This window comes from Scyliorhinus torazame, chromosome 7 (genome assembly GCF_047496885.1).
Source record: "Scyliorhinus torazame isolate Kashiwa2021f chromosome 7, sScyTor2.1, whole genome shotgun sequence".
NCBI classification, from domain to species: Eukaryota; Metazoa; Chordata; class Chondrichthyes; order Carcharhiniformes; family Scyliorhinidae; genus Scyliorhinus; species Scyliorhinus torazame.
In genome coordinates this window covers 40964642-41249843 of record NC_092713.1, presented here as the reverse complement: position 1 = coordinate 41249843, position 285202 = coordinate 40964642, and the positions used below count along the sequence as shown (strand labels likewise).

Genomic DNA, 285202 nt, shown 5'->3' with positions numbered 1-285202 from the left:
CTCCTTAGCAACAGGGAGGGGAGCGAGATCTCGATGCCAGGCGGGGAGGGGTTCGTGCTCAGGGAGAGCGCTGTGGTGGGTGCTCACTGCGCTGTCAGGAAATGGCCGCCCCGCTCTGCCCCGCAGCGGCCGCCATCTTTGTGAGGGGCATAAGGAGGCTCCCTCCCCTCAGGCCTCACTGCCTCTGTCGCGGGCCAAACCCTCGGTGCACTAATACTTTACCCATTCCCCATCCACTCTTGTTGCTCTGTCCAATGTGCTCAGCTATTTCCATTGCCTACATTTTGACATCTCTGAAGCCAAATGCTGTATTTTTAAATCAGCTCCCCCCTCTGCCTGTGCCTCAATCTACTGTGATGTCACTGGCATAACATCAGGCAAGCCAGCCTCAGTTGGTGAAGGTCAAATTGACCTGAGACCTTTATTCTGCAGCAAATGGCACCGCTGCCGATTATCCAACCCAACCAGTCTGTTGGTTTATCCTTCATGCATGTAAATGCCGTATGCTGAACCCCAAGTCCTCAATCTGTTCCCATGTCACTTCAATCACCAATTCATTCTGCTCCCACCTCTGCTTCAGTCGAAAACTCCAGCCGTGCATTCCACAGCCTCGAAACACTGTAAACAGGGTTCTTCTGCTCCATGTTCCAAAATTCTTACACTTAATTGTCCACCAAATAACATAGAAATCTAGACAGAAACACAAAATTCAGCCGAACCGACCCACACCTGTGTTTATACTCCACATGAGCCTGCTGCCAGTTACATTACCTGTTGCACTGTTCATCTCGATTTTTATACCATTGACGAGTTGCTTCACAGGAAATCTGGGTCATATTTCTCATGAAGTATGAACATTCTGTTTGGTGGTGCTATACCTGATAACCTCTGATAAACTATGAACAGTTTTCTGGTTTATGAAGAGAAAAAGGTTCTGTGAATTTTTGACATTCTATGTGACTTGAAACCTTTACTTTCCCCACTGTTCCCCAACTTTTAAAAATGAGTTTTAAAGGCTGTTGAAGGACTTTAACATGAAAGGCAATGTTTCAAAAATTCCAAGCAAAAAATCCAAGATGGCACTGGACGAGGCGACTTCTTGCAAGCTGTGCCTAGCATACCCTCTAATTCTATCTTTTACTCTCTTTCTATGCTTCTAAAACTTCATTATGACTGTAACATTACATTCTGTAGTCTTCCTTCCCTCTGTACGGTATGCGTTGTCTGTATAGTGTGGTAGTCACCACTGTTGCATTATATTGTATATACTGCATTGCATACAAGGGTATTACGGTAAGGCCCCAGTACTACAGGTACGGGGGTAGATCCCTGCCTGCTGGCTCCGCCCAGTAGGCAGAGTATAAATGTGTGAGCTCTCCGAACTGCAGCCATTTCGGCAGCAGCGGTAGGAGGCCACACATCTCTGTGTAATAAAGCCTCGATTACTCTACTCTCGTCTCGTCGTAATTGATAGTGCATCAATTTATTACACAGAGATTTTACAAAGATGGATCTCCGCATCAAGCAGGATCGCCTGCAGCTGCATCCTCAAGCAGACAACGCCAAAACGGACTTCGCACATTGGCTAGCTTGCTTTGAAGCATACATCGGATCTGCGACAGACGCAAGCACAGAAGCTCCAGATTCTACATGCGGCTGAGCTCCGATGTCTTTCCCCTCATCCAGGACGCGCCCACCTATGCAGATGCCATGGCACTACCGAAGGAGAACTGTGCTCAGCAGACCAACAAGATCTACGCCAGGCACCTCCTGTCCACGCGGCACCAACTTCCGGTGAGTCTGTGGAAGATTTCTGGCGTGCCCTGCTCGCCGTGGTGAGAGATTGTGATTGCCACGCCGTTTCGGCCGCTGAACATTTTAACCTGCTAATGAGAGACACGTTCATTACGGGCATAGGGTCGGCCTACATCGGCCAGCGCCCCTTAGAAGAGGCTGCGCTTGACCTTGCGGCGACCAAAAACCTAGCGCTCTCGCTCACAGTCGCCTCACGCAATGTACAGGCGTATGCCCCCGACCGCACAGCCCACCCCTCCTGGGCATCGTGGACCCCGCCAGCGGCCACCCCATCGTGGACCCCATCAACGACCGTCCCCAGCCAACCACACGCCGGCACCGCGCGGCAGCCAACCAATCCCGGGGGACCCAAGTGCTACTTCTGCGGACAGACAAAACACCCCCGGCAGCGCTGCCCGGCGCGGAGCACGCCTTGCAAAGCCTGCGGCAAGAAAGGACATTTCGTTGCAGTGTGCCAGGCTCGCTCAATCGCCACTATTGTCCCTGCACCCCCGCGTGCGGCCAGTGGACGACGCCATCTTCCTCGCTTCAGACCACGTGCGGCCCGTGGGCGCAACCATCTTGCTCTCCTCACAACACGTGCGGCCCGTGGGCGCCGCCATCTTCCCCGCCTCAGGACCCCTGCCCGGCAGGCATCTCATCGGGCTGCTCATCGCCTGCAACCGCCGACAATCAGCCGCTTCTCGCCTACATCCCGATCGGCCAGTCCCGATCGCACAACCTCGCGACTGCGTCGACAGAGGTGAAGGTCGACGGGCATGAGATATCCTGCCTTCCTGACTCCGGGAGCACTGAGAGCTTCATCCACCCCGATACAGTAAGCGCTGCTCCCTCACGGTACACCCCATCAATCAAAGAATCTCCCTGGCCTCCGGATCCCACTCTGTGGCGATCGGGGGGTACTGCATCGCCACGCTCACCATCCAGGGCGTAGAGTTCAGCGGCTTCCGGCTCAACGTCCTCCCCAACCTCTGCGCTGCCTTGCTACTCGGCCTGGGCTTCCAGTGCAACCTCCAGAGGCTAACCCTGAAATTTGGCGGGCCCCTACAACCCCTTACTGTATGCGGCCTCACGACCCTTAAGGTCGACCCGCCTTCTCTGTTTGCAAACCTCACCCCGGATTGCAAACCCGTCGCCACCAAGAGCAGATGGTACAGCGCCCAGGACAGGACCTTCATCAGGTCTGAGGTCCAGCTGCTGCTGCGGAAAGGTGTCATTGAGGCCAGCAACAGCCCCTGGAGAGCCCAAGTGGTAGTGGTGAAAACGGGGAGAAAAACAGGATGGTCGTTGACAACAGTCAAACCATCAATCGGTACACACAGCTCGACGCGTACCCCCTCCCACGCATATCTGATATGGTCAATCAGATTGCACAGTACCGGGTCTTCTCGACAGCGGACCTGAAATCTGCCTACCACCAGCTGCCCATTCACAAGGCGGACCGCCTGTACACCGCCTTTGAAGCGGGCGGCCGCCTTTACCATTTCCTTAGGGTTCCCTTCGGCGTCACAAAGGGGTCTTGGTCTTCCAATGGGAGATGGACCAAATGGTTGACCGGTACGGACTGCGGGCCACTTTCCCGTACCTGAATAATGTCACCATCTGCAGCCACGACCAGCAGGACCACAACACTAACCTTTCCAAATTTCACCACACCGCCAAACACCTCAACCTAACCTACAACAAGGAGAAGTGTGTGTTCAGCACGAACCGATTAGCCATCCTCGGCTATGTGGTTCAGAACGGAGTTCTAGGGCCCGACCCCGACCGCATGCGCCTCCTCATGGATCTCCCCCTTCCCCACTGCCCCAAGACCCTCAAACGATGCCTGGGGTTCTTTTTGTACTACGCCCAGTGGGTCCCTAACTATGCGGACAAGGCCCGCCCACTCATCCACTCCACCGGTTTCCCACTGACGGCCGATGACCCCAGGCCATCAACGTATCAAGGCCGACATCGCCAAGGCCGCAATGCACGCGGTCGGCGAGATACTCCCCTTCCAAGTCGAGAGCGATGCATCAGACGTCTCTTTGGCCGCCACCCTCAACCAGGCAGGAAGGCCCGAGGCATTCTTTTCCCGCACCCTCCATGCCTCTGAAATTCGGCACTCCTCCGTCGAAAAGGAAGCCCAAGCTATCGTTGAAGCTGTGCGGCACTGGAGGAATTACCTGGCAGGCAGGTGATTCACTCTCCTCACACACCAAAAATGATAAGATCTTGCGGTGGAGGATCAAGCTCTCCACCTTTAATTACGAGATTTTGTATCACCCCGGTAAACTCAACGAGCCCCCCGATGCCCTGTCCCGAGGTACATGTGGCAGCGCACAAGTGGACCGACTCCGGACCCTGCACTACGATCGCTGTCACCCAGGGGTCACGGAGTGTAAACCGCACTTCTAACGGCCAGACCGTGCGCGCCTGGTGAAGGCCTCCCGCCCCTTTGAACGCCTCAGCATGGACTTCAAAGGGCTCCACCCCTCCACCGATTGCAACACGTATTTTCTCAAAGTGGAGACGAATATTCCAGATTCCCCTTTGCATCCCATGCCCCGATATGACGTCTGCCACCGTCATCAAAGCCCTCAACACCATCTTCGCTCTGTTCGGTTTCCCCGCCTACGTCCACAGCGACCGGTCCAGAAGTCTCCCGGCCTCCCGCTGGCAGGAGGTCCTCCCCGATGCACTTCACTCCATTCGGTCGCTCCTGTGCACGACGACTAACGAAACCCCCCATGAATGTCTCCTTGCCTTCCCCAGGAAGTCCACATCTGGGGTTTTGCTCCCAACCTGGCTGGCAGCTCCAGGACCCATTCTCCTCCGCAAGCACGTGCGGCTCCACAAGGCGGACCCGTTGGTTGACAGGGTACAGCTACTCCACACAAACCCGCAGTATGCCTATGTAGCGTACCCCGACGGCCACCAAGACACAGTCTCCCTCAGGGACCTGGAACCAGCTGGGTCCCCGCACAGCCTCCCCTCTCCCCCGGCGCCACCCTCCTTTCCCCCAGCGCACCGCACCACAGCCCCCGCTCCAGGACAATCTGTCCTCCCCTTGGTCCCACCCGGGGATGAAGAGGATGTCGCCACGCTCCCGGAGTTACCGATGACCGAGCCGACATCTGACTCGCCACCAGCACTGCGGCGCTCTCAACTACGGATCAAGGCGCCCGACCGTCTAAATTTGTAACCTTCTCTGAAATTTTAATGACAACCTGTACGTAAATAGTTTTCCACCACTCCCGCTGGACTCATTTTTAACAGAGGGTGAATGTGGTAGTCACCACTGTTGTATGATATTGTATATACTGCACTGCATACAAGGGTATTACGGTAAGACCCCTGTACTACAGGTATGGGGGTAGATCCCTGCCTGCTGGCTCCGCCCAGTAGGCAGAGTATAAATGTGTGTTCTCTCCGAACTGCAGCCATTTCAGCAGCAGCGGTAGGAGGCCACACAGCTCTGTGTAATAAAGCCTCGATTACTCTCGACTGTCGTCTCGTCATAATTGATAGTGCATCATATAGCATGCAAGAAACAACACTTTTCACTGCATACTAATACATGTGACAATAATAAATCAAATCAAATCAAAATGTTTCCCAGGAAATGCATGGATACATATGAACGAAGGTCATTTAAAGAGATCTGGGTGACAGATTGGTTACGACTAGTAATCCCTTGCTTGCTCTCACACCTAACAAGGTAGAGCTCAATCATTTCCAGCATGCTGCACACTAGCCTCTGTGGTTATATGACAATATATCTTGGGATTTAGCTTCCATAGTACCTGCTTTTGCTGCCCTTGTTAGATTATTGAATCTTTTGCATCATAGATCATAGAATTTACAGTGCAGAAGTGGACTTAAGGATCAAGTCTGTTGGGGGCTGTGACCTTCCGCCATGATCGCCTCAGTTCCGGCTGTGGTGTGGGCACCGGTGTCGAGACCTGCGCATCCGGGAGCGTGTTGTCCTCTTCTTCACCCAGTAGTTGAGTCGGTGGAGGGGGGGGGGCGGTGTATGGGCGGGGGTGGTGGTGATGGTTGCCAGTGGGCTTTTGGGTGCCAGTTCTTGAAGTAGCTGGGTGGTGGTGGAGGGAAACGGTGTTGGGTCGGGGGTGGTGGTGATGGTCGCTGGGGAACCTGCAGGTGTCAAATCCCGGAGGGAGACTGTGCCCTGTCGCCCGTCATGATGTGCCACGTAGGCATATTGTGGATTGGCATGGAGGAGCAGGACCTTCTCGACGAGGGGATCTGATTTATGACTCCTCGCATGCTTCCGGAGGAGGACGGGCCCTGGGACTGTCAGCCAGGACGGGAGTGAGACCCCGGAGGTGGACTTCCTGGGGAAGGCAAACATATGTTCATGAGGGCTCTCGTTGGTGGCAGTGCACAGGAGCGACCGGATGGAGTGGAGCGCATCGGAGAGGACCTCCTGCCAGCAGGAGACTGGGAGACTTCTAGACCGTAGGGCCAGGAGGACGCCCTTCCAGACCATCGCGTTCTCCCTCTCCACCTGTCCGTTGCCCCGGGGGTTGTAGCTGGTCGTCCTGCTGGAGGCGATGCCCTTGCTAAGCAGGAACTGACGCAACCCGTCGCTCATGAAGGAGGAATCCCGATCGCTATGGATATAGGTGGGGAACCCGAACAAGGTGAAAAGACTGTGAAAGGCCTTGATGACGGTGGCAGAGGTCATGTCAGGGCATGGGATGGCAAAGGGGAATCTTGAGTATTTGTCAACAATGTTGAGGAAGTACACGTTACGGTCAGTGGAGGGGAGGGGCCCTTTGAAGTCGATGCTGAGGCGCTCAAAGGGGCGAGAGGCCTTTACCAGGTGTGCCCTGTCTGGCCGATAGAAGTGCAGTTTGCACTCCGCACAGACCTGGCAGTTCCTGGTCACGGGCCTGACCTCCTCGATGGAGTAAGGCAGGTTGCGAGCCGTGATAAAGTGAAAAAAACGGGTGACCCCCTGGTAACAGTGGTCATTGTGGAGGGTCCGAAGTCAGTCTACTTGTGCACTGGCACATGAACCGCGTGATAGGGCATCTGGGTCATTGAGCTTCCCAGGTCGATACAAGATATCGTAGTTGTACGTGGAGAGCTCGATCCTCCACCTCAGAATCTTGTCGTTCTTGATTTTGCCCCGCTGTGTATTGTTAAACATGAAGGCAACCGACCGTTGGTCAGTGAGGAGAGTGAATCGCCTGCCGGCCAGGTAATGCCTCCAATGTCGCACAGCCTCTACAATGGCTTGGGCTTCCTCTTCAACGGAGGAGTGTCGAATTTCGGAGGCATGGAGGGTACGGGAGAAGAAAGCCACGGGCCTGCCCGCCTGGTTGAGGGTAGCGGCCAGAGCAAAGTCCGACGCATCGCTCTCCACCTGGAACGGAATGGATTCGTCCACAGCGTGCATCGCGGCTTTGGCAATATCTGCCTTGATGCGGTTGAAGGCCAGGCGGGCCTCAGCCGTCAGGAGAAAAAGGGTCGATTTAATAAGTGGACGGGCCTTGTCCGCATAATTGGGGACACTCTGGACATAGTAAGACAAGAACCCCAGGCATCTCTTCAGGGCCTTGGGGCAGTGGGGGGGGGGGGGGGGGGGGTGAGTTCCAGGAAGGGACGCATGCAGTCGGGGTCGGGCACTAGGACTCCGCTTTCCACAGCGTAGCCAAGGATGGCTAGGCGGGTTGTGCGGAAAACGCATTTTTCCTTATTGTAGATGAGGTTCATAAGTTTAGCGTTGTGGAGGAAGTGCCGGAGGTTTTTGTCATGGTCCTGCTGGTCATGGCCGCAGATGGTGACATTATCTAAGTATGGGAACGTGGCCCGCAGCCCGTACTTGTCAACCATTTGGTCCATTTCTAATTGGAAAACGGAGATCCCATTGGTGACGTCGAAGGGAACCCTGAGGAAGTGGGAGAGGCGGCCATCTGCCTCGAAGGCAGTGTATTGGCGGTCCTCCGGGCGGATAGGGAGCTGGTGGTGCGCGGACTTCAAGTCAACTGTGGAGAAGACTCGATACTGTGCAATCTGATTGACCATGTCAGATATGCGGGGGAGGGGGTGCTCATCGAGGTGCGTGTACCGGTTGATGGTCTGACTGTAATCGATGTCATCCGGTGCTTCTCCCCAGTCTTGACAACCACCACTTGGGCTTTCCCGGGGCTGGTAAAGCCTCAATGATCCCCTCTCGTAGGAGTCGCTGGACCTCCGACCTGATAAAGACCCTGTCCTGGGCACTGTATTGTCTGCTCCTAGTAGCGACGGGCTTACAGTCCAGGGTGAGGTTAGCGAAGAGCGAGGGTGGGGCGACCTTAAGGGTCTACAGACAGTGAGGGGTGGACAGGGGTCCACCAAACTTTAAAGTATGGCTTTGGAGGTGGCACTGGAAGTTGAGCTCCAGTAATAGGGCAGAGCAGAGATGGGGGAAGGATGTAGAGCTTAAAGTTAGTGTACTCTACGCCTTGTACGGTAAGGGCCACGTCACAGTACGCGGCAGTAGGCAGATTTCTACTGAATGTGATCCAGAAGCCAGGGAGGTTTTCTGGGTCGCGGGTACAATTGGGAGGGAGCAGCGCCTTACCGTATCTGGGTGTATGAAGCTGTCTGTGCTCCCGGAGTCGAAAAGGCAAGCCGTCTCGTGCCCGTTGATTCGGACGGTCATCGTAGATTTTGTGAGGTGATGAGGCCGGGACTGGTTGAGCGTGATGAAGGCGAGTTTCGGAAGGTGATGGGTAGGCTGGTCGGAGGTGGTGGCGGCCAGCGAACGACCAGGTGAGCCCCGACAGGCAGCAGGCAGCGCTGCTGGGCCTAGGAGTTTTAGGGAGAGATCGGGTCTGGCAGGCTTTCGCAAAGTGGCCCTTCCTCCCACACCCGTTGCAAGTCGCGTTCCGTGCAGGGCAGCGTTGTCTGGGATGTAGCAAACGTAGCACTTCGGGCTTCCGGCGTTGGCGGGCTGCTGCGCGGCACAGGCTTGCGGCGCACTCTAGTCGGATGATGGCGGCGCCCACGAGGTCCATGAGGGTGCTGCGTGGTCGGAGGTGTAGGCCTCCATGTTCTGGAAGGCCACCTCCAGCGGGTTTGAGAGCTGCACTGTCTCTGGGGGGCCGAGTGTACCCCCTTCTAGCAATTGCTGGCGGATGTAGTTTGATTTCATGCCTGCGACAGAGGCGTCCCTGACCAACAGCTCCGCGTGTTGGGTAGCCGTTACCGCCTGGCAATCACAGTTCCGGCCGAGTACCCGCAAGACACGCAGGAATTCTGCTAGTGCTTACCCAGGGCGTTGTCACCTCATGGCAAGAAGGTGCCTAGCATACACCTCGTTTACAGACTTTACATATTATCCCTTCAGCAGCATTAACGCCTCCGTACACGAGGGGGCGTCCCTGATGAGAAGGTAAACTTGGGGGCTCACCCGTGCGTGGAGGATCTGCTTCTTTTGGAGGTCGGTGAAGTCTTCGGTGGAGGATCCGAGGTACGCTTCGAAGCAGCTTAGCCAGTGCTCGAATGTTGCAGTGGCGTCAGCTGCCTGTGGATCCAGCTCCAGGCGATCAGGCTTGAGTGATGAATTCATCTTAGAAGTTTAGTTTATTAAATTGATGTGCCATCAATGATCACAAAACGAGTAGTGAACGTAACTGAGGCTTTAATAAACTAAACAGAAACCCTCCTGGCCTCTGATCCCGAACTGGGTCAGAGGCGGAGACCAGCCACCTTTATACCGGGCCCGAGGGAAGGCGGAGCCATCGGGAGTGTTTTACCACATTACATGTAATAGAGTAGCCGTTTACCACAATACACATATTATATACTACAGTGGTTTACCACAGGGAGGAAACCGGAGCACCCGGAGGAAACTCACGCAGACATGGGGAGAATGTGCAGATTCCGCACAGACAGTGACCCAAGCCGGGAATCGAACCTGGGACCCTGCAGCTGTGAAGCAACTGTGCTACTATGCTGCCCTGTGGCAGGGCTTACCCGCAGTTCAGAGATGTTTCACGTGTCACGACACCCTGGGCGAGTACACGGTCAATTCCAGCTCCAACTGACACAGAATCGCAACACGGTTGAAACACATTTTTATTTTTTTAATATTTGAGGTCTTCAGCTGCCCAATAATTAGTCACCAGGTTTGTAAATTTAAACTTATTGCCGAAATACAACTGGTTAACTACTATCTAATCTCTAATTCCTTCTTTTAACTCACCCCACCCTCTCCACCACACACAGACAAACAAACACAGAGGGGAAAGAGGGGCGTAGAATAATGAAAAGATAAGAGTCTTTGTTTCACATTAATGTCTTCCAGTTCATTTCTTTCTTCAGTCCAGGTTTTCAGGTGGATGTTACCTTTTCTTTCAGCTTGTAAGGGTTTCACCGTATACTCACAGAAATAGCAGATGGCCAGCATTTGCGAGAGAGAGAGACAGCTTCTTTCAGGGTGAGAAGCTTCTGCCTTCAGGCAGTAGGCAGCAGAGATAGAGAGCTGAGAAGCTTCTGCCTTCACAGAGTAGGTAGCAGGGTAGAAATAAAGAGCTGCTTCCACCTTTAGGATCCAGTGGCTTCTCTTGGGTTCGCTCCAAAAATCCCCCACCTGACAGGAACCAATTGCTGTCAGTTGCCGGGCAGAATACTGTCCCTGTCCAAGCCATTGGCCACCAGCCAAACAATCAAAACAAACCTCTCCAATCTCTCGGGCGCAATAAAGTCTGGGTTCTTCTGCCCAAAATACAAAACTTTATAGCAGAGTGTATTATCTTGACACCTTAGTTCCTTACTTCCTCTGCCCAACTTAAAGGTATGTCTCCATTAATGATCCATGGACTAAAACAATAAAGACAAAATAAGAACTAAGGGAATAAACAGGAATGGCCCTTATACACATCCATCCAATATGAGGAATAGTAGTAGCCTCTTTTGTGACAACAAGCGATTATTATTATTGAGTCTGTTCCACCATTCAATGAGAGATCATAACTCATTAGCACATATTTGCCTTTTCTTAATGTCTCTAAATGCCTTTGGGTAACAAAAATCTATCAATGTCAGATATAAAATTAACAATCGATCTCGCTTCAATTGCTGTAAAAGCGAGTTCCAAACTTCTATCACCCTTTGTCTGTAGGAGACTGTGCCCCATAGTACAAGACACCCCAACTAGTAAAACAGTTTATCTCTATCTACTCTATCTGTTATTTTTTAATTCATTCATGGGATGTGGGTGTGCTGCGGTCCATGTGGTGTAGCTACACTGGTGTTATTAGGAAAATAATTTTGATCCAATGATGGTGATGGAATTGTGATATTGGTCCAGGTCAGGATGGTTGTGACTTGGAGGGTAACTGCCAGGAGGTGATATTTCCATGTGTCTGCTGCTTTTGTTTTTCTAGGTACTGGAAATCAAAGTTTTGAAAGGTGCTGTTGTAGGGGAGTGCATCTTGTAGACGGTACACACGCCTGCCACGTTGAACCAGTGGTTGAAGGAGTGAATAATGTTCAAGGTACAGGGTAGGGTGCTGATCAAGAAGTTTGCTTTTTGCGAGATGTTTGTTGACTGTTACTGGTATTGCACTTATCCAGGAAGGTAGGGATCATTCCATCATACTTCTGACCTGTGCCTTGTAAATGGACAGACTTTGGGAGTTGAGTTATTTACGATAGAATTCTCAACTTTTAACCTGCTCCTGTAGCCACAGTATTTATATGGCTGGTTGAATTACGTATCTGGTTAAATATAACATCCAGGATGGTGACGGTGGGGATATTGCGTGGTGGTAAAAGATTCAATGTCAAGGAAAATAGTTAGATTCTCTCTTGTTACAGATGTTCATTACTTGGCACTTATCTGGCTTGAATGTTAATTAATACTTAACAGCCCAGCCTGATTGTTGTCCAGGTGGATGAAGAACTTCGGTTAAGTGGATATATTGGAGAAGCTGGGGCTGTTGTCCTTGGAGAAGAAAAGGTTGAGAAGACATTTGAAAGTGGTATTCAAAATCATCAGGTGTCTGTATGAAAGCAAGAGCCAGTGGACACCAATTCAAGGTGATTGGCAAAATAAACAATAGCGTTCGATTCTGGAATGTACTGTGTACAGGTGTGGTAGAGACAGACTTAATTATGGCTTTCAGAAGAGACATGGAATATTTTCTGAAGAGGAAGTATTTCCAGGATTAGGGGAAAAGCAGTGGAATGATTTTTTAAAAATAAATTTAGAGTACCCAATTAGTTTTTCCATTTAAGGGGCAATTTAACGTGGCCAATTCACCTATCCTGCACATCTTTGGGTTGTGTGGGCGAAATCCACGCAGACACGGGGAGAATGTGCAAATGGCAAATGGCAAAGAATGTTCCAGAGCTGGGATTCGAACCTGGGTCCTCAGCGCCATAGGCAACAATGCTAACCACTGTACCACCATGCTGCTCTGATGATGTCTGGAGCATAGTGGCCCTGGCAGAACCAAAACTGAGCAAGTTATTATGATTATATGAGTAGGAGCAGGAGTAAGCCATTTGGCCCCTTGAGCCTGCTCCACCATTCAGTGAGATCATGGCTGATCTGATTGTGGCCTCAACTCCACATTTTCTATCCATGATATCCTTTGACTCCCTTGTTAGTCCAGAATCTATGTATCTCTGCCTTTAAAAATATTCAATGACCCAGCCTCCACCATTCTCCAGAGGAGATAGTTCTAGAGACTCAGGTCCCTCTAAGAAAACAAAATCTCCATCTTAAGTGGGAAACCCCTCATTTTTAAACTGTGTCTCCTAGTTCTAGCCCCACCGACAAGGTGTAATATCCTTTCAGCATCCACCCTGTCAAGTCCCCTAAGGATCGCATATGTTTCAATAAGATCACCTCCCAATCTTCTGAACTCCAATGATGCAGGCCCAGCCTGTCCAACCTTCCCTCACAAGGTGACACACCACCCATACCAGGTATCAGTCAAGTTAACCTTCTCTGAACAGCTTCGAACCCTTTAAATTCTTTCTTAAAAAAGGAGACCAAAGGTGTACCTTGTATGCGGTCTCACCAATGTCCAATACAACTGTAGCAAAATATCCCTACTTTTATATTCCACTTCCCTTATAATAAACAACAACATTCCATTTGCTTCCGAATCACTTTCTGCCCCTGTGTACTAATCTTTTGTGATTCATGGAGCAGGACGCCCAGATCACTCTGTACCTCAGTGTTCTACATGCTCTCCCCAGTTAAATAATATGCTGCTATTCTATTTTCCTGCCAAAGTGGCCAAGTTCACATTTTCCCATATTATACTCCATTTGCCAAATTTTTGCCCACTCAGTTAACCTATCCATATCTGTTTGCATATGTCCTTTTCACAACTTACTATCCTACCTAGCTATCATTGTGTTGCTAGGCAATGCTTCTTGATAGCCCATAGAATCCCATCTAATATCTTGAAATTTTTGTTCAAAGCACCCTTCACCTTCTAAGTTCTAAGCAATATGATCCTTGTTTATGTGATCTCTCCTTGTAACATAACCCTTGGAGTCTCGGTATCATTCTGGTAAATCTATGCTGAGCTCGCTCCAAAAATCAATGTACTCTTTCAAAGGTGTGGTGCCCAAAACTGCTTCCAGATAAGGTCTAAGCCCCTGTATTCTAGATATAATGGTTAGCATTCCAAAAAACCTTTTTGATTATTTTCCATACCTGTTGATTACAGGGTGACAAAATGGCTGCAACACAGAAGGAGGCCATTCAGCCCATAATGGCATTCCAAAGGATCAATTCACCAAGTACCATTCCCCCACCTGCTGTCTGTAGCTTTGCCTGTTTTGCCTTTTCTGCAAATAATCCTATTCCCTCTTGAAAGTCTCGATTGAACCTGCCTCCACCACACCCTCAGGCATTGGATCCAGTTCCTAATCACTTGCTGCATGAAAAAGCTTTTCCTCATGTTACAGGGCACCACGGTAGCATAGTGGTGAGCACAATTGCTTCACAGTTCCCGGGTCCCAGGATCAATTCCCGGCTGGGGCACTGTGTGGTGTCTGCAAGTTCTCCCTGTGACTGCGTGGGTTTCCTCCGGATGCTCCGGTTTCCTCCCACAGCCCAAAGATGTGCGGGTTAGGTGGATTGACCATGCTAAATTGCCCTTAGTGTCCAAAAAGGTTAAGTGGGGGTTACTGGTGTAGCCAGTTAAAATGGCTAACACCCGATTTAGAATGGCTAACCCCGATTTAAAATGGCGAACGGAAAAGGATGATGGGAAAATCAGCCAACAGGACTAAAACAAGCAGCTGCAGGTAAACTGTGTATTCACCTCTGGGAAGGCCAGACAGGATCGATACCTGCAGCCATCAGCACCACAAAACACCAGCCATCTGAATACTAATGAGCAATCCCCGGGAACAATGTGCAACAACTTAGACACACAAAGCCAACCCAGACTCTTTGGCGCCAACAGGAGCCTACACAAAGGGAGGTGAACGATTACCCCAAGACCGCCCATCGCTCAAGGAATCGCTCCAGCATTGGAGAATATCTAACCAAGTGATTGGGACAAAGTCCAATCACTTGGAACCAGGTACAGGGTCCACCCCGAAAGGCGGGAAGCCCCTGGGGACTATAAGAATAGAGTCCAAGTTCAAATCGACCCTTCTGCTACCCCTTCTGCACCCTCCTGCGACCCTTCTGCTAGCCTTCTGCAACAGCCGCTCAAATCGTAAGTTTTACTTCAACGCTCGCTACGAGATAGGCGCTCCTAGATATCGATCTGTACCAGCTTTGAATCCCGCAGGCTCAGAACCCAAACGAAAGGCCATTCGTTTCCCTGACCTGGTGGGCCATTTCCAAGTTAAGTGTTGGCCTGTTAGTTGTAGGAAGTAGCTTAGACGTAGAATTTATGCATGAGTATTGATTACTGTATATAATAAATGTAACTTGATTTAACTCTTACTAAGCGGTGTGTTGGATTATTGATTATTACTCGGACTTGAACCACGTGGCGGTATCAGAAAGTTACCTGGCGACTCAAGAGTAAAGGTGATAGAACAGAGCAATTAAACTAAGGCTAAAGTTAGCAGCAACATTTGGCGACATCCTGACGGGACCCGATCTAGAAGTGGAAAACCACTCCAGGAGAACCCAAGATTTTGAATTAGAAACCCAATTGGAAACAGAAAACTACAAGTGTTCAAGCAGTTCTGTTCGATAGTCATAATTCGGAAGTGTGTGTATGCATGCGTATCTAACAGGGCTATAAGGTAAAACTGATAGATTTTTGTTGCGTCAAAACTGTCGGAAGTTTGTATATCGGAAAGTAGCGAAAGCCATACCCGTATTTACAGCACCACCTTAGCTCCCCTGTTCCAAATTTTAAAAGAAGCATTCGGATAGGAAAGTTGGCAATGCAGGCAATGCAGTGCCTCATGAACCCTGAGGAATTTGCGGTCGCAGCGACCAGCAGCAGTAGAGTGGGACAATGTCCCATTTGGGAGGAAGAGATCAGGAAATATCTCAAAGGGAAAGGATGGCCCCTTTGGAATGATTTCTGTGATAACGAGGAATCAGGTCCCGGGAGTATAGGACATACTTGGTGGGAGAACCTGAGCGAGATCCACAAAAAGAGCTTGGGGAAAGCTCGCAAACCGATGGCAATCGTGTCCTGCTTGGTACAATTGCGAGGCACAGAGGAGGTCATTAGGACGCTCCGGAAAGAAGTTGAGGGTATACATCGGATTAGTAAGGTCAATGTAAGCGAGGTAGAAAAGGAGAATATGGAATTGAGGAGGAAAGTGGCAGCAAAAGATGGAGAGGTGGATGACGCCAAACGGGCTCACCAGTCTTGTCTGGCGCATTTAAGCAGCTTCCAGTCTCAATACGAAAAGGCCTATCAGGACACCCAACGTGCAGTCCTGGTACAAGAAGAAACAGAAAAACAGGGAGAGACATTCCAGAAACAGTGTAGCGATCTCAAGGCAGCATTAAGAGCACTCCATGCTGCCACCACAGAACAAAGACAAAGCACCTTAGATCACGCAAAGTGCCAGAAGCAGATTGCAGAGCTGCAATCTGCTTTCTGTTCAAAAAGGTTTTCAGGAAACCTTTGGGGAAAAATTAGATCAAGAAGACGGCCCTGATTGGGAAGAGTTAAACGAAACAGCGCAGAGATATGTTCAGGGAACATGTGCGCAGGGAAAGCCACAAAAGAGAAAAGCGCCCCAACCCCCCACACAGCAGATAGTTCACGCTCCAATTAACCCAGTCACCACCCACCGCACAGCCACATCGGACGATGCGGAATTTCTATATTCCACCCCCTTAACAGTGACCCAATTATGGGACGCGTGCGATAAGATCACACCGTTCTTCCCCACCTCAGACCCCCACCATTTCTTTGCCACAGTTAAGCATCAGGCGACCATGTACGGCCTGGATGAGCGAGAGCATGTAAAGCTCACAGTTTTAAGTTTAGACCCTTCAGTAGCAGCAGCCCTTCCTGATCCACAGAATGTAGGAGGAGGCACCCTTGCAGAAATGCATACCGCGGTCCTGGATGCTATCGGGTATAACTGGGGTGACCCCGTAGATGGCCTCAACAAATGTAGGCAGAAGAAATCTGAGCACCCCACAGTGTTCGCTGGGCGCCTGTGGATCCACTTCGTCGCAGTCTTTGGAGACTTAGACCGTGCCCATTTGTCCCCAGACAACATGGCCAAATGGACCCGCACCCTTATCTCCCATGCCACAGAAACAGGACAGAAAGCTTGTACGAGTTATGATCCCTCAGAGGAGGCCCATAACTAGAAGTGGGTAGTGAAGAGATTGTCCCGCGTTTGGGAACAATCTGTTCAAAGTAAACCCACCGTTAAGAATAGCGAGGAAAAGCAGGCCGGCGCAGATATGCAGGCAGTAAAAACACACCAGAACCCCGCATGGGTGAATGAGGGAAAGAACTGCCCCCCCCACCCAAGTCACAAGAGTGTTACAATTGCGGACAGTTGGGACACTTCGCAAAAGAGGGCAATGCCCCTAAAAAGCCACAGAGAGCCCAGCAGACGGGCACTCTGATTAAGAAAAAGACAGAGCCCATTCATAGCGTGAGCGCCCGTTCGGATCAGACGGACTTGACCGGAACGGACTGACGGTGTACAGGCTCCCCCAGTTGGGTCTGCGACACCCTTTGGGATAGTTGCAGCATAAATTCGGGGACAGCCTGTTGAATTTCTCTGGGACACAGGAGGGTCCCGCACCACAATAAATTCCTCCACCATGTTCCAAAAAGACACGTGGCCCACTACAGCCACTATCACCCTCAGCGGCTTTACCGGCCACTCACAGCAGGGACACATCACAGCATCTGTGCCCATTCAAATTGGTAACATTACCACCAAGCACCCCGTGGTTTTAGTTGACCTGCCCCACACAGCAAAACACATTCTGGGAATTACTTATCATTCGACCCAGTCAACCAGTGTGTCTGGAAGATGGCAAAATCCGCAAGAGCCCCCGCAACGCTCAACATAGGAGAGTATGCAAACAGAATTAGCGCAGTAGGCGAGTTTTGGTTCAACCCGACCACGCTTAGCACGGACAAGCAGGTTAGGGCAGTTCTGCAAAAGAACAGGGCAGCATTCGCGACCCACAAGCACGACTGTGGACGGATGACTGGCTCCGTACAAATAACAGGACCTGACCCTAGACCCCAAAAACAGTACGGATTTCCCCAAGAGGCAGAGGGAGAAATCTCAAAAGTAATAGAGAGCTTATTAGAGCAGGGCGTACTTAGATCAGTAGCCTCCACTAATAATGCCCCGATTTGGCCAGTGAGAAAGCCCGATGGATCATGGCGACTGACCATCGATTATCGGGAACTCAACAAAGTCACCCCCGCAGCAGGCCCCACCATAGCAAAAAGTCCCGAGACCATGCTCAAGCAGGGACTCAATTCCCGATACTTCACAGTTTTGGACGTCAGTAATGGATTCTGGTCCATTCCATTGGCAAAGGCGTGCCAGTACAAATTTGCCTTCACCTTTAAAGCACAGCAGTACACGTGGACATGCCTGCCACAAGGATTCCACAACTCCCCCTCCATTTTCCACCGACAGCTGGCAAATGGTTTCGCGAAATTTTCTCGCCCCTAATGTCTGGTACAGTATGTAGACAACCTACTACTACAGACAGACACCAAGGAAGAGCACATTGAGCTTCTGTCCGAACTCCTGGAACTATTACATTCAATTGGTTGTAAAGTCAACCCCAAAAAGGCCCAGATCTTGGAAGAAAAAGTGATATATTTGGGAACAATTATCACGCACGGTAAACATGAGATCGAGCATAAAAGGATTGACTAGATTGCTAAATTGCCCCTTCCCCAGAACGTTTCAGCCCTCCGGTCATTTTTAGGACTGGTTGGCTACTGCCGAAACCACATTGACGGTTTCGCCAGCAAGGCAGCGCCCCTCTCAGACCTCCTAAAGAAGGGAGCCCCCTGGGAATGGCTTCCGCAGCATACGGATGCTATGGACTCTTTAAAACAGGCACTCATAGCAGCCCCCGCACTACAAGTTCCAGACCCGCTTCCCCCTTACGCCATTGAGGTAGCGACCACAGACCGCACCCTTTCAGCCGTGCTCCTCCAGGAACGGCACGACCAGTTAAGACCTGTAGCTTACGCCTCCCGACTTTTAGATGCTGTGGAGCAGGGATTTTCAGCCAGTGAGAGGCACCTGCTCGCAGTTTTCTGGGCAGTCCAGTATTTTCCGTACATTACCGGACTGAACCCCATCACAATTCTCACCAAACACACCCCCATCCAACTTTTACTGGACGGACGACTCAAGGACGGTACCGTCAGTCAAATATGAGCAGCTAGATGGACCCTTCCCTTGCAGGGACGGGACACCACTGTAAAAAGGACAAAGACACACACCTATTTGGCCGACAATTTACAGTACCCCGGAACCCCCCATGAATGTGTGATTATCTCTCCACACCACAACACAGGCCCGTTTATCGCAAAAACACCCCCCAGAAAGATAGGTAATTCAACTCAGAGCCCTCAGCACATGGACATGTGTGAGCCCATAAAGATTCATGTGGATGGATCTTCCACAGTCTTGGATGGGAAGCGCATAACAGGTTGCGGTATATATGTCGAGGACGCACAGGGACGCGCCCTCGAGGAAATAGCGTTAAAACTAGCCGGACACTTAGGCGCGCAGGCAGCAGAGCTTGCGGCCATCGCATATATAGTTGAGCACCCAGATTCCTTCCCCAGCCCAGCAGACATATACTCGGACAGTCTCTATGTCTGTAACAGCCTCATGGAATTTCTGCCCCTGTGGGAAGCAAGAGGATTTGTTTCCGCAGATGGAAAACCCCTCCCCTCAGCCCCATTGCTCCGTCATATTTTAGAAAAAGCCCTGAACAGGACTTTTGGGATCATCAAAGTCCGCAGCCACCATCGTTCCTCCCCCCCTGGAAATGTGAAAGCTGACGCACTGGCTAAAGCAGGTTCCAGACATGGGTATTTTTAGAATCCCCCCGAAAGTGTGCCAGTGAGTGCAGTTCAGGTCTCACAGACAAAGATCGAGGATCTAGTAGAGGCCCAGAAGCAGGACAGCAATCTCACGGAGATTGTAAAAGGGAGGTATCCAGCATCCTACGAGAGGTTTAGAAATACACTGACCACACATGACGGTGTGGTGTTAAAGGACACCCTTTATGTGGTTCCTGAACAGGACAGGAATCAATTGATTTGCTTGTTCCATGACAGTCATGGACATCAGGGAATCGATTCCACTACAGCCCATCTCAAGCAGCTTTGTTGGTGGCCAAATTTAAAGGAAGATGTAAACCATTACATCGAGAACTGTCTTATCTGTGCGCAGAATAATCCGGACAGATATGCCAAAAAGGCTCAACTCAGCCACACCCGACCCGTTAATGGCCCCTGGACTAACCTCCAGATTGACTTTATAGGCCCATTGCCCCCTTGCAGGAATGGTTATAAATATGTACTTGTGGTAATTGACACATTTACAAAATGGGTGGAAGCATTTCCAGCCCGCACAAACACTGCAAAAACCATAGCCAAGATTTTGACCCACCACATCTTTACAAGATGGGGACTCCCCCGCAGCATTGAATCCGACCAAGGTTCCCATTTTATGGGACGTGTCATGCAGAACGTCCTCACGATATTTGCCATCACCCAAAAATTCCCCATAGCATACCACCCACAGTCGAGTGGTATCGTGGAGCGCATGAATCGGACCCTAAAAACCACCCTCAGGAAAATGGTCCAGCAGAACAACACCTCTTGGGACTCAGTCCTCCCTTTTGCGCTGATGTTTTTGCGTAACACTATTTCTACCTCCACAGGTTACACCCCACACACCCTCATGACCGGATGCCCCATGAAAGGCACAGAATATTTGTTAGGTTTGGACCTGACCAGCCCCGAAGTGACGGCCCTCACACACGAGAAAGCCGTGGAGCAATCAGTTGCAAATGTTAAAATGGCTCAGTTAGCAGCCGCAGTAAAATTGGGCACCAGAAAGAAACAGAGCAAGGCTTGTTTCGACAAGACAGTGCATGCGACTGAGTATAGTATCGGACAGCAAATGATGCTCTCTGTATATAACCCCAGCACATTCCTGTCACCAAAATTCTCAGGTCCGTATTCCATTGCGGATAAAGTAAGCCCTTCCGTTTATAAAATAAAGTACCCCAATGGTAAGACTGCGTGGTTTCATATAAACCAGCTGAAGGCATATGGAACACTGTTGAACCACACACACCACGTAATTCTCGACGCAGCACACCACACCCCGCCCACAGCCAACGTACCCCTACCAACCCCCACCACGTCCAGCCCAGCCACGGACTCGACCTCGACTCCAACCCGAAATATACACTCCACCCCGGAACACCCACAGACTGCAGCAGCAGAGACAGCGACTGTGACTCGGACGATAGCCACAGCACGCCTCCCTACTATCCCCATGCAACCGGACCCACACCCAGCGACTCCGACTACGATCCAAGTGATCCCTTCCTGATCACTTTCCTGAACAAGCCCCACCACCGACCACCGAACAACACTGACGACCCCGATTTTGTCCCCACACAACTGGACACCAATTATTGGCACCATGACAACTCATACCGACTCGACCGCAACGACGAGAGCGACCCCATCTCACACCATGCAGCCCTTTCAGTCCTAATCCACTCCAGAGTTTGGCACCCGGGAGAAGAGGACGACCTTGGGTCTGACTCCCAAACCGAGAATCCCTTTGTGACCCTGTTCGCAACCGAGAACTGAGGTGTCCAGATGATGTTTTAAAGGAACCACTTGGGAGAAGTGTTGTCCTTTCTGATGGAACCTGCAGAATGTTTTATGCTGTTTGAACATTTGTTAAATGTTGTATGTCCGACAGGAGAATTTTTTTTTCTCACTGCCCCACGCCTATTCGGCCGAAACCTCTGAGGACATGTCTGCAGAGACTGGTTACGCAACCAGACGCCCGTTCGTAACTGCCCTTCTGGTTCAAAGGATAGAACCACTACGGCAGCCCCACCACGATGACTACAATTTTTGCCCGTTCTTGTCGGTTGCTCAGGCAGTGGAGAAACGGCTTGAGCCCCGCCCTGCCTGGGAACCCCTCCCCGCTGGTCAACTACGCTCGGGTAGGAGAGACGCAGCATTGGAAGCCGTCCTACCCGGGGACTCCATGCAACTCTTACCCGTCAAGGCCCATACGCACCTCATTTTGGCATTTTTCAGTTCAAAAAGTTTTGTTTTGTTTAGGTAACCCTTTAGGTTGCCGGCCATCTGCTATTTACATCCTGGAACATTTGGATGGTAAATCAGCACTGGTTCATCATTGGGAAGTGTGTCTTCTCCTAAAATTTGTACTTTTTGAAAAAAAATGAGGGAGTCACATGTAGTGACCAATTATAAAGGGAATATTTGGCACTACAGGACAGACACACCAGCATACCAGATATTAAACAAAGATAGTTACAGACACTATGCTTGTTTCTACAGAACTCCAGAAGCTCCAGGACTGGAGAAAACAAAGAAAGAAAAAGAAAGAGAACAGCCATGAAGACTTCCTTCAAGTGGATCGCCCTTGTGCTATTGGACATTTGGTTGCACGTGAACGCGAACCCCATGACCTCAAGACCCCCAGCCGTTAATGTTTCACTTTCCCGCAGTACCCAGAGCCCAGTCACCAGCGACACTACATCATCTTGGTGTGCCAGGTTCATATGGTTGAGGAAGGTAGGATGATGGAATGTTTAAGTGAGTGTAGTATATTAAGAATAAGTTAGAGGTTCCCAGTTTATTGTTTTGTAATGCATGTCCCTGTCTGACATAGCGCCCTTAGAATTGTTAGTTAAACTTTTTTGTGCAAAGCTATGGTCAGTGCAGAGGCCATGAAGGAAGTGCCCCCCCCCCCCAGGCCAGGGAATGGAAAGCAACATAATGATGTGATCCTTCACGCTTCGCAAGGAGGGAATGTAGCCAGTTAAAATGGCTAACTCCCGATTTAGAATGGCTAACCCCGATTTAAAATGGCAAACGGAAAAGGCTGATGGGAAAATCAGCCAACAGGACTAAAACAAGCAGCTGCAGGTAAACTGTGTATTCACCTCTGGGAAGGCCAAACAGGATCGATACCTGCAGCCATCAGCACAACAAAACACCAGCCATCTGAATACTAATGAGCAATCCCCGGGAACAATGTGCAACAATTTAGACACACAAAGCCAACCCAGACTCTTCGGCGCCAACAGGAGCCTACACAAAGGGAGGTGAACGATCACCCCAAGACCGTCCATCGATCAAGGAATCGCTCCAGCATTGGAGAATATCGAACCAAGTGATTGGGACAAAGTCCAATCACTTGGAACCAGTACAGGGTCCACCCCGTAAGGCGGGAAGCCCCTAGGGACTATAAGAATAGAGTCCAAGTTCAAATCGACCCTTCTGCTACCCCTTCTGCACCCTCCTGCGACCCTTCTGCTAGCCTTCTGCAGCAGCCGCTCAAATCGCAAGTTTTACTTCAACGCTCGCTACGAGATAGGTGCTCCTTGCTATCGATCTGTATCAGCTTCGAATCCCGCAGGCTCAGAACCCAAACGAAAGGCTATTCGTTTCCCTAACCAGGTGGGCCATTTCCAAGTTAAGTATTGGCCTGTTAGTTGTAGGAAGTAGCTTAGACGTAGAATGTATGCATGAGTGTTGATTACTGTGTATAATAAATGTGCGTTGATTTAACTCTTACTAAGCGGTGTGTTGGATTATTGATCATTACTCGGACTTGAACCATGTAGCAGTATCAGAAAGATACCTGGCGACTCAAGAGTAAAGATGATGGAACAGAGCAATTAAACTAAGGCTAAAGTTAGCAGCAACACTGGGTTACGGGGATAGGGTAGATACGTGAGCTTGAGTAGGGTGCTCTTTGTAAGAGCCGGTGCCGACTTGATGAGCCGAATGGCCTTCTTCTGCACTGTAAATTCTATGATTCTACTTTAATAAGGATACGGAGTGCCCAAACTGAGTAAAATAAAGAATTTGGGTTTATTTGTATAGCAGTATTTACCCGGTAGATTTCTACCAGGTTCTGTCTCTAGGTGGTGCCTTACTGGCCGACCTTCTTTACAAAGGTTAATAGACTCAGCAGGGTAGCTTGTAATCCGCCAGAGTCATGGGAAAGATAATCATACCCACCCCGTAACTCCCGTGCGGGATATTACATTCCTCCCGCCCCCCCCCCCCCCCAATGTCCGAAGACCCCCTCGGCAACCGATGAGGAGGAGAAAGTGGAGCAGGTGGAGAACGTTGGACTCTCTTTGGTGCCGGAAAATCGTCGTGTACCTGATGCGCCGGATCAGTCGGCATATACTCGCTGGTGAACGTCGTCTGCGGCAGGAACGCTGTGGCGGATGATCAATGGAAGCGGCTGAACTGTTGAATCGGCGTGAGAGACCTCCGATGTCTGCGACTCCATTTCAGAATCAGAAGATAAAACGTCGGGCATGTCAGCGTTGTGATAGGTGGAGGACACACATCAGGCGGATTCAGCAATGGAGCCAGAGAATCTAGAACAGGCTTCTTATGTGGAACCTCACATGGGAGCAACCTCGGTGAGTGAATGTGATCCAAATGCCGGCTCATCAGTTGGCTCTGGACCTGGTCCTGTTTGATGGATAACAATCCCAGAGAGCCAACGAGTACCGTTGTTGAAGTTACGAATGAAAACCGCGTTGCTAGGTATGAAATGTTGAAGAGGTTGACGTCGAACCGGGCGACATTCTTGCAAATTTCGATTGCAGCACACCTTCGCACCACGTCCGGCAGAATCAAACTCAGTCAGGTATGAAGCCGACGACCCATGATCATCTCAGCGGGGGGCCACCCCAGTTACTGCGTGCAACATGGTCCTGGACGAGAATAGAAAACATGCCAGCCTGTTGTCCATTGAGCCTGAAGTCTGTTCTTTAGCTCCCACTTAACTGTCTGCATGGCCTTCTCTGCCAAGCCATTCAATGCTGGATGCTTTGGGGCAGTGCGGACATGATGAATCCCATTATTTTTTACGAAAGTGGCAAATTCTTTGCTCATAAAAAAAGCCGTGTTATCCTTTACGAGCACCTCAAGGATCCCATGGGTGGAAAAAGAAATGCGCAATCGCTCGACAGTCGATCGGAAGGTGATCGGCTCCATCTTATGGACCTACAGCCACTTGGAGTGGTCGTCCACCATTACGAGAAACATCAAACCCAGGAATGAACCTGCAAAATCGGTGTGTACACAAGCCCAAAGGTGCCCCGGCCACTCCCAACGTTGCAGGGCTGCCGCCGCAGGGAGCTTCTGATACTCTTGATAGATGGTGCACCAACATCTCTATATCCGTGTCCAAACCCGGCCACCAGATGTAACATCTCACCAGCATCTTCATTTTGGACACTAAGGATGCCCATTGTGAAGGTCCTTCAATACGATTGCCTGGCCCTTCGCCAGCACAAGAACCCCCTGTGCCCCACAGGAGGATAGTCTTCTATGGTCAGTTCCGAGAACTTTGATGAGAAAGCCTTAAACTCTCCTGGTAGCTGTCGATGCTGGGCACCATGTAGACCAGATGCGGCACCTTGGCAATTGGTGGGATCGCCTTGTCTTCACGGAAGAGGCCCAGCAACGGCTTGTGATCCGTGACGATAAAGAATTGGCAGTCATAGATGTACTGATGAAACTGTTTTACACCAAATATGACAGCCAGACTTTCCTCTTTGATTTGAGCATATCTTTTCTCAGCCACAGCCAGCGTCCGTGAGGCAGTGTATGTAGCGAGGTGAGCATCGGTGCCCTGGAGGGTCAGTGTCTGCAGACTGGAGGGAAGACAATGGAAGGTGTAGGAGCGTTTTCAGGGACTGAGTATTGAGCTGGCTTTTATGTGGGGCTCTTTCCTCTTAGGTGCGGCTCAGCTAAACACAAAGACCCGTGGAGACAGCAACTCTGGTTAAGACGGCTTTATTTTCCAAGCTTGGTCAACGAACGAAGGAGAGTGATTTGGATAAATGCCAAAATCATTCTGCTTTACATTGCTTTAGGTTCAACAGTTATGCAATTTCCAAAAATCAGTAGCCCACCCCAGTCAGACTCGATCCAATCCTTGTAGCTGTAGATTTTACCTTGACCAATGAATTTTACATTATGCAGCATGGTGGCTGGGTGATTAGCTCTTGATTTAGTTCCATCCTGTTCCCTGGCCATCTGTTGTTTTTCAAGACCCCCGCATCCACTATCTCTTGCTCTCCCCTACTCCCATTTCTCTTATCTCAGTGTGGTTCCTGCCTGTACCATTGTCTGTCTGAGCACAGGATGCTGGAGCTACTGATAAGAACTGCTTATTGAGCTGTCTGTGTTACTGCTGACCACATTATTTCTGTCTTAGGAATGTGGTCAAGTTAACTAGCTTAAATCCCATGATACATTGCAACCACCACTATTAACAAAAGTTTAAATGCCTGTTACTGCTATGTCTCAGAATACATGTTTACTGGTTAATAATGATTACTGGATATACTTTCTATAATTAGTTTCAATCCTCTAGCTTATGTTGAGCTATTCTACTGTTATCCTAACTACCCAGTTTAAAGGGGCCTCATCTCAGAACCCCCCCTTCAGAAAGTACAGCGGCTGACCAAAGATACTGGCGCATGCATGTCCAACTCCATGCAGATGCTATGCCCATTTACCTGCAATGAAAGTTGAATGGGGCGACCCGAGACAATGTCACATAATGCAGCTTGCGTTAGGCCTCTTCTCCATCATTCACGTAGTGGGCCTGATCCCCCTGACGGCAGTCATGGCTAGTGGGGCGACGCGGTGAGCCTTCTCTGGGTCTGCTGTCCTCCAGTGTCCTATGACCAGCAGCTGCTGTACTCCGGGTCTTCGTGGTCGGGTGAGGGTGTTCTGCAGTGTTCCGGGTGTTGGTGGCAGCAGCGGCCTGCATCCTTGCAGCAGGAATCCTACTGCTGGGGAGTCTGCTTCCGGGACGGGACCCGGGAGGCATGCGGTTTGATGGCCGAGGCTCAGCACCGACATTCCTCGGAGCCCCTGGACCCCTTGTTCTGTGCTCTCATGGGAGATGCGATTTGCACAGTGCATTCTAAAGTCAGGTCAGTCACAGCCAGCAGTTTCCTTTCTGTGTCAGCATCGCAGATTCCGCATACGCATCGATCTCGCAATGACTCGGTGAGAGTGGCGCCAAATGCATAGCTTCTGCCAATTTGCGGAAGCGGGCCAGGAAGTCGCTGGTTGATTTTGACTGGGCCTGAGTGGCTGTATGAAAGCGATATGCTTAACAGCGGTTGCGGGTCGAAATGTCCCTTCACTAAGGTGAACAACCAGGTATCCGCCACATGCGTGTGGGTGAAACTCTTTATGAGGCTGTACGTGGGCCCACTGTAGGCCATGAGTAATACAACAGTCTGCCATTCATCCCCCAAAATCCCATTGGTATGAAAAAAATACTGCATGCGCTCGGCATACTACCTCCAGTCATCGACCCCTGCTTGAAAAGGTTTGAGTTTACCAATGTGCGACATTTTGGCGGATGGATGAGAGGCCTCTCTAGGCCTAGACGAAGTGGCTCTGGCACATAGTACCTGGCATTGACGGCAGCTCCACTTTATTCTCATCCCCAGTGTAGAATCCGATAAAGCAGCACGCATTGACCAAGCAGGTAGGAATCAAAGGTTGCAATATACAAGCTTTCCACTTCCCGAAGGGTCTTCCTCCCCAAGCTGGGGTTTTATACTAGTGATCTAACCCCCTGTTAAGGGGAAGCTCTGCCCCATCGTTACTGGGAGAGTTTGTGATCAGTGGAGGCCATGGGGAATCTGTCAGTCCCGATGCAGTGACCTCCATGTGGGTTACACCAATCACCCTCTCCTTTCGTAAAGATCCTAGTAGTTTTTCAACAACAGATGCTGATCTATAATTCCCTTGATTCCTTCTCTAGCCTCTCTTAAATAACAGAGTAACATGAGCAATTTTCCAATCTAAAGAAACGGTTCTTGAATTGAAAGAACTTTGGAGGATTATGGTTGGGCATTTGTAATTTTATTAACTTTCTTTTATTCATTCACGAGATGTGGGTGTCGCTGGCTAGGCCAGCATTTAGCACCCATCTTTAATTGTTTTTCAGAAGCTGGTGGTGAGTCATCTTTGTGAACCGCTGCAGTCCATGTGGCCTAGGTAATTGCACTTGACAAAGTGGTGGTGAGCCACAATCTTTAAACACTGAAGCCTGTCTATTGTAGGTATACCAGCAGCACTGTTAGGAAGGGAGTTCAATGATTTTGACCTAGCGACAGTGAAGGACATTGATATAGTTCCAAGTCAGGCTGGTGTGTGGATTGGAAAGGAACTTGTAGGTGGTGGTATTCCCAGATATTGCCTTTGTTGCTAACTTTGCCTTAGTTTAATTGCTCTGTTTTATCACCTTTGCTCTTCAGTCGCCAGGTATCTTTATGATACCGCCATGTGGTTCAAGTCCGAGTAATGATCAATAATCCAATACACCGATTAGTAAGATTTAAATCAAAGCACATTTATTATACACAGTAATCACTACTCATGAATAAATTCTACGTCTAAGCTACTTCTACAACTAATAGGCCAATACGTAACTTGGAACTGGCCCACCAGGTCAGGGAAACAAATGGCCTTTCGTTCGGGTTCTGAGCCTGCGGGATTTGAAGTTGGTACAGATTGATAGCTAGGAGTGCCTATCTCGTAGCGAGCGTTGAAGTCAGACTTACTGGATATCAGCGGCGGCTGAACCGGTCACTGTCAAGGGTTGGTTCGCGTTGCTGAGTGACCCGGTCAAGAAGAACGATTTGAACTTGGGCTTGATTCTTATAGTCCCCAGGGGCTTCCCGCCTTTCGGGGCGGTCATGTACCTAGTTCCAAGTGATTGGACTTTGTCCATTGACTACCACCCTTATCTGCCTAACTGAACTTGTTTTCTCATTGAACAATTTCTCCTCAAATTCACTTGACTTGCTCCAAATAAAAAAAGGTGTTGTAATAAAAAATAAAGTGTTACTGAGCCTGCGGGATTCGAAGTTGGTACAGATTGATAGCTAGGAGCGCCTATCTCGTAGCGAGCGTTGAAGTAAGACTTACAGGTTCAATCGGCTGCTGAAGAGTGACGAGAGCTGGAAGAGAGCCGAAGAAGAAGAGCTGGAAGAGCGGTGGAAGAGTGCACCTTGAACTTGGGGCACATTTCTTATAGTCCCCAGGGGCTTCCCGCCTTTCGAGGCGGACCCTGTACCTGGTCCCAAGTGACTTTGTCCCAATCGCTTGGTTCGATTTTCTCCATTGCTGGACCAGTTCCCTGATCGATGGGCGGTCTTGAGGTGCTCGTTCACCTCCTTTTGTGTAGGCTCCTGCTGGCACCGAAGAGTCTGGCTTGGCTTTGTATGTCTAAATGTTGCTTATTGTTCCCGGGAATTGCTCATTAGTATGCAGATGGCTGTTGTTTTGTTATGCTGATGGTTGCTGGTATCGATATTGTCTGGCCTTTCCAGAGGTAAATACACAGCCAACCTGCAGCTGCTCGTTTGTGTCTTGTTGGCTGACTTTCCCATCAGCCTTTGCCGTTCGCCATTTTGAATTGGGAGTTGGCCATTTTAAGTGGCTACATGCTCTCCTTGTGATCCTAATGCGAAGCGTGAAGGATCACATAACTATGTTGCTTTCCATTCCCTGACCTGGGAGGGGGGCACTTCCTTCATGGCCTCTGTACTGACCATAGCTATGCAAAACATTTTTTAACTGACAATTCTAAGGGCGCTATGTCAAACAGGGACATGCATTACAAAACAATAAACTGGGAACCTCTAACTATCCTTAACACACTACACTCACTTAAGCATTTCATCATTCTACCTTCCTCAACTATACAAAAAATCATAGCAGTTTATACACATTTTCCTGGCTTGGCAGTCAAGCTCAGGATCGTACAATTTGCTCATGAGCAGTTCTTTACATTTCTTTATTTACAATAAAACGCAAGTGAATGCTCTTTATTATAGATCGCGGGGGTCGGGGGTCTGGTCGTAACCGAACATAGGGGATCTGATCCTATATACCGGGGTTCGAGCGCGGTAGGCTCTCCTTCTCCATTTCCGTAGACGCATAGTCTGCACGATGCAGCAGAGTATCGCTAATACCAGTAAGGTTTCTATTCCATAGTACAGGGAGTACCAGGTTATAAACCTGGCACACCAAGATGATGTGGTGTCGCTGGTGACTGGGCTCTGGGTACTACGGGGAAGTGAAACATTAACGGCTGGGGGCTTGAAGTCATGGGGTTCGCGTTCACATGCAACCAAATGTCCATAAAGATGATGCTGATCCATGTGAAGGAAGTCCTCATGGCTCTTCTCTTTCCTTTGCTTTTCTTTTCTTCTCCAGTCCTGGAGCTTCTGGAGTTCTGTGGAAACAAGCATAGTGTCTGTAACTATCTTTGTTTAATATCTCGTACGATAGTCTGTCTGTCCTTTAGTGCCAATTACTCCCTCTATAATTAGTCACTGTGTGACTCCCTCATTTCTTTTTTCAAAAATCGAATTTTAGGACAAGACACACTTCCCAATAATGAACCAGTGTGAGCCGTCTCGCAGACTGCGCAATTTACCATCCAAGTGTTTCAGGATGTAAAAAGCATGTAACAAACCTACAAACAACATAAAACATGCGGCAGGTTCCATCAGAAAGGACACCACTTCTCCCAAGCGGTTCCTTTTAAAACATCATCTGGACACCTCAGTTCTCGGTTGCGAACAGGGTCGCAAAGGGGTTCTCGGTTTGGGAGTCAGACCCAAGGTCGTCACCTTCTCCCGGGTGCCAAACCCTTGAGTGTATCAGGGCTGAAAGGGCTGCATGGTTTGAGGTGGGGTCGCTCTCGTCGTTGCGGACGAGTCGGAACGAGTTATCTCGGTGTCAGTAATTGGTATCTAGCTGTGTGGGGACAAAATCGGGGTCGTCAGTGTGGTTCGGTGGTCGGTGGTGGGGTTTTTTCAGGAAAGTGATCATGAAGGGATCACTTGGATCGTAGTCGCAATCGCTGGGTGTGGGGCCTGTTGCATGGGGGTAGTAGGGAGGTGTGCTGTGGCCATCGTCTGAGTCACAGTCGCTGTCTCTGCTGCTGCAGTCTGTGGGCGTTTCGGGGCGGAGTGTATATTTCGGGTTGGAGTCGAGGTCGAGTCCGTGGCTGGGCTGGATGTGTTTCTGGATGGTAGGGTTACGTTGCCTGTGAGTGGGGCATGGTGTGCTGCGTCGAGCATGAAGTGGTGTGCGTGGTTCGACTGTGTTCCATATGCCTTCAGCTGGTTTATATGGAACCACGCAGTCTTACCGTTGGGGTACTTTATTTTATATACGGAAGGGCTTACTTTATCCGCAATGGAGTATGGACCTGAGTATTTTGGTGACAGGAATGTGCTGGGATTATATACAGAGAGCATAACTTGCTGTCCTATACTGTACTCAGTCGCATGCACTGTCTTGTCGAAACACGCCTTGCTCTGTTTCTTTCTGGTGCCCAATTTTACTGCAGCTGCTAGCTTAGCCGTTTTAACATTTTCAACTAATTGCTCCACTGCTTTCTCATGTGTGAGGGCCGTCACTTCGGGGCTGGTCAAGTCCAAACCTAAAATATTCTGTGCCTTTCATGGGGCGTCCGGTCATGAGGGTGTGTGGGGTGTAACCTGTGGAAGTAGAAATTGTATTACGCAGAAACATCAGCGCAAAAGGGAGGACTGAGTCCCAAGTGGTGTTGTTCTGCTGGACCATTTTTCTGAGGGTGGATTTTAGGGTCCGATTCATGCGCTCCATGATACCACTCGACTGTGGGTGGTATGCTATGTGGAATTTTTGGGTGATGCCAAATATCGTGAGGACGTTCTGCATGACACGTCCCGTAAAATGGGAGCCTTGGTCTGATTCAATGCTGCGGGGGAGTCCCCATCTTGTAAAGATATGGTGGGTCAAAATCTTGGCTGTGGTTTTTGCCGTGTTTGTGCGGGCTGGGAATGCTTCCACCCATTTCGTAAATGTGTCTATGACCACAAGTACATATTTATAGCCATTCCTGCAAGGGGGCAATGGTCCTATAAAATCAATCTGAAGGTGAGTCCAGGGGCCATTAACGGGTCGGGTGTGGCTGAGTTGAGCCTTTTTGGCATATCTGTCCGGATTATTCTGGGCAATGATAAGACAATTCTCGATGTAGTGATTTACATCTTCCTTTAAATTCGGCCACCAACAAAGCTGCTTCAGATGGGCTGTAGTGGGATCGATTCCCTGATGTCCATGACCGTCATGGAACAAACAAATCAGTTGATTCCTGTCCTGTTCAGGAACCACATGACGGGTGTCTTTTAACACCACACCGTCATGTGTGGTCAGTGCATTTTGGAACCTCTTCTAGGGAGCTGGATATTTTCCTTTTACAATCTCCCTGAGATTGCTGTCCTGCTTCTGGGCCTCCACTAGATCCTCGATCTTTGTCTGTGAGACCTGAACTGCACTCACTGGTGCGCATTCGGGGGGGTGTCCAAAGGTATCCGTGCCTGGAACCTACTTTAGCCAGTGCGTCGGCTTTCACGTTTCCAGAGGGGGAGGAACGATGGTGACTACGGACTTTGATTATCCCAAAAGTCCTGTTCTGTGCTCTCTCTAAAATATGACGGAGCAATGGGCTGAGGGGAGGGGTTTTCCGTCTGCGGAAACAAATCCTCTTGCTTTCTACAGTGGCAGAAATTTTGTGAGGCTGTTGCAGACATAGAGGCTGTCCGAGTATATGCCTGCTGGGCTGGGGAAGGAATCTGGGTGGTCCACTATATATGCAATGGCCGCGAGCTCTGCTGCCTGCGCGCCCAAGTGGCCTGGAAGTTTTAACGATATTTCCTCAAGGGCGCGTACCTGCGCGTACTCGACATAGATACCGCAACCTGTTATGCGCTTCCTATCCAAGACTGTGGAAATCCATCCGCATAGATCTTTATGGGCTCACACGTGTCCGTGTGCTGGGGGCTCTGAGTTGAATTACCTATCTTTCTGGGGGGTGTTTTTGCAATAAAGGGGCCTGTGGTGTGGTGTGGAGAGATAATTTCACATTCATGGGGGGGTTCCGGGGTACTGTAAGTTGTCGGCTAAAAAGGTGTGTGTCTTTGTCCGTATAACAGTGATGTCCCGTCCCTGCAAGAGAAGGGTCCATCTAGCTGCTCTAATCTGGCTTACTGTACCGTCCTTGAGTCGTCCGTCCAGTAAAAGTTGGGTGGGGGTGTGTTCGGTGAGAATTGTAATGTGGTTCAGTCCGGTAATATATGAAAAATACTGCACTGCCCAAAATACTGCGAGCAGGTGCCTCTCACTGGCTGAAAATCCCTGCTCCACAGATTCTAAAATTCTGGAGGCGTATGCTATGGACCTTAACTGTTCGTGCCGTTCCTGTAGGAGCACGGCTGAAAGGGTGTGGTCTGTGGTCGCCACCTCTATGGCGTAAGGGGAAAGCGGGTCTGGAACTTTTAATGCGGGGGCTGCTATGAGTGCCTGTTTTAAAGAGTCCACAGCATCCGTATGCTGCGGAAGCCATTCCCAGGGGGCTCCTTTCTTTAGGAGGTCTGAGAGGGGTGCTGCCTTGCTGGCAAAACCGTCAATGTGGTTTCGGCAGTAGCCAACCAGTCCTAAAAATGACCGGAGGGCTGAAATGTTCTGGGGAAGGGGCAATTTAGCAATCGAGGCAATCCTTTTATGCTCGATGTCGCATTTACCATGTGTGATACTTGTTCCCAAATATATCACTTTATCTTCCAAAAACTGGGCCTTTTTGGGGTTGACTTTACAACCGATTGAGTGTAAGAGTTCCAGGAGTTCGGACAGAAGCTCAATGTGCTCTTCCTTGGTGTCTGTCTGCAGTAGTAGGTCGTCTACATACTGAACCAGACATTTGGGGCGAGACAATTTGGCTAAACCATTTGCCAGCTGTCGGTGGAAAATGGAGGGGGAGTTGTGGAAGCCTTGTGGCAGGCATGTCCACGTGTACTGCTGTGCTTTAAAGGTGAAGGCAAATTTGTACTGGCGCGCCTTTGCCAATGGAATGGACCAGAATCCATTACTGACGTCCAAAAGAGTAAAGAATCGGGAAGTGAGTCCCTGCTTGAGCATGGTCTCGGGACTTGTGGCTACCGTGGGGGCTGCTGCGGGGGTGACTTTGTTGAGTTCCCGGTAATCGATGGTCAGTCGCTATGATCCATCGGGCTTTCTCACTGGCCAAATCGGGGCATTATTAGTGGAGGCTACTGATCTAAGTACGCCCTGCTCTAATAAGCTTTCTAGTACCGTGGAGATTTCTCCCTCTCCCTCTTGGGGAAATCCATACTGTTTTTGGGGTCTAGGGTCAGGTCCTGTTACTTGTACGGAGCCAGTCATCCGTCCACAGTCGTGCTTGTGGGTCGCGAATGTTGCCCTGTTCTTTTGCAGAACTGCCCTAACCTGCTTGTCCATACTAAGCGTGGTCGGGTTGAACCAAAACTCGCCTGCTGCGCTAATTTTGTTCGCATACTCTCCTAGGTTGAGCGTTGCGGGAGCTCTTGCAGATTTTGCCATCTTCCAGACACACTGATTGGCTGGATCAAATGAAAGATTATGGGAATTCATGAAATCGATTCCCAGAATGTGTTCTGCTGTGTGGGGCAGGTCAATTAAAACTACGGGGTGCTTGGTGGTGATGGTACCAATTTGAATTGGTACAGGGGCTGTGATGTGTCCCTGCTGTGAGTGGCCTGTAAAGCCGCTGAGGGTGATGGTGGCTGTGGTGGGCCACGTGTCTTTTTGAAACAGGGTGGAGGAATTTATCGTGGTGCGGGACCCTCCTGTGTCCCAGAGAAATTCGATGGGCTGTCCCCGAATTTTCGCTGCAACAACCGGTCGTCCGGACCTATCCCAAAGGGTGTCACAGACCCAACTGGGGGAGCCCGTACACCGTCAGTCCGTTCCGGTCAAGTCCGTCTGATCCGAACGGGCGCTAACGCTATGAATGGGCTCTGTCTTTTTCTTACTCAGAGTGCCCGCCTGCTGGGCTCTCTGTGGCTTTTTAGGGGCATTGCACTCTCTTGCGAAGTGTCCCAACTGTCCGCAATTGTAACACTCCTATGACTTGGGTGGGGGGCTGTCCTTTCCCTCATTCACCCATGCGGCGTCTGGTGTATTTTTACTGCATTGTCTGCTCCGGCCTGCTTTTCTTCGGGATTCTTGACTGCGGGCTTACTTTGTATAGATTGCTCCCAGCGGGACAATCTTTTCACTACCCACTTCTCGTTATGGGCCTCCTCTGAGGGATCATAACTCGCGCAGGCTTTCTGTCCTGTTTCTGTGGCATGGGAGATAAGGGTGCGGGTCCATATGGCCATGTTGTCTGGGGACAAATGGGCGTGGTCTAAGTCTCCAAAGACTGCTGCAAAGTGAATCCACAGGCGTCCAGCAAACGCTGTGTGGTGCTCGGATTGCTTTTGCCTGCATTTGTTGAGGCCATCTATGGGGTCACCCCGGTTATACCAGATCGCATCCAGGATCGCGGTATGCATTTCTGCAAGGGTGCCTCCTCCTACATTCTGTGGGTCAGGAAGGGCTGCTGCTACTGAAGGGTCTAAACTTAAACCTGTGAGCTTTACATGCTCTCGCTCATCCAGGCCGTACATGGTCACCTGATGCTTAACTGTGGCAAAGAAATGGTGGGGGTCTGAGGTGGGGAGGAACGGTGTGATCTTATCGCACGCGTCCTGTAATTGGGTCACTGTTAAGGGGGTGGAGTATAGAAATTCTGCATCGTCCGATGTGGCTGTGCGGTGGGTGGTGACTGGGTTAATTGGAGCGTGAACTATCTGCTGTGTGGGGGGTTGGGGCGCTTTCCTCTTTTGTGGCTTTCCCTGTGCACATGTTCCCTGAACATATCTCTGCTCTGTTTCATTCAATTCTTCCCAATCAGGGCCGTCTTTCTGATCTAATTTTTCTCCAAAGGTTTCCTGGAAACCTTTCTGAACTGAAAGCAGCGATTGCAGGTCTGCAATCTGCTTCCGGCACTTTGCGTGATCTAGCGTGCTTTGTTTTTGTTCTGTGGTGGCAGCATGGAGTGCTCTTAATGCTGCCTTGAGGTCACTACACTGTTTCTGTAATGCCTCTACCTGTTTTTCCGTTTCCTCACGTACCAGGACTGCACGTTGCGTGTCCTGATAGGCCTTTTCGTATTGAGACTGGAAGCTGCTTAAGTGTGCCAGACAAGACTGGTGTGCCCTTTTGGCATCGTCCACCTCTACATCTTTTGCTGCCAACTTCCTTCTCAATTCTAAATTCTCCTTTTCTACCTTGCTTACATCGACCTTACTCATTCGATGTATGCCCTCAACTTCTTTCCGGAGCGTCCTAACGACCTCCTCTGTGCCTCGCAATTGTGCCAAGCAGGACACGATTGCCATCGGCTTGCGAGCTTTCCCTAAGCTCTTTTTGTGGATCTCGCTCAGGTTCTCCCACCAAGTATGTCCTATACTCCCGGGGCCTGATTCCTCGTTGTCACAGAATTCATTCCAAAGGGGCCATCCCTTCCCTTTGAGATATTTCCTGATCTCTTCCTCCCAAATGGGATATTGTCCCACGCTACTGCTGCTGGTCGCTGTGACCGCAAATTCCTCTGGGTTCATGAGGCGCTGCATTGCCTGCATTGCCATTTTCCTATCCGAATGCTGCTCTTCAAGTTTGGGACAGGGGTATTAAGGCGGTGCTGTAAATACGGGTACGGCTTTCGCTACTTTCCGAAATACAAACTTCCGACAGCTTTGTCGCAACAAAAAATCTATCAGTTTTACCTTACCGCCTTGTTAGTTATGCATGCATACACACTCTCTTCCGAATTATGAGCATTGATCAGAACTGCTTGAACGCTTGTGGTTTTCTGTTCCCAATTGGGTCTCTAATTCAAATTCTTGGGTTCTCCCGGAGTGCTTTTCCACTTCTAGATTGGGTCCTGTAGCGGTTTCCATTCTTGCTTTACTCCACTACTGGGCCGATATCTGGGGTTTGTATATCTGTGTGTGTCTCTCTCCAGCTGGCACTGAAACTTCAGAGACCAGGGGATGCCGCACTGGGACACCTCCGCGGGAGAGAGCACTGAATCAAGCCTGCCATTTATTCCTAACCGGAAGCCTGAGGCTTATATCGCACAGATATCCAGACCCCCACCAATGCCCAGGTGATTCTCTCTCTTGCCGGTGGTAAAACACCCACCCGGTTCCTACTTCGCTGGAGTAGCTTTCCCAAGAGAGAGAATAGGACACTGCTGTTTATCACCTAACCAGCAGCCTGTCCTGAGTGAACGGGTTTGAATCGTTCCAAGATTACCCTAGGTTCTCGAACCCGGAATTAGGGTGAGGAGCGTTTAAATGTGACTTGGTCAGAGATCGCTGGTGAGAGATCGAATAATTGAAACGGACTCCAATTACAAACAAATCGAGGTTTATTGAAAAACCCAGGTCAAAATCACCAAAACAGAAGAAAATACAATAAAACCCTTAAACTCTACCAAGCCTATGTCTATCAAGAAATTGCTATGACGGACACAACATAAAAGCTTACTGTTACACAGTTTCTTAGCAATGTTTCAAAACAATTAATAAACAAGTCAAACCCCCTTTCCCCAGATTCTCACCTATGAATCTCTCGGGAAACTTCGCAAGCTGCTCGAGGTACTCACAGTTTAAAAGGTCCGATTTCTCAGCAGACTGTAGACACAAAAACGGCAGGAGCGTAGAATCAGGAGCATTTAGAGCTGAACTGTTCGCTCAACTGCACTTGAGTTACCTAGCTGAACTGCTGAACTTGAGTCCCTGGAACCACTTGATTGAACTCCCCCAATGGCTGTCCTGGCCCCTTACTTTATAATATGATTTCAAAGCTCCCACAGTCTCCGCCCACTCTCCAACAGGCAAAGTTTGTATGACAAAAGCCACTATCTCTTTATCTGCAAGATAAAAGGACTTCTTAACAGCCGTTCCTTGTTTCTCCGGAGATTCTGAACTTACTTCCCCATCATGGTAATGGGTATCTCCTTACCCTGAGATAAGGCCGTTAGCACCTGTATTGAAGTCCAGTTTCTGTGCTCTGACCTCCTGCTGGTTGAGTCTGGTGACATCATTCACTCCATTGTTCTGTTGGTTGAACTAATCAGTGGCAGTCTGGCATCTTGCAGTTTGTCAATTCAAAGGCTGGGGTGTCTCACACACACCCACCGGCATGCTGAGCCTACTGGGAGATTTGGTCAGGTTTTGCAGCCAAACGTGGCCAACTTTCACAGTTCCTTGATTTCAATCCTCTCCCAGCTCAGAGAAAAGCCTGAGTTGCCCGAAAAACTTACAGTCCCGTCAGGATGTCGCCAAATAATGTTCCTAACTTTGCCTTAGTTTAATTGCTCTGTTTTATCACCTTTGCTCTTGAGTCGCCAGGTATCTTTATGATACCGCCACGTGGTTCAAGTCTGAGTAATGATCAATAATCCAATACACCAATTAGTAAGATTTAAATCAAAGCACATTTATTATACACAGTAATCACTACGCATGCACACATTCTACGTCTAAGCTACTTCTACAACTAACAGGCCTATACTTAACTTGGAACTGGCCCACCAGGTCAGGGAAACAAATGGTCTTTCGTTCGGGTTCTGAGCCTGCAGGATTCGAAGTTGGTACAGATTGATAGCTAGGAGCGCCTATCTCGTAGCGAGAGTTGAAGTAAGAATTACAGGTTTGATCGGCTGCTGAAGAGTGACGAGAGCTGGAAGCGAGCCGAAGAAGAAGAGCTGTAAGAGCGGTGGAAGAGAGCGCCTTGAACTTGGGGCTCAATTCTTATAGTCCCCAGTGGCTTCCCGCCTTTCGGGGCGGACCCTGTACCTAGTCCCAAGTGATTGGACTTTGTCCCAATCGCTTTGTTCGATTTTCTCCAATGCTGGAGCGGTTCCCTGATCGATGGGCGGTCTTGAGATGCTCGTTCACCTCCTTTTGTGTAGGCTCCTGCTGGCGCCGAAGAGTCTGGCTTGGCTTTGTGTGTCTAAATGTTGCTTATTGATCCCGGGGATTGTTCATTAGTATGCAGATGGCTGTTGTTTTGTTATGCTGATGGTTGCTGGTATCGATATTGTCTGGCCTTTCCAGAGGTAAATACACAGCCAACCTGCAGCTGCTCATTTGTGTCTTGTTGGCTGACTTTCCCATCAGCATTTGCCGTTCGCCATTTTGAATCGGGAGTTGGCCATTTTAACTGGCTACAGCTTCCCTTGTCCTTCTAGGTGGTATTTGGAAGGTGCTGATAAAGGAGCTTTGGTGAGTTTCTATGGTGTATCTAATTACTTTAAAGCAGTGAAATGGAAACTGTCTTGTCCTGAGGATTTGTCACATTTCAGTGGCATTAGCTTCATTGGCGAGACCATGCAGACTATGCGACAACGGATAAATGGACATCGCGCGACAATCACTAGGCAGGAATGTTCCCTTCCAGTCGGGGAACACTTCAGCAAGTCAAGGGCATTCAGCCTCTGATCTTCGGGTAAGCATAACCAAGGCAACCTTCAGGACGCTTGACAACGCAGAATAGCCGAGCAGAAACTGATCGCCCAATTCCGCAAGCCTGAGTATAGCCTCACCCTGATATTGGATTCATGTCTCACTACATTTAACTACATTTAACCCCCACCATCTGGCCTGGGCTTGCAAAATCCTACCAACTGTCCTGCCAGCTGGCGGAAAATGCCTTTGGTGCCCCGCCAGTTGGCGCGGAAATGACATCTCCGGGCGGCGCATGCGCGGGAGCGTCAGCGTCCGCTGACAGCTTCCCACGCACGCGCAGTGGAGGGAGTCTCTTCTGCCTCTGCCATGGTGGAGACCGTGGCGGAGGCGGAAGGGAAAGAGTGCCCCCACGGCACAGGCCCGCCCGCGGATCGGTGGGCCCTGATCGCGGGCCAGGCCACCGTGAGGGCACCCCCCAGGGCCAGATCGCCCCTCGACCCCCCCCAGGACCCCGGAGCCTGCCCGCGCCACCTTGTCCCGCCGGTAAGGTAGGTGGTTTAATTTACGCCGGCGGGACAGGCATTTTAGCGGCGGGACTTCGTCCCATCCAGGCCGGAGAACCGCGTGGGGGGGGCCCGTCAACCGACACGGCGCGATTCCCGCCCCCGCCGAATCTCCGGTGCCGGAGACTTTGTCAACCGGCGGGGGCGGGATTCACGCCAGCCCCCGGCGATTCTCCAACCCGGCGGGGGTCAGAGAATCTCGCCCCATATCTCTGTAGGTCTGGAGTCACATATAGGCCAGACAAAGTAATGGAAACAGATTTTCTTCCCTTAAGGACGTTAGTGAACCAAATGATTTTTTATTTTAATCAAGTAGGTTAATGGACACATTTACTGAGACGAGCTCTTTATTCCAAATTTATTTAATTAACTCAATTTAAATATCCCACATACTGTGGTGGGGTTTGAACTACTTGACAGATGAATGATGAACACATTTTAATTTAATTCCTTTGTCCAGTACTTTGAGGAAGGCGTTAATCAATTTAAATTAATTGGTTAATTGGCTCCTTTGATACAGCAGACTGTAATAATATCATATCAATGATAATTTTAGGCTAAAAATATAATTGGATAATAGAAAGTGAGCATTTTACTCTGTTCATAATAGATTACAATGATTACAGATGATTGATCTTATAATTTTTGTCCCAGTATATTAGGGTGCATTGCCCCATATGAAGTGTGAAAGCACATAAAATGCTGGAGAAGTCACCAAATAAAGTAGCAAAAAAATATAATTTTTCTAGGGAAACATGTCCCTATTGTATCTAGAAAATAAATACCATATTCACAGTGCACAATAAACCCATATCAGAAATTGTCATTAAACCACTGTTGCTCTGTTAAAAAAGAAATTAACAATGAAATAAAGAGGAAAATATTGTATGTTCCACAGGAAACAGGCCCTGTGATATAGGATTACACAAAAGGCTGAGCAGAAGGACAGAGACCCAGAGGAAAGCACAGCTGCAGATGCAACCTGTAAGAATAAACATTTATTTCAATGCTGCAACAAAGAGAGAAGTGGGAATCTTACAAGGTGACAAAAGAGACAGAGAGTAAGATGAAGCAGAAAAGAGGTGTTTATGGCAGATGTCAGGTTGATGATACAAGTGAGAACTAGGCTCATTATAGAAAGTTCAGGAGAGAGGTGAAATAAGTACTCAGAGAAGCAAAGACAGAGGGTGGTTTCTCCGTTATCCGACACCGAAATTGGGAAATGCGATTGGGCGGAGAATAGCTTCCAACACCAAAATTGCGGCAGCCGCCAATTTGATGCCAGATCACGATTCTCTTCACCTCGAAAACAGCGTCAATGCGTTTTACTCTACACATACAGTAGACATTGTTTACATATCATTAATAGGCCCGACCCGGTATTTCCGGGACCTCCGTGATTTCCGCCTCCGATGGGCCATGTTCCCAACAGTATGGTTCACTTGTACTTTTAAAAATCGTGAAACTAACGTGGCGGTTGCTGAGGGAGAGAGAGGGGGTACAGAAGGTATCCAATATCACCATAGGTTGCTGACAGTTGTGCCGCTGGCAGAGGAGGCTTCTGCCAGGGCTAGGGGGTCAGGGTGGATGGGCATGGATTACCATTGCCACAGCTGGCAAGGCAGCCATGCAGTTGCGCACACCGCTAGCAGCGCACATTGAATTTGGTGCCACGGGTCATATAGGTGTCCTCCCAGGGCACCCTCCCTGGGTACTTTCTGGCTCCAGCTGACCCATCAGTTATATGGGCACATTCCAGCACAACCAGTGCCATCTTTTTGGCTTGGATAAATGTGTGTGGGGAGTGTAATGTGTCTGTGCGGCTGCAGCTTGCCAGCTTCCCGAGTGTCGATCCCAGACCCGGCAAATCCCGCACCGTTTTTCATTGGAATCGATTGTGTTCCACATGGCACTGGTATCCTCAACGGTAGCAGAATCGGTCCAGGTCAGTTGGAAAAGGCCACGGGTCCTCTGCTGTTTGTGATTTTCATTAATGACTTGGATGAGGGAGTTGAAGGGTGGGTCAGTAAATTTGCAGACGATACGAAGATTGGTGGAGTTGTGGATAGTAAGGAGGGCTGTTGTCGGCTGCAAAGAGACATAGATAGGATGCAGAGCTGGGCTGAGAAGTGGCAGATGGAGTTTAACCCTGAAAAGTGTGAGGTTGTCCATTTTGGAAGGACAAATATGAATGCGGAATACAGGGTTAACGGTAGAGTTCTTGGCAATGTGGAGGAGCAGAGAGATCTTGGGGTCTATGTTCATACATCTTTGAAAGTTGCCACTCAAGTGGATAGAGCTGTGAAGAAGGCCTATGGTGTGCTCGCGTTCATTAACAGAGGGATTGAATTTAAGAGCCGTGAGGTGATGATGCACTGTTTTGGTTGGAGGCGGGGCCTGGTAAGTGGAGAGCGTGTGATTTTTTTCCCCCGCCGAAGACTGGCAGGGGCGGGACCGGGGCGGGGAAGCGAGGATTGTTTCCCGCGCTTAGAACGGAGGGGGAGAGCCTGTGAATGGGGAGCGGGAGAGAAGTGTGTGCCACACAATGGGAGGAGTCGAAGGGGAGGCGGGAGTGGCCGGGGTCAGCAGGAGTCAGCTGACTTGTGGAAGTGCAATGGGGGGAGTAAACCAGCTAGGATGGGTCCTAGCCAAGGCAGGGGGTGGGGGGGGGGGGGGGGGGGGAATCGAGTTGCTGCTGCTAAGATCAAGGAGGAGCTGGAGGGAGTGGGGTGGGTCGAGACGGGGGTATGCCGCTGTGGGGAACGGGCCGGGTGTGGGGTGCGGGCGCGTGGCTGGCCGAGGAGGGGTCATGGCTAGTCAGCGGGGGAGGGGGGGCGGGTAGCCCCCTGATCCGGCTGATAACCTGGAATGTAAGGGGACTGAATGGGCCAGTTAAGCGGGCCCGCGTGTTCGCGCACCTGAAGGGGCTCAAGGCGGATGTGGTTATGCTCCAGGAGACACACCTGAAGGTGGCAGACCAGGTAAGACTGAGGAAAGGGTGGGTAGGTCAGGTGTTTCACTCGGGGCTAGATGCCAAAAATCGAGGGGTGGCGATCTGGTGGGAAAGAAGGTGTTATTCGAGGCGTCGAGCATTGTGGCAGATAATGGCGGTAGGTACATAATGGTAAGTGGTAAGTTGCAGGGAGAGAGGGTGGTACTGGTCAATGTGTATGCTCCGAACTGGGACGATGCGGGTTTTATGCGGCGTATGTTGGGTCGGATCCCAGACTTGGAAGTGGGGGGCCTGATAATGGGGGGAGACTTTAACACGGTGTTGCATCCTGCACTGGATCGCTCCAGGTCTAGGATGGGTAGGAAGCCGGCGGCGGCTAGAGTGTTGAGGGGATTTATGGACCAAATGGGAGGGGTGGACCCTTGGAGATTTGCAAGGCTGGGGGCTAGGGAATTTTCATTCTTCTCACATGTCCACAAGGCTTATTCTCGAATCGACTTTTTTATTTTGAGTAGGGCGCTGATAGCGAGAGTAGAGGATACCGAGTATTCGGCAATAGCCATTTCGGTCCACGCCCTGCATTGGGTGGACTTGGAGATGGGGGAGGAGAGGGACCAGCGCCCGCTGTGACGCTTGGAGGTGGGGCTGTTGGCGGACGAGGAGGTGGGCGAGCGGGTCCGAGGAAGTATAGAGAGGTACTTGGAGACCAACGACAAAGGGGAGGTCCGGGTGGGGATGGTATGGGAGGCACTGAAGGCGGTGGTGAGGGGAGAGCTGATCTCCATCAGGGCCCACAAGGAGCGGAGTGGCCGGGGGGGAGAGGGAGAGGCTGGTGGGGGAGATGGTGAGGGTAGACAGGAGGTATGCGGAAGAACCTGAGGAAGGATTGTTGAGGAAGAGGCGCAGCCTCCAGGCCGAATTCGACCTGGTGACCACCAGGAAGGCAGAGGTGCAGTGGAGGAAGGACCAGGGGGCGGTCTACGAGTATGGGGAAAAGGCAAGCCGGATGCTGGCGCATCAGCTTCGGAAGCGGGACGCAGCTAGGGAGATCGGGGGAGTTAAGGACAGGGGAGGGAGCGTGGTGCGGAGTGGGGTTGGCATCAATGGGGTCTTCAGGGACTTCTACGAGGAATTGTACCGATCCGGGCCCCCACGGGAGGAGGGGGGGATGGGCCGTTTCCTGGACCAATTGAGGTTTCCAAAGGTGGAAGAGGGACTGGTGGCGGGACTGGGGGCCCCGATTGGGCTGGAGGAGCTGATCAAAGGGATAGGAAGCATGCAGGCGGCGAAGGCACCGGGGGCGGACGGTTTCCCGGTCGAGTTCTATTAAAAAATATATGGATCTGTTGGGCCCGCTGTTCGTTAGGACCTTCAATGAGGCAAGGGAGGGGGGGGGCTTTACCCCCGACGATGTCCCGGGCACTGATCTCCTTGATCCTGAAGCGGGACAAGGATCCCCTGCAATGTGGGTCTTACAGACCGATTTCCTTGCTAAATGTAGATGCCAAGGTCCTGGCGAAGGTCTTAGCCACAGGGATTGAGGATTGTGTGCCGCAGATCATCCATGAAGACCAGACGGGGTTTGTGAAGGGGAGACAGTTGAACGCGAATGTACGGAGGCTTTTGAACGTTATCATGATGCCGGCGAGGGAGGGGGAGGCGGAGATAGTGGTGGCGATGGACGCTGAGAAAGCCTTTGATAGGGTAGAGTGGGGGTACCTGTGGGAGGTGCTGAAGAGGTTCGGGTTTGGGGAGGGTTTTGTCGGGTGGGTTAGGCTGTTGTATGAGGTCCCGATGGCGAGTGTGGACACAAATAGGAGGAGGTCCGAGTACTTTCGGTTGCACCGAGGGACGAGACAGGGGTGTCCCCTGTCCCCCCTGCTCTTCGCACTGGCGATTGAACCCCTGGCTATGGCACTGAGAGAGTCGAGGAACTGGAGGGGGTTGGTGCGGGGTGGGGAGGAGCATAGGGTGTCGCTTTATGCGGACGACCTGCTGCTGTATGTGGCGGACCCGGTGGGAGGAATGCCAGAGGTAATGAGGATGCTTAGGGAATTCGGGGACTTTTCGGGGTACAAGCTCAATATGGGGAAGAGCGAGCTGTTCGTAGTTCAGCTAGGGGACCAGGAGAGGGGGATTGGCGAGCTCCCAATAAAAAGGGCGGAGAGGAGTTCCAGATAGTTGGGGGTCCAGGTGGCCAGGAGCTGGGGGACCCTGCATAGGCTTAACTTTACAAGGCTGGTGGAGCAAATGGAGGAGGAGTTCAAGAGGTGGGGCGCGTTGCCTTCTGTCCCTGGCGGGTAGGGTGCAGTCAATCAAAATGACGGTGCTCCCAAGGCTTTTGTTCCTGTTCCAGTGCCTCCCGTGTTTATCCCGAAGGCTTTTTTTCAGGCGGGTTAACAGGAGTATAATGGGGTTTGTGTGGGCGCGAGGGACTCTGAGGGTGAGAAGTGTGTTCCTGGAGCGGAGTAGAGATAGAGGGGGGGCTGGCGCTGCCCAACCTCTGTGGAGTGGACAGATGTTCCGATCGCGATGTCCAGGATTCAGTGGCGGTACCACTGTCCCTTCTCATCGACAGCAAAGATCATGATTCACAAATTCAGTGCAGCCCAGTGAGCTTCACAGACAACATCACAGTAGGAGGAGAATGGAATTGAAGAAGGACGATTTGCAAAATGAGCGTGGGCAGACTGGATGAGTAGCTCTCTCCACAGATGTTGCTAGACCTGCTGAGTTTATCCAGCAGTTATCCAGAAAAAGCGCGGGAGAGGAGCCGGAGATTTAAAAGCGGGTGATGAGCCGGAGATTTAAAAGCGTGGGAGAGGAGCCACTTCCTCTAACCTAAGGGGTTGAATGAATATCAGGTAAGCTCTTCCTTTCTTTCTTTCTTTTTCTTGTTTTATCCGCAAGTTATCTAGAGGGGATGGCAGGAAAGGCAGTGCAATGTTCCTCCTGTAGAATGTTTAAGGTGAGGGACACTGTCAGGAGACACAGAAGTCTGAGAACATGCACAAACAGATTCAAAAACAGCTTCGTCCCCTCTGTTAATTGACTCCTAATTGACCCTCCTATGGACTGACCTCATTAACAGTACACCCTGTATGTGTCATCCGATGCCTATGCTTATGTAGTTACATTATATACCTTGTGTTGCTCTATTATGTATTTTCTTTTCTTCCCTTTTCTTCCCATGTACTTAATGATCTGTTGAGCTGCTCGCAGAAAAATACATTTCACTGTACCTCACTACTCATGACAATAAACAAGTTCAATCCAATCCAACCCAATCCAGTGTCCCTGCTGATGTCACCTGTGGGAAGTGCACCCATCTCCAGCTCCTCAAAAACCACGTTAGGGAACTGGAGCTGCAGCTGGATGAACTTCGGATTATTTGATAGGCAGAGATGGTCATAGATAGAAGCTTCAGGGATGTAGTTACTCCGAAGAATGAAGATAGATGGGTGATGGTGAGAGGGGCTGGGAGGAAGCAGTCAGTACAGGGATCCCCTCTCGTTGTTCCCTTAATAACAAGTATACCGCTTTGGATACTGGTGGGGGGGGGGTGGGGGGGAACATACCAGTGGTAATCCATGGGGTACAGGACTCTGGCACAGAGTCTGTCCCTGTTGCTCAGAAGGGAAGGGTGGAGAGGAGTAGAGCATTAGTCATTGGGGACTCCACAGTCAGGGGGATAGATAGGAGATTCTGTGGGAACAAGAGAGAGTCGCGGTTGGTGTGTTGTCTCCCAGGTTGTCTCCGTGATGTCTCGGATCGTGTTTTCGGGATCCTTAAGGGGGAGGGGGAGCAGCCCCAAAATGTGGTCCACATAGGCAACAATGACATAGGTAGGAAAAGGGATGGGAATGTAAGGCAGGTATTCAGGGAGCTGGGGTAGAATCTTAGGGCTAGAACAAACAGAGTTATTATCTCTGGGTTGTTACCCGTGCCACGTGTTAGCGAGACGAGGAATAGGGAGAGAGAATAGTTGAACACGTGGCTACAGGGATGGTCTACACCTGAACCAGATGGGTACCAATATCCTGGGGGGGGGAAATTTGCTGATGCTCCTTGGGAGGGTTTAAACTAATTCAGCAGCGGGATGGGAACCTGAATTGTAGCTCCAGTATACAGGAGTTTGAGAGTAGTGAGGTCATGAGTAAGGTTTCAAGGTCGCAGGAGTGTACTGGCAGGCAGGAAGATGGTTTGAAGTGTGTCTACTTCAACGCCAGGAGCATCCGGAATATGGTGGGTGAACGTGCAACATGGGTTGGTACCTGGGACTTCGATGTTGTGGCCATTTCGGAGACATGGATAGAGCAGGGACAGGAATGGTTGTTGCAGGTTCCGGGGTTTAGATGTTTCAGTAAGCTCAGGGAAGGTGGTAATAAAGGGGGCGGTGTGGCATTGTTAGTCAAGGACAGTATTATGGTGGCAGAAAGGACGTTTGATGAGGACCCGTCTACTGAGGTAGTATGGGCTGAGGTTAGAAACAGGAAAGGAGTGGTCATCCTGTTGGGAGTTTTCTATAGGCCTCCGAAAAGTTCCAGAGATGTAGAGGAAAGGATTGCAAAGATGATTCTGGATAGGAGCGAAAGTAACAGGGTAGTTGTTATGGGGGACTTAAACTTTCCAAATATTGACTGGAAACGCTAGAGTTCACGTACTTTAGATGGGTCAGTTTTTGCCCAATGTGTGCAGGAGGGTTTCCTGACACAGTATGTTGATAGGCCAACAAGAGGCGAGGCCACATTGGATTTGGTACTAGGTAATGAACCAGGCCAGGTATTACATTTGGAGGTAGGTGAGCACTTTGGTGATAGTGACCACAATTCGGTTACGTTTACTTTAGCGATGGAAAGGGATAGGTATGTACCACAGGGCAAGAGTTATAACTGGGGGAAAGGCAATTATGATGTGATTAGGCAAGACTTAGGATGCATAGGATGGGGAAGGAAACTGCAGGGGATGGGCACAATTGAAATGTGTAGCTTGTTCAAGGAACAGCTACTGCATGTCCTTGATAAGTATGTACCTGTCAGGCAGGGAGGAAGTGGTCGAACGAGGGAACCGTGGTTTACTAAAGTAGTTGAATCACTTGTCAAGAGGAAGAAGGAGGCTTATATAAAGATGAGACATGAAGGTTCAGTTAGGGCGCTTGAGAGTTACAAGTTAGCCAGGAAGGACCTAAAGAGAGAGCTAAGAAGAGCCAGGAGGGGACATGAGAAGTCCTTGGCAAGTAGGATCAAGGAAAACCCTAAAGCTTTCTATAGGTATGTCAGGAATAAAAGAATGACTAGGGAAAGAGTAGGGCCAGTCAAAGACAGTAGTGGGAAGTTGTACATAGAGTCCGAGGAGATAGGAGAGGCGTTAAATGAATATTTTTCATCAGTATTCACACAGGAAAAAGACAATGTTGTCGAGGAGAATATTGAGTTACAGGCTACTAGATTAGATGGGATTGAGGTTCATAAGGAGGAGGTGTTAGCAATTCTGGAAAGTGTGAAAATAGATAAATCCCCTGGGCCGGATGGGATTTATCCTAGGATTCTCTGGGAAGCTAGGGAGGAGATTGCAGATGTCATCATTGTCTACAGGAATAGTGCCAGAAGACTGGAGAATAGCAAATGTTGTCCCCTTGTTCAAGAAGGGGAGTAGAGACAACCCCGGTAACTATAGATCAGTGAGCCCTACTTCTGTTGTGGGCAAAGTCTTGGAAAGGATTATAAGAGATAGGATTTATAATCATCTGGAAAGGAATAATTTGATTAGGGAAAGTCCGCACGGTTTTGTGAAGGGTAGGTCGTGCCTCACAAACCTTATTGAATTCTTTGAGAAGGTGACCAAACAGGTGGACGAGGGTAAAGCAGTTGATGTGGTGTATATGGATTTCAGTAAAGCATTTGATAACGTTCCCCATGGTAGGCTATTGCAGAAAATACAGCGGCATGGGATTGAGGGTGATTTAGCGGTTTGGATCAGAAATTGACTAGCTGTAAGAAGACAGAGGGTGGTGGTTGATGGGAAATGTTCAGCCTGGAGTTCAGTTACTAGTGGTCCTGTTTTGGGGCCACTGCTGTTTGTTATTTTTATAAATGACCTGGAGAAGGGCGTAGAAGGATGGGTGAGTAAATTTGCGGATGACACTAAAGTCAGTGGAGTTGTGGACAGTACGGAAGGATGTTGCAGGTCACAGAGGGACATAGATAAGCTGCAGAGCTGGGCTGAGAAGTGGCAAATGGAGTTTAATGCAGAAAAGTGTGAGATGATTCATTTTGGAAGGAGTAACAGGAATACAGAGTACTGGGCTAATGGTAAGATTCTTGGTAGTGTGGATGAGCAGAAAGATCGTGGTGTCCATGTACATAGATCCCTGAAATTTGCCACCCAGGTTGATAGAGTTGTTAAGAAGGCGTACTGTGTGTTAGCTTTTATTGGTAGAGGGATTGAGTTTCAGAGCCATGAGGCCATGTTGCAGCTGTACAAAACTCTGGTGCGGCCCCATTTGGAGTATTGCGTGCAGTTCTGGTTGCCGCATTATAGGAAGGATGTGGAAGCATTGGAAAGGGCGCAGAGGAGATTTACCAGGATGTTGCCTGGTATGGAGGGAAGATCTTATGAGGAAAGGCTAAGGGACTTGAGGCTGTTTTCGTTAGAGAGAAGATGGTTAAGAGGTAACTTATTAGAGGCATACAAGATGATCAGAGGATTAGATAGGGTGGACAGTGAGAGCCTTTTTCCTCGGATGGTGATGTCTAGCACGAGAGGACATAGCTTTAAATTGAGGGGAGATAGATATAGGACAGATATCAGAGGTAGGTTCTTTACTCAGAGAGTAGTAAGGGCGTGGAATGCCCTGTCTGCAAAAATAGTTGCCGCCAACATTAAGGGCATTTAAATGGTCATTGGATAAACATACGAATGATAATGCAATAGGCTTTAGATTGGTCACACAGGTCGGCACAACATCGCGGGCCGAAGGGCCTGTACTGCGCTGTAATGTTCTATGTTCTATGTTTCTGTCCTTATATTGAGTAGGTGGCCAAACATTTATGGGGAAAGATTGGAGATACTTGGAATGTCCAACCAGGAGGGGTGATAATCATACAGTTTTACATCAAATAGTAAATGGAGTCGATAAAATTAACCCAGAATACAATTTAAAATTAATCTGCAGGAACAGCATAATGGGAGCTCGTGATAGGTAACTTTAAGATTGCTGACATGGCGCTCTACTGTTAACAAAGCCCTGGAGGCAAACCCCCTGGAATCATTTCAGATACCATCAGATGCAATAACGGGAATTGGACGAATCAATGATGAAGGTCCCTATGGCCCTTCACATCCATAAGTATCATTTTGTGAGCCGAACTCAACAAGATAAATGTATCCTTCCCTCGGCTGGAGGATGCTGTTACATTGCCAGAGCCCCGCCTCAATACTGAAACCTGACCGCAAAGCTCCGCTCAGGTGAGGGCACAGCGGTTTCAAGTCAAGGTGAGTGGAGCAACCGCCTTATATTTTCAGCAGTAATATGTATCTTTGCCAATAACTTTAGTCTGATCCACGCCTCTCTGTGATCCTTGACGCAGGGGGCAAAAATAGACAAAGTAGGGAAAGGGAGTTGGAGATGGTGGTAAGCACCTTGAGGCAACAATGCACAAATGTTTACTAAAAACATATCTGAATAAGAGCGTGATTAATTCCAACAAATGGATCATCCAGGAATTAGTATGTGGCAGGTCAATAAACTATTTGGAGGGCAAGTTGTTTTTTTACAACGCTGAGCAACTTAAAACACAATCTACTGTATTGACAGTGGAAGCAAATTGTTAGTCTGACGACTCCTTCGTTTTCATGTATCAATCCAACCGCAAAAGCTACTGTACCCCTGCCAGGCACTGCATTATTTATGAATGGCGCACCAGTGTCCAGTTCTGTATCAATCCAACCACACTTGTCAGTTTCAGTGTCGCGAAGGAACAATTACAAAAAGAGTGATTGTAAAAACGCCCCCGACCAGAGTTTCCAAGCAGTTATCACAATGATACAATTGTAAATGCAGATCCACTGCTAATTTTTGAGTGATCAGTCACCCCCCGCCCACAGTGATGGCACACTGACCGTAGTTAATCTTGCTGGGTGCGATTACCTGAGCCGGGGAGAGCTCTGAGGGCCTGGCTCGGTACTGACATGAATGCTATTTTTCATGCAGTTCAAAACCGGACAAACCGCTTTGTAAAGGTATGTTGGTGTCGATAGATTTCGAATGTTTAAATGGTGACAGTGTTTCCAAAGGGGAGAGCTATTTCCAGTTTGTAACGCTGTTGGAGATGACTACGACCATTTCTCACTGCCAGACAAAATCCATAATTTTAAAATTCTGCCGTGCAATATAAGCATCTGAATGCTTAAAAATGTTTCTGCAAAAATCCAAATGGAAGAGTAAACCCATATAAACCAGACTATATCGGTCCTTAAATGTAGTCAGTGCAATTGTTTCAAAATTGTAGTAACAGAACAAAATGTCTGAATCCTTTTAACGGATTGTCAAATAATTTTAAAATCTCCTTGCGGTATGTCAAAACACCACCGGCAGGATTCTCCGTTTCTGAGACTAAGTGTTGATCCCAACACAGAATCCGTGGATTTTCACGACAGCAAAACTGGTGCCACATCTGGACCCATTCTGCTACTGTTGAGGGGCTAGCACCAGCGTCACGTGGAACACAATCGATTCCATTGAGAAATGGTGCTGGATTCGCTGGTTTCGCGATTGACCCTCAAGAGGCTGACACGCTGCAGCCGCACATACACACTTCAGTCCCCACACACACCATCCCAGCCAACAAGAGCAACAACCTGGGCGGGATTCTCCGTGAATCGGCGCAATGGCCCGATCCCGGCGGCAAAAACGGCACGAATCACTCCAGCGTCGGGCCCCCCGAAACGTCGCAAATTCTCCGGCCGGGAATGGGCTAGTAGCGGCGTGACGCCAATCGAGATGGCGTCACCCATCACGGATGCGCGCACCATCGACATCACTACAAAGGACGCCCCCCCCCGGAGACCCGGTGAAATGGCCGCCTGCCGTGCAGCGCCAAATGAGACCCCCCACTGCATGCCCCCCTTTCCCCCTACCCTCATATCCCCCTTCCCCATATACTCCCTTTCCCCCATATCCCCCCTTCCCACATATCCCCATATCCCTGTTCCACCATATCCCCCCTTCCCCATACCCCATCCCCCATATCCCCTTCCCCCATATCCCCCCATACCCCCTTCCCCATGACCCCATATCCCCATATACCCCTTCCCCATGTCACCGCTTCCCCCATATCCCCTTCCCCATATCCCCCTTCCCCATATCCCCCCATATCCCCCTTCCCCATACCACCTTCCCCATTTCCTCGTTCCCCCATATCCCCATTCCCCCATATCCCCCCTTCCCCCATATCCCCTTCCCCATATCCCCTTCCCCATATCCACTTTCCCCCATATCCGCATTCCCCATATCCCCCTATATCCCCTTCCCCATATCCCCCTTCCCCCATATCCCCCTTCCCCCATATCTCCCTTCCCCCAATCCCACCTTCCCCCATATCTCCCTTCCCCCATATCCCCCATAACCCCCCTCCCCCATATCTCCGTTCCCCCAGATCCCCCTTTCCCCATAGCCTCTTCCCCCATATCCCCCATATCCCCCTTCCCCCATAATCCCCTTCCCTCATATCCCCCCTCCCCATATCCCCCCTCCACCATACCGCCCATATCCCCCTTCCCCCCATATCCCCCTTTCCCCATATGCCCCTTCCCCATATCCCCCCTTCCCCATATCCCCCTTCCCCATATCCCCCCTTCGCCCATATCTCCTTTGCCCCATATCCCCTTCCCCCATATCCCCTTCCCCATATCCCCTTCCCCATATCCCCTTCCCCATATCTCCCTTCCCCATATCCCCCTTCCCCATATCCCTCCTTCCCCCAAATCCTCCCTTCCCCATATCCCCTTCCCCCAGATCCCCCTTCCCCATATTCCCCATCCCCATATCCCCCCATATCTCCCTTCCCCATATCCCCTTCCCCATATCCCCCCTTTCCCCCATATCCCTCCTTCCCCCAAATCCTCCCTTACCCACATCCCCCCTTCCCCCATATCCCACCATACCTCCCTTCCCCATATCCACTTCTCCCATATCCCCCCTTCCCCCAGATCCCCCTTCCCCCATATTCCCCGTCCCCCATATCCCCCTTCCACCATATCCCCCCTCCCCCATATCCCCCTACCCCCTTATCCCCATATCCCCTTCCCCATATCCCCTCTTCCCCCAGATCCCCCTTCCCCCATATCCCCCTTCCCCCTATCTCCCCTTCCCCCATATCCCTCCTTCCCCCATATCCCTCCATATGGGGGATATGGGGGAAGAGTGATATGGGGGAAGGGAGGATATGGGGGAAGGGGGGATATAGGGGAAGCACGATATAGGGGGAGGGGATATTTGTGGGGAGGGGGACAGACCCGGCCCATCAGGCATATGACGCCCCCAGTACGTTCCAGGGTGGCCACGATCCAGGGACAGACCCGGAGCACCAGGCGGACGCCGCCCACATCTCGTGCGAGTGCGGCGACGCCGGCGGGCCACACCCAGCGACGAGGAGGGCCACCCCCAGCGACGAGGAGGGCAGCCAAAGCAACAGGCCACCGTCGCAGCCGACCCAGGTCACTAACGCACAGGACACTGATGCACAGGACACTGACGCACAGGACACTGACGCACAGGACACTGACACACAGGATCCCGACACACAGGACACTGACGCACAGGACACTGACACACAGGACACTGACGCACAGGATACCGACACACAGGACACTGACACACAGGACACTGACACACAGGACACTGACGCACAGGACACTGACGCACAGGATACCGACACACAGGACACTGACACACAGGACACTGACACACAGGACACTGACGCACAGGACACTGACGCACAGGATACCGACACACAGGACACTGACGCACAGGATACTGACACACAGGATACCGACACACAGGACACTGACACACAGGACACTGACGCACAGGACACTGACACACAGGATACCGACACACAGGACACTGACGCACAGGACACTGACACACAGGACACTGACGCACAGGACACTGACGCACAGGACACTGACGCACAGGATACCGACACACAGGACACTGACACACAGGACCCTAACACACAGGACCCTAACCCATAGGACCCTAACACACAGGACACTGACGCACAGGACCCTAACACACAGGACTCTAACACACAGGACCCTAACACACAGGACAGTGACGCCCAGGACACCGTCGCATACGACACCCACACACAGGGGATGGATGGACAGGAATCACTACTCCAGGGGACCCCGGACTTCGGGTCGGATGAGGAGCACGCCATTACGCCACTGCTATCTCCTACACCCTCCACCATCGCAGAGACACTCGCCTCAGTTGGGCACTTTAGCGATGAAGCATCTGGGACACTAACTGGTGCGCACAACACAGCCGTCCCGGTATAGCCGGTGGAGGCAGGAGCAGCCGAGGGGCCGGGCGGTCGGAGGGCAGGCAACCATCTGCTGCCCAGACGGTCCCGATGCAGGCACAGACCAAGGGATGACCGAAGGGGATGACGGCAGCTGCAGATGAAGGTGGAGGACTCCACCCGCGTGCAGGAGCAGGTAGTGGTGCCGGTCATGCGTGCTACCCAGGCTGACACCGCATGGGTGGCGTCCGCGGTGGAGGCAATGGGTGCGACGGTGTCAGACATGGGTCGCAGTATGCAAGGTGTGGGGCTTTCCGTGTATGCGGCTTTCGTGGCCCAGGACATGGCTGCCCTCTCACAGGCAGCCATGAGCCAGAGCCAACAGCAGATCGCAGAGGCGCTCAGCGCTGTGGCCCAGTCTCAGCAGGCAATGGCCCAGTCTCTGCAGGCCATCGCTGAGGGCATCGGCGCCATTGCCCAGGTACTGGCCGGCATCGATCAGACACAGACAAGGATGGCTAACTCCCTGAGCTCCATGGCTGCAAACGTACAGACCCTTGTTGATACCAGGGCGGGCCTCCAAGACTGGCAGTGCCAGGTGTCGGGGGGGGGGCGTCGGGTGCTCGGTTCGTTCGCATCCCCGACCCATGCAGAGGCCCGAGGGCCATTGGGCACCCCGAGGGAGGAGGAGGTGCTGGGGCCCATTCCGGGTCCCCCTGTAGGGGAGGTCCCGGAACACCGCGACACCTCGGACTCCCCCCCCCCCCACTTCCGTCCCAGGTGCATCTGGTGGGCAACGGGCAGGACAGGCTGGCAGCTCGCCATCCCAGTCGCCTGAGCCGTAGCCTGGCCCATCTAGGCGGGGCCGCCCCAGGAAACGGCCGCCGAAGGGGTCCCTAGTCACAGGGCAGGAATCACAGGAGTCCACCTCCAGTTCTGCTGCACCATCTGGGGAACCACCTAGACATGGTCATAGTAAGGCAAAAAAATTAGACACTGAGTAAGTTGGCACGGGTGCAGGGCACAGATTAGTTCTGGGGCCAGGGCACGTGTATGTACTATTATTAAAATCACTTTCACACCTACAGAAGCTGCCTTTGTGCTCTGTCCGATGTGCGTGGGGGTGTGCTGTGAGGTGAGTCCCAGTGGGTGTGTGAGGGGCGATAGAACGTCAGCCTCAGGTGAGTGTGCCCCCCTCCCCCCGAGTCGCCCTCGCCATCCCCCCAGGCAGACGACGGGACCGTGCGCTGCAGTGTCACGGCCGCATGCAGGGACGGTCCGGGTGGAGGGTGGTATTGTGGCCATGGGTCAGACATTGTCCAATGATGTAGAGCCCAGAGCTCATCGCAGGGCGGGGTGTCATCATCCTCCATGGCCTGCAATAGACACAATTCCACCGGCGACGGTGTGAGCCCGGCCTGTTGTGTCGCAGGTGGATGTGCAATGGAGGGGTGCATGCGGGTGGGGTGCGGGTGGTTGGTATTGGGTGGGCGGGGTGAGGGTGGTTGGTGTTGGGTGGGTGGGGTGAAGGTGGCAGGCTGGTGCCATGGTGTGCAGTCTGTGCCCATACCCGGCGATTCCCACGTCCCCCTCCGTGAACCAGGCGGCTATTAGCCTGTCCCGCGCCCGCTGGCCCAGCTGGTAACAGTGGGTAGCCTCCCATCCATGTCCAGCCCGTCTCTCCTGACCATTGCCCCCATCCTCCTCATCTGGGGAGGTCTGCGCCTCGTCTTGCTGCTCCTCCCCTTCCCCCTGCTCTGCCTGCAGCACATCGCCCCTCTGCTGGGCTGTGTTGTGCAGGACGCAGCACACCACAACGATGCAGCCGACCCTATCTGACGGATACTGGAGGGCCCCTCCAGAGCGGTCCAGGCATCTGAAGTGCATCCTTCAGCAGCCCAAAGCACCTTTCTATCACACCCTGGTCGCTACATGGGCATCGTTGTAGCGGCATGGGCATCGGTATAGGCGTCATCAGCCACGACCGCAACGGGTAACCCCTGTTGCCCAGCAACCAGCCCTTCAGCCCGGGGGGGCATCCCTCGAACATGGTGGGGATGAAAGATTGCGCCAATACGAATGAGTCATGTACACTGTTCGGGTACCGGGTGCAGACGAGCAGGATCATCATGCGGTGTTCACAGACCACCTGCACGTTCATGGAATAGGTCCCCTTCCTATTCGTGAACACGGCCCTGTTATCTGCAGGTGGCCGCACGGCGGCGTGCATCCCATCGATCGCCCCCTGGACCATGGGGAACCCGGCCACGGCAGCAAAGCCAGCTGCCCGGGCATCCTGGCTGGCCTGGTGCACAGGGAACTGGATGTAGCGGTCCACAATGGCATATAGGGCGTCTGTCACTGCACGGCTGCACCGGTGCACCGATGCCTGCGAGATGCCGGACAGGTCCCCACTCGGCGCCTGGGATGACCCGGTGGTGTAGAAATTCAGGGCCACCGTAACCTTGACAGCCGCGGGGAGAGGGTGTCCTATCAGGTGGCAGATATGTGCCACGGTTTCCCGGCTCATCCGGAGTCTCCTCCTGCATGCTCGGTCCGTGAGGTCCTGGTACGACAGCCGGGGCCTGTACACATGGGGCCTCATCGGGCATCTCCGTCGCCGTGGCACCACCTCCTCCTCCTCCTCCTCCTCGTCCTGCCGTGCGGGCGGTCCTCCAGCCTGGACGGCTGCCACTTGCCTACCTGCGGCACGCTCCTCTGCGGCAGCCTCCGCCGCCTCCCTGGCACGCTCCTGCTCTAGCTCCCCCAGGACAACATGTAGTAGTGCGGCTCCCGCCACGGCAGCCAACATCGCTGGGTGATGAACAAACATAAAGGCCTGCAGGGGGTGGGGGTGGTGGGGATAGATGACAGGTGCCACGGGCTGCATGGTCGTGACTGTTACCAGCTGGCACATGGCCAGGCGACCACCCCCCCCCCCAGCACGCACCATTCCCAAACGCCCCCCCCCCCTCCCCGGCACGCACCCTCCTCAAACACCCCCCCCCCACCCTACCCGGCACGCACCCTCCCCATCACTCGCCCTCCCCGCTACCCCCTCTCCTCCCCGGCACGCACCCTCCCCAACCGCCCCCCCCCCTCTCCTCCGCGGCACGCACCCTCCCCATCATTGACCGGCCCCGCACCCCCCCTCTCCTGCCCGTTACGCACCATTCCCATCACTCGCCCTCCCCGTACCCCCCTCTCCTCCCCGGCACGCACCTTCCCCAACCCCCCCCCCACCTGCATGCACCGTTCCCAACCCCCCCCCCACACCCCCCATCCTCCCCGGCACACACACCCACCCCATCACTCGCACTCCCCGCACTCCCCTCTCCTGCCCGTCACGCACCATTCCCATCACTCGCCCTCCCCATACCCCCTCTCCTCCCCCGCACGCAACCTCTCCTCCCTGGCATGCACCCTCCCCAACCACCCCCCCCCCCCCCAGCATGCACCGTTCCCAACCCCCCCCCGCCATCCTCCCCGGCACACACCCTCCCCATCACTCGCCCTCCCCGCACCCCCCTCCCCTCCCCGGCACGCACCCTCCCCAACCGCCCCCTCCTCCTCCCCGGCACGCACCCTCCCCATCACTCGCCCTCCCCACACCCCCCTCTCCTCCCCGGCACGCACCCTCCCAACCCCCTGCCCCCCGGCATGCACACTCCCCAACCCCCTTCTCCCCGGCACGCTCCCTCCCCAACCCCCTCCCCTCCCCGGCATGCACCCTCTCCATCGCTCGCCCTCCCCAACCACCCCCCCCCCTCCTCCCTGGCACACACCATCCCCAAACGCCCCCTCACCCCCAACCCCTCCCCCCAAGCCCCTCCCCCCAACCCCCCCCGCCCCCAGCTCTTCCCCCAAGCCCCTCCCCCCAGCCCCTCCGCCCGCCAGCTCCTCCCCCCAGCTCCTCCACCCCCCCAGCTTTAGGCAACGTAGTCCAGACAGGCCAGCAGTGCTGGAAGAAAGTTCACAATCTCCCCAGGGTGGCCAGGGTGAGTAGGCAGGACTGTGCCCCTGGTAGTAACCTGCGTCCCACACACCCAGAGGCCACCCGAACCCACACCCTGCACCACATGCCAGTACCCGTACCAGCCCCACATGGCCGGGTGCCCTGACCACTGAGGCCATCAGCTACCCACTCCCTGGATTGCATGCGTCGGACTGTCTAACATTGTCATCTCCTGTCTGTCCACCCCACCCCCCCCAGGGGAAGGCCGTGCATAACCGTCGGGTGCAGAAGACAGGAGGGGGACTGCTGGACCTGCGGCCCCTCACCGTGGCAGAGCAGTGGGACCTGGACGTGGCCGTCAGCCCGGAGGAAAGGGAGGTCGCCGAGGTGGAGCTCGGCTGCGGGCGAGGAAGTGGGATCGCACTTAGTTGCGGCTGCCCAAGACACGTGTCAGCCCCCTACACCACCCTTACCCCACATCACCCTCACCTTACATCACCCTCACCCCCACATCACCGCCATCCTCACCACCCCCCACCCACACCCGCATGCCCACTCCCTACCTGCCCGCAGTCTAACCATGTGTCTTGTCTTGCATCTTGCTGCTGGCTTTGAGACGTTTCCATCTGGCGTCCCCCGCCCCCAGCCAGTGCCACAGCCTGAGTCTCCTGTGAGCCGAGCAGTGATGCTGAGGGCAGCTCGGACATCAGCCCTCCGCCCAAGACTCAGGAGACCCCAGACCCGGGTCGGAGGATGACAGTGATTTTCCGTCACACCTATCTCCAAAACACTCCACCATCCCAGAGACACTCACCTCAGTTGGGCACGTTAATGAAGAGGCTCCTGGGACACTTTCTGGTGCGCACCGCACACTTGACCCAGTACAACAGGTGGAGGTAGGAAGACCAGATGGGTCGGATGGGCGGAGGGCAGGCCGACCCGAGGGACTAGCTGCCGTCCAGATGGGTCTTGAGCTTCTGGAACAGGCAGTCGCATCCATAGTGGAGATGCAGTCGCAGAGCCAGAGGCTACATGAGGGGCTGTCGGCGAGTATCCAGTACCTGAAGGTGCAGTTGGAGGAGTCCAACCACATGCAGCAGCAGGGGTGGTGCCGACAATGCGTGCCACCCAGGCCAACACCACACAGGTGGCGTCCGCGGTGAAAACATTGGGCATTGGGGGAGATGGTTGTGGCTATGGATGAGCATGTCCAAGGCCAGGGGTATTCTGTACAGGCATTGGCCGACGCCAAAGGCAGGGTTGCCGTTTCCGAGGCAACCATGTGCCAGAGCCACCTGGACATCGCAGTGGCGCTCCTGAGCATGGCCCAGTCACAGCAGACCATGGCTGGGAGCGTCGGCAACATTGCCCAGGCATTGGCTGACATAGAGGAAGGTGGCCCAGCCCCTGAGGGAGATTGTGCAGTCACTGGCTGATGTGACGCAGACCCAGAAGGTGGTGGCGCAGTCAGTGGGTGATGTGGCAAAATCCCAGACGGAGATAGTCCACTCCCTGCGCTCCATGGCCATGAGCACGTGGACCCTGGTCAAGACCAGAGCAGGTCTCCAGGACTGGCAGCATCAGGTGTGCGATGTTGTGGAGGACGCAGCAGGCCGCCAAGATGCGGGCGACCCTCTCAGCATCATACCGGAGGGCCCCTCCAGAGAGGTCAAGGCACCTGAACTGCAACTTCAGGAGGCCGATGCACCACTCGATCGTGCTCCTGGTCGGGCATGGGTGTCATTGGAGCTGGTCTTGGCATTGGCCTGTGGCCTCCGGTTAGGCATCAGCAGCCACGACCGCAGTGGATAACCCCTGTTGCCCAGGAACCAATCCCCCAGCCGGGGCGGTGTCTTGAGCATGTCAGGAATCATCGAGTATGCCAAGATGAAGGCTCCGTGCACACTGCCCGGGTATCGGGCGCAGACGTGTATGATGTGCATCTGGTAGTCACGTATCAGCTGCATGTTCATCAATTGGAACCCCTTTCGGTTTGTGTAGGACGGCGTGTCATCTGCTAGCGGTTGTAGGACATGCATCCGGTCGATCACCCCGGGACCCAGCGCATCCCGGCGATGGTGGCGAACCCCGCTGCCAGGGCAGCCTGGTGGGCTCGGTCCACATTTAAATGTATGTATTGAGCGGACTGGCCAGACAGAACCTCCGTGATGGCACACCGTGCACCGAGGTCAGTGAGATCCTGGACAGGTCCCCACTCCGCGCCTGGAAGGACTCCGTCGTGTAAACGTTCAAGACAACCGTCACCTTGACGGCCACCGGAGCAGGTGTCCTCCCCCATAGCCCCGTGATGCCAGGTGTGCCATCATCTGGCAGATATGTCGCACTTTCTCTCTGCTCAGCCGGAGTCTTCGACGGCATGCCCGGTCTCCAGCAGGTCCTCGAATGACAGGCGGTGCCAGTATACAAGAGGCCTCATGCGGCACCTCTTTTGCACCTCCTCCGAATCAGCCTGTTGGGCGGCCAGCTCTCCATACTGGGCGGCTGCCACCTGCCCCTCTGTTGCAGCTTCCTCCTTCTCGAACAGCGCCAGCTCGTACAGCAGCACGGCATCCCCCAGGGCTGCAGCGACCAGCAGGAAGGCCACCATTGCTGCTTGAATCCCAATATCCATTGTCTGCAGGGGGTGAAGGCCGACATGTTAGCATGGTGTGTACCGACGTGTCCAACCAGGTGCAATGGGCTACATGCTGGCCCCGGTTGACACCGCGGGCTCTGCCTCCACATGTTCCCCCCCCCCCACCCCCCTGTATTCCTGCACCCCTGGCCCTGTCGGTGGTTGGCATTGCGGGGGCCTCTGGCCCTGGCACCTACTCCTGATGCCAGGGTACCATCGGCTGGCACAGCCCTCGTCAATGGCATGCACTGCAGCCCCTGTAGGGGCTACTGTGGGTGTGCCCTGGATGGGCTGCCGGTGGGTGGCGGCCGGGTGGAACAGGTGTAGCGGAGGGCGGACTGGTGGGGGCACCCATACAGCCAGTGTCACTCTCCAGAACCATAGGCCAGGGTGGGTGGTCAGTGGGTGTGCAGCAAGATGGCCGCAGTAATGGCAGTACGTTCGTGGGCACCACCCCACTCCCGTGGGGGTCACCCCGGCCACTTGGCCTGTTCTGGCATAACTCCCCCCCTCTCCTGGCCTTGGCCAGGCCCCCCCACCCGGCCAGTGTCCAGCCGCCGGCAGCCCACAGCCGCTCCCCCCTGTGTCTTATCTCCTCTCCTCTCCCTCAGCGGCCACAACACCGGTTTCACGATTTTTAAAAGCACAAGTGAACCGCGTCATTGGGAACTTGGCCCATCGGAGAAGGAGAATCGCGGAGGCCCCGGAGAATATCGGGTCAGGCCTGCTAATGATATGCAAGCGGTGTTTACTGTACATGCGTTCTGGTAGGCATTGACGCCGCTGTCGAGGTGACGGAGCTTTGGGATTTGGCGTCAAATCTGCACCCGCCGCGATTTTGGCGTCAGAACCTATTCTCCACCCAATCGTATTTCGCGATTTCGGCATCGGCAAACAGAGAATCCCCCCCCCCCCCACACACACACACATTCCTGTTTCTCAATGGAAAGTTGTTGTTATGTTCACTACCGATGTGATGTATTTGAGTGCAGCATCCGCAGCTCATTAATCCAACTCAATGCTCCACCGACGACTCATAATATGATGGTGGTAATGCCACACAGACAGGAGAAATCAATACCATCTCATTGCTGAACTCCACTTCTATAATTTATGCCCAGTATTCAAATTAGTTACATTCTGTTTAGTGAAACCAGTCTGTCATACAGGGGGTTAATACCAGTAACTAGAAATTGCATAAATAATAAAATAATTAACTGCACTCCCTAACCACTACCAGCATCACACTGTCGGCTTGCCCTTGAAAGGTGAGGGAAATTGAAATGCCAGAGGGGGAGGAAAAAAGTGTGGTAAACCACTCTAATGTATAATACGTGTATTGTGGTAATGGCCAGTGTATTATGTGTAAGGTGGTAAACCACTGTTGATGGCTCCGCCTCCCCTCGAGCCGGTATAAATGTGGCTGGTCTCCGCCTCTGATCCAGTTCGGGATCAGAGGCCAGGAGGCTTTCTGTTTAGTGTATTAAAGCCTCAGTTACGTTCACCACTCGTCGTGTTTATTGATGGCATATCAATTTAATACACTAAACATCTAGTATGAATTCATCACTCCAGCCTGATCACCTGGAGCTGGACCAACAGGCAGCCGACACCACGGCAACGTTCGAGCACTGGCTAAGCTGCTTCGAAACGTACCTCGGATCCTTCACCAAAGACTTCACTGACCTCCAAAAAAAGAAGATCCTCCATGCACTGGTGAGCCCCCAAGTCTTTCACCTCATCAGGGACGCCCCCTCGTGTACGGAGGCAATAATGCTGCTGAAGGGACACTATGTTAAGTCTGTGAACGAGGTGTATGCTAGGCACCTTCTTGCCACGAGACGACAGCGCCCGGGGGAATTCCTGTGTGCCTTGCGGGTACTCGGCCAGAACTGTGACTGCCAGGCGGTATTGGCTACCCAACACGCGGAGCTGTTGGTCAGGGACGCTTATGTCGCAGGCATGAAATCAAACTACATCCGCCAGCGATTGCTAGAAGGGGGTACACTCGGCCTCCCAGAGACAGCGCAGCTTTCCAACGCGCTGGAGGTGGCTCTCCAGAACATGAAGTCCTACACCTCCGACCACACAGCACCCTCATGGGCCTCGTGGGCGCCGCCATCACCCGACCTGGGGCTTGCGCAAGCCTGTGCTGCGCAGCAGCCCGCCAACGGCGGAAGCCCGAAGTGCTACTTTTGCGGCCAGGGTAATCATCCCAGACAACGCTGCCCCGCACGGAACGCGACTTCCAACGGGTGTGGGAGGAAGGGCCACTTTGCGAAAGCCTGCCAGGCCCTATCACTCCCTAAAGCTTCTAGGCCCAGCAGCGCTGCCTGCTGCCTGTCGGGGCCGCCCCCAGCTGCCGCGCCACCCGCCATGTGCAACCCGTGGGCGCCGCCATCTTCGCCGCCATCTTCGATTTCGGCCACCTCGTGCGGACCATGGGGGCGGCCATCTTGGAACCACTCCGCAGCCTCCCGGGAGCTCTGCTCACCCGGTTGTACGCTGGCCGCCGCTGCCTCCGACCGACCTACCAACCGCCTTCCGCCACTCGCCTCCATCACACTTGACCAGCCTCATCACCTCACAAAATCAACGATGACCATCCGGATCAACGGGCACGAGACGGCTTGCCTTTTCGACTCCGGGAGCACAGACAGCTTCATACACCCAGACACGGTAAGGCGCTGCTCACAATCTTACCCGTGACCCAGAAAATCGCCCTGGCTTCCGGATCACATGCAGTAGCAATCCGGGGGTACTGTGCCGCGACCCTTACTGTACAAGGCGTAGAGTACACTAACTTCAAACTCTACGTCCTCCCCCATGTCTGCACTGCCCTATTACTGGGACTCGGCTTCCAGTGCCAACTCCAGAGCCTTACTTTAAAATTTGGCGGACCCCTGCCCCCCCTCACCGTCTGTAGCCTCGCGACCCTTAAGGTTGTCCCACACTCGCTCTTTGCTAACCTCAACTCGTACTGTAAACCCGTTGCTACTAGGAGCAGGCGATACAGTATCCGGGATATGACTTTTATCAGGTCGGAGGTCCAGCGACTCCTACGAGAGGGGATCATTGAGGCTAGTAACAGCCCCTGGAGACCCCACGTGGTGGTCGTCAAGACTGGGGAGAAGCACCGGATGGTCATCGACTACAGTCAGACCATTAACCGGTACACGCAGCTCGATGCGTACCCCCTCCCCCGCATATCTGACATGGTCAATCAGATTGCGCAGTATCGAGTCTTCTCCACAGTTGACTTGAAGTCCGCGTACCACCAGCTCCCTATCCGCCTGGAGGACTGCCAATACACTGCCTTTGAGGCAGATGGCCGTCTCTACCACTTCCTCAGGGTTCCCTTCAGCGTCACCAATGGGGTCTCGGTCATCCAACGAGAAATGGTCCGAATGGTTGGCCAGTACGGGCTGCGGGCCACGTTCCCGTACTTAGATAATGGCACCATCTGCGGCCATGACCAGCTACCCTCAACCAGGCGGGCAGGCCCGTGGCTTTCTTCTCCCGTACCCTCCATGTCTTCGAAATTCGACACTCCTCCGCCGAAAAGGAAGCCCAAGCCATTGTAGATGCTGTGCGACATTGGAGGCATTACCTGGCCGGCAGGTGATTCACTCTCCTCACTGACCAATGGTCGGTTGCCTTCATGTTCAAGAACACACAACGGGGCAAGATTAAGAATGACAAGATTCTGAGGTGGAGGATACTACAATATCTTGTATCGACCTGGGAAGCTCAATGAGCCCCCAGATGCCCTATCCCGCGGTACATGTGCCAGCGCACAAGTAGACCGACTCCAGACCCTCCACAATGACCTCTGCCACCCGGGGGTCACCCGTTCTTTTCACTTTATAAAGGCTCGCAACCTGCCTTACTCCATCGAGGAGGTCAGGACTGTGACCAGGGACTGTCAGGTCTGCGTAGAGTGCAAACCGCACTTCTATCGGCCAGACAGAGCGCACCTGGTAAAGGCTTCACGCCCCTTTAAGCGCCTCAGTGTCGATTTCAAAGGGCCCCTCCCCTACACTGACCGTAACGTGTACTTCCTCAACATTGTTGACGAATACTCAAGATTCCCTTTTGCCATCCCGTGCCCTGACATGACCTCCGCCACCATCATCAAGACCCTGCACAGTCTTTTCACCTTGTTCAGGTTCCCCACCTACATCCATAGCGATCGGGGTTCCTCCTTCATGAGCGACGAGTTGCGTCAGTTCCTGCTCAGCAAGGGCAGCGCCTCCAGCAGGACGACCAGCTATAACCCCCAGGGCAACGGACAGGTGGAGAGGGAGAATGTGACGGTCTGGAAGGCCATCCTCCTGGCCCTACGGTCTAGGAGTCTCCCAGTCTCCTGCTGGCAGGAAGTCCTCTCCGATGCGCTCCACTCCATCCAGTCACTCCTGTGCACTGCCACCAACGAGACTCACCACGAGCGTATGTTTGCCTTCCCCAGGAAGTCCACCTCCGGGGTCTCGCTCCTGTCCTAGCTGACAGTCCCAGGGCCCGTCCTCCTCCGGAAGCATGCGAGGAGCCATAAATCAGACCCCCTCGTCGAGAAGGTCCTGCTCCTCCATGCCAATCCACAATATGCCTACGTGGCACATCATGACGGGCGACAGGGCACAGTCTCCCTCCGGGATTTGGCACCTGCAGGTTCACCAGCGACCATCACCACCACCCCCGGCCCTACACAGTCTCCCCCCACCTCTACCCACCCACCTCAAGACCTGTAGACCGCAGGCCCACCGGCGACCACCGCCACCATCCCCGCCCATACACCGCCCTCCCCCCTCCACCAACTCAACAACTGGGTGAAGAAGAGGACAACACGCTCCCGGATGCGCAGGTCTCGACACCGGTGCCCACACCACAGCCGGGACTGAGGCGATCACGGTGAAAGGTCAAGGCCCCCGACAGACTTGATCTTAAGCCCACTTCACCCCTGCTGGACTCTTTTTTTTAACAGGGGGTGAATGTGGTAAACCACTGTAATGTATAATACGTGTATTGTGGTAAACGGCCACTGTATTATGTGTAAGGTGGTAAACCACTGCCGATGGCTCCGCCTCCCCTCGGGCCGGTATGAAGGTGGCTGGTCTCCGCCTCTGATCCAGGTCGGGATCAGAGGCCAGGAGGCTTTCTGTTTAGTGTATTAAAGCCTCAGTTACGTTCACCACTCGTCGTGTGTTTATTGATGGCATATCAAAAAGTCCCAATATTCCCAGTGGGCGGTTACAAACAGAGACTGGGCACTGTGGCTGCTGAAGGGGAGAGAGAAGGTAAGCAAAGTTTTAAAAACTGTTAATTGTAGTGTTTGCTTGGGGGTGGGGGTGGTGGTGGTGGGGGGGGGGGGGGGGGGGGCGTGGCTGTCAGGGGCAGTATAGTGGGGACCGACTTGTTGACACTCCTTGGATTCGGGGTGTCCCCCTCAGGATTGGGGTGGCCTGGCTCAGGCTGCCCTTGCTGCAGTATTTGTTTTAAACGCACCCATTTGGTACAAGTTACAGGCCCTTGGCTGCTCACTCTGCTGACTGTTCACTGTGTCCTGTAAATATTCACAGAGCCTCTGGTCATTTGGGAGCCACCCCTCTGGAAACCCTCAGACCGCAGCTGACCCATCAATGGGATGGGCGTGGCCAAGCCCAATCAGTGGCCCACCAGGTGCTGCCACTCCTTTCTGTTCAGAAGCACTGCCCACTGCAGGGGAATCAGGGGAATAGCAGAGCTCACCCCAAACACAGGGCACAGGCACCATGGCCTTTGGCACCCTACCTGGCACACTGCCCCTCTCAGGGCAGAGGCCACATCAGTGACACTATCAGCTAGCCCACTCCGCAGGACCACAAGTTGTCTCCAAGCCCTGCCTGCCCACTACGCCCCTGCTCCGGACAGGTTGTCACAACCTGTGTGCCACACCCAGGACCCACATCACACTGCAGCTACACTCCCAGCACATGCACACTTCCATGTGCAGGACCTGCTCACACACAAGCCTCGAAGCATGGAGGCGTTTGGTGGTACACGGTGATCCTCTCCACCCCACAACCAGGGGCCACCCTGCTGTCGGGATAACTCACGGCCCACCCAGTGAGGACACACACAGTAGACCCCACTGGGGAGACAGGACAGGGGCCTATCGCTGACATGGATTGCGGCAGTCACTTTTGACAGGGACGGATGGTGAGGATAATGGTGCCACTCACTGATGGGTACAGGGGTGCTGTGTAGAATGCAACATATCGGGGGAACGGCTAAGGGGTAGGGCTAGGATTGGGGGGGTCTTATGGAGGATGGAGCTGAAGTGCAACTCAGAGTCACCAGGTATCCTGTTGGAATAGGATGGGCAAGGGTATACTTATCTTGCTAACATGTCTTCACTTCTCCCCCGCCTGCAGAGAATTAATTTTGGAGTACAGCCAGGAATGCTTGCTACCTACTGGGCCGTGACTGCTGTTGCGGATGCACGGAGGATGAAGGCACAGGGCCTGCTCGGGGAGGATCCTGCACAAGAGGAGCCTGCCCCAGAAGGGCTGGGACCAACTTGTGAAGCTCTAGTGCCAGCCATCCAACAGGCCGAGGAGGTGCGAAGGAGGTAACAAATCAGGGCACGTGTATAACTTTGTTGCCTGTCCTTCGAGGACCTGCCCGACTGCATGTGCCGCTGAAGACTACAGTTAACCAGGGAGACCATGCACCATCAGTGCCAGATGATGGAGCACCTGACGCCACAGGGGTTCGGAGGAGGATACTCGCTCTTGGTGGCAGCCAAGGTGATGGTCGTTCTCTATATTTTGCCTCTGGGTCTTTCCAGGGGCCGAGCAGGGACCTGTCTGGGATATCGCACCTGCACACAGGTGCATCCACGCTGTGACGAATGCCCTATTTGCCTGGGCAGCTGACTATGTGATCCTTGTCTGAACCAAGCGCACAAGATACCTGGGCAGCAGGATTTGCTGCTATCGCTGGCGTGCCTCAGGTCCAGGAAGTGATAGATGGAACACATATGCCCCCACGATCATCGGCTCACCAGGGAGTGCCCTTCATCAATAGGAAGGGGTTCAACTCCCTGAATTTGCAGTTGGTGTGTGACGTTCAGCTGCACACCATGCATTTCTGCGGGTGATACCTTGGTAGCCTGTACAACGCTTTCATCCTGGCGCGCTCATCGTTATCTGGCACCTTTGAGGATCTCTCGGGTGACTCTTGGGCAGCAAGGGTTATCCACTGAGGTCTTAGCTAACGATGCCTGTCCGGAGGCCCCAGACCAGCGCTGAGAATCGCAACAACGCCCATGCAACAACCAGGAGCGTCATTGAGAGGTGCATCTGCTTCCTAAAGATGCGCTTCTAATGCCTGGACCACCCTGGTGGAGCTCACCAATATAGTCCCGGGGGGATCTCAAATATCGTGATGGCCTTCTGCGTCCTACACAACATCGCTCACAGAGGGGGAATATGCTAGAGGAAGAAGAAGAGCATCAGGCCTCATCTGACGAGGAGGATGACCAGGAATAACAGGTCATGAAACCTGAGCTGGCACAGGAGGCCACACAGCATGTGTTCCAGGGCTGCCACTCACGTGACAACCTCATCACCTCTTGACTTTCTAACTAGGAGGCCTGCCTACTGGCAGCTCCGCCACACTGTTGCACCTCCCAATACTCATTTCCCTCCCCCACCTTTCCAAGAGGTGCCCCCTTATCCACATCCACTAACATCCTTCCCTGTCCCTCCACCCTTCACTCTATCCCACTACCCATGCTCCCCTCCCCCCTCTGAGGGTCCTACCAGCATAACTACATGCCTTGGCTTGGCAGTATCAGTGGGTCTTGCCAACTGGATGGAGGATGATGACGATTTGCTGTGACATGAGCTCCAGTGCTCCTCAACGTTAGATAAAGTCTGAGTCCTGCCTTCAGGATCACATTTCCACTGTCTTCCCGGAAAATCCTTGCATGTGTGGTGGCCGTTCCATCTCACAAGACCATATATCTATTTGGGGGGGGGGGTGACAGTTATGGAGATGTTGAGTGGTGATGGGTCACGCACTGGGTAAGCTGTCTTTCAAGGCAGCGTTACACTTCTGACAATGTTCCCTGCCGCCTATGAGGGTGACCTCAGGTGGAACGTTCAATTGTCCAGGGGGTCCTGACCTGTGCCATTCTGCAATACCTAAATCTCACACCAACAACCTCCTACACCTGCCACCCGGAACACACTCTACACTAAGCCCGGCCCATCCCTCACACCCTTCAGGCAGAGGATTGAGGCAGGTTGCAATGTTGGTGGAAAGATGTTTAATAGCCACTATATACATTATTATGCCCTGACCTCTACCTTTAATCAATGTGCTGCACCCACGCCAACTTAACTGCTATCTACCTTCCTTATCTTACCCGGCCGATCAATCCTTCTAGGTGTGACCCCAGACAGCACATCAGATGTGGGAGGGGGCCTGCTGCGTATCTTGCCCTCTAACCTGAGGTGCCTTTGACGGTCGTCCTCTGGGGGGCCTGGACCTGGATGGGCCCGGCCGTCTGTCAGGTGTCGCAGGGGATGAGGTGCCTGTTCTTCCCGCTGCCCATGAGATGCTCCAGTGTCAGGTAGGGGGATTCAGAAGCGTTGAGGTGTTCCAACACCTCCCCTGCAGGAGGCACCAACATGGGCCTCCTCACTTTCTTCTCACTCGATGGCCCCTGGGCTATTCCATGGGATGAAAGTGAGGCTGGAGTGAGCTCCAGAGGCTCCACCATCAACTGGCGGTGCCAGTCCTGGAGGCCCACTTTCGTCTTAATCAGGGTCTCGATACCCTCAACCATGGAGCACAGAGACTGGACCACATCCCTCAGCGAGTGAGTCATGTCCCTCTCCGCCTTGGTCATATCACTCTGGGACTTTGCCACAGTCCTCAGGTCAGTACGTGCCCAGCCAATGCTATTGATGCCCTCAGCCATGACGTTTTGTGACTGGGCCAAGTTCTGGAGCGCTGCAGCAATGTCCATATGGGCCTGGCACACGGCTGCCTGAGACGGGGCTGCCCTGTCCTGTGCCTCAGTCATCAACCGCACAGTGTGCCCCAAACCTTCGATGTCTTGACCCATGGCTATGACTTTTTCACCCAAATCTTCCACCATGGATTCTCCCCGTTCAGTGTTGGCCTGGGTACCACGCATTTTCAGCACCATCTCCTGCGCCTGAAGGCATTTGAATTCCTCCAGCTGCACGGCAGGACCTGGAAGGTTGCTGACACACCCTCCTGGAGATCCTGGCTCTGCACCTCCGTCTCCACCAGTAATGGGATCATTCTTTACAGAAGTGCGACACCTGTCTGGACTACAGCTGGTTCCTGGGATCGGTCAACCCTCCTCCCATCGTCTGCTCCCATGGGAGTTCCTACCTCCACCTGACTTTTGCAGCATGTGTGATCTGCGCACCAGAGGGTGATCCAGGAGCCTCTTCGCTAACATGCCCCACCAAAGCGATAGTCTCTGCGATGGTGGAAGGTGCAGGTGAATGTCGTGCCAGGAAGTCGGTGTTGTCCCCGGACTAGTCCTCCGGGGTCTGTTAGGTTTGGGGCTGGGGGGCGAGGTACCCCAGATGGGCCCGCTTGGTCTGATGGAGATCCTGCAAGACAATAGACAAGACACTTGGGTGAGATCTTGGGAAGGAGTGGTCCAGGTGATTCACTTGCTATAGGGACATCATTTTGCAGTAGGGGCTCACTTTATTGTCCCATGCCAACCTCTGCCTCAGAGATGGCCCTCTGCTGCATCTTCACAGATAGTTCCATCACCCTCTGCTCGGCGGGTGTGAGAGCATGGAAGTCCAGGATGCCCCCTCAAGTCTTCTCCCGCTCCCTTCTATTGTGCGCTGTCTTTTCCTCAGGGTCACATGAAGGAAATGGTGAGACACTGGAGGTGGGTTACACAGGGGTCTCTTGCTGGTGGCATGTGTTTGTAAGGCACCGAGCCAAAGAGGGCAATGCAGGTGTTGGGGTTTGGTGCAGGGTGGGATGTGAGGGGGCAGATGGATTTTGATTGGCCTCAATGGAAGTGGGGATGTAATGTGAGGAGTAAGGGACGGGACTGATGCCAGGGGCACTGAGCTGGTGACTCCCGAGCTGACCTAAGGAGGTCGTTCATCTTCTTGCAGCACTGTGTGCCATTCTGCATGGTGATGCTCGCAGCACTGACCGCTTCTGCCATCTCCACCTAGGCCTGGTAGATAACTGCAGGCAGTAGCCTTCTGGCCACCCTGGGGAAGATGGTGTCCGGCCCCTCTTTCACTGCATCCAATATTCTGTCCAGCGTATTGTCCTCAAATCAGGGGCAGCTCTTTGTGGAGCCATCTTCTTGACTGGAATAAGAGTGTGTGGGAGTGGAATGCTTATAAGCTAGTCAAGCTCTCCAGCGCCAATTCCGGCCCAGTGAATTCAACACTGGCGGGAAAGAGAATTGCTCTAGATTCACCTGGGCGGAGTGCTGGCCGATTAACATGTCATGAATTACTCTGGAAATAGCGCCCCCAACAGGAACGCGAACCTCATGCAATTCAGTCCGGCATCGGTCTCTCAAATGGAGCATCCCTCCCAGTGTTTGTATTGTTTTAAGAATAAACGTTCCCTACTTTGCTTGCGAATGAGAGAGCAACTAAAATGTTATAATAATATATATTCTTAATGTGAAAATACAGTCTTCAGAGCTCCAGATAATAGTTAGGGTGAATGAAATCGGAATTCTATATTCAAAAGCATGTTTTTGAGAAGATTAGAAGTTTTATTGATTTTTTTACTTTGGAAATTGTTGGGATTTAAAAACTCGAGGAGGAAGTGATGGCATAAAGTGAGCAAAGGTGATCTAAAATTTTGGGTGCTAATGAAATTGCTGAGTCTGCGAGACTGGCACACCAGTGGAAATTGTGAGTCTGGTGCACCTTCAATATTCCTCACAATTCAGAATGCACATTATACCTTTGACTACTGCTACTGAACTTGGCTAATGGGTGAAAATTCTGAGTTTTGATGCAGAATAATAGTTTGCTCAGCATATATTTTATTTATTCAAGAGATGTGGGTGTCTCTGCGATTTATTTGCCAGCCCTATTTCCCTAGCGGAAGTGGTGAACCGCCTTTATGAATTGTTGCAGTCCATGCGGTGTAGGTACTCCCACAGTGTATTAGGAAGAGAGTTCATGGATCCAGTGACAATAAAGGAAGGGCAATATACCTCCAAGTCAGGATGGTGTGTGATTTGGAGAAGAGCTTGGAGGTGATTGTGGTGCCTGCTGCCTTTGTCCTGGTAGGTGATAAAATTGATTGGTTTGGGAGGTTCTGCCCAAGAATTCTTGGCAAGTTGCTACAGTGCATCTTGCAGATGGTTCACACTGCAGGTGATATATGTTTAAGGTGGTGGATTGGGTCCAATCAAGCAGGCTACCTTCTCCTGAATGGTGTCAAGCTTCTTAAGTGCTTTGACAAAGAGTCATTGGACTTGAAACGTTAGCTCTTTTCTCTCCCTGCAGATGCAGCCAGACCTGCTGAGATTTTCCAGCATTTTCTCTTTCGTTCAAGCTTCTTAAGTGTTGTTGGAACTGCATTCATTCAGGTAAATGGAGAGTATACGATAATACTTTTGGCTTGTGCCTTCTATATGGTGGGAAAGCTTTGGGGTGCAGTTAGGAGATGAGTCGGTTGCCACAGTATATCCAGTTTTTGAGCCAGTCCTGTAGCCACTATATTTGTGTGGTTGGTCCAGTTAAGTTTCTGGTCCATGGAAACCCCCTCCAGTGTATTGATGGTAAGGGAATTTGACAGTAGAAGTACTGTTGAGTGTTAAGGGGAGATACTTAGAATCTCTCTTGTTGGAGATGGTCATTACCTGGCACTTCTGCATAGTGTGTGCTAATTTTCATGTAATCAGCTCAAGCGTGAATATTGTCCAGGTCTTGCTGCTTCAATGTTTGAGGAGATGTGAGCGCAACTTAAAATTGCTCAGCATCGGTAACATACTAACCTCTGGCCTTAAGATGGGGGAAAGGTCAGTGATTGGGTGGCATGGCGGCACCGTGGTTAGCACTGCTGCCTCAAAGCGCCAGGGGCCTGGATTCAATTCTGGCCTTGGGTGACTGTCCTGTGTGGAGTTTGTAGTTTCTCTGCGTGGATTTCCTCCGGGTGCTCCGGTTTCTTCCCACAGTCCAGTGATGTGCAGGTTAGGTGGATTGGCCATGCTAAATTGCCCTTTAGTATCCAAAAGATTAGGTGGGGCTACTGGGTTGCTGGAGTAGGGTTGGGGGTTGGGCCTAGGTAGACCATAGACCATAGAATTTACAGTGCAGAAGGAGGCCATTCGGCCCATAGAGTCTGTACCGGCCCTTACAAAGAGCACCCTACTCAAGCCCACGTATCTACCTTATCCCCGTAACCCAGTAACCCCACTTAAGCTTTTTTTTAGACACTAAGGGCAATTTAGCATGGCCAATCCATCTAACCCGCACATCTTTGGACTGTGGGAGGAAACCCACGCAGACACGGGGAGAACGTACAGACTCCGTACAGAGAGTGAAACAGTCGGGAATCGAACCTGGGACCTGGAGCTGTGAAACAACTGTGCTAGCCACTATGCTACGATGCTGCCATGCTGCCCTAGGTAGGGCACTGGCGTTTCCAAGGATAGGTGCAAGCTCGATGGACCGAATGGCTTCCTTCTGCACTGTAGAGAAGATTCTATGAAGTAGATGAAGGTGGTTGGGCCTAGGACACTACTCTGAGGAATTTCTGCAGTGGTGCCCTGGGATCAGATGATTGACATTGAGTAACCACAATCATGGGCGAGAATCCCGCCCCCGCCGGTTGCCGAAGTCTCCGGCACCGGATATTCGGCGGGGGCGGGAATCGCGTGATTCTCCGGCCCGGATGGGCCGAAGTCCCGCCGCTAAAATGCCTGTCCCGCCGGCGTAGATTAAACCACCTACCTTACCGGCGGGACAAGGCGGCGCGGGCGGGCTCCGGGGTCCTGGGGGGGGGGCGCGGGGCGATCTGGCCCCGGGGGGTGCCCCCACGGTGGCCTGGCCCGCGATCGGGGCCCACCGATCCGCGGGCGGGCCTGTGCCGTGAGGGCACTCTTTCCCTTCCGCCTTCGCCACGGTCTCCACCATGGCGGAGGCGGAAGAGACTCCCTCCACTGCGCATGCGCGGGAATGCCGTCAGCAGCCGCTCACGCTCCCGCGCATGCGCCGCCCGGAGATGTCATTTCCGCGCCAGCTGGCGGGGCACCAAAGGCCTTTTCCGCCAGCTGGCGGGGCGGAAATTTGTCCGGCGCCGACCTAGCCCCTTAAGGTTGGGGCTCGGCCCCCAAAGATGCGGAGCATTCCGCACCTTTGGGGCGGCGCGATGACCGACTGATTTGCGCCGTTTTGGGCGCCAGTCGGCGGACATCGCGCCGTTTCCGGAGAATTTCGCCCCTGGTTCCTTTTTGCTCCGCATGTCTCTAACCAGGGCAGTTTTCATCCTGATTCCTATTAACTTTAATTTTGCTAGTGCACCTTGATGCCACACTTGGCCAAATGCTTCATGCAATCTCTCAGGTGGATACAGAACTGGCTAGGTCATAGAAGGCAGAGAGTAGCAATGGAAGGGTGCTTTTCTAATTGGAGAACTGTGACTAGTGGTGTTCCGCAGGGATCAGTGCTGGGACCTTTGCTGTTCGTAGTATATATATATGATTTGGAGGAAAATGTAACTGGTCTGATTAGTAAGTTTGCAATGACACAAAGGTTGGTGGAATTGTGGATAGCAATGAGGACTGTCAGAGGATACAGCAGCATTTAGATCGTTTGGAGACTTTGGCGGAGAGATGGCAGATGGAGTTTAACCTGGACAAATGTGAGATAATGCATTTTGGAAGGTCTAATGCAGGTAGGGAATATACAGTGAATGGTAGAACCCTCAAGAGTATTGAAAGTCAGAGAGATCTAGGTGTATAGGTCCACAGGTCACTGAAAGGGGCAACACAGATGGAGAAGGTAGTCAAGAAGGCATACGGCATGCTTTCCTTCATTGGCCGGGGCATTGAGTATAAGAATTGGCAAGTCATGTTGCAGCTGTATAGAACCTTAGTTAGGCCACACTTGGAGTATAGTGTTCAATTCTGGTCTCCACACGAGCAGAAGGATGTGGAGGCTTTAGAGAGGGCGCAGAAGAGATTTACCAGGATGTTGCCTGGTATGGAGGGCATTAGCTATGAGGAGCGGTTGAATAAACTCGGTTTGTTCTCACTGGAACGACGGAGGTTGAGGGGCGACCTGATAGAGGTCTACAAATTATGAGGGGCATAGACAGAGTGGATAGTTAGAGGCTTGTCCCCAGGGTAGAGGGGTCAATTACTAGGGGGCATAGGTTTAAGGTGCGAGGGGCAAGGTTTAGAGGAGATGTACGAGGCAAGTTTTTTACACAGAGGGTAGTGGGTGCCTGGAACTCGCTGCCGGAGGAGGTGGTGGAAGCAGGGACGATAGTGACATTTAAGGGGCATCTTGACAAATACATGAAAAGGATGGGAAGAGAGGGATACGGACCCAGGAAGTGTAGAAGATTGTAGCTTAGTCGGGCAGCATGGTCGGCGCAGGCTTGGAGGGCCGAAGGGCCTGTTCCTGTGCTGTACTTTTCTTTGTTCTTTGTTCTCTCACTTCACCTCTTGAATTCAGCTACTTTGTTCATGTTTGGACTATGGCTGTAATGGTGTCTGAAGCCAAGTAGCCCTGGTAGAACCAAACCTAAGCAGGTTATTTGTGAGTGTCACTTGGCTACACTGTCAATCAATGCACTTTAATGTCACTCTGCTGATGTTTGAGAGCAGGCTGATGGGGCAGTAATTGGCCAGACTGAATTTGTCCTGCATTTTCTTGGCAGGGCAACCTGGAAAGTTTTCACCTTGTTGAACAGATTCCAGTGTTGTCAACAACTTGACAGGAGCACGACTAATTCCGAACACAATTCTGCAGCACCGGTATCGGGCACTTGTATAGCCTTTGTGTGTCCAGTGTGCTCAGCCATTTTCTGATGTCCATAGAGTGAATTAAATTGGCTGGGGACCTCAGGAGGAGGCTAAGATGGATCATCCACTCAGCATTTCTGGGTGGACTCTTTTCAAGCTTGTCTTTTGCATCACATGTTGGGCTGCACTATCATGATGAGTGGTAGTACCAGGTATTGCGGTACCTAAGAGGCTGATGACCATTGGTTAGACCCAGGAGTCTACCATTGGCTGGTGTACGTAGCTCCGCCCTGACAGGCGGAGTATAAAAAACGGTGCCGTCCCAGCAGCCTTCACTTTCTGTATCCAAGCTGCTGGGGAACAAGTTCCAGTAGATTAAAGCCTTCAGTTATGAAATCACTTCGTCTTGAGTGTAATTGATCGTGCATCAATTTAATCTACTAGACTTAAATTGGAAGGATGGATCTCCGAATCAAACCGGAGTGCCTTCAACTCAGCCCCCACGCGGAGAACTCAGCTGCAATTTTTAAACACTGGCTGGCGTGCTTTAATGGCTACCTTGAGACGGCCGGAGGCACCCCCACAGAAGGACAGAAAATGCATCTGCTGCGCTCAAGGGTCAGCCCTGGGATCTACCCCCTTAACGAGGAGGCGGAGAACTATGAAGCCGTGATCGAACTGCTAGAAGGACATTATATCCGCCCTGTAAATCAGGTCTACGCTCGTCACCTGCTTGCGACTAGACGGCAAAGCCCCGGGGAATCGTTGGAAGATTTCTACCGGGCGCTACTGGTGCTGGGCCGAAACTGTGGCTGCACGCAAGTTTCGAGGAGCGAGCACACAGAACTTTTAATCAGGGATGCTTTTGTAGCAGGTATGAGCTCCTCAGATATCCGCCGAAGACTCCTAGAAAGGGACACCCTGGGACTTAGAGAGGCACGGGCCCTGGCAGGGTCCATGGACATTACTTACAAAAACGCGCAGTCCTATGCGCCCGACCGCGCGGCGGCCCCCTGGGCTGCGTGGCACCCCGCAGCGGCAGCCCCACAGACCTTCCCCCTTACCCCGCAGGCCTGCGCTGCGAGATGGCCCGCTAACGCCGATGGGCCCCGTTGTTTCTTCTGCGGGCAGGCGAATCATCCCCGCCCGCGCTGCCCGGCCCGCACTGCCACCTGCAAAGTGTGCGGCAAGAAGGGCCACTTTGTGGGGGTCTGCCTGGCCCGCACCGTGGCCGCGGTCTCCAGCGACTCTGGAGTGCCACGGCAACCCCCCCTTCAGGCCCCGACCCGCCAGCGCTCACCGCCACCCCCCTATCCAAGGGCCACGTGCGACCCATGGGCACGGCCATCTTGCCCCCCGGACACCACGCTGGACGGGTGGGCGCCGCCATTTTGTCCATCGCCGCCGCCATCTTGTTTGTCCCCGGACACCATGTGCGACCCATGGGTGATGCCATCTTGGATGGGGCCCCAGGCCCCCAGCACGGCCGACTACATGCTGCCTGATCAGAACTCGCAACTGCTTCATCTGGCCTCGGTGACACTGAACCAAAGTCGACCCCGGACACTCGCAACAGCTACAACGACGGTCTTCATCAACAGCCACGAGACGTCTTGCCTGATTGACTCTGGGAGCACGGAAAGCTTTGTTCACCCCGACACGGTAGGGTGCTGTTCACTTGTAACCCACCCTGTAAACCAAAGGATCTCCCTGGCCTCCGGGTCACACTCGGTGGAGATAAACGGGTTCTGCCTAGCGAACCTCACTGTCCAAGGCAGGAAATTCGACAATTTCCGCCTGTATGTCCTGCCGCACCTCTGCGCAGCCACCCTCCTTGGGCTGGACCTCCAATGCCATTTGGAAAGGCTGACCTTTAAATTTGGCGGCCCGATACCCCCCCTTACTGTCTGCGGCCTCGCGACCCTTAAGGTCGACCCGCCTTCCCTGTTTGTGAACCTCACCCTGGATTGCAAACCCGTCGCCACCAGGAGCAGGCGGTACAGTGCCCAGGACCGGACCTTCATCGGGTCCGAGGTCCAAAGGCTGTTGAAGGAAGGGGTCATCGAAGCAAGCAACAGCCCCTGGAGGGCTCAGGTAGTGGTGGTAAAGAACGGGGAGAAACATAGGATGGTCATTGACTACAGCCAGACCATCAACCGGTTTACGCAGCTGGACGCGTACCCTCTCCCCCATATAGCCGACCTGGTAAACAGGATCGCACAATACAAGGTTTTCTCCACGGTGGATCTTAGGTCCGCCTACCACCAGCTACCCCTCCGTAATAGTGACCGCAAGTACACTGCCTTCGAAGCAGATGGGCGGCTCTATCAATTTTTAAGAGTTCCCTTTGCTGTCACTAATGGGGTCTCGGTCTTCCAGCGAGAGATGGACCGAATGGTTGACCGGTACGGCTTACACGCAACGTTCCCGTATCTGGATAACGTCACCATCTGCGGCCATGACCAGCAGGACCACGACACCAACCTCCGCAAATTTCTCCAGACCGCGTAAATCATTAACCTGACATACAATAAGGATAAATGCGTGTTTAGCACCAACCGTCTAGCCATTCTAGGCTATGTAGTATGAAATGGAGTTATAGGCCCTGACCCTGAACGCATGCGCCCCCTTATGGAGTTCCCCCTCCCTCACTGCCCCAAGGCCCTGAAGCGCTGCCTCGGGTTTTTCAGCTATTATGCACAGTGGGTCCCCAACTACGCAGACAAAGCCCGACCCCTAATCCAGTCCACAACCTTCCCCCTGTCGACGGAGGCCCGCCAGGCCTTCAGCCGCATCAAAGCAGACATTGCAAAGGCCACGATGCGCGTCATCGATGAGTCCCTCCCCTTCCAGGTCGAGAGTGATGAGTCCGACGTAGCTCTGGCGGCCACCCTCAACCAAGCGGGCAGGCCCGAGGCTTTCTTCTCCCGCACTCTCCATGCTTCCGAAATTCGACATTCCTCGGTCGAAAAAGAGGCACAAGCCATAGTAGAAGCTGTGAGACATTGGAGGCATTACCTGGCCAGCAGGAGATTCACTCTCCTCACGGACCAACGGTCGGTTGCCTTCATGTTCGATAATGCACAGTGGGGCAAGATTAAAAATGACAAGATCTTGCGGTGGAGGATACAATTCTCCACCTTCAATTACGAGATCTTGTACCGTCCGGGGAAGCTAAACGAGCCTCCTGATGCCCTGTCCCGCGGCACTTGTGCCACTGCACAAGCGGACCGCCTCTGAGCCCTCCACGAGGACCTCTGTCACCCGGGGGTCACTCGCTTTTTCCATTTTGTCAAGACCCGCAACCTGCCCTACTCCATCGAGGAGGTCAGGTCCGTCATCAGCGACTGCCAAATCTGCGCGGAGTGCAAACCGCACTTCTACCGGCCAGAGAGGGCGCACGTGATAAAGGCTTCCCGTCCCTTTGACCGCCTCAGCATGGATTTCAAAGGCCCCCTCCCCTCCACCGACCGCAACACGTATTTCCTGAACGTAATTGACGAGTACTCCCGGTTCCCATTCGCCATCCCCATGCCCAGACATGACCACAACCACCGTCATCAAGGCCCTCCAGGGTATCTTTACACTGTTCGGTTTCCCCGCATACATTCACAGTGATAGGGGGTCCTCCTTTATGAGCGACGAACTGCGTCAATTCCTGCTCAGCAAAGGCATCGCCTCGAGCAGGACGACCAGTTACAACCCCCGGGGAAACAGACAGGTAAAGAGGGAGAATGGAACGGTTTGGAAGACTGTCCTACTGGCCCTACGGTCCAGGAATCTCCCAGTCTCCCGTTGGCAAGAAGTCCTCCCGATGGTCCTCCACGCCATCCGGTCGCTGCTCTGTACAACCACAAATCAGACACCTCATGAACGTCTCCTTGTTTTCCCCAGGAAGTCCTCCTCCGGGACCTCACTCCCAACCTGGCCAGCGACACCCGGACTCATCCTGCTTCGGAAGCACGTGCGGGCGCACAAGTTGGACCCGTTGGTCGAGAGGGTCCACCTGCTGCACGCTAACTCCCAGTACGCCTACGTGGCGTTCTCTGATGGCCGGCAAGATACGGTCCCCCTTCGGGACCTGGTGCCCGCCGGAACCCCAAGCGCTCCTGAACCATTATCCCCCCCCCCCTCACCCCCCACCCCCCACAGCAGTGGGAGGTGTCAGTACTCCCACCGCTCCTGCCTAGGCCCGCCCACCCACCAACGCCCCCTACAGGCGCCCCCCCCCCTTGTCAACCGTTTGCCCCAACAGCGCCGCCTAGGGGTGACAAAGCTGCCAGGGAGGCCGAAACCACGCTCCCGGAGCCGCAACCACCGGGACCCCCACCAGAATCACCACCGAAGCCCAGACACTCCAGAAGGACGACCAGGCTACCCGATCGACTGATTGCTTCAATGTGAACACTTTGTAAATATCCTCGACACCACGGTACCTCCATACCTGGTCATACCATGCTAAAGGTGACTGTTACCACTGGCCACCACCCCCGCCGGACTCTTCTTTAACAGGGGGTGAATGTGGTAGTACCAGGTATTGCGGTACCTAAGAGGCTGATGACCATTGGTTAGACCCAGGAGTCTACCATTGGCTGTTGTACATAGCTCCGCCCTGACAGGCAGAGTATAAGAGATGGTGCCGTCCCAGCAGCCTTCACTTTCTGCACCGAAGCTGCTGGGGAACAGGTTCTAGTAGATTAAAGCCTTCAGTTATGAAATCACTTCGTCTTGAGTGTAATTGATTGCGCATCAAGTGGGAAATTCAAGGAGTCTTCTTTCACTCCAGTTAGTTGTTTAATTGTCCACCAACATTCACAACTGGATGTGGCAGGATTGCAGAGCTCTGATCTGATTCTTTTGTTGAGGGATTGTTTATCTCTGTCCATAGCTTCCGTTGATAACAAGCATGTAGTCCTGTTCACCAGGCTTGGTGAATTTTATTAATTTCTGCTCATTGAAACTTGGCTTTAGATGCCAGTGACATTCTGGCCTGAATGCAGGGGAATTCTTTAAGCTGGACTGTTCCAAACCGTTGAATTGAAAACTCTGGGGGATTAGATCCGCTGCATCTCTCTTATTGGACAGAGGATGAAGAATAGATTACCATGGAAATTGTATCAACATTCTACTGCCACCAGCTGTCATTACTCATTATTCAAGCAGCTAACATTACAGGCCAATGAATAGCTGTCTGATAATGTTAGTAGAGAGCTAACCTCATAGGCTCTGGTTCATCAGGGAAACAGTTTCCATTAACCTGCATGGAACACCAGGGCTGGGATGATTGTTTCCCCTGTGTGGCTCGAGGAGTATAAGCTCCCCCCTAACTACAGGGCTGATACCATATTGTATGTAAGGTCGGCCAGATAGGAACTGACCGACACAGAGAGAGGGGACCTGGTGAGGTTCAACTGGATTCCTTTGTAAATAGTACATATTATAATTAAACGGTTTCTTTGTGTTGCTTGTCTGACTCCCTTTGCCTTTATTAAACTGGCAACGAAGATAAACTGGAATTGTCGACATGCTACTCTGCCACCTGTGACATCTCTCCGCCACTTTGCTTCTCCTGGGACTAAGGTATGGCGTTGAGTGTTTCACTGAGCTTTTGTTTGGTTGATTGGATGCTTTTGACCCTACAGTTGCGTCTTGGAATTAGTACGCATATGCTTGCAATACATTTTGCTTGGCAACAACATAACCAAAAGTGAGCACCAGACTGTGATCTGATTGATGGCTTGCAGTGCATACATATTTGGCATAATTAGGGCCTCATATTTCCGGCAATGCCGGATACGATAGCATTTGATCAGCTCATCGCACTATTGGGGAATCATTTCCACGTGACACTGTCCATCATTGTGCAATGGTACAGAATCAATATGCCGGAAAATTCAGAAAGGGAGTCAACTGCTGAGTATGTTTCCCAGCTATGGAAAATCGCAGAGTATTGCACATATGGGCCTGTGTTGGTGGACATGCTTTATGACTGCTTGGTTTGCGGTATTAATAATCTCGGCATACAGAAAAAACTTCTGGCTGAAGGTTCCCTAACATTCCAGCAGGCTCATCAGATTCCTCTTTCACTGGAGAGTGCAGGAGCTTCAAGGAATGGAAGTAAATGTCGTACGACGCCCTCGCTGCCGTTCAGCTACTAGAATGGACTGCCGTGATACAGTAGGCGCAAGGTCACAAAGGCCTAGCCTGCTATACTGTGTGACTGCGCCACAGGTGGCCCCTATTCACATCCCGGTACAGGTTAATGGGCACTTAATTCAGATGGAATTGGATACAGGTTCTGTAGTTTCAGTAGTGCCTCATCACGTGTTTGACCAAATCTGACATGGGGTGAGTAGATTGTCATTGGCTGATTCGACTGTCCGCCTCGCTACGTTTGTCTACTGTGGGCTCCACGCTCGCCCCGGTGGTCTAAGGACATCAATCTTTGAGCCTTCCCCTCATTGTGGTGCAGGGAGACAGTCCCAACCTGCCAGGTCAGGATTGGCTGCACCATTTGCACCATACTGGCAATGTATCCTCCGGGTGGCAGCAGGCAGCTTATATGCGGTGCTGCAGAAATTCCCTGATGTTTTCAGGCCTGGCCTTGGAAAAATTAAAGGGGCTGTGGTGAAATCCAAGTGGATCCGCAGGCCCTGCCTTGTTTTTTTATGCTCGACCAGCCCCCATGCCGAAATGTTGATGGGTCGCCGACTCCAGTCTCGGTTGGGTTTGTTGTTCCCCAGCATCAGTGCTAAAGTGTTCCACTCACAATAGTTCCAAGGGCGTTGCACATCTCGAGGTGGGCAATGGCCGTAACTTTGGTGAAGGTCCTCCCTGGCTTCCAGGGGGTTGTCGTTCGTCAAACTGGTCCCGTTTCATTGCAGGTCACTTTTCGAGGTCAGCTGGATCACATTAGTGCCTGGCCCCGAGGGGGGGAACTTCACCCCGGTCTTATCGGTTGCCCAGGTTCCACAGTCTGCGCACCCGACTATGTTGTTTTCTTCTCATGATACCGAAATGCCTGATATCTGGTCATCTGATATGGAGGTACAGACCTCTGAGGTCTCTGACTGGGACATTGTCGTTCGGTCATTTTTGGAGGGTTCTCCACCTGGGCGGTCCAGCCGCAAGCGTCATTCTCCGGCTCATTGTATTCCGGCTGATCCGGTCCCACTGCCGGGAAATTATGTCCCAAGGTCAAAGTGCCTGCATCGGCACTTGCTGGGGTTGCGCCAGTTTATTCTGCCCCTTCCTTCCTCGTCAGTGTTTTTAACTTCTTCTTCGTCTGCTCCTCATCTTCATCGTCCTCATCGTTGCCTATGTCTTCTGATTTTGGGAGGAGAGGTGTAATAACCTGGATGTAACATACAGGGTTGGGCTGATTGTTTTCCCTGTGTGGCTGGAGGAGAATGAGCTTCCACGCTAATTACAGGACTGATACCATGTTGTATACAAGGTGTAAGAGATATACCATGCGGAATTAGTGAGGAACTTGTGACACTAAAACGCAGTAGAAATTTGAGTTAAAACTTCTTGGATGCAAACAAGAATCGTTTATTTCCTCTATTTGATTACAATTGAGAGTCACTTAAATCTTATTCTCTAATAAATCCGGCTAGCAAATAGGACTTGAAGAGAAGCAACTTGTACACAATTTAACGTTTAAAATAATACAGAAAGGTTTCTTGCTTACGGTACAACAGCTTGCATTTACTTCAAGAGTTAGAGTGGAAAAGTGAAAAATAGAGATAGCGAATAGTTTAGATCAAAGTATAGAATGATCCGGATAAAGATGGCTGTACCTACCTTCAAGGTTATAGGAAATCATATCAGTCTTTAGCCATCTATCTACACCTCTAAGTCATCCTAATTGGTTTTGGGTAGATTCAAATGAATTTGATTTGACGGTTAGCTGTCAATCTTTAATGTGCAACATTAGCTTTAAATGTTTCATGTCTGAATACTTGTGCATGTTATGGAATGCAATTCTGTGCTGTTATCATGACATGTTTAAACTGGACTTCTATTGACTTAGCTGTTAGCCACATTGTAGACAATAGCGCCTTAATGTTGCTATGGTGCCTGCCTTGTCCTTGGATTGATATCTGGTACGGCTTGTGTTTTAATGTCACACTGTCTTGCAAATGTATTTGCTAGAACAATGGAGCTCAGTAAAAGTGAATTGTGCTGTGTCATAATTACTGTTTTGTGTCTCTATTGAAGCTGTTTTGAGATGACCTGAGGTTATGAGTGAATTTAAAATGGGTATTTAAAACTAGGGCTTAATATTTTACGCTAAATAGCCATCTTTTACCTATCAGGTGTATTAGAAAATAGTTGGTTTCTATACAAGGTCGGCCAGATAGGAACCGCCCGTCAGAGAGCGAGGACCCAGTGAGATTCAACCGGTTGTTTCAATTTTAAGATCATCATTTATGCTACTTTTACCTGAAGGAGAAGGCAATCTGGAAGAGTGGCTGTTTGGATCCGAATCAACCCGCCTCAAACATTGTTAGTGATCTGCTTCTGCAAGCCATGGATGCAAGTTGAGCACAGATAAATTGTGATCCTTTAGTTATTGGGGTCATAAAGGATACTCTGCATCATCCGGAGGGAGATCTCCAACTTCACCTTGCCATAATCCCTCTGTGCACTTTTTAAAAAAAAATGCATTTTATTACAAACATGTATCAAAGCAGGTTACAGCAAATAAACACCCTGGGAAACAGACTTCCCAACAATCAACTACACAGTCTGTACAGATTTTTCCCCTTTTTCACCCTCCCCCCACCCCCCTGCGACAAACAGCTCCTCAAACATGGTCACAAACATCCCCCACCTTTTCTCAAACCCCCCTACTGAGCCCCTTACCTCATACCTTATCTTCTCCAACCAGGAAGTCGTACAGATCATCCAACCATGCCACAATCCCCAGTGGCGATGCCGATCGCCACTCCAGCAAAATTTGCTGCGGTGCAATCAGAGAGGCGAAGGCCACGACATCGGCCTTCCTCCTTTCCATGAGCTCTGGCTTCTCCTCCATTATCCTGGCTAAGACCGTGAACACTCCCGCCCAGAATCGTCTCAATTTTTCGCAACTCCAAAACATGTGCCCCCGGCCACACCTCTCACACTCATCTGCTACCCCCTGAAAGGACCCACTCATTCTCGCCCGAGTCATATGCACACTGTGCACCACCTTAAATTGTATCAGGCTCATCCTTGCACAAGAGGAGGTCCCGTTTCCCCTTCGCAGTGCCTCACTTCATACTCCCCAATTGATCTCCCTTCCCAACTCCGCTTCACCACCTGCTTACCTCCCTGCTCCCCCAGCCACTTGTATATATCCCCAATTCTTCCCTCCCCTTCCACATCCGGAAGCAACCTCTGAGCACTTATATCTGATTCTGTGTAACATGAATCCTCTGCCAAGTAGATTTGCCCCTCCTGTTGTCAACTACTGTGCCAAACAGAAAAGTGTCTGAGATGTGATTGTTTTATGCAACTAAACAATGGGCAGAACATAGTCCTCTTTTTGAAATAATGCCAGAGGATTTCTTGCATCGACTTGAATGGCCAGACAGCACATCTGACAGTGTGATAGCACACAACAAAACAACAACCTGTATTATCAAACCAAATATGACACCAAGCGACATAAGGAGATATTGGGGCAGGTGAACAAAAGCTTGGACAAATAGCAGATTTTAAGGACTGACTTAAAAGAGAAACAAAATGCAGAGCTGGGTGGCTTCAGCTTACATGTGAAAATTGACACTACGTTTTTAGTTGATGTGACAAGGAGAAACATGAACCTTTGGAGGACACCTGAGGTAATGGCGCAGGGGTGGGTTGTGTAGTCAAGCTTCTGTAGAAGGACATGAAACCTTCTTACTCAGAAATGAGAGTGTTATACTGAGCCAACGGTAACACCGACATAACGAATGTTACTTTTTAACTGCAAAGAGTTAGCTTCAACTATGAATTTCTTAATTATCGTTTATCAAATAAATATTAATATTTGGTGGTTGTTAAATTTGACCTCTGGGAAACTAACAGAAATCAGCACCAATTTAAACAATTCTTTTCTGATTCCACAGTAGAATGGGTCTGTATATTCCTGGTATGTTTGCTGTACTTAGCATCTTTGTGGGACCAATAGCAGCTTACGCAAATGGTCAGGTGACCATTGCTTGTGATACCATGTCGCCAAACCATGGATATTTTCCTCAGAAATCGTCGAGCCCTGCCATTATCACAGTGGACAAAGATGTATTCACCTCAAAGGACCAAATAAAAGGTGTGGATATCTTTTAACAGTCCAAACATCTTTTCAAATTTTATGTTACAGCCGTTAACGTGCGATTATATTAATTTAATCAGTGCAAATCCATTTGATAAGTGTTAAAGCAAAATGTGTCACAGTATAGATTATTTGGTACGATATTCAGTAATATTTGGAATGCTTTCTGTTGTTTGTAGTTTGATGCAACTGAATAATTTCCTAGATCATTTCCTTAATTTGACAGCTGGCCCGATGGCGGCCAATTAGGAGGCCACCTCCATGAAGATTGTGGTAGTCTTGATGAAGAAAGCCACATACTACCCAAGCTTTCTATCTTGCACTTATCAAGGATGGTTTGCAAGAAATTACCAAACTATAATGGGGGAACAACAATTTATAATGCATATATAGAAAATAGCAGCAGGAGGAGGCCATTCGGCCCTTCGAGCCTGCTCCGCCACTCATTATAATCATGGTTGATCATCAAGTTCAATACCTTGATCTCACCTTCCCCCCATATCCCTTGATTCCTTTAGCCCCACGGTAGTATGGTGGTTAGCACTGTTGCTTCACATGCCAGGGACCCAGGTTTGATTCCCGGCTTGGGTCACTGTCCGTGCGGAGTCTGCACGTTCTCCCTGTGTCTGCGTGGGTTTCCTCCGGGAGCTCCGGCTTCCTCCCACAAGTCCCGAAGGACGTGGGCCGGGATTCTCCGCCGGCATGATTCTCCGTTGTGCCAGCGCCCGGGGGTTTCCCGACGGCGTGGGGCTGCCCCACAATGGGAAACCCCATTGACCGGCTGGCGTAACGGAGAATCCCGCTGGCCGGTCGGGGCAGAAATGTCGCGGGGCGGAGAATCCTGGTCGTGATGTTAGATAAATTGGACATTCTGAATTCTCCCTCAGTGTATCTGAACACGTGCCGGAATGGGGCAACCAGGGGCTTTTCATAGTGGCTTCATTGCAGTGTTAACATAAGCCTACTTGTGACAATAATAAAGGTTATTATTATCTCCTTCTTGAAATTACACAATGTTTTGGCCTCAACTACTTTCTGTGGTAGTGAATCCCATCAATTCACCACGGTGAAGAAATTTCTCCACACCTCAGTCCTAAAAGGTTTACCCCCTTATCCCCAAACTGTGTCCCCTAGTTCTGGATTTGGAATAACTATCTGAGTGGTTTTCTCTACTTTTAATAGGGAGATGCCTTCTGCCCTTTGTCACCACTTCTCTTGGTATACTCCAGAATGCAGTGATAGGGGCTGCTTGCATGTTGAATGTTTGTTTCCATACTCTGACAATGTTTTCCATTGGTTTCAGTTACCCTCACTGTGAGACAGTCCGGAACTTCATTCCAAGGATTTTTTATACAAGCACGCGATGCTGCTGACCTAAACGACGGGCCTGTTGGAACTTTTAGTCTTATTGATAAGGCCTCCCAGCTTCTGACATGTGGAGATTCAAAAGTGTGTAACTGCATTGTTAATTCTAAATGAATTACAGAATTTCTTTAAAAAGTCCATTTGAAATTTTGTATAGTTGGTCGGAAAAGCTGAACTTGGCATAATTTTAAATTTATGTAAAAGGTGCCTTGGGCACGGGGGAAAAGCAAATGATCTGAAGTGATGGCGAAATGTAGATTTCCCAAGCTGGATGAACTAGCTCAAAGATCCCCTCATCCAAATTTATTCTGTTTCGTGCACATCACTTTTTTAAAACAATTATTCTTTCTTGGAATGGAGACCACTGGCAAAGCCAGCAATTGTTGCCTATCCCTACTTCCTATTGAACTGTGACGTTTTCAAAGCAGTTAAGAGTCAACCACTTTGCCTTGGACCTGGACTCCCATGTAGACCAGACCAGGTAAAGGTGGAAAATGTATTTCCTTAAAGGACATTAGTGTACCAGATGAAATGAAAGTCACCATAATCCCCAAGGGCCATTGGCTGCTCGCCCCTTTTGAGAGAGAGCTGACTGGTGGTGATTTAACCTGAGGGTCACCACCAGATGGGTTATATGACAATTGATGATAGTTTCATAGTCGCCATTATTGAGGTGGGCTTTCAATACTGAGGGCAAGATCTACCGGCTGCGTTACGCCCGAAAGGCAGCGCGGCCGGTAGATGCCGGGCGAACCCTCTTCCGCGATCTACCTGGCTCGCCAAGCCTCGCAGGATCTAACGCGATCTCGTGAGACGTCACATTGTGAATCCCACCCATTGTGTATGGATCACTTTTCAGCAAATCTGCATGAGTGAGACAGCTAGTCTCGCTCTAATATGCTCTCCCATGACCTACCCAAGGCATTGGGATTTAACCCTTCGCCTTGGAGACCTCGGGCAATAGCCATTCCGTGCTGGTCTCCTAGGGGGCCTCCCTCTAGGCAGGGTAGCACCTTGGCACTGTGCTCCGAGTGGTGGGAAACACTCAGCTAAATTTGCTCATTATGGGCCTCTATTCCTATTGGGGTAGATTGCGCTCTACATTTTAATTGAGTTTAAATTTCACTAGCTGCCAGGGATTTGATTTATTGTCATGTGTACTGAGGTACAGTTTTGTTTTGCATACTGTTCACACAGGCATCGGGTGAAGCATACCGAGTGTAGTACTACTCAGTAGTGAAGACGTGTGAAGAGATCAGGTCAATCCATAAAAGAGTCATTCAGGAGCCTGATAACAATGGGGAAGAAGGTGTTTTTGAACCTGTTAGCGCGTGTTCTCACACTTTTGTACCTGCTGCCTGATGGAAGAGGTTGGAAGAGAGCATAACTCGGGTGGGAGGGGTCTTTGATTATGCTGCCCGCTTTGCCAAGGCAGCGGGAGGTGTAGACAGAGTCAATTTTGTGTGATGGACTGGAATGTGTTCACGACTCTCTTACGGTCTTGGGCCGAGCAGTTGCCATACCAGGCTGTGATGCAGCCAGATAGGATGCTTTCTATGGTGCATCTGTAAAAATTGGTAAGAGTCAATGTAGACATGCCGAAGTTCCTTACTTTCCTGAGGAGGTATAGGCACTGTTGCGCTTTCTTGGTCATAGCGATGACGTGGATGGACCAGGACAGATTGTTGATGATGTGCCCACCTAGGAATTAGAAGCTGTCAACCATCTCCACCTCGGCACCATTGATGCAGACAGGGGGGTGTATGACACTTCGCTTCCTGAATTCAATTACCAGCTCCTTAGTTTTGCTCATGTTGAGGGAGACATTGTCATTGTTACACCACGCCACTTGCTTCCTATACTCTGATGCAGCATTGTACGAGATCCGACACCCTACGGTCACGTCATCAGCAAACTTGCAGATGGAGTTGGAGCCAACTTGTGCCACACATTTGAATGGGATTTGAATTTGTGTTCCCCAGAGCATTAGCCTGGGCGAGCTGGATTGCAAGTCCAGTAATATTAATACTATGCCATCATCTTCCCTCTATGTTTTCCAGTCTAACAACAACTTGCCTTTAACATAAAGTCAATTTGTGATCAGCCATACATAGTAATTTCATGGATTATTTGAATATTAGAGAGTTAGTCTAGACATCAAGTAAAAATGTGAAGTGTTTTGATGAACTGAACATATTTGTTGTTTGGAGCCAGCTTGTATTGAGGATTTTTCTCTTGTCTCTCTTCCACAGGACTCTGCAGTCAGTCACACAAATGCATCTGGAAAGCACACAATTGTGGTGCTGTGGAACCCGCCGGTAACAAAACCAGGTCACGTCCAATTCCTGTAAGCATTGCAGTACATTTAATAAATAGAATTCACTGGATAAAACATCTCTCTCTTCGTAATAAAATTAAGATAGCTTTCCACATTGTTCAGTCGTGAGTGTTTGGTCTAAAATGGAGGTGCAAATTGTAAGTTAGTGTAAGTGAGCGAAAGATCAGTTATGTGCATGAGGGATTTCTTGACTGTCACAATTTATTGTGATGAGAATTATATATGTATATCTCCAGTACTGTTTTTATCCATCAGTGACCCTACAATCCAGAGTAAAGGAATTTGGATTCTCTGCCGCATCAGGAACCCTGCTACCTTATTGCTGGCCCGTGTACAAAGATGTACCTTTATTGCACTGGAGGGTCTGCATCTTTAATTAACTCTTGGGATAGATTTTTTTGTTTGTCATTTGCAGCAAAACCAGAAACACTTGTCAGGTTTGGGCTCTTTTCGGATGACTCTGAAGCATTCAGAGAGTTTAGCTCAATGAGGGAGATGTGGGGTGGATTCTTCGGTCGCTGCAGCCGAAATCGCATTCGGCGATCGGCTGGTGAATCAAAGTTCTCGACCAGATCGGGGCGCGCCCCTTTCGCAACACTCCGTCTCCTCCAGAGCGACGTACTCGGAGAATACGGCGCGTGACATATCGACGGCCTCAGGACGTTGCCTGAGGCTCCGCCCCTGACCGGCCGAGATCCCAACGGCGTCGGTCATGTGTGGTCTCACCCATCATGAACTCGGCGTGGCAGCTGCGGACTCAGTCCAGAGCCGCCACAGTCGGGGTAGGGCCGATCTGCGGGCAGGGGGGACTTTATCAGGGACAGGGGGCACTGTGGCAGGGTGGTCCGTGGCACGTGAGCCAGCCAAATGGAGGGCACTATTTTGCAGGCGAGGTCCGCGAGACTCCCACCATGTTGCACGGCGCGGCCGCTGCAGGCTGCCACATGTGCATGTGTTGCCATGGACCCGGCAATTCTCCGGGCTGTATCAGCAGCTACACCGGCTGATCTACGCTGCCGGCATGCAAGCCTCTAGCTACACAGAGGATCGGTGGCCATTTTGCGCCGAACCTTCGGGCGTAAAATGCCACCGTTCCCACGCGGCGTGAGGGCATAGCCTCACAATCGGCGAATCCAGCCCCTGGTCTCCGTTGAGATTTGGAAGTGGCCAAACAGGTTTGTATCAAGAGTTTAGCAAAGGAGATTGACCCCACCCGCCCCTTCATCCACTGGTAAGTGTTTGCCTTGTTTTCTGACTAAAGAAGGGCAAAGCAAGACTGAAATTCTTCCTTAACTTCACTTTTCTTCATTTCAGGGTCACGGTGGTTCAGAAGTTCAACATTTACTGGGTGAAATTACATGGTCCAGTGATTTCTCAATTAAACGCCCCTCCTCTACCAGCACAGACTACAACAGAAGCCCCGCAAATCTTGCCAATTACCTCCCAGTTGACGAAACCAGTAAGTGCCTTCCAAATAGATTCAGAATAAGATGTTTGATTTCAAGGGGGAAAGGGACGAAACAGGATGTTTAGAAATAATTTTGCTCCATGTTTTAAGTAGATACGTGGATGAGTTTCTGAATTTGCGCTAAAATTAAACGTTATTTTATGAAAATTGTTCTTGTGCCTTTCTGTCATACTTTAACTGGCCCAAAAGGTGAAACTCAATTTCAATTAATGTGGAAACCAATCTTGGGATTTCTCAATAACGGAACAGAATTCCTACTGGCAGCATAACTTCAGAAAAGCAGGACATAGAATCATAGACTTTACAGTGCAGAAGGAGGCCATTCGGCCCAACGGGTCTGCACCAGCCCTTGGAAAGAACACCCTACCCAAGCCCACACCTCTGGATCCCGGCTGAGTGTGGAGGTGCTGGACACTGTCCGCAGCCGGCACGCCGGGTTCCCGACGTGGTCCGCGCCGTCGGGAACCCGGCCCATCGGGGGCGGAGCATCGTGGGTGGACCCGCCATGACGCCCCAATGGCATTGAAACGCCGCGAGGCGCGCGGGTAATGGTGACGCGGGTTTGGAGGGTGCGAAACATTGCGGACCGGCGTCAAACTGGCACTGGCTCTGATTCCGGCATCAGAATCCGTTCTCCGCCTGATGCCAATCACAATTTGGCCGTTGGGCGGCAGAGAATCCAGCCCCTGATGATTGGTTGCAGAGAATGATTCTGATCAATGTAGAAAATTTCATTGGCTCTCAGACTTTTTGTGTCACGTCATCTATTCGTCCTAGCAGAAGAGTTTGTGAGATGTCATGCTGTGCCAAATCAGGCCCAAATTAGGCTTTCCAAAACCCTTTGAGTGAGAATTTCCCTGGGATTCTCTCAATCTCCTGCTTTAACGTTGGGCATTCTGGATAGACAGCTGGTTTTAACCATTTACACTGTTTCTTTGGCGAACACATCAATTTCCCACCTGGCATCATTGATGCCTATTTCCAGGCATATCATTTGATAAGAGTACCACCTCTTAACATCAGGTGCATGCATGGAAATAATTTAAAATTCTTTTTGTAATGAACGTTTAAAGCAATGGAAAAAAATGTGTTATGCTCAGTCACCAGTTGTGTGGAAATGATGCATTTTAGCTTGTTCTGTTGCCAGTTCAATGTGACAGAATGTGGCAGTAAAACATTCTGCCTGAGGGATCCCTTTGGATGTGACCCTGAGCTGGATCGATTGTGCTTCTTCCTCTCCTTCAACATGCAAGAATCTTCAGTGCTGTTTGAGTTGAGTGGACCTTCAAATGGTTACATCTCTTTCGCCCTGTCAGGTGACAAATGGATGGTCAGTATCATAGGAATTTAAAATTCTCCTTGTATTGGATGAAGGCAGTTGCCAATATTTGCAATGATCCCATTCTCTCCAAGTGCTATATCCAGACGCCTCTTGAATATATTCGAAGTTTTAGCAATGTTTCTACTTCCTGTGGCAATAAATTTCACAGGCTCACCACTCTTTGTGTGAAGAAATGTCTCCTTTTCTCAGTCCAAAATGGTTTACCCTGAATCCTCAGACTGTGACCCCTGGTTCTGGACACCTATCATTGGTAACATCTTCTCTGCATCTACCCTGTCTAGTCCTGTTAGAATTTTATCAGTCTCGATGAGATCCCCCCTCATTCTTCTGAACTCCAGCGAGAACAATCCCAACCTAGTTAATCTCTCCTCATGTGACAGTCCCGCCATCCCTGGAATCAGTCTGGTAAACCTTCGCTGCACTCCCTCGAGAGCAAGAACATCCTTCCTCAGAGAAGGGGACCAAAACTGCACACAATATTCCAGGTGTGCAGTTCAAACTGCACACAATACTCCAGTTCAATCCACTCCATCTCTCTCTTAGTCCTGGCTCTTGTAGGAAACCTCCTACCGAGGAGAGAGTTGTCAGCATTCTTGCTCACCGATATCTGCAGAGTTTCACTTTTGAGCATTTAACATTGAAGTGTCTGGAGTATGTGGATGAGAATGTTTATTGAAACCAACTCCTGTTAAGTTAAAACAAATGTGCAGGTTCAGAGGCAGTTTATAAACCAAGTTTTGACACTCCAATGTGAGACTACCTTTTTCTAAAAACAGATCAAGTCTTAATTCCAACAATACTCAAGCAGCTCAACACCATCCAGAACAAAGCAGTCTGCTTGATTAGCACCCCGTCCACCACTTTCAGCATTCATTCCCTCCACCACCGAGGCAGCAGTCTGTATCGTTTACATGATGCACTGCAGCAAGGACCTTAGATTCATGTTGCATTACATTCATCCCCCATCATCTGGCCTGGGCTTGAGAAATCCTACCAACTGTCCTGGCTTGAGACAATTCACACCTCTTTAACCTGTGATTATCCCTCTCTCCAGTTGCTCCATCTGGACCTGTAAAGAATTAATTTCCTGCAAAGACTCGCATTCAACGTATCGTCTTGCATCTTTGACTTTGTCTACATATATGTTTCTGGAACCCACCTCTTCATTCACCTGAGGAAGGAGCGGTGCTCCGAAAGCTAGTGATTCAAAATAAACCTGTTGGACTTTAACCTGGTGTCGTAAGACATCTTACTGTGCTCATCCCAGTCTAACGCCAGCATCTCCACATCGTATTTTTTTAAATTAACAAAGTTATACTACAGATCGGAGTTACTGTGAATCGAACAATTTGACAGCCACAATGGTTTCAGTATTAACAAATGCCAAAACTAAAATTCTAAGACTCATTGCATTTACTGGAATGATGGATTACAAGCAATTACATTTTTAAAACTGGTTATTAACATTATTCCAAGTGTGATTTGTATTTACTTAACAATCTTCTGTTACCAGGGTAACGATGACATCTACTTATGCGTCGTAAATGACCAAAGTGTACAGATCAATCCAGCCCATTCCACTGGCCGTTCGCATCCAATATTGAACTCTCAGGTGGGTGCAGAAATGCTAACTTCCTAATTATGTTCTCAATTGATCTATATACCTGTCTGAATGAGGCAAGTCCTTGTCATGATATCCATATTGACAAATCATGGTGCAATCACACACACACACTGATGGATAGGTCGACGGACCAATCAACACACACGCAACATCACAGCCAATCACCAGTGAGAGCACACGCACTATAAAACAGGGAACACCACAGTTCCCACTCATTCCAGAAGGAGATAGCTCAGAGCACAGAGCTCACAGCGTGCCACTCAGACATACACCATGTGCTGAGTGCCTCTCTAAGATAGTGCCAGGGCTGGGTCCACAGGTTAACTGGTGAAGTACGAACCACAGCCAGAAGTTAACAGTAGTTATTGTACAGAATAATAAAACAGAGTTGTACCATCTACAACCGTGTTGGTTCGTTTGTATATCGGAACACCCAACTCGACAGTCCTTACAAAGTTTCTGTGCACCTTTTAAAGATGAAGAGTGTCCTCCCTGTACCCTAGCAACCATCTATCCCTCAAGTAACAGCACTAAGACAGGTTTGGTCATTGCAGTTTGTGGCACCTTCCGATATGAAAATTGTAAGTTGCATTTTCTTGCATAGCAACAAGTGGCGACAGCTCAAACATTGTTGGCGTTAACTAATGTTCCTCTGAAATTTGATAAAACACCATTTAGATGTAATTATTTCTATTTACATATATTTGCTTTGAGAAAATGGCATTGGAATTAAATATATTGTATAGATACAAGTGAAAACATAATGCAGGCGTATGGGGCAAAAGCTACGGAATGGAACTATTTTGGATAGCTCTTTCAAAGGGCTGGCACAGGCAAAATGGATCAAGTGGTCTCCTTCTGTGCCATATCATCCAGCATTAATGTAGTTTAGATTATTGCCATGTTTAAATGTATTCTAAATTGGCTTCAAAAAGTATGTTTGAAATTAAAAATATGTTGGATTGAGTCCAGCTGTTGCTCAGCTCACCTCATCAGATGAACGGGAGTTGCACAAAGAGTGGGGAGATAAGTTAAAAGACATTTCTTTGCACAGAGAGCTTTTGGAGCACAGAGTGTTGTTTGTCAGAGTAATTGTCACAGAGATTGTTTCTTGCTTCTTTTTAGGGAAGAGTAGACAAGCATTCTCCCAGCTTCTCTGTCTCCATCACACCCATTCTTAAAATGCATCATTCTATTCAGGTGCTTCTGACCTGTCTTTTTTTCCCTTCAACTGAACACTCCTCCCCACTCATCACTCGCTCCCCACTCCCCCACCATACTTTACAGGGCCTTTGGCCATATCTTCTCAATTTCGCATTTCTATCCCTTCCTCTCCATCCCAGAACCATGATAATGTTCCCCCTCTCTTAGGTTTCCGCCATAACAGCACTTCAACAGATCATCCGCTGCCCATTTCTGCCACACACAATGAGATGCTACCACCAACACAACTTGCCCTCCCCTCACCTTTCAGCATTTTAAAGGGACCCTTCGCTCCGTGTTACATTGGTTTACTTCCCAGTTTCCCCCAATGCCCGCTTCTCCTTCCCATGGCACCTTTCCATGCAAGAAAAGGAGATGCAACCTCTGCCCTTTTACCACTTCCTCTCTCATCATCAAGGCTCAAACACTCCTTCCAGATGAAACAGCGATTCACTTGTACCTCTTTTGATTTAGTGTACTGTGATGTAATGTAAAGTCACCACAGTCCCAGATGACCATCAGCTGCTTTCCCCTTTGAGAGCTTACTGGTGGTAATTTAACGTGAGGATCACCACATCTCAGATGAGGAACATGGTTGAGAAGGCTGTGCCTTCATGAATAACCTCAGCTGGTATGGGAACTGAACCCGCACCTTTTGCCTCTTGCAGCATTCCAATTCAGCTCAACGCAAGTTCGAGGAACTACCCCCCATCTTTCAACTGGGCACTTTACAGCCTTTAGGACATTTTCAGCTGCTAACCATTGCCCATTTCTTTTCCTTGTTCTATGCAAGTTTGTTTTCAGCAAGTTTGTTTTCTCTCTTGATTCTCCTTTTCCCACAGCAGCTATTCAGGATCCTGCCATTCAAACCTTCTCTAGACATTTTGGGCAAGATCTACCGGCTGTGTTGCGCCCGAAAGGCAGCATGGCATGGCCGGTTGATGCCAGAAGATCCCTCTTCCGCGATCTACCCGGCTTGCACGCCTCGCGAGGTCGCGAGGTGAATCCCGCCCATTGTGGTACCTGTAGACCCTGCAAGGTTCTCCGCCATTCAATCTCCTGCGAGTCGACTTCACCATTCAATCATGGCTGATATGTTTCTAATCCCCAATTTCCTGCCTTCTCCCCATACCCAATGATGCCCTTATTAATCAACAACCTATTGATCTCTGTTTTAAAGACACTCAGTGAATTGGCCTCCACAGCCTTCTGTGTCAGAGATCCACAGATTCACCACTCTCTGACTGAAGAAATTCCTCCTCATCTCTTGTTTTAAAGGAACGCCACTTCAGTCTGAGGCTGTGCCCTCCGGTTCTCCGACTAGTGAAAACATCATCTCCCGTTCACTCTATCTAAGACCCCTAGTATTCTGTGAGTTTCAATGAGATTGTCGCTCATCCTTCTGAACTCCATTGAGTACAAACCCAGAGTCCTCAACCGCTCCTTATATAACAAATCTTTCATTCCGGGAATCATTCTTGTGAACTCCTCTGGACCCTCTCCAAGGTTAGCATATTCTTCCTTGGATATGGGCCCAAAACTGTTCACAATGCTGACCAGAGCCTTATACAGCCTCAACAGTATATCCCTGCTCTTGTATTCTAGCCCTCTCGACATGAATGCTAACATTGCATTTGCCTTCCTAGTTGCCAACTGAACCTGCATGTTAACTGTGGTAGTCGGTATTAGGAGTATTACGGTACCTAGGTTGAGGCTGTAAGATCATTGGTGTGGGAGGTACCTGAGACAGGAAGATCATTGGTGAAGCCTGCCTGCTGGTTCCGCCCAGTAAGGCGGAGTATAAGAGTCTGTGTCTCCCTAGCAGCTGCATTCTGTACCTGCGCTGCTGGGGGAAACATCTAGTCCAATAAAGCCTTCAATTGTCATCCAATCTCGCTTCTGGAGTCATTGATTGAGCATCAATTTATTGGACTAGATTTTAAAGAATGGAGCTCCGAATCAAGCCGGAGTGTCTGCAACTCAGCCCCCTCGCGGCAAACTCAGGGGCAAACTTCAAACACTGGCTGGCGTGCTTCAACGGGTACCTCAGGACGGCCACAACTGCACCCACGGAGGACCAGAAGATGCAGGTTCTCCACTCGAGGGTGAGCCCAGAGATCTACACCCTCATCGAGGATGCGGACAATTTTGTGGCCGCGATGGCCCTGTTGAAAGGACACTACATTCGCCCAGTAAACCAGGTTTACGCCCGACATCTGCTAGCGACAAGGCGACAAATCCTGGCGGAATTGCTGGATGAATTCTACCGCGCGCTCCTGGTACTAGGTAGGAACTGTGACTGCCCGCAAGTTTCAGCCAGCGACCACACAGAACTTTTAATCCGGGATGCATTCGTTGCAGGTGTGCTGTCCTCCCAAATCCGTCAGCGGCTGCTGGAAAAAGAGACACTAGGCCTCAAGGAGGCACGGACCCTTGCTAACTCCCTGGATGTGGCCTCCCAAAATGCCGGCGCGTACGTCCCCGACCGCGCGGCAGACCCTTGGGCAGCGTGGAACCCACCCATGGCCGACCCCGATGCATCCCCCATCCCCCCACAAGCTTGTGCCGTGCGACTACCAGGCAACCCCGGGGGGGTCCCACTGTTACTTTTGCGGGCAAGCCAAGCACCCCCGGCAGCGCTGCCCGGCCCACTCCTCCACCTGCAAAGGTTGTGGCAAAATGGGCCATTTCGTGGCGGTATGCCAGGCCTGGGCGGTCACCGCTGTCTCCGGGGGCAAACCAGGGCCGCCACCACAACTCTCTCCACGGGCCACGTGCAGGCCGCGGGCGCCGCCATCTTCATTTTCCCGAGCCACATGCGGGCCCCGGGCGCCGCCATCTTGTTCCCCAGGGACCACGTGCGATGCGTGGGTGCCGCCATCTTGCCCATCCCCAGCCATGTGCGACCCGTGGGTGCCGCCATCTTGGCTGGAGTCTCAGGACCCCGATTTGGATGACCATATACCGCCCGAGGAAAATCTTCAACTTTTACCATGACTCGCCTCGGTTACCCTGGACCAGTCTTGGCCCCGAACGCTGTCGACCGTGACGACGACCGTGCTCATCAACGGGCGCAAAACATCCTGCCTGATCGACTCCAGGAGCACAGAGAGCTTCATACACCCCAACACGGTAAGGTGCTGTTCTCTTCCCATACACCCAGTTAACCAAAAAATCTCCCTGGCCTCCGGGTCTCACTCTGTAGAGATCAAGGGGTTCTGCGTAGCGAACCTCACGGTCCAGGGAAGAGAATTAAAACATTTCCGACTCCACGTCCTCCCTCAACTCTGCGCTGCCACGCTCCTGGGATTGGACATCCAATGCAACCTCCAGAGCTTAACCTTTAAATTCGGAGGCCCTATACCCCCCTCACTGTCTGCAGCCTCGCGACCCTCAAGGTCGACCCGCCTTCCCTTTTTGCGAACCTCACCCTGGATTGCAAACCCGTCGCCACCAGGAGCAGATGGTACAGTGCCCAGGACCGGACCTTCATTAGGTCGGAAGCCCAGTGACTACTGAAGGAAGGTATTATCGAGGCTAGCAATAGCCCCTGGCGAGCTCAAGTAGTGGTTATAAAGACCGGGGAGAAACACAGGATGGTCATCGATTATAGTCAGACCATCAACAGGTATACGCAGCTTGACGTGTACCCTCTCCCCCGCATATCTGACTTGGTCAATCAGATTGCACAATATAAGGTCATTTCCACAGTGGACCACAAATCCGCCTGCCACCAGCTCCCCATCTGCCCGGGCGACCGCAAGTACACTGCATTCGAAGCAGATGGGTGGCTCTACCACTTCCTAAGGGTTCCCTTCGGTGTCACAAATGGAGTCTCGGTCTTCCAACGGGAGATGGACCGAACGGTTGACCGGTACGGTTTGCGGGCCACGGTTCCGTACCTCGACAACGTCACCATCTGCGGCCACGACCAGCAGGACCACGACACCAACCTCCGCAAATTCCTCCACACTGCAAAAACCCTTAAATTAACCTACAACAGGGACAAATGCGTGTTCAGCACCGATCGTCTAGCCATCCTCGGCTACGTAGTGCATGATGGAGTCATAGGCCCAGATCCCGAACGCATACGCCCACTCATGGAGTTTCCCCTCCCCCACTGCTCCAAGGCCCTGAAACGCTGCCTGGGATTTTTTTCATATTACGCCCTGTGGCTCCCCAATTATGGGGACAAGGCCCGCCCACTAATCCAATCCTTGGTTTCCCCCCCTGTCGGCAGAGGTCCGCCAGGCCTTCAGCCGCATACCGGCGGACATCGCAAAGGCCACGATGCACGCAATCGATGAATCCCTTCCCTTTCAAGTCGAGAGCGACGCGTCCGACGTAGCTCTGGCGGCCACCCTCAACCAAACGGGCAGGCCCGTGGCCTTCTTCTCACGCATCCTCCATGCTTCAGAAATCCGTCATTCCACCGTTGAAAAGGAGGCTCAGGCCATAGTAGAAGCTGTGCAGCACTGGAGGCATTATCTGTCCGGCATTCACTCTCCTCACTGACCAATAGTTGATTGCTTTCATGTTCAATAATGCACAGCGGGGCAAGATAAAGAACGATAAGATCTTACGGTGGAGGATCGAGCTCTCCACCTACAACTATGAGATCTTGTATCGTCCCGGGAAGCTAAACGAGCCTCCTGATGCCCTATCCCGTGGCACATGTGTCAACGCACAAGTGGACCGACTCCGGGCCCTCTATGAGGACCTCTGCCACCCAGGGGTCAGTCGATTCTACCATTTTATCAAGACCCGCAACCTGCCCTACTCCCTCGAGGAGGTCAGGACCGCCACCAGGAACTGCCAAATCTGCGCGGAGTGCAAGCCGCACTTCTACAGGCCAGAGAAAGCGCACTTGATAAAGGCTTCCCGTCCCTTTGAACGCCTCAGTATGGACTTCAAAGGGCCCCTCCCCTCCACCGACAGCAACACGTACTTCCTGAACGTGATTGATGAGTACTCCCGGTTCCCATTCGCCATCCCCTGCCCCGACATGACTGCAGCCACCGTCATAAAAGCCCTCCACAGTATCTTTACCCTGTTTGGTTTCCCCGCCTACATACACAGCGATAGGGGGTCCTCCTTCATGAGCGACGAACTGCGTCAATTCCTACTCAGCAAGGGCACCGCCTCGAGCAGGACGACCAGTTATAACCACCGGGGAAACGGATGGGTAGAGAGGGAGAACGGAACGGTCTGGAAGATCGTCCTACTGGCCCTATGGTCCAGGAATCTCCCAGTCTCCCGCTGGCAGAAGGTCCTTCTCAATGCACTCCACTCCATCCGATTACTGCTGTGTACCACGACGAATGAAACACCTCATGAACGTCTCCTTGTCTTCCCTAGGAAGTCCTCCTCCGGGACCTCGCTCCCAACCTGGATCGCAGCTCCTGGACCCATTCTGCTCCGCAAACACGTGCGGGCGCACAAGTCGGACCCATTGGTAGAGAGGGTCTACCACCTTCACGCTAACCCTCAGTACACCTACGTGGCATACCCCAACGGCCGGCAGGATACAGTCTCCCTACGGGACTTGGCGCCCGCTGAATCCCCCCACCAACCCCACCCTCCCTCCCACTGGCGCACCCCACGGTTGCCCCCTTCCCAGGTGGATCGGTTCTACCGCTGGTCCCACCCAGGGGTGATGAAGCTACCGAAGAAGCTAAAGTCACGCTCCCAGAGTCACGAATGCCCGAGCCAGTGCCTGCATCACCGCCGAAACTGCGACGATCGCAGAGGACGACCAGGGCCCCCGACCGACTAATTGCTTCATTCTGATATGTACATGTAAAACGAATACTGTAAATAGTTGTGGCATGTAATAAGGCAAAACACTGTACCACCGACAGCTACCACCATAACCTCTACCACTGTATGACGCGAGAACACCACCCCCGCCGGACTCTTTTTTTTAACAGGGGGTGAATGTGGTAGTCGGTTTTAGGGGTATTACGGTACCTAGGTTGAGGCTGTAAGATCATTGGTGTGGGAGGTACCTGAGACAGGAAGATCATTGGTGAAGCCTGCCTGCTGGTTCCGCCCAGTAAGGCGGAGTATAAGAGTCTGTGTCTCCCTAGCAGCTGCATTCTGTACCTGCGCTGCTGGGGGAAACATCTTGTCCAATAACGCCTTCAATTGTCATCCAATCTCGCTTCTGGAGTCATTGATCGAGCATCATTAACCTTAAGAGAATCCTGAACTAGAACTCCTAAGACCCTTCGTGCGTCTGATTTCTGAAGCCTTTTCCCATTTAGAAATAGTCTATGCCTCCATTCTTCTACCAAACTGCACAACCTCACTCTTTTCCACATTGTATTCCATCTGCCACTTCTTTGCTCACTCTCCTAACCTGTCCAGATCCTTCTGCAGCCTCTCTGTTTCCCCAACACAACCTGTCACTCTACATATCTACATCTGGGGGCTTGTGCCAAAGTTGGGAGAGCTGTCTTGCAGACTGATCAAGCAACAGCCTGACATAGTCATACTCACAGAACCATACCTTACAAACAGTGTCCTAGACACCACTATCACCATTCCTGGGTATGTCCTGCCTCACCTGCAGGACAGATCCAGCAGAGGTGGCGGCACAGTGGTATACAGTCGGAAGGGAGTTGCCCTGGGAGTCCTCAACATCGACTCTGGACCCCATGAAGTCGCTTGGCTTCAGGTTAAACATGGGCAAGGAAACCTCCTGCTGATTACCACGTAGTGGCCACCATCAGCTTATGAATCAGTACTCCTCCATGTTGAACACCACTTGGAGGAAGCACTGAGGGTGGCACTGAGGGTGCTCTTTCAGGGGGTCAGTGCAGACTCAATGGGCTGAATGGCCACCTTCTGCACTGTAGGTTCTATGATTCTATGGTAATACCACCACAGACTGAACTGGCTGGGTCCGAGAGGACAAAGCTGCTAAATGGGATAGACTACGAAAAGATCTAGCAACTCAAGACTGGGCACCTGTGAGATGCTGTGGCCATCAGCAGCAGCAGAACTATATTCAACAACAATCTTCAACCTCATGGTCCAGCATATCCCCCACCCTACCATTACCACCAAGCCAGGGGATCAATCTTGGCTCAACGAAGAATGCAGGAGAGCATGCCAGGAGCAACATCAGGCATATTGAAAAATGAGGTGTCAATCTGGTGAAGGTACAACACAGGACTACTTGTGTGCCAAACAGCATAAGCAGCAGCTAATAGACAGAGCTAAGTGATTGCACAACAAACACATCCGATCTAAGCTCTGCAATCTTGCCACATCCAGCCGTAATGGTGGTGGACAATTAAACAACTCACTGGAGGACGAGGCCCCACAAATATCCCCATTCTCAATGATGGAGGACCCCAGCACATATGTGCAAAAGACAAGGCTGAAATAATCGCAATAATCTTCAGCCAGAAGTGACGAGTGGATGATCCGGGCAGCACAGTAGCATTGTGGATAGCACAATTGCTTCACAGCTCCAGGGTCCCAGGTTCGATTCCGGCTTGGGTCACTGTCTGTGCGGAGTCTGCACATCCTGCCCGTGTGTGCGTGGGTTTCCTCCGGGTGCTCCGGTTTCCTCCCACAGTCCAAAGATGTGCAGGTTAGGTGGATTGGCCATGATAAATTGCCCTTAGTGTCCAAAATTGCCCTTAGTGTTGGGTGGGGTTGCTGGGTTATGGGGATAGGGTGGCAGTGTTGACCTTGGGTAGGGTGCTCTTTCCAAGAGCCGGTGCAGTCTCGATGGGCCGAATGGCCTCCTTCTGCACTGTAAATTCTATGATAATCTATGATAATCCATCTCAGTCTCCTCCGAAGGTCCCCAGCATCACAGATGTCAGTCTTCAGCTTCTCTCTGTGAATACGATTCACTTCACATGGTATCAAGAAATGACTGAAGGCACTGGATACTGCAAAGGCTATGGGCTCTGACATTCCGGCAATAGTACTGAAGACCCGCGCTCCTGCGGGCAGCACAATCAAAGACCCCTTCCAACTGGCTTATTCACTCTTCCAACTTCTTCCATCAGGCAGGATACAAAAGTCTGAGATCACACACGAACAGACTCAAAAACAGCTTCTTCCCCGCTGTTACCAGACTCCTAAACAACCTTCTTATGGACTGATCTGATCTCTTCACACATCTTCTCTGCCGAGTAGTACTACACTCCAGTATGCTTCACTCAATGTCTGTTTCTATGGATTTACATTGTGTATTTATGTTTGTCCTATTTTTTTTTTTCATGTATGGAATGATCTGTCGGGACTGTACGCAGAACAATACCTTTCATTGTATCTCGGTACATGTGACAATGAACAATTCCAAATCCAAATCCAAATCAAGCAGCACTTACCCAGCAATAACCTGCTCACGGACGCTCAGTTTGGGTTCCGCCAGGGTTATTCAGCTCCCTACCTCATTACAGCCCTTGACATTCAATGGCATTACCATTGTTGAATCCCCCACAAACTTCATCCTGGGGCTACCATTGATAAGAAACTGAACTGGACTAACCATATTGATACTGTGGCTACCAGGGCAGGTCAAAGGTTAGGAATCCTAAGGCGAGTACCTCAGCTCCTGACCCCCCAAAGCCTGTCCACCATCTACATAATAATAATCACTTATTGTCACAAGTAGGCTTCAATGAAGTTACTGTGAAAAGCCCCTCTACAAGGCACAAGTCAGAGGTATAATGGAATACTCTCCACTTTCCTGGATGAGGTCAGCTCCAACAGCACTCAAGAAGCTCGACACCATCCAGGACAATGCAGCACGCTTGATTGGTACCCCTTCCACAAATATTTAAACCCTCCACCACCAAACAGTGGCACCAGTGTGTACCATCTACAAGATGCACTACAGTAATTCGCCAAGGTTCCTTAACCCACAACCACTACCAGAAGGACAGGAACAGCAGACACCTGGGAACCCTAACAGCTGGAGGTTCCCCTCCAAGTCACTCACCATCCTGACTTGGAAATATGTCGCCGCTCCTTCACTGTCGCTGGGGCAAAATCCTGGCACTCCCTACCAACTGCACAGTGGGCATAGCTACACCTCAGGGACTGCCGCACTTCAAGAAGGCAGCTCACCACCACCTGCCTGGTATGGAGGGAAAATCTTATGAGGAAAGGCTGATGGACTTGAGGTTGTTTTCGTTGGAGAGAAGGTTAAGAGGAGACTTAATAGAGGCATACAAAATGATCAGGGGGTTAGATAGGGTGGACAGTGAGAGTCTTCTCCCGCGGATGGAAATGGCTAGCACGAGGGGACATAGCTTTAAACTGAGGGGTGATAGATATAGGACAGAGGTCAGAGGTAGCTCAAAGAGTGGTGAGGCCGTGGAATGCCCTACCTGCAACAGTAGTGAACTCGCCAACATTGAGGGCATTTAAAAGTTTATTGGATAAACATATGGATGATAATGGCATAGTGTAGGTTAGATGGCTTTTGTTTCGGTGCAACATCGTGGGCCGAAGGGCCTGTACTGCGCTGTATCGTTCTATGTTCTATGTTCTGAAGGGCAACCAAGGTTGGGAAATAAATGCTGGCCTAACCAGCCAGTGCACATGCCGTAAATGAATTAAAAATAGTTAAGTTTCTTCTTGATCAGCTGTCCACCAGAGGGCCTTGAGCTCTGTACAGAGCTAACAATGCTCTGTGCTGCCGTGGATTCTCCAGATCAGCTTTCTCCAGCAGCTTCTGTTGCGAGATCTTGCCAGTAGGTACACTGTTTATTGGTAATTCTGGCCGTCTCATCCTTGTAACAAAATGATCCGCCTCCACAGTCCCCTTGCCTTGCTTGCGAAGCAATTTGAAAATGGAAGATGCTCCATTCTGTGAGTTGACACCAAAACTACATACATATAGGACACTTGACGTCAAGCTCCCTGTGCGTCATGGAAGACAGAATCACTCTCATGGCTTCAGGGCTCCAAGTACCTCAATTTTGGGGAGTCGGGGAGGGTGGCAGGGATGGTGCTGATTTCAGATTGTAACAGTGACATCTGGTAGTAGCAGCCTGAAAATGGTGTTTGGCCTTTCGTTATCCCACTGGTGTCCTGGAAGGGGCCTTCACAGGAATGCTTATTCTGTGTCCCAGCCTAGTGGCAAAAAACATATTTCTCCCCTGAGCACTTAGGAGGGACAAAGGGGATCAGGAGAAAAGAAAACCCAGTGAAGGAAATGTCTTAAAGTTTACAATATTTGTGGGCGGGTGGGAATAAGCAGAGATTATATAGTGTGTTTTCTCTTGGACATTGAGACCAAGTTAACCACAATGGAATTTTCTGAAAAAAATAACAGCTGGGAATCTCCAAAATCCCGGCCAAGTGTGGACGCCGGCGGCAAACCCAGCGCGAGCGACGCCGGCGTCAACGGGCCTCCAGGCCCACACATTCACCCCTTCCTAGCTGGCGCTGCTCCGGCACCAAAAGCCAGCCAGCCACGGCCGGCAGGGTCCGCACATGCGCGCCACGGCCGGCGTGTGTCCGCGCAAGCGCGCCATGGCCGTTTCCGCGCCGGCCCCCGGGAAATATCGCGGAGCCCGACAGGGGCCCGGCGCGGTGGAACATAGGCCCACCCGGAATGAGCCCGCCGGCCGATCGGTTGCCCCTGATCGCAGGCCTGGCCACGGTGGAGGCCCACCCCTGGAGTCTGCTCCTCCGCACCCACACCAGGACGGCCCCTGCAGCCAGAACGGCGAGGTCCCGCCGGGTAGGACCATAGAGAAGAGACCATGGGCGAGATTCTCCGACCCCCCACCGGGTCGGAGAATCGCCGTGGGCCGTCGTGAATTCCGCCCCCGCCGCCCGCTGAATTCTCCGAAGGAAGAAAAGTCGGCGGGGCGTCAATCGCGCCGCACACCTCGGAGAATGGCACGGGTGGGTGCAAAGCAATGGATTTTGGGGCTGCCGATATTCTCCCGTCCGGATGGGCCGAAGTCCCGTCGACGTGATGACGGGTCACGTCGGCGTAAATCAAACCACCTTTCAATCGGCGTCAGCCTGTGCTCAAGGTTTACGCCGACCAGCGTGGAGGTGGGTGACGGCCCTGTGGGGGGGGGGGGGGGTGGGGGGGTGGCAGGGGTAAAAGGCAGCAGTGTTAGACAGGTATATGAATGCACGCCATCGGTTGCGCGTGTATTGCAGAGGTTAAGGTTAGAGCTGGATTCACTTGGGGAAATGGGGGAAGGCGGATATGGGGCGATGGCGTGGCCGCAGTCTGCATGTGTGGGGGAGAGGTGTGTGTAGGGTTGTGTGTGTGCTGCGGGGGGGGGGGGGGTGGTTAGAGTGGGCTGGGCTCCGGGGGAGTGCCGGGGACGGGAGGATGACTGCCGGGGAGGGGGATGGGGGGGGTAGGGGTGTCTGTGCCGGGGAGGGGGATGTGGGGACGGGGTCCATGCCGGGGAGGGGGATGGGGGGGGGTGTCCGTGCCAGGGAGGGGGATGGGGGGGGCCCGTGCCGGGGAGGGGGATGGGGGGGTGTCCGTGCCGGGGAGGGGGACTGGTGGGGGTGTCCGTGCCGGGGAGGGGGATGGGGGGATGGGGTCCGTGCCGGGGAGGGGGATGGGGGGACGGGGTCCGTGCCGGGGAGGGGGATGGGGGGGGCGGTCCGTGTCGGGGAGGGGGATGGGGGGGGCGGTCCGTGCCGGGGAGGGGGATGGGGGGACGGGTCCGTGCCGGGGAGGGTGATGGGGGGGGGGTCCGTGCCGGGGAGGGGGATGTGGGGATGGGGTCCGTGCCGGGGAGGGGGATGGGGGTGGGGGGTGTCCGTGCCGGGGCGGGGGGTGGGGGGGGGGTGTCCGTGCCAGGGAGGGGGATGGGGGGGTCCGTGCCGGGGAGGGGGATGGGGGGACGGCGTCCGTGCCGGGGAGGGGGATGGGGGGGGGTCCATGCCGGGGAGGGGATGGGGTGGGTCTGTGCCGGGGAGGGGGATGGGGGGACGGGGTCTGTGCCAGGGAGGGGGATGGGGGTGGGGGGTGTCCGGGGCGGGGGATGGGGGGGGGTCCGTGCCGGGGAGGGGGATGGGGGGGTCCGTGCCAGGGAGGGGGATGGGGGGACGGGGTCAGTGCCGGGAGGGGGATGGGGTCCGTGCCGGGGAGGGACTTGGGGGGGGGGGGCAAGTGAGTTGGTCCACCTGGCCAGGTGCCAGCCTCCAAAAGTCGGACCCATGCGGTCCATGCCACCTGGCTGGGGGGAGGAGGGGGTATGGGCAAAGGTGACATGTCGTCGTTCCCCCCACCCCCCCCCACCCCCAGGCCGTCATGTTTTCCGATCAGCCAGCGATGTTGGCCGCCGTGGCGGCAGCCGCTAATGTCCATGTTGCCCTGGATGAGGAGGAGGAGGAGGAGCGTGCCAGCGAGGCGGCGCAGGCTGCCGCAGAGGGGCAGGCGGCAGCTGACCAGGCTGGAGGGACACCTGACCGACAGGACGAGGAGGGGGAGGAGGATGTCGCGGCCCCACGGCAACGGAGGCACCCGAGGGCGCCCCGTGTGTACCGGCCCCGGCAGTCATACCAGGATCTCACGGACCGGGAATGCAGGAGGAGACTCCAGATGAGCCGGGAAACCGTGGCACACATCTGCCACCTGCTGGCACACCTGTCACCGCGTGGCACTGGCGGGGGACACCCTCTCCCCGTGTACGTCAAGGTTACGGTGGCCCTGAACTTTTATGCAACGGGGTCATTCCAGGCACCGAGTGGGGACCTGTCCGGCATATCGCAGACATCGGTGCACCGGTGCATCCGGGCAGTGACAGACGCCCTATATGCCATGGCGCACCGCTACATCCGCTTCCCTGTGGACCGGGCCAGCCAAGATGCCCGGGCCGTGGGCTTCTCTGCCGTGGCCGGGTTCCCCATGGTCCAGGGCGCGGTTGATAGGATGCACGTCACCGTGCGGCCACCTGCAGATAACAGGGCCGTGTTCACCAATAGGAAGGGGACCTATTCGATGAACATACAGGTGGTCGACCACCGCATGATGATCCTGCACGTCTGCGCCCGGTACCCGGGCAGTGTACACGACTCATACGTGTTGTCACGGTCATACATCACCGGCATGTACGAGGGACGCCATCCCTGGCTGAGGGGCTGGTTGCTGGGCGACAGGGGCTACCCATTGCGATCGTGGCTGATGACGCCTATACGGAGGCCACGCAATGAGGCGGAGAACCGCTACAATGATGCCCATGTAGCGACAAAGGGAGTGATAGAGAGGTGCTTTGGCGTGCTGAAGATGCGTTTCAGGTGCCTGGACCTCTCTGGAGGCACCCTCCAGTATCGGTCAGATAGGGTCGGCCACATCATTGTGGTGTGCTGCTTCCTGCACAATATAGCCCAGCAGAGGGGCGATGTGCTGCAGGCAGAGGAGGGCAGAGTGGAGGAGCAGCAGGAAGAGGCGCAGTCCTCCCCATATGAGGGGGATGGGGGCAATGGTCAGGGCAGACGGGGTAGACACGGGCGGGTGGCTGTCCACCGTTACCGGCTGGGCCAGCGGGCATGGGACAGGCTGATAGCCGCCCGCTTCATTGATTAGATGGGCGTGGGAATCAGGTAGTATGGCCACAGAGCACACACCATGGCAACAGCCGCCCACCCACACCCCCCACCCATCCACCCACCCAGCACCCTCACCCCCCTCCCCAACCCCACCCACCCCACCCGCATGCACACCACCCCCCCATTGCCGATCCACCTGCGACACAACGGCCAGGCTCACACAGTTGCCGGTGGACGCGTGTCTATTGCAGGCCATGGAGGATGATGACAACCCGCTCTGCGATGAGCTCCTGGCTCCACATCGTTGGACTATGTCTGACCCATGGCCACAGTAGCACCATCCACCCGGACCATCCCTGCATGCGGCTGTGACACTGCAGCGCACAATCCCGTCCTCTGCCCAGGGGGGATGTTGATGGCGGCTCAGGGGGAAGGGGGCAGACTCACCTGGAGCTGAGGTAAGACCACCCCTCACACACACACTTGCGCTCATCGTACATGACACCCCCGCACACTTTGGACAGAGCACAAAGGCAGCTTCTGTAGGTGGAACATTGACTTTAATAACAAAAGGAGTTCATGCACGTGCCCTAGCCCCTAAAACTCATCTGTGCCCTGCACCCGTGCCAACTTACTCAGTGTCTAATTGTTTGGCCTTACGGACCCTATGACTACGTCTACGTGGTTCCCCAGATGGTACAGCAGAACTGGAGGTGGACTCCTGTGATTCCTGCCCTCTGACACGGGATCCCTTTGGCGGCCGTTTCCTGGGGCGTCCTGGCCTAGATAGGCCAGGCTGCGGCCCGGGTGACTGGGATGGCGAGCTGCCAGCCTGTCCTGCCCGTTGCCCACCCGATGCACCTGGGACGGAAGGGGGGGGGAGTCCGAGCTGTCGCGGTGTACCGGGACCTCCCCTACAGGGGGACCCGGGACGGACCACAGCACCTCCTCCTCCCTCGGGGTGCCCGATGGCCCCCAGGCCTCTACATGGGTGGGGGATGCGAACGGACTGGCCATACGACGCGCCCCCGACATCTGGCGCTGCCAGTCCTGGAGGCCCGTGCTGGTATCGACAAGGATCTGCAGGTTTGCAGCCATGGAGCTCAGGGAGTTGGCCATCCCTGTCTGTGTCTGGGCGACGCCGGCTAGCACATGGCCAATGGGGCCGATGCCCTCAGCGATGGCCTGCTGAGACTGGGCCATGGCCTGCTGAGACTGGGCCATGGCCTGCAGGGATTGGGCCATTGCCTGCTGAGACTGGGCCATGGCCTGCAGACTGTGCCACGGAGTTGAGCCCCTCTGCCATCTGGCGCTGGCGCTGGCTCATGGCCTCCTGTGAGAGGGCAGCCATGTCCTGGGCCACAGACGCCACCTGCACGGAAAGCCCCAGGCCTCGCAAACCGTTCCCCATGTCTGACACCGTCGCACCCATTGCCTCCACCGCGGACGCCACCCGTGCGGTGTCGGCCTGGGTGGCACGCATGACCGGCACCACTCCCAGCTCCTGGATGCGGGTGGACTCCTCCACCTGTGACTGCAGCCGCCGCAAGCTGGCCGTCACCCGCTTCGCTCGTCTCAGGTTCGGTGGTTGCATCGGACCTATGGGTGTGTGTGGTAACTCCAGGAACCCGGGATCCATCTGGGCGGCAGATGTTCGCTTGGGCTGGCTGCCCTCCGACCGCCCGGCCCCTCTGCTGCTCCTACCTCCACCTGCTGTACCAGAACGGCTGTGTTGTGCGCACCAGTGAGTGTACCAGACGCCTCATCACTAAAGTGCCCAACCGAGGTGAGTGTTTCTGCGATGGTGGAGGGCGTTGTGGCGTGCGCATCGTCCGACTCTGAGTCCATGGCACTTTGGGGTGGCAGTTCGTCTCCGCCCATCCAATCTGTGTCACTGTCCTGTATTTCAGTTCCTGGGTAGTGGTGTCCTGGGTAGTGGTGTCCTGGGTAGTGGTGTCCTGCGTAGGGGTGTCCTGGGTAGGGGTGTCCTGGGTAGGGGTGTCCTGGGTAGTGGTTTCGTGGCTCGGCTGTGACGGGGGCCTGTGGCTGCCCCTCGCGTCGCTGGGTGGCACACGCCTGCATCGTCGCACCCGCACGAGACGGGGGCGTCGTCTCCCTGTTTCTCCAGGTCTCTCCATCTCCAGTGGTCTCCAAGGGGCATCCTGTGGGCGTCGCATGCCAGAGGGTCCGGGTCTCTCCGTCTCCAGTGATCTCCGAGGGGCATCCTGCGGGCGTCGCATGCCAGAGGGTCCGGGTCTCTCCGTCTCCCGTGGTCTCCGAGGGGCATCATGCGGGCGGTCTGCATCTGCGGGGATGGGTGCCTCGACGTTTGCTCCTGCGATACACAATGAAGCATGCATGGTTAGACACGCAGGCAGTGATCAGGTGATATGGGGGAGTGGGATATAGGGGAGGGGGGATATGGGGACGGGCTGTCGGTGGCTCACTTACTGGTGGGCCCCCGACCTCTGCATCAGCAACCTCCCGGTCCTCAGGTCCGCCAGCCAGTTCCAGGGCCCTTTCCTCATGTTCGGTCAGTGGCCTCTCATCAGCTGGGCCTCCTCCAGTCCTCACATACTCCCTGATGTTGTGTGCACGTTTCTCCTGTGGGGGGGTGGCAGGGGTAAATGGCAACAGTGTTAGGCAGGTATATGAATGCACGCCATCGGTTGCGCGTGTATTGCAGAGGTTAAGGTTAGGGCTGGATTCACTTGGGGAAATGGGGGAAGGTGGATATGGAGGAGGGGGGATATGGGGGATATGGGGGAGGGGGGTTATGGGGGAAATGGGAAGGGGGATATGGGGGAGCGGGATATGGGGGATGGGGGATATGGGGGAGGGGGGATATGGGGAGGGGGATATGGGGAGGGGGGATATGGGGGATATGGAGGAGGGGGTATATGGGGGAGGGGATATGGGGGATATGGGGGAGGGGGATATGGGGGATATGGGGAGGGGGGATATGGGGATATGGATATCGGGCAGGGGGGTGCTCACCCTGGCTGCTCTGACGAGGTCGTTCACCTTCTTGTGGCACTGGGTGCCTGTCCATGGTGTCAGGGCCACAGCGGTGACGGCCTCTGCCACCTCCCTCCACAGACGCCGGCTGTGGCGTGGGGCAACTCTGCGGCCATGTCCGGGATACAGGGCCTCCCTCCTCTGCTCCACTGCGTCCAGGAGCGCCTCCACATCCCGTGATTGGAACCTCAGGGCTGAGCGGCTGGCGGCCATCCGGTCAGGTGTTCTGGTCGGGTGGGGGGAGCAGCGCGTCCTTATGAGCTGTCACGCCATGCGGCGTGTATGACATCGCATGGCGTGAACCACGTGAGCCAGCGCGGATAGCGTCACGTCGCTGCTAGCCCATTCCGGGCCGGAGACTTTGCGGCGTTTGGGGCGGCGTGATGCAGGTGGGATTTGCGCCGTTTTTGGCGCTGGTCGGCGGACTTTGCGCCGATAACGGAGAATTCCGCCCCATGTTAGGGAAGTGGAGCTGGAGCTGGATGAACTTCGGATCATCCGGGAGGCAGAGGGGGTAATAGACAAGAGTTACAGGGAGGTAACCACACCCAAGGTATAGGACAAGAGTAGCCGGCTTACAGTCAGGGGAAAGAAAACGAACGGGCAGACAGTGCAGGGATCCCTCGTGGCCGTTCCCCTTCAAATCAAGAATGCCGTTTTGGATGCTGTTGGGGGGGGGATGACCTACTGGGGGAAGGCCCTACCGGCCAGGTCTCTCGCACTAAGTCTGGCTCTGGGGCTCAGAAGGGAAGGGGGGAGAATAGAAAAGGAATAGTGATAGGAGACTCAATGGTTAGGGGAATAGATAGGAGATTCTGTGGTCGCGAGCAAGACTCCCAGAAGGTATGTTGCCTCCCGGGTGCCAGAGCCAGGGATGTCTCGGATCGTGTCTTCAGGATCCTTAAGGGGGAGTGGGAGCAGCCAGAAGTCATGGTGCACATTGGTACCAACAATGTAGGTAGGAAAAGGGGTGTGGATGTAATAAACGAGTTTAGTTGGTTAGGCTGGAAGTTAAAAGCCAGGACAAACAGAGTTGTCACCTCTGGTTTGTTGCCGGTGCCACGTGATAGCGAGGCGAGGAATAGGGAGAGAGTGCAGTTGAACACGTGGCTGCAGGAATGGTGGAGGAGGGAGGGCTTCAGGTATTTGGATAATTGGAGCGCATTCTGGGGAAGGTGGGACCTATACAAGCAGGACGGGTTGCATCCGTACCAGAGGGGCACCAATATCCTGGAAGGGAGGTTTTCTAGTACTCTTCGGGAGGGTTTAAACTAATTTGGCAGGGGAATGGGAACCAGATTTGTAGACCAGCAACTAAGGTAGCCGATGTTCAGGACATTAAAGTGTGTAGTGAGGCAGTGGGGAAGGGAACACTGACAAAGGAGAGTACTTGCAGGCACGGAGATGGGTTGAAGTGTGTATACTTCAACGCAAGGAGCATCAGGAATAAGGTGGGTAAACTTAAGGCATGGATCGTACTTGGGACTACGATGTGGTGGCCATCACGGAAACTTGGATAGAAGAGGGCAGAAATGGTTGTTGGAGGTTCCTGGTTATAGATGTTTCAATAAGATTAGGAAGGGTGGTAAAAGAGGTGGGGGGTTGCATTGTTAATTAGAGATAGTATAACAGCTGCAGAAAGGCAGTTCGAGGAGGATCTGCCTGCTGAGGTAGTATGGGTTGAAGTCAGAAATAGGAAAGGAGCAGTCACCTTGTTGGGAGTTTCCTATAGGCCCCCCAATAGCAGCAGAGATATGGAGGAACAGATTGGGAAACAGATTTTGGAAAGGTGCAGAAGTCACAGGGTAGTAGTCATGGGTGACTTCAACTTCCCAAATATTGAGTGGAAACTCTTTAGATCAAATAGTTTGGATGGGGTGGTGTTTGTGCAGTGTGTCCAGGAAGCTTTTCTAACACAGTCTGTAGATTGTCCGACCAGAGGGGAGGCCATATTGGATTTGGTACTTGGTAATGAATCAGGGCAAGTGATAGATTTGTTAGTGGGGGAGCATTTTGGAGATAGTGACCACAATCCTGTGACTTTCACTTTAGTAATGGAGAGGGATAGGTGTGTGCAAAAGGGCAAGGTTTACAATTGGGGGAAGGGTAAATACGATGCTGTCAGACAAGAACTGAAGTGCATAAGTTGGGAACATAGGCTGTCATGGAAGGACACAATTGTAATGTGGAACTTGTTCAAGGAACAGATACTACGTGTCCTTGATATGTATGTCCCTGTCAGGCAGGGAAGAGATGGTCGAGTGAGGGAACCATGGTTGACAAGAAAGGTTGAATGTCTTGTTAAGAGGAAGAAGGATACTTAAGTAAGGCTGAGGAAACAAGGTTCAGACAGGGCGCTGGAGGGATGCAAGATACTGAAGAAAGGGATTAGGAGAGCTAAGAGAGGGCATGAAAAATCTTTGGCGGGTAAGATCAAGGAAAACCCCAAGGCCTTTTACACATATGTGAGAAATATGAGAATGACTAGAGCGAGGGTATGTCCGATCAAGGACAGTAGCGGGAGATTGTGTATTGAGTCCGAAGAGATAGGAGAGGTCTTGAATGAGTACTTTTCTTCAGTATTTACAAATGAGAGGGGCCATATTGTTGGAGAGGACAGTGTGAAACACACTTGTAAGCTCGAGGAGATACTTGTTAGGAAGGAAGATGTGTTGGGCATTTTGAAAAACTTGAGGATAGACAAGTCCCCCGGGCCTGACGGGATATATCCAAGGATTCTATGGGAAGCAAGAGATGAAATTGCAGAGCCATTGGCAATGATCTTTTCGTCCTCACTGTCAAAAGGGGTGGTACCAGGTGGTTGGAGAGTGGCGAATGTCGTGCCCCTGTTCAAAAAACAGAATAGGGATAACCCTGGGAATTACAGGCCAGTTAGTCTTACTTCAGTGGTAGGCAAAGTAATGAAAGGGTACTGAGGGATAGGATTTCTGAGCACCTGGAAAGACGCTGCTTGATTAGGGATAGTCAGCACGGAGTTGTGAGGGATAGGTCTTGCCTCACAAGTCTTATTGAATTATTTGAGGTGGTGACTAAACACGGGGATGAAGGTAAAGCAGTGGATGTAGTGTACATGGATTTTAGCAAGGCATTTGATCAGGTTCCCCATGGTAGGCTGATGCAGAAAATAAGGAGGCATGGGATAGGGGGAAATATGGCCAACTGGATAATGAACTGGCTAACCGATAGAAGTCAGAGAGTGATGGTGGATGGCAAATATTCAGCCTGGAGCCCAGTTACCAGTGGCGTACCGCAGTGATCAGTTCTGGGTCCTCTGCTGTTTGTGATTTTCATTAATGACTTGGATGAGGGAGTTGAAGGGTGGGTCAGTAAATTTGCAGACGGTACGAAGATTGGTGGAATTGTGGATAATGAGGAGGGCTGTCGTCGGCTGCAAAGAGACATAGATAGGATGCAGAGCTGGGCTGATAAGTGGCAGGTGGAGTTTAACCCTGAAAAGTGTGAGGTTGTCCATTTTGGAAGGAGAGAGATCTTGGGGTCTATGTTCATAATCTTTGAAAGTAGCCACTCAAGTGGATAGAGCTGTGAAGAAGTCCTATGGTGTGTTCGCGTTCATTAGCAGAGGGATTGAATTTAAGAGCCGTCAGGTGATGATGCAGCTGTACAAAACCTTGGTAAGGCCACATTTTCATATCAGCATACATATCAAGGATACGTGTGCAGTTCTGGTCGCCTCATTTTAGGAAGGATGTGGAAGCTTTGGAAAAGGTGCAAAGGAGATTTATCAGGATGTTGCCTGGAATGGAGAGTAGGTCTTACGAGGAAAGGTTGAGGGTGCTAGGCCTTCTCTCATTAGAACGGAGAAGGATGAGGGGTGACTTGATCGAGGTTTATAAGATGATCAGGGGAATAGATAGAGTAGACAGTCGGAGACTTTTTCCTCGGGTGGAACGAACCATTACAAGGGGACATAAATTTAAGGTGAATGGTGGAAGATATAGGAGGGATGTCAGAGGTAGGTTCTTTACCCAGAGAGTAGTAGGGGCATGGAATGCACTGCCTGTGGAAGTAGCTGAGTCGGAAACATTAGGGACCTTCAAGCGGCTATTGGATAGGTACATGGATTACAGTAGAAAGATGGGGTGTAGATTAATTTGTTCTTAATCTAGGTAAAAGTTTAGCACAACATCGTGGGTTGAAGGGCCTGTTCTGTGCTGTATTTTTCTAGGTTCTATACGCAAACAACGCTGGCGGAACTCGGCGAAAACTCGGCCCGTCGAGCGCAGAGAATCACAGGGGGGGGGGCCTTTCAATGGCCCCCGACAGGTGCGGTGGCGACCGCGCCGCGTGATTGCCGCCGATTCTCCGGTCACCGGAGAATGGGCGGCCCGGCGTCAGAGCGGCGTGGCGGGTTTCGCGCGCCCCCTCCCCCGGCAATTCTCCAACCCGCCGCGGGATCGGAGAATCCCGGACAACAAGCGTCATTTTTGGTGAGAAAACCAGTGCGATTCCTGCCAGCCCCAGCGGCACAATCTGGATTATAATTTTCAGGCACTTTGAAAAAGTCTTTTCCCCCACCCCCCCCATGAACAATGTCTCCCAAAATGCAAAGCATCAGAGCACTTCAAGTTTAAGCGGCTCCGCAGTACTTGCTCTCATTCAATCCAGGAGGAAGGGAACTAGATTTACTCGCTCCTAGATTTACGAAGGGGGCCCTCAGCCATTTGCTGGATGCCGTGGAGAAGAGGCAAGCTATTATATACTGCCAGGCTAGCAGGTGGCCTTCTGGCAAGGTGACGAACCCTGCCCGAGAGAGGTAGCAGCACTGGTCAGTGCCAGCAGCCTGATTAAGAGGACGGGGGTGCAATGCAGAAAAAAGATGAATTACCTACTCCTATCAACCATGGCTAGTGCTTCTTGTCTTCGCGCTGCACTGCACCAGTCGGAATGTCCAGGCAGTGCCCACAGATGCCAGGTGTCATTGACCTCTGACCTGCCAGGCGTCCAGCTCATTATCCCCATTTGTGTTCCTGCAGGAGAAGATCACCTACAACTGCATTGAGTGACAGAAAATGGGCAGTGGGATGCCCGAACTGAGGATCCTGACTCCTTCCAAGGAGCGACCATGGAGCTCAAAGGGGAAGAGCAGGAGCGGGTCTGTGCTGGGATTGGGACTGTTAAGGGTTAACTCTTGATGGCCAATTAGTTTGACAAACATGAGTCTCACGAATGTTAGAGGGCACAGTTGCTTTCTGCTTCAGGGACAGGCAAAGCTAATAGGCACCCTTCTTACTCAGGCGGCATCATTCCGAGATCTCATTGCTGAAAAGCCTCCAGAATCACAGAATCAACCCTTTAGACTCCTGGACAGCCACTCCAGACATTTTGCCACTCTCCCCGAGGCTGGGCACCATGTTGCCTTCTCTTTCAGGGTCTCATCCGACCAACCCAATAGGCCTGCCCCCTTGACTCTCATCACACCCACGCTCCCATGCCACAGACATCAGATTAAAACAGCTGTCCAAGAACTTTTAAAGAACACAGGCAGGAAACCCAGATAATAGGGGCAGGAGGAGACCATTCAGCCCTTCAATATGATCATGACTGACCATCCAACTCAGTAACCTGTTCCTGCTTTCCCCCATAAGCTTTGGCCCCTTTAGTCCCAAGAGCGATATCTAACTCCTTCTTGAAAGCATACAATATTTTGGCCTCAACTACTTCATGTGGTACTGAATTCCACATCTCACCAATCTCTAAGAAATTTCTCCTCATCTCAGTTCAAAATGGTTTATCCCGTATCCTCAGACTGTGACCCGTGGTTCTGAACACCCTCACGGGAAAATCCTTCCTGAATCTACCCTGTCTAGTCCTGTTAGAATTTTATAGGTTTCTGTGAGATCCCCCCCCCCATTCTTCCGAACTCCAGCGAATACAATCCTAACCGACTCAATCTCTCCTCAAAAGTCAGTCCCACCATCCCAGGAATCATTCTGGCAAAGCTTCTCTGCACTCCTTCGATAGCAAGAACATTCTTCCTCAGAAAAGGAGTCAAAAGTAGTACAAAATGTTCAAGCTGTGACCTCACCAAGGCCTGTATAATTGCAGCAGACATCCCTGCGCCTGTACTCAAATTCTCTTGCTATGAAGCCATTTACCTTCTTTACTGCCTGATACACCTGCATGCTTACCTTCAGTGACTAGTGTGCAAGGACACCCAGGTCTCATTGCACATTCACCTCTCTCAATCTGCAACCATTCAGATAATAATCTGCCTTCCTATTTTTGCTACCAAAGTGGATAACCTCACATTTATCCATATTATTATGCACCTGCCATGCATTTGTCCACTCACTCAGCTTGTCTAAATCAGACTGAAGCATCTCTACAGCCTCCTCACAGCTCACTGTTCAAACCAGCGTTGTGTCTAAAACAGCCCTCTAAGAACATCCGCGTTTAGTGGTAATTTCCAGGACATTACCAGTGCGGTATACAATGGGGAGCCAATGGATGTGATATATCTGGATTTCCAGAACGCTTTTGACAAGGTACCACACAAAAGGTTGCTGCATAAGATAAAGATGCATGATGTTAAGGGTAAAGTAGTAATGTGGATACAGGATTGGTTAATTAATAGAAAAGAAAGAGTGGGGATTAATGGGTGATTCTCTGGTTGGCAATCAGTAGCTAGTGGTGTCCCTCAGGGAGCAGTGTTGGGCCCATAATTGTTCACAAGTTACATAGATGATTTGGAGTTGGGAACCAAGTGCAATGTGTCCAGGTTTGCAGATGACACGAAGATGAGTGGTAAAGCAAAAAGTGCAGAGGATACCGGAAGTCTGCAGAGGGATTTGGATAGTTTAAATGAATGGGCTAAGGTCCAGCAGATGGAAAACAATGTTGACAAATGTGAGGTTGTCCATTTTGGTAAGAATAACAGCAAAAGGGATTATTACTGAAATGATAAAATATTAAAACATGCTGCTGTGCAGAGGGACCTGGGTGTCCTAGTCCATGAGTCGCAAAAGGTTGCCTTACAGGTGCAACAGTTGGTTAAGAAGGCAAATGGAGTTTTATCCTTCATTGCTAGAGGGATGGAGTTTAAGACTAGGGAGGTTATGCTGCAACTGTATAAGGTGTTAGTGAGGCCACACCTGGAGTATTGTGTTCAGTTTTGGTCTCCTTACCTGAGAAAGGACGTACTGGCGCTGGAGGGTGTGCAGAGGAGATTCACTAGGTTAATCCCAGAGTTGAGGGGGTTAGATTACGAGGCGAGGTTGAGTAGACTGGGACTGTACTCGTTGGAATTCAGAAGGATGCGGGGGGGATCTTATAGAAACATATAAAATTGTGAAGGGAGTAGATAGGATAGATGTGGGCAGGTTGTTTCCACTGGCGGGTGAAAGCAGAACTAGGGGGCATAGCCTCAAAATAAGGAGAGGTAGATTTAGGACTGAGTTTAGGAGGAACTTTTTCACCCAAAAGGTTCTGAATCTATGGAATTCCTTGCCCAGTGAAGCAGTTGAGGCTCCTTCATTGAATATTTTCAAGATAAAGATAGATAGTTTTTTGAAGAATAAAGGAATAAAGCGTTATGGTGTTCGGGCCGGAAAGCGGAGGCGAGTCCACAAAAGATCAGCCATGATCTCATTGAATGGCGGAGCAGGCTCGAAGGGCCAGATGGCCTACTCCTGCTCCTAGTTCTTATGTTCTTATCCCCATCCCAGAAACAATTGACCACCCACGCCCCAGTCACCTTCGAGCTCCACCCCTTCCCCACACCTGGTCCTGCGGGCTCTGTACCCTTGGACTCCCTGGTGCTAGATGGCGACAACATTACATTAATAAGCATTGAGTAGGGTTTGGGGTTGGGAAAACATTTTGATCCAATGATGGTCGACGTGTGGATTACTCTCCCAATGCAGGTAACTGATTCAGGATCAATTGGCATCTTTAAAAAGGAGCTGGAATGATAACTATTGAGAAGGGAGAGATAAAGGATATAGAAGCGTGTAACAAAAGAATGTTAGTGTAGATGTCATTTGTCTTGGGCAGTCTGTTTTACACTTGGCCTGGTTCCCTTTTTCATTGAGGTTGGTGTTCGTAAGATAGGAATTTAATAGATGGGTGAAGCTGGGGTAAGGGTCGATGCCTATGATAAAAATGCCTATGATAAAAAAAGAGGGGTCGATGATTCACCTGAGGAAGGAGCAGTGCTCCAAAAGCTAGTGTTCGAAACAAACCTGTTGGACTTTAACCTGGTGTTGTAAGACTTCTTACTATGATTTAAAAAATCAGCCCTGTGTTCTGTATCGAGTGAACTTCATAGGAAGGGGAGGAGAGGCTAAATCCTTTTCTCACTGAATTTTCTGACCTCCATAGGCTCCTCTCTTTCATGCTGATATGAAATTGTGAAAATAATTTGCTGTTTAACAATGGTAACTTATTGCAGGCTCCTATTCATGATATGGCATGGAGTTTAGAAGATGGGGTGACTCAGTGCTCCTTCAGAAGAAACATTCATCTCCCTGAATACAGCGAACGTTTTGACCTGTTGGACCAACGGTATTACATTTTCCTAGCAGAAGGGACAGCGGAGAATGGTGGGTTTGTCACTTTATAAACAATGTAAACACATCTGTAGCATGCAAAGTGGTGAGCAATGAATATGCGGTTAGTCAGTTCCCATTTGCACGTGGGACTAAGTGGTTTTAGAGATGTTTCAATGCAAGAATGGTAGTGTAGGTAGGAAATCAGGTCAGATAGCGGAATTCTGCACACACTAAAGCAGAGTCATGCGAGACTACTCTCAGCTAGCAGGAGCATGAATAGTATAAGATAACTGGATATGTTTATTGTCACGTGTACCGAGGTAAAGCGAAAAGTATTTTTCTGCGAGCAGCTTAAACAGATCATTAAGTACATGAAAAGAAAAGAAAAGAAAAAGAAAATACATAACAGGGCAACACAAGATATACAATGTAAATACATAGACACCAGCATCGGGTGAAGCATACAGGAGTGTAGTATTAATCAAGTCAGTCCACAAGAGGATCATTTAGGAGTCTGGCAACAGCAGAAAGAAGCTGTTTTTGAATCTGTTTGTGCGTGTTCTCAGATTTTTGTATCTCCTGCCCGATGGAAGAAGTTGGAAGAGTGAGTAAGCCGGGTGGGAGGGGTCTTTGATTATACTGCCCGCTTTCCCCAGACAGCCGGAGGTGTAGATAGAGTCAATGGATGGGAGGCAGGTTTGTGTGATGACTGGGCTGTGTTCACAACACTGAAGTTGCTTGCGGTCTTGGGCCGAATAGTTGCCATGCCAGACTGTAATGCAGCCAGATAGGATGCTTTCTATGGTGCATATGTAAAAGTTGATAAGAGTTAGTGTGGACATGCCGAATTTCCTTAGTTTCCTGAGGAAGTATAGGCGCTGTTGTGCTCTCTTGGTGGTAGCGTCGTCGTGGGTGGGCCAGGACAGATTTTTGGTCATGTACACCCCTAGGAATTTGAAACTGTTAACCATCTCCACCTTGGCCCGGTTGATGCTGACAGGGGTGTGTACAGTACTTTGCTTCCTGAAGAGAATAACCAGCTCTTTAGTTTTGCTGGCATTGAGGGATAGCTTGTTGTCGCTGCACCACTCCACTAGATTCTCTATCTCCCTCCTGTATTCTGACTCGTCGTTATTCGAGATCCAGCCCACTATGGTCATGTTGTCAGCAAACTTGTAGATGGAGTTGGAACCAAATTTTGCCACACAGTCGTGTGTGTACAGGGGGTATAGTAGGGGGCTAAGTACGCAGCCTTGCAGGGCCCCGTATTGAGGACTATTGTGGAGGAGGTGTTGTTGTTCATTCTTACTGATTGTGGTCAGTTGGTCAGAAAGTTGAGGATGCAGTTGCAGAGTGGGGAGCCAAGTCCTAGGTTTTGGAACTTTGATGTGAGCTTGGCTGGATTTATGGTGTTGAAGGCAGAGCTTAGTCAATAAATAGGAGTCTGGTATAGGAGTCCTTGTTATCGAGATGCTCTCGGGATGAGTGTAGGTCCACACCAGAGAGATGTAAAATATAGAAAAATTATGGAGAAACTTGAAGTGATAGTGTGATGTATCCATAGTCAGTAGAATATCCAAACAACCCCTAAAGTGAGCAAAGTAGTTCCTTTCCCTGTACACAACGACATTTCACTCAAGGCACTCGGTTCCTCTAATTCCATTTTCAAAGTTCATTGAGGTACTCTCCTCCTCTAGCTTCATCTCATTTCACAGAAATATTCGGCACCCCTCCTCCAATTAATTCCCTAAAACATCTATCACACATCTTTCCTATTCGTAAAAGCATTGCTGGAAGAAAGCTTTCTTCTTTCAAAGTTGCTACATCACACTGCACTCTTCCAGCTTTGTTTAGCCAGTTTACTCCTGAAAGAACCTTTAAAATCACATTGTGTGCATTAACATCTGGCCCTGTTGATCACCGAATGTGGTAGGTTTGACTTCAATCTGCGCTGTATTTGCTGATCTCTGCCAGGGAAGCAGTATAGAATTATAGAATTATCATAGAATTTACAGTGCAGAAGGAGGGATACTGGAATTGGCCAAAACTTTGGAGGCTACAAATTCAGCCACGATTCTCGCTCCTGAATGTTGTTAGGGGTCCACTGCTGAAAAGTACATGTGAACAGATAAGGAATGATGGGCTGAGGAAAGAATAGTACATGTCCTCTGCTGTTTAACAATTTACTACCATGGTTCTCTTATGGGAAATGGCCACTTGAATGGATCTATTCCCCACAACGATTTGAAGCTTTCAGAAGAGGAGAGGAAATTTGTTTAAAGTTTCAAGTTGTCTGTGCTTGGTGTTAAAAGTCAGGGAAATGTAATATTTTACTAGTCTAGCTAGGTGGTGTACAGGTGCTGAGCATCCCCTTGTGGAGTAATCATCTCAACTCTCTTTGTAAATTGACAAAACGATAACCGTGGAGTGTTCCTGGTGTGCAATGTGACAGGGTCGCCTAACAGGAATCTGGCCTGTACGGAATGTTCAGTTGTAAATAATAGCCCCATTTTTTTGCCTTGTTCTGAACTTTTAGTGAAGATGTGTTTGAGGTGGTTACAGAGAGATGTTTGAGGATTATGAAAAAACCCACGTTCGAATGGTATATCTGATACTCATTGTCCATTCTCCTCTTCTCATAGAATTTAACATAGAATTTACAGTGCAGAAGGAGGCCATTTGGCCCATTGAGTCTGCACCAGCTCTTGGAAAGAGCACCCTACCCAAGGTCAACACCTCCACCCTATCCCCATAACCCAGTAACCCCACCCAGCACTAAGGGCAATTTTGGACACTAAGGGCAATTTATCATGGCCAATCCACCTAACCTGCACATCTTTGGACTGTGGGAGGAAACCGGAGCACCCGGAGGAAACCCACGCACACACGGGGAGGATGTGCAGACTCCGCACAGACAGTGACCCAAGCCGGAATCGAACCTGGGACCCTGGAGCTGTGAAGCAATTGTGCTATTCACAATGCTACCGTGCTGATCTCGTCTCCTGAAGATGCTTGTGCTGGAATATAGATCCACAGGTTCAAGTGGCTATTCCTCATGTGTGGGTCTAAACATTCAGGTTCAATTCTGACCTCATCTGATATCTGCACGTGGCCTTGATATTAGGGAGTCTCTCACTGAATGAGAATCAAGATCAGAAAACCCCCATTCCACCCCCCCCCCCCCAAGTCCAGGTACACTGAGACCAACTGCAGTCCCCCATTAGACTCATTGGCTAAGATCAAATAAATCATTGCAAGGTTTAAACAGCAAGCATCCGAGTCGGAATGGCTCAAACCTACACAAGACATTTCCAGACTAATCCATGGAAAATCTGTTTATACTTACTTTACTGCTGGTGTGACTTACGTTCTACTTTAAATAGGGGCTGGTTTAGCACAGTGGGCTAAATAGCTGGCTTGTAATGCAGAACAAGGCAGCAGCGCGGGTTCAATTCCCGCACCGGCCTCCCCGAACAGGCACCGGAATGTGGCGACTAGGGTCTTTCCACAGTAACTTCATTGAAGCCTACTTGTGACAATAAGCTATTATTATATTATAGTACATTATTATTATAAATAGTTATGTTTATTTCCTTGTTTTTCTCTTGTATTCTGGCATTTTTCACATTCAGGGCTGGTGTCAATTTGATGACTTGCTTTTTACTTTCAGAATACATTTTATGCTCCCAGAATGGTGTATTATCTAAAATGAGTAATAAAATATTTCCAGGTGTAATATGCTTGATATCACTATTTAGTTATTTTATTTTATTGAAGGAAGAATTCATAAACATCACCTCCAACCACTGATTACACATGGGAAGGTTCATTTTGGTGGATCTCCTCGTGAACTCACGGGCTCTCGATCTCCCCTATATATTAAAGCTCATGGTAAGTGTCTGGTACTAAAATTATTAGTGTGAATGTAAAGATTACAGGCCAGATTCTTGTCTCACAAAGGAGCAGTGAATCAGATTGTGGAACACAGAACTTAGATTTTACTTGCTGGAAATGCAATTTTCATCTGTATGACCTTGTCTTGTGCACACACTTCTTCTGAGGTTGGAGTTCCCATTGTGAGAACCACAGGAAAATTGTATTTCCTCTTGCACACCGTTTGATGTGGGTTTTTAGAACCTGTAAAGAAACAAGTCTGCTCTTTCGAGATGTGACCACTTCTGCCAGATCAAGTGCATTGGGAGCATCCTGGTGTTATGGGCCCTCTTCTCCTGAAAGAAAAATGCTTGTTGAGCTTGGGAGATGCCTTCAAGACGTCTAAAATGGCTCTTCCTTAATGTTTTCTGTTCACAGACACATTATTTGATTAACTTTGGCCATGGACATATGCTGCTGCACTTTTGAGCATCATGCGCCTTGTGTCCATCCAAGGCCTAGACATGCTGCATCCAGAAAAGCCAGGCTGAACATCTCAATTAATCTTACTCTCGTGCCAGAGATTATTGAAGCGCTTTTGACAATGGATTCATGTTGTCCAGTGTTGGCCCAAGATGTTGCCAACCTCAACTATCTTTAGCTGGCCGGGTTGCCTTTCGGGTCCTGGAAGGCAACCTGAACCTCGGGAGAAACGGACGTTCCTGTGGGTCTCCAGCAGGATCTCCAGGCCATGTTTGGGAACCTGGGCGCTGCTCCGTCCTGGGATTCCTGGGAGTGGGCTATCCGGGATAGGGGAAGAGGAGGGGACACGTGTGGTTGGCATGTTTTTCCTTGTCATGAACGTCATAGGATTCAATGGTCACAAGTGAAGGTGTGTGGCATGGGAGGGAAGGGTTTTCCTTGAACAGGCTTGGTGGCCTAAGATGACAGGGTGCAAGCCATGTTCCAGCTCATAAATGGAGGGCCCGAAGAGTGACCTGCTTTGTGGGACCTCTGGGGGTGGGTTTGGAAGTGCTCAGTTTACTGTGTCCTCTGTAACGGACTGCTTCAAGATGGCTATTATGAGAGGGAGACGGTCTGAGTTGGAGTGAGGGTGAAATAGGGGAACCATGCCACTGTGGTGACTTGCAGAGCTATGTGAGCTTTAAGACTTAAGAGACTTTCTGGGGTCGCCGTGTCTGCGTGGGTATCACCCCTACAATGCAAAGATGTGCAGGGTAGTTGGATTAACCACGCTAAATTGCCCCTTAATTGGAAAAAAAGAATTGGGTACTCTAAATTTATTTAAAAAAAGAGATTTTATGGGGTAAGAACCAAAAGATTGGCCTCTGCTGTGTCCAATGTACACAGCCACTTATTCATACCACATGGAGTGAACCAAATTGGCTGGACATCAGGAGCTTTGATGTGAGGACCTTTGGAGAAGGTAGAGTAATATCATCCGTGTGCCACTTTGTCAAAATATCCTGACAAACATTTAAATCAGTTGCGTTTCTCTCACCCGCTGGGCTCCAGCATGATTCAGGGTGGCGTATTCAGGATTCATTTTCTCCTGATGTCCACCATCATCTGCCTTTCGCTGATCCCCGGGTTGTGGAGCCACTAAGCTCTATCTATTATCGACAGCTTTTGGTATTCATGCTGAAGGTAAATCAGTGTTGTTTCAATATATGCTGTTGCCTTATTTTAAGGTGTACCAGAAATGTTCCTCCCCTTCTCCATTCAGGTAGCACAGTGGTTAGCACTGTTGCTTCACAGCGCCAGGGTCCCTGTCTGTGCGGAGTCCTGCTTGGGTCACTGTCTGTGCGGAGTCTGCACGTTCTCCCTGTGTCTGCGTGGGTTTCCTCCGGGTGCTCCGGTTTCCTCCCACAAGTCCCGAAAGACGTGCTTGTTCGACGAATTGGACATTCTGAATTCTCCCTCAGTGTACCCGGACAGGTGCCCTTGAGTGTGGCGTCGAGGGGATTTTCACAATAACTTCATTGCAGTGTTAATGTAAACCTACTTGTGACAATCACGATTATAATTATATATTATTATTATTTTGCATTTAGTCGCTTCTTAAAGTCACAGGGCTTGAGCTAATTGGCATCGATAGTTTTTGTTTTTCTGTGACCTTGAAAATAGCCCATTCAATCACTTTGGATGCAGAGAGTTAAAGTATTCAGTCATTAAATTATGGATTGTTTTACAATTGAACGAGCACTATCACTTGTGATGAAGTCATGGCACATCAGATGGTGCCAGGGCAAGAATATAAACAACTTTAGGCCTTTGCTAATTTGATTCAATGGACTTTTCAGGTTATATTCCAGTATGGCATGGCAATAATAGTTTCTATATTTTTTCTTAGGAACATTAATGTTTATTGCTTGGGTGACGACAGCCAACATTGGTGTCATTGTAGCTCGATTCTTTAAACCTGTCTGGCCATCCAGCACACTATTTGGCAAAAAGATTTGGTTTCAGGTAACTATCAGTGCTGATCAGTACTAGTGTCTACTGTTGGCTCAAAATCAGCTGTAGCAAATTACGGACGTTTTACTGATAAATGCTGAGCGGGAATATTTTTTACTACAAGTTGAGCATCCCTTATCCGAAATTCCGAAAATTGAAAAATTCCAAAATCGACACTTTTTTGAGCGCGCCACACCTGCGTAGTACCCAATGTGCGCCGCACCTGCACAGTTTCCAACACGTGCCATGCACCGCACTTGCGCAGTTCCCAGTGTCCGTACATGCACATTTCCCAATGCGTGCCAAACCTGCACAGTATATTCCAAAATCCATAAAATTCTCAAAATCCAATACACACTCGACGCAAGCATTTCGGATAAGGTCTTTCCCTGGGTGCTCAGCATCATATGCGTAGGGTGCAGATAGGGATGCCTTGCAAGGAGGATCCAACAGTAAATACAAATAGTAAGAAGTCTTACAACACCAGGTTAAAGTCCAACAGGTTTATTTGGAATCGCTAGCTTTCAGAGCGTAACCTTTGCCTTTGACAAGGTACCCCGTGGTAGACAGGAACAAAAGGTGAAGTCACATGGGATCAGAGGAGAGCTGGCAAGTTAGATACAGAACTGGTTTGGCACAGAAGACAGAGGGTAGTAGTAGAAGGGTGCTTTTCTGAACAGAAGGCTGTGACTAGCGGCGTTCCACAGAGATCCGTTTTGGGGCCTTTGTTGTTCGTGGTATATATAAATGTTTTGGAAGAAAATGTAGCTGGTCTGATTAGTAAGCCCACAGACGACACAAAAATTGGTGGAGTTGCAGATAGTGAAGAGGATTGTCAGAGGATACAACAGGATATAAACTGGTTGGAGTCTTGGGCGGTGAAATGGCAGATAGAGTTTAATCCAGACAAGTGTGAAGTAATGCACTTTGGAAGGTCCAATGCATTGTAGGAATTACACAATAAATAGTAGAACTCTTGCGAGTACTGACAGGTAGAGAGATCTGGCCGTGCATGTGCACTGATCACTGACAGTGGCAACGCATATGGATAAGGCGGTCAAGAAGGCATACAGCATGCTGGCCTTCATCGGTCAGGGCATTTAATATAAAAATTGGCAAGTCATGTTGCAGCTGTACAGGATTTTAGTTAGGCCTCATTTGGAATATTGCACACAATTCTGGTCTCCACACTACCAAAAGGATGTGGATGCTGTGGAGAGGGTACAGAAGCGGTTTACGAGGATGTTGCCTGGTATGGAAGGCATTAGCTATGAGGAGAGGATAGATAAACTTGGTCCGTTCTCACTGGAACGACGGAGGTTGAGAGGCAACCTGATAGAGGTCTACAAGATTAAGAGTGGCATATACAAAGTGGATAGTCAGATGCTCTTTCCTAGGGTAGGAGAGTCAAGTACTAGGGGATATAGGTTTAAAGTGCGTGGGGAGAAGTTTAGAACAGATGTGCGAGGCAAGTTTTTTTTTAGACAGAGGGTGGTAAATATATGGAACGCTCTGCCTGGGGAGGTGGTGGGAGCAGGTACGATAGTGGCAATAAGGGACATCTAGACAAATAAATGAATAGGGTGGGAATGGAAGGCTACGTACTCCGTAAGTGCAGACGGTTTTAGTTTAGGCAGGTACCATGGTCGGCGCTGGCTTGGAGGGCCGAAGGGCCTGTTCCTGTGCTATATTGTTCTTTCTTCTTTGTTCCTTCATCAGGTGAAATCTAGTGATTCCAAACAAACCTATTGGACTTTAACCTGGTGTTGTAAGACTTCTTACTGTGCCCACCCCAGTCCAACGCCCGCATCTCTCCATCATAACTACAGAATATGCAGGGTTTTTCCTCCATTCGTGTGAAAATCAGGTGGCATTTGTTACTGGAATTTCACATCCAGAGTTTCCTCTCTAAATTTTGCACAGGCATGGTTTGATCCCTTAGTGATGGAAGACCAAAATGTATGTTTATTCGATTCAAATAACTGGAACATATAAGAGTCTTGGGCAATAAATTCAGTTTTCTTTCATTCAAGTGTAACTAAACCTTCCATATTGGCAGGCAAGAGGAGCATGCCCATTTCCATCCCCAAAAGCTTTAAAAAGTGATTAGAAGTTCAGGTGTTTTCCCCAGGCATGAGTCAAATTCACACGAACATACAAATTAGGAGAAGTTGTCCATTCGGCCCCTCGGCCCGTTCTGCCATTCAATAAGATGACGGTTGATTGGATTGTAGCCTCAACTCCATGTTCCGCCGACCCACAATAACCTTTGACTCCCTTGTTAGTCATAAATCTACCTACCTTTGTCCTAAATATAGCCGTGTCTCCCCGCTCTCTGGGAAAGAATTCCAAAAACTCACGGTCCTCTGAATTTATTTTTTCCTAATCCCATTGTTAAATTGGAGAGCCTTCTCGTCCTGATGGGCCCGGTCCAGTTTGCAACTGATGCGAGTGCAACCGTAACCTCATAGACGCATTTGTGGGCGGTGACTGCGAGATGCCACATAAATCATCTGTTGAGCTCTGGAACAATCCTGTGACAGGGAGGTTTAGGGCTGCCATGTCCTTCACGGTCACAGGTAGCGAGCTCCCTCCTCCCTCACGTGTCGTCAAGTTGACAAGAATGTCGCATAGATGCCACACTGTCTTCCTGTTGAGGCGGAGTCTCCTGAGATACATGTTGTCCATCAGCTCCATCAAGGACATCTGGGTACTGTAAACCCTTAGTCTTCTTCATGTCCCCTGTTTGGCTTGTGCTGCGTCCGGCCCTTGAGCCTGGCCTGTGGATCTCTTTGCCTCCTGGTGTTCGGTTCTCTCTTGTCTGGCTCCTCCGGCGCTACTATAAAGCAGAATTGCCAGTTCCACTTGCTCCATCTCGAGGTCTCTTGGAAAGCTGTGAGGGAGAGAGAGAGGCAGAGACAGTCAGGTTGGTGTGCCAGCCTTTTACCATCAGACCCTCTCCATACCCTTTGTCCTCCTGGTCCTGGAAGCAGCCATTCCCTTTTTATATTTGTTCATGTGACGTGGGTGTCGCTAGCTGGGCCAGCATTTGTTGTTCATTCCTAATTGCCCTTAAGGGAGCTGTTTTTTTTTCTCATTTTTTTTTAATCACCCTCACCAGCCGCTGCCCCATCTCATCCCTGCCTGCCCTGTCTCATCCCACCGCCAGCCTCTCCCCTGCGCCGTCTCATCCCACCGCCAGCCTCTCCCCTGCGCCGTCTCATCCCACCGCCAGCCTCTCCCCTGCCCCGTCTCATCTCCCGCCAGCCCCTGCGCCGTCTCATCTCCCGCCAGCCCCTGCGCCGTCTCATCCCCCGCCTTCCCCTGCCCCGTCTCATCCCCGCCAACCCCTGCCCCATCTTATCTCCTGCACCACAAGCCGCTGCCCCATCTCATTCCACCCCGCAATCGCCTGCCCTGTCCCATTTCTCCCCCCGCCTGCAAACCACTGCCCTGTCCATTCCCCCCACCCAACCCCTGCCCCGTCTCGTCCCCTGCCCCATCTTGTCCCCTGCCCCATCTCGTCCCCTGCCCCGTCTCATCTCATCCCCCGCCAACCCCTGCCCCACCTCATCCCCCGCCAGCCTCTGCCCCGCATCATCCCCTTCCCCGTCTCATCCCACTGCCAGCCCCTCCCCTGCCCCACCTCATCCCCCGATAGCCCCTGCCCCGCATCATCCCCTTCCCCGTCTCATCCCACTGCCAGCCCCTTCCCTGCCCCATCTCATCCCCCACCTGCCTTGCCTCATCCCCTGCCAGTCCCTGCCCCGTCACATTCCCTGCCAGCCCCTGCGGCGTCTCATCCCCCGCCAGCCCCTGTGCCGTCTCACCCCCGCCAGCCCCTACCCCATCTCATCCCCACCTGCCCCGTCTCATCCCCCCCGCCAGCCCCTGCCCCGTCTCATCCCCCGCCAGCCCCTGCCCCGTCTTATCCCCCCGCCAGCCCCTGCCCCGTCTCATCCCCCTCCAGCCCCTGCCCCGTCACATCTCCCGCCAGCCCCTGCCCCGTCTCATCCCCTGACCCGTCTCATCCCACCACCAGCCCCTGCCCCGTCTCATCCCCTGACCCGTCTCATCCCCCCACCAGCCCCTGCCCCGTCTCATCCCCCGCCAGCCCCTGCCCCGTCTCATCCCACCGCCAGCCCCTGCCCCGTCTCATCCCACCGCCAGCCCCTGCCCCGTCTTATCCCCCCGCCAGCCCCTGCCCCGTCTCATCCCCCTCCAGCCCCTGCCCCGTCACATCTCCTGCACCACAAGCCGCTGCCCCATCTCATTCCACCCCGCAATTGCCTGCCCTGTCCCATTTCTCCCCCCGCCTGCAAACCACTGCCCTGTCCATTCCCCCCACCCAACCCCTGCCCCGTCTCGTCCCCTGCCCCATCTTGTCCCCTGCCCCATCTCGTCCCCTGCCCCGTCTCATCTCATCCCCCGCCAACCCCTGCCCCACCTCATCCCCCGCCAGCCCCTGCCCCGCATCATCCCCTTCCCCGTCTCATCCCACTGCCAGCCCCTTCCCTGCCCCATCTCATCCCCCACCTGCCTTGCCTCATCCCCTGCCAGTCCCTGCCCCGTCACATTCCCTGCCAGCCCCTGCGGCGTCTCATCCCCCGCCAGCCCCTGTGCCGTCTCACCCCCGCCAGCCCCTACCCCATCTCATCCCCACCTGCCCCGTCTCATCCCCCCCGCCAGCCCCTGCCCCGTCTCATCCCCCGCCAGCCCCTGCCCCGTCTTATCCCCCCGCCAGCCCCTGCCCCGTCTCATCCCCCTCCAGCCCCTGCCCCGTCACATCTCCCGCCAGCCCCTGCCCCGTCTCATCCCCTGACCCGTCTCATCCCACCACCAGCCCCTGCCCCGTCTCATCCCCTGACCCGTCTCATCCCCCCACCAGCCCCTGCCCCGTCTCATCCCCCGCCAGCCCCTGCCCCGTCTCATCCCACCGCCAGCCCCTGCCCCGTCTCATCCCACCGCCAGCCCCTGCCCCGTCTTATCCCCCCGCCAGCCCCTGCCCCGTCTCATCCCCCTCCAGCCCCTGCCCCGTCACATCTCCCACCAGCCCCTGCCCCGTCTCATCCCCTGACCCGTCTCATCCCCCCACCAGCCCCTGCCCCGTCTCATCCCCCGCCAGCCCCTGCCCCGTCTTATCCCACCGCCAGCCCCTCCCCTGCCCCATCTCATCCCCCGCCAGCCCCTGCCCCGTCTCATCCCCCGCCAGCCCCTGCCCCATCTCATCCCCTGCAAGCCCCTGCCCTGTCTCATCCCCCACCAGCCCCTGCCCCGTCTCATCCCCCGCCAGCCCCTGCCCCGTCTCATCCCCCGCCAGCCCCTGCCCCGTCTCATCCCCCGCCAGCCCCTGCCCCGTCACACCCCCCGCCAGCCCCTGCCCCGTCACATTCCCTGCCAGCCCCTGCCTTAAGGGAGCTGTTAAGAGTCAACTACATTGCTGTGGGTCTGGAGTCACATGTAGGCCAGACCAGGTAAGGATGGCAGATTTCCTTCCCCTAAAGGACATGAGTGCAACGTGGTAGCAGAGTCGTTGACACTGTTCCTTCACAGCACCAAGGTCCCAAGTTCGATTCCCGGCTTGGATCACTGTCTGTGCGGAGTCTGCACGTTCTCCCCATGTCTGCGTGGGTTTCCTCCGGGTGCTCCGGTTCCTTCCTACAAGTCCCGAAAGGCGTGCTTGTTAGGTGAATTGGGCATTCTGAATTCTCCCTCTGTGTACCCGAACAGACGCGGGATATGTGACGACTAGGGGTTTTTCACAGTAACTTCATTGCCGTGTTAATGTAAGTCTACTTGTGACACTAATAAAGATTCTTATTAATGAGCCAGATGGGTTTTTATGACAATCAGCAGCGGTTTCATGGTCACCATAAGACTTTAATTCCAGATTTTTATTGAATTCAAATTTCACTATCTACAGTGACAGGATTCAAACCAGGGTCCCCAGGGCATTACCCTGGATTTCGGGTTTACTAATCCAGTGACAATACCAGTACGCCACTGCCTCCCCATAACTCATCCGGTGGTTAGCGCTCACTCACATCTCTGGTGCCCTTCTAACTTCATCACTTGACCGGCCCCGGTCAATGCCCTCGCCTCTTCAGAGTCAACAATGGCCTCCTGTCTGCTTCTCCCCTCCCTTAATATATACATCACTGGGGATTCTGATAGGCTGTTTCAATGGTAACCCATCTCTCCTGGGCAAAGTCAACTGGACCCTTATGGAAACCTCAAGGACTAATGGATCCTCTATGGCAGGCGCTGGAGTCTGGCAATTATGCTTACTCATTCCCTCTCAATCTTTTATCCCTCAGACATGAGTTTTCATCCATATCCTTGACTTGAGAATGCGGACAGCTGACATTGTTAAGAGTTAACACATGGCCAATTAGTTTGACGAGCATGAGTCTCAGGAATCTTAGCAGGCACAATTACACTCTGAATCAGGGATAGGCAAGACTGAGAGGCACCATGATTACTCAGGCTGCATCCCCAGATCTCATTGCTGCCAGACCTGGACACCTGAACAACCACTATGAATTTTAAACTCCTGCCCTCCCCCAAACTCTCGTGTCCCCCCCCCCCCCCCCTCCCCCCGCTCTGCCCCACCCCCAGCCTTCTGTTTCGAGGTCTCATCCAACCAGTCCCTTCAGCTGGCCTCCTTCAGTCTCATCACCCCCTCCCCCACCCCCACCTCATGGAGCCCCACACCCACAGACGCCTCATACCCCCATGCCACTCATTTTCATTTCCTGACAACACAGCCTGCAGACTGAGAGGACGCACTGTAAACATTTTAAAACACAGCCTGCAGACTTCAGGACAACTAACACCTGTCGCAACCCCCATCCCGGAGGTGGCCCCCACGGCCAACGGACCCGCAACATCGCACCCCTTATGTCCTTTTCACAACTTGTGCCACTTATTTTTTTTTCCATCTTGGATACCATCTAAAATCTGGGTGAGAGCAATGCAATTAGTTCTATTATAACAAGTTCTAACCCAGAACCTGCTAACACCATGTGCAGTAGTACAGTTTAAATCTGCATTTCCCAAGGAGTACATGTCAACAGCACTTAGACTGATACTGTTCCTCTTTTGGAAATCATGATAACATTTCTTTTCTGGGCTATAGAAAGATTGATTTCTTTGAACTGGATGCACACTGTTTGAAAATCTCTGAAAGAACCTGTCAGTTTGAAACTCTTGAAAGAGTGGAAAAATAGATTTGAATGCTCAAGAAATAGTTTAGATACATTAGGAGTTAAGAATTTTTTAAAAAATGTACCAGTGGGGTGATTATACCCTGCCCTGGATCCTCCATTTTCACCTGCACTCCGGAACAGACGAAGGATACCCACCCAACGCCAGGGGCTCCTGCTTATCATATGTATGTTTAGTACCAATGTCATTATCAGGAATCAGCTGCAATATTCACAAATCTGCCTGAGCAATGGCCATAAACGTCCCATCAGGCTGATCTCCTCAAATAAAACAATTGTGACAGAAGAGGTACAAAAGGGCAAAATGTTAACATATATTTTACTTGCCTTGTGGAAGGCAAGTTTAGACATTGATGAGTTGGTACACACGCACAAAAGTATGCCAACAAACAAGAGGCCCAAATAATGGTTTCAAAAACCCCTCAACCTAACATTCATAATCAATGGAACAATTTGTCTGGGAGGAAGAAAACCTATGGCAAGTGTTTTAGACTTTTTTCTGCATCCTGCGATTGAATCTTTTTGCGGCGTAACTTGCTGGAAGTGTAATGTGGCAAAGACATGTGTGGCATCTGAAATCTCAATGAATGACCGGACCAACAGTGAATCTTTCTCACCAAGACACTTAACGTTAGAGAAAGAAACAGAAGGCGAGCTGGAGGATGAAGTAGAGTCAAATTAAATACAGAAAGAGAAATAAAGAGAGAGAAAGAAAGATTAGGTTAAAAGAGAGAGAAAAAAAATAGAAGTGTACTTTATTTTAAAATAATTTGACATTTAAAAAAATATCCAGTAACAATTTACTACGTGTAGGAATTTGTTTGCAGAGTTTAAATTGCTCCCTTTCTAGGCTAGGGTGGTTGATTGACATTCCATCACAATGATCACCTTATTAAAAAGGTACTAACACTGTTCACTTCCTCGTTTCCAGATATCACTGTCCATGGTGAGTTTGATGTGCAAATCCCAAAAGTTCTTAAAAATAACAGGGAGGCGAGGGGTGAGATACTGTTGGTGAAAAGCGAGCTGCATATCAACCAGCAAATTTTGAAGATTTGTATCTCGCAGCCAGCCTCTCCACCCGGGAGTTGCTGCCCAATTTGCATGTTAGTAACGGTGTGCGTTGTGAACATGCTGTTAGTTTTCAAGCAACAGCATTTCACTGACACAGTTTTATGATGGATCGGCGTAAATTCATTTGTAAAACCCAGCACTTGTCCATTGATTTTTATTTGCTTTGTGTGTGGACATAAACACCGCTGAAGCTTTATCTTTTCTGTCTGTTGTGAGGGCTATGGATGAGAAGCTGTGTTTCTACAAGTGGACTTGTACAGCACTTGAGAATGGTATGGGCTTGATGCACAAGCAGCACAGAGCAGAATTAAATTGCCATTGCTTTTTTGGGGGGGGAAGCAATACTGGTTCCAAACCTCAGGATTTGTGCATGCCGTTGAGATAGGAACGAGAGTACACGCAGCAGGTAAACTAGCCGTGAAATTTGTTTTAATTTTCATAAGTAAAAGGTGGTTCCACTTCAGGGAAAGGTTCATGTGAGAAAACAAACTGAACGCTGTCTTCGTACTCCCAACGGCAACTCAGAGCTTGACCTATACTTAGCTTCAAGCAGTCAACGTTTAACCGCTAGCTATACAATGACAATTTCCAGAGACACCCCCTACTTCTGCATTATTGAGTTCCAGATTCAAATTGCTGATATGACTACCGCATCAAACTGCCACTAACCTGTGGTCGCACTTCCCATCAACCGTTCCTGGTCACGTAGTAAAATAATAGAACAACTCTTCCCTAGGATGGCAGTTTTACAATTTTCAAGTATGTGAAAGGGGCAGAGTTAAGGACCCTGTGATGTGGGTGGGAGCCTTTAATTGAGACTCTCAAAATCTCCTTCTTCCTGCAATTTTTTATTTGTCGGAAATCCTAGGTGGTCATCACCTAACCACTGCTTTTCCATGCACACACGATCGTTTTCAAACTCGGCGCTCTTTTGTACAACAGACCTTCGTCCATCACTTTGAGCTTTTCGACACTGTCACATAAAGTGTTGTTCAGAATGAGAGGTTTGCTGCTTTGATGCAGCATTAAAAAATCAGAGTTCCCCCCGGGGAATGCGTTCAGGTATCTCCAGGTTCGGGACTTTCTTGGAAAACAGGTGGGGACGTTTCCGCTGCTGCCCCAGCGTAGGATCCAGGACAGGGTGGTGTCTGGCATCTGGGTAGGGGAGGGGAAGTTGTCGGACATATATCAGGAGCTGCAGGAGGTGGAGGAAGCCTCAATGGAGGAGTTGAAGGGCAAGTGGGAGGAGGACCTGGGTAAGGAGCTGGATGAGGGCCTGTGGGTCGACGCCCTGGGCAGGGTGAACTCCTCCTCATCATGAGCCAGACTCAGCTTAATTCAGTTTAAGGTGATGCATCGGGCGCATATAACGGCGGCAAGAATGAGTAGGTTTTTTGGGGTGGAGGACAGGTGCCCGAGATGTGCAGGGAGTTGGCGAACCACGCCTATCTGTTTTGGGCATGCCCGGCGCTTAAAGAATTCTGGCAGGGTTTGCGAGGGTGTTGTCTAGGATTTTGGACACTCGGGTGAAGGCGAGTCCAACAGTAGCGATATTTGGGGTGTCGGAGGATCCGGGAGTGCAGGAAGCGAAAGAGGCCGAGGTACTGGCCTTTGCCTCCCTGGTAGCCCGGAGATGGATCTTGTTAATGTGGAGGGACTCGAAACCCCCGAGTGAGGAGACCTGAGTTAGTGATATGGTGGGGTTCCTCAGCCTGGAGCGAATAAAGTTCACCTTGAGAGGGTCCTTGATGGGGTTCTCACGGCGGTGGCAACCTTTCCTTAACTTTCTAGGGGAGCAGTAATTGTCAGCAGCAGCATCCTGAGGTGGGGGGGGGGGGGGGAACTGTTGATATAATGTAAGTTTTATATGAAGACAACACCCACCTTGTTCTGTTTAATAATTCTTGTTTATTTTTATTTTTATTATTATTTGTACTTCTATCTTTGTTATGTAAAAACGTTGGTTGGAAAAGCTTTAATAAAACATTTATTAAAACAAAAATCAGAGTTCAATTTTAACATTTAAGTACGGTTGGATGTTGCAAACAAAATCATACATTCTAAACATAGTATATTCCAAGATGTTTCGACTGTTCAGTGTTTGACAATTCAGTAAGTGCTATACGGTTGTTGTTCGGGTATTGAAGCAATTAATTTCGAGTCACAGTTGGGAAGATGCAAGCCGCTCATTGCAACATTTGATTTCTGTTATTTCTCTCTTGTTTTAGGTGCACTGGATACTAATGGTAACCACGGTGTTGCTAACATGCCTTGCCTTTATTCTTCCCTTTCTTTACAGGGGAGCCTGGAGCCATGTAAGTCGGCATTTATTGGTTTTTGTGAGAAATTGGAGATAAATAAGTTTTTTTTCTTAAACTGCAAATGTTACATACAACTGGAAGTAAGCTAAACGTGAAACATTGCCTGCTTCATTTCAAAAACAAAATGAGCACAATGCCCTGGACAATAAGACTTATTCAGCTGGAATTAAATTGTAAACTGAAGAGGATGCCCATTCGGTGAGTGCATTGGATTTTCCAGAGCCAGCCTTTACAGGGAGTACTTTCACAAAAACTTGGAAGCTATACATTGTCTGATATACACCAGCAACTTGCATTTATATAGAGCCTTCACCACGGTAAATTCCTCCAAGACTCTCCTTAAGGTGGCATTAGATGGGTGACCAGAAACTTGGTCTAAGAAATAGTATCTAAGAGTTGCCTTCAATGTGGAGAGAAAGATAGGGAGGGAAAAAGGAGTGGATTGTGTTTTTTTTCCTACACTCCACTTGAATTGAGTAAGTCCAAACGTTCGCGAATGTACTGCATCATTCAGAGTTTCTATTTCATTTGATCTGCAGTCTCCATTTGAAATTCTTAATAGCTGGGCACTTTTCCTTTTTGCTGTAACTCCTGCCGCTGACCATAAAGCCATCAGGAACAGTTGCACCTGCGCACTCAGCCCACACTGAGGCCACCAGAGTATGCAGATTCACCCACCCAGATGGGAGGCGTGAGTTACTTTGCTCCCAGTTTAACACCGCACAAAGGCTCGTTTAACGGCAAACTTAACCACCATTATATAACTGTAAATAACTAAATACAATATACTTTAACAAGTAATAAAGTTGGAAAGGATTTGTGCAGGGAGTTCTTATACAACCTGGCTCGCTCAGTTGATAGATAATAGGCCTCTTAATCCCAGTTTCATGGCTTTGAGCTCCACTTGGGTGATGATTTTGTTTTCTAAAATATTTATTTTATTGAATTTTAACAATGGGGGTGGGGAGGTGGTGGGGCAGTGATATTGTCACTGGACCAGTCATCCAGAGACCCAGAGTAATGCGCTGGGGACCCAGGTTTACATTCCACCAGGGCAGATGTTGAAACTTGAACTCAATTATAATCTAGAATTAAAAGTGAACATGGTCAACATGAAACCATTGTTGTAAAAACCCATTTGGTTCACTAATGTCCTTTAAGGAAGGAAATCTGCTGTCTTTACCCAGTCTGGCCTGCACATGACTCCTGACTCACATCAATGTGGTTGACTCTTAAATGCCCCTCTGAAATAGCCAGCAAACCACTCAGTTTAGGGCAAATAGGGATGGGCAATAAATGCTGGCTTGGACAGTGATGGACACATCCTCTGAACGAATAAAAAAATAGAGCGATAATTGGTCAAAGTTTTGGAGAAAAAAACATCTATCACCCCCAGGCATCTTGTATTCACTACTCGAATAATTATTTGAAACAATTTAAACATATATTAAAATGGTTGTCCTCCGAGTAGTTCTGAATTTTATTCCACTAACTGATTTTGTTGAAAAACTGTAAGACACCAACTTGAAAGAAATGCATAATTCTGAGGCAGAATGGGCGGCACGGTGGCACAGTGGTTAGCACTGCTGCCTCCCGGCACCGAGGACCCAGGTTCACTCCTGGCTCGGGGTCACTGTCCGTGTGGAGTTTGCACATTCTCCCTGTGTCTGTGTGGGTCTCACATAACCCAAAACGATGTGCAGGGTAGGTGGATTGGCCACGCTAAATTGCTCTTAATTCTAAACATTCCAAGTCAAAAGGCAGGACTGCACTCTCACTTTACACAGTCAGAGGCTCGGAGACTGAGACGGCATCTGAATATGTGCAGAGGTGCTCCCCCTAGTGTTGTGGCACAAAAAAATGGAGCCTGTTTTCTTAATGTTGTCCCTACTCCCTCCTTCGATCGAAGGATTGACTCCTTGCAGTGGTATGTTTCTACAGATGTCAGTCAGGCGTTACCTCATTATTAATGTCAGTTATTGTTGACAGGCGTTCAACTGCCAGTAAATCACAGAATTGGATAATCCTGCCTTAATCCGAATGGGGATTTCAGAGGTGGTGTGGGAGAATGGTTGGGGTCCGACCCCCGGGTGGGAAAAGAGATCAGAGGTCGGGGACTGCAGAACCGAGGGAGATTGGAGATCTAAGGGTTGGGATGGGAATGGGATTGGGCTGGCTGCCTCAGGGAGGACCTGTTGCAGTGGGGACCAAAAGCAGGCATTAGGCCCCTAAAGTCTGATTTGGGCCCTTGCCCAATATATCCCCACGTAGCACCTGAAAACCCGTTGACTGAATTTCAAGGCCACTGTACACTACATAGTAAGAACACATATTATGGAAGAGTCGCACGACCTCCAACTCATCAGGGACACCCATTAGATTTAATTACAAAACCCTGATCCATAAAAATGTTCCTACTCATCCTCGTCAGTGCATTAAATGTAGTCAATAATAGTGACGACCTTTACATGGACAGAAACGTACATTTTAAGTACGATCTTTTGTTAAATGCTTAGAGAACTTCTGTATTTAATTCTCTATTGATTGAATAAGCTGTGACATTTTCCTGGATAACTGATATTGAATGTGGGATTGAGCCACGTCCCAGATTTTATCATTGGTAAATTTCAATGGGGCCAGACATGGGCTGGAGGGTCTCCTTCAATGTCATAATGACTCTCTGATTCTATGACAGCAGTTTGTGTGCCCCAGCAAGGGAAAGGGAAAAAATTCACAAGGATTCTCCCTCCAGAGTGGTATGCAGTGGCCCCTACTGGAATGTTTGTGCGTGCGCAAAACAGCTTTGAATTATGGTGGGCACATGCTCCAGGCTTAGCCGTGAGAAACAGCGATCTGCTGACTATGCTGCCAGAGAGTCAGACGCATCCTGGAACTGGACCAGTATGAGTTGAGGGCACAAGGGAACAGTGGGCTGCAAGGTAAAGAGTTGCAAATTGGGAATCTATAGCTGTAGTTTGTAAAGTTCCTGATATGAACTTGAATCTGATCCAAATGTAAATTCTGGGAAGACAAATCCTGGGATTTCTCATGATCACCAAAAAGCAGTAATAAACTCAAATGAAAAAAAATGCCAGGACATATCTGTAGACAGAGAATGTTCATCAACTTACGTTTGTCCAGTAGAATGTACTGCAGACATACAGTTTGATGAAAATACTCAACATATTGATCTCATTAAATTTCCCACTTCTCCACACACATTTCCACATTCCCATTTTATTACTATATGGCAGAGTCGAGTATTTCTTTCCAGTTTGAATTAAAATTCAGCAAACTTTTTTTAAAATCTCCACATCTTCCAGTTTTTCACCAAATATACACCCAACAAAAGATAACCAACAATAACAAATGCAATAGCAATCCCCCAACCTGCATCCCCTTCATCATACACACCCAAACCTCCTCCCCCCTCCCACATCCCAAATACCACCCCCCCCCCCGACCTCCACCCCAGCTCGCCTCCACCTCCGGGCAATCAGCGAGGCAAAGGCTAGGACATCCGCCCTGCACCCTGCAGCCAGGCTGGTCCGACACCCCGAACATGACTTCTAAATCCTGGTTCGAACCTCACATGCACCACCCCTGAGATAATCTTAAAGACCTATCCAGTTTTGGACAGGACCAAAACATGTGAACATGGTTTGTGGAGCTCCTGCCACAGCGCTCACTCATGAATTCAGTAAACTAAGTTGAAAGAAGCACACGCCAATCACTCCCTCAGCTGGAAGGAATGTCTTGGGCTTTTGACGATGGGGAGAAAGAATGTAAACAATACACTCGTCCCACCTCCGCTAATGTTCGATGGTGTCCAGTTCTTGAAAATGAAGGATAATCAATGCCCATGAATTGTAGAATGCTTCTATCCACCCCCTCAACTCAAACTTCACCTTTTCAAGTGTCAAAAATTCCAACAAGTCCCCCCCGCCAAGCCGAGGCACAGGGCGGAGAAGCAGACCTCCACCCCAACAGATTGTCTGCCCAGTTCTAACATTTGTAAAAATCAGGAGCAAAATTCCCCATCCCGCCCCGCCACATTTCTGCCCCGACCCGCCGGCGGGATGCTCCGTTACACCGGCCGGTCAATGGGGTTTCCCATTGTGGGGCAGCCCCACGCCGTGGGGAAACCCCCGGGCGCCGGCAAAACGGAAACTCCCGCCGGCGGAGAATGACACCCCTGGTGTTGCATCTCATGCTGTCAGTCATTCTCAAAATCCTATCTGGCAAGAAGAATACTTCAAATTACAAAACTGACTGCACATAATTTAGAATGTACAACATAAAAGCCAGCCAGCCACTTTATATTGATGAAGAAAAAAAGTGGATTAAACATTATTGGCATCAGATTGCACAGATAACATATGCAAGTGTCCTCATGTAATACTTCAGTGGGTGTGATGCACGATCAATTGCACAAAGACTAAAGTTGGGTACAACCGTGGCTTTATTACAGTCAGATGCGTGGCCTCCTGCTGCAGCTGGCGAAATGGCAGGGCAGTGAAGGTCATGCATATTTATACAGTTCTCCGTGGGCGGAGCCAGCCGGCAGGAGCTACCGGCGAACCTGTAGTGCAGGTCCTACCTTACATGTCCTAGTACAGTGGTTCACCACATTCACCCCCTGTTAAAAATGAGTCCGGCGGGGGTGACGTGAAACTATATACAATTAGTGCAATTATGTACAGTGGTAGGGAAAGAAAAGTCCATGTTGACGGTCCGGAGTCCGTCAAAGGTTCAGCCGGTCCGGTGCTTTGGTGTTTCGTTGGGATCGGCGTAACGGTGGCGGCGAAGTCGGTGCTGGCGGTGGTGGAGGTGGCACCAATGGCGGTGGTGGCGGTGCTGACGCTGGCCAGTCATCGGGGATTTCCGGGAGCGTGCAGAAGTCCTCTTTGTCCTCTTTTGTAGAAAGGGAAGGGGGGGGGGCTCTGGTGGGGTCAATATTGGCGGCGCGGTGGGAGGTGGGGCGCATTGGTGGGGGGGGGTGTGTTGGGGTGGAACGGACGGTGCCAGGTCCCTGAGTGAGAGAGTATCTTGGCAGCCATCGGGGACCTCAATGTAGGCATATTGAGGGTTGGTGTGGTGCAGGTGAACCCTGTCCACCAAGGGGTCCTTCTTGTGGAGTCGGACGTGCCTACGGAGAAGGACCGGTCCTGGAGCAGCGAGCCAAGTCGTGAGCGACACCCCGGATCTGGACTTCCCGGGGAAGGTAAAAACACGTTCATGGGGTGTGTTATTAGTGGCGGCGCACAATAGTGATCGGATGGAGTGCAGAGCGTCAGGGAGGACCTCCTGCCAGCGAGAGGCTGGGAGGTTCCTGTACCGTAGGGCCAGCTGGACGGCCCTCCAAACCGTCCCATTCTCCCGTTCTACTTGCCCATTTCCCCGGGGGTTGTAGCTGGTCCTCTTGCTGGAGGCTATACCCCTGCTGAGCAGGAACTGACGCAGCTCATCGCTCATGAATGAGGATCCCCAGTCACTGTGGATGTAGGCGGGGAAACCGAACAGAGTGAATATGGTGCTGAGGGCCTTGATGACGGTGGCAGATGTCATGTCAGGGCATGGGATGGCGAAGGGGAATCCGGAGTACTCATCGACCACACTGAGAATGTATGTGTTACGGTCGGTGGAGGGGAGGGACCCTATGAAAACCACGCTGAGGCATTCAAAGGTGTGGGAAGCCTTCACCAAGCGCGCATGGTTCGGCCGGTAGAAGTGTAGCTTGCACTCCGCACAGACCTGGCAGTCCCTGGTGACTGTCCTTACTTCCTCGACGGAGTAGGGCAGATTGCGAGCTTTGACCAGATGGTACAATCGAGTGACCCCCAGGTGACAAAGGCTGTCGTGTAGGGCCCGGTGTTGGTCCACTTGTGCGCTGGCACATGTACCTCGGGAGAGGGCATCTGGGGGCTCGTTGAGTTTACCGGGGCAATACAAGATCTCGTAATTATGGTGGAGAGCTCGATTCTCCACCGCAAGATTTTATCATTTTTGATCTTGCCCCGCTGTATGTTATTGAACATGAAGGCTACCGACCGTTGGTCCGTGAGGAGAGTGAATCACTTACCGGCCAGGTAATGCCTCCAATGCCTCACTGCTTCAACGATAGCTTGGGCGTCCTTTTCGACGGATGAGTGTCGAATTTCCGAGGCATGAAGGGTGCGGGAAAAGAATGCCACGAGTCTGCCTGCCTGGTTTAGAGTGGCGGCAAGGGCGACGTCTGAAGTGTCGCTTTCTACTTTCTACTTTGAAAGGCAGTTACTTGTCCACTGCACGCATCCCGGCCTTGGCGATGTCTGCTCTGATGCGGGCAAAAGCATGTTGTGCCTCGGCCGCAAGGGGGAATTGTGCAATGTGGGAGCTCAGGGACACATCCACTGTCCCTGGCTCCTTCACGTGCAAGAAGTGTGTCCTGTTGCAGCTCCTGTTAGACAGCTTGACGGCTCTGGAGCTGCGGATGGACTCACTTTGGAGCATCCGCGATGCTGAGGACATCGTGGATAGCACGTTTAGCGAGTTGGTCACACCGCAGGTGAAAGGTACTGAGGGAGATAGAAAATGGGTGACCAAAAGACAGAGCAAAAGTAGGAAGGCAGTGTAGGTGTCCCCTGCGGTCATCCCCCTGCAAGACAGATATACCGCTTTGGATACTGTTGAGGGAGATGGCTCACCAGGGGAAAGCAGCAGCAGCCAGGTTCATGGCACCGTGGCTGGCTCTGCAGTAGGACCTCAAAGGTAGTAATCTCAGGATTGCTACCAGTGCCATGAGCTAGTCAGAGTAGGAATGTCAGGATAGATAGGATGAATGCGTGGCTCGAGAGATGGTGCAAGAGGGAGGGATTCAAATTCCTGGGGCATTGGAACCGGTTCTGGGGGAGGTGGGACCAGTACAAACCGGACGGTCTGCACCTGGGCAGGACTGGAGCCGATGTCCCGGGGGGGGGGGGGGGGGGGGGCGGTGTTTGCTCGAGCTGTTGGGGAGAGTTTAAACTAATGTGGCAGGGGGATGGGAACCGATGCAGGAAGTTGGAAGGTAGTAAAACAGGGACAGAAACAAAAGGCAGTAAGGGGGAAAGTGTAAGGCAGAGAAGCCATAGTCAAAAATCAAAAAGGGCGACAGCACAAAGTACAGTGACTGAGGGGAGCTTAGTGAATAGGACCAGGAATAGTAAAAGGAATAAAACTGGAAGTAAAAACATTAATGGTAAGCGACGCGGCAGGTTGTCACATGAAGATATGGGTTCAACGACAAGGAAAATTAGGAGAAAAGTTAAGAGGAAATATAATTTAGGAGAGGTTACTGATCGAGGTGTTAAGATTCAGAACAGAGGTAAAAAAAACAACATAAATGTACTTTACCTGAATGCCCATAGTATTCTGTTGCTAACTTTTGCCTTAGTTTAATTGCTCTGTTTTATCACCTTTGCTCTTGAGTCGCCAGGTATCTTTATGATACCGCCACGTGGTTCAAGTCCGAGTAATGATCAATAATCCAATACACCGCTTAGTAAGATTTAAATCAAAGCACATTTATTATGCACAGTAATCACTACTCATGTACAAATTCTACGTCTAAGCTACTTCTACAGCTAACAGGCCAATACTTAACTTGGAACTGGCCCACCAGGTCAGGGAAACAAATGGCCTTTCGTTCGGGTTCTGAGCCTGCGGGATTTGAAGTTGGTACAGATTGGTAGCTAGGAGCGCCTGTCTCGTAGCGAGCGTTGAAGTAAGACTTACTGGATATCGGCGGCGGCTGAACCGGTCACTGTCAAGGGTTGGTTCGCGTTGCTGAGTGACCCGGTCAAGAAGAACGATTTGAACTTGGGCTTGATTCTTATAGTCCCCAGGGGCTTCCCGTCTTTCGGGGCGGACATGTACCTAGTTCCAAGTGATTGGACTTTGTCCATTGACTACCACCCTTATCTGCCTAACTGAACTTGTTTTCTCATTGAACAATTTCTCCTCAAATTCACTTGACTTGCTCCAAATAAAAAAAGGTGTTGCAATAAAAAATAAAGTGTTACTGTGGGTGACCGTATGGGTCCTAGTTATGTCTGTCTTTTTGTGGGATATGTGAAACATTTCTTGTTCCAGTCCTACTCAGTGCCACTTCTTCCACTCCTTTACTGGCACACTGATGACTGTGTCTGTGCAGTGTCCTGTTCTCACTCAGAATTGGAAAAAGTCTTCAACTTCATTTCCAATTATAGCCTTCTCTCAGTTTCACAAGGTCCATCTCCAACTCTTTCCTTCACTAATATTTACTATGAGCCCACTGAATCTACAGCTAACTCAACTACACTTCCTCACACCCTACATAAAGATTCCATTCCATTCTCCCAGTTCCTCTGTCTCTGTCCATCTGTTCCACTGACCACCCCCCTCCCCACCCCGACTCTGGTTGACAGGGCCCTCGATCATGTTCATCTCATTTCCCACACTTCCGCTCTCACCCCTTTCCCTTCCTTCCAGAACCACACTGGGATTTCTCTTATCCTCTGCATTCAACGGATCATTAATTTCCTCCACCTTCAGCATGATGTTACCACTGAATCCATCTTTCCCTACCCTCTCCTTTCAGCATTCTGAAGGGACCATTCCCTCCATGATATCCTGGTCCACTCTTCAATTACCCCAGAACTCACTCCACTTCCATGGCACCTTTTCTATCTGAGCACAGCAGATGCAACACCTGATTTTTACATTCTTTCTCCTTACCGTTCAAAGCCCAAGGCATTCCTTGCAGTTGAGGGAGTGATTGGTGTGTGGTTCTTCCAACTTAGTTTACTGAATTCACTGCCCACAATGTGGTCTCCTCCATGCCGGGGAGACCGAACGCAGGCTGTGTGACAGCTTTGCAGAACACCTCCTTGAACACCACCCTAAGATTCCAGTGATTTTAATTCTCCATCTGGCTCTCACGCTGTTGCCTCTGTCCTTGGCCTACTGATGTCCGTGCATCAGGACCTCCACAGGGTCTCGATGTACACCTTGGGTCATAGGTCCAGTCGCCGATGATCCGGAGACGCCGACGATCCGGAGACTGGAAAATATGGCCTGTTAGTTCTGCTTCTCTCTCTATAGATGTTACCTAACCTGCTTGCGGTGTGCTTTGTGTTGCTTATTTCAGGATGGTTGGCGTAGTGTTCACAAAGACCACAAAATAGCTTGAACTTAAACAAAGCTATAAATTTATTAACACTACTAACTTGGATTCGACATGCACTCCTAAACAATACACAGTTGATGAATAACATTTAAACTTACACTCATCTACAGCTAATAAACTATGACCTGAACTCACTTACACTATTTTACTTCTGACCCTCTCTATCTAATTCCTGCACACACTCTCCCCCAAGGCTTAGCATCACTGTCTTATATAGCTGTAACTGTAGTTGTCCCTGTAGTGTCCACTCTCGACACTTAATTAACCCTTGCAGTTATTATAATACCAGACTGCTGAGTAATTTTATACCTTTGATTCTAACTCTTAGTTCAGAAGGGAGTTCTTAATGAGTACTGCTTGGAAGATACATTATAGATGCGTTAACTTTTCAAACTTTTCCCAGTCTGCAGGTGCCCATCCATACTTTGGCTGTCTGATTCTCACACTGGTAATCCTTCAGCCGATTATGGCCATCTTCCGACCCAATCCACAAACATTCAGGTAAGTTTAACAGCATTAATTTTTATTTTTTTTTACTGTTTTCTATGTTACAATCTTTTGATCATTAGAAAGAAAACCAAATAACTCTTAAAATATCTGAAAAGGCAAATGAAAAGCCTAACTTTATGAACAAGTGTGGACCTCAGCCCAACTTTTCTTTTGTCTCCTGCAGACGGTCTATTTTTAACTGGGTGCATTGGGCCACAGGCACCTTTGCTAGAACAATAGCAAGTAAGTATGTACAGTGACTGAAAGCAAAAAGTGATAGTTATTTTGGCTGGAATTTAAAACAGAAATGTCTGATTGAGAAAGATGCTTGTAAAATTTTATATATATTTTTAGGTGGCGTGGTATTATAACTGTAGGAACTGCAAGGGTTAATGAAGTGTCGAGAGTAGCCACTAGAGGGAGGTATAGAGAGAGCTGTAGTTACAACCATATAAGACAGTGATGCTAAGCCTTGGGGGGGAGTATGTGCAGGAGTTCGATAGAGAGAGTCAGGAGTACAGATAGCGTAAGTGAGTGCAGATCATAGTTTAAACCAGTAGTGAGATTAGCTGTAGATGAGTGTAGCTTAAATATTATTAATCAACTGTGTATTCTTTAGGAGTATGTGTTGAATCCAAGTTAGCATTGTTAATACATTTCTAGCTTTGTTTAAGGTCTTTGTGAACACTATGCCAACCATCCTAAAATAAGCAACACAAAGAACATATAGGATTGACTTCCTATAAAATCAGTTAATCAGAGACTGGAATGGCAGTGCGTTGCTTTTTCTGAAACCATGCTCTCAACCTGGCTTCTGGAAGTAGTACGGAATAGATGTTGCATCTTTTAATCAGGGAGTGACAGAAAATTGGCTACCACATTAATTAGTGCCTCTTTCAAACAGCTTTGGACGGCTAGGTCAAGAACAGATTTCCTAGCCAGTATCTTGATTGCTAAATTGTGCCAGTGAAATTAGGAAAACTATACAAAACTGCAGAATAGGAGAACATAGAACATACAGTGCAAAAGGAGGCCATTCATCCCATCGAGTCTGCACCGACCCCCTTAAGCCCTCATTTCCACCCTATCCCCGTAACCCAATAACCCCTCCTAACCTTTTTGGTCACTAAGGGCAATTTATCATGGCCAATCCACCTAACCTGCACGTCTTTGGACTGTGGAAGGAAACCGGAGCACCCGGAGGAAACCCACGCAGACACGGGGAGAACGTGCAGACTCCGCACAGACAGTGGCCCAGCGGGGAATCGAACCTGGGACCCTGGCGCTGTGAAGCCACAGTGCTATCCACTTGTGCTACCGTGCTGCCCTAGGAGGTTGCCATTTGGCTCTTTACATCTGCACACACCTTACGAAGGGCCATCCGGTTAGTCCCATTCTTTCCCCATCTCGCTGCAATTTCTATTTCTCCCTCAAGTCTTTTTGAAAGCTACTGTTGAATCTGTGTCCACCACATAAAGCTGTGCACTCCAAAATCCTAACCACTTGACAGATTCAATTGCACTCCTTCATTATTTACCCTTCAGTTTTTGGAAACAGTTTCTCTTTATTTCCCCCTCCATCTGAATCCTGCATGTTTCACGATGAACAAAGGAACATTGAGAGGTATGAGGCGATACCTTTTAAAGAAGTAAATGTGCAAAAGTATTTGGCAATTCTTTGCCAAAATCATGATTTCATTTTGAAAGGCATAAGGCAGAATTTTCTCATTCCCATCAACAACCCCCCCAGCCCCGCCCTCCTCAAGAGTGTCAGTATCAGATTGAAACCTGGTGTGTAGCTCTCCAGCCGCACAGCTGAGCAGATTGAAACCTGGGGCGAAATTCTCCCGAAACGGCGCGATGTCCGCCGACTGGCGCCCAAAACGGGTCGGAGAATGACGCCCTTGGTGTGTACAAAGAACAAAGAACAAAGAAATGTACAGCACAGGAACAGGCCCTTCGGCCCTCCATGCCCGTGCCGACCATGCTGCCCGACTAAACTACAATCTTCTACACTTCCTGGGTCCGCATCCCTCTATTCCCATCCTATTCATGTATTTGTCAAGATGCCCCTTAAATGTCACTATCGTCCCTGCTTCCACCACCTCCTCCGGTAGCAAGTTCCAGGCACCCACTACCCTCTGTGTAAAAAACTTGCCTTGTACATCTACTCTAAACCTTGTCCCCCCAGTGAGAACAAACCGAGTTTATTCAACCGCTCCTCATAGCTAATGCCCTCCATACCAGGCAACATTCTGGTAAATCTCTTCTGCACCCTCTCTAAAGCCTCCACATCCTTCTGGTAGTGTGGCGACCAGAATTGAACACTATACTCCAAGTGTGGCCTAACTAAGGTTCTATACAGCTGCAACATGACTTGCCAATTCTTATACTCAATGCCCCGGCCAATGAAGGCAAGCATGCCGTATGCCTTCTTGACTACCTTCTCCACCTGTATTGCCCCTTTCAGTGACCTGTGCACCTGTACACCTAGATCTCTCTGACTTTAAATACTCTTGAGGGTTCTACCATTCACTGTATATGCCCTACCTGCGTTAGACCTTCCAAAATGCATTACCTCACATTTGTCCGGATTAAATTCCATCTGCCATCTCTCCGCCCAAGTCTCTAAACAATCTAAATCCTGCTGTATCCTCTGACAGTCCTCATCGCTATCTGCAATTCCACTAACCTTTGTGTCGTCTGCAAACTTACTAATCAGACCAGTTACATTTTCCTCCAAATCATTTATATATACTACAAACAGCAAAGGTCCCAGCACTGATCCCTGTGGAACACCACTGGTCACAGCCCTCCAATTAGAAAAGCATCCTTCCATTGCTACTCTCTGCCTTCTATGACCTAGCCAGTTCTGTATCCACCTTGCCAGCTCACCCCTGATCCCGTGTGACTTCACCTTTTGTACTAGCTCTCCAGCCGCACAGCTGAGTTTTCAATCTAGATTTTGAGCCACTCTGGGGGAAAAAATAAATTCAGGGGCCGTGGTTTACGCCGTCACTGTGGCGGGGTGGGACTGATAGAGCCGGCAAGGACGCCTCCACAGAGATCTGGACGTTCTTTCATAAGAGTGTCCAATCAGCACAGAAAATAAGACTCGCCCCCCCCTCCCCCCTCCTCCCCCAACAAGCATCGGGGGGCCCACTGCCAGACAACCATCAGCATTGGGGCTCCTCCCCTACCAGCCCCCCCAACCAAGATCGGGGCTCCCTCCATGCCCCCCCCCCCCCCCCACCATCAGCTCTCTCAGTACCCCTGTCCCCCTCCACTACTGCCATCAGCACCAACTCCCTCAGCATTGGCTCTCATTCCCTCCTCCCCCCCCCCTGCCATCAGCATCAGGGGCTCTCATCCACACACCCCCACCACAAAGATCAGCATTGACGGCTCCTCCCCACCCCCCACATACATAACACAAACCCCGCCCCCAATGGGGTTTCAAAGAGTGTCTGCCCTCGGCACTGCACCCTGGCATAGGTTGGGCATTGCCCGGGCATGTCCCTTTCCCTCGAGGGCTATACTTAGTTCTGCATTCCTGCGGGGGGGGGGGGGAATCCCCTCGACTGATTCTCCAGAACCTGTCACATCGGTGAGGTATGAATAATCAGTGGGGGGGGGGTGGAAATCATGTGGCGGGAGCTCGGTAAGTATATTAAAATGTATTTAAATTAGATTCCTGCAATTTCTGGGCGTGAACCTCTTCACGTCACTAGCAGTGCGCGTGGGAAAATGGGAAACAATCTTTCCGGCGAGAATCATGTTTTCAGACTCCCATGGGATTTTCCGCCTGCGCCTCCGTTCTTGCTGATGGTGATTATGGGCTGAAAACCGCTCCCGTAATGACACAGAGTGCCTTTCTATCACTTATAGATGACAACTACAGCGAACATGATACATGGTTATCGTTTTCTTTACTGACAAATGTTTTTTCTTGAAGTCAGACATTTTGCCGATGCGTCAATAGCGGTGACAATGTACCAGAAGCAACTTGTGCTTTCCCCTGACTTCATTATTAGCCCAAATAAGATTACCTCTTATATTTTATGCATTCTAAATCATAGGACAGTTACAGAACAGAGGGAAGACACATGATTCATTGAATTATTCTTGCAGTGAGCCAGCAAAGACTGAGTGGGCGGAATTCTGCAGTCTCCGATGCCGACATCGCATTTGGCGATCGGCCAGAGAATCCCCGTTGCCGGCAAAATCGGGGGCGGCGCTGCTTTTGCGATGCTCCGCCCCCTCCAAAACCGAGTATGCCGCACGCTGTCGGGATGGCCTCAGGACGTCACCTGAGGCCCTTCCCCCGACGCTCCGCCCCCGTTGGGCCGAGTTCCCAATGGCGTGGGACACGTGTTCTATTTTGTTTCGGGAACCCGGCATGGAAGCTGCAGACTGTGTCCAGCGCCGCCACAGTTAGGTCGGAGCCGTTCCGCGGCAGGGTATGCTTTGGCGGGGTCTGGGGTCACTGGTGGAGGGGTGGTCCGGGGTTGGCGAGCCTGGTCAAAGGGGGGCATTATTTGGCAGGCCGGGTCCGCTTGCGGTCGGTGCCATGTTGCAGGTTGCGGCCGCTGCAGGCCGCCACCGTGCGCATGCGCGGCCAGGGACCTGGCAGTTCTCCGGCCATATCCGCAGCTAAGGCCGGGGGCTCTATGCTGCCTGCTAGCCCCCCACCAGACGGAGGATCGGTGCAGCTTTGGAGCTTTTTTCCGGGCGTAAAACACCACTGTTCCCATGGCGGCATCAGCACGTAGTCTCCCAAATGGACAATCCAGCCCAATGTGTTCACTTACTCGTCTTTTGCTCTTAAACTTGCAAGTTTATTCACTTCAGGTACTTATTCAATTTTCCTTTGAAAGCCATGATTGAATCGGCCTCCAAATGCAAAAAGAGGTTTTCCTCCTGTCCGTGTCGGTGTTTTGGCCAGTTACCTGAAATGTGGATTTTCGTTCGTGACTCTTCATCCAATCGGTCTGAACTAGTGTGCCAGCGGCTCGTTACAGAGCAGTACCAGTGATATGTGTGGCATCTCTCAGTCAGCTGCACACAAATGCATTCGGAAGGTGACAGACAGCCTCTATGCATGGGCCCACGTTTGTATAAACTTGGACAAGGACCAGGAGAACCAAGATGCCAGGGCCATGGGCTTTGCAAATTTAGTTGGTATGCCCCGAGTTCAGGGTTTGATAGACAGCACTGTTGTGGGAAAAATCAACCACTTCAAGAGTCAGACTTGCTGTGATCAGATAAGTGCAGTTTTATTGTTACACGAAGCTTCGGGAGAAAGCATATGGACCCCACGGTACAGTAGCCAGCCTTTCTCCCGGTTTGAATGGCAGTCATTCATTTTATACTTTGGGTTCACAATGAGCCCAGATACAAAACAATTATCACCTTGTTATCTTTAAACATTTTATAGATTGTACATCGTTATTTGTAAGCATTTTGCCATTTACACACGGCCACAGTCAAAGAGGTTTATTGTCCCTTTGTTTTAGGAAATGGCCCAAGACATTCGTATTAGCATATCATTGTGTACACCTTGGCTGAAGTCAGCTTTATTCAAGTGGTGTCCCGCATTTATGTATTTCTTAATCTTCCTTTGTCCTGGATCTGTTCCTATCTGTCCTACTGGCACCCCGCTGGACTCCAGGCATCAGTTATGTCTGCTTTGTTCTCTGTGTCTCCATCTTGTGTGTCAGGCAGCCATCTTCTGTGCCAAGTGCCCTTTTGAACCATTTCCCACTTCAGCGCCCATGTGGCCCTCCAGGCTCCATGGAGTTATGCGCCACCATTTATGAACAGGAAGGGATACCATTCTCTCAACGTGCAGATTGTCTGTGACCACACAATGAGAATCATGCAGGTGTGTGCCCATTTCCTGGGAGCATCTGTAGGAGCGATGCTTAGAATTTCTACTTTTAACTGGTGTTATTGAATTTCCATACATCCACAATTTAATCTTGTATCAAGTAATTTACATACATGTTTCGGGGCAATTTAAAAACCAATCAATAGCATGTTAAAACAGTTAACGTTTGTGCTCCAATTGATGTTCCTTTGTTGTTGTTTTTTGTTCCCTACCCCCCTTTTCTCCACACCTGCCCTAAGCAGTGGGGTTTTAAATCTTGTTGCACATACAATCTCAGAATAATGACACCAGCTTTGTCTGACTGGTCACTTGCTCTGAGCTGCTCTGGGGTTCCCTGTTTTGGCCTCCATCGATTCGTCGTGGGGCCTTATCCTTTCCAATCTTTTTAACGTGCTGCAATTTATCCTGCTCTGCTCATTGGCGTGGCACAAAGGTCCGTCTTTGCCCACCCAACATTAGCGCGTTCTCAGTGTTGCGTGTGTCCACCACTACCTACTCACAACTTTCACCCCTTGTTTGGGCCGCACAACTTATGGATCCAACCGTCTGATCCGTATCTCCTCTATCTACTGGGTGGTAAATTAAAATGTACGCACCCGTATTTAGGAGGCGGATCATTCTGCCAGAATCCTGTGGACACCCTGCTCGCAGCACCAAATAATGCAGGAGTGATTTCAAGACCTGTGTATTGAGTCAGCTTCCACGTGGGGTTATTCCCTGTGGCTCAATTCAGTACAGAGAGGAAAAAAACACATTGACAACCTGGACAAGATGGCTATTTAATCAAGCTTGTTACATGTACACGGAGAACAAACTGGATATCTGCCAAGACTTGTTCTGCCGAACAAAGCCCAGAACATAGTACTTATACAATTTTCAAAAATCAATAGCCCACCCCAGTTGGATATGATCCAATCCCTGAAGCTGCGACATTTAAATTTATCCAATAGAATTGCAAGCAATGTTTAAACTTCACCCAATAGAATTGCAAGCAGCACATGATTGATCCTCTTCCTGACAGCTATGCTTACTAGTAATTTGCTGTGCATTCATTGTCTGTGAGAAGTAGGACAGCAAAACTCGCATCCTGCATTGTTTCACAAAGCCAAGATATCAGAAGTGACGTCCTTCCGGTCAAGTTAGTTATCCTAAATCCCATTTGATTACTTATTACTGCAATGCCCGAAAAATACATGTTTAGTGATTAATAATGATTACTTAGTCCTATAATTCATCTCAATCCTTAATAAAGTAACTTATGTAAAACTACTCTAGTGGCATGCTAACTATTCAGTTTTAAGAGGTATCATCGCTGAACTCCCCCTTCAGCATCCATGACAGTTACACCTTGGACACAGATCCCAGACCTCTTTGAGGGAGAGCAACATCTGGAGGGATGACTCCGTGGGGACAACGGGTACCAAATAAGGAGAAAGCTGTTGATCCCAGTATGGAGGCTACACACTGAGGCGGAGACTCACTACAACCAAGCTCATGCTTCAGCACATGTGGTGGTAGAATAGGCGATCGGACAATTGAAGATGAGTTTCGGTGTCTGGATTGGTCAGCAAGTGGCCTACAGTTCAGCCCCCACAGGGTGTCCTGCATGATTGTGGTCTGCTGCACTCTGCACAACTTGGCACTGCAGAGGGGAGTCCAACTGGACCCGGAGGAAATGGAGGAGCACCACAACTCCTCAGATGAGGAGGAGGTCGAGGAGGGTGGCAAAGGGCAATGTGGCGGAAGAAGAGGAAGGACCGTGGGCCATGGCCAAGCCATAGGGCTATGGACGCTCTCGTGGCCTCTCGGTTTGGGGCCGAGCAGGACTAGGGAGTGAGGAAATCTCCAGATGAGGGGACTGTTATCTCAGCATTCATATGGTGCTCGATTCCATGAGCAGGAAGCTAAAGTCATTGGCTGGACAAATGATAATGACTTGCATTGAGGACACAGGCATGCTCCTTTTATCCTCAGAAATCTGTCTTGACTCTTGCCTGAAGGAGCTGAATGGGTCTTGTCAAGGAACGGGCTTATCGTTGGGTTCAGAGACGGGGGATGACAAATCTCAGCTACTGCTGTCTCTACTGTTCTGCTTCCATCCACTACGATGTCAGGGGTCATGGTGTGTTCCTCCAACTAATCTCTGAGGTAGGCAGCCTCTCAGCACTTTGTTAGCCTGGTGCATTCTCATCACTGGAGAAGAGTGGCTGCTATGAGAGGCCTGAGTGTTAGTGGGGCAGGGTGGGGGGGGGGGGGGTCAACAGTGTGGGAGGTGGAGAGATATAGTGCTGCCACTCTGAAATTGCATAGGGATGAAGTGGCAAATGTATCTATGGGGTTTGTGGCTCTCGGGCCCAGGAAATGACAGGGTAGGGGATCTGCAGATGAAGAAAGTGAAATGTAATACAAGTGCTATATTACAGTGGTTCTTAACTAGTGCCTATGATCACTTGTGCCCACTAGGTGCCAGTGTTCTTCCTTCCTCACCCTCACACTACTTCTAGGTGTACGCGCAGGATCCGCAGCTGAGGTAGTGGCGGTGTGTGGCCTTCCAAGCCCTGTTGCCTGAAATGACTTTGAAGAGAGTCCCCTGGGAGACCTGGACCTAGAGGGTCCTGGCGTAGCATCGAGCAGCACAGGTGTTGCAGTGCTGCCCTCCTCGGTGTGCAGGGCTGGAGGTGTGTCACTCACAGTGAGGGTGTGTGTCAGATACGCTGCGAACCCCTGACGTCTTCTGGGTGGAGGCCCCAGGCTGCGCCCCTGTCGATCCTCTTCCTTTCTGGTGTCCGGGAACCCATGTGTTTCTGCATGGGATAAAGGGGCAGCTGGAGTGAGATCCAGAAGCCCCGTCATCCTCTGACGCTGACACTCATGGATTCCCATGCGGTTGAAATCCTCAGCCATGGAGGTTATGCCCTCAGCCATGGAGCAGGCATGTCCTGCCACGGAGTGCACGTTTTCCACCATGGTCCCAACTGCGGATACCACCCTCGCAGTGTTGGCCTCGCTGCTTCTGAGTGCCGGATCCCTGGGACATCCCTACCTCTGCCTGTTGTGGATCATCATCAATGAGGTGCTCACCAGTGAGTGACCCAGAAGCCTGCCTACTAGTTACTCCCACCTGGGTGCAAGTACCGGCTCTGGTAGAGAGCACAGGTGACAGCCGTGACACCCCTTCGAGGATGAGGTTGGAGAGGTTTCCCTCGGAGCTGCTCTGCTCTGATCTTCCAGGGGCCGGGCCAGTCAACCGTTTGTCCGTTAAGGAAAGGAAGATGGCATTAGCACATCACGGAGGATTAATGATGTGAAATTTTTACTTACGTAAGGTTTTAAGTGTGACTGTGTGTCCTGCAGGTTCTCATTTTTTCTCTCTGCCCACACTTCGCCATCAGAACAGGCACAGTTAGGTACCTACCCGGCCAATTCCAGCACTCTCTCTTCAAGCCGGGTCAGGTTTCTAAGCATCTCCAGGTGGCTGTGCCATCTCATGCTGTTTATGCTCCAGTTAGTCCTGCGCAGCGCAGCCACAGATGGGGAGATTGTAGGAGGCATACCTGCCAGTTCAGATGGTTGAGGAGTGGCATGCATGAGACTGGAGTGAGGAGCAAACTTGAGATTGGGGTAGGGGCATCGTGAGGGGGGTGGGCACTGTTGGGGTGGGGGGCACCATGAGGATGGGGGGGGGGGCGGTGGGGAAGAGGGCTTTGTGACAGGTGGACAATCCATGAGGTCAATGGGTGAGAAAATACCTTGGAGATGCTAAGGGTGGGTGAGGGGGTGCAGTGAGAGATTGGAGGTGGCAGGACTATCCTGGCCCCTCAAAGAAGGCCATTCATCATCTTCCTACACCGCTGCCCCGGCCGCTTCTGCAGAGTGCTGGCACTGACCAAGGCAGCCATTGCTTCCCGGGCGGGGGTGGTGACCCTGCTGGTGGACCACCTCCCGGATTGCAGGTAGAGTACACCACGCCTCCGCTGCATCCCATCCAGGAGTCTGGACATGGTTCCCTCAGTAAAACACTGACTCACACAGCCCTGTCTTTGCATTTCCATCAGCTCACAGATGAGAAGATCAAGGAGAGTAGACAGGTGTTTCTGTGGACACAAATGAGACTCCAGGAAGGTATGTTGCCTCCCATGTGCAAGGGTCCTGGATGTCTCAGAGTTGTTGCAGGACATTGTTAAAGGGGAGGGTGAACCAGTTGCGTTTTTGATTAGGGACAACATCACGGAGGGTGAACAGCCAGGTGTTGTGGCGCGTATAGGCACCAGCGATATAGGTAAAAAATGGGATGAGGTCCTACATGCTGAATATAGGGGGAGGCAAAACCTGACCTCTTCTTGGGGAATAAGAAAGGTCAGATGACGGAAGTGAGGGATCACTTTGGGACCAGTGACCATAATTCCATTAGTTTTAAGATAGCTATGGAGAATGATAGTTCTGGCTCAAAAGTTAAAATTCTAAATTGAGGCAAGGCCAATTTCGATGGTATGAGGCAGGAACTTTCAAAAGTTGATTGGGGGAGCCTGTTTAGAGGCAAGGGGGCAGCTGGTAAGTGGGAGTCTTTCAAAAGGGTGTTAACTAGGGTTCAGGGTGAGCACATTCCTCTTAGAGTGAAGGGTAAGGCTGGTAGAAGGAGGGAACCCTGGAAGACTTGAGATATTGAGGTCATGGTCAAAAAGAAGAAGCAGGCATACACCATGCATAGACTGCTGGGATCAAGTGGATCCCTTGAAGAGTATAGGGCTTGTCGGAGTAGAGTTAAGAGAGAAACCAGGAGGGCAAAAAGGGGACATGAGATTGTATTGGCAGATAAGGCAAAGGAAAATCCAAAGAGCTTTTACAGATACATAAAGGGTAAAAGGGTGACTAGCGAGAGGATAGGACCTCTCCAGCATAAACAAGGTCTTCTATGTGCAGATCCACAAAGGATGGGAGAGGTCCTAAATGAATATTTCTCGTCAGTATTTACAATTGAGAAAGGCACGAATGTTAGGGAAATTGGGGAAATAAAAAGTGATGTCTTGAGGAGTGTACATATTACAGAAAAGGAGGTGCTGGTGGTATTAAAGCGCATCAAGTTAGATAAATCCCCGGGACCTGATGAAATGTATCCCAGGATGTTGTGGGAGGCTAGGGAGGAAATTGCCGGCCCCCTAGCTGAGATATTTGAATCATCGACAGCCACAGGAAAGGTGCCTGAAGATTGGAGGGTAGCAAATGTTGTGCCCTTGTTTAAGAAGGGCTGTAGGGATAAGCCTGGAAACTACAGACCTGTTAGCCTTGCGTCTGTAGTGGGTAAACTGTTAGAAGGTATTCTGAGGGACAAGATCTGCAGGCATTTAGAAAGGCAAGGGCTAATTAGGAAAAAACAGCATGGCTTTGTAAGGGGAAAGTCATGTCTCACGAATTTGATGGAGTGTTTTGAAGGGGTAACCAAGAAGGTAGATGACGGCAGTGCAGTTGATTGTCCCTACATGGACTTTAGCAAGGCCTTTGACAAGGTATCGCATGGCAGGTTGTTGCAAAAGGTTAAATCTCACGAAATCCCGGGTGAGGTAGCCAATTGGATACAAAATTGGCTTGGTGACCGAAGCCAAAGCGTGGTTGTGCAGGGCTGTTTTTCAAACTGGAGACCTGTGACCAGCAGTGTCCCTCAGGGATCGGTGCTGGGTCCACTGTATTTTGTTATATATATGAATGATGTGGATGAGAATGTAGGAGGCATGGTTAGTATGTTTGAAGATGACACCAAGATTGGTGGCATAATGGAGAGTGAAGAAGGTTATATAAGATTGCAACAGGATCTTGACCAATTGGGCCAGTGGCTCGATGAATGCCAGATGGAGTTTAATTTGGATAAATGTGAGGTGATGCATTTTGGTAGATCAAATCAGGGCAGGACCTAATCAGTTAATGGTTGGGACTTTGGGAGAGTTACAGAACAAAGAGATAATAATAATCGCTTATTGTCACAAGTAGGCTTCAATGAAGTTTGGGGCAGCACGATAGCATTGTGGATAGCACAATTGCTTCACAGCTCCAGGGTCCCAGGTTCGATTCCGGCTTGGGTCACTGTCTGTGCGGGGTCTGCACATCCTCACCGTGTGTGCGTGGGTTTCCTCCGGGTGCTCCGGTTTCCTCCCACAGCCCAAAGATGTGCAGGTTGGGTGGATTGGCCATGATAAATTGCCCTTAGTGTCCAAAATTGCCCTTAGTGTTGGGTGGAGTTACTGGGTTATGGGGATAGGGTGGAGGTGTTGACCTTGGGTATGGTGCTCTTTCCAAGAGCCGGTGCAGACTCGACAGGCCGAATGGCCTCCTTCTGCAGGGTTGTGGTGATGGGAGACTTCAACTTCCCCAATATTGACTGGGACTCACTTAGTGCCAGGGGCTTAGACGGGGCGGAGTTTGTAAGGAGCATCCAGGAGGGCTTCTTAAAACAATATGTAGACAGTCCAACTAGGGAAGGGGCGGTACTGGACCTGGTATTGGGGAATGAGCCCAGCCAGGTGGTAGATGTTTCAGTAGGGGAGCATTTCGGTAACAGTGACCACAATTCAGTAAGTTTTAAAGTACTGGTGGACAAGGATAAGAGTGGTCCGAGGATGAATGTGCTAAATTGGGGGAAGGCTAATTATAACAATATTAGGCGGGAACTGAAGAACATAGATTGGGGGCGGATGTTTGAGGGCAAATCAACATCTGACATGTGGGAGGCTTTCAAGTGGCAGTTGAAAGGAATACAGGACCGGCATGTTCCTGTGAGGAAGAAAGATAAATACGGCAATTTTCGGGAACCTTGGATGACGAGTGATATTGTAGGCCTCGTCAAAAAGAAAAAGGAGGCATTTGTCAGGGCTAAAAGGCTGGGAACAGACGAAGCCTGCGTGGAATATAAGGAAAGTAGGAAGGAACTTAAGCAAGGAGTCAGGAGGGCTAGAAGGGGTCACGAAAAGTCATTAGCAAATAGGGTTAAGGAAAATCCCAAGGCTTTTTACACGTACATAAAAAGCAAGAGGGTAGCCAGGGAAAGGGTTGGCTCACTGAAGGATAGGCAAGGGAATCTATGTGTGGAGCCAGAGGAAATGGGCGAGGTACTAAATGAATACTTTGCCTCAGTATTCACCAAAGAGAAGGAATTGGTAGATGTTGAGTCTGGAGAAGGGGGTGTAGATAGCCTGGGTCACATTGTGATCCAAAAAGACGAGGTGTTGGGTGTCTTAAAAAATATTAAGGTAGATAAGTCCCCAGGGCCTGATGGGATCTACCCCAGAATACTGAAGGAGGCTGGAGAGGAAATTGCTGAGGCCTTGACAGAAATCTTTGGATCCTCGCTGTCTTCAGGGGATGTCCCGGAGGACTGGAGAATAGCCAATGTTGTTCCTCTGTTTAAGAAGGGTAGCAAGGATAATCCCGGGAACTACAGGCCGGTGAGCCTTACTTCAGTGGTAGGGAAATTACTGGAGAGAATTCTTCGAGACAGGATCTACTCCCATTTGGAAGCAAATGGACGTATTAGTGAGAGGCAGCACGGTTTTGTGAAGGGGAGGTCGTGTCTCACTAACTTGATAGAGTTTTTCGAGGAGGTCACTAAGATGATTGATGCAGGTAGGGCAGTAGATGTTGTCTATATGGACTTCAGTAAGGCCTTTGACAAGGTCCCTCATGGTAGACTATTACAAAAGGTGAAGTCACACGGGATCAGGGGTGAGCTGGCAAGGTGGATACAGAACTGGCTAGGCCATAGAAGGCAGAGAGTAGCAATGGAGGGATGCTTTTCTAATTGGAGGGCTGTGACCAGTGGTGTTCCACAGGGATCAGTGCTGGGACCTTTGCTCTTTGTAGTATATATAAATGATTTGGAGGAAAATGTAACTGGTCTGATTAGTAAGTTTGCAGACGACACAAAGGTTGGTGGAATTGCGGATAGCGATGAGGACTGTCGGAGGATACAGCAGGATTTAGATTGTCTGGAGACTTGGGCAGAGAGATGGCAGATGGAGTTTAATCCGGACAAATGTAAGGTAATGCATTTTGGAAGGTCGAATGCAGGTAGGGAATATACAAATGGTAGAACCCTCAAGAGCATTGAAAGTCAAAGAGATCTAGGAGTACAGGTCCACAGGTCATTGAAAGGGGCAACACAGGTGGAGAAGGTAGTCAAGAAGGCATACGGCATGCTTGCCTTCATTGGCCGGGGCATTGAGTATAAGAATTGGCAAGTCATGTTGCAGCTGTATAGAACCTTAGTTAGGCCACACTTGGAGTATAGTGTTCAATTCTGGTCGCCACACTACCAGAAGGATGTGGAGGCTTTAGAGAGGGTGCAGAAGAGATTTACCAGAATGTTGCCTGGTATGGAGGGCATTAGCTATGAGGAGCGGTTGAATAAACTCGGTTTGTTCTCACTGGAACGAAGGAGGTTGAGTGGAGACCTGATAGAGGTCTACAAAATTATGAGGGGCATAGACAGAGTGGATAGTCAGAGGCTTTTCCCCAGGGTAGAGGGGTCAATTACTAGGGGGCATAGGTTTAAGGTGAGAGGGGCAAGGTTTAGAGTAGATGTACGAGGCAAGTTTTTTACGCAGAGGGAACTCGCTACCGGAGGAGGTAGTGGAAGCAGGGACGATAGGGACATTTAAGGGGCATCTTGACAAATATATGAATAGGATGGGAATAGAAGGATACGGACCCAGGAAGTGTAGAAGATTGTAGTTTAGTCGGGCAGCATGGTTGGCACGGGCTTGGAGGGCCGAAGGGCCTGTTCCTGTGCTGTACATTTCTTTGTTCTTTGTTCTTTGCACTGTACATTCTATGATAATCTATGAAGGTTACTGTGAAAAGCCCCTAGTCGCCACATTCTGGCATCTGATCTAGGGGTACAGGTTCATAGCACCTTGAAGGTGGAGTCGCAGGTGGACAGGGTGGTGGAGAAGGCATTCAGCATGCCAGGTTTAATTGGTCAGAATATTGAATACAGGAGTTGGGACTTCTTGTTGAAGTTGTACAAGACTTTGGTAAGACCACACAGAAATTCTGTGTTCAGTTCTGATCACCCTATTATAGGAAGGATATTGTTAAACTATAAATAGTGCAGAAGAGATTTACGAGGATGCTACCAGGACTTGATGGTCTGAGTTATAAGGAGAGGCTGGATAGGCTGGGACTTTTTTCCCTGGAGCTTAGGAAGCTTAGGGATGATCTTATAGAGATCTATAAACTAATGAGGAGCATGGATGAGGTAAATAGTCAACATTTTTTCCCAAAGGTAGAGAGGAGTCTGGAACTAGAAGGCATAGATTTAAGGTGAGAGGGGAGAGATACAAAAGAGACCAGAGGGGAATTTCTTTCACACAGAGGGTGGTGAGCATCTGGAACGGGCTGCCAGAGGCAGTGGTAGAGGCGGGTACAATTTTTTCCTTTAAAAAGCAGTTAGACAGTTACATGGGCAGGGGAGGGATATGGGCCAAATGCGGGCGAGTGAGACTAGCTTAGTGATAGAAACTGGGTGGCATGGACAAGCTGGGCCAAAGGGCCTGTTTCCATGCTGTAAATATCTATGACTCTAAAACATGGATCTGGCTTCCTTGCAGCCATCCCCCTCGAATGGATCTGGAACAAGTGCTGGGGAGGCGTTAATATGGAGGTCTGCAGTGATTGCACTGATTAAGTTTCCCCGGGGCGAGCCTCTGAAATTTGACGGGCCATTCAGGATGGCCAACAATTGCTGGTCCACCAGCGACACCTACATCCCATGAATGAATAAAGAAAAACACCTCTGTCAAATCATCTTTCAACCGTTCATGTGTTTCTGTTTGTAGAATATGATTGGAGTTGTGAAAAGTGGTATTTTCTATTCCTCACGTCAGATTTCTGAGCATTCCCTCAAATGATCTCACAGTAGAAAAAAAGTCAATTGCTTATTTTATCTTTACATAGTTGCATCAATCTTTCTTGGAATGGATCTGCCAGCCTTGGATCTCGATAACCCATGGGATACGTTAATCATGGTGGGATTCATAATTTGGCATGTTGCAACTGAACTAATTCTAGAGGCACATAATTTCATAATCACTTGTAAAGGTCAGTATTTTTATTTATCAATTTCAGCTAGTTTTACAGTTTCTTAATTTACTGCGCTGACATCGGAGATAACTGCAGCTCAAAGTATCTGGGTTTTAAGGTGAGCTGCTGCCTTGAACTGCTTAATTGTCCACCACCATTTACGACTGATTGTGGCAGAGCCTTATTCTTTTATGTTGAGTATGGGAGAATGGGAGCAGTTCGTCCTCTTTATAGCACACTGGTTATTGAATTGACAGTGCAGGAGGCCATTTGGCCCATTGGGTCTGCACCGGCCCTTGGAAAGAGCACCCTACTTAAGCCCATGCCTCCACCCTATCCCCATAACCCAGTAACCCTACCTAACCTTTTGGAAACTAAGGGGCAATTTAGCATGGGCAATCCACCTAACCCGCACATCTTTGGACTGTGGGAGGAAAACGCAGCACCCAAAGGAAACCCACGCACACACAGGGAGAACGTGCAGACTCTGCACAGACAGTCACCCAAGGCCGGAATTGAACCCGGGTCCCTGGAGCTGTGAGGCAGCAGTGCTAACCACTGTGCCACGGTGCCGCTTCTCCTCTTTATCTTGCACGTTGTCCTGTGTTGTGGCTTCATCGTTTAGTATCTTATATACTCAATAAGGTCACTTCTCGGACACTTCCACACCAGGCTGACAAGATCAAGCCATCCCCAAATTTCCAGCCAGGATATCCCGGTCTAAGAACATGTTTGCTGCCATTTGCTGGGTTCTCCATGGACAGAAAAGAATCACTTAGTGCCCGGCTGACTGGATGCTGGGAGGATATTCCACTTGTGGGAGAGTTTAGAACTAATGGACAAAGTTTAAAGACAAAAATTGGGGGTCTCCCATTTAAGATTAACAACCCAGAGATTTTATCAAATAGTGGAGCAGGCTTGAGAGGGCCGAATGGCTTACTCCTGCTTCTAATTCTTGTGTTCTTGTGCTTTTTATAAACGGAAGCTCGCTCAGAATAAAACTGAATTTTAAATATAAAAATTACTTTGCCGTCATTTCCATGAACCATTTGGGTTAGTTACCCATCCCAGGCCAATTTTATTTTCAGTGCTTCTGATGCAGCTTCATGTACCATGAACATGTAATGGGAATTTGGGCACAGAATATTATGAGGAGAGTTAATTGCTCATAATACATTCTCAGTAGGAAAAACATTGCATCAGCAGAGCTAAAGATTAAAATGTACTCACATTGTTACCAGCAGCAGTCTATGCAAAAGATATAGTTTAATTGTGTCATATCACTTTGCTTATGGGTATGAAATCTTTTGGGACATATTAGTGCGTGTTTAGTATATACTTCCATAATTTAAAACAAAAATATTTCTCAATTACTGCAAATAATGAATTTAATCCAACCTTTTATAGCACAGAAAAGAGAAGAGGATAAAATGGAGATAATGGATTCAAGTGAATTGATTGACCCACAGGTAGGTAATTTTAGCTTTAGGTTTTTATTAAATGATTTTTTTAACTGATAACATCCGAAGTATAGAAGGCTCTCAATTATTTTCATGTAAATTAGAAATGCAGAAATACTGTAATACAGCAGAAACGTAAACTCAACTTACACTCATTGTTCAATTCTACAATTACAGGGTCATAGATTTAAAATGATGGTATTAACACTCTACATCTGTGGAAACCTAACCTTTCTGATAACATTACTGATTGCAATTAGTCTCGTTTGATGGTGACCTTGATGCTGCCTCCATCAAAACCGATCTTGATGCTGTTTATATCTACTCTTGGCTGATGAGCACCTTGACATTAACTATTGCTGTGTGCACTGAAGATTCCTCAGACAAAGAATTCAAATATTTCATAATCAACAGGAAATGAGATTCTTATTGTGCCCATTTTACTTTCTACTCCGGAAGTAGCACAAAAGTTAATTGCACAGAGACCAACAGTGCAACAAGTCAACAAATTAGAAACACAATGATCTTGTGAAAACAGCAAGCAGCATTCATCAACTTTAAGTAGCAGTTTTGACGTTTTAATATGTGGATTTATTTGTGGTTTTAGATTATTTTATCCCTTCAAATGAGATAAGTTTATCATAACCTAGCCTGTAAAAATATTTATGAGTTAACATAAAAATTAAAAGTGATGTTTTAAAATGTAAGTTAAATTACTTTTAATAAACTATGATCTCAAATTAACAAATATCCCTTTTATGTGTTTTCATAAGTGAATCTTCCCCCATTAAATCACAGATTTAATAGACCATTTTTCAAAAATGGGGTTATCTCCTTATGGATGAATTCATGGACAGCCCTGCAAATATTGATGTGCATATTTTATTTATAATTAATGAAAATGTGAGCATGTTACATTTCTAAACAAAGGGGCTGAATTCTGATCATTTGTAAATTATGGCAATTGTGTCACAGACGTAGGGCGCAATCCAATGGCCTCTTTGTGCCCAACTCGGTGACGCGACAAGACTGTTAAATCTCGCGAGAGGCCTCTTTCAAGATTTGCAACCTCACGAGACCTCGAGACGTTGCGTTCTGGATCTCGTCCTCGCTGGGCGAGATCCAGGTTTACATATTTAAATGAGCAGCTAGACTCACTTAAATATGTCGGCCGTGATGCCCCAGAGGCCCGGGAACGAATGCCCTCGCCTGGGAGACCTCGTCATGGTGCCGTTTAGCACTGGTCCACACAAACATGGCTAGACGTAACGGCACCTGGGCAGGTGAGGTCTCCCAGGCCATCGGAGGCCCCCGGGTGGTCAGGCTCTGGGCAGGGTGGTATCCTGGCACTCCTGCCACCTGGGCATGTTGCTTGTGCCAGGGATCAGGCCTTTATGAGGTGGGGTGAGGGGGGACCCGAGTAGGTTGAGGCGTTTGGGGGTGGGGGGTGGGTCAGAGGCCATGTGGGGAGTTGGGGGGGGGGGCGAGGCGGTCGAGAAATCGGGGTGGCATTTTTAAAAAGCTGAGCTCGGCAGTGCAGGAAGTGAATGAAGTGTAGCCTCGGTGGGGCTTTCCTCGCCGAGACCCAAAAAAAGTCTCGCCTGATAGCGGGGTCGCCCTTGGCGTTGCAGGCACCGATAAGTACCCTGTTTTATGTGCCCAAAATGTGACTTTGTTTTTTTGGGCATTAAACCGCGCCCATAGAGTTTTACAGCAAAAAGAGGACCATTTGCCCATCATGTCTGCACCGACCTTCATGCACTTATCCAGTTTCATTCCAATTGCCAGCACTTGGTCTGTAGCTTATTTTGGTTTGGTCAAAAAGATATTTGAAGCTTTTATTGGTTGGAATTACAAATGATTCAGAAAAAAAGTTTCTTTCAGACAGTTTCTACTAGAGAGCTTTAAATCAAATGTTGGAGCATTAACTCCGCATTTCTCCACAGATGGTGTCTGACCTGCAGAATATTCGCAGCATTTTTTTTGTTTTGTTTCAGATTTCCAGCATCTGCAGTATTTTGCTGAGATTACTGTGCAACTGGGAAAGTCTTTCATAAACCGTAATCGCCAGTACTTTGGGCACAGTGCTGCGCTTGCACACTTCTGGTTTGGGCTGGCCAGATAGCATTTTGGGTATGTCACACGCACAGCCACTGGAGTGGGCAGACTGGTTTGTAACACTGACATGGACTATAGAGGTGGCATTTCCAACCTGAGCACTCCAGCTAATACCATCGCTTAACCTCACACAGTTGAACATGTGTTCAACAGCAGATAGGGGGCTGTTTATCTCCACTGGCGGGATCCTCCCCTGCCCCGGCAGCGCACCCGCACCCAGGGATTTCCCGACGGCGTGGGGCTGCCCACAATGGGAAACCCCATTGGACGGCTGGTGGGACGGAGAACCCCGCTGCCGGCGAGGGCGCGCGCACCAGAAACTTGGTGCGGCGGGACGGAGACTCCCGCCCAGGATCTCTCACCAGTGCTATTTAAAGGCATTAAATACATAGAATCATTGAATTTACAGTGCAGAAGGGGGCCATTCGGCCCATCGAGTCTGCACCGGCTCTTGGAAAGAGCACCCTACCCAAGCTCACACCTCCACCCTATCCCCATAACCCAGTAACCCCACCCAACACGAAGGACAGTTTTGGACACTAAGGGCAATTCAGCATGGCCAGTCCACCTAAACTACACATCGTTGGACTGTGGGAGGAAACTGGAGCACCCGGAGGAAACTCACGCACACACGGGGAGAACGTGCAGACTCCGCATTGACAGTGACCCAAACCGGGAATCGAACCTGGGACCCTGGAGCTGTGAAGCAATTGTGCTAACCACTATGCTACCGTGCTGCCCGTTTTGGGTTAATTGTTGATTGACTTCTACTGGCTGTTGCTGAGTTAATTGAAGTGTTTTGTAGTTTGTACAGTACTGTTGTTTAAAGTTAGGGGGTGATGTGGCACATAACGGCCCATGATTCTCACTTTAAGGGTTTTGCCGACACCATTTTCTCCCTGTTGTGGATGCTGTAGCTTGTTGCACCTCCAGCCTGCAAGGTGACAAAGAGCAGAGACTGTTCAAACAGGGAGAAGAGCTATCTCTGCAGGAGGCCATGCCTACTCAACTCAGCACCTTCAATCTAAGCCAGGAACAGCGTGCGCAATGTCTCCACTTTACAAATAAATTGCTCACTGACCTCCAGTGACAGGGATGTGCTAAACAGTCGTACATCAAGGTGGCTCTCCTCCGAAAGTCAGAATAATAGGCACTTTTAGCTGAATTTAGCCCACAAAATCGGACTGAGCCCCCCACCCCCGCCGCCAGCTCCCCGCCCGGTGATGGATGGAAGACGTTCCTCACGAGGGAACTGAAGGAGATGAGAGACAGTATTAAGGTCAAAATAAAGGTGGCAGTGGCGGAGGCGACAGAACATCAGAATTCTGCCTGCCAGAAGGAATCAAGAGCAGGGACCTGACCGACCACCTACCCCAAATGCTAGGTAAGCTAGTGTAGTGGGGAGAAAGTGCTTCCCCAAGCTGCCGGTGATCAACAGGGCTCACATGTGGTTCCGGCCGAAACCAAAAGCGGGGGAGCAGCTGAGAGCAGACATTGTCAAGCTGCGCAAATACCAGGACTGGGGAAGTACACTTCGCTGGGCCAGACAAACGAAGGCTTGCAGCTGGTAGGGCCACAACATCAGACATTGGGGTAGGCCTTGCAAAGCACAGGGCAGAATTTAATAAGGCAAAATCGGCCCTGTACAAAAACAATATTACATTTGGGATGCTGTTACCAGCCAGGCTCTGGGTAACATACCAGGGCAAGGAACATTACTTAACTGCTCCTGCAGAAACAGACAGGTGCAAAAGAACGGTCTAGACAGACAGCAAGGGAGACAGTGATAAAGGAGGCACAGAAGAGGCAGAGAAGAACCAATGGACAATTTTGCGCGGAACTGCATCGCCTCGTTATGAACAGGAAAACCAGTTTGTAGAAAGGAGAGGTCGAGTGAAGCAGAGCGCAGGACAGGTTGGGGAGGAGATAGAGGGGGCACCAACAGAGTGGGTGTAGGAGGAGGTTGGTGTGGGGGGGTGCACTACAGTAGTGGGAAAGCTAGCGCCAGGAGATGTGAGTAATGGGGGGTCACGGCGCATCTCCCAAGGAGAGAGCATCTGGCAATGGGGGAGCACAACACCGGGGTGGGGGGGTAAGCAGAGGGGTAAACAGAAGGGGGAAGGGAATGTGAGTCGGGGCCATGGTGGAGTAGGGGTCAGCAAGAGATGGAAAGGAACAAATTCGCAGGGGGAACAAAACGACGGGGGGAGACAGGGATGAAGGGCTCTCGACTGGCTTTGGCATGTCACTCTCTGAAACAAGAAACAAGATGGCACCACAAGTAGCTACTTTGGAGGGTCCCTAAACAAAGGGAATCCTGGCCTCTGGAAAAAGGGAAACCCTGGAGCGTAGGGGCCCAGCCTCAGGGTGAGTCCAGTGACCGTGACCATTTTGGATGGCCCCCTAACAAAGGGACACCTTAGAGTGCAGGGCACATCCGCAAGGTAAGCACGGTTGATCCCACAGTAGAGTTAGGGGACTCAACGGCCCAGTGAAAAGATCCAGAGTGTTCACCCACCTGAAAACTATGAAAGCTGACAGTCTTCCTCCAAGAGACACGCCTGAGGGAGAAGGACTGGCTGCAGGTAAGAAAAGGATGGATGGGACAGACGTACCATTCATGTTATTGGGCAAGAGCAATGGGGGTAGCCATACTGATAAGGCACAGGAGAGGCAGAGAAGAACCAATGGACAAAGGCGGTTACAGACCAAGGGCGATGGTATGTCATTGTCGGTGGTGTGCTAGATATAAGAACAAGAACTAGGAGCAGGAGTAGGCCATCTGGCTCTTTGAGCCTGCTCTGCCATTCAATGAGATCATGGCTGATCATTTGTGGACTCAGCTCCACTTTCCTGCCCGAACACCAGAACCCTTTATTTCATTATCCTTCAAAAAACTATCTATCTTTATCTTGAAAACATGAAATGAAGGAGCCTCAACTGCTTCACTGGGCAGGGAATTCCATAGGTTCACAACCCTTTGGGTGAAGAAATTCCTCCTAAGCTCAGTCATAAATCCACTTCCCCTTATTTTGAGGCTATGTGGGGCACCGATGGTTCTAGTCAACATGTACTCACCCAACTGGGACGGCATTAAGACAATGGCGGAACTCCACGACATAAATACACACCGACTGATCATGGAGGGGGACTTTAATTCTGTACAGGACTCACTGACAGACAGGTCAAACCCCAGAATGGGGAAAATGTCAGGCATGGTAAAAGAACTAGGAACATTTATGGAACAGATGGGGGCTATGGACCCATGGAGGTTCATACACCCTGGTGAGAAGGAGTTTTCTTCCTTCTCGCAAGTCCACAAGGTCTACATCCGTATCGACCACTTTGTAGTGAGGAAATCGGTACTTCCAGAGATAGTAAGAGTGGAATATTCCATGATTGTAATCTCCAACCACGCTTCACACTACATGGATGTGAGGTTGGAGATGGGCTGTGCCCAACGCCCCACATGGAGGTTGGACATGACCTCTTGGCCGAAAAGGTCTTCTGCCAGAAAACATCACAGGCCATAGACGAGTATATTACTAACAATCGGCATGGGAAGGCCTCACCCTCCATGTTCTGGGAGGCGCTGAAGGCTGTGATTAGAAGAGGAATGACCACCTATAAGGCATGCAGAGACAGGGAAGAGAGAGCAGCTAGGCACCAACTGATCAACTTCATTCTGGAAGTCCACAGAAGATACTCCGAGGCCTCGACCATAGAGCTTCTAGCGGAGAGGAAAAAGCTAAAAATGGACTTTAACCTGCTATCCACCAGGAAGGCAGTGCACCAACTCCACCAGACACAGGGGACCTTCTACGAGCATGGAGAAAAGGCCAGCCACCTGCTGGCTCACCAACTGAGAAAGCAGGCAACCACAAGGGAAATAGCGCAGGTCAAAGATAGCAGGGATGGACTGGTAGCCAAAGCAAAAAAGGTCAACAAAGCGTTTGAGGCTTTCTACTGGGGACTGTGTACCTCTGAGCCTCCCTGACCGGATCTCAGGAATGAAACAGTTCCTCGATGGATATGCCATGTTGGGGATAATAGGAGGAGGGGACCGGAAGCACTGCTAGGACTGGGAGAGGCCATGGAGAGCATCAGCTCCATGCAGGCGAGGAAGGGTCCGAGACCTGATGCACTTTGACAGAGGGCAGAGCTGCTGATTGGCTGTTACGGGGAAAATTTGCATCAGTGCATGGCGGTCACTGCATCCAGAAAGTGTACCTGAGCAAGACGCCCTAGGTGTTCAAATGAAGGGAAGCATCCAGCAGAGAGCAGAGCTGCTGATTGGCTGTTGCGGGGAAAATTTGCATCAGTGCATTGCGGTCACCGTATCTTGAAGGTGGTTTGTGGAGGAACTGTTGTCAAGTGACAGTTAAATCCAAAACACTTCTTCAGTGTTTCCCTCCCTACCTCCTCCTGCAATTGTTGGGAGTTTCCAGCTGAATCCGGTCGGAGTGAGGACAGAGTGACTGCTAGGTAAGTAGTAAAGATTTAAATTATTTCTGCAGGCCCATAACAGCTGATTGCTGTTCTCATGTGGGGCGCAGTGGTTGCTGGTTAAGTGTTTTATTTTTACCTGTATTTAAGTTGGGCAGTTTCTAAACCCTAGAAACTACACTTGTAGTGTTCCCCCACCCTCCCACCTCCTTTAACCTAAGGGGTAGAGTGAATAACAGGTAAGCTCTTTCTTTCTTTTTCTTTTTTTTATCTAGAGGGGATGGCAGGGAAGGCAGTGCAATGTTCCTCCTGCAGAATGTTTGAGGTGAGGGACGCCGTCAGTGTCCCTGCTGATTTCACCTGTGGGAAGTGCACCCATCTCCAGCTCCTCAGAAACCGCGTTAGGGAACTGGTGCTGGATGAACTTCAGATCATTCGGGAGGCAGAGGTGGTCATAGATAGTAGCTTCAGGGATGTAGTTACTCCGAAGAATCAAGGTAGATGGGTGACGGTGAGAGGGGCTGGGAGGAAGCAGTCAGTGCAGGGATCCTCTGTGGTTGTTTCCTTCAGTAACAAGTATACCGTTTTGGATACTGTTGAGGGGGACGACCTACCTGGGGTAAGCCACGGTGAACGGATCTCCAGCACCGAGCCCGTCCCTGTGGCTCAGAAGTGAAGGAGGGAGAGCAGGAGAGCAATAGTTATTGGGGACTCGATAGTAAGAGGGACAGATAGACGGTTCTGTGACAGCGAGAGACTTACGGATGGTATGTTGCCTCCTGGGTGCCAGAGTCCATGACGTCTTGGACCGTGTTTTCAGAATCCTTAAAGGGGAGGGGGAGCAGTCACAAGTCACACATCAGTACCAACGACATAGGTAAGAGAAGGGACGGGGATTTAAAACAGGAATTTAAGGAGCTAGGGTGGAGGCTGAGAGCCAGGACAAACCATGTTGTCATCTCTGGTTTGTTGCCGGTGCCACATGCTAGTGAGGTGAGGAACAGGGAGAGCAGATAAACACGTGGCTGCAGGGATGGTGTAGGAGGGAGGGTTTCAGGTACGTGGATCACTGGAGCACATTCTGAGGAAGGTGGGACCTGTACAGACAGGACGGTTTGCACCTGAACCAGAGGGGCACCAATATCCTGTGAGGGAAATTTGCTACAGCTCTTCAGGGGGAGGTTTAAACTAATTTGCCAGGGGGCTGGGAAAACGAGTTGTGTTCCAGAAGCCAGTGTCGAGAGTAGTGAGGTACTGAGGAGGGTATCAAGTACGCAGGAGTGTACCGGCAGACAGAAAGGTGGGTTGAAGTGTGTCTACTTCAATGCAAGGAGCATCCGGAATAAGGTAGGTGAACTTGGAGCGTGGAATGGTACTTGGGGCTACGATGTTGTGGCCATTACGGAGACATAGTTAGAACAAGGACAGGAATGGTTGTTGGAAGTTCCGGGTATAGATGTTTCAGTAAGAGTAGGGAAGGTGGTAAAAGAGGTGGAGGAGTAGCATTGTTAATCAAGGAGTTTAACGGCTGCAGAAAGGCAGTTTGAAGGGGATCTGCCTACTGAGGTAATATGGGCCGAAGTTAGAAATAGGAAAGGAGCGGTCACATTGTTAGGAGTTTTCTATAGGCCCCCAAATAGTAATAGAGATGTGGAGGGAGAAATTGCAAAACAGATTATGGATAGGTGTGGAGATCTCAGTGTAGTTGTCATGGCTGACTTTAACTTTCCAAATATTGATTGGAACCTCTATAGGTCGAAAAGTTTGGATGGGACAGTTCTTGTACAGTGTGTGCAGGAGGGTTTCCTGACACAATATGTGTATAGGCCGACAAGAGGGGGGGCCACATTGGATTTGGTACTGGGTAATGAACCGGGCCAAGTGTTAGATTTGTTTGCAGGAGAGCACTTTGGAGATAGTGACCACAATTCGGTGTCTACTTGCAATGGAGAGGGATAGGGCCATACGGCGGGGCAAGGTTTATAATTGGGGCAGGAGTAATTATGATGCAATTAGGCAAGAATTAGGGAGCATAAGATGGGAACAGAAACTGTCAGGGAAAGGCACAAATGAAAAGTGGAGCTTGTTCAAGGAACAAACACTGCGTGTCCTTGATAGGCATGTCCCTGTCAGGCAGGGAGGAAATGGCCGTGTGAGGGAACCATGGTTCACAAAAGAGGTTGAGTGTCTTGTCAAGAGGAAAAAGGAAGAGTATGTAAGGATGAGAAAACAAGAACAAAGAAATTTACAGCACAGGAACAGGCCCTTCGGCCCTCCAAGCCCGTGCCGACCATGCTACCCGACTAAACTACAATCTTCTACACTTCCTGGGTCCGTATCCCTCTATTCCCATCCTATTCATGTATTTGTCAAGATGCCCCTTAAATGTCACTATCGTCCCTGCTTCCACCACCTCCTCCGGTAGCGAGTTCCAGGCACCCACTACCCTCTGTGTAAAAAAACTTGCCTCGTACATCTACTCTAAACCTTACCCCTCTCACCTTAAACATATGCCCCCTAGTAATTGACCCCTCTACCCTGGGGAAAAGCCTCTGACTATCCACTCTGTCTATGCCCCTCATAATTTTGTAGACCTCTATCAGGTCGCCCCTCAACCTCCGTCGTTCCAGTGAGAACAAACCGAGTTTATTCAACCGCTCCTCATAGCTAATGCCCTCCATACCAGGCAACATTCTGGTAAATCTCTTCTGCACCCTCTAAAGGTTCAGTAGGGTCGCTTGGGGGTTACAAGGTAGCAAGGAATGAGCTGAAAAAAGGTCTTAGGAGAGCTAGGAGGGGCATGAGAAGTCATTGGCGGGTCGGATCAAGGAAAACCCCAAGGCTTTTTACACTTATGTGAGAAATAAAAGAATGACCAGGGTGAGAGTAGGGCCGGTCAAGGACAGTAACTTGAGCATGGAGTCAGAAGAAATATGAGCGGCGTTGAATGAATACCTTTCTTCAGTGTTCACAAAGCAGAGGGGCCATGTTTTTGAGGATGAGAGTGTGATTCAGGTGGGTAGGCTGGAGGAAGTAGATGTTCTGAGAAAGGATGTATTAGCAATTTTGAAAAACCTGAGTCGACAAGTCCCCTGGGCCAGATGGGATATACCCAAGGGTTCTTTGGGAGGCAAGGGATGAGATTGCAGAGCCTTTGGCTTTGAACTTTGGCTCCTCGCTGTCCACGGGGATAGTGCCAGAGGACTGGAGAGTGGCGAATGTTGTTCCTCTGTTCAAGAAAGGGAATAGGAATGACCCTGATAATTATAGGCCAGTTAGTCTTACTTCGGTGGTCGGGAAGATAATGGAAAAGATCCTGAAGGATAGGATTAATGACCATTTGGAAAGATGCAGCTTAATCTGGAATAGTCAACACGGATTCGTGAAGGATGGGTCTTGCCTCACAAATTTGATTGAATTCTTTGAGGAGGTAACTAAGTGTGTAGATGAAGGTAGAGCAGTTGATGTCGTATGCGTGGATTTTAGTAAGGTGTTTGATAAGGTTCCCTATGGTCGGCTCATGAAGAAAGTAAGGAGGTGTGGGATAGAGGGAAGTTTGGCCAATTGGATAAGTAACTGGCTATCACATAGAAGACAGAGGGTGGTGGTGGATGGAAAATTTTCAGACTGGAGACCAGTTACCAGCGGTGTACCACAGGGATCAGTGCTGGGTCCTCTGCTATTTGTGATTTTTATCAATGACTTGGAGGGGGCTGAAGGGTGGGTCAGTAAACACCAAGATTGGTGGAGTAGTGGATGAGGTGGAAGGCTGTTGTAGGCTGCAAAGAGACATTGATAGGATGCAGAGCTGGGCCGAAAAATGGCAGATGGAGTTTAACCTTGATAAGTGCGAGGTGATTCATTTTGGTAGAAAAAATTTGAATGCGGATTACAGGGTCAACGGCCGGGTTCTGAGGAATGTGGAGGAACAGCAAGATCTTGGGGTTCATGTCCACAGATCTCTGAAGGTTGCCACTCAAGTGGATAGAGCCATGAAGAAGGCTTATCGTGTGTTAGCGTTTATTAACAGGGGGCTTGAGTTTAAGAGCTGCGGGGTTATGCTGCAACTATACATGACCCTGGTGAGACCACATTTGGAGTATCCTGTGCTGTTCTGGTCACCTCATTATAGGAAGGATGTGGAAGCATTGGAAAGGGTGCAAAGGAATTTACCAGGATGCTGCCTGGTTTGCAGGATAGGTCTTATGAGGAAAGGTTGAGGGAGCTAGGGCTTTTCTCTTTGGAGCAGAGAAGGATGAGAGGCGACTTAATAGAGGTTTATAAGATAATGAGGGGGATAGATAGAGTGGACGTTCAGAGACTATTTCTTTGGGTGGATGTAGCTGTTACAAGGGGGCATAACTATAAGATTCAGGGTGGGAGATATAGGAGGGATGTCCGAGATAGGTTCTTTACTCAAGAGAGTGGTTAGAGTGTGGAATGGACTGCCTGCTGTGATAGTGGAGTCGGACACTTTAGGAACTTTCAAGCGGTTATTGGATAGGCACATGGAGCACACCAGAATGACAGGGAGTGGGACAACTTGATCTTGGTTTTGGACAATGCTAGGCACAACATCGAGGGCCGAAGGGCCTGTTCTGTGCTGTACTGCTCTATGTGCGAATGCACTGGTCTCGTACATGAGGGAGATGTTCGCAGACTTACTAGCAAGGGGCATCCTGCCTCCAACGTTAACACATGCCACCATACCACTGTTACCCAAGAAAGACAAAGACCCAACGAAATGCGGATCATACAGACCCATTTCGCTGTTCAATGTGGATGCGAAAATACTTGCAAATATCCTGGCTAAGAGGCTGGAGAACTGCGTACCAGAGGTAGTCGCAGAGGACCAGATGGGCTTTGTCAAGGGTAGACAGCTAACAGCGAACATCAGACGATTGCTGAACATGATAATGATCCCATCCGGTGACAGTGCACAAGAGGTGATCATCTAACTGGACGCAGAGAATCCTTCGACAGAGTCGAGCGGAGCGGCGAGAAGCTGAAAGGGAATCCAAAGAGGAGTCAGAGAGCACAGAGTATCACTCTATGCGGATGATCTGCTCCTCTACATCTCGGACCCACAAAACGGCATGGGAGGAATCATGAAGCTCCTCAGAGTTTGGAGCCTTCTTGGGCCACAATCTCAACCTGAGCAAGAGTGAAGTCTTCCCGGTAAAGCCGAGAGAGGGAGGGGCAGAGTTTGGGGGACTACCAGGGATCCCCCAAAAAAGTCCTATAGAGAAGAAGAAACATGAGGACCTGACCCCCCAAAACATACAGTTCTATCAATGGGCAGCCACGGCGGAAAGAGTGAGGTGATGGCCGAAAGAACCAGACATGGAATGGGTGGGGATGGAGGAAAGCTCCTGCACAGGTACATCCCTCTGGGCCCGCGCCACATCAGCGCTACCATTCCCGCCAACAAAGCACTCAGCAAGCCCAGTGGTGGTAGCTACCCTGAGAACTAGCAACCAGATGAGGCAGCATTCTGGCTGAACTGAAATGTCTACCATGGCCCCCATCTGCGGCAATCACTAGTTCGCGCCAACCATGCTAGATGCCACCTTTAAGAGGTGGAGACAGGATGGGGAAACACTGACTGCTCGGGACTTTTACATAGAGGACAGGCTAGTGACCTTAGAGGAACTGACAGACTGTAGTACCTAACGAGAATGAACTCCAACACCTACAGGTTGAGAGCTTTCTCCGCAAGGAGACAACAGCATACCCATGGACCCGAGACACACAACGCAGAGGAACTACTGGACACGGATAATCTGGAAGGGGGGAACTTCAGGGACCTGTATGGTTGGCTATTAGAAAGGACATGGCTCCCCACTGGTCGAAACATGGGAAAAATGAGAGGAAGAACTAGGGATCAAATTAGGGTGGGGACTCTGGAGTGTAGCACTGAACAGGGCTAAGTCCACATCCTCATGCGTATTGCTAAACCTCATGCAGCTAGAAGTGGTGTACAGAGCACACCTGACAAGTACTCGAATGAGCAGGTTCTTCCCGGAGGTGGAGGGAAAATGTGAATGGTGCCAGGGAGGCCCGGTCAACCACACCCACATGTTCTGAGCATGCCCCAGACTTGTCGGGTTCTGGACAGCCTTCTTCGAGGCAATGTCCCAGATTGTGGGGGTGAGGGTGGAGTTGTGTCCAAGAGTGGCAATCTTCGGGGTATTGGACCAGCCAGAACTGTTAATGGGGATCAGCAGCACCACCCACAGCTGCAGACTGGCTGGCAGACCAGTCGGGATTTCTCCAGCTGGAGAAGATCAAATTTGCTACCCGAGGGTCAGAGGATGGCTTCCACAAAGTGTGGAGGCTATTCACCAACTTGTTCCAGGACCTGTTCAAAGCCAATAGCCAATAGAGCGAGGGGAGGAGGGGCACACGGAAACCAACAAGACAAAAAGAACAGGCAGGGAAGGGAGGCCAGGGAGAGAGGCGGGGGAGGTTGGAGAATAGCCAAAATGGATTTATTTATATACATAAATAAAGGACAATCACCCACTGAACGATATTAGACCTAAGAAAATATCTTAAAGCACCAAAAAAAAGGGGTGGTGGGAAGGGTGGGTTGATACCAATGGAAATTTCTTATATATTGTAGCCAATGCACGTACCCTTGTCTACTGTACAGTGTATAAAATGAAAAACTGCAGTAAAAACATTAATAAAAAAAAGAACATTTTCACTAAAATCTGCCACCTCTTGCAGGCAGAGCTGTGACGTCAAAACAGGATTAAGCCAGCATTGCCAGTGACTGTGAAGGTGACTGGGTCATGTAGTCCCTTGTGTCAGTCTCCCAGGCTAGAATAGGGGAGATTGCCAGCATCTTGCAGCTTGCTGTCCATTGTTGTGAGGGAAAGGGAGGGGAGGTTGGGCGGAGGGGGGGGGGGGGGGGGGGGGGGTGCTGATTGAGGACTGGGCAAGGGTATCATGGAGACTGGGTAAACGAGTTTGGTTGTGGCATAAAACTGAATAACACAAATAATGGAGGGAATGTTGGTCCTCGCTACACCTACCTTCTCATGGGGCGTATGGAACATTTTTTATTCCAGCTCTATACTCAAATTCCCCGCCTCACCTCTCTTTCCAGAACACTGATGACCACGTCAGTGCTGTTTCTTGCACTTGCTCTGAACTCAAAAATGTCATCAACTTTGCTTCCCAGTCTGAGTGTTTTCAGCACTTTCCATTAACATTTTTAAAGCTTAGGCCCATTCATTGCAAAAGAAATTATAGTGTTATTGCAAAAGAAATTATAGTGTATGTCTTGCAACCATGGGTGTGTCACATGTATTGTAGCTGATGCCAACCCACTTTTGTACCGATTCCTAAAGATTTGGCTTTTGCTTTAATTGGGAATACAATTATAAGCATCTTTTAAAAAAAAGTAAAACACATCTTGCAATGAAATGTATTGGGTGAAATTACAGAAACTAGTATCCTTTTGATAAATTTAAATTTCACATTAACACGTAAGCACTTCTACAAATAAAACATTATGGGATTATTAGTTTTACATGTTTACTCATTTGCTATCATGTTTATGAAATTAGGTAGCACTGCTTATTTAACTGCATTCGCATACTCCAACCACTCATGTAAGCTAAAGTTTCTAACCAAGAGGAAAGTAAAAGCAGAATTCAAATGGGACATGAACATTTGCATTACGTTTAACATTAGAGAGATAAAAGAATGTTTTAAATGATCGAACAGATCTATTAATCATGTAATAACTCAAAGCTAATGGAAACGCAGAACGTGGCAGCCTTTGGGTATGCACGCAGGTGAACAAGTTTCAGGATAGCTTAGTTGCTGCACGGTGCATTTGAATTCATTGTATTCCTGTAGCAGTGCTATTCAGTTCTGTAGTTGCTAGCACATATACGAGCCTCTCAACGTGGGGCCAGAGCAGTCTTGTGGCATGCTTTTGCTGCTTGTATCCACTGTAGATAAATGGCACATTGTTAGTTTATCCATACATGGCCATTCTTAACACATTGCTATGAGAGAAACCCAACTGGAAGGTCCAAGATCATTGTGTTGGACCCCACAAAGAATCACAGGAAGGAAAGATGGTTACAGAGGGAATGGTTAATACTTCCACATGGTAGTGCGGGCAAAGAACAAGTTAAAATAGGAACTTAAGTGCTTAGTATTGATTGTAACATAACTAACCTAAAAGAGGAGGGAGCGTGCATATGGCAACTCATTTTAAGTGGAAGGAAAACAAAGATGATGGATCTGGGCAGAATAAATCGAGTATTATTGATTAAATGTGAGGGGCATGGAAGAAAGCCACACCCCTAAAACTGTTGAAGAATTCATAAATAGCTCCCTGATTAACCTGATAAAGAATGTTAATACTGACTAGTATTTTCAGCATTGGTAGAAAAATATTTCATATTTAGGAGGGGTATAAAACATAAAAAACAGTACCATTTTACACGTGATTATCAGTATTGTCAGGTCAAACCTCCCAGATTATTGAACAATTTCTTTCAATGCCTTAACAACAAGCCATGATAGAGTCTGTGAGGGGAAACCCACACACCAGTCTTTGCAGGATTCTTTCCCCATCCTCTTATGGCAACCCTACTCCTGGGACGGCTGCTGATGAAGGTCTTTGGATTGTTGCTGCATTGAGAAAAGTGAATTACAGCAATCAAATTACTAAGCTTCTGACTACACTTAACATAGATGGTCAAGAGGGTAGAGGAGATGCCCCAATAGAAATTGTACAAACGTGAGCTGTGTTAATAATAATAATCTTTATTATTGTCACAAGTAGGCTCACATGAAGTTACTGTGAAAATTCCCTAGTCGCCACACTCCGGCGCCTGTTCAGGTACACAGAGGGAGAATTCAGAATGCCCAATTCACCTAACAAGCACTTCTTGCAGGACTTGTGGGAAGAAACCAGAGCACCCGAAGGAAACCCACACAGACATAGGGAGAATGTGCAGACTCGGCACAGACAGTGACCCAAGCAGGAATCGAAGTTGGGGCCCTGGCGCTGTGAAGCAACAGTGCTAACCAGTGTAATACCGTGCCGTCCTCTAAGAGAACTAACTGCCAAAGTCCCATGGATGTTGCTAAGGGGACTCAATTCAGAAAGAAGGGTGGCACAAAGGGCCATTTCAAGATGATGCTTGACAAGATTTGGAACTTCACCACCAATCACAGTGAAAGTTGGGATAATCTTGAGCACCTGCAAGAGGTAGGCATGTCTCTGGACATTCTGATCAAGATTGGAAACCCTTTTTCCGATCAGGAACAGACTTACCTCCTTCCGATATTTCAGGGCAGTCTTCTGACGGAGGATCCTTCACATCTGACCCATAGGGAGCGGCGCAGATAACCAATGCAGAAACCACACACTCTTTTTGCAGCACTAGCTGACGTATTCCGGAAAGTAAAGAGTTTAAAGGTCCCAAAACAACTTTGAAAACATCTACAGAGAGAGGTTAAGTGGGTAGGGTAGGTAAGGGGGTAGGGGAAGGATGGCTGTGGGTGGGTTCGTAGGTGGAAGAGATGAGGTGGTTGAGTGGGTAGACAGGGTGGGGGGAGTTGGGTTAGGTCAGAAACTTGTTGGATGGTGGGGGATAATCATCTAAGGTCAGTGAGAGTGATTGCGGGGTTCAGTTGTACAGTTACCAGATGTTAGACTAGGTCTTTCTCTTGTTTTAACATTCCCTGTGTAACTACCCAGGAAAGTAAGTCAGAACTGTCCTAAGTCTCCGACTCAAAACAGCTAGACTTCAGACGGCCCTGGGAGCAGAGGAATTGCCCACTGGAAGTTCAAACTTCCTGGGCAATTCCCATGGAGTCCTTGCATTAGGACTTCCAAGGGGTCATCTTCTGGGTAACGACTGATCCCGACTATCCAGATAATTGAAGATCTGGGCCAATATTTTTCTATATCCCTGCAATTCAGAACCTCTACTTGCATGCTCCTTGGGATTCCAGTAATTTACTGTCTCTGTGTGTTTGTTGCCCAGAGATATCTCACCACTGCAGGAATGGCTTGTGCTGCATACAATGTTGGGGAGCTGTACACTTACACCAAAAAATAACCTTTATATGGAACAGATACAAGATGACACAATAGGCTGAATGGCCTCTTTCTGCACCGTAACCTTTCTATGACCTTATGACAACATTCTATGCCGAGCATTTGGGCATCAATTTTAACATGACAAAATCAATAGAGGGGACATTCTCTAAATGGGTTCTCAGGTGATCATACTGGCCCATTAACATAGGTGTTATTCCCACTATCACTTTTACTAAATGGGCCTACCACTGGGCAGCCAAATCCCATTTCAAGCTTCACGTCTTGTTTAATATGCAAATCAGGATTCTATGACAAATAGGACCCCAAATGCTATTTTTGGGCAGGAATGGTCCGAGAGTTATCTGTGTACCCTCCAAACAGTTTTATTGACATGAAAGAGAAAAGGACCTGCAAACCTACATTTGAAATTATTTTTGCGAACCAGGAGCGCTGCCCTTGACTTGCATAACTTCCAAAGCCCGACACCCTCCAGGTTACCTGATATTGAGCTCACCCCGAGACAGTACAGTGGATTGGGGCCCACATTTGGGGTAGTCAGTTCATTGGTTCTGTTTAAAGTGCTTTTTGTTGCTGGAGCAGGTGTACTGGCATGGTGCTCCCTGCTCCCCCCTCCCTCGGTTGACTATCCAAGAGTTTAAGTTAATTCCTCTAAATATAAGACTCTTCCAATCTCTCCTCTAAAAGCGTTCTCGGGCGAGATTCTCTATTTGGGAAACTATATTCTCCCGCTGGAGCTGGAATGCAACTGAATTGCGCTCCTGCTTCCACACACACAGCTGTCAGCCTTGTTTCATTCATCTTCCTTCATGGTTGCTCTAACTACAATGTTTATAAACATCATCAACCACTTCAAAGAGAGTTACGTGTTTTCCAATCTCCCCCCCCCCTTCACGCTTGAGTGCTTTTGAAGCGGTGAGCTGGACAGTGACAGCACCTAACTTTCTTTAAAGTGGTTGATGTGGGTGTGAAAGCTTTCACGAGCAGCCAAGTAATGAAAATGAACGAAGGGCTTGCAGCTCAAACCTCTGAGGGGTTTAAATCAGCTGCCTGCTTTCTCTTTCCAGGAATTGACACGTGGTGCTTTCTGTGTATAAGCCAGCAGGTGTATGCCCAGGTGAGTGTTACAACAGTAATTATTTTCTCTGTCTTTGGCTGGACTGCTCGCTAGCTTCCAGACAGGGGTCTCTTTATTTAGGGAGTGTCTGCGGGGTTCCTTTATTTAGGTGGTCCTTTGGGCGGATCCCTTTATTTAAGGGGTCACTGGGAGGGGTGTGTCTAGTGGGGTGGTCTGGGCAGGTCTTGCATTAAGGGGGGTAGAGGGAGGTCTTTGGATGGACTTTGGGGGCAACCTCCCCCTAACGAATTACTCCTTTGGCCCACCACGAGGCCCACCACGTCAGGGCTATGCTTGTCCATAGCCGTAGTGATTCTCGGTCAAGTGATTCCCGGCGCAGAGGACCGGAGACTCATGCAGGCCCAGAGAATATGGTACCCATTTCACCAAGTAGATACAAACGGGTTTTACACGAGGGCGCGAACCTCAACCCGATGGCAGCGGGAGCCAGAGAATCTGAAATGGATCGGCGCCTGATGCCGATCCTGATTGTTCCCCCCGACGCTGGATTCTCCGCCGCATCGGGAACTCATCTTCCGGCAGCGGAGAATCCAGCCCCTCAATTCGGTCTGATATTTGAAATTGCATTGTGGATTTTAGATTCCAGTCGCCCTGAGCAGCATTCCTGAAGTACATTCCTCCTGTGCTTTCTTCCTGTAACACTGAAATCTTCACTGCTGTGTTCAAAGATAGAAAGTAATATTGAATTTAGCAGCACCTACAGCAGTATTTATACTAGATTGTAGTTGTTGTATATCTTTGTATATGCATAATTATAAGGTATGTTTAGCCAAAAATTGAACTAATGGAAAGAGTTAAGTACCCATGCCAATTTTAAAAGTGTGTTTGTTTAAGGAAGGACATGGTTGCACTGTAACAAGGTTACATAGTTTCCATTTTGTTCAGACATGTAATTGCATTTTGTATTTGCTTAAAATAATTGAATCTAGTTCTGAACTGGAAGAATGAGTTCTTGAACTATGTTCTGCCATTTGTAACAAGATGTCTTTTTCCTATGTTGTGAAATTATATATAATAGTATCTTTGCACTGTCAGACAACAATCCAGTAAAACTGGTGACCCTGATGAGGAGCAACCTTGGGGAAAATAATGATCAATGTCAGCGAAGCTATAAACTGAATTAAAGAAACACAAAGGAAGAATAACGAGGATAAATAGATCACTTTTGACTGTTTGGGTTAAGTTGGAATTGCGATGATGAGATTACAAATGTCTCTGAGGAAGAAAACCTCACTACAAGTGGATTATAAAAAGCTTGGAGAAATATGTCCAATTCCATTTGTAGTATTGTGAGCAATTTTGGGCCCCGGATCTAAGGAAGGGTGTGCTGTCCTTGGAAAGGGTCCAAAGGAGGTTCACAAGAATGATCCCTGGAATTAAGAGCTTGTCGTATGAGGAATGGTTTTTGGACTCCGGGTCTGTACTCATTAGAGTTTAGAAGGATGAGGGGAGATCTTATTGAAATTTACAGAATACTGTGAGGCCTGGATAGAGTGAGCATGGAGAGGATGTTTCCATTTGTAGGAAAAACTAGAACCAGAGGACACAATCTCAGATTAAAGGGACGATCCTTTAAAACAGAAAAGAGCAGTAAATTCTTCAGCCAGAGGGTGGTGAATCTGTGGAACTCTTTGCCGCAGAAGGCTGGAGAGGCCAAATGACTGAGTGTCTTTAAGACAAAAATAGATAGGTTCTTGATTAATAGTGGATCAGGCGTTATGGGGAGAAGGTAGGAGAACGGGAATGAGAAAAATATCAGCCATGATTGAATGGCGGAGCAGACTCGATGGGCTGAGTGGCCTTATACTGCTCCTATGTCTTATGGTCTTATGAAACTTATTATTGGACAAGAGAAGCCAGTGGCAGGTGAGGCTTGTTAACATGGGTTAAACATACAGAGCATCAAAAAATCCACTAAGCAGAGGAGCCAGGTTTTCAGAAGAAACAACGAGGAAGTTTGATACAATCTTGTATTAAGTTTATTAAACTGATTAAGAGTAAACTCAGAAATTACATGAATACTCGTCTTAGTCTCTCTTTGTCCCCAAGAACTCCAATACATGTCGACAAATTTTGTCTTCCAACCCAGATGACTTGACAAATAGGATTGATTTTAATATTTCGGCTGGATAATCAAGAACATAAGAAATAGGATCAGGGTAGGCCATTCGACCCCTCGGGCCTGCTCTGCCATTTTGTATGATGAGGGTTGATCTGATTGTCGCCTTAACTCCACTTTCCTGCTTGTTCCCACATAACATACAAATCCCTTGTCAATCAAAAATCTGTCTGAGCTAGCCTTTATTATCTTCACGGACCCAGCCCCTACTGCTTTCTCAGGTAGAGAATTACGAAGATTCAAGACCTTCAAAGAGAGGAAATTATTCTTCAACTCTGTCATATATGGGTGACTCCTTATTCTGCCCCCATGAGGAGAAACATCCTCTGAACATCTGTTCAGTCAAGCCTTCTCAAAATCTTATATAGTTCAATTGATTCACCTATCATTTTTAAATTCCAATGAGCACAGGTCCAACCTGCTCGATCTTTCCTCACCAGACAACCCCTTCGTCCTAGGAATCGACCCAATGAACCTTCTCTAAACTGCTTCCAAGGCAAATATACCCCTCCTTAAATAAAGGGTGTGATGGAACAGCCTCGCCGTGCCCGACTCGGTGACACGATGAAGCTATTAAATCTCAGGAGAGGCCTCTCGCAAGATTTGTGATGCTCGGAACGCATTGCGAGATCTCGTGAGAAGTAATGATCTGGATTTCGCCCTCGCAAGGCAAGATCCAGATTAACATATTTAAATGAGCCATTAGGCTGCACTTAATGGCTCGCACCTGGGCACCTTGCCATGGTGCCATTTGGTACTAGTCCATACAAATGTCGACCAGGCATAACGGCACTGGGAGTGGGGGGTGAGGGTTTCCCCACTCCATTGGAGGCCTCCAGGTGGTCAGGCTCTGGGCACGGTGGTACCCTGGTACTCCTGCCACCTAGCCAGCCTGGAACCTTGGCACTGCCACCCAGGTACCCTAACAGTGCCACCTGGGTACCCTGGCACTGCCAAGGTGCCGGTAGGAACTGCCAAACTGCCTGGAGCACTAGTAGGGTGCCTGGCTGGTAGTGCAAGGCACCTGGGTGCCAGGTTGCCCAAGCCAGGAAGTGGGCCTGGGGGTGCCCAGCCCTTAAGAGGTGGGGTGAGGCGGGGTCTCCAGAACCCCTTATGAGCTAAGTTGGGGGATCCGGAAGCTGTGCTGGGGTGGCTGAGGAGGTCGAGCGTTTAGGTGACATTTAAAAATGCCACCGTCAGCTCGTCAGTGCAAGAAGTGAAGTAAGTGTGGCCTCGGCTACCCCCCCCACCCAAAAAAAACAATGTCCCGTTTGATAGCAGGGTCGTTCTCGGCACCTTACACCGAGATCTTTGTGCCCAAAATGGGACTCTTTTTTTCATTAAATCACGCCCAAAGGGACCAAAATGCACGCATTACTATGGGAACAGTCTCACCAACACCCTATACAGTTAAAGCAAACCTCACTGACTGTGTACTCCATCCTCCTTGCAATAAAGGCCAATATTCCATTTGCCTTCCTAATTGCTGGCTTAACCTGCATGCTAACTTGTGATGCATGTATCAGCACACCCAGATCCCTCCGCCCACAGCAATCTGTTAATCTTTCTCCGTTTAAATAGTATTTGGCTTCTCTATTCTTCCTGTCAAAGTGGACAATGTCACATGTTCCTAATATTCTATTTGTCAAATGTTTGCCCATCCATTTAATCTACATCCATTTGCAGACACTTTGGGCGCGACGCCCCCCCCCCCCCCCCCCCCACGGCGGGTGGGAGAATCGCCGGGGCGCCGCGCGAATCGCGCCACGCTACCCTGACCCCCGCACGCGATTCTCCCAACCCCCACAAAAACCAGCGGTGCGCGATTCACACCGGGCCGCTCGGAGAACCGGCGAGCACCGATTCTTCGGCCCGAATGGGCCGAGCGGCCGCTACGACACGACAGGCTCCCGCCGGCGCCGTCCACCCCTGGTTGCTGCCAGCGGGAACTCTGAGGGGAACGCTGGGGGGGCGGCCTGTGGAGGGCAGGAGGGGGGCTCCTTCACCGGGGTGGCCTCCGATGGGGTCTGGCCCGCAATCGGGGCCCACCAATCGGTGGGCCGTCCTCTCCCCCCCCCTAGGCCTACCTCCTTCCCCGCGCGGCCCCAGAACACCGGCGCCATGTTGGTGAGGGGCCGCGTGCGTAAGACATTCCCCACGCATGCGCAGGATGGCGCGGCCCAACTGTGCATGCACAGGATTGGGCTGCCCCCAACTGCGCATGTGTGGGTTGGCACGGCACCCATTTGGCACCACGTAAGGAGGCTGGAGCGGCGTGAACCGCCCCAGCGCCGTGCTATGCCCTCTGTGGGGGCCAGAATAGGTCGTGCCTGGGCCCTGTTCGCACCGTCGTGAAACGCGACGGCGTTCATGATGGCGCGGGCACTTGGTCCGCGCCGCGGAGAATTGCCCCCTTTGTCCTCTTCACAACTTGCTTCCCAATCTACATTTGAATTGTCAGTAGATTTGGCTTATAATGACTCGGATGAAGGGACAGTATAAGAAGTGGAGGCTGATCTCTGTGGCACTCCACTGGTTACAGTTTGCCAACCTGGAAATGATCTATTTATCTCAACTCTATTCTATGACTCGCTGTTTTCTATTTGTAAGTTATTTCCTCTTTCTATGCTAATTACCACCCTCAACATCATGAGCTCAGGTGTGCTACTCCTTTAAGTGACACCTGAGAAACTCAAATACACTACCTCTATTGGATCTACGTTATACACCCTGATTGTTACATTCTCAAAGAACTATAATAAATTCGTTGAACAGGATTTCCTTCTCATACAATCAGTGTCAACATGAATTTATTATGATTTTCTAAATGCCCTGGTCCTACTTCCTTAATAATAAATTCCAGCATTTTCCCAATGGCAGATATTAAACTAACTGGCCTACTGTTTCCTGTTTTCTTCTCCCCCACTTTCTTAAATAGGGGCATTACATTTGCGGCTTTCCAATCTATTGAGCCGTTACAATCAACGCATCTATTATCTCTGAAGTCGCTTCTTTAAAGGATGCAGGTCATCAGGTCCAGGAGACCGGTCGGCCTTTAGTCCAGTTAGTTTTCCTCGTTGTTTTTCTCTAGTGATAGCTTTTGGTTCTTGTTTAAGTTCCACCCCCCATTTATCCCCTCTATTTTCTACTATCATTGGTTGGAATGCTTTTAATGTCGATGAAGACAGATGCAAAAATATTTCTTCAAAATCTCTGCCATTTCCATGTCTCATTATATTATCGGGGCTGACTTTGACTTTGGATAGTTTTCTATCGAAGGCAGAGGGAAAGAATGAACATTAACTTTTTTTTTTAGAAAATAGTTTATTGAGGCATTTATAATTTTAACATTTTAACATTCTAAACAACAGCGGTCCAACACACATAAAAACCCCACAATAACATACCCAACTTCCACCCCCCCGCCCTAACTCCTAGCTACCCATACATTAGATTCCCTGTCCTTATTCTTCACTTCCATGTCTCCCCTTCACTCCCCCCCCCCACCCCCCCCCCCCCCCCCACTCCTGCTGACGGTCAGTTTTCCTTAAAGAAGTCTATGAACGGCTGCCTCCGAGCGAACCCCTGTAATGAATCCCTTAAGGCAAACTTAATCTTCTCTAGCCTAAGAAACCCTGCCATGTCACTGACCCACACCCCTGACTTTAGAGGATCCGAGTCCCTCCATCCCAGCAAAATCCGTCTCCGGCCCCCAGGGAGGCAAAGGCCAAAACGTCGGCTCCCAGATCGTCCGACACTCCAAATATTGCCACCTCTGGATTCGGAGTCACCCTCCCTTCCAGGACCTCTGACATGACATCTGCGAATCCCTGCCAAAACATATGTACACAATTCGCCGGACTTCCCCCGCACCGCCCACATCTGTCCTCCACCTCCTCAAAAAACCTACTCATCAGGTCCACAGTCATATAAGCCCTGTGGACCACCTTGAACTGGATCAGGCTAAGCCTGGCACACGACGAGGATGCATTGACTCTCCTCAGGGCCTTCTCCCATAACCTGACTTCCAACTCCCCTCCCAACTCTTCCTCCCACTTCCTCTTCACCTCCCCGATTAGGACCCCTTCCCACTCCATCAGTTCCTTACATATTTCCGAGACCCTCCCCTCCCCAACCCGTTTTAGACATCACCTTATCCTGTAGTCTCCTTAGAGGGAGGCGAGGGAAGCTTGGAACCTGCCTCCAGACAAAATCCCGTATCTGCAGGTACCGAAATCCGTTCCCACCCGCCAACTCAAACTCCTCCTCTAGCTCCTCCAAGCTCGGGAAACCCTCCACAATGAAGAGATCCCCAAATCTCTCAACCCTGCCCGCTGCCACCTCCTAAAGCCCCCGTCCAGCCTCCCCGGTGAAAACCTGTGATTATCACAGATCGGTGGCCATAGCAATGCCCCCTCCAGTCTCATGTATTGCCTCCATTGTCCCCACACTCTCAGGGCTGCCACTACCACTGGTCTTGTGGAGTAACGAGCCAGCGAGAACGGCAGAGGTGCCGTTAACAGAGCCTTCAGACTCGTGCCCTTTCAAGATGCCGCCTCCACTCACTTCCACACTGACCCCTCCCCCACTACCCATTTCCAAATCATCGAAATATTGGCCGCCCAGTAATAGTTAATAAATTTCGGAAGGGCCAAGCCCCCCTCACCGCGCCCCCGCTCAAGATGGACCTTCTTCACCCTCGGGCTTTCCCGGCCCATATAAAACCCGAGATCGCCCTATTCACCTTCCTAGAAAATGCCTTGGGGATGAAGATTGGGAGACACTGACACACAAACAGCAATCTCAGGAGGACTGTCATCTTCACGGTCTGTACCCTCCCCACCAATGACAGTGGGAACACGACCTACCTACGGAAGTCCACTTTCATTTGCTCAATCACCCTGCCAAAATTTAGTTTCTGCAGCTGACCCCAGTCCCTTGCCACCTGTATCCCAGGTACCTAAAACTCCCTCCTACCACTTTGAACGGCATCTCTCCCAGTCTACTCTCCTGTCCCCTTGCCTGGATCGCAAAAACCTCACTCTTGCCCATATTTAGTTTGTAACCTGAGAACCGGCCAAATTCCTCCAGTATTCCCAGAATTCCTGCTTTGTCCTCCTGCACAGACTAAAATACTCTGATCGAACCCGGTTGGTCCTTACATTCACCACCGGTGCCTGATATAGCAACTGGACCCAATCCACAAATCCCTGCCCGAACCCAAACCTTCCCAAGACATCCCACAGGTACTTCCACTCCACCCGATCAAAGGCCTTTTCTGCGTCCATGGCCACCACCATCTCGACCTCGCGCCCCTCCGCAGGCATCATTATTACATTTAGGAGCCGCCTAATGTTGGACGTCAGGTTTTGTCCCTTCACAAAACACGTCTGGTCCTCCCCTATTAACCCCAGAACACAATCCTCTATGCGCATGGCCAAGATCTTTGCCAGCAATTTTGCATCCTCATTCAACAGGGAGATTGGCCGAAATGACTCACAACTCTCCGGATCCTTATCCCGCTTCAAAATAAGGGAAATCGATGCCTGCGATAACGTTGGGGGGAGCACTCCCAACTCCTAGGACTCATTGAAAGTCTTTACCAGGAGCGGCCCCAACAGCCCGGAAAACTTTTTATAAAACCTAACCGGGTATCCGTCAGCCTTATCCGATTGCATCGCCCCCACTCCATCTATAACCTCCCCCAGCCCAAACCCTCCACCAACTCATCTATTCTCGGAAACTCCTGCCCCCCCCCCCCCGCCCCCAGAAATTGCTTCATACCCTCCTCCTTGGCTGGGGGGTTCCGATTTATCCAATCCACTATAAAATTCCCGAAACACATCGTTCACCCCCGCCGGATCCAAAACCCCCTTCTCCCTTGTATCTCTTACATTCCCAATCTCTCTCGCCGTCTCCTGTTTCCTCAGCTGATGTGTCATCATCCTGCTGGCTTTTTCCCCATATGTATACACCACCCACTTTACCCTCCTCAGCAGTCCCTCCACCTTACCTGTGGACACTAGCCCAAATTCCAGCTGCTGTCTCTGATGCTCCTTTAGAAGCCCATCATCTGGAGACTCTGCACAGCTCCTGTCCACCTGTAACATTTTGCCGACCAGCCTGTCTAACTCCACCTGCTCAGCCTTCTCCTTATGGGCCTGAATTGAGATGAGTTCCCCCTAACAACCGCCTTCAGTGCCTCCCACACCACTCCAGCCGAAACTTCACCTGTATCATTGATCTTTATCTATCCTCGAATCACCTCCCTCAGCCGCTCGCACACCTCCTCCTCTGCTAGCAGCCCCACATCCAGCCTCCACTGCAGGCGGTGGACCTTTCCTTTGTTAACTTGGACGTCTACCCAGTGTGGGCATGGTCCAACACCACAATTACTGAATATTCAGCATCTACCACCTCAGCCAAGCAGTGTTTTGCCCAACACAAAGAAGTCTATCCGGGTATACACCTTGTGCACACGGGAGTAGAATGAAAACTCCTTACTCCTTGGCCTCCCAAATCTCCATGGATCAACCCCCCCATGCGCTCCATAAACCCCCGCAGCTCCTTTGACATAGCTGATACCTTCCCAGACTTGGCACTCGACCGATCCAGCCTTGGATTCAGGACCATGTTGAAATCTCCCCCCATAATCAATTGATGTGAATCCAAGTCTGGGATCTTCCCCAGCACCCGTCTAACAAACTCAACGTCATCCCAGTTTGGGGCATATATATACCAATACCACGGCCATTCCCTCCAATTTCCCACTAACCATAATATATCTACCCCCCGGGTCCACCTCTATATTCCCCACCTCGAATGTCACCCACTTATTGACCAGGATTGCCACCCCCTTTGTTTTAAAGTTTAATCCCGAATGGAACATCTGCCCAACTCATCCCTTCCTTAACCTAACCTGGTCCCCCACCTTCAGACGTGTCTCCTGCAACATAGCCAGGTCCGCCTTCAGTTGCCTCAAGTGCGCGAACACAGGCCCTTTTGACAGGCCCATTCAGTCCCGAACGTTCCATGTGATCAGCCTGGTTGGGGGGGAACACCTCCCCCTCCCCTGCCGATCAACCATAACCTCTCCTAGGCTAGCCCATGTCCCGCACCTCACCTGGCCCGTCCTTGGGCAACTATCATCATCAACCCTTCTCCTCCTCCTTGAAAGTCCCCTTCCCGTCAGCAGTCTACTTCCCCCCCCCCCCCCCCCCACCCCATCCCCAGCATCGGTCTTCAGCTCAGCTCCCACTTTGCTTCTGTGAACTCGTCCGTCCAGCTAACCTGGCAGCCCCCGCCCATGGCGCCTAGCATCTTACCCCCTCTGGTTCCCCTCCCCCTGCTCTTAGTGCAAACAGTTGAAACAATCGAAACAAAGGCAAGAAGTAAAAACCATCCCTCCCAAGGTCTAATCCCAAAGACCCACCCCTCTTCCCTGAACAAAGAACTATATATCAGCCTAACCCCAAACAGGACCGAAAAAATATTTAAAAACCAGCTAAACCCCCAAAATAAATCCGAACAACGCAAACCCAAAATATTTACAGAATATAGTTCGGATCTCCTCAGTCAAAGTTCAAGGTCCTCCTTCTCCTGCCAGTCTATTCTGCTTCATAAAGTCAAACGCACCTTCTCCAACTTCTTCCCCACATACGCAGCAGCATCCGATCCGTCGATTCCCTCCGGCACATCCGAATGTTCTGCCTCCAAGAACAATTTTCCAGGTCCTCCACTTTCTCCAGCAGTCTCTTCTGGTGGTCACGCATCAGCCCAATCTCTGCTGCCATCGAGGTGGACTGTTCCTCTTGCTCCGCGTCTGCTCCGCCAGACCCTGGGCTGCCAGCCTCGTCTACACGCGATCAACCACTGCCTTGATCGAGTTCACCGCTCGGGCCAGGTCCTCCGCACTCTCCTTCCGCTGTTGGGTGAACTTCTCATTTAAGAAGCTCACCAACTGGTCCATCGACCACTGAGCTGACGGGGTCTGACCCTGTTGTTCCGCCATTTCCAAGCGTGTTGTCCGCTCCTCACCATCACCTGGTTTGTTCTTTTCCGATCTCTTCTGGACCGCAGCTCCATAAACTAGGGGTCAATTTCTTGTGTTCTTACTTCTGCACCTTTGCTCTACAAAATCGGCTAGTTGGCGCCGGCCCAACTGAGCATGCGCGGATCCCGCGGCGGCGCTGGGTCGACGCCGGGACTGGCAGCTGGTGCAGCGTGGGAAGCTCCAGCGCCATGCAGGCGCCCCCAGGACGGGAGAATCGGGTCTCGGAACCAACGCCAGAGTAAAGTACTCCCGTTTTGGCGCCGGCACTCTGCCGCCGGACCAGAGAATCGCAGCCCCTTTTTTTTGGTGAACACTGATGCAAAGTACTCATTTAATACATCGCCCATTTGGGCTCAACGCACAGATTCCCCCCACTGTCCTGAAGTGGTTCAATCCTTTCCCTGACCACCCTCTTGCTTTTTACATATAAATAAAAGGTTTTAGGATTTACCTCAATCCTACATGCCAAGGACTTTTCATAACCCCTCCTCACCCTCCTAATTTCCCACTTCAGTACCTTCCCACTTTCTTTATACTCCTCAAGGATTTCTGCTGTCCCCATCCTTCTAGACCGTACAAAAATCTTTTTCTTTTTGACGAGGTTCACAATATCCCTCGTTATCCAAGGCTCCCAAACTCCCTATACATCCTTCGTTCTCTCAGGAACGTGACTTTCCTGGATCCTAATCAACTGTCCTTGGCAATGTAGCTCTTTGGGCCGATCATGGTATGCCATACCATCTTGCCTCTGAAGGCAGTCAGGAATCCACCTCTTTCCAGCTGAATGTTCATTTTTTTTTTAAGAAGGAACAAAAAGTAGAGATTAAGCCGTGATAATGCTATTATTGATCGTCCAATGCAATTTTTTAAACTATGCATTGCAAGGTCCTGCAAAGAAAAAATATTGAACATATTATGTTAAAAATTTGACTTTGATGATGTTAATTGAGGGTGGTTTCCTCTCTCAGTCCAAAGATGTGCAGGTTAGGTGGATTGGCCTTGCTAAATTGCAGCTTAGTGTCTGGAGGGGTGGCACGGTAGCACAGTGGTTAGCATGGTTGTTTCACAGTGCCAGGGTCCCAGGTTCAATTCCTGGCTTGGGTCACTGTCTGTGTGGAGTCTGCACAATCTTCCCCTGCCTGCGTGGGTTTCCTCCGGGTGCTCCGGTTTCCTCCAAAATGTCCCGAAAGATGTGCAGGTTAGGTGATTTGGACATTCTGAATTCTCCCTCAATGTACCCGAACAGGCGCTGGAGTGTGGTGACGGAGGGTTTTTCGCAGTAACTTCATTGCAGTGTTAATGTGAGCCTCCTTGTGACAATAATAAAGATTATTATTATTGATCGGCACAGAATGAACAGCAGCATTAAACCTTGCTGTGCCTCAGCATTGAGTGAGGATCACAACTGAGCATTAGCAGCCAATTTCTTCATGATCAATAGAATGCCCCTTTAGGTGGCCACTGGGGCTGACCTGGAACTCCATCCACCAGAAAAAACGTTCCTCCCACTTCAAAGTATCAGACTTTTATATCAAATGTGTTGCTTCTGGTAAAACCGTCTACCCTCCCCCTGTCACCTACCAACTTATCCCCAACACTATATACCCACCCAATATCACCATTCCTCTCCTTTCTATCACCCTTTAACCTCCCCCCCCCCCCCCCCCCCCCCCACAATATCCTGGGCCCTATCATGATTCACCTCCACATGCCATTCCTCCCCTCAGACCCAACACCCACTATCTTTCCCATGTCCTCTCTGACTCCTCCCATTATCCAAACCACCGGTCTTGTCCCCCTTTTATGATCCACCTGACGAGACCTTCACCGGCCAGACTTTCACCATGGACCTGCCACCCAATGGCATCACACTTCCCCTTCCACTGCCACCTGGGGTACTGCAATCTGTATTCTTACCCGTCTTTGTGTGAAAACGTTTATCTTGAATTCCCTTTGGGAAGCAGCCAGATTGCGGACAGCACTGTAGCACAGTGGTTAGCACAGTTGCTTCACAGCTCCACGGTCCCAGGTTCGATTCCCGGCTTGGGTCACTGCTTGTGTGGAGTCAGCACGTTCTCCCCGTGTCTGCGTGGGTTTTCTCCGGGTGCTCCGGTTTCCTCCCACAGTCCAAAGATGTGCAGGTTAGGTGGATTGGCGAAGCTAAATTACTCTTAGTGATCAAAAGGTTGGGTGGGGTTACTGGGTTACCGGGATAAGGTGGAGGTGTGGGCTTGGGTAGGGTGCTCTTCCCAAGGGCTGGTACAGACTTGATGGGCCGAATGGCCTTCTGCACTGTAAATTCTAATTAGCCCCTGCGCCACTGATACAACAACTACTTGGCCCAAGCAAGCTCCAAGTCCTTTCCCTAAAGCTAGAGTTTCCCCACAACATGGACACATAGCTGGCAGAAATGTTGTGTTTGCATTCATCTGAACAAGGCTAATTAAACATCCCCCCATTAATCTCAGGAATCGGAGGGATTTACCGGCTGTTCACGCCGGCGGACGGGTTTCCAGGCGACGAGGGGTGCTCTTAATGGGAAATCCCGTTCATTTCTGACAGTACACAGCATCAGAGATGCTGCCAACACCTTTGGTAATTGTCACATGAGCAATTCTGTGGTCAATTTTGGGAACAACACTGGAAGGAGAATCGTGTGATTTCTGGAAACTTAGGCAAAACAATTTTCCTATTTATTAATGGGTCACATCTAAAATGAAGAAACCGTCAATTTTACCTGGGGGCAAATGATCAGCTTCTGTCGATGATGGCAGGCTGCTTTCGGCTGCAGTTATTGCTCCATGAAGATAGCACCTTTGTTTCCGTAGCTCTTCCTCTCGCTGTAGAACCTCTCTGATCTCCAGACTAAGAATGGACTGGGATCCATGCGAGCGGAGCTTGAAGAAGGGGTTATTTTGCAATATCTCCTCTGCTTGCGGTGACGTGATGGACGAGAGTGCAAAGTCTGTGGTGTGCTGCAGAATCATGTCTGGTGTTTCCAGTATTACAACATTGGCCATTTCTACAGTTGGATATTTACACTTCATCACAGCATCCGCAACTCCCGCCTTGTCGTCCCCTGTAGACATCGATGTACCATTTTCCAATCTAAAATGACCATCGTTCATTTCATTACTGGAGGGATATTTTTTCATTGCAGATGGTGCACTCAGGAAAGAGGTGGAGGTATTAATGTGGGGCATAAATATTTTACTGTTCAATGGTAGTGGGAAAGGATAATGTTGTTCAAAGAACTTCCTTCTCTCCTCAATCTCTGGAATAAGACTTTTGTCATATGTTCCCTTTACCTTTCCTTGCAGGACAAGGTCCTCCTCTCTTTGGCGCTCAAGCAAAATTTCACGCTGCATCTGCATCTCAGCAAACTGATTATTTTTACCTTTTGCCGCAGGGGCAGGAACAGGATGAAAAATCAGTGGCCTAGTTCTGATTTCTACATATTCTTCAGAGAAAGTATGCTTTTTAATGCCTCTGGCCTTCCTCAGACTTTCTTCTCTTTTCACGCCGAGACGGATCTCTCGCTCAATCGGAGTTTCAGATTTGCTATAGGTTATGGATCCAGAGCTTGAGGTTTCACTCTGAAATAGGGTGTCAGTTAGATTGTCAGCTTCCGATCGACACATCGAGTCATCGAGACCAGAATCGCTCCCTTCTGAGCAAGTACTAAAGTCCACTATGTTCAGTAGCATCATCTGCTCCAAATCCCTCATGGCGCCACTGTTCCCCTGTAACACGACCATGCTCTGTTTGCGATTTAGATTTGTTAAACCTCTCCAGCTTTCCACTTCATCCATTCTGATCTCTACCGATGCGCAGCTTTGGACTTGCTCTTCCGAAAAAGCGGCAGAATGTGGAAGGTTTGCCACCTTTATCGGTTTAGTATCAAAAGTGTAATCCGTGTTGTCGTTAATAACGCGTTTTGTTTTATTCTTTTGCAGATTGGCTTGTGGCCTCTGGCTGTGGGCTCTGTTAATCTCTTCCAGCAGCAACCACTGTCTGCGGGCAACTGCAAAATCCACATGTTCTGTATCAATATTTTCATTTCCGGCAGCTTTAGTCTGGCTTCTTTCTGTTTGGATGTGTTCAGCAGATTGGGTTTCAGTATTGTTGGACTTAGTTATCATTTCATTGTACTGGTTAGGGTTACTTTTTAGTGACCTATTCTCCACTTCCATTATTTCAGGTAGAAGCTTCTTACTTGGGGAAGTCGTATTTCCATTTGACCAACTTTCATGAATTGCGTCATTTGAACGTTTCTTGAATCTGTCTGCAAAGGCACATTCTACTTCATCCACATATTGCATGAGAGTGGCACTTGGAAAAAATTCATTCTGATTAGCAAGTGGAATGGCTTCAGACTCTCTTTGATACATCACACCTTTGTTTGACATTGGATTGCCATTACTGGTCAAGTAAGGCTTTATTGGTCCATTTAGGCCAGTGGCTGATGGATCCATCAAGCCTTCATCGTCATTTGGGACGGCTAAAGAAGTTAAACTTTCCATGGTCAATTTACTGAAATCAGTCGGCGAGAGACTTCCAATACTTCCTTCCTTCTGATTGGCTTCTAATGAGCTTTTCAGCATCCCTTCATTTAGGTTGCTTAATGAGGAGAAATCTGGTGAAAATTCTTTTGATCTGGTGATTGTGGAAAGGTCGATTTCATTGCCAGCTTCTTTGGTAGTTTGGAAGGCCATCAGCATCTCTTCCTGGTCGATTTCAGCTGCAACTATTGCAGCCGCAGTCAGTTTGGTGGTGATGTCCTGGCCTAACTCTAAATCCTCTATTGTCGCTGATTTAGCATCTACTCCACCCAGTACTGCGGCTGAAGAATCTTTCATGTGGTCTTTATGAATAATGGCATAAATCGCTTCTGGCATTTCATAGGATGAACACATGCTTTCAAAAGCTAACGATGCTTGCGCTGTGTGATCCAAATCTTCAATTTTGAAAGGACATTGTATGCCATTTGCATTGTCATGGTGATTTCCATCAGTGGCTTCTTTCACATTTTCCACTACAGTCGAATCTGCTGTTAACCTGCAAGTAGCCAAGCAGAGCTGCTGGTCATTTAACCAAGAGTATCTTCTTTCAGCAGTCACATTAACCTTTCCTTCATGGATAGTGCCATTTTCTGTTACTTCTGTTTCCACGGCAATACAAGTACTTCTAGATTCTGAAATGTCCCCAGTGATTTCCATAGTTACAGTTGGTGTACGAGTATCTCCCATGTCAACATTTTCTTTCAGTTCCTCTCCATTTCTTCTCCACTTGGCCAGGAAGCCACTTGGCTATAAAGATAAACATACATGTAGATTACTAAAACACTTACATAATTTGACCAAATTAAAGAACACAAGACATTCATTCCAGAAATTTGACAGAAATTTCCCCCTTTTGTTTAAAGAGGTTAAACCATAGCCCCATCTACCCCCTCAAGCTGACATAAAATGTCACACAGGACTATACAGAGCAGGGGGAATTCTCGTGGTTTCCCGGACAACCTTTATCCTTCAGCCACCTAAAGCAGATTATCCAATGATTAATTTCATTGTTGACTATGGCGCCTTGTTGTGCGCATTTTGATGGCCTGGATTTTCTATATTACATAAAGCACCACATTTCTCAAGTATTTATTGACCGTAAAGTGCTTTAGGACCATTCAAAGTCATGAAAGGTGTAAATACAAGGTCTTTCCTTTATACTTTAGAATCTCCATCATTATATTCACAAAACTACTGTACAATTAGTGTTAGCAATTCAGTAACTTGGCAGTATTTTCAGATCAATCACAATGATAGAACTACACTGGAAACAGGACACCACATTGACTGTGGAATAGTTCTATTGATTTTCCTCAAATCATTAAAAACCTTGCTAAGAGGCTTTAAAATTCCTTGGGGAATTCTTCTTTGTAACTGGTTTTGTCCTCCAAAAATGCCAGACTGTATATGTTTCTAGCTAGATGTGCGAGCTTGCAGGGTTTGCTTGGTCCTCCATATAGCTGTGTTTTGGAAGTCCTAGGACAATAGCCTAATTTATAGATCCCTTATTGTTATCCCTTTGTGGGGTGGGCAGGAAAAGCAGCTGGGTTTCTCTCAGCAGGATCCATTCAATAGCTGCTCTAACACACTGCAGAGCCGGGCGGCACAATAGCACAGTGGTTGGCACCCTGGTTCGATTTCCGGCTTGGGTCACTATCTGTGTGGAGTCTGCACGTTCTCCCCGTGTCTGTGTGGGTTTCCTCCGGGTGCTCCGGCTTCCTCCCACAAATCACAAAAGACATGCTGATGGGTGATTTGGACATTCTGAATTCTCCCTCTGTGTACCCGAACAGGCGCTGGAATGTGGTGACTCGGGGCTTTCCACAGTAACTTCATTGCAGTGTTAATGTATGCCTATTTGTGACAATATTATAATATAAATAAATTATTACCCAGATAAACAAAAATATCAACGAATGGATAATTTAATGATATAACTCCATTAATTTCTTGCACAAAAGTAACAATTCGGAAATAAACATGTGATTCCGTTATCAAACATAATGAAAGCAATGACTGATACGTGCTAAAGATTTTACTAGGTTATAATTAAATATTAGCAGACCATCGTATGGATTGTCATGCCATTATTTTACAATGCTTTTTCATGATGCTGCCTGAATCTAGATATACAAGTGCCCTTCTGATACTGGCACCATTGCACCAACTTCAGTAGAAAAGCCTCCTGCTATATTAGCCAATGAACCCACCTCATTATCTTTCTGTCTACCATCAAAAGCCTCATCAAAATCCATCTCTTCAAAATGTGCCTGTAACAATATGTTACAGGGCGGCACGGTAGCACAGTGGTTAGCACTGTTGCTTCACAGTGCCAGGGTCCCAGGTTCAATTCCCGGCTTGGGTCACTGTCTGTGCGGAGTCTGCACGTTCTCCCCGTGTCTGCGTGGGTTTCCTCCGGGTGCTCCGGCTTCCTCCCACAAGAATCCAAAAGACATGCTGTTGGGTAATTTGGGTATTCTGAATTCTCCCTCTGTGTACCCGAACAGGCGCCCGAGTGTGACAACTAGTTAATTTTCACAGTAACTTCATTACAGTGTTAATGTAAGCCTACTGTGACAATAATAAATATTATGTCAATTGTAGTGAATACAAAGTGTTAACAATTTGATGTTAATATTTCTCACCGTCAGATGGAGATAAGGAGCAGTCATATAAATATCATATGACTCCTGGGATTCTGGGAGAAGGTATTTAGGCATGAGATAGATTAGTTGCATAGTGTAGAGTTCTGTCGTTAGAGATATCGTATAGTTTAATTTAATAACTTATACCTTGCGACTTGTTCGAATCTTATTTAAGTAGTGTAAATACTTTGTTCAGTAACTTAGCTTGATGTTCTTTGTTCAACACTACGTTTTCAAGACATCCTGATAGACACAACAGAGAACATCACAGTGCCTTTTCTCATCTCTTTGAACATTTCTTCTACTACAGCTCAGCATACATTTTTCGCAATCATGTTTGGAATGTTTAGAACGTTATACAAGTTCCTTTATAAAAAGAAAAATATGCTTTCGACTCCCATGAATGCCAAACGTACAGTTTACATAGCATGCTTACAAATGCAATTGCTCCCCAAAGGGCATCATTTCTAGACTCCATAAAAATCAACAAAAACCTAATTGCAGACAAGTGTTTTACCAAACTATTTAAAACACCTATTTTGAAATACTTGGATTTAGCATCAACAAATTCCAGTTGTACAAAATTTATAATCAAATAGGACAGCACAAAATCACTTGACACAAAGTACAAGTTTTACACTCCTATTATTAAATCTCCCTTCTCATCTTCCAAAGGACCAATAATAACCTTAGCCACTCTTTTTTGTCTTATACAAGACAACCTACAAGGGAACAAGCGGTCCTAGATCTGGTCCTGTGTAATGAGGCAGGATTGATTAATGATCTCATAGTTCGGGATCCTCTTGGAAGGAGCGACCACAATATGGTGGAATTTAAAATACAGTTGGAGGATGACAAGGTAAAATCAAACACTAGTGTTTTGTGCTTAAACAAAGGCGATTACAATGGGATGAGAGAAGAAGTTAGACTGGGAGCAAAGACTTCATGGTGAAGCAGTTGAGGAACAGTGGAGAACCTTCCGAGCGATCTTTCACAGTGTTCAGGAAAGGTTCATACCGACAAAAAAGAAAGACGGTAGAAAGGGGAAAAATCGACCGTGGATATCTAAGGAGGTGAGGGAGAGTATCAAATTGAAGGAAAAAACATACAAAGTGGCAAAAGTTAGTGGGAGACTAGAGGACTGGGAAGTCTTTAGGGGACAACAGAAAGCTACTAAAAAAGCTATAAAGAAGAGTAAGGTAGACTATGAAAGTAAACTGGCTCAGAACCTAAAAGCAGATAGTAAAAGCTTCTACAAATATATAAGCATGGGTTCACAAAGGGTAGGTCGTGTCTGACTAATTTGGTAGAATTTTTTGAGGACGTTACCAGTGCAGTAGATAACGGGGAGCCAATGGATGTGGCATACCTGGATTTCCAGAAAGCTTTTGACAAGGTGCCACACAAAAGGTTGCTGCATAAACTAAAGATGCATGGCATTGAGGGTAAAGTGGTAGCATGGGTGGAGGATTGGTTAACTAACAGAAAGCAGAGAGTGGGGATAAATGGGTGTTTCTCTGGTTGGCAACCTGTAACTAGTGGGGTCCCTCAAGGATCAGTGTTGGGCCCGCAGTTGTTCACAATTTACATAGACGATTTGGAGTTGGGGACCAAGTGCAATGTGTCAAAGTTTGCAGACGACACTAAGATGAGTGGTAAAGCAAAAAGTGCAGAGGATACCGGAAGTCTGCAGAAGGATTTGGATAGGTTAGGTGAATGGGCTAGGGTCTGGCAGATGAAATTCAATGTTGCCAAGTGTGAGGCTATCCATTTTGGGAGGAATAACAGCAGAATGGATTATTATTTAAACGGTAAGATGTTAAAACATGCTGCTGTGCAGAGGGACCTGAGTGTGCTGGTGCACGAGTCGCAAAAAGTTGGTGTGCAGGTGCAACAGGTGATTAAGAAGGCTAATCGAGTTTTGTCTTTCATTGCTAGAGGGATGGAGTTCAAGACTAGTGAGGTTAAGCTGCAATTGTATAGGGTGTTGGTGAGGCCGCATCTGGAGTATTGTGTTCAGTTTTGGTCTCCTTCCCTGAGAAAGGACATATTGGCACTGGAGGGAGTGCAGAGGAGATTCACTAGGTTGATCCCAGAGTTGAGGGGATTAGATTATGACGAGAGGTTGAGTAGACTGGGACTGTACTCATTGGAGTTTAGAAGGATGCGGGGGGGATCTTATTGAAACATATAAAATTATGAAGGGAATAGATAGGATAGATGCGGGCAGGTTGTTTCCACTGGTCGGGGAAAGCAGAACTAGGGGGCATAGCCTCAAAATAAGGGGAAGTAGATTTAGGACGGAGTGTAGGAGGAACTTCTTCACCCAAAGGGTTGTGAATCTCTGGAATTCCTTGCCCAGTGAAGCAGTTGAGGCTCCTTCTTTAAATGTTTTTAAGAAAAAGATAGATACCTTTCGAAAGAATAAAGGGATTCGGGGATATGGTGTACGGGCCGGAGAGTGGAGCTGAGTCCACAAAGATCAGCCATGATCTCATTAAATGGCGGAGCAGGCTCGAGGGGCCAGATGGCCTACTCCTGTCCCTAGTTCTTATGTTCTTATGTACACTCACATTTCTCATCCTTAAAATGAATTTAAAATTCTACCCTGTTATGATTGCTCTTGCCTAAATGTTCCTTTACTACGAGGTCATTAATTAATCCTGTTTCATTACACAGCACCAACTCTAATATTACCCGCTCCTCTGTTGTTTTCAGAATGTATTTTTTGTGAGGGCCACAAAGAATCCAGCACGAGTTTGTCGAGTCAAAAGAAAATAACTTTGTTTACAATTTTATATATACAGCAGCAGTTGTACTTCACCACTGCTTTACTCCTTTAGTTGGTTCCACACTGGTCAGCTCTATTTATGCAGGTGAAACTGCTAATTATTTCCCCACCCCCCTCATTGGGGGAGCTCACACTCCACCCGAGTAGCTCATGCTCTGAGGTGGTGTCTCTGAACTCCTGCCTCTGTCTTTAACCCTGCTTCTGGACGTGGTGTGCTATTGTGTATGCTGGCTGCCTTTTCTGGACTTTGAAGACTGGATCACGGCAAGAGGAACGGTGTTACTTTCCTGGTTAAATGGAGTGAAAGAAGAGCCTGTTGCTGTTGCCAGTTGCATGCAGGGGAGAGAGTGCTTGCTTGCAGTTGCCACGCCTGGGATTCGTGCTTGTTACTGGTTGCCTTTTTGTTTACCGGCTGGGAGTGGAGCACAGGGTGGATTTTGGTTGGCCTGCTGCTGGGTGGAAAGTGGAGGGGAACAGATTTGGTTTTGCAGTTTTGGACTGGATGGTGTCTGGAGACCGGATGCCGGAACTCTGAGAGCAGTAGGGCAGAGACCCAATTGAATATGTTTACTGTCTGTACTGATGTTGGTTGTGTTTTACTGTTGGGGGATTGTATGGCAATTATTGTATTTTTGTTGAGTATTGTTATTTTGGACTTAGCGCTGGGTGCTTGCCAGTTGCGGCCCTCCTGCTTCTGTGCACTGGGGATTGAGGGGTCCTTCCTGGTGCTGGTGGGGGGTGGGGGAAGAGTGGTGTTCTGTCCCTCACTCCTCAACACTGCCTGTCCTTTTCTGGTGAACTGAGCTGCTTGTGGGTGCTTCTTCACCGAAGTGGGGCTGTTGTTGGAGCCGGGGGAGGATGGGATAGGGGATCGTGCGCTGGCTTGAGTGCTGGCAGCTTTGACTTGTATTTAATTTTCTGTTGTTTTTTTTGTGGTTGCTCTGTATTTGTTTTTGTAAAGGCAGATCCTTCTCTCTCTTCTGCCATGCCCAGTATCGGTGTGTCCTTTTCCGGTGGTCTGTGCTGCTCGTTTGGGTGCCTTTCCACCGATGTGGGGCTGCCGTTATGGCAGGGCTTTCGTGTGTCCTTTACTGGTGGTCTGTGTTGCCCATTTGGGTGCCTTTCTGCCGATGTGTGGCTACTATTGGGGAGGGTTGGCGGGGGGGGGGGGGGGGGGGGGGGGGGGGGGGGAGAGAAGTGGCTGGTGTTCAAAGGAACTCTTTTGGATTGAACTGTGGCCCCTTCTTGGGAGGGGAGGGGTGTTCTCTGTTTCTCTCTCTCAAACTGTGCCCTACACAGTGTGTCCTTTTCCGGTGGTCTGTGCTGCTCGTTGGGCACCTTTCCGCCAATATGGGGCTACTGTTGGAGACAGGGAATGGTTGTGTGCGCGTGCTGGCTTGAGAGCTGGTGGTTTTAAAAAATCTTGTAAATGCTTTTGGCATATTACTGCTTTTTGTGACTGTGTTTTCTTTGAAAGTTGCTGATTCTTTTGTATTTTTGAGTTGTCAATAAACAAAAATATATTATGGGATACCCAATAGCCTTCAGTCAATAGTATTCAGACAGGCTATAACAGTATTGCTCTAAGAAACTGTCCTGAATACACATTATGCTATAAACGCATGCTCCAAGCTACATTTGCAAATTTGATTTGTCCAATCTATAAGAATATTAAAATCGCCCACAATTATTCCAATACCCTTCTTTCAAGCCCCCGTTATTTCTTTATTAATACTCATCCCTACAGTGTTACTGTTAGGGAGCCTTCAACTACCACGTTAAGTAGCTTTCTTCCTTTGCTATCCCTTATCTACACCCAAAATGAATCTATGGCTGGGATTTCTAGGCGCCTCTGTGGCAGGATCCTTAGTTTTTATTAATCGAAAGGATATGGGCATCACTGGCTAGGCCAGCATTTTGTTGTCCATTCCTATCGAGAGGGTGGTGGTGAGCAGTCTTCTTGAACTATTTCACTCCATGTGGTGAACTGTGCTGTTCAATTTTGCCCCAGTGACAGTGAGGAAATGGCGATATAGTTCCAATTCAAGATGGTGAGTGACTTGGAGGGGAACTTCCAGGTGTCACTCCCATGTGTCTGCTGCTCTTGTCCTTCTAGATGGTAGTGGTTGTGCATTTGGAAGGTGCTGCTGAAAGGAGCCTTGGTGATCTTGGTGAGATCAGTGATGAGCAACCTAGGCTAGTGAGTGGGCCACATGACTGGCTCTCCTTCATCTTGGTGGGCCACAAGATCACTAACTCTGACCCCATTAATAAGTTCAAAAACATTTGAGGCAACCAAACATTTCAAAGTTATGGAAATGCTTAATCATTTATATATTAATTGAACTATCAACTTGAAAAGGGTAAAACCCCCCAAACATTATACTGTAGATGTGATGGAGCAACCGGCTCTCACAGTCAATGTTGTGTGCAATCAGCATGAGTATCACTTCACTCATATCAGAAAGAAAAAACTACGCAGATGGAAATCCGCAGAATGTGGCAACCCTGCGATTGGGCAACCGTCAACAAATGTCTCGTGGCTGCACTCAGAATCCAGATGGGCCACATGTGGCCCATGACACAGGTTGCCCACCACTGTATCTTGTAGATGGTATCCACTGCTGCCACTGTTGGTCAGTGGTGGAGTGTGTGAATGTTTGTGGAAAGACTGCTTTGTTCTGAATGGTGTTAAGCTTCTGGAATATTATTGGATCTGCACTCATCCAGTGGAGAGTATTCCACCACACTCCTGACTTGTGCCCCGTAGATGGTGGACAGGCTTTGGGGAGTCAGGAGAGGAGTTCCTCACTGCAGAACTCCTAGCCTCTAATCTTCTCTTGTATCCACAGTATTCATACGGATTTTCAGTTCGGTTTCTGGTCAATGGTAACCCCAAAGATTCTGATAGTGGGGAATTCAGTGATGGTAATGTAATTGAATGTCAAGGGGCGACAGTTAGATTCTCTCTTGTTGGAGATAGTCATTGCCTGGCATGAGTGTGGCACAAAAGTAACTTTCCACTTGTCAGCCCAAGCCTGAATATCGTCCCGGTCTGGCTGCATTTGGACATGGACTGCTTCATTATCTGAGGAGTCGCAAATGGTGCTGAACATTGTCCAATCATCTGCAAACATCCAACTTCTGACTTTTGATGCAAGGGAGGTCATTGATAAAGCAGCTGAAGATGGTTGGGCCTAGGACACTACCTTGCGGAACTCCTGCAGTGATGTTCTAGAACTGAAACGATTGACCTCCAACCCCAACAACCATTATCCTTCGTGCCAGGTATGACTCCAGCCAGTAGAGAGATTTCCCTCTTATCCCTATTGAATCCAGTTTTGCTTGGGCTCCTTGATGCCATTCTTGGTCAAATGCAGCTTTGATATCAAGGACAGTCACTCTCTCCTCACCTCTGGAATTCGGCTCCTTTTTCCATGTTTGATTCAAGGTAGTCATGAGGTCACCAGATGAGTGACCCTGGCAGAACTCAAGCATCAGTAGCGGCTAATTACTACTAAGCAAATGTCACTTGTTAGCACCGTTAATGACCTCCTCCATCACTTTACTGATGATCAAGAATAGACTGATGCGGTGGTAATTGGCTGGGTTTGATTTGTCCTGTTTTCTGCATAAAGGACACACCTGGGCAAATTTACACATTGCTGGGTATATGCCAGTGTTGGAGCTGTAATGGAACAGCAAACTCTGGAGCACAAGCCTTTAGTACAATTGTCGGAATATTGTCAGGGCCCTCAGCAGCCTTTATTACACAAATCGTTCCCTGGCATTATCATCTTGTCCTTACTCTTTAATTTTCCAAATCTCCCCTCACGTGTATTCTCCCCTCAACTATTTCGTTTATAAGTTTTATGATTTACGAGGACACTGGTCCTAGTGTGGTTCAAATGAAGACCATCCAAATGCTACAGCTCCCACTTTCTCCAGCACTGGTGCTAGTGCCCATGAATCAAAACCCATTTCTTCCACAACCAATCTTTTGCCCGGCATTCAAATCTCTGCTCTTGGGAGGGATTCTCCTGTCCACCAGCCGCCTGTTCCTCCACGGCGCACCATTCGCCGGTGGTGGGATTCTCTACTCCTGCCGTTTGTCAATGGGATTTCCCATTGAAGCCACCCCACGCTGCCGGGAAACCCATGAGCGGGAGTGTGTTGCCAGCGGGAAAAGTGAATCCCAACGGCCAGGGAATTCCAGCCCTTATTTACCCTATGCCAATTGCCAATTTTCTCATGGTTTAGGGGGCAATCCAGAGATTATTTTAAGGATCTGCCTTTTAGTTTAGTACCTGATTGCTCATACTCCCTTAGATAGGACCTGGAAAGAGTCTCTGTTATGTCACTGGTATCAATGTAGGCCACAACAACAGGGTCATTTCCATCTCCACTCACAGGTGATGTCCTTAGCCCTGGCATCTGGCAGGCAGCACAGCCGTCGAGACTCACATTCTTTGCTGCAGTGAGCAATATCTATCCCTCTAACACTCCTGTCCTCTGCTACTACCGCTTCCCTTACTTGAATGGCCCCCTGAACCACAGTACTGTGGTCAGTTTGCTCATCCTACCCACAGACCCTGCTCTCATCGACACAAACTGCAGGAACATTGAACCTGTGGGACAAGTGTAAGTGCTGAGGTTTCATACACATTTTTACCATATATATTACTGACTTTGATGAAAGGATGGAGAGTGTTTGCAGAGAAATTAATTTAAATTGCGTAGCTAGGATCAGGAAATTTCAAAGAGAAAGGGATACACTGCCATTGGGCCAAACTGTAGCCAATGAAGCTCAATTCTGGGGGCGGGGGTGGGGGAGGGGGGCTCTCCATGGTGAGACTCCGGTGTGGGATATCCACTTTGAACTGCAATGGATGGAATGAAAGTCGGCAAAGTCCAAGAGGACCAGAGGCTGCTCTCCCCATTTTCGAGAGAGCTGACTGGTGATTTAACCGGAGACTCACCACACCTCAGACAAGGGGCAAGGATAAGAAGGTGGTGGCTCCATGAAAAACCTTAGCCAGTGCGGGGATTGAACCTGCGCTGTTGGCGTCGCTCTGCACCATAAACCAACCGTCCAGCCAACCGAGCTAAACAGATGCCCCAGTTTGGACCAGTGATTAGTGGATTGCAGAAATTAGGGTTTCGCATTCTGTTCTGCTGCAGGTGAGCAAGTCCCAGCCCTTCAGGAATAGCAGTGACATGATGGGAATGGTACATGTTAACCTCTCCGATGTCAGCATTTCTGATCCCTCATCACCAACAGCCACCATGCCAGAGTGTTCGGCGGGAACAGAGATGCAGCAATTTGAGTGTTGGGTCTGTGCAGTTTTGAACTCACTGGAGACAAGCATTCTGCCACTAGCTTTGCTTATTCCCCTGGGGGTATAGTTTCCTATAGAGAAAAGTACTATAATTTGGCTCTTGGGCGAGCAACAATGGCATGTCAATATATGTGATGGGAATTAAGTTTGTGACTGTTCACTTAAAATTATTTTAAATATGGATTCCAGTGTAGAAAACAAATTGCTTTAACTGAGAAGTAATACAAGGTGATTTATGATTATATAATTAAATTTGGATCAAGTGAATATTCATTCTTGACAGTGTACATCGTCAATATCCAGCCAAGCTTTACTGAGAATTCTGATCAATATCATGATTCCTTACTCCGGAAGGTAACCCAGTTATTGCCTCAGAAAGCACTGTGAACATGCAATATTCTTTTACAGCCCCTGCTGAATAAATGGCTTGAACCCATTGAATTGGGGCAACTGTTACAGGCAAGAGGCTAAAGAGGTTGAAGATTGAAAGATGGTCACAAATGATAGAAATTGCTTCACTCAAATACTAAACTGTGGATTATATTGCACAAAATCAGAAGCCAGCACCTTCAGCATCACTTGATTCAAGATACAGCAGAGTAAAGGTTTCTAACTGTAACTCAAGGAGCACAATCATCTATTGATAACAATGTATATTAACAAGGTCACATCCCGTAATTTCACGTTAAACCAGTCAGTATAGTATAAAGAAAAACGGGCTGCTCTTGCGAGAAAATCAAGGGTTCTGCCAAGGCGATATATTAATTTTGGTCTGCAACTGAACACTTCTTTGTCACCTTCCAAACTGACAGCCACCACATAAGAACTATAAGCAGGAGTAGGCCATCTGGCCCCTCGAGCCTGCTCCGCCATTCAATTAGATCATGGCTGATCTTTCGTGGACTCAGCTCCACTTTCCGGCCCGAACACCATAACCCTTAATCCCTTTAGTCTTCAAAAAACTATCTATCTTTATCTTAAAAACATTTAATGAAGGAGCCTCCACTGCTTCACTGGGCAAGGAATTCCATAGATTCACAAGCCTTTGGGTGAAGAAGTTCCTCCTAAACTCGGTCCTAAATTTACTCCTCCTTATTTTGAGGCTATGCCCCCTAGTTCTGCTTTCACCCGCCAGTGGAAACAACCTGCCCGCATCTATCCTATCTATTCCCTTCATAATTTTATATGTTTCTATAAGATCCCCCCTCATCCTTCTAAATTTCAACGAGTACAGTCCCAGTCTACTCAACCTCTCCTCGTAATCCAACCCCTTCAGCTTTGCGATTAACCAGTGAATCGCCTCTGCACACCCTCCAGCGCCAGTACGTCTATTCTCAGGTCAGGAGACCAAAACGGAACACAATACTCCAGGTGTGGCCTCACTAACACCTTATACAATTGCAGCATAACCACCCTAGTCTTAAACTCCATCCCTCTAGCAATGAACGACAAAATTCCATTCGCCTTTTTAGTCACCTGTTGCACCTGTAAACCAACTTTTTGCGACTCATGCACTAGCACACCCAGGTCTCTCTACACAGCAGAATGTTTTAATATTTTATCATTTAAATAATAATCCCTTTTGCTGTTATTCCTACCAAAATGGATAACCTCACATTTGTCAACATTGTATTCCATCTGCCAGACCCTAGCCCATTCACTTAGCCTATCCAAATCCCTCTGCAGACTTCCAGTATCCTCTGCACTTTTTGCTTTACCACTCATCTTAGTGTCGTCTGCAAACTGGGACACATTGCCCTTGGTCCCCAACTCCAAATGTAAATTGTGAACAATTGTGGGCCCAACACTGATCCCTGAGGGACACCACTAGCTACTGATTGCCAACCAGAGAAACACCCATTAATCCCCACTCTTTGCTTTCTATTAATTAATCAATCCTCTATCCATGCTACTACTTTACCCTTAATGCCATGCATCTTTATCTTATGCAGCAACCTTTTGTGTGGCACCTTGTCAAAGGCTTTCTGAAAATCCAGATATACCACATCCATTGGCTCCCCATTATCTACCGCACTGGTAATGTCCTCAAAAAATTCCACTAAATTAGTTAGGCACAACCTGCCCTTTATGAACCCTTGCTGCGTCTGCCCAATGGGACAATTTCCATCCAGATGCCTCGCTATTTCTTCCTTGATGATAGATTCCAGCATCTTCCCTACTACTGAAGTTAAGCCCACTGGCCTATAATTACCCGCTTTCTGCCGACCTCCTTTTTAAAACAGTGGTGTCACGTTTGCTCATTTCCAATCTGCCGGGACCACCCCAGAGTCTAGTGAATTTTGGTAAATTATCACTAGTGCATTTGCAATTTCCCTAGCCATCTCTTTTAGCACTCTGGGATGCAGTCCATCAGGGCCAGGAGACTTGTCTACCTTTAGCCCCATTAGCTTGCCCATCACTACCTCCTTAGTGATAACAATCATCTCAAAGTCCTCACCTGTCATAGCCTCATTTCTATCAGTCACTGGCATTTTATTTGTGTCTTCCACTGTGAAGACCGACCCAAAAAACCTGTTCAGTTCCTCAGCCATTTCCTCATCTCCCATTATTAAATCTCCCTTCTCATCCTCTAAAGGACCAATATTTACCTTAGTCACGCTTTTCTGTTTTATATATTTGTAGAAACTTTTACTATCTGTTTTTATATTCTGAGCAAGTTTACTCTCATAATCTATCTTAATCTTTTTATAGCTTTTTTAGTAGCTTTCTGTCGCCCCCTAAAGATTTCCCAGTCCTCTAGTCTCCCACTAATCTTTGCCACTTTGTATAGTTTTTCCTTCAATTTGATACTCTCCCTTATTTCCTTAGATATCCACGGTCGATTTTCGCTCTTTCTACCATCCTTCCATTTTGTTGGTACAAACCTTTGCTCAGGACTGTGAAAAATCGCTTGGAAGGTTCTCCACTGTTTCACCATAAAGTCTTTGCTCCCAGTCTACCTTAGCTAGTTCTTCTCTCATCCCATTGTAATCTCCTTTGTTTAAGCACAAAACACTAGTGTTTGATTTTACCTTCTCACCCTCCATCTGTATTTTAAATTCCACCATATTGTGATCGCTCCTTCCGAGAGGATCCCTAACTATGAGATCATTAATCAATCCTGTCTCATTACACAGGCCCAGATCTAGAACCGCTTGTTCCCTCATAGGCGCCATTACATACTGTTCTAGGAAACTATCGCGGATACATTCTATAAACCCCTCCTCAAGGCTGCCTTGACCGACCTGGTTAAACCAATCAACATGTAGATTAAAATTCCCCATAACTGCTGTACCATTTCTACATGCATCAGTTATTTCTTTGTTTATTGCCTGCCCCACCATAATGTTACTATTTGGTGGCCTATTTTGACTATGGCTTCTCTGCCTTACACTTTCCCCCTTACTGCCTTTTGTTTCTGTCCCTGTTTTACTACCTTCCGACTTCGGTTCCCATCTCCCTGCCACATTGGATTAAACCTCCCCAACAGCTTTAGCAAACCCACCCCCCCCCCCGCCCTAGGACATCGGTTCCAGTACTGCCCAGGTGCAGACCGTCCGGTTTGTACTGGTCCCACCTCCCCCAGAACCGGTTCCAATGCCCCAAAAATTTGAATCCCTCCCTCTTGCACCATCTATCGAGCCACGCATTCATCCTATCTATCCTGACATTCCTACTCTGACTAATCGTGGCACTGGTAGCAATCCTGAGATTACTACCATTGAGTTCCTACTTTTTAGTTTAACTCCTAACTCCCTGAATTCAGCTTGTAGGGCCTCATCCCGTTTTTTACGTATGTCGTTAGTGCCTATGTGCACCATGACAGCTGGCTGTTCACCCCCCACCCACCACCCCCCCCCCCCCCAACCCACACAGAATGTCCTGCAGCCACTCCAAGACATCCTTGACCCTTGCACCAGGGAGGCAACATACCATCCTGGAGTCTTGATTGCCTCTGCAAAACCGCCTGTCTATTCCCCTTACAATTGAGTCCCCTATCACTATAGCCCTGCCATTCTTCTTCCTGCCCTGCTGCTCAGCAGAGCCAGCCACGGTGCCACGAACCTGGCTGCTGATGCCTTCCCCTGGTGAGCCATCTCCCTCAACAGTATCCAAAGCGGTATATCTGTTTTGCAGGGAGATGACCGCAGGGGACACCTGCATTGCCTTTCTACTCTTGCTCTGTCTTTTGGTCACCCATTTACTATCTCCCTCAGTAACTTTCATCTGTGGTGTGACCAACTCGCTAAACGTGCTATCCACGACGTCCTCAGCATCGCGGATGCTCCAAAGTGAGTCCATCCGCAGGTCCAGAGCCGTCAAGCGGTCTAACAGGAGCTGCAACTGGCCACACTTCTTGCACGTGAAGGAACCAGGGACAGTGGACGTGTCCCTGAGCTCCCACATCGCACACGAGGAGCACGACCACGCCAGACTGTTCAGCAGCAGCAAGAGATGCAGCATCGCTGGTGCTGGGATTTGTGCAGATTTCAGCACCGAGAACTCACTAAAGGCGAACAGCTGAAAGGTTCCAACATGAGCATTCTTCCCTGGGGGTATGAGCACTGAAAACTAAAATGCCTGAACAGTGGTTTTTGTTCTGTGATTTCTACATTTTATGATATCGATTACAATTACCAGGGATAATCCACAATGTCTCTTATTTCTATGTGGGTTCGACACCTAATTATGCTCCTTTTATTCCAATTGGCAGTGTAAAATAGAGTCACTAAATAACTCAAAAGGCTCCTTTAAAAAAAAAAGGCTCCTTTGAAAAAAACCTTTCTCTGTCGTGGAAAAGAGCTGAAGACAGCTGATCTCTGCAGCCTTAGCACCTGTAGTTGTTGATAATCTCATTGAAGACATGTCAAAATACCTCTGTGGTCAGAGAAACCCGATCTGACCTGGACTGTTGCATTTCAATTCCACTGTTTCGGACAGGCTGTGAGATACACATCAATTAGAACCGCGAGTGGCAGGACTTCAGCACTGTCACAGTGTCAGAACTTTCCATCAAGTCTCCACAGTGCAGAAGGAGGCCGCGTAGACACGGGGAGAAAGTGCAAACTCCAATCAGACAGTGACCCAAGGTTGGAATCAAACCCAGGTCCCTGGCGCTGTGAGGCAGCTGTGCCAACCACTGTACTGTCCCAGTAGGCTGCTGTAATTGTAACCCTCCAATACATGCTCCATTCTTGTCAGCAGTGACAATGTAAAATTGGTCATCAAGAATTTGAATACTTTGAACAGTCTGTAAAAATCAAAATAATTAAGTATCTGTGCTGGCCACTTTGGGTAGAATCTTCTGTTCTCGCTGGTGGCAGGCTTGGAGGCGGGAAGTGCATGAAATTAGACGAGGTGATGGCATACCTGAGCCGTGCAGCTTTCCCATCTCCAGCAGAATGAAGTTCTGTGTTGGAAGGTCCATAATCCACCGTCCTATTGCATTGCCAATTGAGGCCCTTAAGTAGCCAATTAATGACCACTTAAGAGTTTCTTCCCACTGCCAGTAAGATTAATGCAGCTGCAAGAAGGCTGGTCATTTGCCACCCCCAAGGGTGTCCCTTGATCAAAAGCAAGCAGTGCCGTATTCGAGAAACTGAACATCAGTTGGCGGGGGGGGGGGGGGGGGGGGGCGGTAGGGGTTCATCGATCTCAGAGCCACTTGCTTCTTCCAACCTCCTTGCCCTCTCTTCCCATAAACCTCCACCCCACAAAATCAAGCCCTCCCATCCCCACATTACTTTTTTTTAAATAAATGTTTTTATTCTCCATTTTCACATTTTCCTTCAAAATTTACACCCCACCCACAAACAGTAAACGGTAACAAATACAAAATCAATCCCCTTAACAAAACCAACGATCCCATCGTCCCACCACCCCAAACAATGGCCCACCTGTCAATATATGCATCCAATAAAACAAACCCTCCCACGGTGGAAACAAAAAACAAAAGAGAAAAAGAAAAAGGAGTCCGGGACCGCCCATGGTCACCATTGACCTATAGAGTCCACTCCCCCTCCCCCCGCCTACACTTAACGCCATCTAACCTCTGAAAGAATGCCGTACATGATACCCAAGAGTTGTACACCCCCCCCCCCCCCCCCAAACCCCCCCCAAGTCTCCAACTCCTCCCGTCCACTGCCTCTTGTAAAACTCCTCCCCCCAACCTCGGTTCCTTCCCCCCAACTTTCCACCCCGGCTAGACCACTCGGACCCTGTTCTGCCAGGCTCCAATGGCCGCAGCCCCTCCCCCCACCTCACTCCCGTTCACTGGCCGGCTTAAACCAGCCAGCGTGGAGGCCCCCGCCCGGGTCCCTTTCCCCCTTGCCCGGCCCTAGAAAAGCCCACAAATCCCCTTTTAGCACACAAACCCCGCATATCCACCTACACCCCAAAGAGCCCTCATTTCGAGTGAAAGTCCCATCACTTCCCTTGTCCAAATATATACAACATTGGCTCCTTTAGCCCATACCCCCGCATGCAGTGAAACAAAAAAGAAGAAAATACAGTCATGAGGTTACATCGGCACATGGCCATTTCTCAATTTGTCAGTTCTGCCACAGTCCTTCTGCCTTCGCAAACTCCTCCGCGGCTTCCACTGTTCCAAAATAAAAGTCCCTGAGCTTGTAAGTCACCCTCAGCTTCGCTGGATATACAATGCCGCACTGCATCTTGCTAATGTACAGTTCCCTCTTCAACCGGTTGAAGGCAGCCCGCCTCCTCGCCAGCTCCACCGTAAAGTCCTGGTATCCACGTATACCAGCTCCAGCCCACTGCACCACCCACTTCTGCTTGGCCCAGCTCAGGACCTTCTCCTTCACCCTGTACCTACGGAAGCACAGAGTCACTGCCCTTGGTGGCTCACTCGCCTTTGGTACAGACCTCCATGACCGATGAGCCCAATCCAGTTCATATCGGGAGGGATCCTCCCCCTCCCCCAATAGTTTCGGCAGCATCGTGGCAAAATACCCAGTCGGCCTCGGTCCTTCAACTCCTTCGGGCAGCCCCACAATCCTCAAATTCTGTCGCCTGGATCTGTTTTCCAGGTCTTCCATTTTTCCTCGCAGATCCTTGTTAATGTCCATCACCTTCCGCATCTCCTTCCCCATCGAGGCAAGTTGATCACCGTGCTGCAATAATGTCTCCTCCACTTCCTTCAGCGCCTCCCCTTGCTCTCGCACCTCCGCCACTGCGCTCGCCACTGCCGTCGTCACCGGGGAAATCGCCTCCTCCATCAGCACACTCTCAACCTCTCTCATCTCCTTCCTCATTGTCTCCATGTATTTTATAAACTGCCTTTCGAATTCCGCAGCCATCACCTTAATTATTTCTTCAGCCGTAAGCAATGCAGCCTCCCCTGGTGCTCCAGCCTCCATTTTCCTTGGTGACCCCGCGGTGACCTTTCCACTCCCCGACGGACCTTCACCTGTTTTCTTTACGGACGTTTTTTTGCTCACCCTCGACATTTTTCTTCACTGTGCCGCCTCTGCCTTCTCCCTGCTTTTGCCACCTCTGTGGACCCTGCGACTGGGCTTAAAGCATCGAAAATTCCGTTCCCGAAAGGGGGCCTTCCATTGTGCGGCCACCTCCCGCCCGCCGTCACCGGAAGTCCATCCCCACATTACTTAACTGTCACCTGGATCCTCTGCGATCTTGAGTGTCTGGGGAATGTCCATCCAGCAGCGGCCACACCCGCCTCAGTGGTGCTGCTGGGTGCAAGTGTTGCCAGCCTCTGATTGGCCAGCAGCTCTTGCTCAGGCAGGGCTTCTGGTTATTCAAGGAGATTCCAGATTCTCGATCCCAGGGGAAGGCTCTCCAGCGGCCTCACCACTGCCCGATTGGCTTGTGATTTAGTGGGCCTTCCTGTAAAAAAGGGCACCTTGCCAGCTTTCCAACAGGCAGGCGAGACCCCCAACGACTCAAAAAGATTTCACCTATTATTAGGTTCTCACTTCTTGGTAGATTTACTTATGTTTGAAAAGTACAACTGTAGTTTTTGATTTTTTGTTTGCATACTGAGGAAATCAGTAGTGAATCATAGAATCATAGAATTTACAGTGCAGAAAGAGGCCATTTGGCCCATCGAGTCTGCACCGGCTCTTGGAAAGAGCACCCTACCCAAGCCCACACTTCCACCCTATCTCAATAACCCAGTAACCCACCCAACACTCAGGGCAATTTTGGACACGAAGGGTAATTTTAACATGGCCAATCCACCTAACCAGCATATCTTTGGACTGTGGGAGGAAACCGGAGCACCCGGAGGAAACCCAAGCACATACGGGGAGAACATGCAGACTCTGCACAGACAGTGACCCAAGCCAGGAGTGCATCAAGTATTAATTGTGGTTCATAAGCCAGTGTAACAAGATACATTAATGCGACTTCCATTCACATGGCACCTCGCAGATTTAAAAAAAAACTCGATTTGCCAAGGTCACGGATAAAGAAAGTCCAGAGGGCATCACAAACATAAATGCTCAACATCTTGTCCACAGCAATACAATGAATAGCCACTTTAAGATTTGACAGGTCTGACATTGCCTATGGAGCTTTTCTCAGATAACTGTTTGCCAAGGACACCCCATGTAAAAGCAGTTGCCAAACCGTCCTAATCGGAACTGGGGAATCATCTCATCAACAGAATCCCTGACGAGTAATCTTTATGAGTTTCCAAGCAAGTTGGAACTTATAGATTTGCTGCTAGAAAAGTGAGGACATTTATTGGAGCTACTTTTGATTCTCCAAAACCCAAGTATTCAACATCATTAACGCTCGTGGTTATATTCCTCCCAGATGGTTTCTTCAGAAAAATTGAATGAAAATACTCATCTGTATAGACAAGAAGTACATTAGTTTAAACTAATTATAATGAAAGACAAACAGGAAATGTAAAAAGAACTACTGCAAATGCCAGAGGGTCATCTCATTTATTCAGTTCAATCTCAGTGTAACAATATTAAGCTGATAAATTGCAACTGGCAAATGGATTAAAGTTATACCAACAGTGCTTTTAAAACTACATGAGGTGTAGAAAATGTCACTAAACCTATGTTGGCATGGAGGGCAGGCACCAGCAATTGACGGATTATGGAAAGTAAAAGAGTTTGGTAATGTACAATTCTTACACACTACAAGCATGAAGGAGTTACATCAGCCACATTATCCATTTCTTGTAACCCACTGCTATCCCAATGGGTGTTCTATTTATAATATGGAACCTGGTACCTTGATTTTAAGCAAAAATACTAGTTAGGCTGCTTTGTCATTTATAAACCTCCTGTGGTGTTCCACGTTGCAAGCGTTTGGAATAGTTGGCAACTTGACATTGCTGGTGGCAAGGTACGTGTCACTTGATTGTAAAGCTAATTTATTAGCGACCGGTGGGAGGCACGACTGGTGGCCTCGTGGTTCGAGGTGTCTGGAGGTGGCAATTCGACATGTGGAAATGGAGGGGAAAGTGGTTGTGGGCAAGCAACTTTTCGCAGTGCCCTTCGATTCCTTCGCACAATGGAACCATCAGCCATACGTATGACATAGGATGTGTCGAACAACGACAGCCGGAGCAGACCACCCACCATCTGGTATCTTGATCCTGACAGTGTCTGCCGAGGATAGCACATCCAGATCGGTGGCATGTGCGTCATAGCCCTGTTTCTGGCTGTCGCGAAGCTGCTGCAACCTCTGCAGCAAAGGGAAGTGATCAAGGTTGGGCAGGTGTATGACTGGAAGCGTCGTCCGCAGGTCCCTGTTCATCAGCGGTTGAGCTGGCGACATGCCAGTGGACAAGGGAGTCACCCGGTACGCAAGTAGTGCAAGGTGTATGCTGGAAGCGGAGTCCGAGGCCTTGCGGATGAGCTGCTTAACGCACCCCTTTTTCGACTTTGCCATTGGACTGCGGATAGTGCGGACTGGAGGTGACATGTCTGAAATTGTAGCTCTTGGCAAACGTGGACCATTCTCGACTGTGGAAGCAGGGGCCATTGTCGCTCATGACGGTGTTCGGGATGCCATGCCGTGAGAATGTCTCTTTACACGCTTTGATGACGGTCCGTGAGGTGAGGTCTGGCAGCTTCAGCACCTCAGGATAGTTCGAAAAGTAATCGATGATTAAGATATAGTCGCGACCATTCACGTGGAATAGGTCAATGCCAACCTTGGACCACGGAGAGGTCTCGAGGTCATGTGGTTGGAGTGACCCCTTGCTCTGCGCTGGTTGGAACCTCTTGACAGGTTTCGCAGTTCAAGACCATGTCCGTGATGTCCTGGTTGATCCCGGGCCAGTAGACAGCTTGCCGGGCCCTGCGTCTGCACTCTTCTGCGCCCCTGTGTCCCTCATGAATCTGCCGCAGCACCATGCTCTGGAGATGTAGCGGGATAACTATCCTGTCCAGCTTGAGCAGGATGCCGTCGATCAGCGACAGGTCGTCCTTGACATTGTAGAATTGAGGGCATTGCCCTTTCTGCCAACCATTGCTGAGGTTGTGGATGACTCGCTGCAACAGGGGGTCTTTGCCCATCTCTTCTCGGATGAGAACAATCTTCTCACCTGTTGCCGGGAGAGTGCTTGCAATTCAATGTGCTGGATGATCTCCATTGGTTCACTGGGTGAGTTGACGGAGTGGGACAATGCATCGGCGATGGTGAGCTCCTTGCCAGGTGTGTACGCTAAATTGAAATCATACCTCCGGAGTTTGAACAAAATTCTCTGCAAACGAGACGTCATGTTGTTCAGGTCCTTTTGGATGATGTGGACCAGAGGCCTATGATCCGTCTCAACAGTAAATGTTGGCAAGCCGTAGACATAATCATGAAATTTGAGGATGCCGGTGAGAAGACCTAAACACTCCTTCTCAATCTGCGCATATCTGGTCTCAGTGAGTGTCACTGCCCGTGACGCGTATGCTACTGGTACCCAGGATGACATGTCGCCTCTTTGAAGCAACACCGCCCCAATGCCATCCTGACTTGCATCTGTGGATATCTTGGTCTGGGTCAAAGAATGCAAGGACAGGTGCAGTGGTGAGCTTGGCTTTCAGCTCCAGCCACTCTGTTCGGTGCTCCGTCTTCCACTCAAAGGCGGTTGATTTTTTCACCAGGTTGCGTAGGGCCGTGGTGTGTGTGGCCAAATTCGGGATGAACTTGCTAAAGAAATTGACCATTCCCAGGAAGTGCAGTACTGCCTTCTTGTCCTCGGGGACTTTCATTGCCTCGATGGCTTTAATTTTGTCTGTGTCCGGGCGCACACCGTGTCGCAAAATCTGATCGCCCACGAACTTCAGCGTGGATGTCCCAAAACAGCACTCGGATCTGTTTAGCTTGGGGCCATGTTCATGTATGCGTCGGAATACTTTCTTGAGTCGCGACACATGTTCCTCTGGGGTTGTGGACCAGATTATGATATTGTCAACATTGACACGAACCCCTCTATTCCCTCCATCATCTGTTGGAGATGGAATATCTCTGATGCCGAGATGATGCCCAAATGGCATTCGGTTGTAGCAGAATCTGCCAAAAGGCGTGTTGAAGGTGCAGAGCCTTCTGCTGGATTCTTCAAGTTGGATTTGCCAAAGTCCTTGGGACGCGTCCAATTTTGTGAAGAAGCGCACGTGTGCCATCTCACTCGTGATTTCTTCCCTCTTCGGGATGGGGTAATGTTCCCGCATAATGTTTTTGTTTAGATTCTTGGGGTCAATGCAGATGCGTAGGTCCCCCGAAGGCTTCTTTACGCACGCCATCGAGCTGACCCAGTCGGTTGGTTCAGTGACCTTGGAGATGATGCCTTTTTGTTGTAGACTCGTGAGCTCTGCCTTCAGGTGCTCTCTAAGTGGAGCAAGGACACGTCGTGGTGCATGGACCACTGGCTTGGCATCAGGCTGCAGTAGAATCTTGTACTCGTATGGCAGCGTGACCATCCCGCTAAATATATCTGGGTACTGGGTTAGGATGTCGTCGATGCTGGCCTGAAGATCCGAATGGGACGGCGTCGTGGTGTAGACCCGTTGAATGAGGTTCAGTTGCTTGCAGGCGTGCGCACCTAGCAGGGACGTCCTGTCTGGTTTAACAATCTCGAAGCGTAAGCTTGTTTGTCTGTGTCGGCTGGACACCTGCAGATGGCAGGACCCCAGTGCCTTGATTGCGTTTCCATTGTAGTCCAGGAGTTTGCAGGCAGCTGGAAGGATTGTGGGGGGGGGGCTTCTTGATTTTCTTGAAGTCCACCTGTGAAATCAGGTTGGTGGAGGCACCTGTGTCCAGTTTGAACTGGATGGGACAGTGGTTGACCTTCATCACTGCATGCCATTCGTCCTCAGAATCCACGGCCAGGATTGATTGGACTCACGATGTGTCCGGTGTGGCGTATTCGCACTTCGTAATAATGCCCACTCGGTAAGTGTTGTTCAGTTATTCACCATCTGGATCGGTTGCACCTCCTGGGTCAGAGTCATGCATTCGGTGTTGCACACTTCTGATGCGCCGCGGTTGGAATTGGGAGCGCTGGCTCCTGACTGGTGGTGCAGATCTGCACAGGGCTGCATAGTGGTTTGGTTTCCCAAAGTTTAAACAGTGTTTACTTCTTGCAGGGCAGTTCTTTTTTAAATGGGCGGTGCCGCAGTTTGCACACGTCATGACGTCGGCATCATGACGCTCAGTGCGTCGTTGCGCATGTGCGGTGTGGCTCTCGGACGTCTGCACCTGCACAGTGCGGTTTTTGGCCGCTTCGTGTTCCCGATCGCATTGCGCATGCGTTGGGCCCCGGGAAGAGCGCGCGAAATGGCCACTTTCGTCAATGTGGAGGCGCTGCATCTGGGAGGTGGCCTGACCACTCTCTACCTTGTGGGAGGCTTGTTTTTCACTTTCTGCCATTTTGTACTGTGAATAGCAATTTTTAGAGTGTTCATACACAGCACACGTTTCAATCACTACTGGCAGGGTCATGTGCTTGATTCTCAACAGTTGCTCTCGCAGAGGATCAGAATGGACTCCAAAAAAAATTTGGTCTCTGATCATGGAGTCAGTGATATCGCCGAAGTTGCAGGATTGCGCTAGCAGTCCAAGGTTAGTTAGATAGGAGTTGAAGGATTTGTCTTTACATTGCATCCTCTGCTTGAAGATGTAGCGCTTGAAGATTTCGTTGGTGGCCACCTCGCAGTGGCTGTTGAATTTGTCCAGGATGGTTTGGTACTTTGTTTTGTCCTGCCCTTCGGAAAAGTGAAAGGAGTTGAAGATCTCTATCTCTTGGTCACCCGCAGTGGTGAGTAGAAGAGCTATCTTCCGCGCATCGGTCGGGCCATTGAGGTCGGATGCTTCCATGTATAGTTGAAATTTCTGCTTGAATGATCGCCAGTTGGCACTAAGATTGCCAGTGGTCCTGAGCTGATGAGGAGCCTGAATCTTGTCCATTGTGCCTGTATTCAGTAGCTGGTTGTCACAGATCTTGTTGAGTTGAACTAAATAGATTGAACAGTCACTCCTGGTCTCATGTTGTGTTATGCTGCTTCGGATAACACAGGCTGCTACTTGATGCAGTTTTAACTAAAGGATGCTCCAGACTCTGAAATGAGTTCAATGTGTTTATTGAACTATTAACACAGTTCTCAAATGAGTTCGACTCTCTGCTAATCTAGCTGTAGTAACTCAGTCTAACTGTACCAGCTTGCTCTAAGCCACGTGCTGGGATATGATGCTGCTGATCAACCCTGTCTAACTCTCTAGATGTCGGTCTGTGGAAAGAGGCAGCGTGTGAGTGCCTCATCTCTTTTCTAGTGTTTATGTCATGCCCCCTTGTGGTGATGCCACCTCCGAGTGTCCTGACTGCCCATTTGTTGTGCCCTATTCTGATTGTTCATTGGTTGCATGTTTGCCTATCATGACAAACTGTATGAGGAGGAAAACAGCCAGCTAAGAACTGAGCAGAAAGGATTGAAACCCATAGTAAAACCAGTACAAGTGCTGAGACACTTAAATCACAACTATAATATCAACCCACTCATGTCCAAATCACTGAGTAGGATCTAACCTCCCCAGTGGGCTATGGCAGGATCAGGATTATACAGTGCCCTTTTGTCCTACATCGCCGTAACATTCAAGGCAATGGTACTAGTGCTGTCACGTGGGATTAGGTGGGCAAGACAGGGCCTTTCATGAGTCAGTGCAGACTTGATGGGCCGAAGGGCCTCTTCTGCACTGTAGTCTGTGAACCTATCAGCTACCCCCACCACGAAGAACATGAAAGGATACAAAGCTTAACCAATATTTTCAAAAACAGTCGTAGTATGGTCTACTTGATTCAAAGCACAGTTATTTTAAACACAAAACTGCAACTTTGCAGTGTCTGTGCCAATTAATTGCAATTGTTAATATTTTGTTGTTTGTGCAAGAATTCTTTAGAATCATTGGGAGTATGGATTGTAAACAGGAGTCATCAGAATGCTAGGAATATAAATTGTATCAGTTTTCAAAATTGCAGCTAAAATTATAAGACACTTTTCTAAGAGTTACTTTGGGAAGTCAGGGGAGCTTGCTGAGGACACACGAGCATTTCATAACCAAGCACATAAAGTCAATAAAAAGATAATTGTACCACAGATTGGCACAATAGTTCTTTAGGGGGCGGAATTCTCCATCCCGCTACACCCATTTTCCGGCGCGTCGCGCCCCCTCGGCAGCGGGATCCTCCGTCCCATCGTGGGCACCCTCATGCAGTCGAGAAATCCGCGAGCATGAGTGCGCTGCCAGCGAAGCGGAGGATCCCGCCAATGGAGAATCCAGCCCCAGTAATGGGTTTACAGACAAGATTCTCCATTTGGGAGACTATAGGCTGGATTCTCCAATTTTGCGGCTAGGGGCTATGTCCGGTGGAAGCGTCTGGTCTTACGACCAAAACGTTGGCACCACCCCCGCACCGATGCTCGGCTGGTGGGGGGAGGGGGGGGGGGGGGTTGGCTAGCACCCATGCCACATAAAGCCCCCGGCTTTACCTGCAGATACGGACGGAAAATGGCTGGGTCCATGGCCGTGCAGGCGCACGGCGGCGACCTGCGGTGGCTGCGCCATACAACATGGCGCCGGCCGCGCGCGGACCTGGCCAGCCAGATAGTGCTCCCTATAACCCCCTGTCACCAACCCCAGACCACCCCCCAGCAGTCCCCGCCGAAGTGCCCCTGGCCAGCGGAACAGCTCCCCCCCCTCCTCCCTGACTGTGGCGGCTCTGGACACAGTCTGCAGTCGCCACGCGAGGTCCCCGAAAACTGAGAGGACACGCGACCGACGCCATCGGGAAGTCGGCCCATCGGGGGTGGAGCATCGGGGGAGGGCCTCAGGTGACGTCCTGAGGCCTCCCAACAGCGTGCGGCGTACTCAGCGATGATGCCGTTTCTGAGGGGGCGTCCGAAAAATGCGCTGCCCCCAATTTCGCCGTAAAAACGGATTTTCCGGTCAATCGCCGAATGCGATTTTGACATCGCCGATTGGAGAATCCCGCCCTATGTCTTTGTGCCGGAAGAGAATTGCGCCGGAAGAGAATTGCTTCCTGATTTACATTCCCCCTGGGAGGGCAAATCTGGAAGCAATTCAGTATCACTTATCATGCAAATTTTTGCATGGTGAGGAACACGAGGGATTCCCGAGGGTCATTAACATCCACTTGCATTCAGTTACATCCTCTCGTTGTCGCATGGATATGAAACTGAGAGGGGGGGGAATGGGAGAATCATGTTCGAATTTGCGCCCACCAAAGCCCATCCCCACTTTCCGATTATCCGTCCCCATCGGAAACCTGCTTCGGGCATCCTGGGATGGAGAATTCACCCCTACAGTTAGAATCATAGAATCCCTGCAGTGCAGAAGGATGCCATTCGGCACATCGAGTCTACACTGACCCTCTGAACTGGCACACAACCGAGGCCCACTCCCCCACTTTACCCCTTTGAACCCATAGCCGCACCTAACCTTTTGGACTCTACAGGCAATTTAGCATGGCCAATCCACCTAACCTGCACATCTTTGGACTGTGGGAGGAACACGGAGCACCCGGAGGAAACCCATGCACACACTGGGAGAATCAGTCCCGAGGTTAGAATTGAGCCACGGTTCCTGGTGCTGTGAGGCAGCAGTGCTACCCACTGAGCCACCGGGCCACCCTAACATTATTTCACTAATCCAGTAAGTGGTAAATTAATAGATAATTTCAAATTTGAGCTCTCGTCAATCAGAAGCACCGTTTTGAAGCTTTTAAAATCATGTCAGATTGGAGCTAAACCCATTCAAGTCCAGGTAAGAGAAACAAAACTACTCAGCTGCTTATTTTATCCCTTGCAGGAGATCTATAAACATAACATTGCTAAATATGAGATGTGACCTCCCTTCAATGTAACATTGTAACCAACTGGGTAAAATGTCAGAGTAGAAAACACTAAGTATACAATACAAGGATAAAGTAGTTCTCTTGATTAGATTAAACACATGTAGTTTACCTAAGCAGCTTACAACTCTGCTGGGAGTGAGGAATGTCAAAACTGTTACAGCAACAAGTTCTTGGAAGTATACTGGGACGTCAGATAAGTTCCACAATGCTTGCAATTTATCAGAATTAAATACTGACCGAACAGAAAACCTTTATTGCTACATCGCCATGCCTTTCACGGTCAATGGTCATGTCTAATTGTTTTAAAATAAGAATAATAATCATTATTGTCACAAATAGGCTTACATTAACACTGCAATGGTGTTACTGTGAAAAGCCCCTAGTCGCGACATTCTGGCCGGCGTTTGTTCGGGTACACCGAGGGAGGGAGAATTCAGAATGTCCAAATTACCTAACAGCACGTGTTCCGGGACTTGTGGGAGGAAACCTGGAGCACTCGGAGGAAACCCACACAGACACAAGGAGAACGTGCAGACTCCGTACAGACACTGACCCAAGGCGGAGATCGAGCCTGGGACCCTGGCGTATAGCCAATGAAGTATTGTGGATTACGACACATAAAATTGACCATTGAAATTTTGTGGCGAGTAGGAAGGGGCGAATCGCTGGTGTTGATGTAGGCGGGTACCATTTCAACATGTGCGAGCATGCCTTAAACTCTTGCACTACTTGATTTCATGTGCTGACTTATAAAGGGAAATAAAGCCGTAAACATATATTCCCGAGCTGAAAAATTGATGTTGACTCCTCATGAGAGAATAGCGCTAAACATGCATTTAGCTGCTGAAAGGTTGAGGGGCAGGGGGTTGGAAGAAAGTGTAGTCACTGTTATAATGTAGGAAACACACAGCAGGCAATTTGTAATCAGCAAATTTCTACAAACAACAATGAGCTAAACACTGAATAATCTGTCCATGTGATATTCCTGGAGGATTAACTATTGGGCAGAACACCAGGGATAACTCTGCTGTTCTCCTTTTAAATAGTGCCGTGGGATTTTAATTTTTTTTTTTTTACATCTATCGATGACAGGGCCTCTGATTAGTGTCTCATCCGAAAGAGGGCACCCTCGACAGTGCAACACTCCCTCAGTACTGCGTCAGCCTTGATTTTTGTGCTCCACTCCTGGAGTCCTCTGACTCCGAGACAACATTCCAAGTCATAGCTCCTATAGCAATAGCTTCAATTAAGCCCGGGATTGTCCCATCCAAGTTTGCCCGCCACTGCTGCCAGTGAGAACGGAGAATCCTGTCTGCATGAACGGATGGAAAATTACGGCCTAAATTTTTAATAACACTAATATCTAAAAAAAAACATCTATTTTATTTTCATGCATGTTTATGGAGGGTCAACATTAGGAATTATTGAGTAATCGCTTTTACTTAGCACAAACAATTTCCCGAATGGAGAATGTGCTTGCTCTCAATCAAAGATATACATTTTAATATATTTACACAATGTCTCTAGGTTACTCCTTCCATCAGATTGCCATGAAATATTTTGTACTAACAGAGGCATCATCATTATAAGGGTTCTTTATTATGATCTCTACTGTTTCCATTGCTTTATCTACTATTTAGTCAGGTTGGAATTTGTGCAATAGCAGCATGAGTAATTCATAAGTTCATAAGATATAAGTGTAGAATAGGACATTTGGCCCATCAAGTCTGCTCCGCCATTCGATCATGGCTGATCTCATCCTGGCCTTAATTGCACCATCCTGCCTGTTCTCCATAACCCTTCAAACCCATTACCAAATAAAAATCTGTCTAACTCTTCCTTAAATTTACTCACTGTCCCAGCACCCACTGCAGTCCAGGGTAGCAAATTCCATCGATTCACACCCCTTTGGGAGAAGTAGTTTCTGTTTGCTGATGATACGACCGTCGTGGGTCGGATCTCGAATAATGATGAGTCAGAGTACAGGAGAGAGAGATAGAGAACCTAGTGGAGTGGTATAATGACAACAACCTTTCCCTTAATTTCAGCAAAACTAAAGAGCTGGTCATTGACTTCAGGAAGCGAAGAATTGTACACACTCCTGTCTGCATCACTGATGCCAAGGTGCAGATGGTTGACAGCTTCAAATTCCTAGGTATGCACATCAACAATCTGTCCTGCTCCACCCATTTCGAAGCTCCGACCATGAAAGTACAACAACGCCTCTTCTTTCTCAGGAAACTAAGGAAATTCAGCATGTCCACATTGACTCTTACCAACTTTTACAGATGCATCATAGAAAGTATCCTATCTGGCTGCATCACAGCCTGGTGTGGCAACTGCTCAGCCCAAGACCGTAAGAAACTACAGAGAGCCGTGAACACAGCCTAGTCCATCACACAAACCCGCCTCCCATCCATTGACTATCTACACCTCCTGCTGCCTTGGGAAAGGGAGCAACATAATCAAAGACCCCTCCGACCCGGCTTATTCACTCTTCCAACTTCTTCTATCGGGCAGGTGACACAAAAGTCTGAGAACTCGCACAGACAGATTCAAAAACAGCTTCTCCCCCGCTGTCACCCTTGATTGACCCTCTTATGGACTGATCTGATCTCTTCACACATCTTCTGTACGGAGTAGTACTGCACTCCTGTCTGTTACACTCGATGCCTCTGTCTATGTATTTACCTTGTGTATTTATGTATGCCCTACGATATTTTAATGTGTGGAATGATCTGTCGGGACTATACGCAGAACAATACTTTTCACTGTACCTCGGTATACATGACAATAAACAAATCCAATCCTCATCCCAGTTTTAGAACATAGAACACACAGTGCAGAAGGAGGCCATTCGGCCCATCGAGTCTGCATCAACCCACTTAACCCCTCACTTCCACCCTATCCCCGTAACCCAACAACCCCTCCTAACCTTTTTGGACACTCAGGGCAATTTAGCATGGCCAATCCACCGAACGTGGACATCTTTGGACTGTGGGAGGAAACCGGAGCACCCGGAGGAAACCCACGCAGACACGGGGAGACCGTGCAGACAGTGACCCAGCGGGGAATCGAACCTGGGACACAGGCGCTGTGAAGCCACAGTGCTATCCACTATGCTACCGTGCCGCCCACAAAACTTGCTACCTCTTACCTGAAGACTATGACCTCTCATTCTAGAATGCCCCACAAGAGGAAGCATCTGCTCCACGTCTACTTTATCCATACCATTTATCATCTTGTATACCTCAATGTACCTCACTACCTCATGGGCGGCACAGTAGCACAGTGATTAGCACTGTTGCTCCACACCACCATGGGTCCCAGGTTCGATTCCCGGCTTGGGTCACTGTCTGTGCGGAGTCTACACGTTCTCCCTGTGTCTGCATGGGTTTCCTCCGGGTGCTCCGGTTTCCTTCCACAAGGCCCGAAAGACGTGCTGTCAGGTGACTTGGACATTCTGAATTCTCCTGTGTACCCGAACAGGCGCTGGAATGTGGCGACTAGGGGCTTTTCACAGTAACTTCATTGCAGTGTTAATGTCAGCCTACTTGTGACAATAAAGATTATTATTATTGATCTTTCCTCATTCTTCTGCACTCTAGAGAGTATAGGCCTAAACCATTCAATCTCTCTTAATAGTAAGAATAATCTTTATTAGTGTCACAAGCAGGCTTACATTAACAGTGCAAGCGATAAACCCTCATCTCTGGATTCAACCTGCTGAACCCCCTCTAAACTGACTCCAATGCTACTACATCGTTCCTCAAATAAGGGGACCAAAAGTGTCCTTAATACATGGTGCTGCAAAGTGTGCTCACCTTGTTTAGTTTATATCAGCCTCAGTAGCTTTGTGTGGAAGTAACAAAGTTTTCTTCGCCTTATGTAAATCAGTAAAGAATTTAAAAGTTGTGGTATATTGGCCAAAGTATTTTCAACAATGGTGATTGTCGTGTTATTCACCCTGGGGTAACACGGACTGCAACTGGATGCAGCTGTACTGGAAAGTAGACTCCAAACGGTTTTGTTAGTTCAATACGCTTTATTGAACTTGTTAAGCAGTGCACAAAGTTCGCTGTGGGTTTGACACTCTACTAATCTAAGCGTGCTTACTCTAACTAGCTAGACCAGAGTAGCTCTGAGCCACGTGTAGAAGGTGCTAACTGATATATACACCCTGACTGTCACTACAGTTGTCACCAGTGGTAAGAGGCAGAGTGTTGATGCCTCGTGTGTTTTATAGTGGGAGACCACCTTCTAGTGTTCTGCCTGGTGATTGGTTGTGTTCTGTCCTGTGTGTTGATTGGCTGTACTGGGTGTCTGTCACTGCCTGTCTGTATCTCATTATGTGCATGAGAGCATATCATGACAGTGATAGTTGCAACAAATGCCCCAAGTAAGATTGGTGGTCACTTGATCCTCTACGGATGAAATTACTCCCAAAATGGATTTTGTAATTTGCATATGCCATAGCGATCTTATCTTAAAATTAAAAAAAAAAATTTTTTAAAGAGCACCCAATTCTGTTTTTTCCAATTTAGGAGCAATTTAGTGTGGCCAATCCATCTATCTGCACATCGTTGGATTGTGGGGGTGAGGCTCATGCAGACACGGGGAGAATGTGCAAACTTTACACGGACAGTGACCCAGGGCCGGAATCCAAACCGGGTACTATCGTGAGGCAACAGTGCTAACCACTGCGCAACCGTGCTGCCCTGATCTTAATAGAATCTTAATAGCTATGGTAACTAACTTCTCACTGTGTTGAGAAGGATGGCAACAAGTTGGCACATAGATCCCATTTAATGATGGTATGCTGCAGATTGCTTAAGCCACACCATGATTTCCTGAGACTTAATGCCATTAAACAGGCCCAAGAAGTGGTGGTCAGCTCCAGAACATTCTATATCTCTCTATATACCTCTATCCTGCATATGTAAAGCAGTGGGTGGCAGTAACACCAACCCAAAGATATTAAGCAGTTGCCCCCCACTCATGAATAAGAAATTGAACTAATGAAATAAATGGGGCAGGATTCTCCATCGGCATTACCATCTAGGTTGTCAGTCACAGAGGGGACAGCAGAGCGGATGCGGGGGACCTGGCTGGATTCAATTCTGGGCTTGGGGGGTGGGGGGGGTGGTTTCAGTCTCGGCATCTTGGCAGGTGGGGTCACTCGTGGGCCTTAGTCACCCTGCCCTGTAAATTCTATGAAATCTCTATGAGCCTCTAGGTGTAAAGGGATCTGGTGGCTAGTTTGCAGGCAGCGCTTTCCATGTCCTCCTTGCTGGCCTTCTGGTCATATAACGCCTGAGGATTGACCTTCTAGAGTGGCAGCTGGAAAGTGGGTCGGTGCAGGCAAATCCATAGGGTCAGCACAGGGGGCGTCGAAGGTTCTTGGGTGGGTTTGCATGAGAGGCCAGGCTGCATGGGCAGAGTGGGGTACTCTGAGAAGGGGTGTTTTCCAGCTTCATGAGGCCTGAAGGTCCTCACACAAGGGGAGAGGACGGCTGCAGCGAGAATGAATCCCACACAAAGGAAACACTGTGAAACCAGAGGGCTAGAGCTGTAAGGAAGTTAAAGGCCACTTGGTATGGAGGACAGGCCATCTGGGATTAGTTTCTGGGTGGCTGGCTGTTCCAGTTGAAAGGCTTGTGTAATCCGCAGTTCATGTGAGCTGGGGGAATGAGGGTGCCCTCCTAAGGATGAAGTTGACATGCAAATTGCATCATCACACAAATCAGATTTGCCTTGCCTGCAACAAAGCAAAACCAGTTCCCTGACCCTTCTTTGATGAGTCAATTGTGCCAATTAAGCCTGCATTGCAATGCATGAGTGTGTCATTGATTGGTGCCCAATTCTTAACCCTTTGATGGAGCATGAGGTATCCACTGGCAACCGTGAGATCTTCCGTGCCCATTGCGCACCTTGAGGGCTGGGGTGTATTATTTACCTTGTTAATCATGTTTTGGTTTGATGTTTTATGTTTCATTCATGATTCTCTTTTTAAGGTAGATTCCCTTTGAGGGACTATCCCGTTAATTTGTCCGTCCGTTTATTTGATTTAGTTTACTTGGTTATTTGCGTTCATCAAAATAATTGGAAGCATTGCCCCCAAGCATCGAACTCAAAGGCTCATCCTCATGTCTACATAACATGGAGATGACAGGGATATGGCCCTCAATGCCAGGCTTTACGGTGAAGTCTCTCATAAGTCACCCCTTTCAAGGCAATGATGGGAGTAGCATTGTCTAGGCCCCTGTATAGATCGAATGCTGATCCACTGAATGCACCCGACTGCCGTGACACCTCACACTTAGGGTGGGGCGGGGGGGGCCAAGGTGTTTTGGGACCATTGAGACTCTCAAGGGTCAACGTGCTTCATTCAGGTGGAGTTCAGAGGGACAACTGTGGGGAAGTGGCTATTGTGTGATAGCGGGTGGGTAGAGAGGTGTGTGGGAGGCGGGGAGTGAGGCTTAGTGGAAAGGTGCATGGGTGGATGTCCCAGATTTTGAGAGGGTTGTGGATCAGGGCATTCTGAGAAATTCTCATCACTCACTTTGATGTACTCTTACTTTCAGTTTTTGATTCTGGAAAATCGTGGGGCCAGTTGGACTGGAAATTCTTTTGATTACGATCGACCAGCAGTGATATCAACGTGCCACTGCATGCAACCAAGACCAGCACCCTGCAGAGGAGGGGGAGGCAGGGTCCTTGCTCTTCCAGGAGCATGGCCACAGATGGTGGAACCTCAGAGGAGACACAACCGGCCATGGATATTCCGACATCAAACTTCCTACCTCCAGATGTCAGAGCTCCAATGCGGGAGAAGAATGTGTCTATCCAGAGAAACAGAGGATCACCAGTGCTAGGTGATTCATGAGTTGGCACCACATGCACTGGTAATCACCCATTGCCTGTGGCCCTGAAAGTTACAGCCCCTCTGAACTGCTTTGCCAGTGGCTCATTTCAGGACAACATTCGTGACCTGTGCAGCATATCTCAGTCAGCCACGCACAAGTACATAAGGGAGGTCATAGATGCACTATTCGTGAGGGCCCACATGTACATCAAACCGGACCGGGATTAGTTGAACCAGAATTGCCAGGACCGCAGAGTAGGCATGCGCCAAGTGCAGGATGTCATCGACTGCACCCACGTGGCTCTGCGATCTCCATTGATTTATGGGGTTCCACTTATAACCCTCAAGGGATACTGCTCCCTCAATGTCCAGCTAGCCTGAAACCACGTGATGCGCATCATACTGGTGTGTGCCCGTTTCCTGGGAAGTGTCCATGATAGTTACATCTTGCAGCGCTCTAGATCCCAGCTGTTTTTGAGGGAGAGTAACGGCTGGAAGGATGGCTCCTGGGGGACAAAAGGGTACCCCTCAGAAGGTGGCTGATGCCGCCAGTGCGAAGGATACAAACACCCACTGAAACTTGCTACAATGAGGCTCATGCATCAAGTCTAGCGCTGGTCGAGCAGTCCAGAGCAACGGATCCAGAGGTAGGCCAGGCAGACGAGGTGGTGTAACTGGGAGGACAGCGCACTTCAAGTATACCAGGACCTGCGTGTCGAGCTGGCCAAGAGGCGAGCGGGCTTTAACAGAGTGAAGGCTGCTCTCTTTAAGAAGGGGGTGAAGTTCGAGATGCTGTATCCGGCCCACCTCTGGGTGACCTACAATGGTCGGGTATAATATTTTGGGACGCCGGAAGAAGCCATGGAGTTTGTGAGACACAATGAACTGGCAGGAGAAGGAGAAATTGAACTTTGGAAGAGGTGTTTGAGGAGGTTGGTTCTCCCCGTGCGGGGAGGTTGGGATTGTTTGGGGGGGGGGTCCACCCCCCCACCCCCTCTTTTCTTTTTCCTTGGGGGGGGGGGGGGGGGGGGATTTTGTTTTCTCCCCTCAGAGGGTTGTTGGGGGGTTTCTTGGGGATGGGGAAGGGCCATGGGTGAGTGCATTCGGCTCTGCTCTGTTTTTTGTTCCCTCTGGGGGGCCATTGTCCTTTGTTCTTCTGTGGGGGTTGTGGTTTTTTTCTTTCAGTCTTTGAATGTTAATATCATTGTTTGCACCAAGATAGTGTTTGAGTGTGGGGGGATTCATGCTAGATGCCATGGGCGGGAGCTGCCAGGCTAGCTGGGCGGGTTAGTTCACAGAAGTGCAATGGGGGGTGAGCAGGTGATTAGACTTTGGATGGGGGGTGGGGGGACTGTTGACAGGCGAGGGGCTTTTGAAATATGGTATGAGGGGGGGGTTGATGATGGTGGACACCCGAGGGCGGGCCTGACGGTGTGCGGGAGGCTGGCCCAGGAGGTGCTATGGTTGATCTTTGGGGGGGTGCGGGGGGGGGGGGGGGGGTGTCCAGGGTTGGACAGCATCTCTCCTTAGACTGCAAGGCCGACCGAAAGAGACCCGTCACCTTCTGTCCAAGGAGATGCTGCCGTCACTCCAATGCAACAAGGCCAATACTGCGAGGATGATGCCGGCATTGGAGACCTTGACGCAGGATACGCACTCCATAAGTGGGGGATGGTTCAGCTCGTGACCTGCATGGTTGAGTGCATGAGCTCCATGGTGCAGGGCTTCAACTGCATGGTGCAGGCACCGGTGGGAATCCACGAGTATCAGCGCCAGAGGACAGCGGAACATCTGGATCTCACTCCAGCTGCTCTTCTATCCCAAGGAGGAACGCAAGGGCCCCTTGGCACCTGAAGGGAAGAGTCAACAGGGGCATCACCCAGGGCCTTCCTCCCAGCAGACTCTAAAGGTATCCAGCCCATCTGACACCCCATTCTCTGTGAGCGGCACGCGTCCAGCCCCACACACTGAGAAGGGTAGCACTGCAACACCCATGCAGGCTGGAAGTAGGCCTGAACCATCAAGGTCCAGGCCCCCTAAGGGGAATACTGCAACGGTCATCTCAGGCACGAGGGCGCGAAAGCCAGCAGGCTGCTACAACCTCCGCTGTGGATCCTGGAGAAATACCTAGATATAGTGGGCGGATGAGAAAGAATGAGTAAGGGTGCAATTTAATGGAGTCCCGTTTTGAGCGTGTCTAGCGGATGTTTCTCAGTGCCTGCAACACCGTAATGACCCATCCATCTAACTGGACTCTGACGGGTTTTTTGGCCTTGGTCTGGAATGCCTCACCGAGGCCGCAGTTGCCTCATTTGAGCTCGTTAGTGCAGAAAGATGACTCACGGAACGGAGCACCATTTGATCCCTGGACACCCTCCTCCACCTCGCTCCTTCACCGCGGCCTCCGGATGCCTTTCCAATTGCCCTAACTTGCCGCTTAGGTGGTCCTCGAGCTCACCCTTGGGGCACCCCCAGGCCCGATCCCTGGCACCTGGGCACCATAACAGTGCCAGAGTGGCCAAGTGGCAGTGTCAAGGTACCACATTGGAAGTGCTACGGTGTCAGTGGGAGTGCCAGAGTGCCACCCTGCCGTTCCCCGGCCATCCGGGATCCTTCAATGGCCTGGGAGACGCCCACCCCAAGGGGCCTTTATGCCTGGTCCACGTTTGTGTGGACCAGTGCTAATCGACGCCCTGGCGAGGTCTCCATGAAAGTGTGAATGGTGTGTGAAGGGTAGAAGACATTAAAGAAGCAGACTTACCTGGCTGTGCGAAGGTCATTCATCTTCTTCCAGCACTGTTGCCCCATCCTCTTCTGGAGCGAGCTGGCACTCTATCATGGCCACTGCCCCCCAGGCGGGGGTGGTGACCTTGGTTGATGCTCGGCTGCAGGAACTTGGGTACAAAATGTCATACCTCTGCTCCACACCATCCAAGAGTTTGGGATGGCTCCCTCTGAAAATCTTGGTTCTTGTTTTCCTGGAAACCACTCCCTGACTGGACGAGGAACAAGTGACCCACTGGTTTCAGAGTTTAAAAGTTTTCCTGGGGCGAGCGAATCAGACGCAAACCATAATGAGCATAGCGTGAATCACGTGGGTGAAAAAGAATTGTTAAAAGAGGCTGAATATTCAGTGAGTTTTCCTGCCGTTGGCAGGATTTTCACTGAAACCGACACTTATGTTAAGATCCTGCCCAATGTCATCAATAAAACCACTGTATTTTCAAATTCCTAGGGGTGCACATCTCCAAAAATCTGTCCTGGTCCACCCACGTCGACGCTACCACCAAGAAAGCACAACAGCGCCTATACTTCCTCAGGAAACTAAGGAAATTCGGCATGTCCACATTAACCCTTACCAACTTTTACAGATGCACCATATAAAGCATCCTATTGGGCTGCATCACAGCCTGGTATGGCAACTGCTCGGCCCAGGACCGCAAGAAACTTCAGAGTCGTGAACACCGCCCAGTCCATCACACGAACCTGCCTCCCATCCATTGACTCCATCTACACCTCCCGCTGCCTGGGGAAAGCGGGCAGCATAATCAAAGATCCCTCCCACCCGGCTTACGCACTCTTCCAACTTCTTCCATCGGGCAGGAGATACAGAAGTCTGAGAACACGCATGAACAGACTCAAAAACAGCTTCTTCCCCACTGTCACCAGGCTCCTAAATGACCCTCTTATGGACTGACCTCATTAACACTACACCCTGTATGCTTCATCCGATGCCAGTGCTTATGTAGTTACATTGTATATGTTGTGTTGCCCTATTATGTATTTTCTTTTATTCCCTTTTCTTCCCATGTATTTAATGATCTGTTGAGCTGCTCGCAGAAGAATACTTTTCACTGTACCTCGGTACATGTGACAATAAACAAATCCAATCCAATGTAGCCCAGCTATATTTGATTTTTACACCAAGTAACACAACATCACCTTCTCTAGGGCAAATGGCGATGGACAACAAATCGTGTCCTTGTCAGCAATGCCCACATCACGTGAATGAATGATTGGGTAGTGACGGCTTTTTTGACAGCTGTATCAGGGCACTTAGATGAGGTTGCATTCTTTGGTCTTAATACTCGGCTATTGCATAACTACAACTGGTGGGAAGGTCATTGTCTAAACCATGAGAATGATTTACATTGAAGACATTTTAGAATTATATTTTGTTAAAATTCTTCACTTGTATCGTCTTTGAAAGCCATTGGCTCTCTGCTGGACTACAATTCTAAGGTAATATTCTTTCTGGTGAATAGTTAAACAATAAATTATTCACGTAATTAATCCAAAGTGGAAATTGTGTTTTTTATTTATTTATTTTAAATTTAGTGTACCTGATTAATTTTTTTCCAATGAAGGGGCAGCTTAGCGTGGCCAATCCACCTAACCTGCACATCTTTGGATTGTGGGGGTGAAACCCAAGCAGACACGAGGAGAATGTGCAAACTCCACATGTAAATTGACCCAGGGCTGGAATTCGAACCCGGGTCCTCAGTGCCATAGGCAGTAGTGCTAGCCACTGTGCCACATGTCACCTCCTGAAATTGTATTTTTTACATATTTATGGCAACGTCCTGGGAAGCCAGTAACATTCAAATTTGCATTTCCATCAGAGATTGATTAACTGTGATTGCAAATGAGGAACATGACCATTGTGATTTCACACCAACAGTAAATAATAAAACAAAGAAACATAGAAAATAGGAGTAGGCCATTCGGCCCTTCGAGCCGGCTCCGCCATTCCTGATGACCATGGCTCATCAGGTTCAATAGCCTGTTCCCGCATCTCCCCCTCTGCCCCATATCCTTGATCCCTTTCACCCCATCAGCTATGTCTAACACCTTCGTGAAAACATACAGGGAGCGATTCTCCGGAAAGATTTCCAAGTGTGGTAGCGAGCGGGAACTGCCGCGAGTTCTCCGGCGAGGCCGACAACGCTATTTAACGTTAATTGGTCCACTTAAAGAGGCCCCACAGGTTTATCGCAAATGAAGGCTCGCCAGCTGATTCGCCGGGCCCCCCACTAACAAGGTCGAGCAGCACTTAAACAGCACTTGCACAGCCAACCCCACTCAGCTCACAACAATGGCACCGAGGAGACCACCCCAAGGTTCAGGGATGCAGACCTGTGGAAGCTCCTGGATTCGGTGGAGGCCAGGAGGGATGTCCTAAACTCCCAAAAGTCCCCGGGGGTGAGCCACAGGGCAGCAAGTGTCTCCTGGGACGAAGTGGCGGCGGCCGTGAGCTCGGAGAGTGTGACCAGGAGGTCTGGCCTCCAGTGTCGCAACGCCCTACACCGGACAGCACGGAGTTGATACCAATGACCCCCACCCCCCTAAAACCTTTGTGCCCCCATGTGAGCATCCATACCCCCCCCCCAACCCTCCATGAGGCCCCAACCCTCCCGTCAACCTCCCAGAACCCTTCCTTCACACTTCCCTCCCAATACTGTGAACCACGCGCGTGGCTAACAATAACCTCTCTGTCTCCACAGGAGAAGATCTCCCATGGGAGAGGGCCCAGACTGGCGGAGTGGTGCTGGACATACGAATCCTCACCATCTTCGAGGAATGGGCTCTGGAGGTGACTGGGGTGGCCAAGGACAGAGTGGTCACCAATGCGAATGTTGGTGCACGCCGCAAGAGGTGAGAATCCACCGCATCCCACCTGGAGGACCAGTCAAGGGGGAGTTATTGCCATACTGACTGACCTATTCCTCTCACTGACCTCACGTCCATTCTCCCGCAGGCCCTACGGCCGATGGCGCCGGCCAATATAATATTCAGAATGCATGTTAGGGGCTGGTTTAGCACAGTGGGCTAAACAGTTGGCTTGTAATGCAGAACAAGGCAGCAGCGCAGGTTCAATTCCCGTACCGGCCTCCCCAAACAGGCGACTAGGGGCTTTTCACAGTTACTTCATTGAAGCCTACTTGTGACAATAAGCGATTATTATTATATTTTAAAAATTGCAGCTATTACAATGTTTACATGAAATAACAGTATGGCAGTAAAAGGTTTGTGAGCCAGCGCTTTCAATCTTCCCAGATGGATGTCGAACATAAGGAGCAGCTACGAGACTGTTTCACTCATGCAGTATCCTCTAAAGCAAGAGGATCTTCTACCCCACTGTGCCCTTGATTGTGAAGTGGCTAAGCAAGCTAAAAATCTGCACAAACTAACTCAAAAAGATGGTTCACCACCTACTTTCTCAGAATAACCAGAGACAACCTTGCCAGGTCATCCACATCCGAAGGACAAATTTTGAAACACTTAAAGAACTTTATGCACCGACCTTAGGGCGGTCATCTATCACAACAGTTCGCTCTGACCAAGGGGCCTTTAATGACCCGAATCATCTACGATGCCTGTAAGATGTAAAAAGCAACTGCACTGAAACAGCTACCAATTCTTCTCTTCATGTGGTAAAGTACGCTTTCTTGGTGCTTGCTTGAAATGGTGCAGTTAAGAGCTACAACACTGCCTAGCAGAAGGAACAAAAAAAAATCCTGTATCTTTCGGTAAAATCAAATCAAATGAGTGGGTTGCTTAGGCACATAAGATCTGTTTAATTTCTGAGGAAGTTTGTCTATGTCATAGAATTTACAATGCAGGAGGCCATTTGGCCCATCGAGTCTGCACCGGCCCTTGGAAAGAGCATCCTACTTAAGCCCACATCTCCACTCTATCCCTGTAACCCCATCCAACCTTTTTGGACACTAAGGACAATTTATCATGGCCAATCCACCTAACCTGCATATCTCTGGACTGTGGGAGGAAACTAGAGCACCCGGAGGAAACCCACGCAGACACGAGGAGAACATGCAGACTCCGCACAGACAGTGACCCATGCCGGGAATCGAACCTGGGACCCTGGAGCTGTGAAGCAACTGTGCTAACCACTGTGCTACTGTTGTGCCCTTGGTTTATTTGGTTTTTCAAATAGGCACTGCATCAGACCCGCATTTAACTTCTAAGGATGTTTCGCTATGTCCTTGGTTTATTTGGTTTTTCAATTATCTTTAGAGATCTGGAGTATAGAAAACAACAATGCCACCGAGTAGGAAACAGGCATTTGCAATAAATACAACATTTTTGCAAAGTCATTTATATAACAAAGTAACAGCAAAAGTTCCTTGCATGGAGTCTTCAGCAAAATGGATATCAAACTGTGTCAAACAATGAGTTACAGTTCCTGCTGGCTGCAGTATTTTTTCATATTCAACATCAAAAATGTAGTTTCCATCAGTAAGCCCTGTCAACAGATGAACTAATAATGGGGTTTCTGTACAAAGGAGTTGGGATTAAGTTCTTAGGGAAATGCAGGGCTCTTATTTACTTTGATCACATAGTACATAGGAGCTGCCTGACGTGTTTTCTTAAATGAATATCAGCATGATAAGTGTTAATAAACTATGAACAGAGCCATTTACAGAAGCAATACAAGTGAGATTTAGAATAAATTAAAATACTGTTGTTACGATCCCAGCTAATGTTATTACTGGGCAGTTAGGGCCCAGAGTGGAACCCCGGCTCAATAGATTGTCTGTGTGATTCTCCATCGGCGCGGGGTTCCCGATGGCATTGGATGGCCTCAATTGGAAACCTCATCGGCCGGCTGATGGAACGGAGCATCCTGCTGCCGGCACGGCAGGCTGGCGGGGTGGAGAATCCCGCCCAGGAACTTCTATTTTTTTGCTTAGAGTCGCAGGACTGCTGAATAACTTTTAACAAAAGAATAAAACATTTGTTAAACAAGATTAACTAAAATATACTACTCCTTCACCCCAGCTATACCTTTGCATGTATGTATAGATTTATAAGGATGACATAAGTTACAGAAATATATCTGATACTCTTTAATGTTCTCAATCTGTACACAGTCCATGTAAAACAATAGGCAAATTGTGGTCAGACACACCACACTGTGAAACCAAGTGACAGATGCCACCCAATCAACTTCTGTGGATTTCTGATCAAATCCCTCCAGATACTGGTCACGTTGTGAGCACACTTGTCTTACTGTAACTCCAGCTTCCATACCAGTGTTTCCAAGCATCACTCTCGAAGGACACACTTTGAAATCTTCTCCCACACAAGCCTTTCTCTCAGATGTCTTCACCAAGAAACCACATTCCAAGATTTCAACCTTCCCTTTTGGTATTCGTCGGACTTGAACAGCAAGTGTATTCAAGCTTCCACACAATCTCTCAGGCACCCAGCCATTAGGACACCACTACCTCTTGGCCGTATTAAGATGTCACCAACCTTTGGATTACTTCAGATGTCTGGCTCCTCTTCCCCCTAGCCTACTTCTGCCCAGTCTTAAATTGGGAGCCTCACTCTGTGCTTTTAACCTCAGTGAACAATGCCTTGTTCAAATTCTGATTCTTTGTCCCTTTGACTTCAGTCTTCTTGGTGCTCCTCTTTTCATTCCCTGGCTTCTGGGATGATCTGTTCATTAGCTTCTGGGACTTGCTTTCTGCCCCTTACTCCATTGGCCTGCCTGTGAGAGCTGCTTTCTTCGCAGTTACTTGGTCCCAACTGAAAATAACTGCTTCTACATTTCAGTGTGGACCTCTGGTTGCTAAGCAACAGTTTAGTTTTTTAAAAACCTCTTTAAATTACTTTAATTACAATGCAGGCACAGTTTAAAGTGAAACCAAAATACAAACATGCAGGCACCTTTACTCAACATAAAGCTAACTAAAGTTCAAACATTTTCTTAGCACACAAGTACAGAAACACAAATTAAATTTAAACTTAAACCTTATTTCTGATATCCACAAATACAAATATTAATTATTTAAACTAACTCCATTTGCTAACATTGTAGCCTTCAGTCAGTTCACTAGGGGCACGCAACAAAATTATTTCAGAATAAAACCAATTCAACAGCAGTCTTTACAGGTGTTACATGAGTGTTAGGTTCTGAAGTCACATTCGCATGACAAGACAAGAACACGAACCATGATACAGGTTATGTACTATTTACATCCAAAAGTAACATAATTTAAAAAAGGACCTTCATTCTCACTTTAATATGCAGATTCCCGAGGCTGTGGGATTCATCCCCTTTGCCTTGGAGATCTCGCTGTGAGCACCGGGAAGTTCCCAATTAGTTGAATCGTGCCCAAAATTATTTCAATTCCCTTCTGTTTTTAAAAAAAATTTCATGGGGGTGCGAGCATCTCTGCGAAGGCCAACATTTGTCACCCACATCTAATTGCCCTGGAGAAGGTGATGGTGAGATGTCTTCTTGAACGTCTGCAGTCCATTTGGTGTAGGTACACCCACAAGTAGTTATGCAGGGAATTCCAAGTCTTTGACTGAGCAATAGTGAAGGAATAAGGGTGTACTTCTAAATCAGGATGATATGTAGCTTGGAAGGGAACTTGCAGTGGTGACATTCCCAAACATCTGTGCCGTTGTGCGTTTACCTGGTAGAGATTGTGCGCTGCTGTTGAAAGGGTTCTTGACGAGTTACTATAGTGCACTGCGTAGATAGCTTACAGTGCTACCATTACCAGTGGTGACGGGAAAGAATGTTTATGGCACTCAATGGGATGCAAACAAAATGGCTCATTTGCCCTGGATGATGTTAAGCTTTGAATGTGGTTGGAATTGCACTCAACCAGGCACGTGGTGAGTATTGCATCACATCCTGACTTGTACCTCGTAGATGATGGACCGGCTGGTGAGATAGAAGATGAGTTACTCACTGCAGAATTATCAGTCTCTGATCTACTCTTGTAGCCATAGCTCGCAAAATAGCTGGAGATGGTTAGATTTAGGGCCCATGAAGGATTACCGCACGGATGTCCTGGCACTGAGACGATTGGCCTCCAATAACCACAAACAGCTTCCTTTGTGCCAGGTATGACTACACCCTGTGAAGTGGTTCCTCCTGATTCTCATAGACTCCGGTTTTGCTGCAACTCCTTGATGTCATGTACAGTTAAATCAAGAGAAATAGTGGATCAAGAAGTTGCTTGTCAACAGTACACATATGAAAAATGCCCAAAGAAATTTAGTCGGCTAGTGTCTGTTAATTCAGGGGCCAAATGGTTTATTATGCTCTCAGAATGCTGCCTTAATAGCAAGGATGGTCACTCTCACTTCACCTCCTCGTCTTCTCCATAGCCATCGACAATCACATCCTTCTCCAATTTGGTGGGGCGGTCCTTACTTCATTCCACTCTAACTTAAGAGATCTTAACCAGAACACTCTTAACCAGAACACTGCTAGCCATGGCTTCTCATCCCACTCTTCCATGGTCAGGAAGAGAGGCGATTGGTGGCCGGGTCAGGATGCTTAATGGGCAGCAGGGAGAGTAGCCTGTGTTCCATTAATATGGAACGACAGAAAGGATTCCTTTTCCTCCCAGCTCCACGTTCAGACAAACATGAGGGTCACCAGAAGTGTACGCATGATTTTGTCAACCATTCTGAGAGCATAATAAACCATTTGGCCCCTGAATTAACAGACACTATCTGGCTAAATTTCTCGGGCATTTTTCATATGTGTACTGTGGACAAGCAACTTCTTGATCCACTACCTCTCTTGGTATCTCTGCCATCTTTCTGATATTGTCTTTGATGAGCTTCCATTTCCACTAGCTAAACATTTGAAACGGGATTTACCCCGCATCCCGCCCCATGTTTCGTGAAAGTTGGAGCGACCCCACATTGGCTGGCAGTGGGATCTTCTGGTCCAACCGTTGTTAATGGGATTTTGCGTTGAATGCACCCCTTGCCCCCGTGAAATCTGCATTGGAGTGTGCCATCGGCGGGACTGGAAGATCGCACCAGCGTGAGCGATCAGAAAGTTCCGGTCTTTGAAAAACATGTACATTATTTCTTCACAAATTCCACATCCTTGAAATAGACTCCATTGCATCGCCCAGTCAATACCTCAGGCGGAATCAAATTATTCGCAAACTTGGCATCTTAGTTGACTATAAATGATGCTGAAAAACACATCTTCTCCCTTGCCATTATCCTATGCCTTGAGACTTGATGATCAAGTCATTGGGCTGGGTAATGCCAGATTTGCAGGTGATTCACAGCCTGAGGCTTCAAAATAACAAGCAGCCCCCCACTGCATTTTAAGGACACATTGAAACAGATTTTGGACTCTTTGTAAAAAAAACAATTGTTGCCATTGCTGGCAAGGTCATTATATTTCTTTTGAGCAAGGTCATTATTTATTGCAGATTCCCTCATAACCCTAACAAGCCACTTGTTTATAGAACAGTTTAGCCAAGAACAGTGGCTTTCCTTCCAAAAAGATTGTAGTAACCCAGATGGTCTTTTGAATAATAATCTGGTAATTATATAGGCACCACTACTGACACTGGTTTCATCCCAGCTTAATTGAATTTAAATTCAGCAGCTGTCATGGTGGAACCCGATTGAACGTATGTTTCTGAATCAGTTCAGCTCTCTCGATTACTAGTCCACTAACTTAACCGCTATGCTACCATTTCCATCTCTGCAGATGCAAGGAAGTGACTAATGCCTACTTGTGGTCCCAGCTCCAACAGTGGTTTGCGCTGAGACAGCACACCACCATCGTGGACTGCACTCCAGAAAAACAGCTGCACAAAACAAAATGGGCAATACAATACTGAAATGTGTAGCCTGGAGAGTGCTCTGCCCAGCCCAAATTGCAGAGATGGAAACAGTAGCATAGCCCAAATTGGATCATCCTCTCGATCACTACTGCTCTCAAAACCCCTTCCCCCAATTTAACTTTCCCTTGCCTGTAAACTTCCAACACACAGCCGCTCCCTCCAGTTCTCCCTCCACCATAAGTCCAGTCTCTTTTCCTCCACACACTTCAGCTCGTTCCAGAATTCAGCCTTTATTCATATGCAGGCATGCACATATTCAAATTAAAGAAATACACTAATTATGCAGCTGCTTAAAAACATCCTCTCATTTTTTTTTCCCAATTAAGGGGCAATTTAGCGTGGCCAATCCACCTAACTTGCACATCTTTGGGTTGTGGGGATGAGACCAACGCAGACACGGGGAGAATGTGCAAACTCCACACGGACAGTGACCGGGATCGAACCCAGGTCCTTGGCGCCTTGATCCTTTTACTGTTTCAATGAGGATCTTTAAAAACGTCACCGAGTTATCAGTTCACTGATGTAGCTTTATCTATATTTACCTTACATTATAATAATAATCTTTATAATTGTCACAAGTAGGCTTACATTAACAGTGCAATTAAGTTACTATGAAAAGCCCCGAGTCGCCAAATTTCGTGCTTGTTTGGGTACACAGAGGGAGAATTCAGAATGTCCAATTCACCTAACAAGCACGTCTTTCGGGACTTGTGGGAGGAAACCGGAATACCCGGAGGAAACCCACGCAGACACGGGGAGAACGTGCAGACTCCGCACAGGCAGTGACCCAAGCCGGAATCGAGCTTGGGTCTCTGGCGCTGTGAATTTAGCTGTATAGGTTTATCTATATTTTCCGTAGCACAATCCTATATCATGTTCAATACATCAGGGGCGAAATTCTCCGGTATTGGCTCGATGTCCGCCGACTGGCGCCCAAAATGGCGCAAATCAGACGGGCGTCGCGCCGCCCCAAAGGTGCGGAATGCTCCGCAACTTGGGGGGCCGAGCCCCAACCTTAAGGGGCCATGCCCGCGCCGGACGAATTTTCGCCCCGCCAGCTGGCGGAAAAGGCCTTTGGTGCCCCGCCAGCTGGCGCGGAAATGACATCTCCGGGCGGCGCATGCGCGGGAGCGTTAGCGGCTGCTGACGGCGTTCCCACGCATGCGCAGTGGAGTGAGTCTCTTCCGCCTCCGCCATGGTGGAGACCGTGGCGAAGGCGGAAGGAAAAGAGCGCCCTCATGGCACAGGCCCGCCCGCGGATCGGTGGGCCCCGATTGCGGGCCAGGCCACCGTAGGGGCACCCCCCGGGGCCAGATCGCCCCGCGCCCCCCCCAGGACCCCGGAGCCTGCCCGCGCCGCCTTGTCCTGCCGCTAAGGTAGGTGGTTTAATCTACGCCGGCGGGACAGGCATTTTAGCAGCGGGACTTCGGCCTATCCGGGCCGGAGAATCGCGGGGGCGGGCCCGCCAACCGGCGCGGCGCGATTCCCACCCCCGCCGAATATCCGGTGCCAGAGAATTCGGCAACTGGCGGGGGCGGCATTCACGCCAGCCCCCGGCGATTCTCCGACCCGGCAGGGGGTCGGAGAATCCCGCCCCAGATCTCTTCCTAAACTTCTATTTGAGTTAAAAAAAAAGAGCTTCATTTATTATGAATCACAAAATAACAGTATCTCTTCCCTGTATCATCTCAATAAAACTACTTCAGCATGCTCTCTCTGGCATAACGTTCTTCCTAAAATTGATTGGCCAAATCTTTAAAACAATATTCTACTGTAGCCTACAAATGATTTGTATTGGCTTGGAATTACTTTTATTTATAAAACCTAGGACTGCCAGTACATCCAGGCAGGAATGTAATAGAATACAGCCACCTGCCTGGATGAGTGCAGCTCCAACAACCCTCAAGAAGCTTGAAACCATCCAGGACAAAACAGCCCATCCACCATCTCAAACATCACTCCCACCGCCACCTGCACACATTGACAACAGCGTGTACCATCTGAATGGTGCATTACAGCAACTTGCCAAAGCTCTTAAAATAGCACCCCTAAACCAGTGAGCTTGCCTTGGAGAGAAAGGGCAGTAGACGCATCAGAACATTGCCACATCCAAGTTCTCCAAGTCATACATCACCCTGACTTGAAATTATACTGTATTCATTGTCACTGCATTAAAATCCTAGAACTCCCTCTCCAACAGCATGAGAACTGCAATGATGCGAGAAGACAGATTATCGCCACCTTTTCAAGGGCAGTTAGGAATGGGCAAAAAAGCTGACCATGTCAGAGGTGCCCACGTCCCATGGCTGCATAACTATAATTTAAGTTTCACAGTTTCCCTCCACTTGTGCAAATGGATTCCAAGTTTTTCTGGTCTTCTACCTTTAAGTATTTCTTAAAAGAGGACTAATTTCTCAGTTAAAAAAGTCACATACTTCAACAACATTGGAAGGGCCACTAATGTATGAAACCACTTTAAAAAAAGAAATGCAGTCAAATTCTCCCCAACAAATATATCCATACAAATATAAAAAACACAAAACCTTATGTCCACAAATATTCTATTTTGATTTACAAACCAAATTATATGTTTAAATGACATGAATCTAATAATGACAGAACCTGCTAAATGCATGAAACAGTTCACAAGTAAATTTGATTATTTCCTAGGTCAGCACGGTGGCTCAGTGGGTTAGCATTGCTGCCTCATGGCACCGAGGACCCAGGTTCGATCCCAGCCCCGGATCACTGTCCGTGTGGAGTTTGCACATTCTCCCAGTGTCTCCATGGGTCTCACCCCCACAACCAAAAAAGATGTGCAGGGTAGATGAATTGGCCACACTAAATTGCCCCTGAATTGGAAAAAAAGAATGGGGTACTCTAAATTAAAAAATTTTTTTTTGATTATTTCCATCTAATATTATCAACTTATTTTGCTTATAATTGACAGATCCAAGTCACGATTGTGACAGCACTCACCAGAAACCTGGTACAAATTAACCAAACTGAAATCATGTCAAACAGGATGAAAATTGTTCTGGAATTGTCATCTGTGGTTAGAAAACAACTCAGCAAGAGCTCACTCTGTTGTTTTCTTTATTTATTGAGAGCTATTGATCCAATCCATTTGTAGATAAAATGAGATGCGATGCTCACTGACATACTGCCAAGTGCAGTTCATACCAATAATAGACTACGCTGTCTACCCTGCCCTCGGGCATTGCTTTGTTTAGAAAATGATGTAGAGTGATGTGCTGGAAAAACAGATTGACAAACAGGCTCAAATCTATCTTGCATTCAACTACACAGAGTGGAGTTTCATAGTTTGGAGAACACTTTCATGTTACGAGATTTTAAACTGTCACTCGGGAAATAGACATGGAAAAAGATTAATTTAATTTTAACTAGTCTACAGAATACAGTTAACAAATGACTAATTAATTAAATTAAGTGTTACGACTTCAGGCTTTTATCCTGTTTAACATTATTAATGTGTAATAATTACAGCAGATGCCGTCTCCTAGGTGACATCACAATTGTGACTTGGATAGAAATAATCACATTTATTTGTGGACTGTTTTTGTGTGTTCTGCAGGTTGTGCCATTTTTAGATTTAATTTAAGCTTAGAAAGTGGCTTACAAATTGTGCTATTTATATTTATGTAGATATATTTCTTGGGGGAAAGTTAACTGCTGGAGATATTTATTGTTGTTTGTAGTACAGATAGGAAAAATGCCTCAAATGTTTCAGCCTAAGAGCTTGTGGAAATTACAATAATGGAGGGAGGGGGAAGCATGGTAGCACAAGTGATTAGCACTGTGGCTTCACAGCGTCAGGGTCCCGGGTTCGATTCCCTGCTGGGTCACTGTCTGTGCGGAGTCTGGATGTTCTCCCCGTGTCTGCGTGGATTTCCTCCGGGTGCTTTGGTTTGCTCCCACAGTCCAAAGATGTGCAGGTTAGGCCATGCTAGATTGCCCTTAGTGACCAAAAGGGTTAGGAGGGGTTACTGGGTTATGGGTATAGGGTGGAAGTGAGGGCTTAAGTGGGTCGGTGCAGACTCGATGGACCGAATGGCCTCCTTCTGCACTGTATGTTCTATGTATCTCTGTATGAGGCTCATTCAGCATAGCAAGTGGTGGTGATATTTTGTTAAATTTAAGTCTGTGTTTTTTTTGTGCTGCAACAATAGTGGGAGCACCATCTGCACATGCGAAGTGCCAGTGTTAGCTGCTGTGCTAAAAGGAACAAGTTGGCTTGACACAGACTAATGGCACTGTGCAGCCCTTCACCAATTGAAAGTTATTGTATCCATTTTACCTGCTATTTATCAGCTGTTCACCCTGTAAAACATGTTTCTGATAATTCAGTGAATGATTACAATATATAATTAGGAAATTTCAGAAACTGAGATTCACAAGTTCCAATTAACTCAAAACTGTGGAGAATTGATTGAAATATTTTTCAGATGAAAAAAATCAAGTATATTGAAAACAAAACGAAGAAATTTGTCTCATGTAAGATTCAAAACAATGCCCCTGGGATTAAGAGTCGTAATATCATCCGACTGAGCTACCTGGGCTGAGAGAGGAAACTTGATACTGAAGTTAAAATTGATTTCCTTTTATTATTTCATGGGATGTAGGCATCACTGGCAAAGCCAGCAACTGTTACCCATCCCCAATTGCCTGTGAACTTTCAGAGAACAATTAAGAGTCATCACATCAGTGTGGGTCTGAATTCATAAGAAGGCCAGACCAGACAAGGATGGCAGATTTCCTTCCCCAAGAGGGCATTATTGAATCAGATGGGTTTTTAAAACAACCGATAACAGTTTCATCGTCATCATTACTAAGACTAGTTTTCAATTCCAGATTTATTAATTGAAGTTAAATTCCACCAGCTGCAGTGAGATTTGAACCAGTTTCTCCAGAGCATTACCCCTCGGCCTCTGGATTACTAGTCCAGTGACATTACCACTATGCCACCATCCCTCCCTTTAACAATGAACATACAATCTGCTGCCCGGCGATCAGACGTTAGTCATGTCCTGATGTTCAGGAAACTGATGTTCAGGAAACCTTCACCCCCCAACATGTAAACCAGTTCTGAATGGCATAGTATAAAAGATGACATCTTGGACCTTGCTGTTTAGGATCTGGAACCATCAGGTTGTATAATTCTTACCTACCTTCTCACTAATTTTGACAGTCCCAGCAGGAGACATGATACATCAGCATCCTTACAAAGCCAATCATTAGAATCCTTGGCATCAGTAGAATCCTTGAGATGTTTAGCAGTTTTGGAATCGAACTGCTATGATGGCATTACTTGACAAGTAAATTTACTTTCTCCCAAAGGGTTTGGCTGTTTCAGAGAACACGTTTGTCAGCTTGGCAAAGTATTTTAAGCCATGGAGGTTTGATGTGCATGATGCTTTGATTAGATTTCTGGTAAATTTTTTGTCAGGGTTCGCAGCTGCATGAGAGTGTGTGAGTAGTTTTTCTTTGGAAGAAATCTGATTTTCCTCCACATCCCCCGGCCCCCATTATCCCCTGCATTTTTTCAGTTCGGGAATGCCCAGTGTGCAAAATGCAAACCCAGCCCTGCTGAGGTCACGTTCCCCATTTGAAATGGGGTACCAAAAAACAGATTTCCTCTTGTTGCACACCATATGGTGGTGTTGGATTTTGGACGCATATTGTCACGATGATGTGACTTGTGCACGAGTGGTGTTGATCTGTAATTTCACTGACTGACAAAGTGTATACTGAGCTATTTACAAAGAGGCATTTAAAGACAAGAAAAGGCACTAACTGAAGATGGCTGCCACAAGTCACCTTATGCCTGGTATTACAAGTTGAACAGCTTATGGATCGCAGTTTATGGGGGGAATCTTATTTAAACTTACAGGACACTGCAGGGCCTGGATAGATTGGACATGGAGAGGATGTTTCCACTAGTATGAAAAACTAGAATCACAGGGCACAATCTCAGACTAAAGGGACGATCCTTTAAAAGGTGAGGAGGAATTTATTCAGCCAGAAGGTGGTGAATCTGTGGACCTCTTTGCCGCAGAAGGCTGTGGAGGTCAAATCACTGAGTGTCGTAAGACAGAGATTGATAGGTTCTTGATTAACAAGGGGATCGGGGGTTCATAATTTGCAGTGTAGAATGAGGCTATTCGGCCCATCAAATCTGTACCAGCTCTTGGAAAGAGCACCCTACCCAAGCCCACACCTCCACCCTATCCCCATAACTCAGTAACCCCACCCAACACTAAGGGCAATTTTGGACACTGAGGGCAATTTATCATGGCCAATCCACCTAACCTGCACATCTTTGGACTGTGAGAGGAAACCGGAGCACCCGAAGGAAACCCACGCACACACGGGGAGTACATGCATAGACAATGACCCAAGCCGGGAATCAAACCTGGGACCCTGGAGCTGCAAAGCAGCTGTGCTAACCACTATGCTACCATGCTGGGTGATGGGGAAAAGGCAGGAGAATGGGGATGACAAGAATATGAGCCATGATTGAATGGTGGAGCAAACTCGATGGACCGAGTGGCCCAATTCTGCTCTTATGTTTTATGGTAAATTCCATTGTGTGTTGCAATTCAGGCATATCACGACATCTTTCTGTGGAATTTCATACTGGAGGACGTCAAGAGCCACTTCAAAAGAGATTTACTGAAATGTACTGGACAGAGCATTTGCACTTCTAAAAGACTAACTCCCAGCAGGGATAGCAACAACTATGTTAAGATATGTCTTCACATCTCATCAAGGTGGATAATGACGCATTCACGGGGTTAATGACTGGAACATTACAGAATCTACTCACTCCCTGGCCAGGAAGCAAATGCCTCTTCCAGGTTAGACCCCGGGCTGGATTCTTGGTGACGCTCCATTCGCCGGTGGAGGGACTCTCACCCCCCACCATTTGTCAATGGGATTTCCCAGTGAAGCCACCCCACACCGCCGGGAAACGCGCGGGCAGGGGTGCGCTACCGGCTGGAACAGAGAATCCCAATGGTCTGCGAATTCCTGCTCCTATCTTTTACAGTTTAAAAATCCGCAACACAGGGAACTTTAACTCCCATTGAAACAAGTCTAAAGTGTAAAACTCAGACTTCTGGAAGAAAAATGGGTGCAATTAAACGGAGAAAAAAAGAGCCCCGTTTTGGGCGCATTTAGTGAGGTGTGTCTCGGCGCTAAGACCCCGCTATCAGCCTCTGCGAGGAACGCCCAGCCAAGGCCACACTTACCTTTATTTCCTGCACTGACGGCACAGCATGAGATCGGGGCACCACTTAAAATGCCGACCTGATCGCTCAACCACACACTGTGGCATCCAGACCCCCCCCCCCCTTTGTTCAGGAGTCCTTGAACCCCGTTCACCCAACCAGATAAGGGCAGGGAACGCCTGAGCCCGATCCCTGGCACGGGCAACCTGCCAACCAGACACCTTGGCACTGCAATTCTGGCACCCTGGCAGTGTGCCCACCAGCCTGGCAGTGGCAAGCTGCCCAGGTGGCAGCTGGAGTGCCAGGGTACCACCCTGCCCAGAGCCTGACCAACTGGTAGCCTCTGATAGCTGGGTGCCATCCCAGGTGCATTTACGCCTGGTCCACGTTTGTGTGGACCTGTGCTAAGCGGTGAGGTGTGTGAGGCACGGGGGGCGAGATTCTCCACTCCCGCGCCAGTTGGGAGAATCGCCTGGGCCGCCAGAATTTCCCGGGACGCCCTCCCGCGATTCTCCCAAACAGCGGGAACGGCCCGGTCGAGTTCCGCGGGCCGCAGAATCACCGGAGACACCCAAAATGGCGATTCCCAGGCCCAGATGCCAAAACGGCGGGTTCCCCCTGGCCGTCCACACCTGGTCGCTGCCGTCGGGAACAGCGCGCGAACGCTGGGGTGGGGGGGCGGCCTGCGGGGGGGGGGGGATCCTGCAGGGGGGGGGGGGGGTACCTCAAATGTGGGGTGGCCCGCGATCGGTGCCCACCGATCGTCGGGCCGTCCTCTCTGAAGGAGGACCTCCTTCCTTCCGCAGCCCCGCAAGATCCGTCCGCCATCTTCTTGCGGGGCGGACTTAGAGAGGACGGCAACCACGCATGCGCGGATGACGCCAGTTATGCGGCGCCGCCTATATGCGGCGGCAAGGCCTGGCGCGTGTAGGTGACGCGGCCCCGATCCTAGCCCATCGTCAGGGGCTGAATCGTTCGGGATCGGGCCCGTTTCGCGCTGTCATGAACCTCGACGGCGTTCACGGCGGCGTGGGCATTTCGGCGCGGGAGTGGAGAATCCCGCCCTGGGGTGTTCGATCCTGGGCCTTGGGAGACTCCGTTACAAACATATTTAAGTAAGGCTAACCGCCCATTTAAACTTGCTAATTTGAATCCCACCTGGTGAGAGAGATCCAGATCGCGAGATCTTGTTAGATCCCTTGAGGCATACCGAGTGTCGCAGATCTCACAAGGTTTCTCGGAAGATTTAGGGCGTGACGAGGCTGTACGCTTGCACTCCATGTCTCCGGCAATTGTAGTTACATGGGCTTCAACTCAACTCCTGGAATCTAAAGGAATTTGGAAAAGCTTATGCCACAGACAGTGACCAGCCAAACAATTATTCCACAAAGTATTTTTCTGAGTGTGTGTCAGAAAGAGAGAGAGAGAGCGAGAGAAAAAATGAATGTGGGTCATGAAAGTTCAAGAAATGGGCGGCACGGTGGCGCAGTGATTAGCATTGCTGCCTCACGGCGCCGAGGTCCCAGGTTCAATCCCAGCCCTGGGTCACTGTCTGTGTGGAGGTTGCACATTCTCCCAGTGTCTGCATGGGTCTCATCCCACAACCCAAATATGTGCAGGGTAGGTGGATTGGCCACGCTAAATTGTCCCTTAATTGGAAAAAAATAATTGGGTACTCTAAATTTTTTTTAAATTGAAAGTTCGAGAAGCGTTTAACTTTTTCCTATCGTTACCTTTGTGGGTGTTTAACTCAGTAAGTCCTTTTATGTTTCTACCTTCCAGAAAGCCTGCTAGGTTGATTTTACATAGACATAGAATTTTCAGTGTAGAAGGAGGCCATTCAACCCATCATTTCTGCACCGGCTCTTGGAAAGAGCACCCGACTTAAGCCCACACCTCCACCTTATCCCCGTAACCCAGTAACCTCACCCAACATTTGGACACTAATGGGAATTTAGCGTGACCAATCCACCTAACATGCACATCTTTGGACTATGGGAGGAAACCAGAGCACCCGGAGGAAACCCACGCAGACACGGGGAGAACGTGCAGACTCCGCACAGACAGTGAACCAAGGCGAGAATCGAACCTGGGACCCTGGAGCTGTGAAGCAACAATGCTAACCACTGTGCTACTTCACGTGAATGGTGAAACACAGACATTGAGTCAAATTCCTTCGTTCTTCTAAATCCTTCAACAAAACCTGTGATGGTCGGACTTCAAGCAGCATCAAGAGGGAGTCATTTTTACCCTCCTCTCATGGCTGTAACAATGTTACAGGACAGCAGGTTTGACAGTTCATGAAGGAAATGGAAAGCCTGCAACATGTAGAAAGGAAAGTGTGAAAAGTATTTACACATTTTCAAATGTTACTGTTCGGCCCTGGACTGTAATGTAGATGTGTTTTTAATACAGTGATTCATCACAGGGAACTGTCCTTAAAGTTATGTTGACCCTTACTTGACCAGTCTTGTGGATTTGTCCAAGTACAGTGAAAAATGTATCAAAATGCCCAGTCAGCCCTGTTATTTTTTCGATTGTGATTTTAATGGATCTGCTAAAATAAATCTAACCAACCACTTCCCTACGCTGATTGACAGGCACTCTGCTTTGAAATTAAAATGAACACCTTTTTAAATTCTAAAATCAAAGCTTAATGCCAAGGATGAAGATGCTGGAAATCTGGAATAAATACAGAAAGCGCTGGAATTACTCAGTAGGTTTGGTAGCATCTGCAGAAAGAGAAACAGCGTTAATAGTTTGATTCAAAATGTTAACTCACTCCCTCTCCATCAGATGCTGTAAGACCTGTTGAGTTCTTCCAGCACTTTGACTTTATTACCTGCTCATTCCTTCCCAGACCGCAGTCTTTGTTGCTCAGCTGTGGCCATTATCAATGCTTTACTAAGTTTCAAGTGCTAATGGCTTTCAGCACAGTAGGCATTCCTTGCATCTGAAAACGAATGACAGTTTCAAGAAGTTGCAATAACAGATTGTGCCTTTGATGTGGTTTCCGGTTTGTTGACAGAAACTACAGGATTACAAGTACTTTACTTTTAAATACATGACAGAATGTAATTTTTTTCCCCCTTAACATCAATGATACGGAGGTTTTTGTAGATGTCAATAAGTTCATTTCTCTCCTTGCCCCCAGTATGCAAAGTATTTTCCATTGATATTGCCCATAGAATTTGAGGATTGTACATAGTGCATTTGGGCGAGTGGCTATGGAGGATACATGTGGGACAGAAATGGCATATGTTGATTATGGATCTGAGCGGGGATAGGTAAGGTGAGGTTGAGAGGGTCGTTCAATAGTGTTGGGAGCTGGGATACTGTGTTGGAGAACCGAGGCAGGCCTACTAACTGGCCCACCTCCTTAACCACACTCCGCCCATACCACTTCAGTTTGCAAGCTGCACTGCGAACAAAAGTTGCATGTGAAGTCAGCAGACATGGCTTAGCTGTGCAGGTTGTGAGCTGCGCAAGTTGGGTTTTCCCCAAGCCCAGAGGAAGATTTGGCTCTTCATCTTCTTGTACACATGTGTAAATGACAAGTCTGAGGTATTCACAACAATTTTCAGCCAGAAGTGTCGAGTGGATAATCTATCTCGGTCTCCTCAGGAGGTCCCCAGCATAGATCATAGAAATTACAGTGCAGAAGGAGGCCATTCGGCCAATCGAGTCAGCACCGGCCCTAGGAAAGAGCACCCTACTTAAGCCCACATCTCCACCTTACCCCGTAACCCCACCTAACCTTCTTGGACACTAAGGGCAATTTAGCTGGCCAATCCACCTAACCTGCACATCTTTGGACTGTGGGAGGAAACCAGAGCACCCGGAGGAAACCCACGCAGACACGGGAGAACGTGCAGACACCGCACAGACAGTGACCCAAGCCGGGAGCTGTGAAGCAACTGTGTTAACCACTATGCCACCGTACCGCCACTGACACAGATGTCAGTGGTCAGCCAATACGATTCACTCCAGCGTGATATGAATAAACGGCTGCAGGCACTGAATGTTGCAACGACTTTGGGCCCTGCCAATAATCTGGCAATAGTACTGAAGACGTGTGCTCCAGAACTTGTCGCACCCGTAGCCAAGCTGTTCCAGTACAGTTACAACACTGACATCTACCTGTGGAAAACTGCCCAGGTATGTCCTGTACTCAAGAAACAGGACAAATGCAACCTAGCCAATTATCGCCCTATCAGTCTACTCTCCATCAGCAAAGTTATGGAAGGTGTCATCAACTGTGCTATCAAGTGGCACTTACTCAGCAATAACCTGCTCACGAACGCTCAGTTTGTATTCCGCCAAAGTCACTCAGCCCCTGACCTCATTACAGTCTTGGTTCAAACATGGACATGAATGCCAGAGGTGAGAGTGACTGCCCTTGACACTAAGGCAACATTTGACTGAGTATGGCATCAAAGAGCCCTAGCTAAACTCGAGTCAATGGAAATCAGGGTGAAAACGCTCCACTGGTTGGAGCCATACATGGCACAAAGGAAGATGGTTGTGGTGGTTGGAGGTCAATGATCTCAGCTCCAGGACATCACAGTAAGAGTTCCTCAGGGTAATGTCCTAGGCCCAACCATCTTCAAATACTTCATCAAGGACCTCCCTTCCATCAGAAGGTCAGAAGTGGGGACCTTTGCAGATGACTGCGTAATGTTCAGCACCATTCCTCAGATAATGAAGCAGTCCATGTCCAAATGCAACAAGACTTGGACAATATCCAGGCTTGGATTGATAAGTGGCAAGTTACATTCATGCTACACAAGTGCCAGGCAATGACCATCTTCGACAAGAGAGGATGTAACCATCACCCCTTGACATTCATTGGCATTACCATTGCTGAATCCCCCACAATTAACATCCTGGGGGTTACCATTGATCAGAAACTGAACTGGACTGGCCATATTAATACTGGGGCTACCAGGGCAGGTCAAAGGCTAGGAATCCTATGGCAAGTAACTCACCTCCAGACCCCCCAAAGCATGTCCACCATCAACAAGGCACAAGTCAACTTGCCTGGTTGAGTGCAGCTCCAACAACCCTCAAGAAGCTCGACACCGTCCAGGACAAAGCAGCCCGCTTGATTGGTACCCCTTCCACAAACATTCAAACCCTCCACCAGCGGCAAACAGTGGCAGCAGAGTGTACCATCTACAAGACGCACCGCAGTAACTCACCAAGATTCGTTAGACAGGACCTTCCAAACCCATGACCAGTAACATCTAGAAGGACAAGAGCAGTAGACACCTGGGAACCCCACCACCTGGAGGTTCCCCTCCAAGTCACTCAGCATCCTGACTTGAAACAATTTGCTGTTCCTTCACTGTCGCTGGGACAAAATCCTGGAACTCCCTCCCTAACAGCACAGTGCACCCACACCTCAAGAACCTCAGCGGTTCAAGAAGGCAGCTCACCACCACCTTATGAAGTGTGGGCAATAAATGCTGGCCTATCCAGTGATCCCCACACCTCATAAAATGAATTAAAAATATTAAATAAATATTTAAGCCTTAAGACTTGGAGACAAATACTCTGTATTCAAGAGACCAGGGGCGGGATTCTCCGATCCTGAGACTAAGTGTTGACATGGACACAGAATTTGTGGACATGCACAACAGCAAAACTGGTGCCACACCTGGACCAATTCCGCTACTGTTAAGGGGCTAGCACTGGCGACATGTGGAACACTATCAATTCTGATGAGAAACAGTGCCGGATTTGCCGATTGACACTCAGGAGGCTCACAAGCTGTAGCCACGTGCAGGAGCAAAAGGTGGTTTGTCACCCAGGCCAACACCGTATGGGTGGCGTCCACGGTGGAGGCATTGGGGGGGGACGACGTTCATGGTTATGGATCAGCATGTCCAAGGCCTGGGGCATTCTGTGCAGGCGCTGGCCGACGCCCAGGGCAGGGTTGCCGTCTCACAGACATCTATGTGCCTGAGCCACCTGGACATTGCAGTGCTTCTCCTGAGTATGGCCCAGTCACAGCAGGCCATGGCTGGGAACGCCATGGCGGCATTACCCAGGTGCTGGCCGACCTGGCACAGACAGAGGGCTGTGGCCCAGTCCCAGAGGGAGATGGTTCAGTCACTGGCTGATGTGACACAATCCCAGAAGGTGTGACACGACCCCAGAAGGTGATGGCACAGTTAATGGGTGATATGACACAGTCCCAGATGGAGACAGTCCACTTCCTGTGTTCCATGGTCGCGAGCGTGCAGACCCTGGTCGAAAGCAGAGCGGGACTCCAGGCCTGGCAGTGCCAGGTGGTGGGGAAGCCTCAGGGATTAGCTCCACTCGCACCCCCATCACATGGGGCAGCCCGGCGGCAATCGGTCACTCAGAGGGACAGGGAGGTGATGGGGCCCATGCCGGTGACTCCCGCAGGAAAGATGCTGGAACACCGCAGCACCTTGAACTCTTTCCCGCCCCCCGTCCCCCCCACCCCGCCCCTCCTGTCCCTGGTGCATGTGAGCAGTGGGTGGAACAAGGCAGCACCATGCCACCTGGGACACCCAAGTGGCAGCCGGGCCTATCCCCATAAGACGGCTGCGAACGGGGACCCAGGTCGCAGCGCAGGAATCATAGCAGGCCACCTCCACCCTTGTTGTACCGTCTGGGGAACTACCTAATTGTAGCGTTAGGGCCCGTAAGGCCAGAAAGCTAGACACCCGTTTCCCGATTTTAAAAGCACAAGTGATCCATGCCATCGGGAACTCGGCCCATCGGAAGAAGGGATCATGGCAGCCCTGGAGAATACTGGGTCGGGCCCACTCATGATGTGCAAATGCATTCCGGAATGCTTTTACACCGCTTCGCGTTGACAGAATTGCGATTTGGCGTCAAATCGGCGCCCGCTGCAATATTGGCATCGGAACCTATTCTCTGCCCAATCACGTTTCCCAATTTCGCCGTTGGCCAACAGACAATCCTACTCCAGATCTGGACAACAATTGGAATAAGTGCTGGACATGCCTACTGAACTTGTGAAACCCCAGGGTCTTCATTGTATGACCCCTTTACTTTCCAGCAAAGAGATGATGCATAAATAAACTAGAAACTTTAACAATTGACATGGTTCAATTTCTCCATCCAAGGCCCTACATAAATGGAATTCCTTGAACAGTAATGGATTTGCATGCCCAGAGCATAGCATCAGCGACACCAATTTAGCCAACAAAACTCCCCAACTTCTAATGGACAATGTTCCACCTCCATTCAAAATCTGACTTTAACCCTCTGCAAGGCAGCCCACAGGATCCTACAAAACTAAAATATACCTTGCCCTCTAACAGCTGCAACCACTTGAAGATTCCAGAAAGGGCCAAGAAACAGAACTGTAATGTACAGTGGGGAACCCCACTTTGCACCCATTATATGACCCATCCATTAAAGAGGTCTCAGTAGCAGCATGACAAGCAACAATCATATCACCCCACAAAGCAGTCTACCAAAAGGGGCTCCACAAGGCCTCATACGACTTGCAGTAGCTGTAATGTGTGACCAATTTAAGAGCAGTAGCTACAATATTAATCCTCAGTGGGCAGTAACCAATTTATACTTCCCTGCTGGACTCACACTGTAGTCATGGAAAAGCTCTGTTGGTAGCCTGGATTAACAAACAAAGCTTCACTCCTAGCTTTTAAAAGAATACCATGACAGGAAAACACTAAAAAATACTCTGCTTACATTTAACAAAGGAAGTCCAACTGATAGCTCCACATCCCGGCCTCCTCCAGTGAATTTGTAAATTGTAAGCCTAGCTGGAAAACTCCAAGTTCACACTTCATTCAGCGTCAAACTAAAATAGTGAGTGATAGCCTCCCTGAAATGGTGTCACAACGCTGCATTCCAAAGGACTCTACCCAGCTACGTTGCAGTGATGCATAACTGGCAAGACATTGTAACTTGCATTTAACAATTAACAAGTTACTTATTCATTGCAAGTTAAACTGTATTTGAACATGAAAACTTCAAACATCTATGGATTTAAAATGTCTTTAAGGGATGACAATTCAAGTTTGTTCTTTTAATTACGAGTGAGCTTCCAACTCTGCTTATCTCATATTCATTGTACCATCACAAGTGTGCGTTCTTTCTCTCTTTTTCTCTTTCATACTTTCGCCCTCTTCCTCCTCTGCCTCTCCAAAAATTCAATTTTCCTACCCCTCCCCCCTCCCCCCAATTCTGAGTCTCTCTGGTACCCCAACATTTGTTATTTCAGTGTCTGTGCCACTGCAATATCTCCCTTGCAATCATAGAATCCCTACATTGCAGAAGGCTGCCATTCGGCCCATCGGGTCTGCACCTACCCTCTGAAAGAGTACTTCACCCAAGCTCACTCCCTTGCCCCATCCAATTAATCTAACCCACACAGCGTTTTGGACATTAAGGGACAACTTAGCACGGTCAATCCACCGAATTTGCACGTCTTTGGACTGTGGGAGGAAACCAGAGCACCCGGAGGAAGCCCACGCAGACACGGGGAGACTCACAAAGACAGTGACTCAAAGGCCGGAATTGAACTTGGGTTCCTGGAGCTGTGAGGCAGCAGTACTAACCACTGTGCTACCCTGCCGCTCAGCAATGCTGTGCAGCATTCTCTTAAGCCTTTGTCATTGAAACAGGGAGGTTGAAATCTTTCAAATGCATCTGTAGTTTATGCCCAGGCAGTTATTCTGAATGGGCAGCATGGTAGCACAGTGGTTAGCACAGTTGCTTCTCAGCTCCAGGGTCTCGGGTTCGATTCCCAGCTTGGGTCACTGACTGTGCGTAGTTTGCACGCTCTACTCGTGTCTGCGTAGGTTTCCTCCGTGCGCTCCGGTTTCCTCCCGTAGTCCAAAGATGTGCAGGTTAGGTGGATTGGCTATGCTAAATTGTCCCTAAGTGACCAAAAGTTTAGGCAGGGTTACTAGGTTATGGGGATAGGGTGAAGTCGTGGGCTTAAGTAGGGTGCTCTTTCCAAGAGCCGGTGCAGACTCGATGGGCCGAATGGCCTCCTTCTACACTGTAAATTCTAGGTTCTACCCGCAATGTGACAGAGTACTGGTTAACAGCACATTTGATGAGGCTGCAATTGAGGGAACATGCAAAGTGAAAGGAATCTCATACATTGACAGTGACTGCTGGAAAGGTTGTGAAGACAGGTGCAGGTCCACTTGCTTTGGAAGAGGCAGGGCAGTAACTTAAATACCAGAAAGGACTGATACAGATGGTAAAGGTTGTGAGCAATGGCAGTTAGTTAAATGGGCTGGCAGTGGAGGAGAAAATAATAATAATCTTTCTTAGTGCCACAAGAAAGCTGACATCAACACTGCAATGAAGTTACTGTGAAAACTCCCTAGTCGCCACACTACGGCGCCTGTTTGGGTACATGGAGGGAGAATTCAGAAAGTCCAATTCACCTAACAAGCATGTCTTTCAGGACTCGTGGGAGGGACCGGGAGCACCCGGAGGAAACCCACGCAGACAGGGGGAAAACGTGCAGACTCCGTGCAGACAGTGACTCAAGCCGGGAATTGAACCCGGGTGCCTGGTGCTGTGAAGCAACTGTGCTAGCCACTGTATTACCCATTCAGAATGACTGTCAGGGCATAAACTATAGACATATTTGAAAGATTTAAACCTCCCTGCTTCAATGACAGAGGTTCAAGAGAGTGCTGCACAACATTGCTGAGAGACCAGGGCCTGCATTGAAAAAATTAACTGAGTAACTACAACAGCTATTGTTATATGACATTTCATTGAGCATGTATTTCCGCAGGGATCAGTTCTGGGTCCTCTGCTGTTTGTGATTTTCATGAATGACGTGGATGAGGGAGTTGAAGGGTGGGTCAGTAAATTTGCAGACGATATGAAGATTGGTGGAGTTGTGGATAGTGAGGGGGGCTGTTGTTGGCTGCAAAGAGACATAGATAGGGTGCAGAGCTGTGCTGAGAAGTGGCAGATGGAGTTTCACCCTGAAAGGTGTGAGGTTGTCCATTTTGGAAGGACAAATAGGAATGCGGAATACAGGGTTAACGGTAGGGTTCTTGGCAATGTGGAGGAGCAGAGTGATCTTGGGGTCTATGTTTATAGATCTTTGAAAGTTGCCACTCAAATGGATAGAGCTGTGAAGAAGGCCTATGGTGTGCTAGCATTCATTAGCAGAGGGATTGAATTCAAGAGCCATGAGGTGATGATGCAGCTGTACAAAACCTTGGTACAGCCACATTTGGAGTACTGTGTACAGTTCTGGTCGCCTCATTTTAGGAAGGATGTGGAAGCTTTGGAAAAGGTGCAAAGGAGATTTGCCAGGATGTTGCCTGGAATGGAGAGGAGGTCTTACGAGGAAAGGTTGAGGGTTCTAGGCCTTTTCTCATTAGAACGGAGAAGGATGAGGGGCGATAGATGGTTTATAAGATGATCAGGGGAATAGATAGAGTAGACAGTCAGAGACTTTTTCCCCAGGTAGAACAAACCATTACAAGGTGACATAAATTTAAGGTGAATGGTGGAAGATATAGGGGGGGATGTCAGAGGTAGGTTCTTTACCCAGAGAGTAGTGGGGGCATGGAATGCACTGCCTGTGGAAGTAGTGGAGTCGGAAACATTAGGGACCTTCAAGCGGCTATTGGATAGGTACATGGATTACAGTAGAGGGGCTGGTTTAGCTCACTGGGCTAAATCACTGGCTTTTAAAGCAGACCAAGGCAGGGCAGCAGCATGGTTCAATTCCCGTACCAGCCTCCCCGAACAGGCACCGGAATGTGGCGACTAGGGGCTTTTCACAGTAACTCAATTGAAGCCTACTCGTGACAATAAGTGATTTTCACTTCATTTTTTTCATACGGTAGAATGCTGGGGTGTAGATTAATTTGTTCTTAATCTAGGACAAAAGTTCAGCACAAATCGTGGGCCGAAGAGCCTGTTCTGTGCTGTATTTTCTATGTTCTGTAACATCCTTTTTAGGCAGAACAGATCTGAATAAATTGACATGCTTTCCCCATTGACAAAATTTAACACAGAGTTTACAGTGTAATTGGAGGAGAGGGAATGTTACTGCCACTCAGTGTGGCAGTAATTGATGATGATAATAAGTGAAGAAGAACCCTATAATTCAGATGCGTTCTCATACATTTTGACACAAAAATGCTGCACCCTTTTCATTTGCCAAATACTATATTTCCAGTTTTCCTTGGCTGACCCAGTTACTCGCACAGACATTATCGTATACATGCACACCACCCACTAGATAACTACTTGTATGCCAACTTTTGCAAGTCAACAGTTTCTGCAAAGAAAAGAGGATGGTTAACATATTGGAATGATTTAATTACTCCATTTGGTATTGCAGTGGAATTGTAGCAGCATTGGCCCAAAAGCCGTATCATAGGTAGTATATTCAGCAGGACACCACTAATAAAATAATCCTTCTCTTCTTCCACGGAAGTCAGTAACTTTGAAATGATCAACTCAACTCCAATCAAACCAGAAATGCCCAGCGTAAAGGAAGTCAGTATTTTGTTATGATGGTCAATTATACAATTAATATCTGTGCTACACAATAGTGGACGGTTATGCTTCCTCTCAACAACCATCAGGGTGTGGGTAAGGTTATGTAAGGTGGGTGGATAGCTGGAGTGACTTTATCCTCCAGATTTACATATCCTGGACTTGGGAAAACTGGTTTGGTCACTGGAGCAGACCCAAAAGGAAGACGTCAAACTTAACCATATCCTCTTGGTTCCTGAATATCAGGAGTGTTGATTAAAATAGTCAAAAGTTTGGAACAGCCACTCAAAAAAAAAAGAATGTGAGATGTAGTTCCTCTGTGAAGAACCATATCTTCCAGGCCATAAAAAATACATGTGACATGGTCATCATTGAATTTGATCAAGGGGAGGTTGATGCTGTTGCTCTGCGCAACAATCTTCAACCTAGATCTGCCAAGGTACATGGAAGGAAGCCCACATAGATACTTCCAATGGGTGCCTTTGCCTTCAGTGGTCAGCAAGGTGGCATGCCAAGATATGTCTGGACGAAGTCAATAGGAAGGACATGCAAAATGTACCAGAACAATCTATACCGGAAATCCTTCAATCCCTTCAGGGTGCAAGGACACAAAAGGGAATTTCATAGAGACAGTTCCGAATTGTGAGGCAGTGTTGATTCTTCATTCATTTTCGCTTTTGTTTCTCCTCTATCCACCCCCCTCCTCCACTATCTCCTCTCCACCCCCCAAATCTCGTCCACTACCTTGTTTTCTTCAGACGGATCTTCCGGTTACCCGCCCTGACAGAAGGATCTAACTTTAAAAATTGACCTACCTTTTCAGATGTGGACAGCTTTTGTTTTTATTTGATATCCAGAATTTGCAAAATATTTGTTTTAATCTCTATCCATCAAATGCAACTGGAGTTGACTGATGTGACCAAGTGCAGTGTCTTTGGGGAGGGAAGGGGTGCTGAAACATTTTTCTGTCAGTGTCCTATCAGTACGGTTATTGTAATTTCTGTACCTCGGCAGATATTTCCACTGACCCAATCCGTGAAGCAAGGAAAAGCATGAACGTCAACCTAAAAAACAAAAGCTGACTAATGGTTTCAGTAAATCTGATACAGTTGCCAAAGGCTGAAAGTCCTGCGTATAATAAGCACACACACACACAACACGGAAACAAGTAGCTACATCAGTTTGTAACTGTTGCTGTGTCTAACATTGTATTAGAGCAAAGACAAACTGAGCACACAAAATGGTCGTGTGTTGAAGAGAAGTTCCCCAGGAAATTATAAACTTTTATTCTGGTTCACAACTGACAGATTTTTAATCATCAGAGTGAAAAACAAAATGATAATTGGATTTCACGAGTGAAGAACCATCAGCTTTCTAAAAGTAGCACTCAATCCACCACATCCGCTCAGCTGGAACAGTTCACAGATTCACTGTCCACTCTTTGGAAATAGCTTGCAGAGGCTGCAACTCAACTGGTACGACTCTTTGCCATCTCACACAATAAATAGAACATAATAAATAGGAGGAATACATAGATGCACTTTGTTCAGCAGCATCCTTCATCTACTCCCCACCCAACTGAGGTCAGGCTGGAACCAATTCTCCTTCCTCACCATTTCTTTCTGGCACCCATTATTGCTTCTATTCTCTTTCCTCCCCATTACAAAGCAACAGCTTCATCCTCTGCTCCTTCCCACTCCTTTTATTGCCATCCATTTCTCCTTTCTTGTTCTTCCTTGGTTAGCAACACAATGAAGAAATGACATTTGCTGCCTTCTCCTCCTCCATTTTCGCTCCGCTCATTTCTACACATGTTGCGAACTGATTTCAGTCAATTCTGTGGATGAGAATTCCTAGCCCTATGAGAATTCAGTCACTTTGTATTAAGATGCACTATGAGCCCAACCATCTTCAGCTCATTCAACAGTGACCTTCCATCCAGCACAAGGTCAGAAGTGAGGATGAATGTTCGCTGATGATTCTCTGTGCTCAGTACCATTTGAACGACACCAAATTCCTCAGATGCGAAAACAAATGTGTGCCCTGATGCAGCAAGTCCTGGATAACATGCAGGCTTGGGCTGATAAGTGGAGAGCGAGATTCATGCCACACAAATGTGAGGCACTGACCATCTCCAACAAGTGAGAGAAAATCTAATAGTGTCTCCTTGACATTCAATGGTATTATGATATGATCACTGAATCTCCCACCATCTTAATTCTGGGGGTTACCATTGGCCAAAAACAGAACGGGACCAGTCACAGGATTACTGCAACAAGAGCATAGATACATTCTCCCCACGTGCTATATCTTTCCGTCTCTTGAATGTATTCAATGTTTTAGCATCAACTACTTCCTGTGGTAATGAATTCCACAGGCTCATCACTCTTTGGGTGAAGAAATGTCTCCTGATATCTGTCCGAAATGGTTTACCCCGAATCCTCAGACTGTGACCTCTGGTTCTGGACACACCCATCATTGGTAACATCTTCCCTGCATCTACCCTGTCTAGTCCCATTAAAATGTTGTAAGTCTTTATGAGATCCCCCCTCATGCTTCTGAACTCCAGCGAGAACAATCCCAACCTAGTCAATCTCTCCTCAGATGACAGTCCCGCCATCCCTGGAATCAGTCTGGTAAACCTTCACTGCACTCCCTCGAGAGCAAGAACTTTGTTCCTCAGAAAAGGGGACCAAAACTGTACACAATACTCTGGGTGTGGCCTCACCAAGGCCCTGTATAATTGTAGCAACACATCCCTGCTTCTATATTCGAAACCTCTTGCAATGAAGGCCAACATACCATTAGCCTTCTTTACCACCTGCTGCACCTGCATGCTTACCTTCAGCGACTGATGCACAAGGACACTCAGGTCTCGCTGCACACTCCCTTCTCCCAATTTACAACCATTCATTTAGTAATCTGCCTTCCTGTTTTTGCTTCCAAAGTGAATAACCTCACAATTATCCAAATTATACTGCATGTTTACAGCTGGGAATTCTGTGGCAACTCACTTCCAGACTCCCCAAAGTTTGTCCACCATCTGCAAGGCACAGGTCAGGAGTGTAACGTAATATTCTCCACTTGCTTGCATGAGTGCAGCTCCAATAATACAAGATGCTTCACACTATCCAACACAAAGCAGGCCAGTCCACTGGCATGGTGGTTGCTCGAGTCAAACACTGGAAGCATCCAGCAGTGAACAAAAAAGAGGTTATATAAATGAAGGGCAAAGGCAGTTAACTAACACGAACAGAACACTATACAACAGATCTTAATTCTTTTGCTCCCTGGTCCACACTGCCCGGAGCCCTGCTCCCAGGGCCCGGCCAAACTCCCTACTGGCTGGGGTTTGCACGCGCCCACATGATTGGCTCCAAGCCGAACGACGAACATGGTGGGCGTGATTCTCCGCCGGCGTGATTCCCGTTTTGCAGGCGCTCGGGGGTTTCCCCGATGCATTGGGCTGCCCCTCAATGGGAAACCCTATTGAAAGGCCGGCGTAACCGAGAATCCCACCGGCGGGTTGGGGCCGAAATGTGGTGCAGCAGGGCAGAGAATCCAGCCCGAGGTCTGTGGAAGCCATCCCTTTAAAGAAGCCGCGCGCCACCCCATCCCTCCTCCCTTAGGTCCCTTGTTGCAGCTAGCCCAAAAGCTATGGACAGAAGTTACAAATTTTAACAGTCAGTGCCACCTCTGGAGGTACCAACTTAACGACAGGTGAACTGGCCTCACTCACTGCCTCAACAGGCACAGCTGGTTGAGCAGAATCAGGAATCCCTGGTCACCCCCTTGCCTGGACAGAGTTACAGAAGTGTTCACAATGCAAATTAGACTTCTCAACTCCAAGTTGGGGGTCGCCATCCTTCGACTCAAGTGGTTGGCACGCTTTCTGACGGTTTTCCCGTTAATATTGACCACATAAGACACTGGCCCTAACTGGGCCGTAACCTGTCCTTTTAACCAAGAATGGCCCGAATCAAAATGACAGATCAAAATCAGGTCTCCTACCCAGAAAAGCCTGTTGTCCCTCTGTTCTGGCTGCTGACACTTCTGGGAGGCCTGGCTTGCCTCCACCCTCCTTACCAAATTTGGAAACCCAAGATCCAATCTTGTTCGCTAGCCATTGGGCTGCGGGCAGCTCAGCTGGTGTGACCCCCGAGCTTGAAAGAAAGGTTGAGTGTACAATACCACAAAATTAGCCAACTGCTGGTGAAGTGGTTTATCAGACTGCTTTTTCATGACATTCTTGAAAGTTAGAAAGGCTTTCTCAGCCAGACCGTTTGATATTGGGTAGTAGGGGACTGTCCTTGTGTTCGATATGCCATTTACTCATACACACAAAAACCTGGAAATCAATCGGCGACAAAGGAGGTGCCATTGTCCGAGACAATTGATTAGAGAAGCCCATGAATGGCAAACACTCAGCGCAAGGTATCTACCATCCCAATCACTTGAACCGATAGCCGCTTAGAGTGGGCATGCACCATCACCAAAAACACCTTGCCCATAAAACGGACAAGCATAGTCACCATGGACCGGACTACGGGCAACCGCGCCATTGCCAAGGGTGAAGGGTGGCAGAAGGCAATGATTGCTGCATTAGGCAAGGGTGGCACTATTGTATTAGCTCTTCAATGGCTTTATCTATGCTTGACCACCAGATGTAGCTGCGCGCCAGCATCTTCATTTTGTCTTCCCTGGGTAGGAATTCACATGTCAATTCGTCCTGATGAGTCAAATAGGGCCTCAGCTGTCCAGATTTCTCATTACGCCAGCCAGATCATTCGTTTGACTTTTGAAAGATTAGAGTCTCTTTGGGTCCAGCTGTAGATGTGTCCCGCGGACAACGGCAGGGTTTCTAGGAAGTTTAAAGCTGGAATGATCTCCTGGGGTACAGGTGGCGGTGGTATGCTCTTGGGTAGGGGCAGGCGACTTTAATACATTTGCATTAGCAATTTGCGACCCAGGCCGGTGTTGGAAAGCAGAGTTGTAGACAGCTAACAGCAAGGCCCAATGTGGCACCCTTGCCGAGGCTATGGGCAGCTTGGGCTTATCTTCCCTTAAAGGGTCCATTAATGGCTTGCGGCAAGTCACTATGTCGAAGCGTTGACCGTACACATACTGGTGGAATTTCTTCACACTGTATATAACCACTAAGCCCTCCCTCTAAATCTGGGCATAGTTTTGTTCTGTTTCTGAAAGGGCCCTTGCGGAAATGTGATAGGGCACTCCGAACAATCCCCCATTTTGTGGGATGAAACTGTCCCCATACCGGAAGCTTGCTTCATGACTCAAAAGGTTTCCTCTTGGTGCTCTTTTCATTGTCACCGCTGATTCTTCCTGAATAGCTGAAATGAAAAAAATGAAATGAAAATCGCTTATTGTCACAAGTAGGCTTCAAATGAAGTTACTGTGAAAAGCCCCTAGTCGCCACATTCCGGCACCTGTTCGGGGAGGCTGGTATGAGAATTGAACCGTGCTGCTGGCCTGCCTTGGTCTGCTTTCAATGCCAGCGATTTAGCCCTGTGCTAAACCACTGGGTGGAATGGTTCCAATGTTGTGGCTAAATTCAAAATAAATCTTCCATAATAATTGACGGTACTAAATAAAGGATTTAAGCTCGCTGACATTTTTTGGGTGCAGGGACGTCTCGTAATGCTTTGACCTTATCTTCCAATGAGTGCAAACCTATTGCATCAATTCAAAATCCTCGGTGGTTGAGGTTTGAAAAGTACATTTTCCACCTGCACAACAAACCTCTGATGCCTCCTTTAGGCTGGTGATGGTGTTCTTCTGGTGTAGTACCGGTGACTAGCATGACATCAAGATAAACTGTCACCATTGGAAATCCCTGGAAGAGATTTTTCTTTGTGCGCCAGAAGGAAGTGCAGGCTAGAGCAATGCAGAACGACAGTCAGCTACAGTGGAAGAGCCCTGTATGTATATTGATTGCAGTGAACTTGATTATCTGCCGGCGGGATCCTCCGTTACGCCGGCAGCGCGCTCACGCCCGCGGATTTTCTGACGGCATGGGAGTGGCAACAATGGGAAACCCCATTGGCCGGCTGTTGGGATGGAGAATCCCGTTGCTGGCAGCGCGCCGCACCAGAAAATAGGTGTGGTGGGACGGAGAATCTGGCCCCTCATCTAACTCTAGTTGCAGGTAGGCCTGACTGAAGTCCAATTTTGAATAGGTAACGCCCGCCGCAACTTGGCATAGAAGTCCTTGATTTGGGAAAATCAGTTACGGATTCACCTGGGCAGCCTGATTTATAGAACATAGAACATAGAACATAGAAAATACAGCACAGAACAGGCCCTTCGGCCCACGATGTTGTGCCGAACCTTTGTCCTAGATTAATCATAGATTATCATTGAATTTACAGTGCAGAAGGAGGCCATTCGGCCCCCCGAGTCTGCACCAGCTCTTGGAAAGAGCACCCTACCCAAACTCAACACCTCCACCCAACACCAAGGGCAATTTGGACATTAAGGGCAATTTATCATTGGCCAATTCATCTAACCCGCACATCTTTGGACTGTGGGAGGAAACCGGAGCACCCGGAGGAAACCCACGCAGACACGGGGAGGACGTGCAGACTCCGCACAGACAATGACCCAAGCCGGAATCGAACCTGGGACCATGGATCTGTGAAGCAATTGTGCTATCCACAATGCTACCGTGCTGCCCTTAAGAACAAATAAATCTACACTATATCATTTTCCCGTAATCCATGTACCTATCCAACAGCTGCTTGAAGGCCCCTAATGTTTCCGACTCAACTACTTCCACAGGCAGTGCATTCCATGCCCCCACTACTCTCTGGGTAAAGAACCTACCTCTGATATCCCTCCTATATCTTCCACCTTTCACCTTAAATTTATGTCCCCTTGTAATGGTGTGTTCCACCTGGGGAAAAAGTCTCTGACTGTCTACTCTATATATTCCCCTGATCATCTTATAAACCTGTATCAAGTCGCCCCTCATCCTTCTCCGCTCTAATGAGAAAAGGCCTAGCACCCTCAACCTTTCCTCGTAAGACCTACTCTCCATTCCAGGCAACATCCTGGTAAATCTTCTTTGCACCTTTTCCAGAGCTTCCACATCCTTCCTAAAATGAGGCGACCAGAACTGTACACAGTACTCCAAATGTGGCCTTACCAAAGTTTTGTACAGCTGCATCATCACCTCACGGCTCTTAAATTCAATCCCTCTGTTAATGAACGCGAGCACACCATAGGCCTTCTTCACAGCTCTATCCACTTGAGTGGCAACTTTCAAAGATGTATGAACATAGACCCCAAGATCTCTCTGCTCCTCCACAGTGCCAAGAACTCTACCGTTAACCCTGTATTCCGCATTCATATTTGTCCTTCCAAAATGGACAACCTCACACTTTTCAGGGTTAAACTCCATCTGCCACTTCTCAGCCCAGCTCTGCATCCTATCTATGTCTCTTTGCAGCCGACAACAGCCCTCCTTACTATCCACAACTCCACCAATCTTCGTATCGTCTGCAAATTTACTGACCCACCCTTCAACTCCCTCATCCAAGTCATTAATGAAAATCACAAACAGCAGAGGACCCAGAACTGATCCCTGCGGATCAGCATCTAGCCCTCACGAATCCGAATGATCAGGTTTAAGGACAGGGACTAGATCGGCGCCACCCGCTCTGAAAACTGAACCAACTTGATTATACCCAGCTCTTTCAATCTCTCTAGCTTTGCTTCAACTTTCTGATACAATGCATATGGAAACTGCCTAGCTCCGAAGAATTTATCCAGATCGACAGGTATCTTGTTTTTTATGCCCTTAATCTGGCCCAGTTCCTTGTGGACGGAATCTTCATACCTTCTTAAGACATCTTGGGGGACAGTTGGATATTTTGAAGGTTTTCAGCCAGTTGAGCCTAATCTTCTGTAACTAGTCTCTTCCCAATAGACTGGGTCTATGTCGTTCCACGACAACCAAAGGCAGGTTGGCCTCCTGCCCTCTGTATGCCACTGGCTGTTTCAAAGATCTTCAAAATTTTTCCGGTGATTGTTGAAAGTTTGGCTGTAGAACTCTTCAAGCTCAAAGATTGGGTTCCAGCATGAAGATATTGCAAAGTCTGCTCACCCACTACAGTCAACATCCATTTTACAGGTTTTACTATTTACCCTTAAGACAATTTCTTTCGGAGCGGTCTTATGCAATTGAACTGCAGTTAATCGATACATTACTTGCTCTCCTTCAGAGCGTTTCTCCACGATACCCAGTGGCACTGTAGACTGCTGCGGTTATCTTTCTTTTTGCATTGTCATGCTTTGCCTCGCACGGCAACGTGCTTGATGTGCCCTCTTCGATTGCATTGGAATCACACAAACTCCCGACCATGAGAGATCTCCTGGGGATGGTCTACCCTGCCACGATAGCAGTCCGCTTTGGACTTGGGTTGACACCCTTGCCACTCCTTGGGTTCCGGTCCGGCACCGAGGACCGTGTCCGGTTCTGCACTGTGCCTGTTGATCTCCTGCCCATACCGCCACACATTTGGTTAACCCACCCTTCGTCCATGCTTATGAACTCAGTGGAACCTTTACAGGTGTAGACTGTCGTCGAAACTATCTTGGTCACTTTTTCCAACGTAATAGTGGTCTCAATCTGAAGCTTCTTCTGGATATCAAGGTTACAGATCCCACCAACCGGCTGACCTTTAAACATGTCACACAGTGCGGTCCGCCGGTGGGATTCTCCGTTTTGCCGGCGCCCGTGGGTGTCCCGACGGCGTTGGGTTGCCCCACAGTGGGAAACCCCATTGACCAGCCGGCGTAACGGAGAATCCCGCCGGCGGGTCGGGGCAGAAATGTGGCGTGGCAGAGCGGAGAATTCAGCCCCAGGTCCTAACACTTCAGCTCCCTGGTTCACACTGCCCAGGATCTTAGATGACTGAAGTTGAGAGAACAGAGACCAACGTATTGTTCCGAAGAGGTCAAGGAAGAGTAAATAAGAGACAACTGCAGTAACCAGATTCAAAGTGGGAAAGCGGACTTCAGAGGCAAACCAAAAGTTTGATGCAAATTTAATAGAATTCGGAAATCGAGACAGAAAGCATTTGTGAGTAGTTTGTACAGCAACCAGGACAAAAGAATCTTAAACAGGGTGATGTAAAACCTGGATACTGGGTCCAATGTTACAAGTGGAGCAGAAGCTTTGTTTAAGAGCCATTTGGAAAAGCTGGACCCGAGTAGGAATGCAAATCACTCATGGAAAGCCTTGTTGAGAAGGAAGATTTTAAAGCATGTTTTTGGAAATGGAGTTTGGAAACTCACATGTCAATCATCTGGGGGGATTCGGAGGGGAAATCCAGACACTAACTTGGGTTCAGAGTGGAATGTGCGTATTTTACTGCGGCCAGCTTGTATGTTCAAAGGGATTTTGTGTTACTGAGACGAATGAGCTTGAGATGTTCTTTGTAATCTGCGTTACTCTAAAATTTGTGTGTATTTGTTAAGATAAGGGGGGAGTAAAGGTTATATTATAGCATTTCATGATTAATACTTTTTTTTAAAAATTGTTAACGCTAAATTAGTGGTCCTGTGACTCTTTCTCCTTGTTTTTATTAAGTAAAAGTGGGCGGCAAATGTCAGGAAAGACGATTGGGTGGAGAATCGGTTCTAATACTGAAATCGTAGCAGGTACCCGTTCCACGCCAGATCGCAATTCACCAGTGCATCGACAATGTATTCCACTCCGCATGTACAGTAAACGCTGTTGGCATTATCATTAGAGGGCCTGACCCAGTATTCTCCGCACTTCCGCGATCTTCCACCTCCACTGGAGGCGGGGGGCGGGGGGGTGGGGAGGGGAGGGGGCGGGGCATTCCCCACGGCGAGGTTCACGTCTGCTTTTAAAAATCGTGGCTGAGGAGGGAGATAGAGAGGAGGTAGGAAACAGAGAGGCGTGACCGTGGGCTGCCGGTCCTGACACTGGTCGGGCTGACTGTGGTACCGGGGTGACCTCTCCCCCCCCAGGGGACTCAGACGGTATCCAGGCATGGACCACCATTGCCACGACCCGCAAGGCAGCCAGCTTGCTCGGCATCCCACTGAACACCCGCCTTGGCCCCTGGCTCTGCAGCGTGCCGTCTGCAGCATGCCGTGTGGGTCCCCCCGCACCCCACCTTCCACCCCCCACCCCAGCCTACCATCCAAGCCCCCAATCTCCACCCACCACCCCTGAACCCTAGGCCCCACTCTCCATCTCGCCCTCCGCCATACCAGCCACCCGCAACCGGCCGCCGCCCGCCGGCGGGGCAACACGCCTACAGTAGCCACTACAGGGCATCGCCAGAAGGGGGCCACGGAGCTTTCCGCTGGTATGGGCAGTGCCAGCCAACAGTGCCCCGGCACGTGGGATGGGTGGCAGGGCCAGAGGCCCCCACGGTGTCCGCAGTACCAACCCGTTGGACCTGGTTGGCCACAGGGGTATGCAACATGCTAACATGTCACCGGGGGCAGCACGGTAGCATTGTGGATAGCACAATTGCTTCACAGCTCCAGGGTCCCAGGTTCGATTCCGGCTTGGGTCACTGTCTGTGCGGAGTCTGCACATCCTCCCAGTGTGTGCGTGGGTTTCCTCCGGGTGCTCCGGTTTCCTTCCACAGTCCAAAGATGTGCAGGTTAGGTGGATTGGCCATGATAAATTGGCCTTAGTGTCCAAAATTGCCCTTAGTGTTGGGTGGGGTTACTGGGTTATGGGGATAGGGTAGGGTGCTCTTTCCAAGAGCCGGTGCAGACTCGATGGGCCGAATGGCCTCCGTCTGCACTGTAAATTCTATGATCTATGATGTCGGCCTTTCACCCCTGCAGACAAAGGGTATTGGAATACAACCAGCAATGGTGGCCTTCCAGTCGCCGCAGCCGTGGGGAATGCACTGAGGTTGTACGAGCTGGAGCTACTAGAGGAGGAGAAAGCTGCACTAGCGGAGCGTTCTCCAGAGGAACAGAGGCAGCCGAGCCGGCTACCCAACAGACAGAGGAGGTGGAGGGCGTGCAAAGGAGGCGCCGCATGAGGCCTTATGTGTATCAGCAGTGTCTGTCATTTGAGGACCTGCCAGACCGGGCATGCCGTTGAAGACTAGCTGAGCAGGGAGACAGTGCGACATATCTGCCAGATCATGGCGCATCTGGCACCACGGGGGATTAGGGGGAGGGCACCTGCTCCCAGTGGCCGTCAAGGTGACAGTTGCCCTGAACCTTTACGCCATGGGGTCCATCCAGGCGCAGAGTGGGGACCTGTCCGGGATCCCATAGAGCTCGGTGCACAGGTATGTCCATCACGGAGGCTCTATTTGCGGCTCTGGGTGGCAGTAACAGCGGGTTTGGTCTATGGGATGGAGGATGATGACATCCCGCTTTGCGATGAGCTCTGGTGCTCCGCACTGTTTGACAACGTCTGACCCTTGCCCGTGGTAGCACCTCCCACCATTAACTGGGTGATCACTGCATACGAGCTGCCCATTCCATCACACGGAACCATTTTGAGGTGGACCGAGCCCACCAGGATGCCTGGGCAATGGGTTTCATCGTCAATTGCCGAAATGCCCCTGGTCCAGGGGATGATTGACATCATGCATGTCGCCCTACAAGCTACACAAATCAAAAGGGGTTCCACTTAATGAACGTGCAGCTGGTGTTTGACCATGAGATACGCATCATGCATGTCTGAGCCAGATAGCCGGGCAGTGTGCATGACACCTTCATCCTGGCACACTCGACGATTTCTGGCCTCTTTGAGTTGCTCCCCGCTGACTGGCAGGTTGGTTCCTGGGCGACAGGGGTTATCCACTGCGATCATGGCTGATGACGCCGATCCGGAGGCCACAGACCGATGTGGAGACCTGCTACAACAATGCTCATGCAGCGACCAGGGGTGTAATAGAGCGGTGCTTCGGCCTTCTGAAGGTATGGTCAGGTGCCTGGACCGCTCTGGAGGGCCTTCAGTAAAGCACTGGGAGGGTCGCCTGCATCATGGCGGCCTGCTGTGTCCTCCACAACATTGCACAGCAGAGGGGTAAAATGCTGGAGGAGGATGAACACCAGTCCTCATCCAATGAGGAGGATGCGGGGGAGGGGGGGATTGGCAGGACATAGGGCCACACAACATGTGCACCACGGCCAATAAGCACAGGACGCTCTGATCGCCTCCAGGTTCACCGACTCGGAAGGGTGAGGGGGACTGGCCAGGGTGATGGACACCGCAGCTCACCCCCACACCCACTATCCAACCCGACCCCTGGCTCCTCCCCCCCCCCCACCCCCTCAACCACCGCCTGCAACCCCATCCATGATACCTACCTGCCGCACTATAGAGTGCCGCTCTGGGTGGCAATAACAGCGGGTCTGGTCTATGGGATGGAGGATGATGACATCCCGCTTTGCGATGAGCTCTGGTGCTCCGCACTGTTTGACAACGACTGACTCCTGCCCATGGTAGCACCTCCCACCATTAACTGGGTGATCACTGCATACGAGCTGCCCATTCCATCACACGGTACCATCAAATCCCTGGGGTGGCGGAGAAGAGGGTGGTGTTGGGAGGGAGGATTGACACAGGTGTCACGGGAAACCGCAACTCACTTCCTCACCCGACGCCGATCTCAATCCCGGCAACTGCCCTTTCCTCGAGCCCATTATGGGTGAGTGGAACAGGAGTTGGTGCCAGGGGCACAGTGCTGCCTACTCACCCTGGCCACCCGGAGGTAATGCAGTTTCCTTCTGTATTGCTGGCCGGCCCAGATGGCAATACTCATCGCACTTACAGCCTCTGCCACCTGCGCTCAGACATGGCGAATGGTGGCGGCTGGTAGACTTCTTCCCGGGCAGGGGTACATGGGCACCCGCCTCTCCTCTACCACATCAATCAGGGTCTCGAGCTTGGAGCCCGTGAAACAGGGGGCCGCTCTCTTTGCTGCCATCTTGTTGGCTGGGATGGTGTGTGTGGAGAGTGAAGTGTGCATATATGGCTGCAGCTTGTCAGCCTCCTGAATGTCGATCGCGAATCTGGCAAATCCAGCACTGTTTTTCATTGGAATCGATTATGTTCCACATGGCACCAGTGCTAGCCCCTCAACAGTTGTTGATTTGGCCCAGGTGCGCCGCCAGTTTTGCTGTCACACACTTAGTCTCAGGAACCAAAAATTCTGCTGAGATTCCATTCTGAGATTTTCACCTCCAGGTGTATCATCAACTGGGATGGTAACAGCATGGTCTCATTATAGACAAATGTCAGAAAGCCAAATACAAAACCATACATGGAGGCATCCCAGATCAAAACATTCACACCCTATGGATGTCATTGTTTGGTTCCAAGATCCAAGTCACTTCTGTATCACTCGATTTATTGTTGCTGGACAGAACACAGATTCATCAGTAATGAGATTCATCGGTAATGAACATCGACCTAGCACCAAGACATCGCAAGGCCCAAAAGTCCACATGCAGCTCGCAGCTGATCTGGAAAATCTTCACACATCCAACTCAATTCTGAACCCTGGGATCAAGTAAAGGTCAGTTGTATTGGGACTGCTGTGGCCAGGTCATTGGGTTCAAGCATCATCATCAGCAGGACTGGTTCAAAGTCGCTGAAACGTGTGATAATCTGGTTCAAAATCAGGCCGTTTGCAGATCGAGGAGGCAGCATTTGAATAGCTCACAGCTGTTGCCCCCAAATATAATTCTGGAAGGTAAAGGATATGTGGTGGAGAGAAAAAATCAAATATAGCCAACAATATGCTGACTATTATGACATGCAAACTTGTTTGAAACCTCAGAGACAATGGCAACAGTCTCTGGCTTGGCACTGCCAAGGTGCCCGGGTGGCACTGCCAGCTGGCATGGGTACTACCAGGTTGGCATTGTCAAGCTGGAAATTTTTGCGCACGTGCAATCGTGTTGGGGTGCCTGGCATGGATGTTGGAGGGTGTGGGGACAAACACCCACCCTCCAATAGTGCGTTCGGGGGGGGGGGGGGGGGGAGGAGGTTGGGGATTATTTTGGGGGCCTAGGAGATCGGGATGCCATTTACTGATGGCGGTCCTGATCTTTTACTACACTGGGGAGTTCTGGCGTGCGCAGCACCCCACTGTACAAAATAGGGTTATGTGCGGCCTTAACTACGTGTTCCCGATTCAGGCCCTTTATTCAACACAGGTCAAGTTGAATAGCCATGTGTTTCTCGGCATTGCGAGTCCCCTCGCTAGGGGACTTTGTTCCCTTTCGAGAGAATCGCACCCAGTCTCTGAAAAATCACAAAATGTTTTTTTAATGTACAGTGTTGTTATGCTGTAAACCTCAGTAACTGGTAAGCCTGTGGAATTCAATACCACAAGAAGCAGTTGAGGCCAAAACATTGTGGGAACAATTAAATGGCCTTGTCACGCCCGACTCGGTGACGCAACAAGGTCAATAAATCTTATGAGAGGCATCTTGTGAGGTTTGCGACACTTGGAACACCTTGAAGATCTAACGTGATCTCATAAGATGTCGTGATCTCTGGATCTAGCCCTCACTGGGTGAGATCCAGATAAACATATTCAATGGCTGCGCCCAATTTTCCCAAGGCCCTACGAACTAACACCCACTGCTGGGGGACTTCGCTACGGCATTGTTCAGCACTAGTCGACACAAACATGGACTAGGCATAACGGCATCTGGGGATATCCCAGGCCATCGGAGGCCTTCGGGTGGTTGGGCTCTGGGCAAGGTGGCACTCCTGCTGGCACCCTGGCACTGCCAGCCTGGCATCTTGGCACTGCCACATGGGCACCCTGCCAGTGCCACCCTGGCAGTGGCAGGGTTCCTGGGTGGCACTGCCAAGGTGCGAGGGATTGGGCCCGGGAGTGTTCTGCCCTTAAGCCGTAGGATGACTGGGGCTCAAGGGCCCCTGGAGATAGAAGTTGGGGAAGTGAGGGGTCTGGAGGCCACGGTGGGATGCCCGAGAGATCGGGACGGCATTTAAAAATGGTGAGGGGTGTGGCCTCAGCAAGGCATTCTTCGCCAAGTAAAAAGAAAATCGAAAGAGTCTCATTTGATAATAATAATAATCTTTTATTGTCACAAGTATGAAGTTACTGTGAAAAGGCGCCACATTCCGGCACCTGTTCGGGTAAGCTGGAATGGGAATTGAACCCGCACTGCTGGCCTTGTTCTGCATCACAAACCAGTTGTCTAGCCCAGTGAGCTAAACCAGCCCCTACAATAGCAGGGTTGTTCTCAGCACAAGAGACCCCACTATACGCACCCAATTGGGACTTTGTTTGTTTTTAAGAAGGAGTTAGATATAGCTCTTGTGGCTAAAGGCAACAAAGAATATGGGGAGAAAGCGGGAACAAGAGTTGGATGATCAGCTATATCACATTCTGGGGGGTTACCATTGACCAGAACCTTAACTGGACTCGCCATTTAAATACTGTGGCTATAAAAGCAGATCGGAGGTTAGGAATCCTGTGGCAAGCAACTCATCTCCAGATTCCCTAAAGCCTGTCTGCAAGCACAAGTCAAGAGTGTAATGGAATACTTGCCAATTCCTGGATGAGTGCAGCTCCATCAACACTCAAGAGGTTTGACATCATCCAGGATAAAGCAGTCTACTTGAATGGCACCCCTTCCACAAACATTCACTCCCTCCACCACCGAAGCACAGTTGCAGCAGTGTGCATCATCTGCAAGATGCAATGCAGGAACTCACCAAGGCTCCTTCGGCAGTACCTTGCAAACCCACGACCACTACCACCTAGAAGGACAAGGACAGCAGGTACATGGGCAGATACATGGGAACACCAACACCTGGAACCTTTGCTCCAAGTCACTCACCATCCTTTTAAAAAATAAATTTAGAGTACCCAATGCTTTTTTTCGAATTAAAGGGCAATTTAGTGTGGCCAATCTACCAACTTGCACACTTTTGGTTATGGGGGCGAAACCCACGCAAACACGGGGAGAATGTGCAAACTCCACACGGACAGTGACCCAGAGCCAAGATCGAACCTGGGACCTCTGCGCTGTGAGGCAGCAATGCTAACCACTGCGCCACCGTGCTGCCCAGTCACTCACCATCCTAACTTGGAAATATATCACTATTACTTCACTGTCACTGGATCAAAATCCTGGAACTCCCTCCCTAATAACACCGTGGCTGTAACTATACCACATGGTCTGCAGTAGTTCAGAAAGGCAGTTCATCACCACCTTCTCAAAGACAATTAGGGGTGGATAACAAATGCTAGCTTAGCCAGCCCACATTCTGTAAAAAGAAACAAAATCATATTGAATGGCAAAACAGGCTCAGAGGGTCCAATGGCCTACACCTGCTCCTATTTTCTATGTTTCTATGAATCAATTTTTTAAAAAAGTGATCGGTCTCTACGAAGATGGCAACACAAGGAATTCTTGATCACCACAATTCTATGAACAAGAAACTCGACCTGTCCTTGAATGTTGCCAATCTCCCATATGTTGAAGGAGAGATTCTGGAATATGTTGAGCACTCCCCAAATCAGGCCACCATTGGCGACGTGATTCAACACCAGACGAGCTGCACCAGAACTATGGCAGTGAGTGTTTGACAACAAGGATCTCCTGGTGCACAAAAGCAGCCATGGTCGCCATGCTCCTGTCGTAAGACATGGAGCAGTGACACCACCGCCAAAGGAATTCCATCTGCCGCAACCGCTAGATTCAAATGGGATAACCGTCAAACAAGAGCTAGTGTCCTTCTTGAAGCCGGCCCCATACGGATTCAGGCGTAATCCGCTGCAATATCAACTTGGATGGGTGGCCGAAAAGCATCTTGCCTGCCATGTTCTGTTTCCACAACTCTGAAAATGCAAAAGTCCTAAGGGCGGGCAAAGAAGACACTCTGAAGTTCACCTTGAAGTGTGGCAGCGGTGATAAAAACCTCCCCGGAGTGCGACAGCATTGAGGAAAACGATTGGGACGATCTTTCTACCAATCGTTTAAAGTGGTGACAACTTGCCCGTCAAGCTGCATTGCTCTTTGAATCACAATGTCTTATGGGTGAGGTAGAGCATTGGGAGAGAAGGAAAGAAAAGGAAGCAAATCCCGCACTCTGGATCCCATTTCATGGAACTCCCAACTCCATGTGCCCAAAGTTTTCTGGGTCAAGAATCAACCTGTTAGACCACAAGATATAGGAGCATAATTAGGCCATTCGGCCCATCGGGCCTACTCCGCCATTCAATCATGGCTGATATGTTTCTCATCCCCATTCCCCTACCTTCTTCCCATAACCCCTGATCAATTTATTAATCAAGATTAATCACATGTAAACCCATGGCAGAAACTCACGATCTTTGAATCGAGGGACAGCTGACAATGGGCTCCCATACCATGATGGCATTTGTTTCGCTATTTGCGAGTCAGCTACGCAAAGCTAATGACATAAACTGCTTCCATAATAAGCACAGTGCCATAATTGCATTAACGACCATTTGAACCACCTTGATTGGAAAATACTTCAGTTCTGCCACTGAACGCTTCAACAACTCTGAATGTTATTAACAAGATTGAATTGCTACAGTGCAGCAGATTGCCATTCGGCCCATCGAGTCAGAACCGGCCCTCTGAAACAACACCCCCATCTAGACCCATGCCCCCACCCTATCCTCGTAACCCCACCTGTCCAACTCACTTGCATGGGCGGAATTCTCCCCCCCCCCCACCCCCAGGTGGGATAATCGTCCGGGTGCCGTGCGAGTCCCGCCACGCCGTCCCAACGCCCGCACGCGATTCTCCCACCCCCAAACCGGCGCGGCGCAAATCACAGCTGGCCGCTGGGAGAATCGCCGCTTGCTGTTGGTAATGGGCGAGCGGCGATCCTCTGGCCCAGATGGGCCGAGCAGCCTTCCCAACACGACAGGTTCCCGCCGGTGCCATCCACACCTGGTCGCTGACGGCGGGAACAGCGCGGGAATGCTGGGGGGGGGGGGGCGGCCTGTGGGGGGGGGCGAGGGGGTTTCTGCACCGGGGGGGGGCTCAATAGGGGTCTGGCCCGCGATCGGTGCCCACCAATCGGCGGGCTGGCCTCTCTGAAGGAGGACCTCCTTTCCTCCGCTGCCCCGCAAGATCAATCCGCCATCTTTTGCGGGGGGGGGGGGCCGTGGGGAGGGCGCGCATGCAATGTCATTTACACGGCACCGGTGCGTCATTTACGCGGCGCCAAGGCCCGGCGCGCGTAAATGACGTGGCGCCGCTCCTAGCCCCCCGGGGGCGGGAGAATAGGTGGCTGGGAACGGCCTCCGACGCCGGAGTGAAACACTCCGGTTTTCACTCCGGCGCCGGGACTTAGTCTCCCGATGGGAGAATTGCGCCCCATGTCTTTGGACCGTGGCAGCACCCGGAGGAAACCCACGCAGTCATGGGGAGTGTGCAACCTCCACACAGACAGTTACCCAAGGTCGGAATTGAGCTGGGGTCTCTGGCACTGTGCCACCCTGCGCAGCAATAGTCATACATTTGGGAGGTTGTGTGTTAAATCAGTCTCCCTTCCAGCATTTTACTTTCCTTGGTACCAAAGCACCCCAGACAACAGCAGTGATGGGGGGGGGGGTTCCTCTGGTTGCTAGGCAGCAGGGTAAAATCGTCACTAGTGAATGCAAACACAACTTTTAACGATGCTGCAACCGACCTGGCTAGCAAAAAAAAGCAAAAGAATCCCAACCACCAAGTTAACACACACACACACACACACACACACAAAAACTAGCAAGAATAAACCATGTCCTTACAGCTACTAGCCAAATCGTCCGGCAGAACTCGATTAATTTACAATCGATTTGAAGTGCTTTCAGGTTGAAAAAACACAACTTTTCCTCAGAAAGTTATAGCCCTCAGCGGTGAAACTTTTGAGTGAACTTTGGCGAGGTGCTTACCCTTTTCTTCACCTTCACACCCCTCCTGGGATAGCGCCGTCCGGCTCCTACCGCTGACCCTTTATAGTCAGGACAGGTCAATGGTTCCTCGGAGTAGGGGGGAGGACGGGGGCTTGGTGGGAGAGACTGCGCCTCACTTACCGGTCTCCAGGGAATAGCGCCTGTCCGAAGCCACCGTCCCGGATTGCGGGAGTGAGTAATGTGCCCGCTAACCGCAGGGGAACAGGGCTGCCGCTTCGCCCTGAAGCCAGCGCCGCCAGCGTGAAAGCCTGGTCCCGCTGCTTTCATCCAGCCGCCTCCCAGTGGCTGCATTTCCACTCACTCCTCCTCCTGAGTGAGAGAGAGGGAGGGAAGAAGGCAGAGTCCACACCAGCCAACACAAAACTGACAACTCTCCATGGAAACGACTGGAAGCCAGCTTATCTCTCCCCCCCCCCCCCCCCCCCAAGTTTGAATTATTGCTTACTCAGCACGAGTTTGCACACTCAATCTCACTCCTCCACTCCAGAAATGCCATCTGGAGCCCATTGTTGACTGGCAATGCATTGGGGAGGGGGGTGTCACCTCCAGAAAACCAAGATGGGTTTCCATCCCAGGCTTTGATAGGTTCCCTGTTTGTGCATCAAATAGGCAATCCAGGGTAAGCCACTTCACCCAGAGGCTGGTGAGAATGTGCAAACTGCCTACTTTCAGAGTGGAGTGGAGTGGAGATGAGGCTACAAGGAGCAGGCTGATGCTCCTGATTGAAGGGAAGGCTAGATAAGCATATGAGGGAGAAGGGAATCAATGCTTTGCTGGTAGAATTAGATGAGGAAAGATGGAGTGATTGGAGCTGATGCAGAACATTGGTTAGCACTGTTGCTTCACATCTCCAGGGTCCCAGGTTCGATTCCTGGTTTGGGTCACTGTGCAGAGTCTGCACCTTCTCTCCACGTCTGCATGGGTTTCCTCTCGGTGCTCCGGTTTCCTCCCACAAGACCCAAAAGACATGCTTGTTAGGTGAATTGGGCATTCTGAATTCTCCCTCTGTGTACCCAAACAGGCGTTGGAGTGTGGCGACTAGGGGCTTTTCACAGTAACTTCATTGCAGTGTTAATGTAAGCTTACTTGTGACACTAATAAAGATTCTTATTATTATAACAAGGCCCCACGGGCTTCATGCCGCACATCCAGATGCCTCAACAGTCGGGTACAGGTGATCGGTGGGGCAGACAGGCAGGGACAAATGTTGCCTCATAAATGGGTAAACACGATCCAGGGTTGGCATGGTGGTGCTGCAAGCGGTTGCCCCCCCCCCCCGGCCCGGTCCCCCCCCCCCCCCCACACCTCTTCCCCCCACCCCTCCCACCCCCCATGGCAGCCCACCCCTGCGGAGGGTCCCCCAGCCCCAGCCGAGAGTCCCCCATCCCTCACTCCCTGAGCACTGGGGTGGGAAAACCAGCTCCTCCGGTCTCTTTGCATGCAAACAAAGATGGCTACTCACCTCTTCAGTTCCCCACAGAAGCCCTACCGCCAGGTTCACGTTTTTCAATAGGAGTACTAATCGGCGCCAACATGACCACTTGCTGGGGAGGTCGCTGAATGACGGGAGCCTGTTGGATATGGGGTCGTTTTCATTAATTGTATGGAAATGAGGCTTAAGTGGTGATAATTGGTTTCTCGCAACGCTACTGCAAGATCTTGATTTTGCCTACGGGGACGGGCTGGTTGCATCGCAAACTGCCGCCTTGTGTGGACTTCGTTTTTGGCCTCTCCCACTATTCACCGGCCTCGTTATTCTTGAGTGAGAGCACAACGAGGTCGGAGTATCTCGCCCTATGTGTTAGTTTTTATTGATGCTCTACCACCACTTTTATAAGAGAATATTTAAACCAGTTGGGTTCATAAGCACACAACCTGTTCGATCATAGCTTAGTCTTGGGCAGGTGGTAGGGAACTTAATTCCTCCGGGCAGGAAATTGAGTGGCCACTTGTGACATGGGTGTGGTTCAAAAAGGTACATAACAGTTAACCGTTATCTGCAAACTGGGCATACAGTATTTGTATAAGTGGAGTGCATTGTAAAAGAGTGTGTGAGCTTGGGAATTTGGTGCAGAGGGGGAAAGGAGGTGTTTTTTTGCCTCCACTTTAGGACAAAGGTGGGCACATGGAGTTAGGTCACACATCAATCATGATAAAATTGAATGGCAGAAAGGCTCAAGGGGTTAAATGGCCTATTCTTGTTCCTATGTCCTTTCACTTTGTATTCCAAAATAGACTTCCTGGCTTGGTTGGCAGACCCACCAAAAGGTGAATACGTTTTGGCAGTGTTAATCTTGATCCTAGTGTCTGTGGGTTACATCAAAATGCTTCCTGCAATTTGGCACCAATTGGCATTAAATTGGCCATCTCCGATACATCGGGATAGTTTGATAAAATGAGAAACAATGGTGCAAGTTATAATTGCAGCATATTGAAATGAAATGAAAATCGCTTATTGTCACAAGTAGGCTTCAAATGAATTTACTGTGAAAAGCCCCTAGTCGCCACATTCCAGAGCCTGTTCGGGGAGGCTGGTACGAGAATTGAACCCGCGCTGTTGGCCTGCCTTAGTCTGCTTTAAAGGCCAGCTATTTAGCCCTGTGCTAAACCAGCCCCTCATGGGTATAGTAGAAAACATTTTTCTTTGGCACACTTATCTGAGAACACTTGATGTTGACAGTTTAGGCTAAAAGTGAAGTAAGTGTTTTATTTCCAGGTCTGACATTCTTCATCCTACCACTCGAGACATTTGAGTAGATGAATGGCGCAGAGGTGTCAAATAGATATTTGAGTTGCTTTACCGATTCCTTCGCTGCATGTTTATTCCGTAATCAGACAAAACTATTTCAGATAGATTTGTAGTGCTAGATCATGCAGGCGCTATTGCACCACCTGCAGATTCTGTTTCTCAATTTCTGGTTGTGGTTTATCTTTGACCACCCAACGGTCAGATCAAGATTAGGGGACATCCTGGTGGGTCTGCTTCTGGTCCTAACCAAATCCACTGTGCATAGCCCAGGATGCATATCATCAACTTGGAGCGTTTCCGAATGTAGACTTCAGTTTTTGGGAGCTTATGTGGGTACAACCATGCAGTATCCATCAGATTGCTAGAAATCGTCTCAGTGATTGGTGGCACCACTGTTTCATTGATTTAAATGTAATTATTTTCAATTTACAGATTTTAATGACATTTGACATAATTTGACAGACTATTGATTTGTCTTAGAAGTCATAGAATTTAACAGCATGGAAAGAGGCCCTTCGGCCCATCACATCCACACCGATCATCAAGCACCTAACTATTCTAATCCCATTTTCCAACATTTGGTCCGTAGCCTTGTATGATATGGTATTTTAAGTGCTCATCTAAATAACTCTTAAAATTTGTGAGGGTTCCCGCCTCTATCACCCTTTTCAGTGAGTTCCAGATTCCAACCACCCTCTGGGTGAAAAAGGTTTCCCTCACATCTCCTCCTCTAAACCTCTTTATCATTACCTGAAATCAATGCCCCCTGGTTATTAACCCTTCCACTAAAGGGAAAAGTACTTTCCTGTCCACCCTATCTATGCCTCTCATAATTTTATACACCTCAATTAGCAACCCCCCCCCCCCCCAAAAGCCTTCTCTGCTCCAGGGAAAACAACCCTAGTCTATCCAGACTCTCTTGATAGCTGATATTATCCAGCCCAGGCAACGTCCTAGTGAATCTCCTCCGCAACCTCTCCAATGAAATCACTTCCTTGATGACCAGAACTGCACACAGTGCTCCAGCTGGGGCCTAACCAGTGTTTTATACAGCTCCAGCATAACCTCTCTGCTCTTACATTTAATGCCTCGGTTAATAAAGGCAAAGATCCCATAGGCATTCTTAACCTAATCTACCTGTTCTGCTGACTTCAGAGATCTGTGAAAATGCGCACCAAGGTTCCTTTGATCCTCTTGCCTTCCTATGGTCCGACCATTTATTGTATATTTCCTTGCCTTGTTAGTCCTCCCAAAATGCATTACCTCATACTTTTTAAGGTTAAGTTCCATTTGTCACTCTTCTACCCATGTAACCAGTCCATCTACATTGTCCTGTAATCTAAAGCCTTGCCCCTCACTATTTACCACGCCACCAATTTTTGTGTCATCTGCGAACTTACTTATCACACCTCCTACATTCACATCCAGATCATTAATGTACACTACAAACAACAAGGGACCCAGCACCAATCCCCTCAGAACCCCATGACACAGGCTTCCAGTCACAAAAACAACCTTGCTCATGCACTTATTATGAACACTGAAATTATAAAAGATGTTTAAGTTTTAAACTCTCTTTTTTAATTCAAGCCAAAATTGAGTAATTTGGAGAGGAGATCTCACCTCCCACAGAATGTGTCTGGAGGCAAGCCTTTGTGGCCTGGTTGCCATGGAGATAGGGACCTAGGTCAAAACTTATTAAAAATAAGGTGTCGGATGCAAGATGGGCAATTAATGCTGTGATGCCCATATCCCATCAACTAATAATAAGAAACCTGGACACAAACGTAAGAGGCAGCCGATCTTACTGACTACAGACTCCCAGACCCTCATGTCAGCTAGCCAAAGAGATTTGGGGAACAAGATCCGCAACAGATGCCGCCATGCCAAGCAGAATCAAAGAACTGTTTTGGGGTTAACCACCAAGCAGAGTGCTGTTAAGGATGAATTCCTAGTTCAAAGAAATGAGGCTTGTGGAGAGTTATGGATCAAGCAGTGTCCAGAGAGTGCCTTGCTATTCAAATTCCCTTTGAGTATATTCGGAAAATTGAGTTAAGGGGCTTAGAGTAGATGTACGAGGCAAGTTTTTTACGCAGAGGGTAGTGGGTGCCTGGAACTCGCTACCGGAGGAGGTAGTGGAAGCAGGGACGATAGGGACATTTAAGGGGCATCTTGACAAATATATGAATAGGATGGGAATAGAAG

General features: G+C 49.5%; 2 protein-coding genes across 6 annotated transcripts; one reads left to right on the top strand and one right to left on the bottom strand.

The window, feature by feature from the left end:
* The first annotated feature begins 49873 nt into the window (after positions 1-49873).
* Positions 49874-164711, top strand: frrs1b (ferric-chelate reductase 1b). Of its 2 annotated transcripts, none has more exons than XM_072510595.1 (16): positions 49874-49948; positions 85674-85873; positions 87180-87325; positions 89494-89588; positions 90894-91038; positions 92195-92377; positions 93903-94001; positions 120172-120322; positions 124049-124162; positions 126519-126634; positions 137151-137237; positions 146834-146931; positions 147104-147162; positions 162751-162894; positions 164284-164345; positions 164514-164711. In XM_072510595.1, exons 2-16 carry the CDS (start codon positions 85678-85680, stop codon positions 164604-164606), a joined length of 1788 nt encoding a protein of 595 aa, XP_072366696.1. In that variant the 5' UTR covers positions 49874-49948; positions 85674-85677; the 3' UTR covers positions 164607-164711. The 2 variants fall into 2 exon arrangements, with proteins under 2 accessions (XP_072366696.1, XP_072366695.1); XM_072510594.1 differs by lacking the exon at positions 49874-49948 and adding an exon at positions 50625-50695.
* A 13610-nt stretch (positions 164712-178321) lies between these two features.
* Positions 178322-280574, bottom strand: LOC140426159 (uncharacterized). 4 transcript variants are annotated; one of them, XM_072510589.1, is made up of 3 exons: positions 280228-280574; positions 195044-197615; positions 178322-178867 (listed from the first exon to the last, which is right to left on the bottom strand). In XM_072510589.1, the coding sequence occupies exons 1-3, from the start codon at positions 280537-280539 to the stop codon at positions 178797-178799; spliced, it is 2955 nt and encodes a 984-aa protein (XP_072366690.1). In that variant the 5' UTR covers positions 280540-280574; the 3' UTR covers positions 178322-178796. The 4 variants fall into 4 exon arrangements, with proteins under 4 accessions (XP_072366690.1, XP_072366691.1, XP_072366694.1 ...); XM_072510590.1 differs by having other exon boundaries at positions 280369-280574; XM_072510593.1 differs by lacking the exon at positions 280228-280574 and adding an exon at positions 257486-257603.
* Between the last annotated feature and the right edge of the window lie 4628 nt (positions 280575-285202).

Excerpts from the sequence above, each read along its gene's own strand:
- frrs1b (XM_072510595.1), top strand. The coding sequence starts at position 85,678 with ATGGGTCTGTATATTCCTGGTATGTTTGCTGTACTTAGCATCTTTGTG. Across the intron at positions 92,378-93,902 it reads TGTCAGGTGACAAATGGATG|GGTAACGATGACATCTACTT; the intron begins GTCAGTATCATA and ends TTCTGTTACCAG. Across the intron at positions 124,163-126,518 it reads CCTATATATTAAAGCTCATG|GAACATTAATGTTTATTGCT; the intron begins GTAAGTGTCTGG and ends ATTTTTTCTTAG.
- LOC140426159 (XM_072510589.1), bottom strand. The coding sequence starts at position 280,539 with ATGCAGCCACTGGGAGGCGGCTGGATGAAAGCAGCGGGACCAGGCTTT. Across the intron at positions 197,616-280,227 it reads GTGTGAAGGTGAAGAAAAGG|CCAAGTGGCTTCCTGGCCAA; the intron begins GTAAGCACCTCG and ends TTATCTTTATAG. Across the intron at positions 178,868-195,043 it reads AGCTGATCATTTGCCCCCAG|TGGATACAAGCAGCAAAAGC; the intron begins GTAAAATTGACG and ends ATTTATCTACAG.